Here is a 288,358-nt window from a genome sequence, read left to right as displayed (position 1 = left end):
TCTCAGTTTTCATTGTCCCTGTACCTTCATTTGCTTGACTACATATCCTGACAACTTCAGTTTCATTTCCAGCACCATCACAATTACATATTCCACTTCAGTCTGTTCCCTAATCCATTTGTTTGTTTTACTGGCTCTCCTAGTAATTCCCAGCATACATCTTTCAATTCCTCACAGCACCACACTCAGTTTTCGTTCTGCATAAAGTTACATATATACATGGTTTAAAGTGTTAGATAAAAACAGCAGCTAGTTAGTATAGGAGGAACAGTAATTACTTTTTTTAAAAAGTAGCTGCTTCTGTGGTATATCTGCATCTTTATCTATACTCAGCACACCACTATGAAGTGCAAGGTAGGGATACTGTCCATTTTACAATTTACTTGCCATTTATTTGTGTATTAGTTGAAGCTTACCTTCACAGTCCCTAGAACAGTGATAAATATAGGGCTGTAGACAGTGGTGGTTCGTGAGTACACATTCTGGGTGTTAACAAATCTTTAGATTCAGATAAAATTGAGACTGTGAAATTAATAGCATTCGCTGTATAACAGATATGCTTATCAACAAGTTTATAGAACTACAGCCACTGCCAATAACAATAACAAATGTGGAAGATTCCTAACAGATGGATTAGTTCATGAATTTACTTCTGAGCTGAAAATCAGATATTCTTACGCTGCACCCACACAACAGCTTGTGCTAACTGTACACTTCATTATTAAATGTTTGCTTGTAGTCACGCTAATTTGATTTCGTGAGTCTCTCAATCAAAGGATCTGTTCTAAGAGGCCCTAGTCCCTTTGCTGCCACATATTCCCGGTAATTTACTGTTCTGTTCCCAGCATGAGATTTTCACTATGCTGCAGAGTGTGCACTGATATGAAATTTCCTGGCAGATTAAAGCTGTGTGTCGGATCAAGATTTAAACTCGGAAACTTTGCCTTTCACAGATAAGTGCTCTGCTGACTGAGTTACCCAAGCATGACTCACGACCCATCCTAACGGCTTTACTTCTCTGTTAGCATTTAAAATAGATTCAACATAGTTCATATTTGTACTGCACACAAAAGCTGATTCCCGCACAGCAAACAACCAGCTCCAAACACAAAGTGCCATTTGTGGAAATGATTAAATTCAAGCAACAATGTCTATCAGAATGGTCAATTGACCAGAATACAAATGAGGCACTGAGATCCGTAAGGGCCTAAAGCACACTGCAGTTGATCCCACATTTAAGTGAATAGCAGAGAAACCAGTGATACAGCTTTTTGTGAATTTTCATATGCACAATGTGGGCCTACAGCACAGATAAACCTGGCTCACCACAAGATCAATGGATTTCAGAAGCACGAATAAATGCTACAATCTCACAATCGAGGATGATGTGCTTTAGACCCTTACAATTCTCACAAGGGAAACACTCCCCTTCAGATTTAGTGTAAGATGGCCCAGTGGATACCCTGTCAAAAACTGAACACAGATCAAACATGAAAACAGGAAGAATATTTACTAAAGTGTGAAAAAAAGCAAAATAGAAACAGTGACAGTGTGTGACACACAGTCCAGGCTTAAGAACTGCAATATTGGGTGAAAATTAACAGCTGTGGCATTGCGGTTAAATGGTCATAGTGTTGGACTGTGAAGCAGACAAACTTTGTTCTGTTTACAACAATATGAACTGTCCGTCCAGTCAGAGAAAGCTTTGTTCTCTTTCTAGAGTCTTGGCAGTTGTCGTACTATTTATTGGTTATAGAATATAAGTCATGTGGTAAGAATATGTTACTGTCACAAGTAATGTGATGAACAGTGAAAGCAGGCAAGATACCACATAGATGTCTCACGGAAATGAAAATAACAAATAAATGTGTGTGAACCGTGTTACAACAAAGGGATTAAAGAGTCAAAATTCCAAAGTGAAAAATAACTTCAAAAATGTTGAAAAGACAGGGTTCTGACAGAGCACAGAGAAACTGTGTGACTGTGAAACTAATGTGCTCATTTGTTGCAGCTGTCATGACAAACTATTATGTTTTCATTATTTCCTTGAGAGTTATCACAATCACATTCACATGAACACCTAAATTGGGTAAGGGGGCATATCTCACTGACTTACCAGGCGTGCAAATTAGGTGCATTGGTAAGAGATTTCCTATCGTATGACATACATACTGTTACTAATGCCATGTGTGACACACAAGACATGTTTTCTATTGGAGAATTCGGTTTACTTGCCATCTTGGCATCAAAGGTTTGTGGTTCCCATTTGAAAGCCAGTTCCTTTCAGCTGCTAATAGAGTAGTTGTGCAGAATCAACTGTCACTATAGGTCTATTCCTCAGACCTTGCTGTCGTAAATGGACGTTACACCATGACACAGACAAACCTTTGAATACAGTGAAAAAATAAATAAAAATTGGTTGGATCGAGATTTAAACACGGCTCATCTGCATGGCAGACTAACATCATGACCACTTAACCACGATGCTGCTGCTGTATGAGTCCGTTCTATATTGCACTTTTTGACCTTGGACCATTCACTGTTTCTATTTTTCTTTTAAAACACCTTCCTGTTTTCATGCTTGCTTTGTGTTCAGGTTTCGATGCATTGTCCACTGGGGCCTCTTACCACAGAATCTGAAGGGGGTGCGATGGGGAGTTTCACTTGTCAGTACCTCAAATGTGTCAAAAGTAACCTTGAATTGCATTACTCAGTTATAGACCTTAGTAGAATATGCCTTGAAGCTACAATAGAAGTAGCCGGTGTGGTAATGCACAAGCAGAAAACTGTAATTGTCTCAATCTATCGAATCCCAGGCTCTGATGAGATAGTATTTATAGAAAAAATTAATACTTTAATATTGTTGTTGTCAAAATATAAACAGCATAGAATTGTAATTGTAGGTGATATTAACATAGATGTAAGGGCAAAGAGAAAAAATGTAATTCATATGATTAACACTCTGAAGTCATTAAACTATTACTGTCTCAACGAGAAACCCACTAGACTGAACGCATGCTTTGATAACATAATTAGCAATGTACAAAGAGACTCCATACAATGCGATGTAATAGAATTAGGAATAGCAGATCATGCAGGGCTATGGCTTCAAATAGAAAAGTCAGCCTTCAGTTCTACAGAGAGAGAAGTGACATATAGAATTCTAGGTGAATCCAATGTAAACAAAATGATAAACCAGTTAAAAGAAATGGATTGGACTCATGTAATGGATAACAAGAAAATGATTAATACATGTTTTTCCATTTTCCTGACAGAGATCAAGCATATAGTAGAAATGACATGCCCCTTGGTAACCAAAAAGTACCAGAGTAATATTACTCATAAGCAACAAAATACTAACAAGTGGTACACCCCACAACTTAACAAACTCAGAATACTACTGATGATTATGAAAGACAAATCTCATAACAGTGATAGGGACAAGGAAAATTACACTAAAATGAGAAACCTTTACAGATTAGAAATAAAAAATGCCAAGTGCTGTGCAAATGATGAATATATTTTAAATTCTAAAAATAAATGTAAAGCTGCCTGGACTGTCATTAAAAGGGAAAATAATAATAGCAATAAAGAAAGGAGTATCCCTATTGACTGCAATATTCTCAATGAATATTTTGTAAATAGCGTCACCACCCCACCCATCAATTCTGCCTCTGATGCAGAAGCATTGCTCACTTGTGCAAAACAGACAAGAAGTGAGAAGTTCACTTGGACCCGAATCACATTAAATGATATTCATAAGTCAATAAACAAATTAAGTAATTCCAAAACAGAAGATTATTATGGACTCAATAATCTCCTCATTAAATGTATAGCAAAAGAAATTGAAATGCCACTTCTCTCACTATCAAACAGAGTACTTGATGAAGGAATATTCCCCAACTGTCTTAAGCTCACAGTTACATTGCCTGTGTATAAATGAGGTGAAAGAAACCTCCCAAATAACTACAGACCCATTTTAATAGTACCAATCATATCCAAGTTAGTAGAAAATTGTGTGCATAAGCAGATATACAGGTATTTTGATACCAACAAAATTTTAAATGAACAACAGTTTGGCTTCAGGTCACACCTATCAACTGTAAAATCAGTAGAAGCTTTGGTAAGCAATGTTTATGAAGGGTATGAAAAACGGTATCAATGTCTGGAACACTTATTGAGCTAAGTAAAGCTTTTGACTCGGTGTCACATGACATGCTCATCAAAAAGTTAAAATACTATGGCATTGAAGATGACACACTCCAACTATTCAGATCTTATCTAAGCAATAGGTTACAACTTGTATATGTAAATAAGCAGAGGTCAGAAATACTCCCTATAGAAAGAGGAATACCCCAAGGCTCTGTTCTTGGACCTTTTCTGTTCATTGTCTATGTTAATGACTTCTCGAATTACATACCGTGTAAGAACATACTATATGCTGGTGATATGACATTAATAAGTACAGGGGAGAACTTATAGAGTGTACTGGACAAATGCAAATGGCTAATTACTGGTGTCAGGCTAACCAGCTGTGCATAAATCAAACAAAAACAGAAGAAATAATATTTAATCTCAAAGTAACTAAAAATGAAAACAAAACAGTGAAATTACTTGGACTAATCATAGACCAAAAGCTCTCATGGGAAGGACACACCAATTATCTATGTAGTAAACTAGCACGAGTACTTTTCTTATTGTATAAATTAAGAAACAGTGCGAGTAAGCAATTGCTACTCCACTCATACTATGCTTTTTTTCATTCCCAACTGCAATATGGAATATTGCTTTGGGGTAACTCCCCAGGGGCTGAATGTATTTTCAGATGGCAGAAGAAAGCAATCAGGTGTATGGAGGGGTTAGCACCCAGAGAGTCCTGCAGAAATTATTTTAAATCTCTTGGCGAAATAACAGTGCCAAGCATGTACATATATAACTGTCTAATATATGCCAGATAAAGTCTGAAAAAATTGAACATGAGATGTGATGTGCATGCACACAGTACAAGAAACAGTCACCTGCTGGACTTGCCTTCCACAAGACTTGCTGTAGTCCATAATAACTAGAAGTACTTAAGCATAAAATTTTTCAATAAGTTACCATGCTCAGCTCATACAGTACCACTAAATAAATATAAGAATACATTGCAAACCTGGCTAAAAAACAAAGAATTCTATACAACTGAAGAATTCTTAGAAACTAATCATCAAAGTATATGTTTTACCTAAGTTATGAAGAAAATGTTTTGATATTATATAAGCTATTTATTTACTGTGATTCTTTTCTTATGTGTGTATTTAATTACTGTATAAAACATTGTTTTCCTTTTTTCCCCTTTTTGTAACTACTTGAATATCATACTGAAACTAAAACCCTCTGTAAACTTTGATGAAGCCAATTGTATGAAAAATACTGAAAGGCTAATAAAAATATTCTATTCTATTCTAAATGCATTACTGTATGATAAAAGTCATAACTTAATATACTGTCACTCATTCCAAAATCCACAAAATAGATTTACTGTCAGGACAACTATAGGATATACCGACATCCAATGTCATTTTACTACAGTATACAGTGAGCGAATTAGCACATCTGAGGAGTGTGCTATCATACAGCAGGAATTATGCCAAGCAAATGAGGATAAGAGTCTGCCATAGTGTGCTCCCATCTGGTGGCACTGACGTAAACTTCTAGTTGAATGGCAATGGCTAGCTGTGCACATTGTGAACCGTGCATGTCGTTGATCAAATCTGTATGTATTTGGCCTGTAAGGCAATCACACGAGTTGCGCATGTGCAAAAGCTCTTAAAATGTGCACAACTGAAGGTGTACTCTAAAGGAGCAGTAGTGTGGTAGATTTAAGTGCTATATCTTTCAGACTGCAGCTGTGTTATGTTTAACAGGATTCAAAGAAAAGTTAGGGTGTTCACATGCACTTGTGCTCTTACACAGCAGCCGCCACTGGTTGTAGAATATTCCTAGATTCTCACTTAAAGCTGGTTCTTGAAACTTTATTACTGAGTTAGTTAGTTACTTGTTTCGTAGGTCAAATTAATGATAAATGTTATGATGTGGACTGTGTCAAGAGAATAATTGTAGAACACTTATAAACAACTACAAAAATAAAATAAAATAAAAGAAAAAAATAATATTCATATGACTATATGCTGACTATTAACAGGGTTTTTAAGACTAATTGTCTCTAGTCAACAATTCCTCTCTGGTATAAAAGGAGTTATTAATGAAAACATCTTTAATCTACATTGGAAAATACTTGTGCTATTTGTTGGACATTTTATTTACATGAGTGAATTCTCAAAGAGTTTCATAGCTGTATATTTAATCAGTTTATGAGCCAGAAATAGGTTCATTGAGTGGCAATGCAAGTTGCTACCCTTCGTTATGTATAAACGTTTTTTGGAATATTATTTTCAAATGTCTGCCAGTACACATTTTTCAACATCTCTGTCCCACGGGTCAGACAAACATGTGATCATTTGTGCTGGCCTTGTAAGTATAATGTCCCACACACCAGAGCAATATTCTACAGTGGTTCACAAAAGTGTTTTGTAAGCAATCGCCTTTGTAGACTGACTGAATTTGCCCAGTATCCTATGAATGAACCAAGGTCTACAACTTGCTCTATCTGTGACTATACGTAAATCATCATTCTTTTCATATCCCTTCAAATTCTTATACCCATGTATTCATATGAGTTGTGCAGTGTAAGATAGGTTTCTATAGGATAACATGTTAGACCAAAGAAAGATGTTCATGCAGGTTGAAAACATAGTCTTAGGTAGTTGTCAAATGTGGGACATCCCATTGTGCTCACTATTGTTTTATGAATGTGAAGGCGAAGTGTAAGTTATGTCAGCTCTGGATAGTGCCAAGGCCCAACACCAAGTAAGCCCCTCCACCTGCTGTGCCAGAGTGCTTGTTCTTTGGGCTTCGCAGCTTGACAGCGCCTTGGACACTGAGGAGCAAAGCAGTGCATGTAAGACTGTAAATGACTTTTTAAAAAATCAATTACAAGAAATTCCATATATCTAACGAACTTGATAGCTGATGTTAAAGCAAGCCATAAATATTGTAATCTGTCATTGAGCTACAAAGTTGGGTAGATCTGTTCACCTGCTATTGTAACCATACTGTACAAACATCATGTTGGGCATAACACACACAAGAGTGAACACTAAACTGTTTATATCATTTCATAGCTTGGACATATTAAACCTCTTTTCTAGCACCCACAAATCGCATCAAGGAGGAGACATCCAACAACATAGCCCTGTGACACTACGTGGCAGGACCACGAAAGTAATTAACTACAAGAACAGCGACTAGTATTTATTTACAAGGTAAAGTGAACATACATCCTTCTGCATGACAGATCATGCTCGAAGCGCACCACAACTCGATGTAACATCACGAAACACCTCATTTGGCTCCCTGGTGCAGGACATGAACTAAAGGTGTGAAAAGGACAGAGTATTTTTGATTATTCACGAAATTTTTATGAAAATACGAGAAGAAAATACAACATTGCCCAGAGAAATATAGCTCAACAACTAAGAAGATATAGACAGGTGCACACATTGGTGTTGACTAAAGTGATTTGACTAACCACGAAGAAATAAACTAATTTTTTGCTGAAACTGAAGAAGCACTAAGTACTATTAAAAGTTGTGAAAAGAATAACTGTTGACCTTACTAACAAGATCAACAGCAATACCTACTCCCATGCTTAAGCAATCTTGGGCATGGGCGTAAAGAAGAACTTTGTCAACAATATGGAAGAATTCCGACTGCGGACTACAAGACTGCTGTTGCAGCAGTGATCTCTAGTGGCATCCCTGAGGCTGACAACCAGCACAACTATGGCGTGGCATCACTTCATAGTGCAGCAGCCAACTAGCTGACTACACAACAAGTACACAGTCACTCGCCTCTACATTGCTTTGCTCGTGCGTCAGAAGAGCAAGGCAGCTTGACGTGCAACTAATTAAATGAGATTTAAACACCACAGACTTGGGATTTCTTTTAAAATTTGTCTGTGAACAATTGCAGCAATCCATTTTGCTGTGTTTGTGCAGTGGTGTTGAAATTTAGTCATTTTAGTGAAGAGATATTAACTAGACATAGTCATCTATACTATATGCCTCTCGCCACACACTACATGGAAGCAGTTTAGCTGAAATATTGGAAAAATTAAAAACATAAGTTGAAATGTCTAATAGTATTTCAAACTGAAACACACAAGTGAAAAATACAGGAAGAGAATGTAACTACAAAAGTAGACTCTTCAAATGATAACATTTCCAATGTAGACATGACCTTAGTAAATTTTCCTAAGGAACTGCATCTGGAAATAGAAAAACAAAGTAATTTAGTCAGGAAGGACGTCCAAGAATAATTTAAAGGGGTAGACAGTAAGATGAGACAAATAGAGATACCATCTACCCAGGGATTTGAAGAAATACATTATCAGATATGCGAGAATGAGTAGAGGCATTAGAACAAAGTAGAGATTTTGCTAAAATAACTGGTGTCCCAAACTCTTTGACTAGTTTGGAAAAACAGCTACAAGAGTTAGTGGGACAAGAAGCACAAATTCCGCAGGTAATACTGCAACCCATCAGTAGGAATAGCAGAAGTTGTGGGTAGCCATAGAAAACACACAGAACGAACTCAATAAGAAAACATCTATCAATAATAATGGATTTTCAAGTGATTTAATGGAAGAAATCCAATTAGGAAATGGCACAAATTTGTCGGAACAGTTCCCAAAGTTTAAACCTGGTGGGTGGATACAACCCACTTAGTTCTAATGAGTATTCTCCAGGTAATTATCCAAGAAATGGTAAGATAATAGGAAAATAGGTTTTGGACTAAGTTATTTGGTGGAGGATGCAGCAGAGTGGGGATCTGCTCATTCAGAGGATGATTTTTCTGAAAAGTATAAGAGGAAATACTAGTCATCCAGCACACAAGAGAAATTGGCTCTAGCATTTCCAGACCCAAAATATTATAATCTTTCCTGAGGAAGTCACAAGAAATACAATGAGTGACATTTAACCTCATCAAAATTGCTTGTGTCTGTGTATGTGCGGATGGATATGTGTGTGTGTGTGCGAGTGTATACCTGTCCTTTTTTCCCCCTAGGGTAAGTCTTTCCGCTCCCGGGATTGGAATGACTCCTTACCCTCTCTCTTAAAACCCACATCCTTTCGTCTTTCCCTCTCCTTCCCTCTTTCCTGACGAAGCAACCATTGGTTGCGAAAGCTAGAATTTTGTGTGTATGTATGTGTTTGTTTATGTTTCTATCGACCTGCCAGCACTTTCGTATGGTAAGTCACATCTTCTTTGTTTTTATATCAAAAAACAAAGCTGATGTGACTTACCAAACGAAAGTGCTGGCAGGTCGAAATACACATAAACAAACACAAACATACACACAAAATTCAAGCTTTCGCAACAAACAGTTGCCTCATCAGGAAAGAGGGAAGGAGAGGGAAAGATGAAAGGATGTGGGTTTTAAGGGAGAGGGTAAGGAGTCATTCCAATCCCGGTCTGCTTGTGTCTGTATATGTGTGGATGGATATGTGTGTGTGTGCGAGTGTATACCCGTCCTTTTTTCCCCCTAAGGTAAGTCTTTCCGCTCCCGGGATTGGAATGACTCCTTACCCTCTCCCTTAAAACCCGCATCCTTTCGTCTTTCCCTCTCCTTCCCTCTTTCCTGATGAGGCAACAGTTTGTTGCGAAAGCTTGAATTCTGTGTGTATGTTTGTGTTTGTTTGTGTGTCTTTTGATCTGCCAGCGCTTTCGTTTGGTAAGTCACATCATCTTTGTTTTTTGATATATTTTTCCCACGTGGAATGTTTACCTCTATTATATTAATATCATCTTTGTTTTTAAATATATTTAGATAACCTGTTAGATGAAATGCAACTTCCTGGGCAAGTGGCAAGAAATATACTGAGTGGCATTTAACCTGATCACAATAAGTAGATAACGTAACAATACCAGAGAAGGAAAGTTGCTACTCACCACATAGTGAAGTCATCCAGGAGGTGAACAGGAGTCATAACAATGAGGAGAGTAAACATTTTCCCAACAGATTTGTGTGGAAAACAGGAACTGATCTATCCCATGTTCCAAATCAAGCTAACAATCAAAACAGAGCAAAAGACCATGGAAAGGAATAATATACACTCACAAGTGTTTGTACCAAACGCAGTCAACAGTGGTATGGAAAATACACTAATGTTAAGTACACCTATGTCAGATAATGGGGTAATTAAAGTGAATCATACTGTAATTATAGCACTAAACAGGGATCCAGGAAGTGAAAATTCCATCATAGGCACATATACAGAATAATTTATTGCATTTACTCATAAAATACTTATGGCAGAATGGTTGCTAGAGAAAAATGAGCAAATCAAAGAAAACCAACCAAAATCCATAATAGTTGTGAAAATATATGGAAAGAAAGTAGACATTTGTACAGACTTAGGTTGTGAGATTTCCCTGATCCCATGTGAGATTTTACGAACAACAAGAAAAGAGGATCAGTATTTTATTATACCTGTTATGGGTGTATATGTCATAGACGTTTCTGGGAGCAAAGATAAGTTAATTAAACAAGAAACATATCTACCTATAAGGATAGGAAATTGTCAATTTGTGCAAACCTTACTGATAGTACCTAATGTTAATTCACAAATAATATTTGATATTGGCCCCCCCCCCCCCACCCCCCCATGAACCATGGACCTTGCCGTTGGTGGGGAGGCTTGCGTGCCTCAGCAATACAGATAGCCGTACCGTAGGTGCAACCACAACGGAGGGGTATCTGTTGAGAGGCCAGACAAACGTGTGGTTCCTGAAGAGGGGCAGCAGCCTTTTCAGTAGTTGCAAGGGCAACAGTCTGGATGATTGACTGATCTGGCCTTGTAACACTAACCGAAACGGCCTTGCTGTGCTGGCACTGCGAACGGCTGAAAGCAAGGGGAAACTACGGCCGTAATTTTTCCCGAGGGCATGCACCTTTACCATATGGTTAAATGATGATGGCGTCCTCTTGGGTAAAATATTCCGGAGGTAAAATAGTCCCCCATTTGAATCTCTGGGCGGGGACTACTCAAGAGGATGTCGTTATCAGGAGAAAGAAAACTGATGTTCTACGGATCGGAGCGTGGAATGTCAGATCTCTTCATCGAGCAAGTAGGTTAGAAAATTTAAAAAGGGAAATTTGATAGGTTAAAGCTAGATATAGTGGGAATTAGTGAAGTTCGGTGGAAGGAGGAACAAGACTTCTGGTGAGGTGACTACAGGGTTATAAACACAAAATCAAATAGGGGTAATGCAGGAGTAGGTTTAATAATGAATAGGAAAATAGGAATGCAGGTAAGCTACTTCAAACAGCATAGTGAACGCATTATTGTGGCTAAGATAGATACGAAGCCCACGCCTATTACAGTAGTACAAGTTTATATGCCAACTAGCTCTGCAGATGACGAAGAAATTGAAGAAATGTATGATGAAATAAAAGAAATTATTCAGATAGAGAAGGGAGACGAAAATTTAATAGTCATGGGTGACTGGAATTCGAGTGTAGGAAAAGGGAGAGAAGGAAACATAGTAGGTGAATATGGACTGGCGGTAAGAAATGAAAGAGGAAGCTGTCTGGTAGAATTTTGCACGGAGCATAACTTAATCATAGCTAACACTTGGTTCAAGAATCAGAAGGATGTAAGATTCAGAAGGATGTAAGTTGCAGTAGGTACTGGGAGATGAAGAAGCTTGCACAGGATAGAGTAGTGTCAGGACTGAAGACCACAACAACGACAACAACATTTGATATTGATTGGTTGTTGAAATATAAAGTGACATTATATTTTAATGCAGAAGTGCTATCATGGAATTTTGAGGATTACCAACTAACAGTATCTTTTAAAGTAAATTCCAGCCAATACCTATCTTGATATGTTGCAGTTATTTGTTGTGTCACATATTCCTGGGGTTAATTTTCCAACAAGATGGCGTGCTGCTCCATTGTGGGTTAGATGTTTGTGCGTAGTGGCTACAACATTTCTGGGAAGATGGATCAGGCAACTGGCCTGGTCCCAGTAACTGGCCTCTGTGATCACCAGACATAACTCCTCTGGATTTCTTCTTTTATGGTTATGTCAAGGACCAGATTTACCAAATAATAGTGAATGACATCACAGAAATACCACGCAGAATTACTGATGTCATAACAGCCAACCCTCATGAAATGTTGACCAACACATGGGTGGAATTGGAATATCACCTAAATATTCCTCAGACAATGAAAGCACTACACATGAAAATTTATTATTTGTGTTTATACACACAAAAACTGGAATATGCTACCTGAACTTCAAGATAAAATATTTGTCTCTATGTATCATATTTTCTGTCTTGTGCATATCTGTAATCAGGGAAAGACTTCTGGGACACTCTGTTATTAAAGCTTACAAGTCTACCTTCTTACAGAAGGAGCAGAAAAATAAATTATATGATATTCTACAGAAATATAAATCATGATTCTTTGATAAACAGGGAGTAATAGATGATTACATTTGTTGATTTAAAATAAGAGACGAGAGTCCTTTCTTTTGCAAATCCTGTGTCATTCTTTTGGTTCCTCTCTCCTGCTCACTGTATAGCATAGCATCTATCTGCTTCTAAAATCCTGTATCTCATGATCTAGAACACGCATCGTCAGTACCACAAGCAAACATTAGTGAACTATGAGTTGCCATCCTGTCCTGCACGTGAGTGAAAGTTGAGAAGTAGATGAAAAGAAAGCATCACAGTTACATAGCTTCACAAATAGGTGTCTCCAATGCATGGTGACCAGAAAAAATAAGCAGTAAGGATCTCTGGAGAAAAACAAACCAGACTCCTACAGAAGAACAGATATGTGAGAGAAAGTGGAGATAGCTGGTGCATACATTGAGACTGCCAGATGAGCAAAAAAAGGCACTGGAATGGAATCCCCAAGAAACAAGGAAGAGAGTCAAGGCTAGAGGTACATGGAAGAGGTGGTGGAAGGGAAAGCAAGGAGAGTTGACAACTGCGCAGAACTGAGGAAAAGGGCCGAAGACTGGGATGGATTATGAGTTCCCTGGATGCTCTATGCCTCCCCAGTGGCCAAATGAAGTAAGTCAAGTTGCCATCATTTGTATTATGTCACTATGGCTTTGTGTTATCCACAGTTAGTGCAAAACTGAAAAACACTAAAAAATAAAACATCTAATGAATTTATATAGTCCAATCCATGAATGATGGTGGTTCGTGCATGTCGAGGCACAGACGGGGACTGTACTGTTGACGATTCCACGCGACAGTTGTGGTACATGCAAGTACATGCTTTCTGTTTCAAGAAAGTATATATTCTGCAAATTATGTTTCACACTTAAGCAGAATTTTTCACTTACCACCACAATCAACGATGACAGCTCACAACAAATGGAATCAAAATTCACTAAACAATTTGCTACGATCATGTTAAGGCTCGCATTAGCTATGGTATTCACAGCCGAACGCTCAGAACACTACTGAATGCTCATTGGCTGTCAGAGAATAGGTGACATAGGTGGGCAGAACAAGCCTAAACTTGACCGCCATCATTCATGATTCCAACTATACAAAGCAAAACCATTTATTTTTTTGTCAGAGTGGGACACTGCAGAATTAAGGGAAACAAGCTTATTTCACTATTTATAATTTATTCAAAAACACGGATATGATAGCAATATATTAATTATGTAAAATTTGAATTAATCAACATTAGATGGCAGTTGCAGACACATTTGGTTTATATTTGTTGACAGAGGAAATCAGTTTCAAATGTTGGGTCTAGTTTTCAAGTAGGAATGGTGCTTATCACACAATTTGTTGATATTAGTCTTAGTAATCAAAATGGCTTTTAAAACTGCAACATTTAACTGTGTTTTACCACTTGTCCACATCTTATTCATTAGAGAAAGAACACTTTTCACAGATATGTTACATCCAAGCACACATAAAACGTATTTCATAATTATACGAAATTTTATACAGTTCAGATTGTTGTGATGGAATTTTGTGAACAACTCCATCCAGTGGTCTTCATTAGCAACATTTTTAGCACTCCAACTTGATATTTTGTCATCTGTGACGTAGCTGGAAATAAGCGAAAACTCATCGAATACATCCCTATCTCGGTTGCTGGAAAGAAATCCTTGTGTAATCAGCAAATCCATCACATTTTGTATTTCCTCTCACATAGATACTTTTGTCAAAGTTGCCCATTCAAACACTTCTAAGTCTGCATTGAACAGACACCACTGATCCAAGTATTTTTTGTTAGTCTTATAAAATTCAGCCAGTACAGTTTCTACATCATGAACAATGGCGTCCGCTTCTTGTAATTTTGTTGTTAGATTACACATGGTGCAAGGAAGAAAAAGCAAACTCTCTTTGCATGCCAATTTATCTCGGGGGCACTTAATTTCTTTTGTAAATTCTACAGCAGACATGCATTGTGCTTCAATTTTTAACACCATTTGATGGAAAGTCGCTGCCCATGCATGCAAAAAGTGTAACCATAATGCAGAAGTGGGATTTTCAAAAAATGTTTTTAAAATATTTGGGCATTTATTAATGCTCAGAAAATAGCTTTTTAAGGCTTGAAATATTTTTAAAATTCTTTCATGTGCCAGGATTAATGTGAACCACCTGGTTTTGCTATAGCCCAGCAGTTTCTGATACTCTTTGTCATTGGAATCACAGAACTCTGAGAATTTCCTCTCAAATGCTGTAGATGTAAAAAAAATTAGTAATTTTTCAAAATGATACATTTGAAGTCCACAGGGACACAATCTGAAGCGGTTTTGATTGTGTTGTGAACTATACTGATGAGCCAAAGAAACTGGTACACCTGCCTAATATCGTGTAGAGCCCCTGCGAGCACACAGAAGTGCCGCAACACGACGTTGCATGGACTCGACTAATGTCTGAAGTAGTGTTGGAGGGAATTGATACCATTAATACTGTAGGGCTGCCCATAAATCCGTAAGAGTATGAAGGGGTGGAGATCTCTTCTGAACAGCATGTTGCAAGGCACCCCAGATATGCTCAATAATGTTCGTGCCTGGAGAGTTTGGTGGCCAGCGAAAGTGTTTAAACTCAGAAGAGTGTTCCTGGAGCCATTCTGTAGCAATTCTGGATGTGTGGAGTGTTGTATTGTCCTGCTGGAATTGACCACATCTGCCAGAAAGTGTAATGAACATGAATGGATGCAGATGATCAGACAGGATGCTTACATACATGCTACCTGTCAGCGTCGTACCTAGACATATCAGGGTTCCATTATCACTCCAACTGCACACGCCCCACACCACTACAGAGCCTCCACCAGCTTGAACAGTCTCCTGTTGATATGCACAGTCCATGTATTCATGAAGTTGTCTCCATACCTGTACACCTCCATTTGATCCATACAATTTGAAACGAGACTCATCCGATCAGGTAACATGTTTCCAGTCATCAACAGTTCAATGTCAGTGTTGACAGGCCCAAGCGAGGTGTAATGCTTTGTGTCATGCAGTCATCAAAGGTACATGAGTGGGCCTTCGGCTCCAAAAGCCCATATCGATGATGTTTCATTGAATGGGTCGCACACTCACAGTTGTTGATGGCCCAGCATTGAAATCTGGAGCAATTTGTGGAAGGGTTGCACTTCTGTCACATTGAACAATTCTCTTCAGCCTTTGTTGGTCCCATTCTTGCAGGACCTTTTTCAGGCTACAGCGATGTCAGAAATTTGATGTTTTATGGATTCCTGACTCATGAACTAGTCGTATGGGAAAATCCCCACTTCATCACTGCCTCAGAGATGCTGTGTCCCATCACTTGTGCACTGACTATAATACCATGTTCAGACTCACTTATATCTTGATGACATACCATTGCAGCAGCAGTAACCAATCTAACAACTGTGACAGACACTTGTTTTATACAGGCATTGCTGACTGCAGTGCCGTATTCTGCTGTTTACATATCTCTATATTTGAACACACATGCCTATACTAGTTTCTTTGGTGCTTCAGTGTATATAAGCTCCACATTGAATACCAATGAGTTGCCTTCCAAGTGATAGGTTCAGTTTTGTGTAAACATTATTATTCCCTTTTCTAGCCTTTGCTCCAAAATTGCAGTTAGTATTATCTTGACAAAATGCCACATTTTTATTATTTAAATCATTGCATGATAATACCTGCTTCAAATAATCAACAACAATATCTGGTGTTTACCAAGCTACTCTCAAAATTCTAAAATCTTGACTTCCACATGTTCGTAGGGTAAAACATATTGAATCAAAACAGGGAATAATTTTACTGAGCCATGATTTGAAGTATCTGTTAATAAAGATATGCAGTGGTCTTCACAAAGATGCTCTTTCAATTCATCTATCACCATACATGCTGTCACATTTACAACAGCAGCCTGGGATCTTGTACGAGCACATCTAAGTTTTTCTCAAAACATGTTTGAATTAAATTACAGGCAGTCATTTGAATGAAAGCTGTGGTTATCTTGAACTGTGTGATACGCCCCTGCACATCTGAATCCTTCAAAGTCGGCAAATCGGTTCTTTTGAAAAAAGCAAACCAAGCACTGATTAACTGGAAGCAGCAGCTTGATCAAAAAGCCTTTGTTTTTTCCATTGTAAATGTTTTTCAATATTTCTGTCACCACCGTGACCAACATTAAAATCGGAAAAATCTGATGAACCACTCGTTTGTTTTATAAATGGTACTTATTTTGCAAATTAATATTCAAAGTACACTTGCATTTAGGCATTTTTCTAATGTTACAAACACACAAACACAATAATGAGATGTTTGATTGTGCACATGCACCCAAACATTCCAGTATAAACTAAAACTAAAAAATGTTGCCACATGTCAAGTTTGCACTCGTGTGATGTGATTGTTGCCTGAGTGGAGTGACAGCATCTGTCTCACTCACACATGTTGCTTGTTCTCTTTTCTCTGCGCCACCCACACTGCCACTGTCACCCGTGCACTTTGAATGTAATGAATATAGGTAGGTAGAGGGGACGTCCAGTCAATTATTGTTTGGCCTGTTTGCAAAAGTTGGAAATTTTTGCTCTGGCTAGGGACAACGGGACAGTCAGCACAGCTTGAAAGTGGGACTGTCCTACCCAAGGCAGCATGTATGGCCATGTTAGACAGGGGTCAATTGGCCATTTTTTATTATAAGATGCAAATATCTTTGGTGTTTAAACTTCTCTTTTCCTGTGATTTTCTGACTTTTAATAGTTGTATATGATGTTTAATTTCCCTTGAGAGTTTTTCTTTGTAACTATGATTTTTTTAAGTTAGTTACACATTTACCATGGGCTCCCAACAGTGGTCAATTGACTGCTTGTCATGACTATGCAATTTAACTGGTTAATCTGGCACTTTTGTTAGCCAACAGTGATTAGTTTCATACATTTTTGTATATAATGGGTATTACACATCTGTTTGTTGTCAGTAGCAGTTTGAATGGCAACTATAATTGAAAGCAGTCGTGGCCTTTCTGAAGCTGAAATTACAGAAACTCTTCAGATGTCTCCAACTCAGTCCAAAGTAGAAGAGTTTGAGGGTGAGTACAATGAAAGTGGCGCATCAGATGATGAATATAATCCTACTGTGCATTCAACTAGTGATTTCTCAGAAAGCAGTGATGATAATGACAAACCAATAATTTCTTCCAATGACAGTAGTACTGTAACTTGTGTATATAGATGCAAACTGCAAGTATTAGTACTCATCACAGAGGGAGAATAAGAGGTGAGTAAAATATTACAGTAAGTATATTGGTCAATTATAAAGGTTTTTTAATATAATTTGCATTTATTTTATGTCTTGCCTACATTTGTAAAATTTATTTTTATGGTATTTACGATGATTTTATCTTATAAGATCTAAATTTTTGCAGGTGCTACAGTAAATGATATTAGAATGAGAGATGATATTGCTCAAAAAGAGTCTGGGCTGATGGAATAGCATGGACATGCATTTCTCCTACAAATTCTGCAAGAAGGAAGACTCAGCAAAATGTTATTCAAGACACTGCTGGACCTACAGGATATGCAAACCATACTGTTAAGGGAGAATCTCCAACTAGTGCACTTCATTTATTCGTTAGTGAAAATATGTTGCACCTGGTGGAACAAATGCACTTAAACAGAAGCATGCATTGCAATCAAAGATAATTTGCGGAACTTGGATTTGGAGGAGGTGGAAGCATTTGTAGCCATAATGTATGCTCAAGGGGCATATGGTGCATGAAGTCTACATGTGAGAGATTTGTGGAGTCATAAGTGGTGTCCTGTCTTTTTTACAAAAACAATGGTAAGAAATAATTTTTTAGAAATCATGTAATTTCATGTGTCAGCATTGTAAAGAAGCAGAAAAAATTTGTTTGGCATCTGAAATCTGGTGTATGTTTATAGATAACTGCACTGCATGTCACAAACCAACTGAATTCCTAACTGCAGATGAAAAGTTATATCCAACAAAATGCTGATGTCCATTCACTTAATAATCAAGCAGCAAACCTAATAAGTACAGCATAAAGTATTTGTTGCTACAGATGCTAGAGTTAGATATGTTCTGAATGCTTTTCCTTGTTTGAGAAAAGATGAAATGAGACCAGTGGATATTAGCCTGGAATCACATATGATGCTGTGTCTCATGGAACCTTACTTACAAAAAGAGAGAAATGTTACAAAAGACAGCTTCTTCACTTCTCTCAAGCTGGCAAAAGAGCTGAGAAAGAGGGATACAAGCTTTGTTGGCACTCTGAAGAATGGAAGTGTCACCATCTGTGAGACAAGGACAAGATGTAATTCTTTCAAGCATTATTTAAGAGGCTGATGACATTACTCTAACATCTTACCAAGGAAAGGAGAAGAAAAATATACTTATTATTAGTTCTATGTGCTGAACTGACCTGAAGTCACTAAGTGAGCAAAAGTATCCTGACATCTGGGTGAAAATGACTTACAACTTCGTGGCACCCTCCATCAGTAATGCTGGAATTCAGTATGGTGATGGCCCACCCTTAGCCTTGATGACAGCTTCCACTCTCGCAAGCATATGTTCAATCAGGTGCCAGAAGGTTTCTTGGGGAATGGCAGCCCATTCCTCACGGAATCTACACTGAGGAGAGGTATTGATGTCGGGCGGTGAGTCCTGGTACAAAGTCAGCGTTGCAAAACATCCCGAAGGTGTTCTGTAGGATTAAGGTCAGCACTCTGCACATGCCAGTCCATTACAGGGATGTTATTGTCGTGTAACCACTCCACCATAAGCCGTGCATTACGAACAGGTGCTCAATTGTGTTGAAAGATGCAGTCGCTATCCCCGAACTGCTCTTCAACAGTGGGAAGCAAGAAGGTACTTAAAACATCATACTGTGCTGTGATAGTGCCATGCAAATCAAAAAGGAGTGCACGCCCCCTCCATGAAAAACACGACCACCCCATAACACCACCACCTCCGAATTTTACTGTTGGCACTACACAAGCTGGCAGATGATGTTCACCGGGCATTCACCACACCCACACCCTGCCATCAGATCGCCACATTGTGTACCGTGATTCGTCACTCCACACAACGTTTTTCCACTGTTCAATCGCCCAATGTTTACATTCCTTACACCAATAGAGGCATTGTTTGGCATTTACCTGCGTGATGCATGGCTTATGAGCACCCATTCGACCATGAAATTGAAGTTTTCTCACCTCCCACCTAACTGTCATAGTACTTGCAGTGGTTCCTGATGCAGTTTGGAATTCCTGTTTGATGGTCTCGATAGATGTTTGCCTATTACACATTACGACCCTCTTCAAATGCCAGCGGTCTCTGTCAGTCAATAGACGAGGTCGGCCTGTACGCTTTTGTGCTGTACATGTCCCTTCATGTTTCCAGAGGACCTGGTGATATTTAGGAGTGTGGAAACATCGCATATAGATGTCTGACACAAGGGACACCCAATCACCTGACCATGTTCAAAGTCCATGAGTTCCACGGAGTGCCTGATTCTGCTCTTTCACAATGTCTAACAACTACTGAGGTCAATGATAAGGAGTACCTGGTAGTAGGTGGCAGCACAATGCACCTAATATGAAAAACATATGTTTTGGGGGGTGTCTGGATACTTTTGATCACACAGTGTAAAAATCAATGAGGCTGAAGAAATGAATACTCCACAAACAGTCATTTTTTATAATAACATGAAATTCCACATAGATGCAATACATCAAATGTCATGCAAATATAGTGTAAGAGTAATGACGAGAACTGGCCAGTACATGTCCTCTATAACAGTTTGGATCTGGCTATGGTCACTGCTCACATCCTGCACAAGCTGATAACTGATTCTACCATATCTTGATGGTCTTTTACAATGAAAGTTGTAGAAGAATTCGTCATACCAGTCCAAAATTCTCACCCTCAGTAACTCCAGACCCCATCTATTTTGACTGGTGACAGAGAAGGAGGAACATCTAAGTGAACTAAATGAAAAACCTGTCAGGTTGGATTGTTAGGCAAATACAAAACTAGAGATATTTTTATATGTAAAAAAATGTGCATCTGGTTCATGTCAAAGTAAACAGATATGCAAAAAGTGCACTTGAGTAGTCTAGTGAAACAGTACTTACTTTTTACATGATAAATACATAATTAGTGAATAGATAAGCAATCTTATGATAACAACAATTGTCACCTATTGTTACATCATATAAAATACAAACATTGAAAATCTAAGCAATATTATATACTTCTACTTTGGTACCACTTATTTTTATATATTGTAACATAAAAATAAAATTTATCAGGCTCAAATAAGAATGGGCCTACATTATTATTATACATGAACATTACATTTTCTAAAATAAAGTTTTTTAAAATGTGATAAAAACCTTAGCAGTCCATCGATCTCCATTCAGAGTTCTAGTGGATAGATCTAAGCTGGGCATTCGAGTGTTAAACTGTGAAGTGGAACACACTACATCACTGATTATAAAATACTCTCAACCTCCAACTTTGACCAGTGATTCAAGTTTTTCCATTCTTCAAAATAAACAATCACTCTTATTGTTTGCAAATGCCACACCTTAAAGAGATTTAAACCAAGATGTATTGACTGTTTTATCTATTTAATGGACTGTTGTAGAAATATACACACTAGTTATTTGGAATGGTAATACAAAGATAGATCCTTGATAATCACTAATCAATGGACACTTGTTGACAAATGCAACTATGTTCAGACTAATTGTAACTATGATACTGTAACCAATATGTAACCATTCTTTGTCTAATGAACTGCCTTACACATGTTTGTAATCTGGGAAAGACTTCTCGGACAACTTGAATGTTAAATTTTATAAACCTATCCTCTTATTGAAGCACCAGAAAAAGGAATTATACAATATTCTATGGAAATATAGATCAGTATTCTCTGAAAACCTGGGAGTAACAGGTGATTACGTTTGTCAATATAAAATAAGAGATTAGAGTGCTTTCTTTTGTAAACGATATCCTGTACCTTTAAGTTTACAATCTGCAGTACAAGAAGAAATAAATAAAATGATAGAATATCAAGATATTGAACCTAGCTTAAATGTTGTTGTGACTCGCCAATCCTTGAAAGTGCCTCCACGCAGTTACGTGCATCCTCTACATGAGGCGCTGTCTGCCAGCCATGCAGCAGCAGTGCCACCTAAGCGGCCAGCCAGCCAGCGGCCGATATACTCGGACTCAGTTATGATTTGACTGTTAAAGTGTACACACATCTTACTCTGTTTACTTGATCTGTGACTTTCATCTATTGCATCTTCCTTGAAATATATTTGTTCAACTTGAAGTTATAACAGTTGCCGACGAGGTAGTGATTTTTAATTTCCATTGTTGACCCACATGTTTCCATGGCTACTTTAGAGCAACTATTGCAAGGTCTCATAGAACAGCAAACGCTTCTCATAAATGAGATTTGTGATTTCGTCGCGGCATCAAATGTTGTCGTCTCTACCTCCTTTTCCTCCTTACGATGAGACGGCGGAAGCCTGGTCAGATTACAAAAAACATCTTCGACAGCACTTCTTGGCATTTCATGTCGTGAACGAACAAACATGTAAGTCTCTGTTCCTTACATGGATTTGACATCAAATGTATCAGTTGTTGTCACAATTGGCTCCTTTGAAAGATCGTGTGTCTTTGTCCTTTGCTGAAATGTGCTCACTTCTGTCTGTCTATTTTCAAAAGCAAACGCATGTGGTAGCCTCTCGTGTTGCCTTTTATCGTTGTCAAAGGCAACCAAATCAATCCTATTGCGCTTGGGCTGCTGAACTTCACGGCCTCAGTAGAAAGTGTCAATTTGTTACTGATGTTCACAAAGAATCCTACGCCGATTCCATGGTACGGGATGCTATTATCCGATCGGCGCCCGACAAAGAAGTTACACAACGTGCCCTTCAGTTGGCAAGTCCGACTCTAGATGGAGTCCTATCCATCACTCAGTCTTTTGAAATTTCTCGCGCTGCTGGAGCGCAAATAGAGGTATGGGGCGACGTCGGGGAAATACAACCTCTGTGTGATGTTGACAAAGCATGTGGCATGTCCCTGCCGGCCGATGTGGCCAAAGTATGCTCCCAAGCACAGCCTTGGCCTAACCGTAAACAAACCTTACAGAAACTGAAGCAAAACCTACAGCAACTTCCTTTATGTTCGCGGTGTTTTACGAAACATTCATGAGAAGATTGTCCACAATGTTGGGCCGTGTGTCACAAATGCAAAAAAAAAAGGGTCATGTGTCACCCATTTGCAAATCTGACCGCATACGCGATGTTCATGAACATGACGCTGATTCTGATTCTGTGTTGTCTGTCAATTGTATTTCTTCCCTTTCAGGGAAGTTATTCCTCACTGTCCAAATACTTGGTCTGTCGTTCGCACTGTTCCCATATTTGTGGTCAACCATAGTAATGCGGAGAATCTTTTTGGTTTTGATGCCTTTTGCGTTTTTGGATTCTCCATAGATGACTCTGTCAATATTGTCTCTGATGCTATTTCTTATGCTCAATTGGATTCCTTGTCGACGACATTTTCGTCCCTTTTTTCTCCTGGGTTTGGCCGTGCAAATGACTTTGAAGCTCATATCACACTCAAACCCACTGCTTGGCCTAAGTTTTTTCAGGCTTGGCCCATTCCTGTGGCCCTTCGTGATCAGGTCAAACAGGAGCTGGATCGTCTCACTGCTTCATGGTTCTTGCTTCCTGTCACTTCCAGTGAGTGGTCCTCTCCTGTCATTGTCGTTGCTAAGCCAAATGGTGATATTCATCTCTGTGGCAGTTTCAAAGAATGCCTTATCGACACTTACCCTACGCCTCCACCTAAAGAATTGTTCACTAAACTTGCTGGAGGCCAGTATTTTTCTAAACTTGACCTGTCAGAAGCTTATCATCAACTTCCTCTCGACACTGCTTCCCGGCAGTTTCTGGTCCTTAACGTGCCTTTCGGCCTCTATCAATACCAACGATTGCCATTCGGGGTTGCCAGTGCCCCTGCTCTCTTTCAGCGATTCTTGGAACAATTATTGCTCACTGTCCCTGGGTGTATAAATTACCAGGACGACATTGTTGTCACTGGCTCCATCACTGACGAACATCTTTAAAATCTCCGCACACTTCTTCATGTCTTATAGACTGCCGGTCTTAAGTGTAATCTTCAGAAATCAAAATTTTTTCAGGCATCTATAATGTACTTGGGGTTTCAACTCTCTCGTGATGGTATTCGCCCGCTTCAGCAAACTGTCGCTGCAATCCATGGCCTTCCTCGCCCTACATCTGTTAAGGAATTGCAGGCCTTCTTGGGGAAAATAGCATACTATCACAAGTTTTTACAGTCTGCTGCTTCGGTGGCTCAGCTGTTGCATCGCCTGTTGCATACAAACATGCCTTTTCACTGATCTGCATCATGCAATGCGGCTTTCCAGAAATTGAAGACAATGCTGAAACTGTCCCCGTGCCTGGCTACTTATCGACCTGGTCAACATCTTGTTCTTGCCACGGACGCCTCTCAATACGGGGTCGGTGCAGTGCTTGCGCACCATTTTTCTGACAGTTCTGAACAACCCATTGCTTATGCCTCCAAAACGCTCAAGGATGCCCAGCAAAAGTATTCTCAAATTGAAAAAGAAGCTTTGGCCATTCATTATGCTCTTCATAAATTTGGTGTTTTTCTCTATGGATCCAAATTTCATCTTGTTATGGATCACAAACTACTTGTTTCCTTGTTTCATCCAACATCACTTCCCGACAAGGCTGCACACCACCTCCAGCGTTGGGCTCTTTACTTGTCTCGTTTCAATTATGAGATTCATTTCCGGCCGACGGCTCAACATGCAAATGCTGATGCACTGTCTCACCTTCCCATGGGTCTTGATCTGGCGTTTGATAGGGATGAACTTTTGTGTTTCCACCTGGATGTTGCCGAGCAGCGGGTTGTGGACCGGCTGGCAGCTGCTAAGGGGTCTGATCCTACCCTCTCCCGGGTTTTACGCTGTATTCAGAAGGGTTGGCCAGATCGTCCATCCGCTAAGACTTCTGATCTATTGTGGAACTACTACGCTTTGCGTTACTGCCTCACGGCTATGTATGGTGTTATCCTCCTTTCCACCGAAAATGCTTCACTGCGTGTTGTGGTACCTGCGTCTTTGCGTGCTTCGGTCTTGCGCCTCATTCACCAAGGGCACTGGGGTGTCTCTCGCACAAAATCTCTGGCGCACCGTCATGTGTACTGGCCCATCATCAACTCTGAAATCGCACACATGGTCGCTGCCTGCGGCCTTTGTGCATCACAGGCCGCACCCCGAAGTCATCTTTATCACCGTGGCCTTCGCCTGAGAAGCCCTGGGTGCGTATTCATACTGACTTCGCGGGACCTTTTTTAGGTACTTATTGGCTTCTCGTTATTGATGCCTACTCTAACTTTCCTTTCATTGTCTGTCACACATCGCCTACCACCGCGGCAACCACCAATGCTCTAGCTCGCATTTTCTCTTTGGAAGGCCTTCCCTCTACTCTTGTTACTGATAATGGGCCGCAATTTGCCTCTTCCGATTTTGCGGATTTTTGTGACCATCACGGCTTCATGCATGTCACGGCCCCTCCGTTCCATCCTCAGTCAAACAGTGAGGCTGAACGACTGGTCCGCACATTTAAGGCTCAGATGAGGAAACTCCTGACTTCTTCTGCTGCTGATGATGCGCTTCTCCAATTTCTGGCTTCTTACCATTTCACTCCCACAGCGACCACAGCCTGGCAGAGCTCTTACATGGCCGACAGCCCCGCACGCTACTTCATCTTCTGCGGCCTTCCACCACACGGCCGCGGGTACCTTCGTTTCGTCGGTTCACCGCCGACGACCTTGTATGGGTATGGGGATATGGCAGGCGGCCAAAATGGAGTCCTGGCCGCATCTTACAACACCGTGGACGACACCTGTATGAAATCCAGATGGACACAGGTGTTGCACTACGTCATTCGGACCAGCTTCGGCCTCTTGTGCTGGCAATGCTTGTTCCGGATGCCACTACACCACCTTCGGCTCTACCTGACGCTCGGGATACTGGAATCTCTCATTACTCACAACGCAATCGTCTCACCATCATATCAGTGCCAGCACAAGAACTGACGCCACCAGGAGACGTGCCCATGCAGGAACCAGATGACCATCATCTGTCGGAGCAACTCTACTCACCTCCTTCTACTACGGATGCCGACACATCGCCCATGTCTCCTGTTATAACAATCGGACCTGCCGCAATGGGCAGATTGGTGCACGGGGCCCCAGCAGATTCGACCCATATGTCTCCTGTCATCTCAACCTGTTATCATCGGGGACACTTCCATCCGTACGGGAAGCCTCCTCCTCAAGACTTTATGTCCATTCAAATAACACCTATGGGCATTAGCAATTTACAGGCCACCTCCATCAAGATCTGTGCAAAAAATTCAAAGGGGGGAAAAGTGTTGTGACTCGCCGATCTTTCAAAGTGACGCTGCACAGTTACGCGCGTCCTCTATATGCGGTACTGTCTGCCAGCCATGCAGCAGCAGCGCCACCTAAGCGGCCAGCCAACCAGCGGCCGCTAGACTTGGACTCAGTTATGATTTGACTGTTAAAGTGTACACACATCTTACTCTGTTTACTTGATCTATGACTTTCATGTATTGCGTCTTCCTTGAAATATATTTGTTCAACCTGAAATTATAACAAATGTCTACAACAATCCATGGTTAGTGGCTAAGAAATCTAGAGGCAGAGTGTGCCTGGTCTTAGATATGTCAACTCTAAATAAGCATATAGAAACTGAAAGAGACTTATGTGTTTCGATGAATTGCTAGCTGGCTTTGAAAAAGCTAAATATTTCAGTTCAACAGCTGGATACAGGCAAGTAAAATTTCATAAAATTTGAAATGTTATACAGCTTTTTTGTATGATGGAAAGTTATATCGATTCAAAATGTTGCCATTTGGCCTAAATATTTCAGTTTGAGCATTTATTTGTACTGAGATGGATCCTAACCCTGCTGAATCACATCACCTGTAACTTTCCCCTGGTTCCAAAACTCCTGATCATTATATACTGCAACATCTATCCACTCCTAAAAATCTGCATCTCAGGATCTGAAACACTTATCCTCAGTGAACATTAATCAATTCTGAATTGCCATCACTATGTATTGTGTCACTATGACTTTGTGTTATTCAGAATTAGTGTGAAACTGAAAAAACACCGAAAGTAATAATGAAATGTATAAAGTATTTGTAGTAAACAATAAGCTTATAGTAAGAATTTAAACTACAAAGTGCAGTGGACTATACTACATCACTGATTATAAAAATTTCTCAATCACCAATACTGATCAGTGGTTTGAGCTTTATCATACTTCAGAATAAACAATCACTCTTACTGTTTTCAGATTCCATGTCTGAAAGATCTTTAAACCACAATGTAATGACTATTTTACCTACTTAACTCACTATAGTAAAAACACGCACAGCAATTATTTGAAACAGTAATACAAAGATGGACCCTTGAAAATCATCAGTCAATAGCCACTTGTTGAGCAACACAACTATGTTTCAACTAATTGTGACCATGACACTGCAACCAATGTGTAAACATTCTATTGGGTTGGTACATAAGTTCACAGTGTTTTTCCGTAAGTTTAATAAACACAAAAGTTACACATAACAGAGACTTCAGTCAACAATAATATATTCTCCTTCCCTATTTACAACAGTCTGCCAATGCTGAGGTAACATTTTGATTCAATAGCTGTAGAAATCATATGGTTTTGATGTGAAGAACTCATTGAATGACTTCCCAACTCAACTACTGTATAGGATTTTCTGGTAGTCTAGCAGAATGCGGTCAGTTGTTGTGGAGTAGCATCACTTCACACTGTCTTCCTGGTCATCGTTCTTGGACTGCTTCTGCAAACATCTCAGTTTCTGACAACAAACGTCAGCAGTGATGGTTACACTTTGGGGAAGCCATTCGTAGTACACCACACCATCACTGGTCTACCAGCTGCATAACATTATCCTTTGTGCATGCACACAGGTCTTTGTATGGGAGTAGCAGCTTTGTTTGGGTTTTTCCTTATGTTAGCATAAAGACATCATTTCTTGTCACCAGTAATGATTCAGGATAGGAATGGTTGGTATTGTTCATGAGCCAATTGATAATGAGCAAGCAGCAATGCAAATATTGCCACCTGCTGATTTTTGTGATTTTGGCTTAAAGCATATGTTACGCATACACCTGTTCCCCAATGCATGAAAATGTCACAAAATGTTGGAATGATCACGGTTCATCACATTTGTCTGTTCTTGACTACACTGATACGGATCATCATGGATTAATGTGTTTAAACAATCTTTATCACACCCCTGAAGGTCTTCCAGAATGTGGAGAGTCACTAATGTCAAAACAATCCTCCTTAAAGTGAGAAAGCCATTTTATTGCTGTGCTCTGTCCAGTGCCATTATCCCCATATGTGGCGCAAAAGTTTCTGGCTGCCACTGTCACCCCTCTATTGAACTGAAACAGAAGAATATGTTGGAAATGTTCTGACCACTCCACTTGACACTTAATTTCTAGCATCTACAACTCCACTCACCATCTCCAATGACAAAATATAAACTCAAATAGCAACAGTGAAGTATAAATAAAAAACGAAAATCAATAAATAAACCCTTAGCAACCAGAAAACCAACATTCAAAACAAAAATGCTACAAACTTATGCACCAACCTAACCAGTGCTTGAGAGTGCAGTTGAATGGCTATTCAAAGTTGTTCCAGCCCTTGTTGTAGCGATTCAAGGGGGCAATATAAGAAGTTAAATTTTGTCACGTAATTAATTAGCATAGGGGGAAATATTTGTATCCTTGGACTCAAAATTTTAGAGTCAATGGAATTATTATGTTGTAAAAAACAAAGGAGGCTCTCTTAGAGTCCTTCCTGCTACCCACCTCTTCTTCTGCCTCTATAAACATAAGATAGCAATTTTGTACCTCTAAGTTAAATGTGAATAATAATGTTAATGTTGCATTAAAACGAGCTATTATTGTATTGAATATGTGTTTTAACTATCACTAATTATCTGTACAGATTTATTTTATGTTTCAGCAGCTTAAATCCACTGGGAAACAAAAGTTTCGTGATGCACCAGCAGCATGCTATTACATGCAGATTTGTTTCCTTTCTATTAGAACCTGCAGTCTAAATTAATTTAAGTCTGATTATTCTTGCTGTACACTGCAACATATTTTGTTACATTGTACTACACATTAACAGGGGTCTGTCCTCCCCAACTTATTGCTCTCCTGCTGCATCTGGTTTCATCACAATATGAAATTTAACATATAAGAAAGTGCAGATTCAGGTTCAATGTGGAGTTTTGTTTGAATACAGTTCTAACTGCAAACTAAACATGATTCCCTCTGTACCCTTCCTGATGCAACCCACCTTCGAACTAAAATGCAATCTAGCATTCCATCTTTATTTTGATCTTTTACGTGATAAAATGGCAATAAGAAACTATGATGAGAAAGCAATTATACCTGCATTCCAGGTTGACGAGTTAGAATTGGTTAAGGAGTTACATCCTAGCTCGAATTCAAGAAAAGAAATAAGCAAGTTTTCTCCACAGTACAGAGGGCCCTTTAAAGTACTGGGTCTGCCTCATCCATCATCATGCAACGTATCAAATAGACCCAGACAGTGAGCAAGAAAAAACACACAGCAGAATCTGTGACCTGTCCAAGTGCAGTGTACTCATGGCCGTAAGGTGCCCAACTTACCTGTTTCAGTGTTTCACATTTCATTTTCTCTGAAACAATTTCTCCTTCTCTTTCTATTCTTTGATCTTTAACCTAATCACTTCTTCCACTATCATTTCACAATTCTGTTGTGAAACACCAAGGAAATAATCCAAATTCTTTGCAGGAACACTTGTGATAGATCTCTTGTAAATTTAGAAACAGTGAACAAAACGTATTTCAGTTATGGTATATCACAATGCCAAGTTGGTGTGTACAGGATGTATTATGTGTGCTAGACATAATGGGAATGTTACATATTTTCTATGCCATGAAGTAGTATGGTTGGGCTTGTATGACTCTCTCTCTCTCTCTCTCTCTCTCTCTCTCTCTCTCTCTCTCTCTCTCTCTCTCTCTGTCTACCACTCCCTACTTCTCCACAAATTACTGATATATCGAATCAAAGACACTGCCTTACAGTGTTTCATCTCTTACATAACAGACAGGAAACAGAGAGTACTTGTAACTTAAAATTCAAGAAATTACTCCTTAAACTAGAAAAAAATTTCCAAGGAACCCCACAAGGTTCGATATCAAGTCTCTGTCTGTTCCACTTCTACATAAATGATCTACCACTTGCTATTGATGATCATTCAGTTTTATTTGCAGACCATACATCAGTTCTAATTGATAATGAAGTACCTCAAAGAATTCCAGAAAGCATCAAAAATACTCCAGAAAAACTTGAACCTTGGTTCCATCAACATGGACTAAAACGAAATGTAACTAAAATCCAAACTATGCAGGGGTGCAACGATCAGGAGATCACAGAAGCAAACCATGTAAAGTTCTTAGGCATAAATCTTGATAAAAGTCTAAAGTGGAAGGTACACATTGACTATATAGCAAATAAACTTAACATTTAGCATTTGCAACGTGTATCTTGGCACATACCACAAACATAGACACTAGAAAAGTAATCTATCACTGATAATTTGGTCAGTTGTTCACATGGCATAATGTTCTGAGGAAATTCAGCAAATGTCATGAAACTCCCAGTAATACAAAAGAAAATAATTAGGAACATGTTTGTTGCCAAACAACAGGTATCCTGTTGACCACTGTTGAAAGAATTAACAATACTATGTATTCCCTCACTTTACATATATGAGGTGTTGTTATTCTTATATAAAAAATCAGCATACGGTAAACTCTCTCTGTTTCGAACACAACCACAGTGTTCAACACACTGAGAACTTTAAACTCCTGAGACACCACTTAAAACTCTATGCCCAAACACCAGAGTGTATGGGGTTTAAAATTTACGACAAAATAAAAGGCAGTAACAAAATGAAACAGTGGAAACTCCAGGTAGGAACATCAACAATGTAGGCAAAGATAGATTGCTACTTATCATAAAGGAGACATTTTAAATTACAGACAGACATAATTAAAAGACACACAACTCTTTCAGCCACAGTCTTCATCAACAAAAGAGAAACACACACCATTCATACACACAGACAAGCACACCTCATGCACACGTCACTGCCGACGGGCATTTCAGGCCGAAATGCAGCTACCACACAGGATGCAAGCAGCAATCTGGAGGGGGCGGGGAAGCAGAAGAGACAGTAGTGTACTGGTGCGGGAAGAGATGAACACTGTCTGGCAGTGTGTGCAGGAACTAGAATGTCAACAGGCACAGCATCTGCAGGTTGAGGGACAGGGAGGTGGGGAAAAAAGGAGTGAAAAAGGAGAGGAGGGGGAAAGATGCATTGGCAGAGGGTAGCAAACAAAGAGGGTGGGAAACAAGAATGGGGAGGAGATGATAGGACAGAGAGGGTGGAAGCTGTTGAGGGAGGATGTGGGGACAATATGTTTCTGTGGGTTGAGACTGGAATAATTACATGAGTGGAGAATGTGATGTAAGGATAACTCCCATCTGTGGAGTTTAGAAAATCTGGTGGTGGAGGGGAGGATCCAGATGGCTTGGGCAATGAAGCAGCCATTGAAATCAAGCATGTTATGTTCAGCTGCATGTTGTGCCACAGGTTGGTCTACTTGCCCTTGGCTGTAGTTTGTCAGTTGCCATTACTCCTGCTGGACAGTTGGAAGCTAGTAATACCAATATAAAAAGCTGTACAATGATTTCAGCAGAGCTGGTAAATAAAATGGCTGCCATCACAGGTGGGCCAACCCCTGATGGCATAGGATAAACCTGTGACAGGACTGGGATAGGAAGTGCTGGGCGGGTGGACTGGACAGGTCTTGCACCTGGGTCTTTCACAGGGATATGATCCTTGTGGCAAGGGGTTGGGAGTGGCATAGGGATGGAATAGCATATCGTGGAGGTTGTGTAGGCAGTGGAGATCACTTTAGGAGGGGTGGGAAGGATCTCAGGTAGGATGTCTCTCATTTCAGAGGATAGGTAATCAAAGCCCTGGTGAAGAATGTGGTTGTGTCGCTCCAGTGCTGGGTGGTACTGGATGATCGAGGAGGCATTCCTTTGTGGCTGGTCGTTGGGGTGGTGGGAGGATTTGGGGTGTGAGGGATAATGGCATGGGAGATCTGTTTGCAGGCTAGGTCTGGGGATAATGCCTTTCTGTGAGGGGCTTGGTGAGACTCTCAGCATACTGGACAAGGGAGATATGCTGTCCCCAAGTGGCCAGGCTGTATGGGAGGGATTTTTTGGTCTGAAAGGGATGATAGTTGTCAAAATGTAGGTACTGTCGGTGGTTGGTGGGTTTAATGTGGACAGAGGTGTGGATGGAGCCATCAGAGGGTAGGAGGTCAGCATCTACAAAGATGGCACACTGGTTTACACAGGATCAGTTGAAGCAGATGGGAGAAGTGTTGAGGTCATGAAGGAATGAAGATAGAGTGTCTTGGTCCTGCTTCCAGATCATGAAGATATAATCAACAAACCTGAACCAGACCTGGGAGGCTAGCAAGGTCTCCTCTAGATGAACCATGAACAGGTTGGCATAGGAGAATGCCATGCCTTGGATTTGCTTGTATATCTTACCTTCATAGGAGAAGCAGTTGTGGGTTAGGATAAAGTTAGTAATGAGTATAAGGAATGAAGTAGTGTGTTAGGAGTCTGAAGGATGTTGGGAAAGGTAGTTTTTAATAGTGGTGAGACCATGGGCATGAGGGATGTTGATGTATGTGGAGGTGGCACCAGCAGTGATGTGTAGGGATCCAGGAGGTAAAGAGATGGGAATGGTGGAGAGTTGGTGAAGGAAGTGGTTGGCATCCTTGATGTTGGAGGCTAGATTAATGGCAATTGGTTGAAGGTGTTGGTCAATTAGGGCCAAACTTCTTTCAGTGGGGCCACAATAACCAGCCACGATGGGGCATCCAGGATTGTTGGGTTTGTGGATTTTCCCTGGGAGCATGTAGGTTTGTGTGTGGTGTGTCATAGAGCATCAACAAAACACATTGTCACAAAGCATGTGTTATGCGCATATGATCATTGATACAGTGTGGCTCAGAAATAGACTCACTTTGGAAGGCAGTGAATAAACACAAGAAAGAATGGATGCTGGGAAGAGTGATGCTATAGAGAAGAGTAACAAAGGAAAACATCATAAGGTTGTAGGATGGAACAAAAGCTGTTCGGCAGAATCTAACAGTAGAAACTCCAGGTAGTAATATCAACAATGTAGGAAAAGATAGGGTTGTTGGGTTGGGTTGTTTTGAGGAAGGAGACCAGACAGCGAGGTCATAAGTCTCATCAGATTAGGGAAGGATGGGGAAGGAAGTCAGCCGTGCCCTTTGAAAGGAACCATCCCGGCATTTGCCTGGAGCGATTTAGGGAAATCACGGAAAACCTAAATCAGGATGGCCGGACGCAGGATTGAACCGTCGTCCTCCCGAATGCGAGTCCAGTGTCTAACCACTGTGCCACCTCACTCGGTAGGAAAAGATAGATTACTAGCACACCGCACATATGTGTGTGTGTGTGTGTGTGTGTGTGTGTGTGTGTGTGTGTGTGTGTTTTGCTGGTGAAGGCTGTGACTGAAAGCATTAGTGAGTGTCTTTTAATTGTGCCCATGTGCAATTTGACGTGTCTTCTTTACGGTAAGTAGCAACCTGTCTTTTCCTACATTGTCTATATTCCTCTCTGGCATTTCCATTGTTTGCTCTTCATAATATTGTTTCATTCCATCCTGGATTTTCCATTATTTCACAGTCACATGCTTGCATGTTAAAAGAAATGTAAGTCAACTGGGCCTTAAGAAAGGATAATAATAAATAAATGAAAGAAAATTTTTGTTACATAAAGAATATTTTTCATTATTGGTGTGAGATGTTTGTAATTGACTGAATAAGTTGGATTACAAGACATATTTCATCTCACTGGAGGGATCTGTAGTGTAACATGAGGTTCTACAGGATAACATTTTAAACTTTTACCCTCTTAGGCCAACAAAAGATGTATTGTTTTATGAATGTGCAGGTGAAGTGTAAGTCACATTAGCTCCGGACACCACCGAGACACGACAGTGTGGAAACCTCTTGACCAGCTGCACTTTGGAGGTCAAGGGGAAAAGCAGCATGTGTAAGAATGTAAATGATAAAAAATGTTGAAAGTTAGTAATGAGAAATGTCATTGATTGAATGAGGATAACTGATATAAAAGAAAGACACATAGACTGTAATCTGTCATCGAACAACTAATTTATATAGATCTACCCATGTTCTATTGTAACCAATACTGTACAAATGTAATGTTGAGCATAAAATACAGAAGACATGAAGCCAAATTGTTTACATCTTTTGGTAGCTGGGACAGATTGAAGCTCTCTTCCAGCATCCACACATTACAACAAGGAGGGTAACAAGGCATGGCAGGATTACAAAAGTAATTAACTACAAGAACAGCAACTGGAAATTATTGGATGGATATTTGCGTGTGTGCGAGTGTATACCTGTCCTTTTTTCCCCCTAAGGTAAGTCTTTCCACTCCCGGGATTGGAATGACTCCTTACCCTCTCCCTTAAAACCCACTTCCTTTCATCTTCCCCTCTCCTTCCCTCTTTCCTGATGAGGCAACAGTTTGTTGCGAAAGCTTGAATTTTGTGTGTATGTTTGTGTTTGTTTGTGTGTCTATCGACCTGCCAGCACTTTCGTTCGGTAAGTCACCTCATCTTTGTTTTTATATATAATTTTTCCCACATGGAATGTTTCCCTCTATTATATTGAAGAGGAAGTCTGAATTATCTACAGCTCTGGGAAACTGCACATGGGCTGCTGTACCTCAGATATATACATGAGAGCATTAACAATATTCCTATACCACAAAAAACAATGTGGAACTCTGTATGACCATCCAGCATATGACCATCCAGCACAATGCCTCTATTCATTCATCCATTCTTTCTTTCACATACCATTTCTGTAAATTTTGTAATGATGGAAATCTTTCAAGATAACAGCAAGACAAATTATACATTAACAGGCAGAAGTAAGCATTGGAAGTTGCTTCAGTAATGTATACTAAACAAAGTACAACAAACAAAGTATACTAAAACAAATCTTGACTAATCTATTCACACCCATAATTACACGAAGTATTTCTAAATTACTTTGTATACATTTAAGCACAAAATATCTATAATTAAAGCTCTACTTTCAAAATGCTGTAGAAATGGAACCACTCCTCAGAATGATACCAAATTTGAACAGCATATACTGATGCAGGAGAAAACATCATGGAACAAAACAAATTAATAAATATTTTACCAATTGATTGCACTTTAAGCATATTAACTTAAATTGGGTCACCTACAAATGACAAATGAATCATAAGACAATGGCTATGGTCTGACTTGCACATTACATCATCATATTATTCAATGTGCATGACTACACAAATCTGGAAGTCAACAGTTGTGACACTGTTGGTTAGGGTAGCCCATTCACCATAGCAAGGTCATATCACATCAGATGAGAAAATGGGTTTTTAATTGCCCCGAGGCCAAAAACCACATTAAAAGCAAATGAAATTGGTTTCTAATTGTCCTAGAGCCAAACCTGCGTAAAAAAAGAAATGACATTGATTTTTACTGTCCTGGGGCCAAAAACTGCATAAAAAGCAAGAAGGCACCAGTTTCTCAATGTTGAGAGATGGGCACAAGGCATGTTCAATATGCTGTCCACTGTTTTCTGCCTCAAGTTGAAATCGAGAAATAGCAGGTTGTACAACAGATCAGAGACTCTCATGGGGGAGGGGGGAGGGGAGGGAGGGGGGTGAGTGTCACGGCACAATGCATTGCACGATACGTGCCTTCAATACAGCTATGTTTGTAACTGGAGCACTGAACACAACATCTTTCAGACAAGCCCACAGCCAAAAGTCATAGGGTTAAGATCAGGTAATCTAGACAGCCAGGCAGTAGGAAAATGAAGGCTGATAATTCTAGCATTTCCAAAATGCCTTTGCAGCAACTGCTTCACTGGCTGTGCAATGTGTGGAGGAGTGTCATCTTCCATAAAAATGATCCCACCCACACATCCATGCTGTAGGAGAGTTGGAATGATGTTGGAGCACAAAAGACTCGAGAGTTGGAATGATATTGGAGCACAAAAGACTCTCGCAGTGTTTACCAGTGTCAGTACAAGTAAAAAGACCCACAGGACTCCTCTCCTCAGAAAATACAACCCCATGGTAGACAATGGCATCAAACCAGACACAAAGTTAACTTTTGGAAAATGCATTGGTATCAGCTGATGTTCATGCAGATTTTCTGTTGCCCATATTCTCCAATTCTGCATGCCAACATGTCTTTGGAGATGGAAATGGGCTTCGCCTGTCCACAGCATGTTCCATGGCCATTCATTGCCCAGTTCCATGTGAGCAAGAAACTCCAGAGCAAACTTCTGTCTTGCTGGTAAATCAGCAGGAAGCAATGCATAAGGCTATAGATAGACAGACGCTCAGTGAAACACTTTTAGCTGTCAAGAAAGTAATGCATGAAGCATTCAATGACTACCATAGCAGAGTATTGTCAAATGACCATTCACAAAACCCAAAGACATTCTTGTCATACGTAAAGACTGTCAGTGGCACCAAAGTTAGTGTGCAGTCCCTAGCAAATGAGACAGGAACTGAAATTGAGGGTACCAATGTAAAAGCTGAAATGCTTAACTCCATTTTCAAATGTTGCTTTACAAAGGAAAATCAAGGAGAATTGCCCCAGTTTAATCCCCGTACCAGTGAAAAGATGAGTGAAAGAAGTATTAGTGTCAGTGGTGTTGAGAAACAGCTAAAATCGTTTAAATTTAACAAACCTCCAGGGCCCAATGGAATCCCTATCAGATTTTATGCCAAATTTGTGGCTGAGTTAGCCCCTCTTCTAACTATAATCTATCATAGACCCCTTGAACAAAAAAGAAAAACATGTGCAGTTCTTGGGAAAAAAAAGCACAGGTCACACTCATCTACAAGAAGGGCAGTAGAAGTGATCTACAAAACTACTGCCCAATATCCCTGACATAAATTTGTTGTAGAATCGTTAACATAATGAGGTACCTTGAACAGGATTACCTCCTCCATGCCAACTATCATGGATTCTGAAAACATTGATCATGTGAAACTCAATTCATATTTTTCTCACATGACATACTGAAAGCTTTGTATCAAGGCAGGCAGGTAGATACAGTAGTTCTTGATTTCTGAAAAGCATTTGACTCAGTGTCTCAAAAATACAATCATATGGTGTATCAAGTGAAATTTGTGACTGGACTGAGGACCTTTTGGTAGGAGGATGCAGCATGTTATCTCGAATGGAGAGTCATCATCAGATGTAGAAGTAACTTTAGGTGTGCTGCCTGGGAAGTCTGTTGGGGCCCTTGCTGTTCATGTTGCATATTAATGACCTTGCAGGCAATATTAATAGTAACCTTAGGATTTTTGCAGATGGTGCAGTTATCTATACTGAAGTACTGTCTGAAAGAAGCTGCATAAATATTCAGTCAGATCATGATAAGATTTCAAAGTGATTCAAAGACTGGCAACTTGCTTTAAACATTCATAAATGTAAAATTGTGCACTTCAGAAAAAAAGTAGTATCCTATGGCTATAATATCAGTGAGCCATTGCTGGAATAGGTCCAGTTATACAAATACCTGGGTGTAACACTTTGTAGGGGTATGAAACAAAATGACCACATAGGCTCAGTCATGTGTAAAGCAACTGGCAGCCTTCACTTTATTGGCAGAATACTGGGGAAGTGGAATCAATCTACAAAGGAGATCACTTACATATCACTCGTGAAACCTATCCTAGAATATGGCTCAGGTGTGTGGGACCATACCAAATAGGACTAACAGATGATATTGAGCATATACAGAGAAGGGCAGGATGAATGGCCACAGGTTTGTTTGATCTGTGGGAAAGTGTCACAGATATACTGAAGAAACTAAACTGGTGGACACAAACTATCCCAAGAAAGTCTACTAACAAAATTTCAAGAACCAGCTTTAAATGATGGCTCTAGGAATTACTACAACCCCCTATGTGTCACCCACATACGGATTGTGAGGATAAGATTAGTATAATTACAACACAAACAGAGGCATTCAAACAAACATTCTTTCAATTCTCCATATGTGAATGGAATGGTAAGAAACCCTAATAACTGGTACAATGCAATGTACCCTCTGCCATGGACTGCATGCAGGTCTGCAGAGTACAGATATGGATGTAGAACCCCGGAACATGGGTGATTTTGTATGGATAGCAATGCAGGATGTTTTGTAAGATCTTATGCACTGGAGTCACAGGCATGTCCAAAGTTTTGGTAATTCCCCATGCACTACATAGTTGCACACCACTGCTCAGCCCCTCCTGCAATGCTGTGGCCACATCTTTGACAGTCGTTTGATCAACTGCTTTCCTCCCTCTGTGACATTGCATTCAAGAGAATCTGTCTTTTAAAATTTTATAATTATTTTCCCCAGATCTTTAGCAGTCATTGGATCAATGCCTTTTTCATACCCTTGAGTGTCCAAAACTTCTGCAGAGCTACAGGTGTACAGTCACTGTTCTTGTGAAGGAGCTTTACCAGCAGCACATGATTCTTCATGGGTACAGTCATGTTGGGCATCTCAGATGCAAACTGAGGAATAGCCATGTGCTGTGAATATTTTGGTGTGCATATTCGACACTTACAGCGTCATATATTTGTCAAATTTTCATTAAATTGTTATCGTTCCATGGCATTCCGCCTGCTTCAATAATATGCTCTTCAAATTTGATACTGAATGAGGTGGCGCAATGTTTAGCATGCTGGACTCGCATTCGGGAGTACAACAGTTCAAACCCCTGTCCAGCAACCCAGATTTAGGTTTTCCGTGATTTCCCTAAATCACTTCAGGTGAATGCTGCGCTGGGGCACAGCAAATTTTCTTCCCTATCCTTCCCTCATCTGATGGGTCGATAATCTTGCTGTTTGGTCCACTCCCTCACATCAACTGACCAACCAATTAAATTTGATGTCACTCTGAGCAATGATCCTCTTTCTACAGTGTTTTGAAAGTGGAATCTTAATTATGGAACTCTGTATGTTAGGAGAAAAACAGATACTTTGAAAACTGTAGCCACTTCTCAGCTCAGCTGCAGTAAGTGTAATTGCAGGGTACCAACATTCCAGAATCCTGTCTTATGGTTACATAGTCACAGTCACCTAGCTCGTACACGCACTGTGTTGGTCTGAAACTGGACCCTACTTACTGACTTTACAGAGATAAGGGTATTTTGTCAGGTGTGAAAATCCTGCCAGTGCTCCAATATTCAGACATATCTGTGAATTTGTGTAAGTGGTGCATGTGTGGGGTTAAGAAAGCAAGTAGGAAAAATAAAAACTGTATGAATTCATTCATTAACAAATTGCTGACGTTACTACACTTTCCATTTATTCTTTTTTATTTAGAATGTAGCATACCATTCACACTTCCCTGCTACACATTGTCTATATAAACAGACAATATAGAAATATTAAACATTTTAAAATGGACTTTTAGTTCCTAACATTTTTACTTTACTACTGCCAAATTCTGTTTCTAAAATCTCCTAAACAGGAGTTTCTCTTATGCATCATTATATATCACAATTACCAACAATATACAAAGAATGATGACTACAAAAGGCTATCTACTGTTCACACATTAACTTCTGGAAAATTGTAATGTACTATTACTAACAGATAGTCATGCCAGAAATCAATCCAACATGCTCCATGAGGAAATTGCGACATAGTAGTGATTAGTGTAGTGGAACCAGGAGCAGAATGTAAAAATGTTGTAGACACTAACTCTCAGACAAAATTAATGCAGGAAAATGACTTTATTGTCTGTATATTGGGTTCAAATGATGTTGCAAAAAATGAAGCAGAGGTTTGCGTGAAAATGCTGCAGAATTTTCTACAAGCTAACAAATGTAGAAACACAGTAGTTGCCACACTGCCTCATGAGTATGATCTAATTTATAGTTCACGTATAAACAAAGAAATTCAGAAAACAAACATTAAAATAAGGAACCTGTGTTCTCAATATGCTAAGTGCGATGTACTAGATATAAGCAAGCTGCATCGAAATATGCACATGAAGCATGGAATACATTTGATCTATGAAGGGTAAAGGTTTGTTTGTGGTTGTGTTAGTGAAATAATTAAAGAAAGATGTCTAAGGAATAGAGCAGTCTATCAGCTACCTGTACATCCTTTCAACAACAGCGAGGGGACACAACCTGCTAGAGCAAGACAACCACCATTAAGAAGTGAGGATTTTTGCTGGCCACAGATGAAGACAACACCTCCATAGTTCATCCCAGGAGTGTTCTTCAGATTAAAATGAAAGGAAGGCAGAGACAAATAAAGGTAAGTGATGAATCAGATATGCCAAGCAGAAACCCCAAGTTTATAATTGTCCATAAAAATGTGCAGTCATTGCAAAACAAAATTAATGAGCTAGAAGTATTACTGTCAGATCAATTAAAAGAAGTATCTGTAATGTGGTTAAGTGACCATTGGCTAACTGATGAGATGTTAGCAATCACAAGTATACAGGCTTATGTTATGACATCTCATTTCAGTAGAAAAATATCCACACATAGAGGAATGTGTGTATTTTTGAAAGACAGTATCAGCTATTGCTGCATAAAATCTCTTGAAAATTTAGGGAAAGAAGGCAATTTTGAACTCACTGTGGTAGAACTAACCTCAATAAAAACAATCATCATTTGTCTGTACAGAAGTCCAAACTCAAACATAAAAATATTCTTTAACCAACTTGAAGCTAGTCTTGACAGTATCAGGGACCTAAACAAAACAGTTATAATATGTGGAGACTTTAAAATTGACTTTAACAAATTTTCAAAAGATAGAAATGATCTTATGGTATTTGTGCAACATACAACCTGCTCCCAATTATAAATTTCCCTACCAGAGTTACAAGTGTATCCAGCACCACTATTGATATGTTATTGATGAACAAAAAAAGCCATGAATATGTAGCTAGAATCTTCAACATGGCTTTGTGACCACTATGCACAGCTTCTTGAAATATCTTCAATGCTGAACTTAACCAACAGAAACAATAGAAACAGAAAGAACCTTCAGCCATCAAAACTCTGAATACTTTAGGAATTTACTAAAGAAGGAAACATGGACTGAAATGAACAGATAAGAAACACAGACGAGAAGTTCAACATATTCATGGATATGTTTACACATTATTTTCACATGTCATTTAGAGCTAAAATTCAGAAAATCAAGCGTAGTAGGCTCAACAGAAAAAATTGCTGGTTGACAACAGGTATAAAAAAGTCATGTGCTGAAAAACGAAGATTATATGAGATCTCCAAGTCTTCCTTAGCATCCAATGAATTCCTTGCATATTTCAAGAATTATAAAATGGTACTTAAGAAAGTGATCAAAGAAGCTAAAGTAATGGCAAATGACTGCTATATAAATAATGCCAATAACAAAATGAAAGCTTTGTGGAGTATAGTGAAACAGCAAACTGACAATGTTTCTCCTCAAAATTCCAATATTAAATTTAATTGTAACAGCAAAGAAATTAATGATCCTAAGGAAATAGCAAATGTGTTCAATACCTATTTTAGCAATATAAGTGAGCAATTAATTGCTGAAATCAAACCTTGCAATACAAACTGCCCAGTATCATCTCTAAATACCAATATAAATCCTACTTCACTGTTTCTCTTTCCAACAACCCAGAAAGAAGTCCTGTCAGTTATTAGAACTTTAAAAGTGAATCATTCAACTGGAATAGATGGCATCCCATACAGCCTTATTAAAAAATGTGGAGATCTCATTATTGAACCATTAGCTCACCTCTATAATAGTTCCTTTCAAACCAGAATTTTCCCACCATGCCTAAAAATAGCTAAGCTCAAACCGCTATTCAAAAAAGGTAAAAATGATGACGTGGCTAACTACAGGCTTATTGCTCTACTATCTGTATTCTCAAAAATCATAGCAAAAAATTTTCAAAGAAGAGTAATAGATTTCCTGGAAGAGCACAAAATACTATCCACAGCACAACATGGTTTCAGGAAAGGCCGATCAACTGATACAGAATTTTTTCAACTATTACGATACGTCTATACCTCTCTCAGGCTTTTGATATCATAGATCATATAAAACTACTGCCTAAGCTTGACAACATCGGGATTAGAGGAACGTCTAACAACTGGATAGTCATACCTAAGTGGTTGAAAACAAGTGGTTGAAGTGTAACATCAAAATTTCATCAAACTCAACCAACACTATTCAAACTATGAAACCATTAAATATGGAGTGCCACAAGGTTGAGTTCTAGGACCTCTTCTATTTCTGTTATATGTGAATGATCTAAACAATTTCTGCAAGAACATCATCCAGTTTGCTGACGATACAAGTGTGCTAGTGAGTGGGAAAGAAATGGAAATGCTTCATAAGTCTACAACAGAGACACTGAACAATATTGAAAACTGGGTCAGTCACAACAAATTGGTAATAAATGCAAGTAAGACAGTGGCACTAAATTTCTGTAATGTGAAAAAAGGTGAGCAAACTACTCAGATTCAGATATCCGACAAAGACATTCAAAATGTAGACAATATTAAGTTCTTTGGAGTATGGCCCCATGATAATCTTAAATGGGGGATGCATATTGAAAAAGTATGTAAAAAATTAAGCACTAAATGCTACTTAATGAGAATATTAGAGGTATGCTGCAACAAAGATTCTCTGAAAACCACGTATTATGCCTATATATACTCACAACTGAAATATGGAATTATTTTCTGGGGTAACTCTTCTCTTAGCCAAAAGCTCTTTAAGTTACAAAAAAGAATTATAAGAATAATGGAAAGCGTAAAATGGAACAAAACCTGTAGACCACTCTTTAAAAAGCTAGAAATCCTCCCACTTCCATGCATATATGTGTATGAGGTAACTGTGTTTATGAAAAAATATTCAATGGAAAATCCCACTCTCTTCCAGAAAAATGAAAATATCCACTCCTATAACACCAGTCAAAAAGGAGAATAAAAAAGAAACCCTCTATTATGGGAAAGTCATTTATAATAAACTTCCCCCACAAATTAAATCAATAAATGACCTGGCAAATTTCAAGTCAACTGCTAAGGCATATTTCACTCATCACTGCTTCTACAGCCTCCATAAATTCCTGCTGAAAGTTCACTAATGATTTGTGTCTTTGACTTAGTGATGTATCATATAAATGTTACTAGAACTTTAATGATTTACCATGTAAAAATTACTGTAAAACAAATATTAATCTGCCAGTACAGTACATGCTCTTTCTGCTTTAAAATATCTACTCTTTATTTTTGTACAATATTTGCTCTGTATATTGTAACTCAGTGAACATTTAATGTTGAAACAATGAAATTAATGCAAATTTAATATTATATTTAATTATACATTGACTTGTCTTACATCAGAATGTACTATTTGTGTACTATATGATTACCAGGACCAATAAAACTCTACTCTACTCTAGTTACAGTTTCAGAAAAGGATATACATATATATTCTATCAATCATGCTGTTACACAAGAAGTTTCAATAAGAATTTCATTTCTGAGTTGACTGGCGCAATGTGTATGGCATGCAACTGTCATACAGAAGGGTCTAGATTCAAATGCTCCTTCAGTAATACAGATTTAGGTTTCCCCAAACCACCTAGAGCCATTATCGGGATGGCTGCCCTGAATGCCTGAATTTGTGTCCCACACTTGTCCAGCTCAAGTTGTTGCTGAGCCACTAATAGCCTCATCATCAACAGGATGTCAAGACCCACTCTCTCCTCCTGCCTTCCCTTCAGAACTGCACCCAAAAGGGCAATCTTCACAGGCACAGAAAGCAAGGCTTGTGTTCAAGTGGATGTCACAATGACACAGTAATTGATGCACATTGATTCCAACATGTTTGTGTGAATGGAGTCACATTGCGTGCATATCTGGAGTAATGCTGCAGGCTTGAACACCATAATCAGGTTCCTTATAAACTTGTTTAGTTACATCAACAGTGTACATAGCACAGCAGCATTTAAAATGTGGCAAATTGTCTGTTGGCTTCTGTCTTGGAATCTTCAATCAATGTTCTTTTAACAATTTTTCTGACATTTCACCAGTACATATGGTTGGCATTGTCAAAGATTCAGCCTCCTTTGCTGGTGGTGGATTGGAGTCAAACCTGCAGTCAGATAATGTATATCACTCTTGCACCTACATTTGAGGGCTTTTCCCTGGTCATTACCATTCTGATTCTCCCCTTGCTACCTGCAACAGTCATTACTGCAACACAAGATCCATTTGCCTTGAGGCTTTCTTCTCTCTTGTTGAGACTGTTGTCATGTTTGTGGATTTCCATGGTCTCCCTGAATGAGAGACCTAGGTAACTCTCCTCCACAGTGAGAATGTCCTGTTGACAAATTCTATTATGTGGTCAGTCTCATACAGCACATGCTCCTCCATGTCCAATTTCTCCACATTTCCCAACCTGCAAGATGTTTACAGTATGTTTGATGATGGAAACATGGATCATTCAGTCATTCTGACACAGACTTTTCTGCCATATACCGTATCAACATAAGCGACATATTTCCAAGATTTTGTGTGGATCCTTTTTGTCCTTTGCCAGTCTAAGATGCTTTTTGACCTTCTTGGTCAGTTTGTAAATAGTCTTTACATGGTGTTTGCACAATAAAAAAGGCACTAGACTTGGCACCTTGTAATCCTAACACACATTGTGACACCTTCATCAGCTAGGGACATGGTGAGGAACAGCTTGGTGGCTTCCTAAGACATTCAAACAGTCTCCATGCAAACAAAATTTATCATAGTAACAGAAAAGGAGCCTTCTAAATATACTGCCTATCATTAATAGTGACAAACCTGAGTCACTGTGTGTATTGAAAACTGACACACACGTCAAGCCACCACCAAAGCTAGAAAAAGGGAATGATTAATACAGTCAAAGTGCCCACAAGACAAATATGTGAGCTGCAGAATCTTGGATATGAGTTGCAACACTTAGAATGTGTTCCGAGAAGTAATGAGTGCTCCACCAATTCCTTAAGAAGTGTCACAAAAGCTATCGCTCAGCAAAATGACAAAGAAAAAGAATTGCTGGGTATGGTCTGTTTGCCATTTACCCCCAGGTTGATGAAGAGAATCAGCTGTATATTGTGCAAACACAATGTAAAGACTATTTACAAACTGATCAAGAAGATCAAAGAATGTCTTAAACTGGCAAAGGGCAAGACAGACCAACTTACAATGTCAGGCATATACCATATGCTGTGTATATATGAAATGTGTTGGAATGACTAGATGATCCATCAGCAACAGGTTTATTGAACATGAATGGTACTGCATGGCAGGATGGTGGAGAAACTGTCTGTGGCAGCACATATGCTTTGTGAGTCTGACCACATAATAAAAACCACCAACACAGAGATTCTCACTGTGCAGCAGAGCCACCACACCTGCTTTTTCAGGGAAGCCATAGAAATTCACAATTATGACAACAGTCTCAACAAGAAAGAAAGAAAGAAAGACTCAAGGTAAAGGAACAACTGTTGCACGTCACAAGTGGAGAACCACGGTATTAATGATGCAGGAAAAGCCATCAGATATTGGTGTGACAGATATCTACACTCTCCAGCTGAGCTCATCTCCAGTCCACCACCAGCAATGGAGGGTGAGCTTTTAACAATGCAGCCACTCACGCTAGCAAAATGGCAAGGAGATCGTTAGATGAAAGTAGGCCAAATATCCTGAAATAGAAAATAATAGGCAATGCAGGGAAAATGATTCTGAAAAATAAAGTGTGTTTCACCTGTGAAGACCGCATTCTTCCCTCATCTAATTGTGGCATTGCTAACTTCACAATAAAAATGCACTGCTCTGCACTGTCACAAATAGGATAAATACTGCTCTAGATGTCTGGCATACAGATTAACTGCTCAGATTCACAGTTTGTGAGAAAATGCAGCTCTTGAGGCATCTGTAAGCTGTGAAAATAATTGTCTTTCAGACATCATTGAATTTTCTCAGTAAGTCATACCATGAACTGGTTACTCTTACTTGTTCACGTAATCACCTGCAATGAATATTTTCAATACCATAGAGCCATTGAAAAATTGCAAAAATCACTTTTGTGATTTTTCCAACATTGGGACCTCGGCTTGTGCCTGGTTTGCTTCAAGGCGTCTATCCTGAAAAGCAGGATCTAAACAGTTCTCTGTGCAATTATGTTATTAAATTCAATGACATACTACATAACACACATAAAAGAACTCAAGTGCAACAGAGGCCTTAGTGATCTTCCATTCATTCATTCACATATCGTGTTCCATCAATCCCGTAATAAGGAGAGCCTTCAGGGATATGCAATAAGTTAAGTTACGCACTAATGGGCAGAAGCTACCATAGGAGGCTACTTCTGTATATATACAGGGTGTTTAGCAAAGCCATCCCTGATTTCAAAATTAAATATCTCAAAAACCGAGATAGATAGATGAATGCAACAAACAGTATGCTTATTGTGAAAGATGTAAAAATTTTATACAGAAGTTTCAAAAAAGTTCAAAAAGTTGCTAACAGATGGTGCTGTAATTGCAATGTGTGGTGCCTATACATAGTGTGCAGCAGCTCAAAGCAATCAGTTCCAGTACTGAAACGTGAAAGGGGGTTAGCATACCAAAAGAAGAGATCAAAATTGTGTATTCCATTGAACAACTTGTTTTTCTGATACTGGAATACCACAGGTTAGAAACACAGACCTATGGCAACAGTGCAAAAATTCAGACACAATTTAATGTTCCAAAAGAATCCAACATGAAATCCATTTGCACAACATGGCTGGTGAACTAGCAGGGAATGTTGGCCCCAGGCAGCCTGTAGCTACTTTTGAAAATGTCACCACATCTGAAGAAGTGCAGCAGAGACTGGTTTGAAATGTTCACACATGCAGAAAATACTGAGACACAGCCTACATGTTTCCATTCAAAGTCCAGACCCACCGGGCCACACTTGTTCAAGCCAAGTGACAGATGGCTGACTTTGCAAACCAGATTCTCACAATGATAGATAGTGAAGAATTTGGTGTTGGCTACATGTAATTCACAGATGAACCACTCTTCCACCTGAATGGAGTCATGAATTTAAAAAAAACAGTGGTTTTGGATCTCCCAAGATCCCCATTTGTGTGAAGCGAAACCACTATATTCTCCCAAAGTTACTGTTTGGAGCTGCAGCAGAAGCATTATTGATCCTTTTGTCATGAGAGAAACAATCACTAGTGAGTGTTACACTGCAATTTTGAACATCTTGTCGCCACATAGCTAGCTTTTGAGGACTGACAAGAGTCTAAGAGGGTTGCGCAGGATGGGGCCAGACCACATTGCACAGAACAGGTGTTTTGTTTTCTTGATGAATCATTCGGGAATACAGAGTCATTGCACTGTATTATTACAAACTTATCAGTGCATGGATGGATTGCCCTCAATATTTGTCCAATCTGACTCCTCATGACTACTTTCTGTGGGGCACATTCAAAGATGCTGTCTACTGGAACCACCCTCCATGCTGTATGACCATAAAGTAACAGCCTGTGTGGCATTTGAATACATTTCTGTTGAGACACTACAGGATGTAATGGGAAGTTTCATTGTTTGTTAGTTCCTCCTCTATACTGCAAGTGGTGGGCACTTTGAAAAAACTGTGATGTGACTGCAAAGATTGCTTGCAGAGAACAAGTCATTATGCATGCTTATATTGTAAGAGCTGCACAGCATACAGCACCCTCTGTTAGCAGCTTTCTGAACTATTTCAAAGCTTCTGTTTAATTTCTGTATAAAATTCTTACAGCTTTTACGATAAAAGTACCTTTTGTTGCACTCACTATCAATCTTTGTTTTCATGATATTTAACTTAAAACAGATTGCAATAGACTCTTTATGGCAATACACGACCATTCTCACCATAGTCTTCAGTAGACGTAACTGCCTCACCAGCCTAGTTCAAAAGCAGATTTCCCGGACCATCAGATCCAATCTTGGTACTGCTGATCCTATCAAAAAACAACTTTGGACCACACCACTTGTTAGTCAGTATTATGCTGGTCTGGACTGCATTAAAAAGCAACTTCAACAAGGCCATGACTTCCTAAAATCGTGCCCCGAAATTTGATCCATTCTGTCTGAAATTTTGTCCACTATACCTAGAATAGCTTTTCATCACCCTCCCAATCTCCGCAATATCCCTGTCAGACCCTATGCTGCTTCTGCACCTGTCTCCTTAACACATGGCTCCTACACCTGTGACCATCCCTGCTGTAAGACTCATACTATGCACCCTCCTACCATCACCTATACCTGTCCTGTAACTGGTAAAACATAGACTATCAAAGGGAGAGCCACCTGGGAAACAACACATTTCATATACCTGCTGTTACGTAAACACTGTTCGGCCTTTTACATCGGCAGGACTACCACCAAATTATCAGGTAGGATGAATGGGCAGACACAGAGGGTGTATTCCGGCAACACATATTATCCTATTACAGAGCATGCTGTAGAACATGACAGCCATGACATTGGTGACTGTTTCACCACACACACCACCTGTATTCTTCCCCAGACAGCAGTTTCTCAGAACTCTGCAGGTGGGAAGTAGCACTACAACAAGTCCTTGATTTTTTCCACTGGCCGGGCCTTAATTTCTTCTGTTTCTGAATTTCTTTGCAGTAACTTCCCCTGTCTTCACTCCATTTTAGTTTTCAACATTTTTCATTTTCTTACTTGTCTATTTTTTACTGCCCCCCTCCCACCTCTGTTATGTACAATGCACTTTTAACTTGTTCATGACATTTTAGCAGTTATCTCTCTCTTGCATATTACCCTGCCTCCCACCTTCAAGCTCTCAGGTTTTCAAATCTCATCCGTTGCAGTCGCCAACAATCAGTCATTCCTCCTCATAGCATCTGGTAAGACTCCCCTGACCTGACGTTCTGGGTGACTTTTCCAAAATCTTCCCCTTTTCCTAGACCTCTCTAGTCCTTTTCCTTCACTCCTCTTCCTACCCCTTCAACCCTTCTGCCAAAAGAAGCAGCCGCTGGCTCCAAAAGCTCGCATAATTATAACCTTTCTTTATGTGTGTGTTCTGCAGCTGCTTGGTGAGTAGATTTTTTATCTATCCAGTTATAGTATATTCTGAAAAATTTATTGTTTTCATTGTTATAAAAAAAAGAAAAAGTGATATCCTATATAAAAAAGGCGATCATCATTGTATGGGTAGCTACAGGCCTGTGTCACTACTGTCTAGATTTTCAAAAATTATTAAAAAATTGTTCCTTTCACAACTCACTACATTCTTCAACAAAAATAATATTACTTCTGTCTGTCAACACGGGTTCAGGCCACAGCAATCAACTGAAACAGCAACTTTCAACCTGATACAGCGTGTCATAAATGCTGTGGACAATCAAAGAACAATTGCAGGGTTATTCTTAGATCTGGCAAAAGCATCTGATCATTCTGTGTTTCTGAGAAAGCTTGAATGGCATGGTGTAAGAGGCATGCCATGCCAAATGAGTTGATTAAATCATTCTTGGAACATCGCTCTCCCATGTGCACTTAGTAATGGTTTACACAGGGCCAATTTTAGGTCCATTTCTTTTCAGTGACTTTGCATTGTGTGTCAGGGATTCAGAACCAGCGCTATTTGCAGGGAAACAGTGAAGATCTTGCTATCTCTGCAAAAAGACATTATGAAAGAAGTGTCTGGATGGTTTACCATAGACAGGCTAATAGTAAATCCCCAGAAAACAATTCTCTTGAATTTCCATACAGATCAAAACAAAAATGCAGTACTACCAGTAATATGTGTGGATAACCAAAGCATTAGTGCTGTTACTGGAACTAAATTTCTTGGATTTCATATTCAAGAAAATCTTAATTGGAGTTCTCATATTATATCCCTAAATTCACAACTAGCAAAAATGAACTATGTAGTTAGAATTCTTTGCAACACTTTGCCTGTGTACATTCATTATTGAGATACAGTATCATTTCCTGAGGAAATGTACACCAGACCAAAACAGTTTTCAGGAAACAAGAAGTAGTTATAAGAATAGTGAAACAAGCAAGCAGCAAGAAACCAGGGAAACCTTTCTTTGAAGATCTAAAAATATTACTCCTTCCCTGAATTTTTATATCAGTAGTTATGCATGTCAAAAAGGTATATTGAGAAAAGAAAATCTTTTTTCTCAGAACAAAATTGTCCATGAATACAATACCAGGTCAGACAGTGACTTCCATGTTAGTCATTGCAAAACCAAATTATGCCAAAAAGGTTATACCATGCAGAAACAAAACTATAAAACAGATTACCCATCTTTGGCCATTCCTCTGGTGGATGCCATGGAGCTGGTGAGTTATACAACAGAGAGAAAAATAATAAGATGCACATGTAGTGTCTAATAAACTTCTTTCACTTAACTTGTCTTCCAGTACATTCCAGAGCAATAGCCAATGACAGTCCTCAAGATATGCTGAATACAATATCCATAATAGTAACAGGCTGAGTGACAGCACTGAGACCAAGCAGGCAGAACTGAAGTAACAGATAGACCCAACTAGCAGTCGGCGCAGCATCTTTTAAGTCAGCACCGTGGCTGGGGTACCGGCAGTGTGGGCTGTGGAGAAGCTGGCTGCAGATTGGTGGTGCAGTCACATGGCCACTGCCAACTTCTAGATAAGGACTGGTGTGGCATAGTATCAATAGCACATGGTACCACATGCCTGCTCCCCCCCTTCCCTCAAAACTCATGACATTGTCATGTACTGGTACTGCTGAAAATAGCTGTGGAGGGGTGGGGACTGGTTGAGTTCTGGGTAAAGGTGCCACTGAGGAGGCAACAGCCAGAACTTCAGCTGATGTCAAGCACCTGCCCTTCCCTGACATTTGTCTTACAAATGATGGAAACACCAGCTGAAAAAAAAATCTGAAGGGTGTGCAACCACAACTGGGGACAGAGCACCTTCTTCTATCGATGGCAGAATGACAGCAACCGGAGGGTCCACGATGACCCACTGGCAAGCAGCAGAGTGAAGGGGCCCTCCTCTCGTATCTGGTGCTGCCAGTGCTGCACTGACGGCAACAATGCTGTGTTGATGCCTGTCAGCTCCTTGTCCAGTGCCAGTGACTCGGGGCCAGAGGGAGGAAAAGTTGGCACAGGCTGTGGGGGACACTGGGTCTGTGGCAGGATCACACAGCCCACATAAATGAAGCTGTTTTTTATGGTACTTCTGCAGCCGGTGGAAGCCTGTACTACGTACAATGAGCTGCCCGAGACTTTGGCAGTACCACCTTGTTCCCAGCACTTGTGTCTGACAAAAACTCTGAAAAAGACCAAATCGTGCACATTAAACCTTGAAAGCTGTGGAGGATGGGCCAATCACTGTGGAGGATGCAGCAGTGTTGGCATCTACGCATGACGTCCACCCGTGATTTGAAGTTGCGTGGCTGGGGATGGTAGAATGAGAGAAAGAGCACTAATGCTTGCTCCCATACATGGGAAGCACATAACTTTTTCATCTGTCACTTGAATGTTCTGAGAAAGGTTCTGTTTCACCAGTGGATTGAGCACAAAATGGTGCTGTCATAACGTGCTCGATGCCACAGGCATCACAAAACTGCTGAAATTCCAACGATGTGAACTGTGGGCCATTGGCCAAAACTGGGACCTCAGGTAACCCTTCGATGAAAAAGGTTGACACCAGAGTCTCGATAGTGCTAGATGTTGTGGTGCAGCACATGGGCACCATGAACAGAAGCTTGCTAAAGGCATCTACCACAATAAGGCAACAAAAGGTACAGTAATAACATACAAATTCAATAGTCAGACATCGTCCAGGGGCACTGTGCTTGAGCCAGTAAAAAAATTTTGTGGTAGAGCAGCCCAGTGCTCTAAAAGCACCGGACATGTGCCGACCCATGTGCAATGGCGTTGGGCAAGCTGCGTGGCACATACGATGCCCCAAAGGCATTTGTGAAGAAGGCGAAAAATTTCCTTCTGATGTAAATGTGGCGCTACCGTAAGAGACATAATTGTCTGTATGTGCCAGGATGACGCCCTCCTGGACTGATAGGCTGCACTGGAGCACCAAATAACAGCATACAAGTGGATCACTAATCTGCTTAAGTGAATGCGATCAACTGGTGCAGAGGTACTGCAACAGAAACTTGAGACTAGGGCCTGCAGGTATTGCCTGAGCAATGTGACAGTGGTGAATGAGAAAACCATCAAGTGTTCCATTGTCCTGACTATTTGTGTGAAAGCAAGAAACTCTTGAGGTGTCAGAATGCCAAATCAGTGCCAACTGGTCGACAAGAAAGAGTGTCCGCATACAAATGCTTAGCCATTGGCGTGTACACAATTTTGTTCTGACTTTCGGGGTGGACCAGAGACCAACACTGCAACTTTTGCACTGTGCGTGGAAGGACTGCCTTTGAAGGGCTGAACAGTGAGGTGAGAGGCTTGTTGTCCATCACCAAGTAGTATTTTCTGCCATACAAATATTGATGGAATGTGGTCACCCCATATATGACAGCAAGGCCTTCTCTGTATAGCTGTATTGTACTTTGTTGAGGAGTTTGAATGTGAAGGCAGTTGGTCTCTCCAATGATCCAGCACTGTGTGAGAGAACAGTGTCAATCCTGTTAAGAGTACACATCAACTGCCAGCTGGTCGTGCTGGCTTACTGAGAACAAAATGTACCAGACAGTGATCACTCAATGAACCATCATGCACTTTCTGAAATGCGACTTGATGCTCCCTAGTGCACTCAAATGAAATGTTCTTTCATTGAAGACAATGCATTGGAACCACAGTCTGTGCAGTGCTTGTGATGAACTGAATGTAATAAGTGCCTTTACTCAAGAGAGCCTAGAGTTCACTGACAGTCCAAGGAGCTGGGATGTCCCAAATGGCAGTTAAGTGTGACACCCTGACTGTTGGTAATGTCCTAAATATTCGCTCTCAGTATGGAAGAAGGAGCACTTCATTTATTAGATTTATCCCAGCACCTGAGAGCACTTGAGAAACATTCCTGAGACTGGAAAGATGTATGTTGGGTGTACGACCCAAAACTACTATGTAATCCAAATAGTTCAAACAAGAAGGAACTGTAACAGTCAACTGTTGTAAGTAATGCTGAATAATTCCAGGTGTGAATGCATCGCCGAAGGGCAACTGCAAAGACTTAAATAGCTCCATGTGCATGTTGATCACAAAATCTTGTTGTGACTGTTCATCGGAGGGAAGCTGCAAAGTAGCATAATGAAAATCAATATTAGAAAATAAGCGACCTGCACTAAGCTTGTCCATGAGTTCTTCAGTCTGCAGCAAAGGAAGAGAGTCAATCACCTTCGCTTTGAAACCTGCACATAAGGGTATTTTGCCTGAAGGGTTCTTCGTAATCACCATAGGAGATGACCAAAGGATGGCTGATAAAGAGGAAATCACTCCATTGTCCTGCCAAGATAAGAGTTCCTGTGCCACTTGATCTCTGATAGCATGACAGACAGGAAGTACTCAACAAAATATTGCCTCAAAATTATTAACTTTGCGTACGCTATCTCAAAATAATGGCACTAAATTCATCACAAAGTTCACCTACACTGTCTGTAGGCATAGAGAAATTCACAGAGAGAACGTTGTCTTGAATGTTCAAACCAAACAGATCAAAAGAGTCCACACCAAAAATATTTTCACTTTCACATGAGTACAACACTGTGAATGAAATCATTTTAGTAATGTTATGAAATGTGGCAGGTAAGCTGGAAATACCCAGCAGAGGAATGTCATGTCCATTGTAACCCTAAAGAGCTGCCTATGTAGCTTGGGCTTGCCTTACAGTTCATATGTGCTTCTACTCAAGGGTCGCAGATTCACCAGTATCCAATTGCATACATATGTTGTGGTTCACAGTCTGCAAAGTGACAAACAATTAATTAGCCTGATGCTGGATGGAAGGAATGTATGAGTTTTTCATTTTAGCACTTCATTTGCACTGACAGACACTGGAATCACTATTGTATTTACAGTGATTGGCTGAGAAACTGGAGAACATGCAGGGTGCTTATTGGACTTGTATTTCTGCAGACAAACAGAATGAACGTGGCCATGTTCATCTCGGTGATAGTGTTTAGTGTCACAACAGGGGCACAGGGGCACGCTTGCCGCTCGTGTGCCGTGAAACACTGGGGGCAGGGGTCAACTCCACTAGCCTGCTGCTTAGCACACAGGTTTTATTTACAATGGTGTCCTGGCTGAAGCTTTACATGCCGCAGCTTGTGAATGGAGGGTCCACCCTGTTTACAATTACCCTGGACTGTACAAACAGGAGTGGAGTTAATGTCTACCACTGCACTACCATATGAGTCCCGATGCTCCTATGCCTCCAAAACCTGTTGCAAGCTAGGGTCAGGATACTTAAGTTCCTGTTTACCTATGTCAGGATCTGACACATTTTGAGTAATGGCAACCCTAACTGTGGCATCACTACAATAATGTCCACACTCACTCTTTAATTTGCAGTGGCGTATAAGTCCTTTTATGTCAGTCACCCACTGCTTATGGGTCTGACTGGGTTGCCTATGCAAGCAAAAGAATTTGTAACACACGGCTGGCACATTAATCTGTCCATCATAGTACTTGTCTAGTGGTGGGAAACAGTTTGCAGGCTAACTGATACACTGACACTCCAGCTGTTGCAGGAAAATATGGTTGCCTGTCCCTACTTTCAATGTGATGTGCTGTGTAGTGTGACTACAGCTATGTGCAGTACTCAAACCACTCCTCTTGCTGAGAATCATATACATGGAATGGGGGTACGGAAACAGAAGTTGCTCGCCATGTTGGTACTGTTGGTGGTTCCACTGTGTTTGCTTGTGCAGCAGTCTGGTCATCATTTCCATGAGCTGCAGCATCTTCTTCACATGAAATTGAACAATCTGAGTTACTGACTGTTCTTGCAGGGGACTGGCCATGATAAAACACACAAAAAAATTACACATGAACAAAGAATAAAGCTCAAACACTAAGCTATGCTCAAAGAAACTACGAGTTACACTTGCTAGCAATATCATCTGACAAACACAAGAAACACAGACAGTTGCAGCAGAATGTTCTGAAACCCACACAACAACACTGGAGCAATGTGGCGGGTGAGCATAGCTAAGTCCACAGTTCTAGAAGAAATACACACAACAAATGTCATCACCAGTTGTCTGTATGGCAAGAAGTAGAACTGAGTAGCAACCAAATGTAGTTTTTCCTCATTTCCAGATGATTGTATGGTGGGCAACAAAATGCAATTGAACACCCACAGAAAACATGCTCGTCACCAGATGTGTGATCGGCCCACTGTTAGAATGCCAAACAGTTGGTGGGTTCTACAAAAAAGAGCAAAATAATAAGACGTACACATGGTGTTTAATAATCTTCTTTTACTGAACTTGTTTTCCAGTACAATCTAGATCAATATCCAATGCAAGTCCTTGAGATAGGCCAAGGCCAACATCCACAATAGTGACAGAAGCTGAGTTATAATGCTTAGATGAGACAGGCAGAACTGAAGTAACAGGAAGACTAGACTATCAATCAGTGCTGCATCCTTTATGTCAGCTCTGTGGTGGCACTGGCCACGCATGCTGTGGAGGATGTGTCTCGGAGCCAGCCACAGATTGGCAGTGTGGTCATATGGCTGCTGCCAAATTCTACAGGGTGTTTCACAATTCATGTTACACACTTCTAGAGGTTGTAGAGGGGACTTAGTAGATCAAGTTTACATAGGAACCCATGTCCGGAAATGTCATCTAACAACGCTACAGAGCGTCAAAGTTATAGGTGCTGGTACCTATAAATGCTTGTATATACAGAGTGATTCCGTGATGATGTTAAAAATTTTCTAGGATGATAGAGAAGGATAGATGTATCAATTTGAGGTAAGGGTCCCAGCACTGGAAACAAATGAGTCAAAAGCTATAATCAAAAACCATTCTGATCCTTTGACAGTGAAATACACGTACTGTGGAATTGTTGCTGTTCCAATTGTGCGGTGGGCAACAATACAAAGAAAAAATGTCCAGTAAACATGGACTCTAAAGCACATTCCTGAGGACCTATGAGCACTTGTTCATCTTCACTATTGCGAACATGTCTATTGAACAAGTGCTCATAGCTCTTAAGGTATGCATTTCAGAGCCCATGTTCACTAGACATTCCTTTTTGTTTTGCACCATACTGCCACCACCAAAAGCTAATTACCATACAATCTTAGCAACAACAGTACCAGTACATGTATTACACAGTCAGAGGTATGAGAATGATTTTCATTTACAACTCATTCATTTCCTGTACAGAAATTCTTATCTTAAATTGATACATTTATCCTTCTCCATCATCCTAGAAAGTTTCTAACATTGTCACAGAATCACCCTGTATATACATACATTTACAGGTGCCAGCGCCTGTGACTTTGATGCTCTGTATCATCATGGGATGACATTTCCAGGCATGGGTTTCTATGTAAAACTTGATCAACTAAGTCATCCCTTCTAGAAGTTTGTAACATGAATTGTGAAACACCCTGTAGATGTGGACTGGCTTAGTGTAGTATTGAGTTAGCACACGATATCAACCCACACAAATAAGATTTCTTCCTGAACTACAAAACTTTAGAAAGTCTGATACCCTACCTAATGAAAAACAGCTTTTATTCGGTCTCACAGTGTCTTATGAATGAAATTGTGTAAGTTGTAAAAGTACAGTACACAGTCAAATTTGTAATTACAGTCAAATTTGTAATTATTCACTATATTGATTCAATTTGTTATAAAAACATAAATGGTGTACATTTGATGGTTGTAAAATCAACAGATAAAAAGATTTTTTTCTATCCAATATCATGTGTACAATACATATACTGGAAAAGAGATTTATATGGACAAATGAATAAATTATATCTACAGGATAATTTAATTTTTGCAAGATTAAGAGTTAACATCCTTGCTGTGAAGCCTCTTCCACTATTATCTTGAGTGTGTCTGGTAGGGGTACGGTTGGATCTTTTGTCAATATAAATGTTGCAGTTTTTTAAGACTCTTTCAGTGTCGCTGGTAAAACATTTATATAGACGAAAAACAGAATGGACCAGGCACACTATATTTCACATTACCCCACTCTGAATTTTATCTTGTTTCTGTTGTATTAGCTGCTAAAGTGACCCACTATTTTCTATTATTAAGATGTTACTCCATGCATGGAAGCAGAAGACCTTTAATGCTTTACTATTTTAATTTCCTTAGCAGAACCCGTACAGTCAAAGACTTCTTACAAGATCACAGATCGTGCCAACTGCATAATTTTTGTTGTTTAGTCCTGCTAGAATTGTATTTGTAAGGTTAGTGAAACCTTTATGGCAGTGAAACCGAGCTGTTTACGAAGCTCTTCTCAAAAAGTTAGTTCTGTTGTAAGCTACTTTCTCAAAAATTTTCGAGAACACGGGAAGGAATGAGATTCTATTTTCCTTTTTTGCATATTGGTGTCACTACTGTGTACTTCAGTCTTCTAGGAAATACTCCTCGGCTCTTCAACTGATTATGAAAGTAACTCAAAGGTGGCACTACCAAGTCAGGACAAGAGTTTAGTACTTTGGTTTAGATACTATCATAAGCAGAAGAATTAAAACTTTTCAGTGGACTAATGATTTTTGTGACTTCTCTAGCAGATGAGATGAGGTGGCAAAACTGATCTCTGGTGTCCTTGGCTTAGTCTTGGAATTCTGTTTTTTTTTACACAGTACATGGTTTCTGCCTCTTTGACATCATACTTAAGAATACTGCAATATTGCTTATAGTGCATTTTTAAGTCTTAATTAGAACCAGTCCTTTCCATTCAGTATGGCACACTCTTTTTAGTACAAGATACTTTGATCTGATGTTAGGCATCCATTTTTTCAGCTTCTACTGTAAATGTCCCTGATCTATTGTATGGAAAACTGCATCCATAATGTTGTAAGCATATTTTTAAGAAAGATTAAATTTCTCATCTACTGTGTATCCTTGGTAAACTTCTTCCCCTTTTCCATTTCAGTCAATTCTCTCTGAACAGTGTAATTGAGTCAGCATTTACAACTCTGAGAATTTTTACTTTTATAAGCTGCATTCTTGATTTTCAGGTCTATGCTTACCTGTGAGTATTTCTTTTCTGAAGAATGATGAAGAAAATCATATTTTATGTCATACAGTGAACAATGTGGTCAACACCCACATCTTTTTTTTGTGTCATTTTTGTACAGATACTTAGATCTATGTTTTATATAAAAAAAAATCTCGCGAGAACACTATAAAATTATGAAATGTTAAGTCTTCTCATCATGCATGTCTGCAACTCAACGTGCCACCTTTATGATGAGCAGCAATCTATCCTTTTAAGGTAGATAAAAAAAGTAGCCACGGGAGAGCACCCATATAAAAGGTATTGCAGTTTGTGAGCTTATGGAGCCAATGGCTCCTTCTTCTGGCAGAAGGGTTGAAGAAAAAGGAAGAGGTGTGAAGCAAAAGGATTGGTGAGGTTCAAGGAAAGGGGTAGAGATCGGAAAAGTCACCCAGTCAGGGGAGACTTACCAGATGGGATGAGAAGGAATGACTCTCTCTGTCTCATCTTGTCTGCTAAGTCTCTCCTGACATGGGATTCTGGGCAACTTTTCTGAACACTTCCCCTTTTCCTAAGCCTCACCAGTCCTTTTCCTTCATCCCCTTCAATGCTTCAGCAAGAAGAAGGAGCCATTGACTCCAAAAGCTTGCAAACTGCAGTACCTTTACAAGCGTGCTCTCCAGCTGCCACACAGTGAGTAGATTTCTTATCTATCCAATTTCATTACATTTCCAAAAACTGATTATGTTCGATAATCTATCCCTTTCATAATATTGTTGATATTTCAACATGGACTTTGCACTGGTTTAAATTATGAAACAGAATTTTATATCATCAATATTTTATACTTCCGGTCTGAAGTATGCCAGTATTTTATACTTCTGGTCTGAAGTATGCCAGGGCAACAACAGTGATATTTTTGTGCTACATAGTAATACTATAAAACATTCTCATTTTAGACTGGCGTGTCCCTGATTTTCACTCTATATGGCTATATATTTTCAGCTAGATGATACAAAAGATTAACACAGATATTTCCAAATTGAAACTTAGAAAGTGAATACAATAGCCCAAATGCTGCTGCAGAAAACATAATACACAAATTTTCATAATGAAATTTGATTTTAAGGAAGTTTCTTAATTTTGTTTACGCACTTGTGTGATAGATATGCAGGTACAAGAGTCATTTATGAACAGCTATGTAAAACTGGTACATTAAACATCATTATCCCTGTCTCTGTCTCTTCCTTGTACACACACACACACACACACACACACACAGACACACACACACACACACACACACACACACACACGCATCAAAAGCAGATTGTCACTGGATGCATGTGCTAGTAATTCAGTAATTTTTGAAAAACTGCCACTATTCTACTTATGATGCTGCTTTAGCATAATATTTACAAGTCTAGGGAGATACAGGAAGAACAGTCACTGTTAATACATTACATATTTTATATTCAGCTTAGGAGCTACTTTTACAATATCTATCACATCTACGTGTATATAGTCTTAAGCATTATTAAATGCTGCTCATGTGAGTCTCACTAATTAACACTAAAGACTACTTTTAAAAATCAATTTATAAAATGTATGATAAATGACATTCTGGATGTAATGAAATCAAATGGAACCAAACGAAAATCATTCAATCAATCAGTTAAACCTGGGAGCCATTAATGACTCATTTTGCACAAGTTTAAGTCCATTAGAACTTTTAATTGTGGATTGCATTATTACTTTTTCGGCACAAGAGTGTGATTGTCTCCTCCCCCCCAACCCTTACCCATCACCGCCCATGCCTCCCTAAACCTTGGTCCTGGAACAGACTGGTGTGTAGCATAGGCCTAAGCATAGTTTTATAATTAATTTACAACATTTGTATGAGTCAAAGAATGTTCCTGAATATTGTGATTTTGCTCCATATTGATCTACTTAGGTGAAGAAGGAAATGTTAAAAAAAAAAAGCTGAACAGTAGGCTGCTCACATGTAAGTTCACAACTAGTGGTAGTTAACTCATCTGTGTGACTCCCTAATTATTTCTGATGGGCATTACTTCAGCATTTGCAATTTCACACTATGTCACACCCTCTGAAATTTCTACGGAGAGTATTGCATGGCAAATTTAGGAATTTTACTACTTATGCATATCTTCTCCATTGTGTAAAATATCTGCCAGAGTGCACTCTACAGTGGGTACCACATTGGAGATTCTAATATTTGAACTGTTAAGTTATTATACAAATTGTTTGGTAATTTTTATAACACAGAAATGACTTTTTTAATTAAAATGATTTATTTGTTTATTTGACACATGGTGCACTCTAATGACACAAACAATATTATCACCATAGATTTGCATCATAAAACCCACATTTACACCTTATTGAAAGTAACTTATTTTTAATCCATGCCTGTCTTGTGCACACCTCACTGTTAACACAATCCAGAAAATTTGGAAAGGCTAACAAATCATTTTAAAAACTTATAGCTCTTCATGAATATCTTCATCTTCAATACTGCCGGTTTTGATCCTTCCAGAATCTTCCTTGAACTCTCCAGTGCCAAGAAGTTTTACCATCATATTTTCTACTTCTTGAGAAAATGCAAAGGTATCATCTAACATATATCCAGACTTCAAAGCAGCAAGACGGTATAACATAATGGCCATTTGTTTCACAGTTTCATCTCCTGGTTGGTATTTAAATCGTCTATGTAACTCCCTAATTAATTCATGATGGGGATTGATTTCCATTATCTTCTTTGTCTTTATTTTGCTTCTGTTGTCATTCTGATATGATTTTCTGTGAGCTGTTGATACAGCCAAGCGTTCCATGTTCCCTGTATAGCCAAATACGCTAGCTACCAGAGCACAAGGAGATTCCATGAGTCTTTGAGAAATTTTTGCGCGTTGTATTTTCTCTTTTAATACATCTCTTTCTAACCAATGGATGAGTGGTTCATATTCTTCCGTAATTTTTTCCCAGTCTACGTTATCATCCTCTGCTATCGGCATTATAAAATCTTCTTTGGCTATATTTTGGAATCTTTTCATCCCAAATTCTGGCAATTTGTTTATACAGTACTCATCTACTGCTTCAATCATATACAGAACTTCATAGCCTCTTCTGAGGAGACCCTCCACAAGAGGTGATGTTTGCAGGTCCTCCAGTGTAGCCCCTGCAATGTAATAGATCTGATCCTGATTTGGTTTTGCTCTTTCTACGTATTCTGACAAGGTTGTCATACTATTGCTATAAGAAGAATGAAACATTAAAAGTTTTGCCAATTTTGCTCGATTAATACTGTCCTCAAGAACTCCTAGTTTGATGTTAGTAGAGTATTCCTTCCAAAATTTCATGTAATCTTCCTTTTCAAGCTGAAGCATCATATCAAGTGCTTTCCGAATAAGTTTTCTCTGAATGACTTTTATTAATTTATGTTGCTGAAGTGTTTCACGAGATACATTAAGTGGCAGGTCATCAGAATCAACAACACCTTTCACAAATTGTATATAGTCTGGGAGCATGTCTTTGAACTCGTCTGTTATAAACACCCGACGTACATAAAACTTGATATTATCTGTCCACTTCCCATAATTTTTTAGAATCTCTTCTGGTTGTTCTTGTGGGATGAAAAGAACAGCTTTGAAAGCAACATCACCTTCTACTGCAAAATGCATTTTTGCTAATGGATTTTTCGTATCTCTTGTCAGTGCTTTGTAAAATTCATAGTACTCTTCATTTTGCACATCCGATGGCTTCCTAGTCCAGATGGGCTTATCAACATTTAGAAGCTCCCAGTCATCTACTAATTTTTTTACAGTTATAGCTTCATTCTCTTGCAGCTCTTCTTCCACGCCCAAATCATCTTCTGTTGTTTTTGTTTCCTTCATAGGAGTTTCAACGAGCTTTTCTTCAACAGTCTTTTGGTGCCAAAGGTAAATAGGGAAGTTTATAAACTGTGAATATTTCTGAACTAATTTTTTGACAGTTTCTCTATCTGTGTATTCATAAGCATCTTCTTTCAGATGAAGACTTACTGTGGTTCCTCGTTTCAAACTGTCACCATCAGGATCCACTGTGATGGAAAAGCTTCCTGCATCTGATTCCCATATATACTGCTTGTCATCATTATGCTTACTCTTCACCACTACCTTATCAGCAACAAGAAAAGAAGAATAGAACCCAACACCAAACTGTCCAATCAGGTCACTCATTTCCTCTTTTGTGAAAGATGAATTTTGCATTCTACCAAAGAAATCTGAAGTTCCAGACTTCGCTATAGTTCCAAGGTTGTTTATGAGGTCTTTCCTTGTCATCCCAATCCCAGTGTCAGTGATATGAATAATCCGATCATCTTGGTCAATCTTTATTCTAATGACCAGCTCATTTGTAGCACTCAGGGCAGAATCATCTGTCAGAGACAAAAGACGAATTTTATCAAGTGCATCAGAAGCATTGGAAATAAGCTCTCTTAAAAATATTTCCTTATTGCGATACAGGGAATTAATTATGAGTTTCATCATCCGGCTAACTTCCGCCTGAAAAGTAAATTTTTGTACCGCCTCCTTCATCTGCTTTACTTGTGACACATTAAGGCCATCAATTCTGATTGCTTCTTCTTCTCGTTTGATCACTTCATCGTCGGTTCTCAATGCTTCCCTGCTTGAGCCAATATCCAAATCAAGTTGAACATGACTTTCGTCATTCGCGCGAATTTCATGCACTAGAAAAAGAAAAACGAAGAGCACCACGATACGCATTTTCTTTTTCTGCAAGTACTCGCTTCACAAACACGGGAGACCGCGTCGCAGCACGAAGCTCAACATCGAACAGCGCAATGCTACCGCATTCAAAACATGGAACAATCTACCGCCCTAAGCACGAATAACAAATGATTTTTGTATATCGCTTTGCGAATCAAGTACACCGAGTACGACTGACGTGGAGTTCGCAGCTTTCGGCTGAAATCGGACTTGAGCTCGTCAAATAATTCTCTTGGTTGATCGCCTAGGGGAAAAGTCATTACAATCCAAGTCGGGGAAGACATTTTGTGTCGTACTGGCAACTGATGGTTGCTGTTTTCTGCAAAGAATTAGCTGACGTCTCTCCCTCTTGGTACCGAAAAAATTATTTCATAGTACTGTCGAATTATAAATTCGAGTCCAAATATTGTCCAGGAAGATGTCACACGCACAAATCACATTAGAGGTCATTTCAGGTCTTGCACAAATATCTATTATACATGCTGAACGGCGAAACAAAACAATGTGTTTCATTTTTGATGACATATTTTCGAATGTAGAAGCCATAGATCTTCAGCTCAAAACACAAAAAAACTAAAGCACGAATAATATAACACAATTCCGTGCATAGCTTAAGCGCACTTACGATGCCGGCGGATATTCTTTGCATGCCACTGTTGGAAATTCGTTATAATTGGTTGTAGTCAATGAGATATATTTTCATGTGTGTATTTTGTTGGGGAAGTGGTTGAGATTTCTAAATGTATTTGAACATTTCTGTTTACAGGCATAGTTTCTGTAATACAGTGATCGTGAAATGTAGTTTAATAAAAGGAATAATTTCTTGTACAGAATGTCAACATTTACAGTGAAAACATTTTTAAGAGAAATACGTTCATGAGTAATTTGCGGTACTAGCCGTCGGCTTTCAAAAGTGACGTAGTTCTACATCTTCATCTATACTCTGCAAACCACCGTGAGGTGCACGGTAGATGGTACAAAATGGTTCAAATGACTGTAAGCACTCTGGGACTTAACATCTGAGGTCATCAGTTAGAACTACTTAAACCTAAGAACATCACACGCATCCATGCCTGAGGCAGGATTCGAACCTGCGACCATAGTAGCCGCGTGATTACGGACTGAAGCGCCTAGAGCCGCTCGACTACAGCGGCTAAGGTAAATGGTACATCCCAATGTACCACTAACTAGGGTTTCTTCCCATTCCATTACACATATGGAGCGGGGGAAGAATGATTGTTTGAATGTCTCTGTGCGTGCAGTAATTATTCTAATCTTATCTTCACGATTCCCATGTGAGTGATGCGTAGGTGATTGCAGTATATTCCTAGAATCATTGTTTAGAGCTGGTTCCTGTAACTTTGTTAATATACTTTTTCACGAGAGTTTACATCTATCTTCAAGAGTTCCTATAGCATCTCTGTGAAACTTTCTCATGGATCAAGAAAATCTGTGAACATTTTTGCTACCCTTCTCTGTATATGTTCAATAACCCCTGTTAGCCCTATTTGGTATGGGTCCCACACACCTGAGGCATTTTAGAACGAGTCGCACGAGTGATTTGCAAGCAATCTGCTTTGTGGAGGAGGAGGAGGAGGAGGAGGATATTAGTGTCCCGTCGACAACGAGGTCATTAGAGACGGAGCGCAAGCTCGGGTGATGGAAGAATGGGGAAGGAAATCGGCCGTGCCCTTTCAAAGGAACCATCCCGGCATTTGCCTGTAGCGATTTAGGGAAATCACGGAAAACCTAAATCAGGATGGCCGGAGACGGGATTGAACCGTCGTCCTCCCGAATGCGAGTCCAGTGTGCTAACCACTGCGCCACCTCGCTCGGTTAGGCAATCTGCTTTGTAAATTGAGTGCAATTCCCAAGTATTCCATCAATAAATCACAGTCTACCACCTGCTTTATACACTACTGAGCCTATGTAATCATTTCATGTCATATCCCTACAAAGTGTTACAGACTGGTATTTGTATGAGTTTGCCGATTCTAACAGAGACTCATTGATGTTGTAGTCATAGGATACTACACTTTTTTTGTTTTATGAAGTGCACTATTTTATATTTCAGAACGTTTAAAGCAAATTGCCAATCCTTCAACCACTTTTCAATTTTTGCCAAGATCTGGCTGAATATTTATGCAGGTTCTTTCAGAAAGTACTACATTATAGATAACTGCATCATCTGCAAAAAGTTGTAGGTCATTAATATACAGCATGAGCAGCAAGCGTCCCAACACACTTCTCTGGGGCACATCCAAAGTTACTTCTATATCTGATTATGGGTGTCCTGCCGAGATAAGATGCTGTGTCCTCGCTACTAAAAAGGCCTCAATTCAGTCACAAATTTCACTGGAGACTCGATATGATCGTACTTCTGACAGTAAGCTTAGGTCTGCTACTGAGCCAAATGCATTTCGGAAATAAAGATGTACTGCATCCACCTGCCTACCTTGACCCAAAGCTTTCAGTATCTCACATAAGAAAAATGGGAGTTGAATTTCAGATGACTGACTTTTTCAGAATCCATGCTGGTTGGCATAGAGGAGGACATTCAGTTCCAAATACCTCACTATGTCTGAGCTCAGAATATGTTCTAAGATTCTAGAATAAACCGATGTCATGGATATTGGATGGTAGTTTTGTGGATCATTTCTACAACTCTTCTTATAAACAGGTGTGACCAGCGCCTTTTTTTTTTTTCAAGAACTGGGTATGGTTTTTTGTTTGAGGGATCTGCGACAGATTATAGTTAGAAGAGGGGCTAAGTCAGCCGCAAATTCAGTATAGAATTTGATGAGGATTCCATTGGGCGCTGGAGGTTAGTTCAATTTTAACGATTTCAGATGTTTCTCAACACAATTGACACTAATACTTGTTTCAGTCACCTTTCCCGTTCTACAAGGATTAAATTGAGGCAATTTCCCTGAGTTTTGCTTTATAAAGGAGCATTTAAAAACGAAATTAAGCGTTTCAGCTTTCACTCTGCTACCCTCAATTTCAGTTTGTGTCTCATTCGCTAGGGTGCTTTGGTGCCATTAACATCCTTTCCACATGACCAGAATTTCTTTGAATTTGGGAAAGATCGTTTGACAGTATGCTGCTATGGCAGTCACTGAAGGCGTCACACAGTGCTCTCTTGAGAGCCAAACATGTTTCTTTCAGCATCTCCCTGCCTATAGCCCTACATTTTGTTTTACACATATTATACAACAATCTCTGTTTCTTTGTAGTAACTGTATACCATGGAGGATCCCTCTCATTATGGACTGTTACTGGATACATATCTATCAGTGCATGGTCAACTATTCTTTTAAACTTGAGCTGTAGTTCCTCTACACACTCCTGCCCTGTGCTGAAAGTTTAAAGTTCCTCATTGAGATATGCACTATCGATTTTTGTTTCTAATTTTCTGAACAAGTATATCTTTCTGCTTGTTTTAGTTGTCCTTTTTACATTGATAATCATTATTCTCACAACCTCATAATGGTCACTGCTTCCAGTTAGATGTGGACACCCTCAAAGAGGTCAGGTCTGTTTGTTGCCATTAGATGAAATATATTTCCATTATGAATGTGCTTGCTAACTATCTGTTCTAGATAGTTTTCAGAGAAAGAATTTAGTCATGTTTCACAGGATGTCATATCACACCCACCACTAATGAAACTGTAATTTCCCCATTTAACAGTTGAATGATTAAAGTCCCCACCAATGATTATAGTATGGTTGGGGAACTTACATACAAGTGAACTGAGGTTTTCTCTAAAGTTTTCGCTTTCGACAGGAGATGAGTCTGGTGGGTGACAGAAGCATCCAATTATCATTTTGTCCCCACCTCTGATACTGAGTCTTGTGCAAGCAATCTCAGACACAGCTGCAATTCCTACCTCAGTGGATTAGAGTTTCTTGTCTGCTGTGACAAACATGTCACCTCCATTTCCCATTTGCCTATATTTTCGATATACACTTAAATTTTCCCCAAAGACCTCACTGTTATCAATTTCAAGTTTCGACCAGCTGTCTGTAGCTACTATGATGTGAGTTTCACTGTTTTACAAGAGCACTTCAAACTCTGGCACTTTGCTGCGAATGGTTCACCAGTTTACCACATACTTTCAACTGTGTGTGTGTGTGTGGGGGGGGGGGGGGAGGAGGGCATTTATTTCGAACTTTCACTGATACTTCTGCATTTCCTACAGCTATTGTTATTTGGGCTGGTTGGAGATTCACACTCTTTGTGTGCACCCCACACTCAGTTAGTTACCTGCATAGCAGCCTCTGATGTGTAGTGCACAGCTGACTCATTTAGGGGGATCCTACAGTTAAACCTGCAATGCAAGTTCAGGAAGTCGCTGCCCAGCTTGTCGCAGTATCTCTGAAGTCTCTGGTTCAGTCCCACTCTCACCTGGTGCTAAGTAAGAGAATGCGTTTCTGCACACAAGTCAAGTAATCTTGCATGATCTCTACCTCAATATTACACATGTGGTTCATAGATGTTTGTGCCATGTGTTGATGAGCATTGTCCTGTTGAAAAATGTCACAGTGATGCTCTTGCAAGAAACAGACCACATGAGGATGTATGATGTCCATGACAGCATTGTGCCACCAGACCCTCAATCACTACCAGCCATGATCTGAAGTGATCTCCAATGGCTCCTCACACCGAGACACCAGGAATACCTCCACTGTGGCTCTCCAGAACACTTGAAGAATGGGACCACCCACCAAGTTGCACCATACTCACTAATAACAGTCATCTGGGTTAGTGAAAGGCAGCAATTAAATGTGGAACACAATGCAACACCATTCATTTTAAGTTCGTATGATGTTGCAAAGTGAGTAAAATGGAATGAGCAACTAAGGATACTGGCAGGGAAGGTTTCACTTTATTGGAAGTATTTTAGGAAAGTGTAGCTCGTTTATAAAGAAGGCTATCTATAGAACACAAATGTGACCCATTCTTGAGTGCTACTCAAATGATTGGGATCCCTAGTAGGTCAGATTAAAGGATGGAGACATACAGACAGTCTTTTCTCATGTACTCTATTTGTGAGTGGAACATGAAGGGAAATGACTGGTAGTGGAACCCCCTCCAACACACCATATGGTGGCTTGCGAAGTATTACATATATGTAGATATCCTAGTCACAACACCACTCCAAAAACAACTGTTTGTTTTGTAATGTTAACAGCAGCGTATTCTACTAGTCTCTGACCATTGGTGTGGGTGCCACAGAATGCTGCTTGGATTCTATTACTCATCCTTCGATGGCAGGTGCAGATTTGGAGGGGTGACGATGTGCTTGGCGCACAATATGACAGTCCTCCTTTGCAGTGGTCAGATGAGATGTGGTCAACCAGAACCTTAACAGCGAGTATGCCTGCCTTCACATTCTCATGAAATCTAGCTTTGGACTACTGTCTTATCTGAATGCATCCACAAATCTGCATATGGCACAATTCGATTATCTGGCCAAATGGACACTACAGTGAGTCCTCTTGCAAATTCTGTGAGGTGCCAATAATACTGTCTTGAACGAGAACATGGCATCTCAGTGCCCTTCACCATGATGACTCCACTTTAACTCTATTCATATCCCTTGTATATCCTACCAAGCCTGATAAGAGTACTAAACATGAATAGCACTAATGCACCCTGCTGGTTTACAGAGAATTGCAACTCTAATCATGGCTTCTGGGTGCATCACGATTTTTGTCAGGTAGTCTATTTCTTTTCCCTGTGCTTTAAATTCTTATAATAAAAAATTGGTGTTTTACTGAAATTTCAAAATATGGGAAGAAATTTGATGCTATGGCCATCATACTGTTTATGTCGTCCAATGCATTTTCACTACATGATGTTACTGGTAAAAGCCAATGGCTACTAGCACAATTTCCCTTTTATCCATTTGATGGCAATTTAGTTACGAGCAGGTGAACCAAAGTATGTGAGAGCGAAATAATGTAATGCTATCTGATGTCTACTTTTGTGCCGTATATAACACAGCCAGTCATATTTAACACTCGTTTTGTTAGTAAAACTAAAACTGGAAGATAAATTCAGAAAACCTGTGTTAGATATGACAAACCTCCAGCAATTAATTTGGTGCATACAATGTACATATATCGTACATTAACTATAAAATATTTAAGTTGGGGCCGCTTCATAGGTCGGTACCTATTTATTCCTGGGGTTGTAGGAACGATTCAGTACCACATAGGGATGAGAAATAAGACCAAATAACTCAAGAATTTGTTGCTGCTGTTCTCACAAGGCACGGCTCATGACATTCTCGGTAATGTAGCCACACTTTTGACATCACGATTCCACAGTAATGAGTGTCTGGGGACGGAAGTTTTGGACGACTTGCGGAGTCAATCACAAAGGCGTAGCACTCTTCACAGCAACTAGTATACGTGCGACGTATAGTGTAGTAAAGATTATGCTCGTTCAGCACATCTGATGTCACACATTTTCCAACAGCCAATGAGCGTTGAATACTTTTCTGAGCACTCTACTGTGAATCTCGTAACCAGTGCGAGCATTAAATATAATCATATTGTGTTATTTGGTGAATTTTTATTCCATTTGTAGTGAGTTGTCGTGGCCTAAGGTGGTAGTAAACGAAAAATTCTCCATAAACAAAGAAAGAGAGACAATTTACAGGATACATGATTTCTGCAAGCGCGAAGTATAAAATGGTGGACCTATTACGAATGTTGCCAGATATCAAGAACACACTGCATAAGTAAGTGGCGCCTGCTCGAGAACCGTTCAGCAGTAGCCTATGAAGATAATTTATCTGTCCAGACCAGTGGACGTCCAGTTTTCTGATCGTCAGGAAAACGTCTCAGTCGTGAGAAGCCTGTCACAAATTTCGACAAAGACGTTCTAAGATGAATTGTGCTAAATGTATAAGACAGGCGAATTTCCAACAGAATCGCATCATCCCTAGCCCGGCTGATAAACACCTGCTGGAACGCACAATCTTTATGCAGGATGGCGCTCCACCCCATATTGCTAGACGCGTGAAAGATCTCTTGCACGCGTCGTTTGGTGATGGTCGTGTGCTCAGCCGCCACTTTCGTCATGCTTGGCCTCCCAGGTACCCAGACCTTAGTCCGTGCGATTATTGGCTTTGGGGTTACCTGAAGTCGAAAGTGTATCGTGATCGACCGACATCTCTAGGGACGCTGAAAGACAACATCTGACGCTAGTGCCTCACCATAACTCCAGACATGCTTTACAGTGCTGTTCACAACATTATTCCTCGACTACAGCTATTGTTGAGGAATGATTGTGGACATATTGAGCATTTCTTACTTTGTTATGCTAATTATTGCTATTCTGCTCAGATGAAGCGCCATCTGTCGGACATTTTTTTTGAATTTTTTTTTTTTGTTCTAAGAAAACCCCATGTAATTCCAAGCATGTGTGTCAATTTGTACCTCTCTATCTGCATTATTCCGTGATTTATTCAGTTTACAAATTTATACAGACTTTTTGATCACCCTGTACCTGAATATTCGCTTGAGCAATGCAAAATGTGCCTGTGTTGCTGAGCTCAATGCAGTATTAACAGCATTTGAAAAATCTGGTCTTGTACCTTGTATTAAATACATCAAACTTGCAACCATTTCTCGATAGAGATGACTTACATAGTATGCATCCTGGTTCAGTGGTTAAAGATAATGGTTTTGCATCCTCCATACTATATTTCTCTAAAATTCTTTTCACATATGCAGCCTGATTTATTTGAACATGGTTGCCAAATTTCTTGACTCGTAATCCCAAGAAGGAATCAGCCTTTTCTACATCGATCTGAAAACGTTTACTCAACTACTCAATAAACTTAGTTGTTGCATCATTAGAGACTATGGCCAATTCATCATCAACCTGAAACAGCAGTATCAGGTTTTCACCACAGAACATTCATGGATCTGAGCAGCTCTCTCCCGCATATTACTTTCATAAGAAATTTAACAAGACATTCATACCAACATTTTGGGGGTTGCTTCAAACCATAATCTCTTCAGTAATTTACATAGACGTCCTGTACTATCGACAAAGCCTTATGGTTGATACATGTATATTTCCACCTTCAGAATACTGTTGAGAAATGCCATCCTTACATCAAGTTGCCTTATACACAAATAATGCTGAATTTCAATGCTCAACATGGCTCTCATCGTCTCTAATCTTGTAACAGTGCTAAACATGTCAACATAATATATTCCAGAACGTTGAGTATATCCTTTTGCCACCAGTCTATCCTCATATAGAACTGCTTGATTATTTTGATTAATTTTGTAGCAAAGACCCATCGACATTCAGTCATTTTGTTTGATTAAGTTTTGTCTTATTTTATTTTAGATCACTCATTTTTTCCTCCATTGCTTATTTCAATTCTTAGGAATTTTCTGACTGTACTGCTTGTTTACAGTTCGATGTCTCACAAAGAAGCAACAGTCTTGGTTGATGGGCTGAATCTTCACAGTAACATGATTGTTTCTTCAAATTTCGTCGTTCGCGTAAATTGTAGCTTCCTTTGTTCTCATTTCGTGCTTCCAAGTTGCTTGCAGCTTGTCTTTCAGTGTCATGTGGGTGATTAGTAACTCTTATATCACTTATTGCTGTAACTTGGTTCATACAATCCCATTGACTATCCTCTTCAAATGGGTTCAAATGGCTCTGAGCACTATGGGACTTAACATCTGAGGTCATCAGTCCCTTAGAACATAGAACTACTTAAACCTAACTAATCTAAGGACATCACACAAATCTATGCCCGAGGCAGGATTCGAACCTGCGACCGTAGCGGTCGCGCGGTTCCACACTGAAGCGCCTAGAACCACTCGGCCACACCAGCCGGCTATCCTCTTCAAAATCAGCATTTTCATGTTCATTTTCTGTAATATTTCCATTTTCATCTCCATATCATATATCAACAATCCTTTTAGTCTCTCGAGTAACAGATTTCTATAATTCTCTGCAGTTGAATTTTACATCTCTGCATACATACACACACATCTTTTCAGGAAAGTGAATACGGTATCCACAGTAATCATAGCCAACCACATATCTTTTTAAAGATTTAACATCAAACTTCCTCCTTTTTTTTTAAATCCAAGCATAGCATGGATGTATGTTGCAGCCAGAACAGTCTCACCCCACTATGATTTTAGAAGGTATTCAGTAGAGCAGAGCCAAGAACGTGCCACTTCATGAAGTATTCTGTTTCCCCACTCAGGAACGCCATTCTGCTGAGGAATAAATGGTCCAGTAAACGAATGTTTCAGTCGACGTGAGTCAGCAAACTTATGTACATCTTTATTAAGGAATGGCCTGCCACTGTCTGTACGTAATTCTTTCACTGTAACATCAGCCTGAGTCTTTATAATTTTAATGGACAGTCGTAATTTTTCTTTAAATTCAACTTTGTGTCACAAAAGGTGTGGCATTCTAAACTGGAAAAATCATCCTTTAGAAATTGCAAAGTATCGATGAGCCCTTAAATCATTTTCTTCCATTGGTCCACAAACATATGCATAAATTAATTCTCCACATTTAGTGGGTTTTTGCACTCTTTCATCAAACATTAACAGGCGATGTTTGCCATACACACGTCCCTCACAAAAGCTGCACTAAAGCTCTGTTTCTATACCAGGATCCTTCAAAAACTGGTGCACATAGTGTTTACTTTGAAGACCCATTTTTTTATACTATCTCTTGAAAGTCTCATCAGTTTCAACAACAACACAAGACTTTTCTTGATGAACAACCCTCACATCTAAACGATAAAATTCATTTTCGACACTGGATGTAGCAACAGCAATTGGGATATTGTTTTTGAAAAATACCCACAAGTTGCCATCATTTTCTATTATTTGATTTATTCCTTTTTGTGCAGCTTTTTTAACGGTAAATAGGTTACAGGATCTATAAGGAGAAAACCAAATGTCTTCGAAATATCTTTCTGACTATCTTTATCTATTGAACACCTGTATGTTAATTCGATCTGTACCAAATGCTTCCATTTGCACACCATTCTTGGCTCTATTCATCTTCCTCGAAGTTTCAAAAGGCTCATATGTAATGCACCAATCAAATAGATTTGTTACGTGATGTGTCGCACTTCTGTCAGTGAATCGCTCATTGCAGTCTAGTGAATTTACATTTACAGAAAAATTGTTGCATCCTACCATTGAAACTTTTTTCTCAGTTCTTGAAGTAACCCTATGTATCCAACTAAAACTTCCTCACTGTTCCACTGATTTTACATATTTTGACAACATAGCACAGTTTTCTCTTTTGTCTGTCGTAGTACATGCATTTCACCGATGGCTCTTTTTCTTACACTTGGAACAAACCAACCCTGTTTTGATTTTCTGTCTTCATTCCCTTTATAATGAGACTTTTTAACGTGTCAGCTTCAGATAAAGATTGCTTGTGTCTTGGTTGCTGTTTCTTAGTCTTCATTTTCGACATCATTGCTGCAACAACAGTTTCGTCATCACAATCTGTTATCCTCAGTTCATATTTGAAACACCGTCTTTGTTACTTATTGCACTTCTTCTCTTCAGTAGGTAAATCGAGCAGCTTTTTATAAATGTAAACGAACTCTTTGGGCAAAGTTTCATAAATCGTGCACAGAGGACACCATCGTCAATCGGCTTATCTAACAATGAAAGTTGAGTTTGTACTTCGTCAGGTTTTGCTACAGATGCCTTCAACACTGTTATGAAATTTGCATCGAAGCAGATCAATGTTTTCAGCTGAGTGAACACCATAAATTTTATTTAGCTTATCCCAAAATCTCTTTAGCAGTCTTGCATTCTCTAACACAAAGTAAAGGCTTCGTGTCAAGCGATAGAATTAGCCATTTCCTTGCCTTTGCACTAGCCATGATCCATTTAGCAAGATCAGTTTCATAATTTTGTCCACTATCTTCCGACTTAACCATCTCAGCATTTACGACGTCAAAGATTTCGTCACATTCTCAGGTAGTTCTCATTATGATTCTCCAAGTCCCTTAAATTTCTTCGCCAGTGAGTTTTTCAGTTTGTTGTCTTTCGTTGGACATTGTCTCGTCTTTTACACTGCTACAACGTCAAATTATCGTGGAAATCGGCCAAAATTGTGGCGCTTTGTGAAAAATTTATCGACCATACACATCTGCTACCAAGTTGACAAAATACCAAATACCGTTTTGAAATGAAACATTTATTCGGAAAACCACAAAAGTACAGCGAAACCCAGTACCACTAGTGCATACATGCGGGAACACCCAACTTGCACACTGTCATGCCAACTTACGCATAAGTTACGAAAGTTAAAAGGTGCTCTACTTTTGCTTCCTCCCACCATCGCCTACGAGTTTCAGCAGCTGCCACTTGGTGGATCTGCTCTCGTTCTACTCTTATTCGTTAGACAGCACAGGTCTAGAATTGTCTGTTTATGTGTCGTGCCAAAACAGTGGGCTTGTTCTTCAATTAAGTAAATAAACACTTTATAAATTGCCAAAATGTTCTTATGAAATGCTACAGCAATATCAAAGCGATCATTCTTCTATGCCATGCAGTGAGGGGCTGGTTTGGGCTAAGTGAGATAAAAGGGTTAAAACTAAGGAATGGGGTGCTGCAAGGTTCGGTCTTGGGTCCTCTGCTGTTCTTAATATATATTAATGACTTGCCATTCTATATTCACGAAGATGCAAAGCTGGTACTTTTTGCCGATGATACAAGTATAGCTATCACACCCAACAGACAAGAATTAACTGGTGAAATTATAAACAATGTTTTTCAGAAAATCATTAAGTGGTTCTCTGCAAATGGGCTCTCATTAAACTTTGACAAAACACAGTATATACAGTTTCACACAGTAAATGGAATGACCCCATTAATAAATATAGACTTTGATCAGAAATCGGTAGGTAAGGTAAAATATTCTAAATTTCTAGGTGTATGCATTGATGAGGGGATGAACTGGAGAAAACACACTGAGGATCTGCTGAAACGTTTGAGTTCAGCTACTTATGCTATTAGGGTCATTGCAAATTTTGGCGATATACATCTGACTAAATTAGCTTACCACGCCTATTTTCATTCTCTGCTTTCGTATGGCATCATATTCTGGGGTAACTCATCATTGAGTAAAAGAGTGTTCATTGCACAAAAGCATGTAATCAGAATAATTGCTGGTGCTCATCCAAGATCATCCTGCAGACACTTATTTAAAGAGCTAGAAATCTTCACTGTAGCCTCACAATATATATATTCACTTATGAAATTTGTTATTAACAGTCTGAACGAATTCAAAAGTAATAGCAGTGTACATGGCTATAACACAAGGAGAAAGGATGATCTTCAATACTCAAGGTTATGAAACGTCCCCTTTGAACAATTATACAGGACTGTGCTTAACCTGACACACAATATTTTTAGCGCAACGCAATCCGACTTTCAAAATTTTCTACTAAAGAATGGCCCTGACAAACATTAAACTATACCTTTCACAAATCACTTACCTCACAAAAATCTTCGCTGCTCAAGCTACTGCAATACAGCGAGCGCCACTACTGCCAGCTAAATAAAAGATTCAAACTACTAAAGGCACTAACTACTGATAGGGATAGTTAGCAAATGAAAGATATTAATAGAGAACAAACAATGTATTTACCTTAATATCATCACATGTCATAATATATATATCAGTTCATGAAAAATTACAAAACTCCGCCATCTCTCTCCCCACATCCACCACTGCTGGCGGCTCACCTCCAACTGCGCAACGCTACGCGCTGTTCACATCCAGCTGCCGCTGCCCAACACTACAATGGCAGACAACAATGCAAACTAGCGACAGACTGCACACAGCACAGCCAGTGATTTTCATATTGAGCGCTACGTAACGTTGCCAATAAGAAAACATAAACAGCCTACTTACATAGAGAAAACATAAACAGCCTACTTACATAGCCCCCATGCTCCCCACAAAAATTTTTACAAATGGTGTTGGGCACTGGCCAATACAGATTTGACAAAAATTTTTCACAATTACAGTAACAAAGATATAAAATGCACACACTTATTAATATTATGTTGGTCAAAAGATCAAAATTTCTCACAGTCCATAAAGACAGTCCACATTGTTCATCACAGTAAAAATGCAGAGTTTTTCTCAAAGTCCGAGCAGTAAAAGAAAATGCACATAGAAGTAGTGGATTTCCATGCAGTCTTGAAGAAGTAGTGTTGACCTTCCAACGGAAAGACAGTGCTGACTCTCGACATGCAGACAGGTAATGGGCCACAACAGAGCAAACCCACAGCAGAGTCATTCGAAGTTTGGAAGAATATTGGTAGGTAGTTCATCACAGAGCAGACCCACTGGAGTCCTGGTAGAGATTGTGGTATTGGTGGGCCACCAGAGGTGCAGACCCACTGCAGTCCTTGTAGAAATAATGGCGTTGGTGGGTCATCATAGATGCAGACCCACTGTAGTCCTTGCAGAGATAATGGTATTGGTGGGCCACCAGAGGTGCAGACCCACTGTAGTCCTGGTATAGACGGCCAGCAGCCATCCGTTGCGACTGTGCAGGTGCACAATCACCATCGAAGATTCTTGCAGAGAATATAGCAAGTCCATAAACCACCACTTGTGCACTCAGAAAGTTTTGAAATTGTCCTTAGAACCAGCAATGCTGTTATCCAGTCCCTTGCTGAGTTATTAACACACGTGAAAACACTAACAGTCCCTACTTCTCACATATTGTCCACATACTATGACCAACAGAAACGTGTGCAGTGAAATGTAACTAACAAGTTAATAATGTCATGAACTGGTGACAGTTACAATTTTATAACATAAGAATACAATTACAAAGGTACAAAATACATCATTAAAAACATAATAATACAGATAACATTTGTAGTACAGGCTTTACAAAAGAATAGAAATAAACATATACATCAGTGTTACAAAAATAGTGACATAAGTACATACATAAAATAATGAGAATAGTTTTCGAAACATTAATTTCACACATGAACATTGAAACAGAACAGAATTGTAAACAACTTTACAAAGAAAATAACATATTATTAATGCAACTTATATTTGAGGATAACAGTATTCCTCCTCATAGTGAATGTAGCTTAATATTAAAAGAAGAAAAAATTCTATGAAACTACACAGAGACAGGAAGAAAACAAATACACAAGGGTACACAAACACACAGTGGGATAACACCAATGGGAAAGGACAGGGTTCGTTTTCAGTGTAACATGTGGTACTGCAGTCCAACCCAAAACTTCATTCTATAGATCTTTCGTCTTATTTCAACCTTTGCTTCCACCAAAAAATCTTATCCAAGCATGCTTTCTGTATTCTGTTCATATTTCTTTCAAAATAATTATTTCTGATTGTACAATACTCATTTGGGCCCAAATCCTTTTTATATAACTTCGCAATGCATTCTTTACCTATTCTCCACAGTCAGTTTCTCATATAGTCTACCCCCTCTTAAGCTAACTTAAATCTACTGAGCTCAGATGCTAAACTAAGGGACGAGGCAATGCAGCAGCACAAAACATGTAACACAAACAGCAATGACCAAAAAAAAATGCAGAGTGCAAAGCAAGCAGCAGTAAATCTAATTTACAGATAAAATGCAAAATTACAACTAATATGAGCCAATGTGCAGCAACATGAAAAATCAATGAGTAGTAAAATTGGCTTAGCAGAGTAATGTAATGTGAAATTTAGTAGCACTATGCCTGGCAAACAGCAACAGCAAATGCAGTAACTTATATCTAAACATGACATAGCTCAAGCAGAAAAAATATTACACTAAAATGGCCATGTCTAAAACCTATGTCACATCTTAACACTAGAGTGATGCATCACGAGAACTTACACTAGCAGATAAGTTACCAAATCGTAAAGAAATTATTTATGCAATTCCTGTGAAGGGAAATGCCTATTTATGTGCCCTCTTTTCTTGTAAGTAGATCATAAATTTCTTATTGACTGGATCTGTAGGCATAAAATAACTATATTAGTACATATATTAAATTTTATTTTAACCAATGCTGCAGTGCAGCTAGAAACTTGATATTAAACAAAATGTGTAAATAAATACATAAAGCAAGCCATATGGCATTTTTCTTAACTAGCAAGACAATAGCTGTGAAATGTTTCTCATCGTTTCATTAGGCATTTCAGTAAAATATCATAAATTACGAGCTCCACAGTATGCTTTCAACAAGGAGATGTCAGTAGCGCGGACAATGGCCTTCCCTTTCTGTTTTTTTTTTTTTTACCTGTGCTTCTGACGAGGCACTCACACTAATGGCTTGTTCTCCAGGTGTCTGACACACCTGGGTGCCCACGACGCATTATGTGCAGGTGGTCACCTAACCTTCGTACGGAAATATTTACGACAGCAGTTTCTGCTACCGTCTCACATAGAAATATTTCACAGGTCAAGAATTAGCGTTGCAAATCTGTAGAAACAAAATGCTATAGATATAACAGTGTCCAAAAAATGTTCAGTGGCATTGTGATACATTCACACATGATTCACACATGTCATAACTCTTAAAGTACGATTCTTGGTTTCCAACATCCTTTTTCACAAGTCAAGAGTCCCTACCCACTATTCATTACTCCTTACCTTATTACACATATACGTATCCATCGACACTCGTCAATATTTCGTCATTATAAATATGAAGCATATTCAAATAACTCATATAGCCTCAGCCTATTAATCATAAACATACCTCAGCAGCATAATACCCATCGTCGTCGTAAAAATAACATCATAACACCTCAGTCAAATCTCAAAATCGTCGTAGCTTCCTCCAATAATTAAAAAAAAATTCTCTGCTCATGTCAAAAGTGTCATCTGCCTCAAAAGTACTTTAAAAATCATGAATCCATACCAAATACATCATTCAAAGCTCTCATAGTATCACAATGGTTCCGAAAAAATATGAACAGTTTACAATGCACAGACAAAATACAGTTTCATAAGTGTGAAGTTATCCAGCTGTGTAATTACGTAAACATCTGTCACTGACGTAGTAAAAAAAATGTTTATCTCTCAGTTAAATGATCAGATAGCTGTGTAATTTGTGTGTTAGAGAAATAAGGTACCGATGTGTAAAGTTGTATAAGCAAATACCATATTAGCTAGGGTTCCTTGTGCTTGCCAAACACATGGTACACAAAGTAAGCATGTACCCCCCTGAGGATTAATGTAATTATACCCTCAGGTGTTACAGATTACAGCAATGAAATGAAATGTATCACTGAAAACTTTCTTTGTAATTCAAAAATCTTTAAAAATAAATGTTTTAAGTACAAAATTAATCACTGAAATGCGTGTCCTGTAGCGCTAAATGTGCATAATCTCTGTGAAAGTGTCGTAGTTATTTTCCTCCAAAAGCTAAGTTCTGCAGAAGCCAATGTACTTACCTCATGATAAACAAAAGTGAAATGCTTTGCGTAGAGATATCTTAGTTATTATGCTTATTGGCGTGATGAAGAAAGTACTGTACAGTAACGTAATGTTGTGCCACGAAAAAGGGTGTCTCATTGTTGCTATACCACAAAAGTTACTACTAAAACATGTTTTTCTTTCCAGAAGAATTCAGAAAACTGTGCAGATATAAAACAGATACACCGCAAAAGCAACATTGTAAATTGTCACTCATTAGTAGCGTCGTGATAAAATCGTGTAGCTGTCATATAAACTAACTATTGTCTCATCTGGTATCTCACAGAAAGTACTTTAAATCCGGAATGTATTTTCAAGTAAACCAAAATGTTACATTAAAATCTCATTAGCAGTACTGGTAAATGTTCTAAGTATGTGAGCCTTATAGTCGTTACGTAATCGTGCAACAAACAAGCAAGAATGTACACACACAATAACACTGTGACGTCTGTTTACTATAACAATGCATTCGTCATTTCTGTTTAAATAAGTTCTCTTGGTTCTTGATTGGATATTTAACTTCAAACATTGTTGCATGGTAACAGTTTCTAAAGCATACTAGTAACGTGAAGTGAAACGTTTTATGGCAAAGACAAAGTTAAAAGGCAGATTATCTGTCAATAAATGGTTTTACATGAGAAATGTGGTGTAAACCTTTACTCTTCCTAGAACGCAGAGTTTCAACTTCAACGCAATTATCATGTGGTATACGTCGGATTCTGTAAGGTCCATTGTAAACTAGAAAGAATTTGTGACTCAAGTGTTTCTTCTTATGTGATAATGAATGAGCTTTAATGAGAACTTTCTGACCAATATACAATTTCTTTGCATTTGCTTTACCGTGTAGTTTTCTCCTTTTGTCTGCTGCAGATTTTATATTTTTAAGAGCCAAATCAATTATGTCTTTGTGTCGAAGTTTACGTGTATTTGGGAAAGGTACAAGCTCTCTGATTCTGTTCGGTGGTTCTTCATTCTTTAGTACAAGAGTGGGTGGTAAAGCAGTGGAATCATGAGGCATTTCATTCAGCACATTTTGAAATAAGTGTAAATATCTGTCCCAATGCTGATGCTTTCTGTGACAATAAAGTCTGCAAAGCTTATTGATTTCTTTCATAATCCGTTCAGACGGGTTGCAATGTGGTGAGTACAATGAAATAAAAACAGGTTTGATTTTATGGTTGTGAAGCATGCGTGACCAAACAGCAGATCTGAATTGCGGTCCGTTATCTGAAATGACTTTACTAACGTGTCCAACTTCACGTAAGAAATTTTTAACAAAGGCGTTGGATACAGACCGTCCAGTGGCTTTACGTAACGGAGTGAAAGAAACAAATTTTGAAGTAAGTTCAACAGCGACTAGAACGTACGAAAATCCATTGGATGTTCTGACAAGCGGTCCCAAGAGATCAACAGCCGCAAATTCTTTTAATTTAGAAGGAATAATAGGAAACAACGGAGCACGATGTGAGACAGTAGATGGTTTCGCCTTTTGACAAAGTTTACAAATAGACAAGACTCTTCGAATTCGCTTTTCCATATTGTTAAAATAACAAGTCGTTCGAAGAATATGATAACATTTTCGTGGGCCAAAATGTGCGTAGCTGAAATGAATGTACCAAATGAGCTTATTAACAAAATCGTCTGGAATGCAAAGTACCCATAGCTTGTCATCAACAGTGCAGCGTTTGAAGAGTATGTTGTTTCTAACCAGGTAATAATGCCGAATCTGTGTGTGTGTCTTTTCATGCCATTTGCTCTTGATGTCTTTCCAAATCGGATCTTTATCTTGTTCATGAGCAATGTCCTTTAAAGATGTGGTGATGAAGTTTTCAAAGGCGACTTTCTGAATGTAAAGAATACTGAAATTTTTCTCGAGGTTGCCTTCTGTGTTACTTTCCTCAAGCCCAGCCGGTGCGCGTGACAGTGCGTCCGCAACAATGTTCTCCCTGCCGGGAATGTAGACTATTGTGAAGCGGAATTCTTGCAGAAACAATGCCCAACGTTTTAACCTGTCATGATTTAATTTTGAAGACATAAGAAATTGTAATGCACGATGATCACTGTATACTTTTACGTGCTTACCAGAAAGAAAGAAACGGAATTTGTTAAATGCCCAAACGATAGCTAAAGCTTCTAATTCAGTAACGGAGTAATTTTTTTCAGATTTTGTTAGCACTCGGCTAGCAAAAGCAATGGTTTTCTGAATGGTAGTGTCATTTTCTATGGCTTCTTGAAATAAATGGGCACCAAGACCGACTTTAGAAGAATCCGTGCTAAGGCAGAAATCTTGTGACAGATCTGGATGAGCTAAGATTGGTGCGTGAAGTAACGCTTCTTTCAAAGAATTGAATTCCAACTGTGCTTGTTCGTCCCAGTTCCAAATAGTATTTTTTCCAGTGAGAGAACAAAGTTTTGGTGTAACTAGAATTTGCATATTCAGAAAACGACGGTAAAAATTTACGAGACCTAGAAAACTGCGGACTTGTCTTTTTGTGGATGGAACTGGAATGGCTCTGATTGCTTCTAACTTTTCAGGATCCGGCTGAATGCCTTCAGAAGAAATAATATGTCCCAAAAACCTCACCTTTGACCTACCGAATTCAGACTTTTCCAAGTTAACTGTAATTCCAGATTCTGCAAAAATATGTAACACGCTGTTGAGGATGCGATTGTGTTGTTCCCATGAGGCTTCTGCTATCAGAATATCGTCTACATATAAGGTGATGTGACGTTTTAAGAACTCAGGTAATATGGAATTTAGCCCGCGAATGAATGCTGCCGAAGAAATGTTCAAACCAAAGGGAAGTTTCCGAAACTGATAACAAACGCCGAAACAAAGGAAAGCTGTGTATTTTCTACATTCTGGATGAAGTTCGATCTGATAAAAGCTGGATCTGAGATCAATGGAAGACAACACTTTTACACCATTAAAATTTTGAAGAAGTTCTTCTAACGTTTGCGGCCTGTCTGTTTCAGGAATAATGATCGTATTGATTTGTCTCGAATCTAAGACAAGCCTGATCGATCCATTTTTCTTCTCAACAACATGTAATGGATTGTTGTATGAGCTTACTGCAGGCTCAATAATGCCCTCATTAAGCATGGATTGTATTTCTGTTCTAACACGGTCCCTATAATGTGCTGGAATTACATATGGTCTAACACAAAATTTAGTATGCTCACGAACACGAAATTGGTATTGAAATCCCTTGATTGTTCCTGTTTTATGAGTAAAAACTGTGGAATGTGCTTGTAAAATCTCAAAAAGGTCCTGCCTATCAGTGTCATTACAATTCTCAATTGTTTGAATTTTATTCTGAATTAACTTATTAGTGTCAAATGCGCCGTCGATATCATCCCTGTCAGTACTTGCAGAGTGATTGTTAGTGTCTAGTTCCGTAGAAAAGTCCGAACTGTTGTCTAACAGAAGGTAAAGCCGATTAATTTCCTCGTCATGGTTTGAGAGCCAATCTTCAAATTTCAAAGCTATTGACTTACCTTCTTTCTCTAAACTTATTTCAGCATCGTGAAAGTTTAAGATTGCTTTGTATTCATTCAAAAAGTCTACTCCCAATATAATTTCCGTCGACAATAATGGAACAATGAGAAAGTTCATAGTGAAGCTGTGGCTTTGACAAAAGAATTCTAAATTGGTTTGTTGGCGTACATCTACACTTTTTCCAAAGATTGCACCTTGTAATTTAATCTTACGTAACGGAAGTGTGGGGCAATCGTTCGATTTGTTGCATTTGCTAAAGGCTGTTTCACTGATTACTGAGATGGGACTGCCAGAGTCAAGTACTGCCGTAAATTTTACGTCATTTACTGTAATGTGAATCACAGGATATGCAATGTTGTTATGTTTTACGTCGTGTTCTTGGAGTAAAATGTCCCTAATGTCTTCCATTTTTACGTAATTACTAGCTACAGCAGCTGCGTCGTTAGTTTCATACGTGCGTTTTGTGGCTGCCTGCGGTATGAGTCATTGCCTATTGTCTCTTTGTTGGCGCGCGTCGTTATTGGGATTTGGAGACCTAACTTCTACAAATTCACCGTGACGAGAGGGCCCTGCTCTGTTTGAATCCCTCCAGTTCTGATGCAGTTCAGGTCTGTCGTTACGATCATATCGTCTGTCGTCATGTCGGTAGATTCCATAGTTTCTTTCCTGTCGGTCACATGGTGGAGAATTTCTCCCTGAATCGCAACTGCGCGCTGGTCCGTTGCGTCTAAAGTTATTCTGTCTCCCTTGATAGTATTTATTTTGGTTCCCATATTGTCTGTTTCTCTTATTGTCTCTGTGATAGTCACTACCACGGAGAGGTGATCTTTCCCTGTAGTTATTACTACTCTGCCAACGGTTGTCATACGGGTGGTGTCTGTTTTGGTCACGATTTGTGTTGTGAGAATAGCCTTGTCGTGTCCAGTTATTACTTCTTTCATCGCGGATTTGCGACGGATGTGACCTGTAATTGTTGTGTTCCTGGTTTCGCGTTCCGCGATTGTCAGTGTCAATTTCTAATTCTTGTAACAGTCCCTGAAAAGCTTCAATGTCGTCTTTGCAACGTCCTGCTAAAATAATATGTCGTAAATGTTCAGGCAGTTTGATTAAGCAAATGCGGATGAGTTCTGAGGGGCTGTATGGGTTTGAAAGATACTGATTCTTATGCAACATGTCTTCAAAATATTTCATAAGACTGGAAAATTCAGATTGTTCGAAACGTTTCATCATTATGATGCTATGTTTTACACGGTCTTGTGTGGCTTGAGACCAATATGCTGTAATCGTGAATTACCGATCGCATTCTTACAGCTGGTTCATTCTCTAAGTAGCCACACATAAATTCTAATCTGTGTTCCAACGACCAGTTGGGAGGAAAACAATGAGAGAATTGATGGAGCCATGCTTGTGGATGAATGTCGTTGCCAGAATTCTTAAATGTTTTGAATTTACGTGTAGTAATGAACAGCTTATAGTCAAAATCATCATGTCGGCGAGTCGCATATCGGTCATTGTTAGGTCGTGTCGGCCGTTCCCTCTCAAAATTCGGTGCACATTCCCAATTTCTTTCATTACTTCCGAAATGCCCTGTGTTATTTTGTGTCTGTTCCGTATTTGTATGTCCCTCTTCCCGTATTGGGGCGCGAGTGTCCTCTGAAATACGTAATTCTTGTACTACTTGTGCCAACTGATCTTGCACTTCCCGGATTTCTCTTTTGTACTGTGTATTGATTTGATTTTGATTTTGTTTGAATTTTCTAATTTGTTCATACTCTTCAGTGTCCATGAAAGCTACAGGTGTTGTGTCATTCAGATCATCATCTACCTTTGTAGATAAGTTAGTGAACTGATCTGAAAGTTCGGCTACTTTATCCGATAGTGAAATCATTTCCTCTCTATGTTTTTCTGAACCAAGTTTCAGAGTCTCCATTTGTGTTGCAATCGTGTCTACTGCGACCTTTAAGTTTTCCTGAGTTTTTGCAAGTTGCATAACCGTATCGGTAGATGCAACTGAGTCAAATTTTGCTTGCAAGGTCTCATGATTTTCATGAACAATAGTTTGCAGTTCTTTTATAGCTGCTTCGTGATTCTGTAGTGCATTTTCATGACGCGAAAAAATAGGTTGGAAATGCTCACAAATTTGTGTTTTTACGTCGTTACAGACTTTTTGACATTTCGATTCAATGTTATATAACTCAGTAGTTAAATCTTCACGCGTTTGTTCAAGAGTTTGTTCCAATGAGTCTAACTTTTGAAGCTGTTGCTGTGTTTGTCTCTGATTTTGTTCCAGTGTGTCTAACTTTTTAAGATTTTGTTCCACTGTGTCTAACTTTTCAAGCTTTTGCTGTGTTTGTCTCTGATTTTGTTCCATTTGTTGCATTAATTGCAATAATAATGTATTAGTGTCTGGAATCTGTTTCTCTACGCTTTTCGGCAGTGCATTTGCACCGACAACATTCACATTTTGACAAGCAGAAAATGTGTCTTGACTTATTTGAGAAAACGGTGATGACCCAAAACCTGAATCTACAGTATTTGCGAAATTGTGTCCTGTCATTTCGGATTCCTGAGGCGAGCTGTTGCCGACCGATCGATCGATAATGCTTCCCTCTTCACTAATTGTTTCACTGTCCGTGCCATTGTTTGCCGCCCGCTCCATTTCCCTATGCACGATTACCAAATTACTACTTTGAACATCAGTTAATTCATTACTCTGCGGCGCTAACACACTGCCTTCGTCTTCACTGTCATTTCTCAGTTTACTTTGGAGCCTAGTATTACGTTTTTCACACGCCATTACTGTCACAGTATTTCACCCAACAACACAGAAAAACACAATTTGAAGAGCAAAATAAAATAACGTAGCAATGGAAATAATGTCTAGTTAATTGCAGCTGCGAAATACTTGGTGCAAATCTACATGCATGCCACAACTGTTTTACCCTACAACAATGAAAACTACAACTACAAAGGAGATTCTCTCTACAATTACGCGCTAGCAATAAACAAAAGCTACACTAAATACACAAACTACAAGAAAAAATCAGAAGATTCCAGTGAGGTATCCTAGGCTAAGGGTCGACATATGAAACGTCCCCTTTGAACAATTATACAGGACTGTGCTTAACCTGACACACAATATTTTTAGCGCAACGCAATCCGACTTTCAAAATTTTCTACTAAAGAATGGCCCTGACAAACATTAAACTATACCTTTCACAAATCACTTACCTCACAAAAATCTTCGCTGCTCAAGCTACTGCAATACAGCGAGCGCCACTACTGCCAGCTAAATAAAAGATTCAAACTACTAAAGGCACTAACTACTGATAGGGATAGTTAGCAAATGAAAGATATTAATAGAGAACAAACAATGTATTTACCTTAATATCATCACATGTCATAATATATATATCAGTTCATGAAAAATTACAAAACTCCGCCATCTCTCTCCCCACATCCACCACTGCTGGCGGCTCACCTCCAACTGCGCAACGCTACGCGCTGTTCACATCCAGCTGCCGCTGCCCAACACTACAATGGCAGACAACAATGCAAACTAGCGACAGACTGCACACAGCACAGCCAGTGATTTTCATATTGAGCGCTACGTAACGTTGCCAATAAGAAAACATAAACAGCCTACTTACATAGAGAAAACATAAACAGCCTACTTACAAGGTTAAATCTAACTTTGGCTCAGAAGGAGGTAAATCATGCTGCCACAAAAGCCTTTGGTCACTTACCTAATAGCATCAAAAGTCTGACAGATAGCCACATAGCATTTAAAAGGAAATTAAAAGAATTTCTTAATGGCAACTCGTTCTACTCATTAGATGAATTTTTGGATATAGCAAGTGGATAATTTCCCAACATCCACAAAAAAAAAAAAAAAATATTGAGTGTCATGTAATATTTTGTGTAATGTAATATCTTGTATAGACACCTTTTATTAACCTGACACGTTCCACATCATTACGAAGTGTCGTATTCATGATCTATGGAACAAGTACTAATCTAATCTAGTGTTTTTTGTGGTCTTTAGTGCAGTACATTTCACACTGAATGTGTGAACCTTACCAGCAGTGAAGGTATCACTGGAAAATGCTCAAAAGATCTGTTAAAATACGTTTGTGGAAACTATGAACTGATTATAGATGACGAAATCTCAGAGGACCAATTTTATACATTAGACAGCAAGGTGATGTTGATTTAGTTGCGTTAGTGAGTAATCTTAATAAAATAGTGAAAAAACTTACCAGTGATAACTAACAAATAAAAGAAAAGCTTTATATTGTGATTGCCACAAGCTATATGTTAGAAATGTTGTTGTCAAATAGTGAAGAAGCGTCTCAGTCTTCGAAAAATGTGGAAAGACAATGTGTGAAGGTTGCTGAAACTAATGTGCCATATGTTTCGACCGAAACTGAACACATTAACATTCATCTGATGCAAAATCCAGATGCAAGATTGGAGGCCGTCATAGAAGCGGCATCTACCACTATCGCCAGTCAAAACAGTACCATAGCAAAAAGCCTGCAAGACCAACGAGAAGTGACGCTAATGAAGATCCAAACGCTGCTGCAGTGGCAACAAGTTCAAGTTTAATTAACGAGTGCGTCAGTGAAACAAAGTCTATCATTGACAACAACCCGAATACAGACATTAACAAAGTCCTGGACGTAAATTCTGTTGATTAATCACACAAATCTAAAGGCTATCACTTCAATTACACATCTAGCGATTACCATTAAGAATGGCTAAAATTGGAATAATGACATAGGTTATGTTATGGGGAAGGCGAACGAAAACCTCCGTTTTATTGGCAGGCCACTTATGAATTACAACAGGTCTACTAAAGAGACTGCCTAAACATCACTTGTCCATCCTCTTCTGGATACCAAGTAACATTGATGGAGGTCATCGAAAAAGTTCAGAGAAGGGCAGTTCGTTTTTTATTACTGTGAAATAGGAGAGAGAGTCACGGATATGATATGCGAGTTGGGATGGCAATCATTAAAACAAAGCTGGCTTTCGTTGCATGATATGTTTTCCGAAATTTCAATCACCAACTTTCTCCTCCGATTGTGAGGACATTTTATTGACGATAACTTGTATAGGACGAAAAGATCATCATAATAAAATAAATGAGAGCTCTCACAGAAAGACCTTAGTGTTCGTTTTCCTTGCATGCAGGTCGATAGTGCAATGGCAGAGAAATAGTTTGAAGGTAGTTCAATAAACCGCCTGCCAGGCACTTAAGTGTGAATTACAGAGTAATCACGTAAATTAGATAATGGGGGTTCCACGAATGCCCTCAACAGACCACAAGATCCAAAGAAAAGACATTTCATCTAAACTGTTGGAGCAGTTTTAGGCCAATGAAGAGGCCTTTCTAAGGCAGATTAAAGTTCTCTTGCAGCACCTGCACACCACAACAAGGAGGAGTCCTAAAACACGAGCCCATGACACTGCATGGCGAGACCACATAAAGCGATTAACTACAAGAATGACGACTTGAATCTGTTTACAAGGTAAAGTGAACAGATATGCTTCTGGGTACAGAATGTGCTTGAAGTGCACGCAACAGAAGGTAAGACCACGAAACATCTCGCTGTTCAGGCCACTCAAGGATTCTCTATGCTGGACACAGTTTGAAGATGACAAGAGCGTAATTCTTGCAGTGAAAACACACCTAGGAGCACAGGGCAAGGGCCTTTGCCAACACAACATACATGGTCTTACACAACATGGTTTAACACCACCAAGTAGACCATGTTCAGAGGACACCACAGCAAGGTGGTTCATGGTACTTTTGGGGACTCATCAGAAGTGCTGTGATACAACTTCCACTTGCCAGCCCAAGACATCAGTTGATGAAAGAGAACTTGAATAGAACTGACAATGGCAAGCAGCTCCAGCTGCCATGCATGTACTCCTGCATTGTTGACACTGCTTACATTACTAACACAAATGAATATGCATCCTGTGATATATAACGATTATAGAGATACATGTGTTACAACTCCATCAAGCAGAAAATTTAATTTTTTGAAATAGTTCTTTTTGGTATAAAAGTATTAAAAGATAGAAAATTGAAAAATTCAGGTAAAATTGCAGAATATTTAGTTAATTACTTCTATATGTATATATATTGCTAAACATTGTTAAATTATTCCTAAAATCTTAGTTATGATTAATTTCCATACTAAAAAAAGGGAGGCAAAGTAAAGTATCTAAGCTTATCACACAAAATCCTAATTTAGTAAATGCAGTCTGAAAATAAATGGAGATGTTAAAAATTGCTCTATATGCATTTCATCTGACGGAGTTCAAATTTCTGAAATAGTCAAAAGTATGCCTAGTGCACTAGCTAAAGTTTTTGTATGTGCAATCCTGGACACACAAAAATTAGCTATTGTATCATTCTGCCTTCATTTCCTTTGTACATACAAATGCACTAATATAAATCAATCTTTATGCTGTAATTTGTACGTAGCCATCATGATTTCATATGTTACTGTCAGGTTATACAAATTTCCTAACCACGACGCAATAATTATGTTTATATGGTCATCAGATGGTGCATAGTATCTATATCTATTGACTATTCTCAGCACAGTGAGACAATGAAGAAAACATTTCTTTACTTCTTGAAAATATCATATGTTTTCAGTTTTCAAACACATACATCACATCCTTCAAAAGTTATGACCAATTCTAAGTTATTGTTCAGACTTAGCAAATACAAGAAAATTTGTGTATTTGCTTTCATTCTCTATTATGATTAAGTAAGAAATATCTTGTGAGTCGGTTTGCACCTCCATCAACTAAAATATTTCAGTCTTTTACCAGAATGAAGTATGTAAGTGTTCCAGATTGGTGTTGGGAGCAGAGCAACAGATGGTGTGGACTGATCTTAGAAAACGTTAACTGCAAATAGTGATTTGATAACTGCTCTGAGTCCGCCCTTCGTGGACTCGCGGTAGCGTTCTCGCTTCCCGAGCATGGGGCCCTGGGTTCGATTCTCGGCTGGATTATTCCTGCCTCGAGATGACTGGGTGTTGTTGTGTCGTCTTCATCATCATCATTCATCCCGGTTGGAGGAAGGAAACGGCAAACCACCTCCATTAGGACCTTGCCTAGTAAGGCGGTGCGGGTCTCCCGCATCGTTCCCCTACGCTCTGTAAAGAAGCATGGGACTTCATTTCATTTTTTTTTCAACTGCTCTGTACTGAATGATCGAACAAAAAAATCTTGGACTTGTTTCTTGAATAAGTCCATGCTCTGCTCATACAATAACCAAAAACGAACATCACATATTAGTAATAAAATATTGTCAATGGCACATCAGTGCCTCATCGAAGTGTTGAATTTTCCCTGCAAGAAAATCTGGAAAATAGGACTTGTAACACAATAAATAATCTCATGATAATGAGATCTGGTGAATTAATAAAGATGCAACACATTGTTAACTCAAAGTCTGTTCATGTATTAGAATCATTAATAATTACAGCCAATGATTCTTAAATTCCGATGCCTGGAAGAGGAAAGACAAATGTGAACAAGGCTTCCCCTAGCTGCTCTCTGAAAAAATCTGAAGGCCATGCATTCTTTTATTACTTTTATTTCACAAGTATTTATGCATTAAATCTCTGGCTCTGGATCATTCAAGAGTTCTACAAATGAAAAAAAAAATTTTTTTGAGGAGGGGTTATTACGAGGGCAGTTCAATAAGTAATGCAACACATTTTTTTTCTCGGCCAATTTTGGTTGAAAAAACCGGAAATTTCTTGTGCAATATTTTCAAACATTCCCGCTTCGTCTCGTATAGTTTCATTGACTTCCGACAGGTGGCAGCGCTGTACGGAGCTGTTAAAATGGCGTCTGTAACGGATGTGCATTGCAAACAACGGGCAGTGATCGAGTTTCTTTTGGCGGAAAACCAGGGCAGCTCAGATATTCATAGGCGCTTGCAGAATGTCTACGGTGATCTGGCAGTGGACAAAAGCACGGTGAGTCGTTGGGCAAAGCGTGTGTCATCATCGCCGCAGGGTCAAGCAAGACTGTCTGATCTCCTGCGTGCGGGCCGGCCGTGCACAGCTGTGTCTCCTGCAATGGCGGAGCGTGCGAACACACTCGTTCGAGATGATCGACGGATCACCATCAAACAACTCAGTGCTCAACTTGACATCTCTGTTGGTAGTGCTGTCACAATTGTTCAACAGTTGGGATATTCAGAGGTTTGTTCCCGCTGGGTCCCTCGTTGTCTAACCGAACACCATAAAGAGCAAAGGAGAACCATCTGTGCGGAATTGCTTGCTCGTCATGTGGCTGAGGGTGACAATTTCTTGTCAAAGATTGTTACAGGCGATGAAACATGGGTTCATCACTTCGAACCTGGAACAAAACGGCAATCAATGGAGTGGCGCCACACCCACTCCCCTACCAAGAAAAAGTTTAAAGCCATACCCTCAGCTGGTAAAGTCATGGTTACAGTCTTCTGGGACGCTGAAGGGGTTATTCTGTTCGATGTCCTTCCCCATGGTCAAACGATCAACTCTGAAGTGTATTGTGCTACTCTTCAGAAATTGAAGAAACGACTTCAGCGTGTTCGTAGGCACAAAAATCTGAACGAACTTCTCCCTCTTCATGACAACGCAAGACCTCACACAAGTATTCGCACCCGAGAGGAGCTCACAAAACTTCAGTGGACTGTTCTTCCTCATGCACCCTACAGCCCCGATCTTGCACCGTCGGATTTCCATATGTTTGGCCCAATGAAGGACGTAATCCGTGGGAGGCACTATGCGGATGATGAAGAAGTTATTGATGCAGTACGACGTTGGCTCCGACATGGACCAGTGGAATGGTACCGTGCAGGCATACAGGCCCTCATTTCAAGGTGGCATAAGGCCGTAGCATTGAATGGAGATTACGTTGAAAAATAGTGTTGTGTAGCTAAAAGATTGGGGAATAACCTGGTGTATTTCAATGCTGAATAAAACAACCCCTGTTTCAGAAAAAAAATGTGTTGCATTACTTATTGAACTGCCCTCGTACAATGTCTCCTGAATGACTATGAGACAATTTGTTGCTTCATTGTGAGGAATCATTCATCTGGAACGAAAAATTAATATGCGTACAGTTATTTTAATTGTTAGATAAAGCAGTTCCAATTACTATACAATTCATCCATTACAAAGTCCTTGTCACAGGCTTGTCTATCTGCACAAATTAGTGTGGCATATGAGCAACACAATGTTCTGAGGGTGTGCATTGATTCCAAACGCTTGTCTGTTTGTGTATAAGATGCAGTGTTGACTGCAAGTCGATTGGAGGAGCGACAGCAGATGCGGATTGCGATGTCAGACACCGATTATGGCGTCAGAAGCTGATTGCGTGATGTCACCTAGGCGGCGTCAGGTACGCTGGTTTGTTTCCTTAGTGCACCCGCAGTCCACACACACAGTGCTGTCTTGTTAGTTCTCACCCTAGTGCCTCCTCATATGTGTTTATGCCTGTGCAACAGTGCTGGGGCTCCATAATTCATGAAACGGTGGTACCATGACATCAGTCTTTTGAAAGAATGCACTTCTATGGTGATATAGAATCAAAATACTTACACAACAGACAAAAATTTGGATTCGTTTCTTAACATTAGATAATAACACAAGGCCATGATGTACAATTACTCGTCTTTTCATATAATTTTTGTTAACTGGAAAGACTTGGACCTTGATCACAGCATAAGAATAATGTAAATGCAGACAGAGCTGAGAGTTCATTCTTTTTCATGATTATACACTGTTTACATGCGAAGGTCAAAATACAAACAACAAATATCAACACGTCCATAATTTTGTTTACTTGTACACGAATTAGTGTGAACATTTGAATGTTAAATATTGTGCACCTTACAGACAACTGCGACAATTACGTTACTGGTAGCGCGCCAGCAGCTTGGTTCATACGTGGCCATTGGACATGGCACATAATGTGTACCAGGTGTAGAAGTATGAAACTGGAATTTTCCCGTAGATGGTGCTGGCCGTCAGTGTAGGGCCCATGAAGTCGCATCTACAGTGCCATCTGCTTCCTGTACAGGCTGACGACTAATGTCAACACACAGTAACCCAAGTTCCATACATCGGTATCTGTTTCAAACCAAAAAACATGTCGAGTTTTGTGCCTATAAACTACGATTTTCGGACAGCTTTGATTTTCTGTTATCATTTGAATAAAACTGCTGCAGAATCGCATCGAATGCTTGTCGAAGCTTTCGGCGAATATGCTATTGGGAGAACACAGCGTTTCGAGTTCTTCAAAAAATTCAAAAGTGGTGATTTTGACGTGAGAAACGACGAGCGCGGGAAATCACAGAAAAAGTTCGAAGACAACAAATTGCAGGCCTTATTGGATGATGATGATACTCAAACTCAACAGGAACTCGCGAAACAACTGAATGTGACGCAGAAAGCCGTTTCTCTTTGGTTGAAAGCTATGGGAAAGGTGCACAAAGTGGGAAAATGGGTTCTGCATGGCCTGAATGAAAGACAGCAAGTGAATCGAAAGATCACTTGCAAAATGCTGCTCCCCAGATACAAAAGAAAGTCGTTTCTCCGTCGAATAGTGACAGGTGATGAAAAATGGGCCCTAAGCGTCGTAAATCATGGGTGAATCCAGGCAAACCATCGACATCTACTGCAAGGCCAAATCGCTTTAGAAATAAGACAATGCTCTGTGTTTGGTGGGAGCAGAAGGGTGTCATATATTATGAGCTGCTAAAATATGGAGAAACCATTACCAATAGCTAATGATGAATTTAAATCAATTACTTGAAAATCAACCGGAAGATGAAAAGGCAACACAATGTCATATTTCTCCATGCTAATGACCCATCACACACTGCAGAATGGGTCAGTGAAACGATCGAGGCATTCAGGTGGGGAATACTAGAGAGTGCGGTTTATTCTACAGACTTGGTTCCATCCAATTTTTCTATTTGCATCACTTGGACACGCTCTCGCTGAACAACGCTTCAGTTCGTATGAAAGTGTAAGAAAATGGCTCTCTGATTGGTACACTCCAAAAGGAGAACTGTTTTTTTGGCATGGCATTCATAACCTGCTGGACAGATAGGAGAAATGTATAAATAGTAATGGAGATATTTTTAATAAAATATTGTTTATCAGTTACAACAACAGACATGTCATCACTGCAACCAAATTCCGGTTTCATTCTTCTACAGCTAGTATGTGATAGTAGCAGGGCAATAAGGACACGGGCGCAGATGGTTAGTACGAGTTGCCTACATCAGGGGCAAGGATACAATCAGGGGCAAAACAATTGTTCTCTTTTGACTGACAGGTTACTTAACCTATTGTTCCGCTAAGAGGATTAACACCCCTTGGGATAATCTGCCTTTCTGACAAATGTCTCCCTACACCTTCGCCTCTCCCTCCACCACCTAACCACTCAGTAAATCATCAACCCTCCCACCTCACACTCGCTGAAACAGGTAAATTTTCTGGCCTGAGGTATTCAAATAGCCCCCTCCACTCTATCAATTTGATTGACTACTTAATTTCATTGATCAATTAATTAACTACCTCTCTGGTAAACCCAAAACCCACCCCTCCCCTCTCCCCCACCCCACCAGGAAACTGGAGGCTCTGTGCCGGAGAGGAAGGATCTCACAACAGGAAATTCAATTACATAGCAGAGGGTATATTGTTTATCTACAAAAAGTTCAGTTTTTAAGGGTTGGACCACTCTTCCTCTTTATTTTCTGCTGTTTAGCAAGATGCAGATCTTGTTAAATACGTCGAAAAGAAATAATTAAATCGATCGCTTTTGATCGCTAAGAATTTGTCAGGAAATCGATCGCAGAATGGAATATTAAAACAATTGCAGTGCTTTTTTATTCAGATCACGCATGGAAATGCTGAGTAGGCTTAGTTTATATTTGCTGTTGGAGTCAGGGATGTTAAGGCTCTTAATATTAATTTTCCTTACTTTTCGAAGCACACAGGTGTCTACGCAAAGATGGGAAAAACAGAACAATCACATATCTAAAAGTTCATTACATATTTCGAAACCCACCATCATTTCCTGCAGACAGACAAATTACTAGAATCTCAGCAGGAAACTATTTTTTACAGATCGAGAAACATACATACGTCATATTGCACTGACAGTTAAACCCTGCAAAAGTGGTCTAGCACAGCAACGAAGATCAAAACCGACCAACGTCCTAATTATAGATCACTTTACTAAATATTACTGAACATGGCCACATATCGGCCTCCTTCAATCTCGTGGCCCCCAAACAAAGCATCAAGTGGTTGCATTCTGTTGATTGGGAAATTCCAGACTCGCTTCCCATCCCTTTCTTTCCCAAGAACCCAGTTTCTGATTGTTTGTGTGAACCAACGTCCTGAAACATGTAGACAGAGGTTTGCATCTCCCCTGAGAATACAGTGTTCCTATTCGCAAATGCTGGTAACAAAGAGAGAGTTGATTCAATTTCGATATCAAAAATAGAGCGAAATAAGCCATTTGCACTGCCCTTTCAATTTAATTGTTTAAAAATTTACAGGTGTCAAATGGATCACTTCAAACACTCACTCCCAGCTTACGGTGATCATTCTTCATATATATATATATATAAAAAACTTATTTTCAACGATTGATTACCACACACAAACATAAGGCAAGTCAAGTAATGAAATTCCCACCACAATTAGATCTAAGCGCTAAATATATCCAAGGTCTTGTATGCACCAACGTTTGAGACCACAAACACCCTCCTCCATCCGTTCCACTAAACACAATACACTGGTCAGTCGGGAATCTGATGTCGCGATAGAGTTTTTTCAAGCGCAGTAGAAGTCCTAAATTGGTTCTCTCTGCTACCTTCGGAAGAAGGAAGATGAGAAAGGTTCTAATGAGTGATACGATGGAGACAACAGCAAATACCACTTCAAGACAGAGTCCACTCCATTGGGAAGTACTAAACAAGACACACTTAAACGACAATCCAGTCTGTTGGTATTGGAGATCGGTATCAGTCGGAAATTTGATGTCGCGATTGGTTGCTTCAAGCTCTATAGAATTCCTAAATTGGTTCTCTCCACTACATTCGGAAACAGAAATGTCTACTGCATGCTAGACAGAGACAACAGAAATACTACTGCAAGACAAGGGTCCACTGCCCTGTATTGAGAAACACAAAACACGACGCACTTCAACCACGATCCAGTCCGTAGCAGTAGTTCTCATGACTAGATGTCAGAGATAGCTGAGAACATTTGTATATTCCGCGCGATCCTGTCCCGAGGTCTACAAGTCCTCATGTACACCGCCAGCACCGCATAAAGATGTCGCTGAAAATTACCGCCGTGTCCTCGGCCGCAGTCGTGGACGGGCGTGAATGCCAGAGTTCTCCACCCCCAGCCATGGGGGTATCAGAGGATGATTGGAGTGGTAGGAATTCGGATGTTATCAATATGTCCCTCATTTTGAATCTTCTCTCTCACGTAGCACACACACACTTCCACTTCTGTCGTGTTCACCAAGCACGCTGGTCACCTCGCCAGCCCTCGCTGCCGTGAGCAAGATCAGACAAGACAGCACATTCATTGTACACGTCAAAGCCTGAGCTAATCCGTTACATCCCGTGGTCGACTCCTCGTGACCGCCCTAGCAGGCAGTCGTGGTGCACTGACAAACAAGCAGCTGCACCTTAGACGTATACAGTAGCTCTAAACGATTCCACCCCAATATAGACCCGCCAGTTTAAAAAGTCTACTTTACCCAATATGGGACAATGATGTTGTTAACTATGTAACTCGAATTTTTCACGCGAAGTGTAGATTCCTCCCGTTTATACTAGTTATTTTCGTAAATAGAACAAATCGGGCAATACACGCGTCTTCAAGTCGATAAAGTATCGTTCCTTGTTGTGAAAATCCTGTACAGGACTATGTCATAGACTATATTCCCTATAAGTATTCTTTCATCAAGTAGAAAAATATCTTTTCTTATCTGTCGCGTCCTGGCATCACTGGACTAGAATATTAAACTCATTTTTGGCTCATGACGGAGTGCTAAGATCTACCACTGTGACAGGACTCCTCCTAACTTTCGAACTCTCTCTTAAGGCAGCCAAATGTCTCGGCACATACGAAATCTCTTAAGGTAACTTCACAGAGAAGTTGTAAATACTACGTATCACATTATAAATTCGATAACACATCTGATTTTATTGTGATGGTTGTCTCTCCCTGTATAGGTGTACGATTGAAATACCGTTAAAAAATAGCTGCAACGACAGAAACACTAAGTGAGGAATCGTATCTGTGGTGTCCTAGTCATCGCCTACACTCGCCAGGCGGCATATCACTGGTATCAAATTGACAGGCTAATTAATTAAATTGATCATGAGAGTCACTTTGCATGGAAAGCAATTTTTCTTTTTAAGTAGTAGGATCTCACCGTCACCGCACATAAGAAAAGGTCTTGGTTCTACAGGCACAAGAAACGCTGACAGCGTAACGGTTTCTGATGGAAATGTTGACAGTGATTTGGAATCAAGTCTCTATATTCAACCACATACTTGCGTTGGATCCTATGGAGACGTCCTTTAACAATTACAGCCACTGGTGAATAATATTCATGCCACTCTCATATCTCGAAACGAGTCACCTTTTTTGAACCTATCTGCTACAGTAAAACTCCAACGTGGTTTTAGACAATTTCTCTGCTTCTTGTAACTGTTCCTCAGTCGGCTTTGATCTTCGTTGCGGTGCCCTGACGATAGAGACACCCACGGGAGGCCCCAGAGGGTGGCTACTATACCACACTTCATTCAATTCATGATTTGTAGACCACTTTTGCAGGGTTTAACTGTCAGTGCAGTATGACTGATATATGTTTCTAGGCCTGTAAAAAATTGTTTGCACCTGAGATTCTAGTTATTTGTTCGTCTGTAGGAATGGATGATGTGTTTCGAAATATGTCATGAATTTTAGATATATGATTTTTCAATTTTTCCCCCTTTGCTTAGACACCTGTGTGCTTCGAAAAGTGAGGAAAATAAATAATAAGAGCCTTAACATCCCTGTCTCTGGCAGCAAATATAAACTAGGCCTACTCAGCAGAACAGAAAAGCGCTGCAATTGTTTAAATATTCTATACTGTGATCGATTTCCTGAGAAATTCTCTGCAATCAAAAGCGATCGATTTAATAACTTCTTTTCGATGTATTTTACAAGATCTTTATCTTCCCAAACTGCAGAAAATGATGGGCAAGAGTGATCCAACCCCTAAAAACTGAACTTTTTGTAGATAAACAATATACCCTCTGCTATGGAACTGAATTTCCTGTTGTGAGATCGTTTCTCGCCGGCACAGAGCCACCAGTTTTCTGGTGGGGTGGGGGAGAGGGGAGAGGAGGGTTTTGGGTTTACCAGAGAGGGAGTTAATTAATTGATCAATGAAATTAAGTAGTCAATCAAATTGATAGAGTGGGAGGGGTATTCGTATAATTCAGGCCACAAAGTGTACTTGTATCAGCGAAGGTGAGGTGGAGGTTTGGAGGTTTCCCGGCGGCTTGCGAAGAGGAGGGAGAGGGATAGGGGAAGGTTTCTCAGAAGGAAAGATTATCCCCAGGTGGCCTTAGTCCTCTTATGGGAACAATAGGTTTTCAGCGAATATTCATGTTGGAGATGCATTTTGAGTTCTTGTACACTGGAATCCACTGACAACCTTTCGGTAGCTCTTCCTCCTGGGGGAAACGGCTTCAGTTTTATCAGTTGGAAAGTGCACATCTTTGTATGCACCAAAAATGCTGTTTACTTGTCGTGATATTCGTCTAGCACGCCACCAGTTATTGCAATTACATACAATGCACAAATTCTCCATCCCAGCACATGACTGGTAACTGTTTACATAAACACTGTTATTTTGTTTTTCACTATAAGAAGTCTAAATGTTTGTGTACTTGATATCTTATTTACTATGGGTTTTACTATTTACTGATTTCCTGTCCAAGTCATTTGACCTACAAAAATTTTTCTGTTTACCAGTCATATGTTTTTGCAAATTTCATTTAATTTACTTTCAGCCTTTTAAACTATGTTTTAGAGTCTGGGTGTTGGGTTTATATGTCATGAAGTAAATATTTCACGTACTTATATACACATAAAAGTCAGGTCAGAGAAAAGTCATTACTACAAGTCAATATGTAAAGTATGTGAGTGCAAAATAGCAAAATACCTACTTTTAGAAGTGATTCAGTTTCAAAATAAACAAATGCTCATCAAAGGGTGAGGAGGATTAAAAACCTCTAGTTACAAGTTTCATGTCAGCAGTACACTACCATTCACGTTGTTTTACCGAATTTTGTGTAAGAGTAATACTGATGTTTACTTTGTCAATAGACAAGTGCATTATGTACATGCATGTGATTGTGTTGAGTATAGGTGGTACATGTCACACAGTACAATGTATCTGTATAAATGTTTTCATTTATTGACAGGACATCATTCTCTGCCATTTTACCCACTGGCTCAGCGTTATTACTTCATGGATATCTTTTACTCTGATCAGAAAATACACTGAAGCGCCAAAGAAACTGTTACAGGCATGCACATTCAAATACAGAGATATGTAATCAGGCAGAATAGGCCATTGCAGTTGGCAACTCCTATATAAGACAACAAGTGACTGGAACAGTTGTTAGATCGATTACTGCTGTTACAATGGCAACTTATCAAGATTTAAGTAAGTTTGAACGTGGTGTTACAAGTGGCGCACAGGCTATGGGACACAGCATCTCTGAGGTACCGATGAAGTGGGGATTTTCTTATATGGCCGTTTCACGAGTGTATTGTGAATATCAGCAATCTGGTAAAACATAAAATCACCGACATCGCTGCGTCCAGAAAAAGATCCTGCAAGAATGGGACCAATGACAACTGTAGAGAATCGTTCAACACCAAAGAAGTGCAACACATCCACAAATTGCTGCAGATTTCAGTGCTGGGCCGTAAACAAGTGTAAGCATACCAACCATTCAACGAAAATCGTCGATGTGTGCTTCTGGAGTTGAAGGCCATCTTGTGTACCCTTGATGACTGCACAACAAAAGTTTAACCTCGCCAGGGCCTGTCAACACCGACACTGGACTGTTGATGGCCTCATTTCAAATTGTATCAAGCAGATGGACGTCTATGGGCATGGAGACAACCTCATGAGTCCATGGATCCTGCATGTCAGCAGGGGACTGTGCAAGCTGGTGGAGGCTCTGTAGTGGTGTGGGGCATGTGCAGTTGGAGTGATAATGGAACCCTGATACATCTAGATATGTAAGCATCCTGTCTGATCACCTGCATCCATTCATTGCTGTTGTGCATTCTGACACACTTGGGCAATTCCAACAGAACTATGCGACACCCCACACATCCAGGATCACTCTTCTGAGTTTAAACACTTCCGTTGGCCACCAGACTCCCCAGACATGAATGTTATTATGCATATCTGCCTGTCTTGCAGCGTGCTATTCAGAAGAGATCTCCATCCCCTCATACTCTTACGGATTTATGGACAGCCCTGCAGAATTCATGGTGTCACTTGCCTCCAGCACTATTTCATACATTAGTCGAGTCCATGCCACGCCGTGCTGGAAGAAAGAGCAGAGATCGAAAAATGCCTTTATTGTTTCTTAACTGTGCTAATCTTATCAGGATCTTGTTAGGATATTACATGGACTAAAAAATTGATTTCCTCTCTTGCAAACTTAGATTTTTGTAAATTTGCGGTTTCTCCTACTTGTGAGAAAGTCTTTAGTGTTCTCTCTAGAATGTGTAAATGCCCATCCCAAGTATTTGTTGCTATGTCATCAACACACAGTGCTGAACTTTCTAGCAGTTATGGACCTAGTACAGCGTCTAAAACAGTGATGAACACTCCAGAATTAACATTAAGTTGAAAAGGTAGGACACAAAACATAAATTATGGTACCATAGGTAAAGGCCATAAGTTTTCTAGATACTGGTGTTAGTTTTACGTGCCAATATGAACTTTTTCAATCAGTACCTGTAAGGTGTTTGACACCATGGAACTTTTGTAACTGCTGATCAAGGTTTTCAGCACTTGTGCATACAGGTACAATTACACATGTCAAAAAAAGTTTTGCATCACCCCAGTTCCCAGAACTCCTGAAGATAATCGTTGACTCTGGATATTGTCTCACAGACACAGTACCTTTGATTGTCCAGAGATGTCACTAAACCCACCCATGGATGTAAACAACCATGCATGTGCAGAGCCTATTAGGCGGACGGGGTCCGACAGCCAAACAGTTCCAGTCATTCCACCAGGCAGGAGGTGCACATCTCGTGTTGTCTGTAGTTCAACCATGCCTAGACGGTCAATACCGCTGTTCGATAGCGTCCGCATTGTTACTTTGTGCCAGGAAGGGCTCTCAACAAGGGAAGTGTCTAGGCGTCTCACAATGAACCAAACCGATGGTGTTTGGACATGGAGGAGATACAGAGAGACAGGAACAGTCGATGAAATGCCTCGCTCAAGGAGCCCACGGGCTACTGTTGCAGTGGATGACTGCTACCTACGGATTATGGCTCATACGAACTCTGACAGCAACGCCACCACGTTGAATAATGCTTTTCGTGCAGTCACAGGATGTCGTGTTACGACTCAAACTGTGTGCAATAGGTTGCATGATGCGCAATTTCACTCCCAACGTCCATGGTGAGGCCCATATTTGCAACCATGACACCATGCAACGCAGTAACAACATGCCGAATGGACCTCTCGGGATTGGTATCACGTTCTCTTTACTAATGAGTGCCGCATACGCCTTCAGCCAGACAATCGTCGGAGACGTGTTTGGAGGCAACCTGGTCAGGCGGAACGCCTTAGACAAACTGTCCAGCGAGTTCAGCAAGGCGGAGGTTCCCTGCTGTTTTGGCGTGGCATTATGTGGGGCCGACATACGCCGCTGGTGATCATGGAAGGCGCTGTAACCGCTGTACGATACGTGAATGCTATCCTCCGACCGATAGTGAAACCATATCGGCAACATACTGGCGAGGAATTCGTCTTCATGGACGACAATTCGCGACCCCATCGTGCTCATCTCGTTAATGACTTCCTTCAGCATAACGACATCGCTCGACTAGAGCCGCCAGTATGTTATCCAGGCACGAAACCTACCGAACATGCCGGGGATAGATTGAAAAGGGTTGTTTATGGGCGACGTGACCCACTAACCACTCTGAGGGATCTACGCCGAATCGCCGTTGAGGAGTGGGAAAATCTGGACCAACAGTGCCTTGATGAACTTGTGGATAGTATGCCACGACGAATACAGGCATGCATCAATGCAAGAGGACGTGCTATTGGGTATTAGAGGTACTGGTGTGTACAGCAGTCTGTACCACCCCCTCTGAAGGTCTCGCTGTATGGTAGTACAACATGCAACGTGTGGTTTTCATGGGCAATAAAAAGGGCAGAAATGATGTTTATGTTGATCTTTATTCCAATTTTCTGCACAGGTTCCGGAACTCTCGGAACCGAGGTGATGCAAAACTATTTTGGGGGTGTGTATAACTTACCTTGTTGTTTCTTTGTAGCTACTGTAGATCCAATCACTTTATTGCTTATAAGTTCCTTTCAGTCTGATATTTCATCTTTCTTTACATGGTGGGTAACGTTATGACTGGCATCATTGGTTAAGAATTAAATGCGATAGTTCTGGAAGTAAATGCCATGATGTAACTTTAATCTGTCAATTACTTCAATCTTTTCGCCATTGTTTGTCAAGAAACATTTTCCTAAGGAGACATCAATTATGCATCTCTCTCTCAAAAAATCTGTCTATCAGGCAGTTAGTAACTAAATGATCAATTACTAGGTTTGGCCATTGTATCACTCCAGTCCCCAGCTTGTCACAAAAACCAGCATCCTAATCCCACAGGACGTAACGCCAACTGCGCTCACGATTTCTTGCTTGTGAACAGGAAAATTTGGAACGAGGCCTAACTCCTTTATCGTCTTATAGAATTTGTATGGTATAGCATTTATTTATGTCCCCAATCTCTAAAAGAATTGTAGTTTGACCACCCACCCACGATAGCTTGTGCTGCGGCATTTATCACTACGCTTTGACGCCGATCTTGACGTTTGGTATTCATGAGAGCTCCTGTCTCCTGCAACTCGTGAGCGTGTATTTCAACATTGGCGAAGAGACCTTCTCCCTCCGCGAAAGGTCCACTGTCCGTGTCTCTTGTACCACTAGCTATCAAAAATTATGCAAAATTGTGATATTAACGAACAATAGCTCACACACTATAAAGGAGGAGTCTAATTCTATATATTTATCACAAATTAACATCGCAAAATTAGCGGCGACGATCTTATTTATTTGGATGTTAGCCAAAGATCCTTTAAAAATGTGTAATCAGGTTTCGCGCTCAAAACACTAACCAATAACATCGCTGATGTTATTCCCGCGCAATTTTCAGTGAAAGGGCGTCTCGTGGTACAGGTCTTTGTGTAGGAAGCCGGGCAGGTTTAGGGCTTTTGTTAGCAAGTGTTCCACATTGCAGTCAAAATGTTCGAAGCAAGACTTGTGCAGAGTTCAATCCTGAAGAAAGTTTTGGAGGCAATCAAAGAATTGCTAAATGAAGCAACATTTGATTGCTCCGATTCCGGAATACAGCTACAAGCCATGGATAATTCTCACGTCAGCTTGGTTTCACTCAATATGAGAAGTGACGGATTCGACAAATATCGATGCGATAGAAATCTGTCGATGGGAATGAATTTGGCAAGGTAATGTATGTTGTGTGTAAGCTAGAGAAAAACCAGTTTTTATACTTGATGTAGAGGAATTACGTTTTATTAATTGTCTATCTCATAAGTTATTTTCAATCACATTGCATTGTTCAGTACCCTCTTTCTCTTCCAGTTTAACAAAGATTTTTAAATGTGCGTCAAACGATGATATAGTTACCATCAAAGCCCAGGATAATGCCGATACAGTAACTTTCGTCTTCGAATCTCCAAATCAGGAGAAAGTCTCAGACTATGAAATGAAACTGATGAACTTGGATCAGGAGCATTTGGGAATTCCGGTGAGTTATACACCGACCAAATTTTTAAGTTTTCACTTGATGTGCAAGAGAGGGATTGATGTTTCCAAGTTTGTCAAGGAAAGTAATTTATTTATCCATGGATCATATTTAGACAGACATTTCATGGAGCTGTAAACATACGAATTTGTGTACACATCTGCATAGAGAAATACGAGAAAAACATTTATAATTTATAAATGACGATATTAACAGGAAATGTTCTATTTACGAGTAGCCGATGCTAAATGCACAGGTTCGCAGAAAAGTATACAAAAAGCTACACCTGAATGCCACATTACAGAACAATTATGTACACTTTTGACAATATGGAAACACCATTTTGAATTGAATCTTCATGGACATGCTGCACCAGAAAAAATTTTCCACTGTAGAATTTCATTATCAGAGAAAGATCAGGTGATAGCAAATATGAATGTTAAAAATTATAGGATACATTGTTACATGGAATATTGAAGTGTTGAAGGATATTGGGTTTTACTGCATAATACTGACATATTTTGGGGCAGCTCTGACTTCATGAACCCAGAAGAGGATAGATTCATATCAGTTTATGTAGTTCTTGCTGACAATTGTTAAAGTACCAGAAGTTCTGACTTTGATGACAGTGTGCATATAGGCCCTACTTTCTGGATGTGTAGTTAATAACGTTAAATTGTTAAAGTATTAAACTAGAGCATGCACGACAAACCAGAAGAAAAATATTTGCTTTATCGTATCTTACATAGAAAGGATATTTTGTGCCACCTCTGATCTTCTGTAGTTCCTTATGGTTATTGAAACAATTTCCGTGTATTTACTTCTTGGATTATGCAGTAACAGATAACTTTAATAAAACTAAATATTTTTAATTTTTTGTTAGATTGTGTGAATTTGTTTTCTGAGACAGAAGCATTAGTTAATGTCATGTCGGGAAATCCTGGTCAAACAGTATACGTATTTTCTTTGTAGCTAGAGATAAATATGTGGTACTTGGGAAATAGATTTTTACAGTCTTACATGCTACAGCCTTGTACCTCATTGTATGTCAAATTGAGACTTTGTAATTTTACTCCTGAGTACAGGAATTACAGTTATTGTATGTAAGTTGTGTGTTGGATCCCCACTGCATTTTTCAGTATGGCACGGACATAACATTTAGTCTTCACTACTGGGCAATTTTTTTTAACACCACCAGATGTTTTGCTTTTGCCAACTCGTATAAATTGTCACCTTCCAACCTAATAAAGACCGCAGGCTGCACTACAGATAAGTCTGTCACAATAAGAAAGACCCTGGGGGGGGGGGGGGGGGTTTGGCATGGAATTTCAACCCAATTATTGAACTGTTCCACTGTGCACAGCTTGAAAGAAATGTAGGTATGCTATTGGTTATGTTTGTCAGTGATGACATAGTGGTATAGAGAGCATACATTCAATAACAAATTAGCCTACATAGGTTCAGCTAACTTCATGTAAAAGGGTCTGATTTTTCTTCTTAGATACACAACCTGCAAACGTCTGCAAAGTGCATGGCAGAAGATATTTCGCATTCTATTAGTTATTAGGGACTCTTTCCGTTCTGCTCACGTATGGATCACTATCGGAATGATTGATTGAATGCCTCAGTGCATGCTGTAATTATTCTAATCTTGTTCTCATGATCCATGTGTGGGCAATATGTGGCGGGTTGTAGTAATTCATAGTTATCATGTAAAGCTATTTGTTGAAACTTTCTAGATTTCCTTGGGATAATTTACATGTATCTTCACATGTCTGCCATTTGTTTCTTCAGCATATCTGACACTCTCCCACAGGTCAAATGAACATGTTGCCATTTGTGCTGCCCGTCTGTTTACTTTCAATATCTCCTGTTAGTCCTATTTGCAGTGGGTCTCACACACTTATAGTATTCTAGGATGAGTTGTAAGAGTGATTTGTAAGCAAACTCCTTTATAGACTGATTGCATTTCCCCAGTATTCCACCAATAAATCAGTCTACCACCTGCTTTACCTGCAACTGAGCCCCTCATTTCATTTCATTTCCCCACAAAGTGTTCCCCAGATATTTGTAAGAGTTGGCTGATTCTGTGACAGTGATATTGTGGTCATATGATAATACATTTTTTTTGTGTGGAGTGCACAATTTTACGTTTTTGAACATTTAAAGAAAGTTGCCTATGTTTGCATCGCTTTGAAATCGTACCAAGATCGGACTGAATACTTATGTGCATAAAGCTGCTCAGCTTCTTTCAGTTTTTTATTATAGATAACTGCATCATCTGGAAAAAGGCTGAGGTTATTATATTAATTGTAGGTCATTGATATACAACCTGAAAAGAAAGGGTCACAGCGTGCTTCTGGGGCACTTTCGAAGTTACTTCTACACCTGACGGTTGCTCTCCATCCAAGATAACATGTTGCATCCTCGCTACGAAGAAGTCTTCAATCCAGTCACAAATTTGACTTAATACACGATATGATCATACTTTGGACAATAAGTGTAGGTGTGGTACTGAGCCAAATGTTTTTTGGAAATAAAGATATACTGCATACCCTAATTGTAGACACGTTCAGTTTTAACGATTTCAGCTTTCTCAACGCCACTGACGTTAATACTTATTATGCTAATCTTTTCATTGGTAGGAGCATTTTAATGGAGCAATTCTGAGTTTCCCTTTGTAAAGGAACATTTGAAAACATTTCTGCTTTTCCTTTGCCAACATCAATTTCAGTTTGTCTCGTTCGCTAGGGACTGGACGCAATAACTTTGGTGCCACTAAAAGCCTTTGCACATAACAAAAATTTCTTTGGCTTTCGTGAAAGATCATTTAACAATATTCTGCTGTGATAGTGATCTTTATCAGACAGCCAAAAGTGTTTCGGTATCTATCTTTAGACCTTCACCTTGTTTTACATCTATTATATGGGAGTCTGTTTCTTTAGAAATTTTACAGTGTCTGTCTACCATGGAGGGTCCGTCCCATTATGAACTATTCTACTGGGTACATACCTAACCAGTGCCCCCTAGTGGGTCCGGAGGTAAGAATAGGCCCAAGGTATTTCTGCCTGTCGTAAGAGGTGATTAAAAGGAGTTTCACAAGTTTCGGCCTTCATGTGATGGTCCTGTGTAGGGTTTGACCTCCATACTTCAAAATTTTCATGAAGAACGAACAAATTGGGGAAGGGTGCCTTACATGGTGCACCGTGTCCATCGTGCATTGAGATCTTTAGCGTTCTTGTCGCATGGTAGCCAGTCCATTGTGGTGGGGCTGCCATGTACCCTGTAGGTTGTAGCCCCCTGACCACACAGGGATTGCTCTGCTGAAGCCTGCGCAGTTAACTCCCCATGTATGCCAAAGGGGTAGATGCCCATTCCCCTGGGGCATTAGAATTCCCAGCAATGGACATCCTGCCAGGTTGGCCTTTGTTGTGGCTGGATGGCACCTGTGGGGAGGGCCCCTGGCTGGAGTGGGTGGCATCAGGGCGGATGACATGCGATCAAGCTGGCGGTGAAACACTAGCAGCCTCTAAGCGTTCACAAGCTCAATTCAGTGCACAGAAGTAAGACCCCAAATCAATACCCTCCCTGGCCACAGCATGGGAGGAATGTCTGGCTAATGATGGCAGCGGATCTTATTTGCCCCTGTACCTTGTATGTTAAAGAGCTGGTGGGGAATCTTTCATGACGATGAAGCCTCAGTTTTTTTTGTTGAGCATTTAGAGGACAAATTTGGGGAGGTGGAGGGATTGTCCAAACTCAGATCTAGGATAGTCTTGATCAAAACAGCATCCTCTGCCCAGTGACGGGTGTTACTAGCTTGTGACAAGCTGGGGGATGTTGCTGTAACCATCACGCCCCATAAGAGCTTAAGTATGGTCCAGGGTATCATTTTTCATAGGGACCTTCTTTTGCAGTCTGACAATGAGCTGCACCCCAATTTAGAGCTGCGAGGTGTACATTTTGTTGGGCGTGTCCACTACGGTCCGAGGGATAATCAGGTTGCCAACGGTGCCTTCATCTTGGCTTTCGAGGGTGATAAATTACCCGAAAAGGTCAAGGTGATGGTCTACCGCTGTGATGTAAAGCCCTATATCCCTCCCCTGATGCGGTGCTTTAAGTGCTGGAAGTTCAGTCATATGTCTTCCCACTGTACTTCCAGCGTCACAGGTCGAGATTGTCAACGCCCGTCACATGTCAGTCACCTGCCATCTGTGTCAACTGCGGAGAGCACCATTCACCTTGCTCACCAGACTGCAGGATCCTCCAGAAGGAAAATCATGGAGTACAAGACCCTGGACCAACTGACCTATACTGAGACCTGCATCCTGTACATATGACATCGTCTTATGCTGTCGCTAGAACAGTTCCGGTACCATCAGCTCTGCCAACCCTAGTCACCTCTCAGAGCCAGAAAACACCTGCTCCCCCTTGATGGTGGGGGGCATTTCCCTCCCTATTGCTCTCGCACGACTTATTTCAGGAGCAACAGCCCCCCCCCCCCCCCCCCCCCCCCCATCCACGCCCACCATTGGGGACATCCATCCCCACTTCTAAGCCGGAGAAGTGGAAGTCTTCTTCAGCTGCTCTCACACTAGGAAGGGGTCCCTTGGGTCACTCCCTTCCCAGGTTTCTGCTTGTGGGAAAGATGACACCCACCAGTGGCTGAAGAGCTCAAAAGCAGCTGGTTGTAGGGCTTGACACTCATCCTCAGTCCTGGAGACTGAGTCAGTGAAGTCCTCCCAGCCAGGGAAACCCAAGGAGCAACAAGAGAAATCCAAAAAGAAGACCCCTAAGACCAAGGAAATTGCAGTGGCACCCACACCAATGCTACCTACAAGCTCTCGATTCTTAGGACTGGTTTTCGATGCTAGATTGATTTGGCTTCCTATTCTTCGTCAGGTTAAGCAGAAGTGCTGGCAGCACCTGATTTCCCTCCCTTACCTGAGCAACACCAGTTGGGGTGCAGATAGCTCTACACTGCTGCGGCTCTACAAAGCCCTTGTCCAATCCAGAATTGACTATGGGAGTGTGGTTTAGGGTTCGGCAGTGCCCTCAGTGATGCTTTTACGCGACCGTGTGCACCATTGCGGGGGTCGTACTAGTGACAGGGCTTTAAGGAATAGTCCGGTGATAAGCCTGCTGGTGAGGCTGGGATCCCTCCGTTGCAGATCAGACGTGCACAACTGCTCTCCTGTTACACTGCACACATTAGTAGTTATCCTGAGCATCCGAATTACCGTCTTCTTTTCCTGACCTTGGCAGTCCATCTCCCGCATCTTCAGCCCAAGTCGAGGCTAAAGATTGCGGTTCGCGTGCGGTCCCTTCTCTCTGAACTGGAGACCTTCCCTGTACCACCTTACTTGCAGTCCGATCTGCCTCCATGGTGTATGCCACGGCCGTAGCTTCGTTTGGACCTTTCACGTGGCCCTAAGGACTCCATTAACCCTGTGGCTCTCTGCTGTCACTTCCTATTGATTCTTGATGTGTTTCGGGGCTCTGAAGTGGTTTACACCGACGGCTCGATGGTTGATGGTCATGTAGGCTTTGCGTATGTTCGTGGAGGACATATTGAACAGCACTCATTGCCACATAGCTGCAGTGTTTTCATAGAGCTGGTGGTTATCTTGTGCTCTTGAGCACATCCACTCATGCCCTGGTGCGTCATTTCTCCTGTGTACAGACTTATTGAGCAGCCTACAAGCTATCGACCCTTGCCATCCTCTGGTAGCGTTCATCCATGAGTCCATCTATACCGTGGAATGGTCCCGTCATTCAGTGGTGTTTGTGTGGACCCCAGGACACATCGGAATCCCAGGCAACGAATTTGCTGACAGGCTGGTCAAACAGGTGACATGGAAACCGCTTCTGGAGATGGGCATCTCCAAAGCTGACCTGAGTTCTGTCTTACGCTGCAGGATTTTCAGGCTTTGGGAGACGAAATGGCATAACAGTATGCACAACAAGCTGTGTTTCATTAAGGAGATAACAAATGTTGGAAGTCTTCCATGCGGTCCTCTCGCAGGGAATCATTTTCCCTCTGCCGGCTCCGCATTGGCCATACATTGCTAACGCATGATTACCTACTCCGTCGCGAGGACCCACCGGTATGTCGCTGCGACTACCAAATGACAGTCGTCCACCTCTTGCTGGACTGCCCACTTTTAGCTGCTCTTAGGTGGACTTTTAACTTACCCAGCTCCTTACCTTTGGTGTTGAGTGACAATGTCTCAGCAGCAGCTTTAGTTTTACATTTTATCTGTGAGAGTGGGTTTTATACTTCGGTGTAGGTTTTAGCACATGTCCTTTGTCCCTCTGTGTCCTCCACCCTTTTAGGGTGGAAGTTTTAATGTGTGGGAGAGTGGCTGGCTTCTCCTTTTTATTCTCATGGTTGGCAAGCCATTGTAATCCGCTTTTTTGTTTTACTCTGTTCTGTTCCTAGCATCTGTTGTTGTCTTGTCCGCTTTTTTCTTTTTACGGTTTGTTGCCTTCCCTTTGTTCTCTTGGTTTTTCCTTTCTTTCCGTTTTGTGTTAGATGTCTCGTCTATTTTATTCTCACATTTGTGGCATTGTTTTATTAGGAACAAGGGACCGATGACCTTGTAGTTCCCCCCTGCGGGTCCGGGGGTTAGAATAGGCCCGCGGTATTCCTGCTTGTCGTAAGAGGCGACTAAAAGGAGTCCCTCCCCAGCAAGGGGGTAGTTTGCGCCTGCATCTGGAGACGGACGGTTCCACGACTTATATTTGTGGTCATTTTGGTCTTTCACTTATTCTGGTTTCTTCCTTCCTTTGTTTGGTACCTTTCTTTGTCCTTCTCCCTCTCACTGTCTTCTTTACTTTTTCCCTTGCCTTCTTCTCCTCCACGCGTTCTTCTTCTCCTCCATGCGTTCTTCTTCTCCTCCATGCGTTCTTCTTCTCCTCCATGCGTTCTTCTTCTCCTCCATGCGTTCTTCTTTTCCTCCATGTGTTCTTCTTCTCCTCCGTGCGTTCTTCTTCTCCTCCGTGCGTTCTTCTTCTCCTCCGTGCGTTCTTCTTCTCCTCCGTGCGTTCTTCTTCTCCTCCGTGCGTTCTTCTTCTCCTCCGTGCGTTCTTCTTCTCCTCCGTGCGTTCTTCTTCTCCTCCGTGCGTTCTTCTCCTCCTCCGTGCCTTCTTCTTCTCCTCCTCCGTGCCTTCTTCTTCTCCTCCTCCGTGCCTTCTTCTTCTCCTCCTCCGTGCCTTCTTCTTCTCCTCCTCCGTGCCTTCTTCTTCTCCTCCTCCGTGCCTTCTTCTTCTCCTCCTCCGTGCCTTCTTCTTCTCCTCCTCCGTGCCTTCTTCTTCTCCTCCTCCGTGCCTTCTTCTTCTCCTCCTCCGTGCCTTCTTCTTCTCCTCCTCCGTGCCTTCTTCTTCTCCTCCTCCGTGCCTTCTTCTTCTCCTCCTCCGTGCCTTCTTCTTCTCCTCCTCCGTGCCTTCTTCTTCTCCTCCTCCGTGCCTTCTTCTTCTCCTCCTCCGTGCCTTCTTCTTCTCCTCCTCCGTGCCTTCTTCTTCTCCTCCTCCGTGCCTTCTTCTTCTCCTCCTCCGTGCCTTCTTCTTCTCCTCCTCCGTGCCTTCTTCTTCTCCTCCTCCGTGCCTTCTTCTTCTCCTCCTCCGTGCCTTCTTCTTCTCCTCCTCCGTGCCTTCTTCTTCTCCTCCTCCGTGCCTTCTTCTCCTCCTCCGTGCCTTCTTCTTCTCCTCCGTGCCTTCTTCTTCTCCTCCGTGCCTTCTTCTTCTCCTCCGTGCCTTCTTCTTCTCCTCCGTGCCTTCTTCTTCTCCTCCGTGCCTTCTTCTTCTCCTCCGTGCCTTCTTCTTCTCCTCCGTGCCTCCTTCTTCTCCTCCGTGCCTCCTTCTTCTCCTCCGTGCCTCCTTCTTCTCCTCCGTGCCTCCTTCTTCTCCTCCGTGCCTCCTTCTTCTCCTCCGTGCCTCCTTCTTCTCCTCCGTGCCTCCTTCTTCTCCTCCGTGCCTCCTTCTTCTCCTCCGTGCCTCCTTCTTCTCCTCCGTGCCTCCTTCTTCTCCTCCGTGCCTCCTTCTTCTCCTTCTCCTCCATGCCTTCTTTTTCTTCTCCTCCATGCCTTCTTCTTCTCCTCCTCCTCCATGCCTTCTTCTTCTTCTTCTTCTTCTCCTCCATGCCTTCTTCCCCTTCTTCTTCTCCATGCCTTCTCCTCCTCCTCCTCCTCCTCCTTCTTCTCCTTCTTCTTCTTCTTCTCCTTCTTCTCCTCCATGCCTTCTTCTTCTTGTCCATGCCTTCTTCTTCTTCTCCTCCTTCTTCTTGTCCATGCCTTCTTCTTCTCCTCCTTCTTCTTGTCCATGCCTTCTTCTTCTTCTTCTTCTTCTTGTCCATGCCTTCTTCTTCTTCTTCTTCTTCTTGTCCATGCCTTCTTCTTCTTCTTCTTCTTCTTCTTGTCCATGCCTTCTTCTTCTTCTTCTTCTTCTTCTTCTTCTTCTTCCCACACTCGCCCTCTTCCCACACTCGCCCTCTTCCCACACTCGCCCTCTTCCCACACTCGCCCTCTTCCCACACTCGCCCTCTTCCCACCCGCCACCGCCCTATGGTCTCTGCCTTGGCGTTTGAGACACTGTCCTTTCTCTCCCTCTCTCCCATTTTTTCCCCTTCTTCTGTCCTCCCTGTGCGTGCCTGAAGGCCGACCCACGCATTCGCACGCGTAGCCGGTTATGGTAATGCTAATGTCCTCGCCCTGGGTAGAAGAGTAAGGCACGTACGTACCCCCTGGTAAAGGCCAGGCCCAGGGAGGGGTGATTGCCTGAACTGACACCTTCCGACCATGCCAATTGGTCCTTCTGTCCGTTTCTCAGGAGGTGTGACCCGAGGTGTAAACATTCACCTAAGGCGGGAGTGCCCTCTGAGGGGGTCCCCACAAGGAAGGAGTGCGCCATCGGAGACGCTGGCAGTCATGGGGGATTCCTCCGCAACGGATTTCTCTTCTTCTCTCTCGACTTCTGCCCAAAAATGGAAACTTGACCAGCCACCAGTGACAAAAGTACTACCGCCTGCCCCAAAGTTCCTCGTAGTTTCTCGATCTGAGGATGGAAAGGATTTTTCATCTGTCAACCCTTTCGTTATCCAGAAGGGCGTAGATGCCATAGCCGGATCTGTCAAGTCTCGTACCAGGATGTGTAACAGTATCTTGTTGTTAGAAACTGACAGTGCCTTTCAGGCACAAAAACTGCTTTGGGCTACACTCCTGTACACGTTCCCTGTTGGGGTGGAGGCTCACCGCACTTTGAATTCGTCGCGTGGTGTGGTCAATACTAGATCACTCGACGGATTGACTGACGAGGAGATTCAGTCTTTCCTCGCTGAGCAGGGCGTGACGGCTGTCCATAGGGTCATGAAAAAGGTCAACAATGATCTTGTACCGACCCGGACACTTTTCTTTTGATCTTTGATAGTGCTCAGCTGCCGTCGCGCATCAAAGCGGGCTACGAGGTTATTTCTGTTCGCCCCTATGTCCCGACACCTACACGCTGCTACCAGTGTCAGCATTTTAATCACACTCGCCAGTCTTGTTCTACTGTGGCTAGATGTGTCACTTGTGGCAGGGACGCCCATGAGGGTGACTGTCCACTTCAGTCTCCCTGTTGCGTGAACTCTCAGGGTGACCATGCAGCGTCCTCCCGCGACTGTCCCATCTACAAGGATTAACGCTGTATACAGAAAATTAGAGTCAAAGAGTGTGTCCACCTCGGCTGCTCGCAAGCTATTTGCTAGTAGGAAGCCCACACTGCTCCCAGCGGGGAAATACAGTACTGTCCTCGTCTCTCCTCGGACTACCAGGGAGGTGGCGATGCAGACATGTGATCTGACCTTCAGCACTACGGTCGTCCGTTCCATCGACCAGTACTTCCAAGAAGGCTCATAGGAAGCAAAGTTCTCTGCCACGGCGTGTTTCTTCTCCTGCGCCACCCAGCGGTTGCCGCCCCAGCCCGTCATCCGTTTCGCCTGGCCGCACCGCTGGTAGCCGAACCGGCAGAGGAAGCTCCCCCTCCCGGCCATCTTAACAAGATGGCCAACGAACCTATTGAACCAATGGACGATGACTCTCCGCCTATTGATAGCGGCGGCAGTGCTCGCTCGAAGCCAGGCCCTCAGCGGCCTTTGAGGTGACCCCTCCTTGCTTCTCCTTTTTCTTCTCACAATGGCACTTCTTCATTGGAATATTCGTGGCATTCACTCCAACCGAGAGGACTTAATGTTGCTGCTACGCTTGCACTGTCCACTTGTCGTAGCTCTCCAGGAAACGAAGCTACGGCCAAGCAATCGAATTGACTTGGCACACTATGCCTCTGCGCGTTTTGACCTACCCCCTGTGGCAGGTATTCCGGCTCATGGAGGGGTTATGTTGCTGGTCTGGGATGATATTTACTACGACCCCATCACATTGCACACCGGCCTGCAGGCAGTTGCCGTCCAAATTACTCTCCCCACTTTTACATTTTCCATTTTTACCGTTTACACTCCATCGTCGTCTGCCATTACCAGGGCAGACATGATGCAAATTATTGCTCAGCTACCTGCACCATTTTTGTTAACTGGAGACTTCAGTGCCCACCATCCCCTTTGGGGCTCTCCAGCATCCTGCCTGAGAGGCTCCCTGTTAGCAGACCTTTTCCACCACCTCAATCTTGTCTGCCTCAATACTGGCGCCCCTACTTTTCTTTCGCACACAACTCACACCTATTCCCATTTAGACCTCTATATGTACTACCCAACTTGCACACCTGTTTGAGTGGTACACACTTTCTGATACGTATACGAGTGACTACTTCCTTTGTGTCATCCATCTCCTGCATCATACCCCCTCTCCGTGCTCAACTAGTTGGAGCATCTCCAAAGCAGACTGAGGGCTCTTCTCTTCCAGGGCGACCTTTCAGGGTCAAACCTTCGCAAGCTGCGATAGTCAGGTCGCACACCTCACGGAAGTCATTCTCACTGCTGCTGAATATTCCATCCCTCACACTACTTCTTCTCCACGTTGCGTACCGGTCCCCTGGTGGACCGCAGCATGTAGAGAAACTTTACGTGCTCGTCGACGTGCTTTACGCACCTTTAAACGCCACCCTACGAGGCGAATTGTATCAATTATAAACGATTACGTGCACAGTGTCGTTGTGTTATTAAAGAAAGCAAGAAAGCCAGCTGGGCTGCTTTCACAAGCACCTTCAACAGTTTTACTCCTTCTGTTGTCTGGGGTAGCCTGTGCCGGCTATCTGGCACTAAGTTCCACTCACCAGTTTCTGGCTTGACGGTCGCGAATGACGTTCTTGTGGCCTGAGGATGTCTCCAATGCCTTCGGCCGCTTTTTCGCAGAGGTTACGAGCTCCGCTCATTACCACCCTGCCTTCCTCCCCCGAAAACAGGCAGAGGAGGCAAGGCCACCTAACTTCCGCTCCTCGAATTGTGAAAGTTATAATGCCCCATTCACCATGCGGGAACTCGAAAATGCACTTGCCCGGTCACGGTCCGCCACTCCAGGGCCTGATTCTATTCACATTCAGATGCTGAAGAACCTTTCTCCTGCGGATAAAGGTTTTCTTCTTCATACTTATAATCGAATCTGGATTGAGGGCATGTTCCCACATGCTGGCGCGAGTCTATTGTTGTCCAGATTCCTAAGCTGGGGAAGGACAAGCACTTGCCTTCCAGTTATCGACCCATCTGCCTTACCAGCTGTGTCTGTAAGGTGATGGAGCGAATGGTTAGCTCTTGTTTGGTTTGGCTGCTCGAATCTCGACGCCTACTTACGAATGTACAATGTGAATTTCGTGGGCGCCGCCCTGCTGTTGACTGTCTGGTTACCTTGTTGTCCTTCATTATGAATAACTTCTTGCGGAAGCGCCCGACCGCGGCTGTGTTCTTTGATTTGGAGAAGGCTTACGACACCTGTTGGAGGGCGGGCATTCTCCGCACCATGCAGACATGGGGCCTTCGCCGTCGCCTCCCTCTTTTTATTTGTGCCTTTTTAATGGATCGACAGTTCAGGGTACATGTGGGTTCTGTCCTGTCAGACACCTTTCGCCAGGAAAATGGGGTGTGACAGGGCTCAGTTTTGGGCATCGCTCTCTTCGCCATAGCGATCAATCCAATAATGGATTGCCTCCCAGCTGATGTATCAGGCTCCCTTTTCATGGATGATTTTACCATCTATTGCTGCGCGCAGCGTACATGTTTCCTGGAGCGCTGTCTTCAGCGTTGTCTTGACTGTCTTTACTCCTGGAGTGTTGCCAATGGCTTCCGTTTTTCTGCCAAGAAGACGGTCTGTATTAACTTCCGGCGCTACAAAGAGTTTCTCCCACCATCCTTAAGACTTGGTCCCGTTGCTCTCCCATTCGTGGAGACAACAAAATTTTTAGGTCTTACATTTGACAGGAAACTTAGCTGGTCTCCACATGTGTCATATTTGGCTGCCCATTGTACCCGTTCTCTAAATGTCCTCCGTGTTCTCAGCGGTATGTCGTGGGGAGCGGATTGAACTGTCCTACTTCGCCTCTATCAGTTGATCGTCCACTCAAAGCTAGATTATGGGAGCTTCGTATACTCCTCTGCACGCCCGTCCATCTTACGCCACCTCAACTCTATTCAACATCGGGGTTTACGTCTTGCGATCAGAACGTTCTATACCAGTCCTGTCGAGAGTCTTCATCCTGAAGCCGGTGAATTGCCACTAACCTACCGGCGCGATATACTGCTTTGTCGGTATGCCTGTCGGCTATTGTCAATGCCCGACCACCCGTCTTATCGTTCCTTTTTTGACGACTCTCTCGACTGTCAATACGGGTTGTATGTCTCTGCCCTGCTACTCCCTGGAGTTCGCTTTCATCCCCTCCTTCAGCACCTTGATTTTTCGCTCCCTGCAACCTTTCGAGTGGGCGAGAGCCAATCGCCACCTTGGCTCCAGGCTCAGGTTCGCGTTCACCTTGACATCAACTCGCTCCCAAAGGTTACCCCAGCTTCGATATACTGCTCCCGTTTTGTCGAACTTCGTTCGAAGTTCCTTAATATGATCTTCATTTATACAGATGGCTCTAAGACCAATGACGGTTTCGGGTGTTCTTTTATTGTCGGGGCACACAGTTTCAAATACCGGCTCCATGGCTGTTGTTTGGTCTTCACAGCTGAGCTATTTGCCCTCTACCAGGCTGGTCCTTACATCTTCCGCCACCGACATTCTGCTTATATCATCTGCTCCGATTCCATGAGCGCCATCCAGAGCCTCAGTGATCCGTATCCGGTTCACCCTTTCGTGCACCGGATCCAACGCTCTCATCAGCAGCTGGTGGACGACGGTTCTCCAGTTCCCTTTATGTGGGTTCCTGGTCATGTCGTATCCCTGGGAACGAAGCTGCAGATGCCGCGGCCAAGGCTGCGGTACTCCAGCCTCGGACAGCTTCTTGTTGTGTCCCTTCATCAGATTGTAGCAGGGTCATTTCTCAGCGCATTTTATCGCTGTGGCATGCCGATTGGGCTACACTACGGACAACAAGCTTCGGGCCTTGAAACCTATTCCCACAGCTTGGACGACCTTTTCACGCCCTTCTCGACGAGAGGAGGTCGTTTTGGCTCGGTTACGAATTGGACACTGCCGGTTCAGCCATCGCCATCTGCTGACGGCTGTGCCGGTGCCATTCTGCCCATGTGGGCAATTGCTGACGGTATGCGATATTTTAATGTCCTGTCCGAATTTTAATACACTGCGCGTTGATCTTGGCCTGCCATGTACTCTGGATGACATTTTAGCAGATGACCCCGGAGCAGCTGCTCGCATTCTTCGTTTTATCCACTTGACAAACATGTCTTAGGACATTTGATTATGCTGTTTTTTAATCCTATGCCTGTTAATGTCTTTTTTTAGTGTTGTCCCTTTTAGTTGCTGTTTTAACCTTGTGCATCTTGGTGCTTTCCTAACTTAGTCTGGGCACTAATGACCATTGTAGTTGTGCACCCTAAAAAAAAAAAAAAAAAAAAGAAAAAAGAAAAAAAAAAAAATCCTTGTAGTTTGGTCCTTTCCCCTCTCTTTTAAACCAACAACAGCAACCTACAAGCTCTGCATCTGAGGTTGGGTGTCTCGCTAAACCCTCACACGATGAATATACATTGCTTAAGCAAAAAGTCGGTGGCAGCAGGTGACTGAGGCTTAAACTGCCTTATTGAATGTTCCATGCCTTCCCAGTCTCACGATGACATCCTCCAGTGGAATTGCGGCGGTTTTTTCCACCATCTGGCTGAGCTATGGCAACTGTTAAGCTTTACACCTGCTATCTGCATTGCCCTACAGGAAACCTGCTTCCCGGCAATGTGGACCCCTGTCCTCCGTGGCTATACGGGATACTACAGGAACTGTAGTGACTGTAATCGAGTGTCAGGTGGAGTTTATGTTCATGTCCTAAACTCAGTCTGTAGTGACACTGTGCCCCTTCAAGCCCCTCTTGAAGCTGTGGCTGCCGGAATAAGGATGATGCAGGAAATAGCTGTCTGTAATGTATATCTTTCTCCAGATTGTGCAGTACCCCTGAATGTATTAGTTGCAATGATTGATCAACTCCCTAAACCTTTCCTACTTTTGGGAGATTTTAATGCCCATAGCCCCTTGTGGGGTGGCACTGTGCTTACTGGCCGAGGCAGAGATGTCTAAACTTTACTGTCTCAGTTCGACTTCTGCCTCTTAAAAACTGGAGCAGCCACACATTTCAGTGTGGCTCATGGTAGTTACTCGACCATTGATTTATCAATTTGCAGCCCAAGACTTCCCCCGTCTATCTGCTGGAGAATACATGACGACCTGTGTGGTAGTTATGTACTGTTGATTAAATGTTTGCTCTTAGAAAGTGCACTGTTCATTGAGAGTGCAAATTAGGGCTAAACAGTACTATAATTTTTCCAATTTGTTAAATGCATTTAGTGTTTAGATATTTTGGAAATGCTTGTTTCTGTATGCTCTGTCATCAGTATACATTCAACTGTAATCTGAAAAGCGTTATTCTATATGGTGATTAATTCAACATTTTATGTTCTTACTATGTAAAGTTAATGGAATATTTATTACTGTCCACAGGAGACTGATTACTCTTGCACAATAAGGCTTCCATCAGCAGAATTTACTCGCATTTGCCGAGACTTGAGCCAGTTTGGTGAATCGTGTGTAATTTCATGTTCGAAAGAGGGAGTAAAGTTTTCTGCAGCAGGAGACATTGGTTCAGGTAAGGAATTGGCAGTATTTGGTCTTTCAGATTGGCTATAATGGAAAGCTCACTCTTGTAAGTTACAAAATAAACTGACAGTGGAATTTTTTTTGCCACCAGAGAAATTTCTAAATATGTAAAATGCCTTTATTTCATTAGGCACAAAGTGCATAGCATCAATGGTTTGAAGTGAATTTTGCAGTCAACAGCTATCTTCATGATTTTGTTAACATGTGGGTTACTGTAAAACAAAGCAATCCACATGGTATCATATTTGTTTTTAACTACTTGATATTTTCTAATTTTTGAGTCCAGATAATGTTTATGGCACATTAACTGCAATATTGCACAGGTACTTAGTTTCCTGAAGTTACTTTTGTTACTAGTGAAGTAACATGTAATTATTTTACAGCTAATATAAAATTGGCACAGACAGCTAATGTTGACAAAGAGGAAGAAGCGGTGACCATTGAAATGCAAGAACCAGTCACTTTGACATTTGCATGCAGATACCTATCATCTTTTACAAAGGCCTCACCTCTGTCACCCGTTGTAAGTACAAAAGTATTTAGTGATTTGTTGTTTTCAGAGTTTGTCAGCTGTTTCAGGCTACAACTTTTACTGGTAGCAGTTGAGGCATGTACTAGTTGCAGAAGTGACTGTTTTGCTAGCATAAACTCTTGTTAAAAGTGTGGAACTAAGTGCTCTATTTCCATCGATTACAGTGTACTTTGTGATATGCAAATGCTGGTGAAAAGCTGAAGCAGTTTTTATGCTGCACGTTTGCTGCTGCAATGAGTGTTTGCAGTTATTGGGATCTTTGTCTATGCAGCTTTAGATGTGAAATCTCATTGGCATCAAACAGTCTATACATTGACCATCTGAGGATGTATATTGATGTATTATCAATACTAGAAATATTGATTAGCAGTATTGATCTAAAAATATTCTCAGTATTGTCAATACATTCTGTACATGTGAGGTGCAGTATTCATGATTTGACAATATTTTCGAGTCAGATGTTGACAGAACCTCAGGAACAAGCCACATGGTGTTAATGTGCACTGTTTATTTTTCAGTACACAGTTGTGTGTAACGTACCCAGATCGTTTTTAAGGAGTCTTCACACAATAGGCCTCTGCAAGGGTAATCGTTGTGAATACCACTTTAGGATGGTTAACAGATTCACTGTGACACTGCTTACTACAGTGATATGAAAATATTGTATTGGTTGGTGTATTACATAGCAGTTTGGAAAAATTCTACCATGTTGAAATATACTAGTAAGAGATCTTTCACCAAATTGTCACAGTATGGAAAGAGTTTTTGCATTAGTTACCTGAAGAGGTTCTTGACAGGCAGATATAATTCCTTCGCAGGTTTCCACAACATTTTACTGATTGTGTTGGCTGATACTAGAGAACTAAATTGAGTATTAGAATGAACTGCGTGATGCCAGAAATTTGTTTCTCCTAATCGCTTGTCGATTGTGATTGCCTCTGCCATTAACGTATTTTGCTTCCTTCTCTGTTCTATCTTGTATCAACACTAATAATTTAATGCATGATGTAGGAGGGCTCATTGAAAATAATTCGACATCTTTTGCACTTGTAGTTCTGAGTTCAGTTAGTAAATTAACAACTGACCAGTCACTCCATTCCACCCCCCCCCCCCCCCCCCTCCCCTCAGGCCCATTTCGTCTTTTCTTATTTTCTGTTGCTCTCAAGCTACAGCTAATACACTTGCACATCTTAACCAAGCAAAATCGCGCTATCAACTGACAATTTGTTCAGTAATGTTGATAGTGTAAGGTCTCAACACTATAGTGAAGATTTGACAAACTAGAATTGTTATCAAATATTGGATGTTTGCAGGCCCCTTTATATTGTATCATCCAATCCCAGCATGATACATGTCACCTCTCTTTAGCGAGTTCGTATTTGTCTACCATGGGTCCCCAGTCTTTGCAGCACCTTTTCCATTTCTGTGCTATATGTCTATCCTCCTCCTAATCTTTTCCCCTTCCTTGGGGAACATGTCTGGGTTTTTTTTTTTTTTTTGGGGAATGTATTCTGCATTTTCAGTAGCTGAGACAAGAACAGTCTCACCACTGTTTTTCATTTATCTGTTTTTCTTTTCTTTGTTAACCTTCTCCTATCCTCCCTCTGCTTTGCCATTTGAAACTCCTCTTTTCCTTCTTCCTTGCTGTGCGCTCCTGAAGGCCTGGTTGCTCGCAGGTTATTGGCTAGTCACAAACCGTGTGTCTACCATCTGGCACCTACAGTACTGTTCTTGCTAAGTTTCGTTCCGTGGAGGGCATGACCATGCAGACATATGATCTCAAATTCAGCACTGCAGTTGTGAAATCACCCAGTGTCATGGTAGCATTGCCATCTCCTCGTCCAGCTGTGCAACAAGTCACCAAACTTTCACCTCCTGGGGCGAAGTCACCTGCTATGCAACCGGCAGGTCAGAAAGGACAGAAGGAATACCCCCACAAAGACTTTCTACATCCCTCCATCCAACAAACATCTGAGTCTTCCTGTGCCAAATGGAAAGGCTCCAAGAAGTCAAATTTGTGACATGATGCCCTCGCCCAGCCGACCTCCATGCCGCCAGTGTGCACCGCCACCATTTTTCTGCCCCGGACTCCGCAGATCAACAGCGGGAGACTGCCAATGCCTCTATAAATCTCGTGGAGCATCCCCCTGCGGGTTTGGGGGTAAGAATAGGCCCGCGGTATTCCTGCCTGTCGTAAGAGGCGACTAAAAGGAGTCTCAAACGTTTCGGCCTTCTGTGATGGTCCCCTCTTGGGTTTGACGTCCTTTTTTTTTCCAAATTTCCGTTGTTAGTGCGTGCCATTTGGGGAAGGACGCCTTATGTGGTGTTTTTCTATTGGTCCATCATGCACCACCATCTTGCATGTTCCTTATTGTTGTGTGGCGGGATTTACACCCAATGTCTTCTGGGTTACCTCCTTCTCGTCTTGTGCGCAATCCCCTTCTTAGCGCCCACGATAATTGTGAACCCTTTCAACACCTAAAATCCAGCACGGTAGCCAGTCCGTTGTGGTGGGGTCGTCATGTACCCTCTTGGTGGTAGCCCCCTGACCACGCAGGGATCGCACTGCAGATGCCAGAGCTGTTTCCTCCCCACGCATGCCAAGGAGTATGTGCCCATCTTGTCTGGGGCACGGGGACTCCGGGCAATGGGATATCGGCTAGGTACCCGTTGCTTTGGCTGGGTGGCGCCCTTGGGGAGAGCCCTCGTTCAGAGTAGGTGGCATCTGGGCGGATGTGGCGCAATAAAGCGCAATAAATCACACCAAGCTGGTGGTCGCACGGCCACCAGTGTCTCTAAGCGAGGCAGAGTAGATTTTGATGCTGCGCAATATGACCCTCAGTCGTTCCCCTCGTTGGCTGCGCCATGAGAGGGACGTAGATCTAGTGCCAAGCGGGAGCCTTATGTAACGCAATACCTTGTCTGCAGCAGGACTGATGGTGACTCCTTTCTTATGACGAAGCCTCTGTTTTTTGTGGAATACCTGGAGGATAAGTTTGGGGAAGTGGCGGGGTTGTCTAAAATGAGGAATGGGTCCATCCTCCTCAAGACGTCTTCCCCAGTCCAGTCACGAGCGTTGCTCTTGTGTGATAAGCTGGGTGACGTCCCTGTTACCGTCACTCCCCACAGTAGCTTAAATATGGTCCAGGGGATTATTTACCATCGTGACTTATTGTTACAGTCCGATGACGAGCTGAGAGCCGACTTAGAACGACGTGGAGTGCATTTTGTCCGTCGTGTGCATCGAGGCCCCAAGACTAACAGGGTGGCCACCGGTGCCTTTATCTTGGCCTTCGAGGGTGATGTCTTGCCCGAGACGGTCAAGGTAATGGTTTACCGTTGTGACGTCCAGCCCTACATCCCTTCCCCGATGTGGTGCTTCCAGTGCTGGAAGTTTGGGCACATGTCCTCCCGTTGCCCATCCAGCGCCACATGTCGAGATTGCGGACGCCCCTCTCATCCTGATTCTCCATGTACGCCTCCGCCTGTATGTGTCAACTGTGGGAAGCGCCACTCTCCATGCTCGCCGGATTGCCCCGTTCTTCATAAGGAGCGGTAGATAATGGAATTTAAGACTGAGGACCGGCTTACTTATCGTGAGGCAAAACTGAAATTTGAAAGGTTGTATCCTGCTTCCCTTCGAACATCTTATGCTGCAGCCACGTCATCGTTGCCCTCGCGAGCGGCGGTTGTCGCCTCCTCTGTGCCGCCTTCGTGGGCCCTCGGGGCCATGCCTCTATGTCTGCCCCCCTCATGTCTGGGGGCACGCCTTCCTCTGTAGCCCCCTTAGCCGTTGGGGGCAAACCCTCTTCTGTTGCTCCCCCCACGCTTACTTCGGGAGTGACGTCTGCTCAACAACCGGGGGGCTCGATCCCTCCCCCTCCTTCTCCACCGGCGTTGCCTCTGCCAGTTCCTCTCTCACGGAAGGGGTCCCTCGGGGCTCTCCCTTCCTCCGTTTCTTCTCCTACCCAGCCGGATGTCAGCCAGTGGCTGAAGGTTCCAACACCTGCTGGTCGTAGGGCTTCTGCGTCGTCGTCAGCCTCCGACGGTCCTTCAGAGAAGCTCTCCCAGCCCTCTTACCCTAAGGGCAGACGCGAGAAGAAGGAACGGAATGTGTCCAAGAAGAAGGACGTTCCGGCGGTTTCAGTGCCGCCTGCTCTACATAGTCCTGGCTCCGGGGATGAGGTGGAGATCCTCGCCTCTGCCGCGGATCTCGCCCTCACGGAACCCTCGGGGGGCCTTTCCTATGGCCTCAGCTGACTCTCCCCCGATGGCAGCAGTTGGCTCTGAGGCGCCGTCTGCCTCTTAGTCGCCTTCACACCCTCCCAGTCCCTTACTGCTTCCATTCTCCAGTGGAATTGCGGCGGTTATTTCCGCCACCTGCCTGAGCTCCGGATGCTTCTGAGTGCTTCCCCTGTTCTCTGCATTGCTCTGCAGGAAACTCGGTTTCCAGCAATGTGGACCCCCGCCCTTCGTGGTTATCAGGGATACTATAAGAACCGTGCTGCCTGTCAACGAGCATCAGGTGGGGTTTGCCTCTTTGTTCACCACTCTGTAGCTCGCCAGTACCCCTTCTGACGCCTTTAGAGGCAGTCGCTGTCAGGGTTGAGCGCTCACCAGCTATTACTGTTTGCTCTGTTTACATTCCTCCGGATGGGGAGCTCCCCGACATGTCTTGGCTGCGCTGCTGGCTCAGCTCCCGCCACCATTGCTGCTTCTGGGCGATTTCAATGCCCACAACCCTCTATGGGGTGGGACTGTCTCCGATGACCACGGTTGTGCCGTGGAGCATGTGTTGGCTCAGCTCGACCTTAGCCTCTTGAACACCGGTGCTCCCACGAATTTCAGTGTGGCCCATGGCTCGTTCTCGGCCATCGATCTCTCTCTTTGCAGCCCCGGACTTGTCCCATCCCTCCACTGGAGGGTGCATCCTGACCTGTGTGGTAGTGACCATTTTCCCATCTATTTGTCACTGCCCCAGTGTCATTCTTCTGGGCGCCTGCCCCGCTGGGCTCTCCACAGGGCTGACTGGCCGGCTTTTACTTCTGCTGCCACCATTGAGTCTCCCCCACAGGGTGACATTGACGAGGTGGTCCGTGTCTTCACCACGTCAATCATTTCGGTGGCCGATTCTGCCATCCCCCGCTCTTCTGGACTCACTCGGAGGAAGGCTGTCCCCTGGTGGTCGCCGGAGATTGCTGAGGCTATTCGCGACTGTAGGCGGGCTCTCCAGCGTCATAGGCGGCACCCGTCTCTAGAGACCCTCATCGCCTTTAAGAGGCTCCGTGCCTTGGCCCGTCGCCTTATCGCACGGCGTAAGCAGGAGTGCTGGGAGAGGTATGTCTCATCCTTGGGCTCCCGTGTCTCCCCCTCGCTCGTGTGGTCCCGGATCCGGCGCATTTATGGATACCAGACCCCTATGGGTGTCCCTGGGATCTTCTTGGATGGTGCTGTCTGCACGGACGCTGCTGCCATTGCTGAACACCTTGCTGCGCACTTTGCTCAGAGCTCTGCGACTGCCACTTATCCCCCCGCCTTTCGCTCTCTAAAGGAGCGAGCCGAGCAGACGCCGTTATCATTCCACACGCGTCGTTCTGAAAAATACAATGCTTCTTTCAGTGAGAGGGAATTCCTCGCTGCCCTTGTTGACTGCCCTGATACGGCACCAGGACCAGACTGCATCCACATACAGATGCTGAAGCATCTCTCCCGGGACTGCCAGAGACACATCCTCACCATCTAACCGCATTTGGAGCAAGGGCGTGTTCCCGTCGCAATGGCGAGAGGGTCTTATTGTCCCCATCTTGAAGCCCGGTGCGGACCCACTGGCGGTGGACAGCTATCGTCCCATTACCCTCACCAACGTTTTGTGCAAATTGCTCGAACGTATGGTGGGGCGGCGTTTGTGTTGGGTCCTTGAGTCGCGCGGTCTCCTCGCTCCATCCCAGGGTGGCTTCCGTCGGGGCCGGTCTGCCGCGGACAATTTGGTGCGGCTGGAATCTGCTATCTGTACGGCCTTTGCCTGACGTCAGCATCTCGTTGCTGTATTATTTGATCTGCGGAAGGCGTATGACACCACATGGAGGCATCACATCCTTGCTATGTTGCATGAGTGTGGTCTTCGTGGTCAGCTCCCGGCTTTTCTTCAAACCTTTTTACTGCGCCGCTTTTTCCGGGTGCAAGTGGGTGCCGCCTCTAGTTCATCTTATATACAGGAAAATGGGCTCCCGCAGGGCTCGGTGTTGAGCGTCTCCTTATTTCTAGTGGCCATTAATGGTCTGGCTGCAGCCGTGGGGTCGTTGGTGTCTCCTTCTTTGTATGCCGACGACTTCTGCGTCTCCTTTAGCTCCACGATTACAGGAGTCGCCGAACGCAGGCTGCAAGTCGCCGTTCGCAAGGCAGCATCATGGGCTCTGACTCGTGGTTTTCAGTTCTCTGCAGCCAAGACTCGAGTTATGCACTTCTGCAGGCGCCGGACGGTCCACCCTCATCCTGAACTTTCCGTCGACGGCCACCTGCTTGAAGTGGTGGACAGTTGCCGCTTCTTAGGACTCGTCTTTGATGCCTGGCTCACATGGGTTCCTCATATTACTCAGCTGAAGCAAAAGTGCTGGCGGCACCTCAACGCCCTCCGCTGCCTGAGCCACACCTCTTGGGGTGCGGATCGCTGCACGCTGTTGCGATTATACAGAGCCCTTGTGCAGTCCAGGCTTGATTATGGGAGCCTGGCCTATGGGTCTGCATCACCCTCAGTGTTGAAGTTGTTAGACCCCATACACCACTGTAGGGTTCGGCTTGCCACTGGCGCTTTTCGTACGAGCCCCGTGGATAGTCTACTGGTGGAGGCCGGGGTTCGCCCACTGCGGATTCGCCGCCATCGACTGCTCGTCGACTGTGCTGTCCACGTGCATTGCTCGCCGGGCCATCCCAATCGTCGCCTGCTATTCCCTGCCATGGTCCTTCATCTGCCCGAACGGCGATCTAGGTCTGGGCTTTCCATAGCTGTCCGCGTCCAGTCCCTGCTGTCGGAACTGGGGTCATTCCCTCTTCTGCCTCCCTTCTGGGTCCGTGCACCTACGCCTCCCTGGTGTTTGCCCCAGCTGTCCGTCCGTCTGGACTTGGCACAGGGACCCAAGGACTCGGTTCCGCCTGTGGCCCTCCGTCGCCGTTTTCTTGCGCTCCTCGCCTCATTTTCGGGCTGTGAGACTGTCTTCACTGATGGTTCCCTGGTTGATGGTCGCACTGCCTACGCTTTTGCTCACGCTGCCCATGTTGAACAGCGCTCCTTGCCGGCTGGCTGCAGTATTTTTACTGCAGAGCTGGTGGCCATATTGCGCGCTCTTGAGCATATGCGTTCCTGTTCAGGTACGTCCATTGTTGTCTGCAGTGACTCCCTGAGCAGCCTCCAGGCCATCGACCGCTGCTATACCTCTTCTCCTCTGGTGTCCTCTATTCAGGAGTCTGTTTCCGCCATTACCCGCTCTGGTCGTTCGATGGTCTTTATTTGGACGCCAGCTCATGTTGGCATCCCGGGGAACGAACGTGTCGACAGGCTGGCCAAAGGGGCGATCGACGCCCCAGCTTTGGAAATCGGCCTCACGGCTCGCGATCAGCAGTTGGTGTTGTGCCGTAAGGTGCTTGGGATGTGGACTGCTGAGTGGCGTGGCATGACATCCCCGAATAAACTGCGGGCTGTCAAGGAGACGACCGATGTGTGGCGCTCCTCCCTGTGGGCTTCTCGCAGGGACTCTGTAATCCTGTGTCGGCTCTGCATCGGCCATACCTACCTGACGCACGGCCATCTTTTGCGTCAGGAGGATCCGTCCTTATGTCTGTGTGGGTTCCGGCTGATGGTCGCCCACATTTTGCTGGAGTGTCCCCGACTGCGCACCCTCCGGCAATCGTTTAATTTCCCGGGTACTTTGCCTTTGGTTTTATGTGACGATGCCTCCATGGCTGACAACGTTTTAAATTTTATCCGTGGCAGTCCTTTTTATTGTTCAATTTAGGGCGGTCCTACACCTTTCCCTTTCTGTGTCTTTTGTCCTCACGTCTCCATATTTGTTGCTGTTTTGGTGTGTCGTCGGATGGTTGACTCTTTCCCTTTTTTTTGTTCTTGTGGTCAGTCAACCAGTCTCCGGCCATCTTATTTTCTTCTGTTCCTTTCTGTCTGGTGTTCCACTGCACTCTTCTTGTCTGTAGTGTTTGTTGCTGCATTTGTGTTCTTTTAGCGCCTGGGGGGCGTCTCCTCCCCCCTTTGGTTTTTACCTGCTTCGCTGATTTTCTGCTCGCCTGTTTTTGGAATGGGGGACTGATGACCTTTGCTGTTTAGTCCACCTTAAACATCCCAACAACCACCACCATCTCGTGGAGCAGGTTTCTCCAGCCCCTGCACCCTGTAGCAATGAGTCTTTCAAGGCTGGCGGCACTCGGCAGCTGCTGAGGTGATACCCCTTCAATTTTTCCCTCCTCCCTTTTCCTTATTATGACATCTTCAGTGGAACATTCATGACCCTTGATCCAACAGGGGATTTATGGCTGCTCTTAGAATTGCAGCATCTGCTTGTTCTCTGCCTACAGGAAACAAAATTGTGTCCTCGACAGCTTTGAGCTCCGGCATTTCTTGTGGAGAATCATGCTGCTCGTATGGGATGATGATCATAGTCAACCCATGTCTGTGACTACCTGCCTTCAAGCTGTTGCAGTTCACCTTTCCCTTCCTCACTTGGACTTTTACCTTTGTACCAATTACATTCTTCCATCGTTCGATGTCACCAAGGCAGACTTCTTCCAGCTTACCGGGCAGCTACCCGGCTCATCTCTGCTGCACCATCCTCGTTGGGATTCTCTCAGAATCTGTCTGAGAGGTGCCCTCTTGGCTGCCGTTAGTCAACTTAACCTCATCTGCCTTAACACAGGAACACTCATGTTCCTTTCAGACTCCACACACACTTATTACCATTTGGGCCTATCCTTCGGCAGTGCCCAGCTTGCCCATTCTCATGAGTGGTCCATTCTGACAGCTACTTGAGTGACCATTTCCTGTGTGTTATCTGTTTGCTGACTCCTACCCCTCCTACACGGGTGCCCAAGAGGCTGTTCGTTAAGGCTGAGTGGAGGCTTTACTCTTCCCTGGCAACCTTCAAACGTTTACCCGGTTGTAATGACCAGTTAGAATACCTTACAAATGTTATCCTTACTGCCACAGAACATTCCATTCCTCACATTTCCTCTTTTATCACACAGTCGCAGTCCTTGGTGGACTGAGGCGTGCCGTGACAGTTCGTGTGGGGAGATGTGTGCTCAACGTTTTTAGCCGTCATCCTATGATGGCAAACTGCAATCGTTATAAACAGTTGCAGGCACTCTGTCATTGCATTCTTTGGGATAGCAAAAAAGCTAACTTGACTTCACTCACTAGTTCCTGTAACAGTTCCACTACCTCTTCCATTGTTTGGGCCTGATGGTAGCAGATGTCCTAGTCGACCCTGTTGCTATCTCCAACACCTTGGACTACCATTTTTGGGAGATTTCGAGCTCCTCCCACTGTCACCCAGCCTTCCTCCATCTGAAACAAGTGGAGGTGGCTTTAGTGATGTCCTTCTCTTCACATAATCATGATTCCTACAATGCTGCCTTTACTATGAGGGAGCTAGGTCACACTCTCACTTCAGCCCAATCCTCTGCCCCAGGACCAGACAATGTTTACATTCAGATGTTGCTGCACCTTCCTCTTGTGGGCAAGCACTTTCTGCTTCATAAGTACAACTGCATCTGGTCAGTCGGCAGGTTTCCTAGATGCTGGTGTGAAGCCACTGTCATACCCATACCTAAACCCAGTAAGGACAAGTTCCTTCCTTCTAGCTACCACCCCATTTCTCTCACCAACTGCTTTTGCAAGGTGATGGAACATATGATTCGTGCCTGTCTGGTATGGTGAGTAGAATCTCGCCATTTACTAACCACTGCACAGTGTGGATTTAGAGCAGGCCGTTCAGTGGTTGACCATCTCGTCACTTTGCCCACCCTTGTCATACTGGTTTTATGTAGAAATTCTAGGCTGTGGCCGTGGTTTTCAGTTTGGAGAAACCCTAAGACACCTGCTCTACATGTGGGGCTTCTGTTGCCACATACCCTGTTTACTTCAGGAATTTTTAAAAGACAGAGCTTTCAAGGTACATGTGAGTTCTACCTTGTCGGACACCTTTATCCAGGAAAACGGTGTGACTCGGGGTTCTGTCGTAAGCGTCGTCCTCTTTGCTATTGCCATTAAACCTATAATGGTCTGTCTCCCACCAGGTGTCTCTGGCTCCTTTTCGTTGACATTTTGCCATCTACTGCAGTTCTCTATGGACTTGTCTCATTGAGCGGCATCTTCAGCGATGTCTCGATTGTCTTCACTCGTGGAGCATCGACTATGGCTTTAATTTTTCCACAGAAAAACCCATTTGTATGAATTTTTGGTGGCGCAATTGGTTTCTTCCACTGTCTTTGGGTCTTGGGCCTGTTGCTCTTCCATTTGTTGAAAATACAAAATTCCTGGGGCTCATAGGAAACTTTCTTGGTCCTCATATGAGTCTTACCTGGCAGCTCGCCGTACGCAGTCCCTCAATGTCCTACGTGTCCTCAGTGATGCTTCCTGGGGAGCAGATCGAACCAGCCTCCTCCATTGTACCGGTCCCTTGTCTGTTTGAAACTAGATTATGGATGTTCCATTTATGCATATGCACGTCTGAACCTTTTACACTGTCTCAATACTGTCCACTGTTGTGGCATCCATTTTACTACTGGCGCCTTTTACACTAGCCCGGTTGGGAGACTATGCAGAAGCTGCTGAACTACCACTGCCCTACCACCGTGACCACCTCAGCAGATATGCATGCTGTGTGTCTGCCATACATGGCCACCAATCCTATGCCACCTTCTTCGATGATTCGTTTGACCACTAGTATGGGGTGTGCCCCTCGTCAGTTGCCTTCTTGAGTTGCCTTTTGCCTCTTGCTCCGGCAGCTTAACTTCACGCTGCCTGCAACTTTTGTGGTGGGTGTGAACCCTTCACCACCTTGGCTTTGTGTGCTGGCCCGTGTTCACCTTGGCTTGCTTTATCACCTACAGTTTCATGATCTCTGTACGGAACTTCGCTATAGTACCATTGTGTACACTGATGACTCTCGGACTGACCTTGGTGTCAGCTGTACCTTCGTCATTGGCACTGACGTTTTTCAGTATTGGCTTCCAGAACACTGCTCAGTATTTACAGCAGAGCTTCTTGCCCTCTATCAGGCCATGCAATACGTCTGGCTACAGAGGCTTTTCAGTGGTGTCATCTGCATATCAGACATTTCAAATGACATACATAAAACTGAATATTCTGGGAGTATGAATTAAAAAACGCCTTTCATCACAAATTTTTGCGTTTTATTAAATACATGATACATTTCAGATCCTGTGGGTCCATCATCGGGTGTAACTTGTCTTAATACACAATTTATTTTTGCTTTTGAATTAGGTGAAATGCATATTCCATATAATCGAAGAAAAGCATTTTTAACTTTTTAATACAATCATTCATTCACTTCTCCATCCTGTTCGTGCATACTATTTAATTCAAGGGACACATCTGCATACACATTTTTGTGTATCTACAGATCTGTGAAGTGTTTAAAAAATGTGTATGTAGATGTGTCCTTTGAATGAAGAGTAATGCATGAACAGGATGGAGAAACAAATGCCTGATAGTGTTTAAAATAGTTTTAAAGATTATGTGGAAAATGCATTTCACTCATTTAAGAGCAAAAGTAAATTGTGTATGAAGGCAAGTTACACTTGATGATTGGACTCACAGGGTCTGAAATCCATCTTGTATTTAATAAAATGCAAAAATTTGTGATGAAAGGCATTTTTAATTCATACTCCCAGAATATCCAGTTTGATGCATGTCATTTGGAATGTCTTCCTGTTGTACATTTCGTGTAAAAATATCAGGCATGTATTGTAATGCTGGCATACGTCTATTCCATATTGGTAGTTTAAAGATGCCTTTGTGATTGTAGGAAAATAAATTTTTGGTGATAAACTAGCAAGATTTGAAAAATGTGAACACGATTATGTTGGTTAGAGGTGAAGGTACTCGTGCAAAAGTATATCCATTTTAAATGTGAATATCTTGTGGAATGTGTCAATGATTTGTACATACCAACCAAGTTTTATTTCATTGCTTTTGAAGAAAACTTTAAAGGTGATCTGCACATCCATGATACATTGGTGAAACATCTGCCAAATTTCTAAGATGTGGTTTGTTGCTCCTTCTCATAATTTGATTTGCTGCATATAAACTTTCTAACAATTTTTTGGACAAGGATCAGTGTGATGTTAAAATGGTAAGACCTCATGCTCGGAGGATACAGCTTGGTAACATGAATTGTGTGTTACTGGAACCCACTGCAGTTTTTGTCTTCATCTCTGAATAGTTGTCACAGTGATAATGTTTCAGACCAACAATGACCACAGTCACATCATTAATGGTTGTGTGTTTGCGTTGTATATCCATATTATTACTTGTTAAATATAAAAACAAAGGTGAGGTGACTTACCGAACGAAAGCGCTGGCAGGACGATAGACACACAAGCAAACACAAACATACACACAAAATTCAAGCTTTCGCAACAAACTGTTGCCTCACCAGGAAAGAGGGAAGGAGAGGGAAAGACGAAAGGATGTGGGTTTTAAGGGAGAGGGTAAGGAGTCATTCCAATCCCGGGAGAGGAAAGACTTACCTTAGGGGGGAAAAAGGGACGGGTATGCACTAGCACACACACATATCCATCCACTCATATACAGACACAAGCAGACATGTATGTTTGTGTTTGTTTGTGTGTCTATCGACCTGCCAGCGCTTTCGTTCGGTAAGTTACCTCATCTTTGTTTTTATATATAATTTTTCCCACGTGGAATGTTTCCCTCTATTATATTGATATCATTAATTTGAATCCAATTATTACTTGTTAACATTGATGTATTGTACTTGCCTGTAGACAGAATTCTTAATGCTATTGAAACAACATTACTAACTGGTTGAGCAAATGAATTACTCCACATATTTGATTTCTTGTCAAAAGTTTGGGCAATTTTGCAACAACATTGCTCAGTCTCTACTTTTTATTCTACTCATGAAGCACCAGTGTTCAAATTTCAGTTTTTCATCCAGATAACGTTGTAAATGTAGCCTGAACCTTAATAGTAGGTATGGAACTAGCTTTTGGCACTGAAAGTTTGCCAATTGATGTCACTTGAAAGCTTGGATTACATGCCCATATTTTTTTATAAAATGCTTGGATTCTGCTATGTTCAGAGATATGGTGGCAGCTTAACTTTTCTGTTGGAGCACCACATTCCTGCTGCTTGGCATTTATGTTTCTTTGACAAGTTACAGAAGTCATTGGTTGTATTAACACTTCAGGGTGAATTGAGTAATCATGTGTTTCATAATTAAAGTTCCTCAGTTTCTACTTATCTACTGTATATCCTGCATCTAAAGTGTGGAAACTAATCCTGGCATGCAACATATGAAAATGTAGATCCCAAGTAATAAAAGATGAAGGGCATGGCTGGTAACAATTCAGTGGCTCTAGATTTATCCCACTTATTTCTGTGTAAATTTCTTAAAAGTGTTGTAGAGATTGAATTGACTTGATTGAATTATTGTGGTGACCTGTTGGATGCTTTTTAATTTTCTGTGCTGTCCTCAGTTTCTTAGTGGTAAAGTCAAGGACTTGGATACTTCATATGGCTTCCTTTATGGGAAATTCGCAAAAAAAAAGTATTTTCACATGAAGTTCTGGATTATTATAGTATCCTTAAGAGGGAGTGTTACTGCAAATAAAATATTGTCATAACTGGTGATGAGCTGTAATGTCTTGCCAACAATTGGCACTATTCATTGCATGAAGTTGAAAATCATTTAAGAAAATTGTTAAGTTGGCATGTGGCTCCCACAACTATTGGAAGTTTTCTCCATGTGCATTTTCAACAATTTGCCAAAATATCAGGGTCACTTATTTCAGTGTTACCTGTTGGGCAAGTACAGTAATGATGTAGTACTGTTTACACTCCCATCACATGATCTGCAGTTGTGGTGCAGTAATAATTTGATGTTGAACTGCCAGTGCATGTCATACCATTTATCTGCTGCAGTTACTGCAGCCGGGTGTTCCTGCTGCTTGTATAACTCACCTGAATGCTTGCAAACTACGGAACATAAAAGCTAAAATTAAGCTGTTTATACAGTAATGGTGTGTATATTAAGATATGCAAAATCAGGTTTGTTATGGTAAGGAAATAAATGCTGTCAGGTAAATAAAAATGGAAATTTTCTTATGTACACATCTTCTTGCACATTAAATGAATAAAACTGAAACACTCGTTTCTTTAGAGAAGACTATTTTCATAAAAGGAAAAATACCTAGAAGTGTATTTGGGGTAGCCCACAAATCGGAAGCATCATTCATTTCTTGCATGCCACCCGCCCCCTCCCTATCTGTTGGGCCTAAAAACGTGACATTTTGCATAAAAAAGTGACATACATCCTTATAATTTTGTGGGTCTGTTAATATTTAGTACAAGTAAAAATTATATAATCAAAGTAAGATGTTTGAATAACAGCTGCATACTGGTACTCCATTTGTAGGTGCTAGAAAGGGCACATGGCAAAGGTCACATTGTAAAAGGTGCAAAGATTGGTGAAAATTTATGCTGAACACACACACTGTTATGCTTCTTATAGATTTTTTTGTATTTTATGAACATAGGACTAACATTAGATGAAAGGCATTTTCATGTATTTAGACAAGCAATTTGAGTTAATATCTTGCACCCCTTTCCTGTATACCTCTGCTGCTTGGGGCATTCCAGTCAGACTTTAAATTTTGCCCAATGCCTTCAGGTTAAGTGTCCTGCAGTTCTAAGAACATTTACAAATAAAAATACTGTTTTTGGAAGTGATTTCCACAATAGAAAAAGGATGTATTGTTTTGGCACAATTGGTTCAATTAAGTGTTTAATTTGCTCTACTTGAAATGAGTACATATAAATGTGATATTTCAGTTATGAATTTATAATTAAATATGAAATTACTGGTTTTATGCCTATTCTAAGTTATGTTGCTTGTTACAAGTAATGATAATCACTTTTTCCAGGTTCAGCTTTCGATGTCTGCTGATGTTCCTTTAGTTGTGGAGTATAAAATAACAGATATGGGCTACATCCGTTACTATCTGGCACCTAAGATTGAGGATGACGAGAATAATTAATACGTACTTGAAGGCCGTGTTAAGTTTTTGTGTCTGTTTTAAAGTAACTCAGGAAAAGTCTTTTATGAAGTTTTTATGATCATGTTTGCCTGTGTATTATAGCTGCTTATGTGTGGAAGGAAAAGTGAATAGCAGTTTTAGTACAGCTGGATTTAATAATATTCAAAGATAATTATTTTAAAGAATTTTTCAACTGTGAATCTCGCGGTAATGTACTGGTATTACATATTTCACCCTTTGTGAAGTAATAAACTTTGTAATTTATGTAGCTGGCTTTTCTACAGTCAAATAAATTTTTATACAAAACATTTTCTGGTATCTCTATTTGTCAACACTTAAAGACAGGATGTCATAAACTTAAATAGTTGATTTGATATTTTAAATACATTTTATATCTACATTCAAATATAATATAAACAATATTGTGAAATCTTGAAGGAATGAACTTGCTTTATTATTTATTTACTGGTGTTCTAAGTTAAGCAATAGAGGGTACTTCACAAATCACAAAGTATGCAACTATTTTTAAAAAACTGAAATCAAAATGGACAAAAGACCATACACAATTTCAGAATGACCAAACCATTTAAACAAACTTCATTACTGTGTAAAGTTTACAGTAATGTAAGAGTGTCAGAACATGTTAAAATCTTGTTGTAAAACTTTGTTTTTGCTTGGATTCAGGTATCCTGAACTTTATTCACTGTCTGTTGACTGATTAAATGGCAACTTACCAGTTGTAAATATAACACTTTGATACAAAGGAATGTTCAATGTGGAAACACATTTCACTACATAGGAAGAAATACTTATTTTTATAACCCAAATCATTGGATAATATTGGAATCTGCATTATGGTAATTTATCAATATCAGAAACCTTTTAACAAGATATGATGTTTAGGACCAATTATTTCATTTTAGAAACAGTGCAATACAGCACTATAACAACTACTCATTTTAAAATGTTTCTTATGAAAGATTTGCATGCAAAACATTTCTATTTTCCATTCACATTTGTATTTTGAGATAACAATACAAATAATGCTGCAAGAAGGTGTTCCATAATTTTACATAGTCATTGCCTTTCAGGGATATGTTGCTAAAGATCTGTCATTTAATCATTGGTATACTACTTAGATTACTCATAAGTACACAGCAAATGATTTGATATGTTTCTTTAGTCCATAGCAGATGGGCTGACAATTTGATCATGCAATGTTCGTAGGTGCCGTAATAGGTTGCTTTTAACATTGAACCCTTTAGTGCACACAGCACACACATAAGGTTTTTCACCTGTGTGGGTGCGTTTGTGGATTACCATTGATGCACGTGATGGGAAAGTTTTGGCACAAACTGGGCAGCGCTTCCGATCACCTGGAAAAAAGAAACCTTTTTTTAAGATTTATTATGAATAAAGCAAGTTCAGTACTCAATATGTGTCCCTGATTTATTAATTAATCGTGATGTGCCCAAATCATTGCCACGAGAAACCATTTCAAATGCCAATTACATATGTAACTGATATCATTCATGCCTTATAAGATGTTTCATGGTGTGTACTGCTCATACCATTTCTGTTCTATGAAAGTGATGGTATGTACTAACTCAACACTGATCTCTGAATTTTATGTCAAAGTTTACATAGCACCTGTAATGAAATTTATCACTAGGCCAGATAAGTTGTCTGGCCAGTTAGTTACAAGTGCTATCTGTGGCTGGCGCAAGTTGTTCCCAACAGTTCTTACCACCAACAAACGCATGGAAGCATATTTTTGGACCTATCTGCCAACCAAAGGAACTATAAATCTGAACAAAAAGCACCAGAAAAATAGCAAAAGAAAACAATGGCTTTAATTCCACATTTAGCCAACAAAATTTATGCTAAAAGATTACGACAATGAAAAAAAAGAGAGAACTTAGCCTTCCAAAACCACATTATAATCAAACAGCTCAGTTGTCATACTACACTGGGGGAAATGTTAAGATAAAATCAAACTTGCATTTCAAATAACCAATCTGAGAATAAGCTTCAGAACACACTACACAGTATGGTCATGAATTTGTCGTTCCCTAGAACAGTTCTTTAAACTTACCCATTTAGGTGGTTTTTAAGTTAAAATAAGTGTGAGAAAATACACATAGGAAAGAAAGGAAGAAATTTCAAAACAGTTCAGAAAATATCTTACTCTCACTGGCATAAACCTACCTTCATGTAGCTCACATCTGAAAAAACAAACACGCATCCAGTAACTTGACACAATGCCTGTCAATTGCAACCACCTCTGAAAATGGTTTGCTAAATATTTTGGAAGAAAAAGAAACTGTCACATCTGACAAAACATCCTGCCATTATTTTGAACAGACTGACTTAAAAAACCAAAAATTTCACCAACATTCTTCTAAACCTCTAGTGCTGAAATACAGTCCTTAGTTAGCAATTTAACACAGATAATGCAATTTAGAAATGTAATTAGATTTATAATGTGATGAAACTATCGCAAGAAGACAAATGCATGGCTAAAATGGAATAAAGACAAGAATGTGGAAAACAGGAAAAGATTCTTTGAAATGAGAAAAGAAACTTCTAAACTGACTGGGAACACTAAGAAAAATTATAATAAAAATAAAGACAACGCCTTCAAACTGAGCATACTAGAAATTTCTATGAGAATTTGGGAAGAAACTTAAGTACATATTTTCTGCCAAACCTTCACTTTAATACCCAAAATGAGAACACAGCACATAACCAAGAAAACTGTGACTTTGGAGAAAATAATTTCAAATTTTAGTAATCCATGACTGTCTGGAAACAAGGTTAAGTTCACATTAGAATGCACTCAGTACCATGACACCCATCTTCTGATACAAGGTGAAATCGAATAACTCAAAAGCGAAAAAGCACCTTGGGAGGATTCCATAACTGCAGAACTTAGGAAATACTCAAATAACAAATTTCTGGGCTAACTAACCTATATCATCCAAATTATTTGACTAACAAAAGTGCTTGGAGACTGGAAGACAGCCTTAATCCACCCACTGCCCAAAGCACATGACAAAATTTATTGAACAAATATAGAGGCATTTCTCTCCTACCAACTGCCAACAAAATCTTTATCGATTATGGCAAAACAACTCGACCCTCAAATTTGTGAAAATCAATGTGGTTTTATAAAGACTAGATCATGTTCAGAACAGATTCTCAACATAGTCAATAATAATGTATCTGAAAAGATGATCTAAAACTTTTTGTTGACTTCAGGAAACCTTAATGACTCCGTCTGTAGGACGTCTGTCTGGAATTCTCTACAAACTAGATTCAGTGTTATTTTAATTAAAGCTGTGATTTCACTAACAAACACTAATTCTAAAGTGAAAATTCTCGAAATTTCCATATCAAAACTAGTCAGACTAGGTGATAGTCTCTTCCTGACACTCCCTTAACTGTTTTCAAACAGCCTTTACTACGCATACGTGAAGGTAAAGTACTTGGCAATGTCATAAATGACAAAACTCAAAATAATATCACAAAATTCAACAAATTGACGAATTTCTTATTGGAAGTAGATTTCATATTTTCCTTGTGAATGGATTAGGGTGCAAAAGTGAAGAAATTTGTAGCATTAATCTAAGTAATTATAAAACTGTCAGTGTGTATTGTATGAAGCAATGTAGTGGTGGTGGTATTTATGTCAAAAATAATGTCCAGTGCGAAAAAAATTGACTGGGTAGATAAATTTGCATGTGAGATGGTTTCTGAAATAGCTTCAATAAGAATAAAGCTCGGAATTAGCAGTTTAGTAATAGCTAGCCTGTATAGACCCCCTAACAATAAAATGGAAGATTTCTTTTGTCATTTGCAGGAACTAGTTGATAAATTTTCAACTTGTAAAACACAGACTATAATACTAGGTGATGTGAACATTAACTCCTTAACTAATAGCATACATTATCTTAGATATATTGATATGTTACAGTCCTATAATTAGACCCATGTGAATTTAACATCAACAAGAATAACATATGACTCTCAGACATGTAATGACCACGTTATTACAAACTTAAGCAAGGGAGACCTTGAGTTAGAACCATTAAGAACCACATTTCAGATGATAGTGCATTATTCCCAGAGCTCCATACAGACAAAGAAATAGTTATCTCATACATTAAAGGAAACCCTGGCACACACAAACTGGAATCAGGTGGGCCCATATGAAACAGAAGATATTAATGGAAACTGGGACCAAAAAAAAAAAAAAAAAAAAAAAAAAATTAACCCATAATCAAGCATGCTCAGTGGTCAAAAAAACTAAGGAAAACTGACAGTTCCAAGAATCTTAAACTTCCCCCTAACGTGATAAAATTAAAGGAAGATATGAAGGACTTGGATATTCTTTTTAGAGATACCAAAATGCAGTACTTCCAATCTAAATACAAAGCCAGTATAAAACTACAGGGAAGCACTTATGACATTAAAAGCACGGATGAGGCAATCCAGCAACATTAGCAAAACAGCATGGAATATAGTAAACAAAGAAAGCACGGGAAGTGACAATGCAGTGTGCAATAATATAAAAATAAAAGGCAATGGAAAAATTGCTGAGTGACCCAAAGGATGTATGTAAGAGATTCATAGACCAATTTGGTAAGATGAGTAGGGAGGATGTGATTGACCCACCACAGGTGCTAAATCTCAATAATTCATTGTTCCTGAGGTGTGTTACAGAATTGGAAGTCCTGAAAACCATTTCAAACTTAAAAGCAAATACATCTGGTGGCTGGGATGACATCTCAGCCAAATTTCTGAGACAGTGCAGTGATCTACATCTACATGAATACCTTGGCAGAGGATTCATCAAACCACTTTACAATAATTCTCTATTATTCCAATCTCGTACAGCACGCAGAAAAAACAAACATATATCTGTCCGTGCGAGCTCTATTTCCCTTATTTTATTATTATGATCGTTTTTCCCTATGCAGGCTGGCGTCAACAAAATATTTTTGCAGTCGGAGTAGAAAGTTGTTGATTGAAATTTTGTGAGAATATTCCGCTGCAATGAAAACTGGCTTCGTTTTAATGATGCCCACCCCAAATCCTGTATCATTTCAGTGACACTCTCTCCCCTATTTCGCGATAATACAAAATGCGCCCTTCCTTGAACTTTCTCAATGTACTCCATCAGTCCTATGTGGTAAGGATCCCACACTGCGCAGCAGTATTCCAAAAGAGGATGGACAAGTGTAGTGTAAGCAGTCTCTTTAGTAAATCTGTTACATTTTCCAAGTGTCCTGCCAAAAAAAAGTCTTTGGTCAGCCATCCCCATAATATTTCCTATGTGTCCCTTAACTGTAATTCCAATGAAGTTAGATGAATTTATGGTCTTTTGATATGTCGGATTTTTTGTCTAATCGAAGTTTCATGGATTCCTTTTGGCACTCATGTGGATGATCTCATATGTTTTGTTTTTTAGGGTCAATTGCCAATTTTTGCATCATACAGATATCTTTTCTAAATTGTTTTGCAATTTGTTTTGATCTTCTGATGACTTTACTAGTCAATAAGCAACAACAGCATCTGCAAACAACCTAAGATGGCTGCTCAGATAGTCTCCTAAATTGTTTATATAGATAAGGAACAGCGATGGGTCTATAGCACTACCTTGGGGGACACCAGAAACCACTACTGTTTTACTCGTCGACTTTCCGTCAATTACCACGAACTGTGACCTCTCCGACAGGAAATCATGAATCCAGTCGCATAACTGAGACGATATTCCATAAGCAAGCAATTTCAGTACAAGCCTCTTGTATGGTACAATGTCAAAAGCCTTCTGGAAATCTAGAAATGTTTTCTAAAGCCGTGTTGACTGTGTGTCAGTATACCATTATCTTCAATAGACAATTCTGTTTGAGGTAATGTGTAATATTTGAATACAGTATATGTTTCCAAAATCCTGCTGCATATCAATGTTAACGATATGGGCCTGTAACTTAGTGGATTATTCTTACTACCTTTCTTGAATACTGGTGTGACCTATGCAACTTTCCAGTCATCGGGAACAAATCTTTTGTACAACGAACGAATGTATATGATTGTTAAGTATGGAACTATTGTATCAGCATACTCTGAAAGGAATCTAACTAGTATACAGTCTGGACCAGAAGACTTGCTTTTGTTAAGTGATTTAAGATGCTTCACTACTTCAACAATATCTATTTCTACATTAATCATGTTTGCAGCTCTTCTTGATTCAAATTCTGGAATATTTTCTTCATCTTTGGTGAAGGAATTTCGGAAAGCTGTGTTTAGTAACTCTGCTTTGGCAGCGCTGTCATTGATAGTATTTCCATTGCTATCGCACAGAAAAGTAATTTATTGTGTCTTGCCACTAGCATACATTACATCCGACGCAAATCTCTCTGGATTTTCTGCCAGGTTTCAAGCAAAGTTTCATTGTGGAAACTACTATAAGCATGTTGCATTGGCTTAATAAAGCCATTACAACATTTAATAAACAGCTCTTTCAGCTATGGGTCATTTCCTTAAGTTTTTAAAAGTCACTGAAATAAGAGATTGGTGCATAAAAAGGGAATAGCTACTGGTATACAAAATTACACGCCTATTTCATCAACATCAGTATTTAGTAAGTTGTTGGTCAGACTACTACTTGATCAACTTAAATGATTTTTCTGCAAGTACAATTTACGAAAAGCCCCCTCAGCAGGGTTTCGGGAAGGGTAGATCTACAGTAACAGCTCCAGCAATATTTTTTCAAGTGGTATTGGATAAACTCAACCTATCCAAGGCCTTTGACTCTGTAAATTATTCCATTCTTCTATATAAATTAGAAACTTACGGAGTCAGAGGAGTGCCATCAGATTTGTTAAGATCCTACCTTGTTGACAGGAGACGTGTTAAGCTGTATCATACAACTGGTGGACATGCATAAACAGTAAAATCATCTTATAAAATTCTTAACTGTGGAGTCCCTCAGGGATGCATTATCAGGTTTCTTTCTGTTTGTTGCATACATCAATCATATAATAAATCCACAAAATGCAAACCTAATAAATTATGCTGATGGTACCTCCTTCATAAGCTGGGGCTCTACAAAACAGGTAGCAGTGGAAAATAATGCAGAGAACATTAGCCTCGCCGTACAATATCTGACCAAAAACAAATTGGCACTAAATAAGAACTAGACAATTCTGATGGAGTTTCTGCTAAATTATAAATCAAAACAACTGGACACTGAACCGGAGTTGTCAGTTGAAACAATTGTTGTTATAAATTCCTGGATATTATAGTAGATGAACATCTTACATGGAAGGAGCACATCAGTAATATGCATTAAAAACTCTCCTGTTACAGCTATCTGCTAAAATGCCTTTCTAGCAGAACAGAGCCACCTATCTTGAGACACACCTATTTTGGACTCATACACTCCCATCTACAATATGGTATTGAGACTTGTGTCAGGGCATCAATGGTATACATGGATAGGGCTTTCAGAGCCCAGAAAAGAGCAGTTAGGATAATAGCTAACATTAGTAAACATTAGTCCTGTAGAGACTACCTCATTACGTATAACAGACTAACAGTGTATTCATCATATGTTCTCAGGACTATACTGTTTATAAAAGAAAATTTGGAGCATGGCGTAATCAACAGTGAGATCCATAATTATAATACAAACAAAAAGAGAGGATTGTCACTTAAAGTTAGTAATAACAGAGCAACATATCATAGTACATTTTCTGCTGGAAGACTTTTTATAACAGGCTGCCAAGTAATAAAAAACTGTTAAATGAAGACATTTAAGACAAAATTAAAACAACTGTTAATTGATAAATGTTTGTAGTCCATCAAGGATTTTTAATGTTGTGCATAATTTATCTTTATTTCTAAGCTCTTATTAATGTCCGTGTTCATAAACAGACCATGTCCACGACTGTAAAAGTTATTATGGACTGGAAATCACAAAAGGAAAATTTTGGGTCCAGGAAAAAGTAGACACAATCCAGAAGATGTCATAATAAAGAACTTTACACACTGAAAAAAATTGCAGATATGATTAGAAAAATAAAAATAGCTTTCTACGGCCACATGCAAAGGATGAATCCCAACAGAGTGACAGATAGACTATTCACTTACTTTGGTAAACTAAAAATTGATAACACATGATGCAAGGAAGTTGGAAGGAACATGGACGAACTTCGATTACTCCAAATTAGTACTACCACTCAGAAATAAGTTAGATTTCCACGACAAACCCAAGAAGAAGACTGGAGCCATTTGGTCAGAAACAAGAAGAGAGAAATGTGGGAAAAAAAAACAAAGGAGAACCAGTTGAAAAAACTGTAGACCATAGCGACTCATTTGTAAAAGAAGAGGATGAGGAGAAGAGGAAATAAACAACTCAGTCATATCTTTGGATATTAAGCACATCACCACTGAGAAGTACATAAGATCCATAATTAATATGCTAATTAAAACTCGTAGTTAGATAATTATATGACTGCTACTGGCAAATGTCTTTGGCATGTGCTAAATAAAAGGCAAGTTAAATTACATAAAAAAGCAGCAGTCACATTAAGTAATATGAAACACTACACTACAGATAAATGTATTTTGAAAGATATTTTGTCTTTTGCAATGCAGATACCACTAACAATGGACACGCACCTGATATTTTTCCAGCAATAAATAAATAAAATTAATATCTAACAATGGAAAGTCCAGATTGGAAAATCAGTAAAAAGAAAATGACAGATTGCTACTCACTGTAAAGATGACATGTTGAGTTGCAGACAGGCACTATGAAATGACTTCAGCCAAAGCTTTCCTCAGAAAAGAAAGGAAGAAACACACACATTCAACCAAGCAGGCATACCTGAGGCTATCTACATTCACTCTGACTGGACTGGCAGTATTAAGACAGACAGTTCGGCTAGAGCGGCTGGAGGTAGTAGACATGTTCAAGAGATATGCCTGCTTGTGTTTTGTGTGTGTTTTCCTTTCTTTTCTGGAGAAGGCTTTTGCTGAAACCTAAGTGTTTAACAGTCTTTTTGTTGTGCCTGCCCACAATGCAGCGTTTCATCTTTATGATGAGTAGCAATGTATCCTGTAATCTGTATTGGGCAGCATATGCAAATGAGTATGACTAATTTCCAAAAGTTGTACAGAACTGGAGAAGAAAAATTTCATATTTTGAATGGCAATGTTAGACAGTTTGAATCTGCCTCAAGACCAACACACATAAATCCTGTACTGTTGTCAGTCACATTTTTTATCTAACGCTTTAGTTGCAATGGAGTCTACAGTAACCATAAATACTCTGAATGGTAACTCTGGCATTTGATAGATTAAAGTTGAGTAGAGAGTTGTCATGCAGACAATTTGTATAAGTCATCAGAGTTCAAATTCCCCCAAGGAATGTAGTTTGTAAAGCATGGCAGTCTTGATAATGATTGAAAAAGAACACACTTCGTACACTGTGATGGCAGTGTGGACACTTTACTATTCCAGGAGACCAGTTTCAAGAGTCTTACGCTGCCATCATCTGAGCTTATAAAACTTTTTATAAAATTGCTGTGTTACACTACATGAAGTCAAAGCATAATAGGCACTCCCCACATATACACGTCTTCATAAAAATCCCCTTGATAAAATGCACACACATTGTAAAATGCATACTGTCCATGCACATTGGTGATGAATGTGGTACTCACAAGCTTGACGCTGACTGGATTTTTATCAAGACATGTACACATGGGGAGTGCCTTTTATGCTTTGTCTTCATGTAATGTAACATGGCAATTTTATAAGTTGCACAAGACCCGATGATGGCAGCATAAGATTGCAATTAAACCCAGTAATACAATATAATAGTGTTTAAACTGGCTACTGTGGCTGTTGTATTAAAATTTTGACATTGTAATGGCCAGAGATTTCATCTGCATGCACATATGAAACTACTCTTTGACTGCTGCAGCAATGTATTTGGAAGTGTTATTTTGAAGATGCAAGTGTTCTGTTTCACTACAGAAACATAGTAGCCAAAAATGATTTACCTATCTTCTCCCAGTAAAACCATAACAGAACCCATCGAAAATGGATACGATTACCCAAACAACTAAAGAAACTCCAACATGATTTACAATTGAAGAAGACTGGTAGAGATTACTCACTTTAACTGCTGTTGCCCAAATGTAAAACAGGCTAGCAATTGAAGAGAGTAAAAAACCCTCTAACCTATGCTACTGTTTGACATTGGTTAGGATTGTATGTTTTGTGCCCCATACATCACTGTGATTCAGCATTCTATCATATCCGATGTTAGCTAGTTGTCAGTTAATGGTGGCCTGGCAATGAAGACTGGCACTTAATAAAAATAAATACTTGAATTTTTTGCCCTCCAATAATAAAGCAGTATAAAGAATTTGAAATAAGCAATGCCACATACTGCAGCAAACAGTTGGTGTTTTCTCCATAGCTGTACAACATAAAACTTGGAAATTCTTTGTGTCAATGATATGGTTACTGAGAAAAGCCACAAAACTGTCGGTTTTCCATTGTCCAAATGTGACCTGAATATTGGAATAAACCTGTACAAAAATTAATATATATTTCCAGGAGCACAATATCATAGGGGGAAACACAGAAAATCTGTAGAAACTTGCAGTTGATTCATTTCAAACAATTACTACCAAAGTTTGCAACAGGACAGTAAAGCAACGTAAAAGTATATTGGAACTATAGGTCTCAAAAACATCAAATTACAAGTGCTCCCACTTCTGAAAAGCAGTGATGACTGAAGAATTGCTCTGAGATGAATGTGATGGGTCCCTGTGTGATAAGTTTTCCACTTCCATTATTCTCGCATTCTTATTGGCATGGGAAGATTACATGTTTTTAATTGTGTGTACTGAGAAGTGTATGAGTATGTGTACAGTCCTTTACTGAGTAAAAAATTTGCTCCAAAAAACTAAACACAGTTGCCATTTCTCTGGTTGCCAGAGAAGTCAAGTTTGCTTACCCCTCTCCTCTCCACAACGTCTTTGTATGTGAGGAAGATTCCTTCTGTGCCTTGCACCTGAACCATTTTTAGAAGGCATGCAGAAAACTTGTGCAAGTAGTGAATGCAATAATTCAAAGTGTCTCAATGAGTACCAAGTAGAAACCACACACTGATCCCAAAACTATTGAAAAAGCTGAATGTGTTGAGCATTACACTGGATTAATAACAGCAGAAATTCCAAGATAATATGTACAATTAATTGAATTTCTGTGAAGTCATATTATTGGTATGTAGGAAGAGGAAAGGTTCTGATCAATTAGCTAATGCATTTGCTGTGAGGTGTCAGGTTGTTCAGGGAAGTTTCACATGTTCATCAACTTCGATCCTCATGGTGGTGGCATGCAGGTTTCCTCATGGATGCCAATATTGTACCTAGAGGTCAGCTGGGATCATCAAGAACCATTTGGCAGTGCCTGGACTCATTTCCAAATTGTGTTGAAATTACTTGAACTGAGCTCAAAGATAATCTACTTTTAGTTCTGCCATGTGTTCCATGGTCCAATTGTCAATATTCAGACAAAAGTTCACAAATTATCTCAACATTTTCATCTGTTTGGGCGGCTGACTAACATCTGGAACAATGTTCTGTCCTCAAATGACATACACCATTCTTGAAGCACGAAAACCATTTGTACATTCTAATTTTTCCTATAACTTAATATTTGTAAACTGTTTTCAACATCCTGTTTCTGTGACATTTTTTCCTGAGCAGGAAACACAATTTCTCAACTGCGGGGAAAAAAAACAAGTGCGAGGGAGAGACAACACCAGACGTCTTCCCCTTTATACGTCTGGGACACATGCAGCCTCAGAAACAACTTCAGGCAGAGGTCACAAAGAACACTATTTTGTAAGATGACACCTGGCACCTCCATGATGATCCCTTTGCAATCCTTTTGGTTTCAGTTTTCACAAGGTATTGTAATTGCCTAATAAAATCTTACCATACGTGTATGACCCAGTGAATATGACCATATATGATGTGTAACCAGTATAACGTGTGAATAAAACTCATTCGTGTGACACCATTGCTGCTTCAGGGTGCTCATTTTCCATTTGCATATTTTAGAATTTGGTCTCCCAGTGTGTCTAACCTCAATAGGGATTACATTAAACAGAGAATGACGATTCCATTTTTCTTGCTTGTGGAGACACACATTCTTCACTCCACAGTGATTGTTACAATACGTATACAAGGACAGGAGTTTCCTCTGTCTGTCCCCTGCTCTTCAAAAGTGACAAAGTCAAAAAGCCTCTGTAATCTTGTACTTCTGAAGAAATAAAACATGTTTTGGCCTGCTTTACATCATTTGTGAATGTGTACATTTAACTAGTGTTTTAGTGCACTTCCATCATGACAGTTGTTTGCAATTAAGTACCATATTAGCTATGAGTCATTATGATGAAATCATCCACACACCAATATCAAACTATGGGCACTTGAAAATTGAAAATATAACATACCTGTGAATCTGTGGCCATCTCGGATATTAGTGGCACACCTGTTGGTAGCAGCGAGCTGCTCATCTGTGTGCTCCTCCTGGATGTGTCGCACCCATACACCTGGAGTGTCAAACACTTGCTCACAAAGCTCACATTTCAATGGTGGAAATTCAGGACCATCTTCATTGCCCTGTGTGTCGTATTCACCATATTACAGTTGTTTTACATTAGTTTTGTCATTCTTTTTGCCAAAAACTCTTAATATGAGGGACATTTCATAAATAATGCACACTATTTTTTTTACTTACATGTTTATTTCTTTCCAATATCTCTCTACAGCCCTTCGATATGGCCTCCCTGCTTCTCTATGACTGAATCTCAATGTCTTGGAGGCTCTACTATTCCATCCAGGACACCCCTGCTGCTCATCTGTTGAATGGTTCAGGTGATGGTGGTAGAAAGCTCTTCCAGAGAAAGATAATGATGTCCGTGCATAGGTTTCTCTCAACTTCGGAAACAAACTGAAGTCTCGTGGACTCATGTCTGGGCCGTAGCGAGGATGCAGCAACACTTCCAATCCGTATTTGTGCAGTTTTTGGGCTACAACATTGCCAATATGTGAGCGAGCATTGTCGTGGGGAATGAGTGGCCCAGCCTTGAGAGCAACTGAGCAAAAATCATCATTTGCTAGATCTTTGAGCACGGTGAAATTTTTTCCGATGTGGATAATCTGAAGCCCTCTACTCATTGGACTGTGATTTCAACCCTGGTTGAAACGCTCTAATCCATTTTTCATCAATAGTGACAATTTGACACAAGAATCCTTGAGCTTCACAGTTGAATCATTGTTTGAGCAACACTGCAATGTCCATGCGTTTCTGTTTCTCTTCAGCAGCCAAACATTGAGGGACCCATCTCGCAGAATTTTATCTCTTCAAATTATCTGTCAGAAAACAGAATACCGATGTTGGGGGAATTACATGGGTTCAGAGAGTTCCTCATAAGTTGCACCGTGATCTTCTTCCAGAGCATCTGCCTGAAGTTTCACAATTAGTTCATCTGTTGTCTTTTTGACCTTCCAGGTCTTGGATTATCATCAATGCTCATATGACCACCATAAAAACCAATAACCCAACGTGAAAATGTACTACAGTCCTGTGTAAACTCACCACAAACTTCACTTAACACACTGTGGATTTCTGCTGCGTAAAGTTTCAGTCTTGATGTATGACTTCTGGTCTTTAACACTCAACAGTACATGAGACCCCTGCAGGGTCCATTTCTACCTCTCGCCTATTTTACGTAGGAGTACACAGTGAAAATACAAAAACATGTGCTTCCTCCTCAAGCTCCCAACTACACCTCGTAATCTTTGTTGTTGCTGCATCAAACGATCCACCGTAATACCATCTTGTGCATTATTTATGAAATGTCTCTCATACTTTATTGACCAGATTCAGAACAAGTTATACCATCACTTAATTTGTAAAGATTATATGGCTGAGTATTTCAACAAAATTATTACTGTCATTTGTTACATGCAAAAAAGTGGGTGATTAAATAATGAGCATTACACATCAAAATATTATCCTTCTTCCTCTGGTGCTTCAGTATACCGAAGAAAAAAATATATAAATAAATAATGAAAATAGTTCTCACCAATTTTATTGTAATATGTCACAACTAGCTATATGACTGGTGTAGTTTACCCCATATTTCTGTATGGCAATTACATTAACACCTACAAAGCTTGGATAAGTCTGGAAAAGCTACACTTCTTAAATAAGAGTTTAAAGATTTGTCCTTGTTGTAGACAATTCTCATGGAATATTCAGTTTGAGGCAATACAATTACATAAAATCAAATTAACAAAGAACTGTGCAATTACAATTTAGTGAAAATGTCCTACAAGAAGGCCAGTAAATTTGGCATCATATATGACATGTACACAATGGTTAATGAAAACATTATTACTCCACATATATTGTGCAAAGAAACACATACTGTTTACATGGTGACCCGTAACACAATTTTTGAAGGTGTCAAAAATATACATAGCTACATCCATACTCTGCAAACCACCATGAAGTTCATGGCAGAGGGTATGTCCCATTGTACCAATTATTAGGGGTTCTTCCTACTCCATTCACACACAGAGTGTGGGAAGAATGATTGTTTGAATGCCTCTGTGTGTGCTGTAATTATTCTAATTTTGCCATCACGATCCCTATGTGAGTGATACACAGTGGGTTGTAGTATATTCACAGAGCCATCATTTAAAGCCGGTTCTTGAAACTTTGTCAGGAGACATCTCAGGGAAATTTAGCCTATCTTCAAGAGTCTGCTAGTTCAGTTTCTTCAGCATCTGGGTGACACTCTCCCATAGGTCAAACAAACCTGTGACCATTTGTTCTGCCTTTCTCTGTATACATTCAATATTTGCTAATAGTACTATTTGGTATACACTTGAGCAATACACTAGAATGGGTTGCATGAGTGATTTGCAAACAATCTTTGTAGACTAATTGCACTTCCCCAGTATTCTAACAATAAGCCAAAGTCTACCATCTGCTTTTCCCATGACAGCCTATGTGATCATTCCATTTCATATCCCTACAAAGCATTGCACCAAGGTATTTGTACAAGATGGCTGATTCCAACTGTGACTCACTGATATTACAGTCATACAATACTATATTTTTTGTTTTGTGAAGTGCACAGTTTTCCATTTCTGAACATTTAAAGGAAATTGCCAATCTTTGCACCCCTTTGAAATCTTATTGAGAGCTGACTGAATATTTATACAGCTTCTTTCAGAGAGTACTTCATTACAGATAACTGCACAACCAGCAAAAAGTCTGAGGCTACTATTAATTTTACCCAGAAGGTCATTAATATACAACATGAACAGCAAGCATCCCAACATATTTCCTGGGGCACACCCAAAGTTACTTCTACATCTGATGATTACTCTCCATCTGTGTGCATCTACATCCATACTCTGCAAACCACCATGAAGTGCATGGCAGAGGGTACAGCCCACTATCTGTTATCAGGGTTTCTTCCAGGTCCATTCTGTATGGAGTGCATATGTCAGGGTGAAATATCATTATATTTTCTTTTATTTAAAAACACTGAGGTTCGACAGATCACCTGACAGATGAATCATTGGGAATATGTCTCATTCCTCCACTTAGTCGGGTTATGGTTATGATCAGGGATTAGAAAGCCCAAATTGCACCAACCACAACTTCAGCCACAGTACACAAGGCCATTTTAGTTCTTTTTCCTCAAAGAGGTGAGATTAAATAAATAGAAAAAGAACAAAGTAAACTATCACTGGTAGGTTGTCAAAAGACAGTACAACAAAACTCCAAAACTGTAAAACAACAACAAATACTTCAATTTATTGACAGTGTCATGCTGAGAAGTTTAAAAACTTAAGACTAGTCAGCAGTATGATAAATGTCAAATGAAAAGAAATCACTGTCTTGGATTCAAAAGTTATTTATATACAAGTGCCATCTGTGCCTAATATTGTGTGTAAGGTCATAAACATGCAATTATAACAAAGTTAGAAAGTGAAGAAAAGAAAAATGTTCACACTTGTTCACTCCTTTTGCCCTAAATTATGTTGTAAATTTCCTGGCATATAATTTTAAATAGAATATTACTTGATTTTTCACTGTGTGCTACAGTTCTCAACTGCTTCTCAATGCCAGTGACGTACAGTTATTACCATTTCTTGCTTTTCATTAATTCTTACTTGCTTCTCTGTCTAAAATCTCTTAAGTTTCCTCATACTATTCTGTTTTTCCCCTTCCTTTTCCAGAACTTCTCAACCCATTTAAATCCCCCTGCCACCCCTTCTAACTTCAGACTACATCTACCTCTCAGATAGCTTCAAACAATGGAAAATCCAGGATGGAATGTAACAATATGAGAGAAGGACAGTTGCTACTCACCATATAGCGGAGGTGCTGAGTCGCGATAGGCACAATAAAAAGATTCACACAATCATAGCTTTCAGCCATTAGCAGTGGACACACATACACACATGCACAATTGCACACACACACACACACTCACGCAAGCCATTAAGGCCTTTGTCAGTAGTAGACACACATACACACACGCACACACACACACACTGACGCAAGCGCAACTTGCACACACATCTGCAGTCTCAGAGAGCTGAAACTAAACTGCGAGCGGCAGCACCAGTGCATGATGGGAGTGGCGAATGGGTGGGGGTAAGGAGGAGGCTGGGGTGGGGAGGGGGAGGGATAGTATGGTGGGAGTGGCGGACAGTGAAGTGTTGCAGTTTAGACGGAGGGCAGGAAAGAAGGTGCGGAGGGGGGAGAGGGTAAGTAGCGGAAAGGAGATAAATAAAAATAAATTAAAAGAGTGGGTGTGGCGGTGACGGCTGTGCTGTGCTGGAATGGGAACAGGGAGGGGGCTGGATGGGTGAGGACAGTGACTAATGAAGGTTGAGGCCAGGAGGGTTACGGAAACATAGGATGTATTGCAGGGAAAGTTCCCACCTGCACAATTCAGAAAAGCTGGTGTTGGTGGGAAGGATCCATACGGCACAGGCTGTGAAGCAGTCATTAAGATGAGGAGTATCGTGTTTGGCAGCGTGTTCAGCTACAGGTGGCCACAGTTTGTTGTTGGCCGTTCATGTGGACAGACAGCTTGTTGGTTGTCATGCCTACATAGAATGCAGCACATGGTTGCACCTGAGCTTGTAAATCACATGACTGGTTTCACAGGTAGCCCTGCCTTTGATGGGATAGGTCTTGCATCTAGGTCTATTAGAGGGGTATGAGCTATGAGGTAAGGGATTGGGAGCAGGGGTTGTGTAAGGATGGAAGAATTAAATGCCCTGAATCAGTCAACTATAGAGGGGTTAGTCCTATTAAGAAACCATGGTCAGTGAAGCCGAGTCATAAGCTCTATGCATCAAGAAAGCACAGAGAAATTACTAAAGCTATGGATGAATACACTACAGCAAAACTGACCACACTCTTCAAAGTAGAAATTGCATCTTCAGAATAAAATGAACCAAAGCACTCATGCATCTCTTGTCAGGAATTTTTTCACAAATATCAGTTCAGCTGTTGAATATTGTGCATCCTACAGTGAAAAGGTGCAGGTTTTAACTATTATTCCATAGACATTTTCAAAGAAAACAATTTTGAACCACTTTCCATCAGTATCAAAGTACATGGTAGACAAATCAAGAAATGTAAGGTCTGTAAAAGGAGTCTGTGGAAGACCAGATCCCTATTATGGTCATCATGTAGAAGCAGCTCAAGTTCAAATAGTGCAGTCATTTTATCTGGAGGATAAAATGTTCTTACCAGAGTGCCAACAAAAAAGACACTGTAACTGTAACAGTTGAAGCTCAAAAAGTTGTGAAAGTGAAGAGATACATGACTCGTACTATTAAAGAAACTTTTGCAATTTATAAGAGCAACTATACAACTTCACATACTGGAAGATCAAAATTTTATGCATTACGGCGTAAGTGGGTAGTTCCACATTCACCTAGAGATGTCTGTTTATGTGTGCATGGCACAAATTTTGAACTTTGTGTGGTACCTTTGAACAACTTACTGGAGCACGTGACATATGACACCTTGGTTGAGCGTATGAAGTCATTAGTAGTCTGTGACGTAAAGCGAGAGACTTGTTTGTTTCAAGAATGTGGTGACTGCCCTAGAAAGGGAGGACTCTCTTTACAGACACTTGGCCTGGAAGACATAGCAGATAACTGCAGAAATTACAAATGCGACATGGGAGGAAAATAAACTAATTAAGAAAACCATTGCCTTTGACAGTTTCACTGATGAACTTGGTAAATGGTAAAAGCAGTAACACAACAGCATCTGAAGAAATTGCAACACCACATTGCAGAAGTGAAAGGGTGTGTATAGGCTGAAGAACTATGTTTAGTGCTTCACTGTGATTTTACTTAAAACTGGTCTGTAATTCTCCCACAAGAAGCACACGAGTATCTTTGGAGTAACGACCAGGTTTCAATTTTTTAGGAGTGACATATTTTCAAAGCAAGACCACAAGTGTTGCAGTTACAAGTGATGACACAGGGCATGACTCGGCACATGATTTGCTAGCAATGCGCAAAATGCTTCAACTGTAAACAGCGGCAGAGAAGATCATCATTATTTCTGATAGTGCTCCTAGTAATTTTAAAAATCGTTACCAGCTGTTTGAATTGAGTAAGTCGCTTGTGCCAAATGGCTGGGTATACAGTGCTACTGGTCACAGGAACGGGCCTTGTGATGGTGTAGGAGACCTACTGAAGCGCCAGGCTACAAAACATGATCTTTCCAGACCAAATACAACTGCGATTCAGAATGCTCCTGATTTTATGAGAGTCGTGAAATCTTGCACACCCACAGCCCTCATTCTTTTGTCCAAAGATGAATCGAAGAATTTTGTGAGCAGAAACAAGAAGAATGGTTCAAACAACAAAAGGAATTCAGAAGACATATTTCTGGAGTCAAAGTGATGGGTGAATTCATATTGCACGCACTTTAAAGGGCAAGACAGAAGAAATTTTGTTCGTTCGGCCAACACCTCAGAAGCAGCAGGATAATATTCAGATTCACAACCTGAGAAGGGGGATGTACGTGGTGTGTTTGTATGACTGTCACTGGTGGACTGCAGAGATTATAGACACCAGTTATGAGTTAATCGAAACTGTAGTGAACTTCATGCTACCACATGGACCAGCTGCTGGATAAAGGTTTCCAGCTGAAGCACAGCAACAACGTCATCAGTGCTCACTTCCTGTTCAAAATGTTTTGAAGATTGTAAGTTCTCCAGTTCCTATTGGTTCAACAGGAGGGCATCACCCTATATCAAAGGAAGACACTGAAGCAGTGGAACACATTTGTAGTTCATTGACTGGCTAATTTCAACACAAAACAGAGTCCACAGAAGCTGTATAAATTGAAACTTTTGCAATTTATAAGGGCAACTACACAAGTCAGTGAACCTTTCACATACATTTTGGAACTGTTTAAAATGCTTGGAAATTGACTCTCTTACTCATCTTTCAAAACTAAAATTATGTTAAATAAGGTTAGGTTTTGATTTTTATGAGCGTGTTACGTATTAATGTGGTAATAAAACAGGTTTTATGTATGGCAAAAATTTCCATTGTTTACAAAAGCTGTTCAACCTAAAAGTGGAAGTGGAGAATGTTGTACTATATAGTACTACTCAACAGAAAAAAATCAAAATTTTATGGATTGGCATTTTTGAATATAATTCTTTTCCATAAATTACAAAAAGTTCAGAACACTATAGTAAAAGAACTTTGACAGATAAATCCTAATGGAGGATTTCTTCATAATCATAAAGCAATTATATTTAAAAAAAAAAAAATGTAGAACTGTTCCAGAGAACCAGAATTTTCAATTTTTTTTCCAAAAATTCGCATCTTCAAAACGGTATGTGCAGTGTCACCTTGGGAGGGGTGTATCTCAGAGTCCTTAATTTTATGCTAAATTCAATAATATCCGAGACTATGAAGGTAAAATTTTTTCCTAGCCTGCCTGAATTGATATGGACTATGCCTAAGATTCTTATCAGTTTCTCCACAGTAGGAAACTGCAAATTAATCTGCAAACCATAATCTAAATTTACATTTCTCTTGCGCAGAACATGAGTCCATTCAATAATGACCTTTCACAAGATTGATACCAGTTTGAATTTATTAATAATTTAATTGCAAATAGAGCTTTTGTGCTCTTCGTTAGATTCTGCCTCATTATTATTCATACAACTTTTTCTTCAGAAATCAATGTCTCTTGCCTTCAAAATATGAATCTTTACATTTTAACCCATTAGTATTGCTTACAAGCCTCACCACAACAATTCCTAACGGAAGCAACAAAATCCTGTTGTTATTTAAAGCATTAACACATCAGATAATTAATAGCATCTGAGGCACAAATACATTGTAACTGCAAACAGAAAGTTATTATTATGCTTCTCTTTCAGGATAATGCAAATTGCAAGATAAACTCATAACATTCTCATCTGCAGTATTCTGAATCACTACAAGAAAAAGAAAATTAACACTCATAGCCAACTTATTTACCCATTTACAACAATTGACAAAAAGGTTCAGTGCTCAGCTGAAGAAATATGCTGTGTTTCAATTTACTATTATTATGCTAATTTTTAGTTTATGTTTAATTTCTTCAGAACATTGATTGTCAAACTGAAAGGCTTGAGTAGTGGTAGTTTTATGATTTTAGTTGTTAAATTATGCCTGTAATTAAATAATAAGTGTGAATGAACAATATCACTTGTTAAATTATGCCTGTAATCAAGTAGCAAGCACGAATGAACAATTTCACTTACAAGCAAACAAGTTTTAACCTACACAAAAACTATTTACTGTTACTCTTGTCTCAACAATATATTCATACATTTAAAAATGAGTAAATGAGGTAATTTACTAAATGAAATTGTGGTGCAGTTACCTGTGAAGGTCTTCTATTATAACGTTTCCGTCTACCATCATGCTTTTCATGGAAATTTTCTATATGGCGCACCCAGTCACCTGGAAGACTAAATGTTTCATGGCAAAGATCACATGTGAGGGGTGTATACAAGGCCGAGGGTTCCTGTACATGTACAGCCCTTCCTTCACTATCATGGAAGTCATCTTCCTCCTGTAACATGTACAATTAAAAACTTTAAATTTTGAAATGTGCACTGGATTATATTTATTCTTCAATAACAACAGCACACACAGAAACTGACTTAAAAGCACTACGAAGTGGACATTTTTCACAACACTTACAGACTTAACTGTCACTTCTGGATGCATATGACTTGCTATTTCTTCTTCCATTGGTTCAGACAGTTCTGTATCTACCCACTCAATAGGTTCCTGTTTTACTATCAACTGGACAGGATTCAATGGCAAATTATTGGGCGGGTGCTCTGAAGAACTGTCAGTCAGAACGTCTGCTTCGGTAGGACTCTTGCTGCTAACAGCACCAGGAGTTACTACATCTTGCTTTTTCTCTGGATTCTTGTCCTCTTTTCCATTTGAAGCTGTATCTACACTTGCTGTTTCCTTTTCGTTACATACGTTCTGGTCAGTTGTAGCAGTCGAGGAGGAATCCTGAAATCTTGAACCTGAGGATGCTTTCCTCTGACACTTCCCTGTCGCCTCAGTCTGTATCTGAAGAGGAAATAATCTCTGTACTGAGGGTTGGACATTACCATTTCTGTCCTGTACCACCTGATTCACTGTATTAGTCCTTTCATGGCACAGTCCCTTTATACCTAAAATATGTGCAGCTCTCAGGATACCATCCAGCTGTCCATAGCTCACTGTTGCCTCTCCGCTGTACATATACTGAACCAAAATCTTCAAAATACGGTAAGGGATTTCTGAGGGTAAAACAATTACAATGGGGAAATTGACTGTAGGTGGGTACACAGCTTTGAGTAGCTGCTGAAGATACGAACTGCATGCTGATAATACGAACCGGTGCGCCGATATCTGTCGTCCGTCCACTGTTGCTAAACACACGTCGGAAAATAATTCAGACCGCAGCAAAGTGGCTACGGATGAATGAAGATGTGTCCCGTAACTATGCCACTTCAGCTGAAAGTTATCTGCCGCTGCAATAGCCATGGTAATGCTGAAAATAATTTTCATAGCAAGTAACACATTACTCAAGTACAGCGCGCAACAATAATAATATCGAAAGGATGGTAAACAGCGCGATAAGTTACGCTATGTTCCAAGTAGCTGGCGACAGGCAAACGGATGGCAAACAAAGCTAAACAGCGTCCAGCCGGTAACGTAAACAATCTTTTCATTCGCGTCTGTCAACAACAAATATGTAACGTCATTTTTCAACTTACCTTTTTATTTAAACTGTTAGCTGTCGAACCAGCGCCGCCTAATAATGAAAATCGATCACCTACGACCATTATCGATTTTCGGGTAGGATGGCCAATGGTGTTTCAACATTATCCATTGATCGGTATTGGTTCCCGGCTATTGGGACAGCGAAGAGTGCGAATACGTATAGCGTCAAAAGAGCATTTGTAAAAAGTTATGATATATACGAGATCCACTAAGATTTCATGTTGTAAATTACGTATTAAAAAATCAAAGAATTTAAAGATAGATACCGTCGATTTTTGATGTTGATTATTTACAAATATATTTTCTAATTAAAGAGTGAACTTGAATACTGCGCAGAGAAAGTGAGCATGCATCTCTGAGCGTCTGACATATGATGTTGCTTGTGTTTGGTAGGAAGGGGGGGCGGCATGAGAAGAAAGTATTCAAACTCGTAGAAAATGTGTGAGCGTAAATGATAATAAACCGATGACTGCTCAACCCAAACGCCGGCAAGATTATGGCAGGTAAATGTTCACTCTATGGTCTTTCCAGTTCCTAGAATTGCAGAGAATGCTATTGATTTTATAGATTAAATTTTTAACGAACGAGTCGATAAAGTAAAACGAGAATAAATGCTCCGTGAGGAATGTAATCCTAAGACTCGATTAAAAAACGTTTCTCTCTCAGCAACTTCTACGAAGGACGGTCTTCCGCAGCTTTTGGAAGGTCTGACTGTAGCTGCCAAGAAGAATCCCGACGAAGTGTCCACTATTCTAGATTCCATCCTTACTCAGACTGAAAATCTCCACAACGGTAAGTATTTGGGTTTTCTACATGATTTTTTTGTGTGTAACAACTTTTAGTAGCAGTGACAACAAGTGTTTGCTACATAATTGTGATGTCAGATATCTATATTTAATGATTATTCGGTAGTTAGAAGCGAAGAGACAGACTGTACGTTGGTAGATATTTCATTATAGTAGGTTGACGTATGACAGCATTCAACTATTTCAGCCTGCAGTGAGCGTTGTATATTTAAGGAGAACTTATGAACTGTGTGTGCACTGTAGGATATTCCTCTTTCTGTCATATTGGAAACATCTGCCTTAGTAAGTACCATTGTTTTTCTCATCCATTCATACAGACACGTGTTCTTTTCTCATAAATCATCGTTTTCCATTTGGGAAAACTGAAGATCAAAAACACTATGTTTACATATATTGCTCAGCTGATTTTTATCTTCACATCTTTTCCATACAGTATAAGGAATTCATTATTTACATGTATTCAGCTCTCAGTTTTATGTAGTAAACAGTCCGTTTCATTTGTGGTATTGTAATCAACCTCAGTATCTGTTAAACAAGGAAAAAAATTGGGAAATATAGAATCACATTCCCTTTGCAGGTGTGATTTTTAATAGCACACATTTTGATGTTACTCTAGGGTTATTGTTAGTCATTAATCTAGATGTTTATTTAAGTCCCTTAATTACACAATTTCAAACCAGCATTATCCATTAATGCATTGTAGTGTACCATGATTTGTGACAACAGTTTACTGTCATGATGTAATAGGCAGCGATGTTCATATTAGTCACAATACTTTTACACTGCCATACTCATTTGGCTACCAACAACTAAATTGGATAAGGCAATACAAGTATGCTCTTGGTGCTGAGTTAATCCTGATCTGACATTTCCTCATTTTGTAAATTTGGGTAGAATGTTAAAACTGAATATGTTGATACTGCTTTAAGTTTTGAAATTATGATTGATAACACCTGAGCTGAAGAGTACATGGATACTAAAGCTTTAATGCTGGCAGTAGTTTGCTTTTCCCCTCACATTATTGTTTCACCAGAACATCTTATGTTGTTTTTATGTGTATTTAATGTGTAGAGTTTCACAAACTGATATAGTTTGTGTGCATTATGGTCAAGGATCAAAGGCTACAAATATGAAATGTAAAGGTGCAGCCACAATGTACAGCTGGCCCTGCCTGCGGAAACTGTATTCCATTTACTGTCAGGTAAGGTGATAGTGGCAGTACACTGACTCATGTGGGATGACTGTGGTTCAAATCCCCATGAAGCCTTCAAGATTTAAGTATTCTGTAGTTTTCTTAAAATGTTTCAGTTGCCAGGGATGTTCCTTTGAAATGGTCTTTGCCAATTACCTTCCCTATCCTTCTGCAGTTAAGCTTGTGTTCTGTGTTTAATGGCAATATCATTGCTGAGACTTTGAAACCTAATCTTCTTTCCTTTTTCCATTCTGTGTTGCGAGTGGCTTGTAACATTTCCTGTGTTTGTACCTGAATGTAGCACAGTAAGGCATAGCACCGAACCAGGCCGTTTAATAAAACTTTGAGTGTGGGACTTAACAATCTCCTTCCTCAACAGAAGATAGGACCCGTTTTTTTCTTAGGAGTAGTCACAGTGTGCTACTCACTTGTCATACATATAATTCAAATATGGTAAGTGAAAAATCCAGCCCAGATACACTATAGAATTGGAAATTTGCATCTGTTATTCAGTTAAAAAAGTATTTCTTTCGCACATTGTGTTTCATAAATCTTCATACAAGATAGACTTTAGGGACATGAAAAAATCAAGCTGTATATCAATAGCAATTGCTGTTGGCAAAATGTTGAGTGCTACTAATCTACTTGCACTGATTATTATGGAAATAACTTTTAACTTACTTTGCATGTGTATATTAGGAGAAAATGGTTGGGGTGTTCTTCATGGTGTTAGTGACCCACGCGTTGTATGCTGAAGCTGATGGTTCGTTGACATTGGTCATAGCCAATCAGGTGACAGTATAAGGTAGCAAATGAGAATCACAGAATCTAATGCTTTTCTTTGGCAGAAGATATGAATTGATTACAATTATTTTTGTATGGAGAGTACCAGATGAACGTTTACTGATCTGATTATCATAAATTTCTAGGTTGCTTATTGATTTTTGTATTTAGTTAGCGAATGGAAGAAAGCTAGATGTGCTGACAGACTGACCCATGGTGAGGCCCAAGACTTAGGTTAGTTTAGAATGTGACAGTTTGGTTGTGACTTGGTTAAGCCAATAAATGCCAACACGAAAATACAATTACTGTGATAGCATGATGTGTTGTCTAGTCTGGGACAAGACTGTTGGCACTCTCATAACCTACTTGTATGTCATATTTCAAATTTTGCCAGAAGCTGAGACAATGTGATGAATTCTAATCTAACAGAACAAAATAATAGCTAACTTGTTTTACTAACTGTAGAAAACTATGTATGAGCATTCCATTTGCTTCTGACAACCAATTTACATTTGGTCATATTCAGTTCCAGTTGTTCATCATGCCAGTTTGTTACCATTATCGAACCACAATGCAACAGCTGTTGACATCGCAAATGCTTTTTTTTACTCAGGAAAAATGTACTTTGAAAACAGCTACTGTTCAGTCTGTTGTACTGCTAATATGCTGTTTTTATCTAATACTTCAAATAAAGCGGGTTTGCAACTACACAAACCATTGTCTATATACTTACAAAGTCCAGACAAATCTTGTAATCCAGTCTGCATGTTAACACAATGAGAAATATTTCAATGTATATATCAGGCGAAACTGAGCTTCTTGTTTAACTTATCCACTTTCTGGTGTCACCTCAGTTCACGATGCATGTGGATGATGATGAATCTCACATGTTGAGTGTCCCTTGCAAAATACCTGTGGATTATTTGTTGTTAGACCATTCAGCATAATAGTATAGGGTACATCAGATGCATTACTGGTACATTTAAAAATATTTAGAACATACACGAACATTGATTAAATTAGGCAATGATGGGGTAGGAAATCGACCATGACCTTTCTAATGTATTTAGGTCGTGTTTATATTTCTTTATTGGTCACAAAAACTATGATTTGGCACATACAATATAGGGCAAGTCAGGATTGAGATAGTAAATATAATTTATATGTGTTATGGAATCATCCCAGTATTCAACTTAATAACATAGGGAAACCACGTAAAACCCAGGTCAGGATAGCCAGATGTGAGTACAGTGCCTTAATGTTGTGTCACCTCACCAGGTATATTAATTGGAAAGAAAACTATCAATGAAACCACAACATACAACTGTAGTCTCCAACTAATTAACATTACATGGAAGAACTATAAAATGACATTACTGGCACATGAAACTTTGTTACACTACACTTCAGGAGCTCTAGCCAACAATACTTCCTTCACAACTGATTTCCTTCATTGTGGTGTTTCATTATACTGCATCTGAAACAGAGGAAACAAGAAACCAACAGCAGAAACATTCTTGTACAAAGACATGCAGACAGCAAGATACTAAACCTATTATCAGATAATGATACCTCAACAATAAATGAATGCCCATTATTACTCTAAGTCAACATATTCACTTACATTGTAGGAACACTTCTCAAGCAGAAACTCTGGTCTAAAAGCTGTTCCCTTCTGTAGCCTTTTCGTGTGTGTTGGCAGTGCATTATGAAGTATGACACCAATGTGGCACACATATAGTTGAGTAAAAGTGTTGAGTGTATTGTAACCACAGTTACCCAGTTTGTAGGTCTCCAAATTGTGTGTCAAGATTTGAATAACTTTCTTCTGTACAGTAATGTAAAAATTTCATTTAACTGTCTATTAGTTTTGCTGCAAATTGTTGTTGTATAATCCACAACAGACTGGGAGTAATCAAAGCAACCCATTCTAGCACCTTGCATTGCATAATATGAGGTTTTTGTGAGATTGAAGGTTAATTTTTTGGCTGTTAACCAGTTGTAAGCTAGATAATGTCTTCTCAAGCATACATCGTGTCATGTTGTTAAAATTTTATCAGCTTTCAGTGGGGTATTCCTTGGCCATCATCAAGTGATAATTGCTGTGTGATTCCTGCCACCATCCATATATAGCCACACTGTAGTCTGTGACATCACTGGTCTCACTCATTTGCCATACATGGTAATGTTTCTGTTGTGCACCCTCTTGCTTCTGTTATAACACTGTCCCAGAAGCCATTTTTATTTAGTAATAAATGTCTCATTGGACACAATTTGGTGCCATTTTCTAGATTATGTTCTACTTCTGCTGATTTCTTAGTGTACTGTAGGCAGAAATACCATCCGTGTTCTATAAAATGCTATTCAATAGTACACGCATTTTGTCCAACATGAAACAATCCCCACCCACAGTGTTTTGTATATCCCTGGCCTTTGAGGCATACACAATAATTCACAGACCTCAAAAGTTGTCAAATTTTTGCTAGAGGCCTAAAGACTGAATTGATTTTATGCCTCTTTAGGAACCAGCTAATGTGCCATGTTACTGAGACACAGGACAACATTAATGGAGCTTAATGTCCTCCTTGCACACCTGCTAGCAGATTTTTAACCACTTGCTGCCGCTGCAAGCTTCGGAAGATTTTAATTAACATTACATATAGCTACAGAACCATGCATTCATATATAACATGTCTTTGTGATGGGGAAACATAGTACAACATTGAACACCTGGAAAGTCTGTGTGTTATAAAGGATAATTTATTAGGCTCTTTGACTTCCACATTATGATACCACTATGAGAAGATATTTCCACAATTTGCTATAATGAGCTATCATATTGACACTGCTGCTCTCAGAAGAATATTTTAGCCTGCCAACTTCCTACTGCAATGAGATGGCATACATTATTCTAGAAAGCAGACGTATACAAATGGCCACTACCTTACTGCTGTACCCTATGGCTAACGGAGGTGTTTTTAGCTTTAGGTTGGGACTAGATTGTCAGAACCATGGTAGCACAATAGATGTTATCACAGAGGAAAATCACAGAAAGGCAGAAAGGGAAATTCAGCCAGCTGTCACAACAGCATGTGGCAGGTTGTTAAACAGTGCACTGCACTGTTATCTGCATGACATCGAGAAACATCAATGCGGGTGTCATGTTGTTCATTTAAGAAGGGACTGAACTTTGCACTATTGCCATGGAGTATCCCTATTGCTGAGATAAATGTGGTGAAACTGTTTGCAAGATTCTCGGCGAAACTGCAGAAAAATTGATCAAGAAATGAGCCACATTCTTTCAAAATTTACATTTCCAGCACTGGACTTGAAGAGCTGAGTGCAGTGGCTTCTGTGTGCTTAGTCTGCAAGCTGACAGTGGCAATGCAGCTGCAGTTATGGAACAAGCCTACTATGATGTGAAGATCCAGTTGATGTTGAAGGAGGAGACATATCAAAAGTTGTCACGGGACCTGACATTCGGAATAATGGACATTCTCATGTAGTTATCACTGGAAGAGAGTGTAATTAAGAATCTCCTCTATAAAACACATTGACAACATATCAGGAGTTTGTAAGAAGGAAACAACCCTACTGCTTGTTGAGAGCACCATTGGATTGCCAGCTTACAGACTCGCCGAGTAACTCACTAGCCTGCTCATTGTGCATTGGTCACTGTGTGCATTGTATCAAGAACTCAGCTGACTTTATCAACTGAATTAAATGTTTATACCTTAGAACAGGAGACACTAGGTGATTATAATGAACATTTGAAAGGGCACACAGCATACTTTGTACACATGTGAAGAATAAGTGCCATTGTATTACCAAGGTAAACATGTATAAGCAGAATCACAGCTTAATCTTAATTTAATTAAAAAACATTAAAATAAAGTTATATTATACAAGCTAAATCACTGTTTAATTAAAGAAAAATAAAATACTTTCATCACTCTGTTGCCTTGTACAAGTGTTACCCACAGTAATGACCCATTTGAAGCATTAAACTACGCAATCACATCAGATCCCACCCAGCCACGTATTCAATTGCTAATTATCTCGTAGACAACTGCTTCATTGTGGGATTGTGCTGCTCGCTTGGAATGTGGGTCATTTTTTGCACAGATCGTAAATTTTTTTCTCACCTATCTGTTTGTTTATTGTACATTACTGCTGCTCACTTAGATGTATGACAGTACAACTTGTCACTGTGTTAGCTGAAGCAATAATGAAGGAATAAGTATGGGCTCACAATTGTGGAACTGTGGCATGATACAAGACAATGTTATTTGTGGATGGCGCACTTTATACATGAGCACACCTGCTTGAGGGTTAAAGCGCAACTACCCACAGAGGTCCAGTGTGGGCTGTAATTATCTTATGGTAGTGAAACTTGTTAGGTGTGTTAATGTGAAATCTATTTGTGCTGGAAAAAAATTAGTTCAAATTTTGGCCATCAGATACAGATCTGTCACTATACACTGTTTCAATATCATGAGAAGTAAAGTTGCTACTCACCCTATAGCAGAGATGCTGAGTCGCTGATAGGTACAACAAAAAGACTCTTACAATTATAGCTTTCAGCTGTTAAGGGGCCTTCATCAACAACAGACAGACATGCGCCCCCTCCACCCACATATATGCACACACGAGCAAACGCAACAAACACACACACACACACACACACACACACACACACACACACACACACACACACACACACCATTTGTGTGTGTGTGCGAATGTCAGTCTATTGTTAATGAAGGCCTTGACGGCCATAAGCTATGATTGTGAGAGTCTTTTTGTTGTGCCTGTCTGCGACTTAGCATCTCCGCTACATGGTGAATAGCAACTTTCCTTCTCATAGTATTGTTACATTCCATCTGGAATTTTCCATTGTTTGACTATACACTGTTTGTATGATGGTATGACGTCAATATTGTCATATGACAAGCTGTAACATGAGTGAACAATATGACTATAGAGAGGAGGACTGCATGCTGTTCGTGGAACTGTTGTATGTGAATGGCAGCACTTATAGTTCTGCAGTTAGAGAGTGTTGCTGATTGAAAGGTCTGAGGGGGTTCCTGATGTCATTAAATGGTTTAAAGGTGGTGGTGGTGATGAAATTTGAAAACTTGGGTAAGCTTGAGGTGCCACTTTCAAGAGGAAGACATCCTATCCCAGGTGGAAGTTAGTGACGTGGTTGCAGTTGTTGTAACTGACTGTACAGCATGTGCCCTGGATATTGCTTGTGCTTGTGCAGTGTCACAAGAATTGTTTATCCCACAGTGATCAGTATCGAAAAGCTTTGTGGTGTATTTTGCACTGGTTCCTGTACAAGATCCAGGTGGTGCAGTGACTGAAACCTCATGATCCACAGCAAAGTTCTGAAGTTGCGCTTTGCTTTCTGGCACTTATTGAGTTAATGATGTGGCCAGGCTTTATTCTGTGGAGTGACAATGTACATTTTGTACTACTACTAAAATTAATCATGTGCCTGGTGTGCAGCTTGCCGAGCATGCGCTAGACACGAGATTTTTTTTTTTAGTTTTATGAAAGCCTGCTGGCAGAAGTAGGTTTACCCAAATTTTGCCCCTGTTTTACAGAATCTTTAATGTTTAAGCTGCTTTATTTGTTTTTCCCAAGAAAGATTGATGCTCTTTTTGATTTTTAGGCACAGGTAACTTAATTGCAGCTTCTTCATGGTCTAATATGTGTGCTTAGCACCACTCTTGCAAAATGTGACCTAGGTACTTGATGGGCACATACAAAAAAAACTGCACTTGTCCAGCTGGCAATGTGAACCATTTTCCTTTAAACGGGTAAATGCCATTTGAAGGATTCCCAGATGCTACTCCTGTGTGGTCCCCACAACAATAATGTTTCCCAGGCTGTTTGCACATTTGATAATATTTTGTACTAACTGCTTTAACTATCACTGGTACATGGCTTGTGCACTAGACATGCCAAAAGGTAAGAAGTTATTACGGTACATGCCAAAAAATGCATTGACCACTGAGGTATGCCGCATTTGCTCATGTAATGGCCACTGTAAATATAGATTTGTGAGACCAGTCTTGGAAAAATACTGGCCACCAGCCAGTTTTGCCAGTAATATTTACCTCCAGTAATAAACCCATGTCATTAATAGCTGTGAGACATTTATCACTGCTGTTGCAATCATTATGACCATCCTTCCATAACACAGTTCTGCAAACATAAAATGAATGCAGGTGTTGTTGCTCAACATTCATATAAGGAAGTTCCCTCTTTCCTTTTTTCTTTTTAAACAGAAATTTTTCATGACCTTTTGAAAAGTCTGATTGACCACAAGCAGTTATACTATTTATCTTTATAAATTGTGCATCTTTATCTAAATTTGTACTACACAACTCACCTTATAGTGTTTGACAGTAAGCACACCTCTCCTTTTCCATTCCCAAATGGTGCATGGGAAGAATGGCTACTAGTAAGGCCCTTTATAAACTAGAATTTCTGTTTCTGAGCATTTAGTTTCCATGCCGTTTATTGTTGTTATATATTGCTGTATAAAATATGATTTAATAGTTCATAAGTAATTGGGTAGATAAAAATAATTTACTCTTCAAGTGATGGCAGGAGAACACACACATACAAATGTATTTCAACAATGTAAGAAACGACAGACTGCTACTTACCATAAAGCAGACATTTCAAGTAGCAGACAGGCACAGTTAAGACATCCACATATAGCTTTTGGCCACAGCCTTTATCAGTAAAACGTACTCTCTCTCTCTCTCTCTCTCTCTCTCTCTCTCTCTCTAGCATCTCGGGCCGGAATGCATCATCACGTGGGATGCAAGCAGCAGTCTGGAGGAGTGTGCAGGGACTAGATTGCCAACAGGTGCAGTGTCAGCAGATTGTGGGTTAGGGGGGGTGGGGAAAAATGGAGCAAAAAAGAATATAAGTGGGGCAAGATGGATGGATGCATATGCATTGGAAGAGGGCTGCAAATAAACAGTGTGGGAGATGGGAATGGGGAGCAGGTGATAGGACAGAGGGGGTGGAATCTGTTGGGTACAGGGTGTGGGGACAGTATGTTACCGTAGGTTCAGGCCGGGACTATTACGGGAGCGGAGAATGTGTTGTAAGGATAGCCCCTGTCAGTGCAGTTTAAAAAAGCTGATGGTGGAGGGAAGGATCCAGTATATGAGAAAGGGAGTTTTTGTCACTGCAGATATGTTGTCCCTCTCCTCCCCCTCTCCCCACTCACGCCCCCCCCCCCCCGCCACCCGCTCCCCAAGCTCTCTCCCCAAGCTCTCTCCCCAAGCTCTCTCCCCAAGCTCTCTCCCCAAGCTCTCTCCCCTGCTCTCCCCCCAAGCTCTCCCCCCAAGCTCTCCCCCCCAAGCTCTCCCCCCCCAAGCTCTCCCCCCCCAAGCTCTCCCCCCCCAAGCTCTCCCCCCCCCAAGCTCTCCCCCCCCAAGCTCTCCCCCCCCAAGCTCTCCCCCCCCAAGCTCTCCCCCCCAAGCTCTCCCCCCCAAGCTCTCCCCCCCCAAGCTCTCCCCCCCCAAGCTCTCCCCCCCCAAGCTCTCCCCCCCCAAGCTCTCCCCCCCCAAGCTCTCCCCCCCCGCTCTCTCCCCCCCCGCTCTCCCCTCCCCGCTCTCTCCCCTCCCCGCTCTCTCCCCTCCCCGCTCTCTCCCCTCCCCGCTCTCTCCCCTCCCCGCTCTCTCCCCTCCCCGCTCTCTCCCCTCCCCGCTCTCTCCCCTCCCCGCTCTCTCCCCTCCCCGCTCTCTCCCCTCCCCGCTCTCTCCCCTCCCCGCTCTCTCCCCTCCCCGCTCTCTCCCCTCCCCGCTCTCTCCCCTCCCCGCTCTCTCCCCTCCCCGCTCTCTCCCCTCCCCGCTCTCTCCCCTCCCCGCTCTCTCCCCTCCCCGCTCTCTCCCCTCCCCGCTCTCTCCCCTCCCCGCTCTCTCCCCCCCGCTCTCTCCCCCCCGCTCTCTCCCCCCCCGCTCTCCCCCCCCGCTCTCCCCCCCGCTCTCCCCCCCCGCTCTCCCCCCCCGCTCTCCCCCCCCCCCACCCCGCTCTATCCCCCCACCCCGCTCTATCCCCCCACCCCGCTCTATCCCCCCACCCCGCTCTATCCCCCCACCCCGCTCTATCCCCCCACCCCGCTCTATCCCCCCACCCCGCTCTATCCCCCCACCCCGCTCTATCCCCCCACCCCGCTCTATCCCCCCACCCCGCTCTATCCCCCCACCCCGCTCTATCCCCCCACCCCGCTCTATCCCCCCACCCCGCTCTCTCACCCCACCCCGCTCTCTCACCCCACCCCGCTCTCTCACCCCCCCCCCCCCCACCGCTCCCTCCCCCCCGCTCTCTCACCCCCGCTCTCTCCCCCACTGCTCTCTCCCCCCACTGCTCTCTCCCCCCACTGCTCTCCCCGCCCGCTGCTCTCCCCACCGCCCACTGCTCTCCCCACCGCCCACTGCTCTCCCCACCACCCACTGCTCTCCCCACCCCCCACTGCTCTCCCCACCACCCACTGCTCTCCCCACCGCTCTCCGCACCCCCCACCGCTCTCCCCCCACAGCTCTCCCCCCTTCACTCCCCCCACCGCACTCCCACCCCCCCAACAGCTCTCCCCCCCCTTCACTCCCCCCACCGCACCCGCCCCCCCACCGCACTCCCCCCCCCCCCAGTCACGTCCCCCCCACCGCTCTCACCCCACCGCTCTCACCCCACCGCTCTCCCCAAACCGCTCTCCCCCCCCCGCTCTCCCCCCCCCCCCACCGCTCTCCCTCCCCACCGCTCCCCCCCCCCACCGCTCTCCCCCCACCGCTCTCCCCCCACCGCTCTCCCCCCACCGCTCTCACCCCCCCCCCCCCCACCGCTCCCCCCCCCCCCCCCCACCGCTCTCCCCCCCACCGCTCTCTCTCCCCACCGCTCTCTCTCCCCACCGCTCTCTCTCCCCACCGCTCTCTCTCCCCACCGCTCTCTCTCCCCACCGCTCTCTCTCCCCACCGCTCTCTCACCCCACCGCTCTCACCCCCAACCGCTCTCCCCCCCCCGCTCTCCCCCCCCGCTCTCCCCCCACCGCTCTCCCCCCACCGCTCTCCCCCCACCGCTCTCCCCCCCCACCGCTCTCCCCCCACCGCTCTCCCCCCTCCCCGCTCTCTCTCCCCCCCTCCCCGCTCTCCCCCCCCTCCCCGCTCTCTCCCCCCCCTCCCCGCACTCCCCCCCTCCTCCCCGCACTCCCCCCCTCCCCCCCGCACTCCCCCCCCTCCCCCCCTCTCTCTCCCCCCTCCCTGCTCGCCCCCCCTCCCCGCTCTCTCCCCCCCTCCCCGCTCTCTCCCCCCCTCCCCGCTCTCTCCCCCCTCCCCGCTCTCACCCCCCCTCCCCGCTCTCTCCCCCCCTCCCCGCTCTCTCCTCCCCCCTCCCCGCTCTCTCTCCCCCCCTCCCCGCTCTCTCCCCCCCTCCCCGTCTCTCCCCCCCCTCCCCGCTCTCTCCCCCCCCTCCCCGCTCTCTCCCCCCTCCCCGCTCTCTCCCCCTCCCCGCTCTCCCCCCCTCCCCGCTCTCTCCCCCCCTCCCCGCTCTCTCCCCCCCCTCCCCGCTCTCTCCCCCCCTCCCCGCTCTCTCCCCCCCTCCCCGCTTCTCCCCCCCTCCCCGCTTCTCCCCCCCTCCCCGCTCTCTCCCCACCTCCCCGCTCTCCCCCCTCCCCGCTCTCCCCCCCGCTCTCCCCCCTCCCCGCTCTCCCCCCCTCCCCGCTCTCTCCCCCCCCTCCCCGCTCTCTCTCCCCCCCTCCCCGCTCTCTCCCCCCCTCCCCGCTCTCTCTCCCCCCCTCCCCGCTCTCTCCCCCCCTCCCCGCTCTCTCCCCCCCTCCCTGCTCTCTCTCCCCCCCTCCCCGCTCTCTCTCCCCCCCTCCCCGCTCTCTCTCCCCCCTCCCCGCTCTCTCTCCCCCCCTCCCCGCTCTCTCTCCCCCCCTCCCCGCGCTCTCTCCCCCCTCCCCGCTCTCTCCCCCCCTCCCCGCTCTCTCTCCCCCCCTCCCCGCTCTCTCTCTCCCCCCCTCCCCGCTCTCTCTCCCCCCCTCCCCGCTCTCTCTCTCCCCCCCTCCCCGCTCTCTCTCTCCCCCCCTCCCCGCTCTCTCTCTCCCCCTCCCCGCTCTCTCTCCCCCTCCTCCCGCTCTCTCTCCCCCCCTCCCCGCTCTCTCTCTCCCCCCCTCCCCGCTCTCTCTCTCCCCCCTCCCCGCTCTCTCTCTCCCCCCCCTCCCCGCTCTCTCTCTCCCCCCCTCCCCGCTCTCTCTCTCCCCCCCTCTCTCTCTCTCTCTCTCTCTCTCTCTCTCCCTCCCTCCCTCCCCCCACTCTCTCTCTCTCTCTCTCTCTCCCTCCCTCCCTCCCCCCACTCTCTCTCTCTCTCTCTCTCTCTCTCTCTCTCTCTCCCTCCCTCCCCCCGCTCTCTCTCTCTCTCTCTCTCTCTCTCCCTCCCTCCCTCCCTCCCCCCGCTCTCTCTCTCTCTCTCTCTCCCCCCCCCCCCGCTCTCTCTCTCTCTCTCCCCCCCGCTCTCTCTCTCTCTCTCTCCCCCCCCGCTCTCTCTCTCTCTCTCTCCCCCCCCCCCCCCGCTCTCTCTCTCTCTCTCTCTCTCTCTCTCTCTCCCCCACCCTCAAATTGCTGCTTGTATCCCACGTGATGTTGCATTCCGGCCCAAGATGCTAGAGTTGGGTGTGTGCGTGCGTGCGTGTGTCTTCTACTGACTCGGGCTGTGAATGAAAGCTATATATGAGTGTTTTTTAATTGTGCCTGTCTGCAACTTGACATGTCTCCATTCTAGTAAATAGCAATCTGTCTTTTCCTACATTGTTGATGCTCCTACCTGGAGTTTCCATTGTTTGATATAAAAAAGTATTATAGTTTGGAAACTTATAGAGCCAGTGGTCTTTCTTGTATATTTTCAAAAATTGATTATTTTTGTTGATTAAATGATATAGTTATGCACATTATTGAAATTACAGAGTCTTCTGCCAATACACAATTTGTTCCTGAAGCAAAAGCTCTTTTAAACTGGAAATCAAAGGATGTTGTCAGCAAAACAGCCCAGGTTATATCAGAACTCGCAAAGTCTGATGCTGGCCGTGAGAAATGTGCTGATTCGGAATTACTTGGTGCCATAGTTAAGCACTTGGATGCCAAAGAAGATGATATTAAACTTCTTATACAGATCTGCCGAGCTTTAGGCAACATCTGTTATGAGAATGGTACGTATTGAACTCTCTCTCTCTCTCTCTCTCTCTCTCTATCTCTCGGCTTAGTTTGAAAAGTGAATTACAATGTTGCCTGGAATTGTTATACCAGGTAATGTATTTCTTACAGATAAAGGAAGGACACTTCTTTTGGAGGCACACTGTTTGCCACCATTAATACAAATTTTGGAGAAGTTTGCATCTGAGGCTGGTGAAGAGGAAAGAAATTTACGTGCTGTAGCTTCAGGATGCCTGCTAAATTTGCTTGTTGGCCAAGAAAATGTTCAGCAGAAGGTAGGCATTAGAGGAAAGCAAAGTGTAATTTGAGGGTCACATTTCAAGACTTTACAAGTGACCATTACATGGTGCTATCGAGATGTGACATTATTATAGTTTTAAAAATTGTCTTTTGTTGTTGTTGAAACAAATGCAGTTAATAAATTGGCCAAGCATTTTGTTTACAGTAAATGTTTAAAGAAACATCATTGTGAAAAAATGGAATTTTCCTCAAATTTTTTCTCATGTTTCACTATGAGTTTCGTGAAGCCATAAATTGACAAAGTGTCTAGAATTTCTTCATTCAAGTTTTGATAATCAGTCACTTCCACAAAAGTTTGTTTACTATTCATTTGCAGCATTTTGTCGTGGTTGTGCTTCCGTTAGCAACAAATCTTGTGAAAGTTGAGTAAGGCTTGTTTCAGTTTCAAAAAAACCATGGATTGTGGGTGCAGATATCTGTTGTTGATTGATTGATTGATTGATTCTGCACAATTTGGCAAAGTGCGTTTCAGTGGGTGTAAGAAATTGCTCAGAAAATTTGAATAAGAAATACCAAATCCATATTAAACATCAAAACAGCAGACGACACTTGGTTATGTTTGTATGAGCAACAGTCAGGTGTTCAGGAGTTCCAAGATGAACCAAAACTAACAAAAAGGGTTCATTTGTGGCAATTTTTTTGCCACAAGTCATCAGTGAAATCAGAAAAAATAACTGAAATATCATGACATTCTTCTTCATGGCAATACAAATTTTCATTCAGCACTACAGACAGTTGCCATTGGTTTTTTCCTAAGTTGTCTAGTTGTGGTCCATGAAACTTTTCCATTCAGAAGTTTCAGTCAGAGCTGAGCTGAATACCCTCAGAGGTGGACCTGGTTCTGCTGCGTTCTGCTGAGTCATGGCAAGTGACGGGTCTGATCTTGTAGAGTGACATTAATATTGTGAAAAAAGGGGTTAGTAGAAGTTTACATATCATCATCAGAAAGATTCTAACTTTTCCATTCAGAAGTTTCAGTCAGAGCTGAGCTGAATACCCTCAGAGGTGGACCTGGTTCTGCTGCGTTCTGCTGAGTCATGGCAAGTGACGGGTCTGATCTTGTAGAGTGACATTAATATTGTGAAAAAAGGGGTTAGTAGAAGTTTACATATCATCATCAGAAAGATTCTTTGTCAGAGATAAAACTTGACTATAAATTGTCATCCATCAGAGTTAAAACTTATCTATTGATTCTGCAGAGCTGTGAACCATATATCGCTACGTTTCATGGCTTCTGCTTTTCTGCGTTCTGCTGAGTCATGGCAAGTGACGGGTCTGATCTTGTAGAGTGACATTAATATTGTGAAAAAAGGGGTTAGTAGAAGTTTACATATCATCATCAGAAAGATTCTTTGTCAGAGATAAAACTTGACTATAAATTGTCATCCATCAGAGTTAAAACTTATCTATTGATTCTGCAGAGCTGTGAACCATATATCGCTACGTTTCATGGCTTCTGCTTTTCTGTTAATGTTATCCTTATGTTTATGTATTTTGATGGCTTCTCTGGATAGTTATGGATAAGAGTTTGTTATTGTAGATAAAATTTTGGTTTCTGAAAACTTCACCTCATGATTTCCTGATTGAAGAGGATGCTCTGCTTCAGCTAATTTTTCTATTTCCTGTGGTTGACAAAGATCCTTATGTTTCTTCAGCCTTGTATTATTCACACTTCTTTTGATAGTTCCAGTGTAGTCTTTACTATATGCATGCAGAACCTTTTTCACAGTAATTATGTCTCTCTCTCCGATGTCCAACCTTCAGTTGACAAGACTCAGTGGAACCGAAAGCATTTCCGAAGGTGTCCAACTCACCTCTGCACAAAATTTTAGAAATGGAAAAGTTTCTAGGACAGGTGATCGTATAACCCATATGACTCATCAGCCAAGACATCTGGTTGCAAAACCATTCATTGCATTAATTAAAACAAGTCATTATCTGATGGAGAAAAGAACATCTAATTAATATTGAGTTCGTTCTGTTGCATTCTGTTCCCATCGTCATGTCGGAAAGCCGTCGAATCCTTCCAAAATCATGTTTTTCAGGGACCAACAACAGAGTGGGAGAAATGTTCTCAGAATCGGTTTGAATGTATGCAAAAGTGTACAGAATTAAGAGGCAAATATTTTGAGGAAAGAGGAACAGAGAAAGGAAAAGGACCGGTGGTGCATTGGCTGAGAGTGGCACACAGTGAGGGTGAGGGGACAGAGTGGCTTGAAACTGTTGGATGGTGGGTGAAGCTTCAATAGGTTACAGTAGGTTGAGACTGAAATAACTTCAGAAGTGGAGAATGTGTTGTAGGGATGACTTCCATCTGCACAGTTTAGAAAAGCTGGTGGTGGAGGGGTGGATCCATATGGCCTAAGTTGTGCAGCAGCCATTAGAATCAAGCATGTTATGTTTCGTTGCATGTTGTGCCATAGGGTGGTCCACTTTGCTCTTGGCTATGATTCGGACATGGCCGTTCATCCTGGTAGACAGCTAGTTGATACACATACCCATATAAAAAGCTATGCAGTGATTGCAGTAGAGCTGGAATACGACATACCTGCTTTCACAGATGGCCCGGTCTCTGATGGGGTAGAATAAGCCTGTGACAGGGCTGGAATAAGAAGTGCTGAGTTGGACAGGTGTAGCACTTGAGTCTTCCATAGGGATATGATCCCTGTGGCAAGGGGCTGGGATTTTGAGTGGCATGGGGATGGACTAGGATGATGTGGAGGTTGGGCAGGTGACAGGACACAACTTTCGGAGGGGTAGGAAGGATCTTGTGTAGGAAGGATCTTGGGTAGGAACTGAACCACGTCCATCATCTGGGCTTTATCTTTTGTCATGCTCTGATATGAGGGACACTGTAACCAAAAACCTTCTCACCCCTTCTAAAATGGTGTTCCATCACTCATCATTCACAAAATCCTAGTCTATCCCTGTGCCACTTGCAATCCCAATCCTTTGCAACAGGGGTCATATCTCTGTGAGACCCAGGTGCCATACCTGCCCAATTCAACCACCCAGCACTTCCAATTCCAGACCTATCACAGGCTTATCCTACCCCATCAGAGGTCAGACCACCTGTGAACACAGCCATGTCATATAGCAGCTCTGCTGCGATCATTGCACAGCTTTTTATATTGGTATGACTACCAACAAGCTGTCCTCCAGGATGAATGGCCACTGCGAAACCTTGGTCAAGAGCAAAGTGGACCACCCTATAGCACAACATACAACTGAACATAAAATGCTTCATATTAATGGCTTCACAACCCAGACCACCTGGATCCTCCCCTTCACCACCAGCTTTTCGGAAATATGCAGATGGGAATTATGCTTACGACACATTCTATGCTCCAAAAATTTTTCCAGCTTCAACCTACGGTAATATAGTTTCCCAACCAAGTTTCCACCACCTCCGTCCTATCACCTCCTCCAAATTAATGTTCCTCACCCTTGTTGTGCGCCATTATCTGCCAGTGCACACTCTGGTCCTTTTTCTGGACGTAAGCATAGCAAACCTGCACTTTCTGAGCTGTAGTCTGGTCAGAATAACCAGATTTTTACTACTGTAAACTCTGAATATGGGTTGGGATTGTGAAAAGTTGTTGTTTTGGTGAGCAGCTGTCTTGGCTTAACTGCACATGATGGAAAAATGTCTTAAAAGAAAAACTTCAATTTCAAGGTGTGCTGCATACCGATGGATAGTTGCTGAAGCAAGACAGTCATTAGTGGCTGGCCTCTGGGGAATCTGCCGCATCCCAATTGGAGAAGGTGTACCTGGACAATCAGACCTCTGCTTGGGTGAGCTTTATCAATTCCTGGCTGTTGTGGGAATGTGATCAGACTTCGCAGAAAAAAAGAGTATTTCAACAGGTTGAATGGACAAGCAGAGGTTGCCAAATCTTCACAATTAAGAATGCTCAACAGAATAATCGCCCCCTGCGGGTTCGGGGGTAAGAATAGGCCCGCGGTATTCCTGCCTGTCGTAAGAGGCGACTAAAAGGAGTCTCAAACTTTTCGGCCGTATGTGATGGTCCCCTGTTGGGTTTGACCTCCATCTCTCAAAATTTTTCCGAAGAGCAAGCCGATTGGGGAAGGGCGCCTTACTTGGTGCACTGTGTCCATCTAGCGTTCAGACCTTTCGCCAGCTTCTCTGTCGTTGCATTGCAGTCGTGCCCGCTCTCCATCTCTTGGGCATGGATACGTTCCTGCGTGCACTTTCCACCTTGCGCTGTGCAGTGCCACTTTCTGCACTGACGGCGACCATGGACCACATGTCACCTAACATCCAGCACGGTAGCCAGTCCGTTGTGGTGGGGCCGCCATGTACCCTCTTGGTTGTAGCTCCCTGACAACACAGGGATCGCTCTACTGATGCCTGCGTCGTTAACTCCCCACGTATGCCAAGGAGTAGATGCCCATCTCCCTGGGGCATCAGGACTCCCGGCAATGGCCATCCTGCCAGGTGGCTATTGCTACGGCTGGGTGGTGCCCTTGGGGAGGGCCCTTGGTCGGAGTAGGTGGCATCAGGGCGGATGACCCGCAATGAAGCGTGGTACATCGTCTCTCGCTGGTGGCCAGACGCCAGCAGTCTCTAAGTGTTCTCGGGCTCATTTTAACGCTCAGAAGTACGATCCAAAAACGTTCCCCTCCCTGGCCTCACCATGGGAGGAACGTAAATCTCAGGATGGCAGTAGCAGTTATTCGCCCCGATTCTTAGTTTGTACGAGAGCTGATGGGGAGTCTGTTCTCTCCACAAAGCCTCAGTTCTTCGTCGAGCATTTAGAGGACAAGTTTGGGGAGGTGGAGGGCTTTTCCAAAATGCGCTCTGGATCGGTCCTGATACAAACTGCATCCTCTGCCCAGTCGCGACAGTTACTTGCTTGTGACAAGTTGGGGGATGTTGCTGTTACAATCACACCGCATAAGAGTTTGAATATGGTCCAGGGAGTTATTTATCATAAGGACCTTCTTTTGCAGTCTGATGACGAGCTGCGCGCCAACTTAGAGCGCAGAGGTGTACATTTCGTCCGGCGCGTTCATCGGGGTCCGAAGGAAAATCAGATAGCTACCAGTGCCTTCATCTTGGTCTTCGAGGGTGATACGTTACCGGAAAAGGTCAAGGTGATGGTCTACCGGTGTGACGTCAGGCCCTATATTCCTCCCCCGATGTGGTGCTTCAAGTGCTGGAAGTTCGGCCATATGTCTTCCCGCTGCACTTCCAGCCTCACATGTCGAGATTGCGGACGCCCATCTCATCCCGATACTCCATGTGCCCCGCCTCCCATCTGTGTCAACTGCGGGGAGCACCATTCACCTTGCTCGCCCGACTGCAGAATCTACCAGAAAGAACGCAAAATCATGGAATATAAGATCCTGGACCGACTGACTTATCCTGAGGCCAAAAGGAAATATGACTGATTACATCCCGTGAGAATGACATCGTCCTACGCCGCTGCTACAACACCTGTGCTCGCCCCATCAGTTTCGCGACTTCCGGCCGGATTGATGAGTGGTACAACTCCTCCTGCCCCCTTGCCAGCGGGGGGCGCTACCCACCGGGTTGCTCCTGCGCTACCTACCTCAGGAGCAACTCCATCCCCCCCATCAGGGACGTCCGTCCCTGCTTCTAAGCCGGAGAAGTGTCCACCTTCTTCGGCTTCTGACGCTCGCAAGGGGTCCCTTGGGTCCCTCCCTTCCCAGGTTTCCGCCAGTGGGGAGACTGACGACCGACAGTGGCGTAAGTGCCCACAATCAGCTGGTCGAAGGGCTTCACGATCCTCCTCAGTCCCGGAGACTGAATCAGTGAAGCCCTCCCAGCCAGTTAAACCCAAGGAGCAGCGTGAGAAATCCAAGAAGAAGAGCTCTAAGCCCAAAGCACCCGCGGTGGCAGCCACCCCACCGCGCCCTTCCAGCTCTGCGTCTGAGGTCGAGGTGGAGATTCTGGTGTCCGCTGAGGACCTCGATCTCGCGGGTCCATCAGACGCCATGGATAGCACTAGCACAGGTGCTCAATCGGAGGCAGCAGGTGACCCAGCGGCGTAATCTGCCTTCCCAGTCCCGTCATGCCTTTCACAGACATGGAAAATACCATGCTCCAGTGGAACTGCAGCGGTTTCTTCCACCATCTAGCTGAGCTCGGCCAACTTATCAGCCTTCACCCTTTCTTTTGCATTGCACTTCAGGAAACTTGGTTTCCAGCAATGCGAACCCCCGCCCTCCGTGGCTATCGGGGTTATTATAAGAACTGGGCAGCTTATGAAAGGGTGTCTGGTGGTGTCTGCATATACGTCCTTAACTCTCTTCACAGCGAGTTTGTGCCTCTACAAACAGCTTCAGAGGCTGTCGCTGTTCGGGTGTGGCCGCCACAGGCTGTTACCGTCTGCAGTCTTTACCTTCCACCGGATGGTGCTGTCACGCAGCATGTCCTGGCTGTTCTGATAGTCCAATTGCCGCCACCTTTCTTGCTACTGGGCGACTTCAACGCCCATAACCCACTGTGGGGTGGTTCAGTGGCGACAGGTCGAGGCGCCACCACTGAGCATTTATTAGCACAGCATCTTTCGCTTTTAAATGGTGGTTCCTCCACACACTTTAGCGCGGCGCATGGCACGTACTCCGCCATTGACCTCTCCATCTGCAGCCCTAGCCTCTTACCGTCTGTCCAATGGCGAGTGCATGACGACCTGTGTGGTAATGACCACTTTCCGATCCTTCTGTCACTGCCACCATGTCACTCTTCTGGGCACCCCAGCAGATGGGCTATGAATAAGGCTGACTGGGACTTGTTTTCCTCCACTGCGGCTATTGAGCCTCTCTCTAGTAATGACATTGATGCGGTGGTTCAATCAGTCACCACCGGCATCGTTACTGCCGCCGAATCTGCCATTCCCCGTTCTTCTGGGTCCTCTTGGCGGAGGGCTGTGTCTTGGTGGTCGCCTGAGATCGCTGAAGCGATTAAAGATCGCCGGCAGGCGCTCCAGCGTCACAAGCGACATCCCTGCATTGAACACATCACCTTCAAACGGCTGCGTGCGCAGGCCCGCCTCCTTATCCGCGAAGGCAAGAAGGAGTGCTGGGAGCGGTATGTGTCCACCATTGGCCTCCATGTCACTCCATCGCAGGTCTGGGCCAAGATTCGACGCGTCTACGGCTATCGGACCCCTGTCAGCGTTCCTGCGCTCTCACTGAATGGAGCAGTTTGTACTGACTCCGACGTCATTGCAAACCGCTTAGCAGAACGTTTTGCTATGAGTTCCACTTCTGTGACTTACCCCTGGGCCTTCCGCTCCATTAAAGAGCGGATGGAACGTCGGAGCCTTTCGTTTCGCACCCACCACCCAGAATCTTACAATGCTCCATTCAGTGATTGGGAATTTCTCAGTGCCCTAGCCGCCTGCCCTGATACCGCTCCTGGACCAGATGGCATCCACTGTCAGATGCTGAAACACCTTTCAGTGGACTGCCAGCGGCGCCTCCTCGATCTTTACAACTGTCTTTGGGTCGAGGGGGAGTTTCCGTCGCAATGGCGGGAAAGCGTTGTCATCCCGGTTTTGAAACCTGGAAAGAGCCCTCTGGAGGTGGACAGCTACCGTCCCATTAGCCTCACCAACGTTCTTTGCAAGTTGCTTGAACGGATGGTGAGCCGGCGCTTAAATTGGGTACTGGAGTCTTGGGGCCTTCTGGCTCAATCTCAGGGTGGGTTCTGTAAAGGCCGCTCCGCTGCCGACAATCTGGTGAGCCTGGAGTCGGCCATCCGTACTGCCTTTGCCCGCCCTCAGCACCTGGTCGCTGTCTTTTTCGACATGCGGAAGGCGTACGATACGACATGGCGCCATCACATCCTTTCTACGCTTCATGGATGGGGTCTTCGGGGCCCTCTGCCGATCTTTATCAGAAATTTTCTGTCGTATCGTACCTTCCGCGTGCAAGTCGCGGCCTCATCTAGTTCCTCCTACGTCCAGGAGGCCGGTGTGCCACAGGGTTCTGTTTTAAGTGTCTGCCTGTTTTTAATAGCCATTAACAGGCTTGCTGCGGCCGTGGGAAATTCTGTCTCCGCTTCCCTGTATGCTGACGATTTCTGCCTTTACTACAGCTCTACTGGCATTGCAGCTATTGAACGTCAGCTACAGGGCGCTATCCGCAAGGCGCAGTCTTGGGCTGTAGCTCATGGGTTCCAGTTTTCGGCCTCCAAGACCCGCGTTATGCATTTCTGCCGGCGCTGAACAGTCCATCCTGAGCCCCGGCTTTATCTTGCTGACAAACGTCTTGCTGTGGTGGAGACCCACAGGTTTTTGGGTGTAGTTTTCGATGCCCGGTTGACTTGGCTGCCTCATATCCGGCAACCCAAACAGGCGTGTTGGCGGCGTCTCAATGCTCTGCGATGCTTGAGCCACACCCGCTGGGGCGCCGACTGATCTACCCTGTTACGGCTCTATCAGGCGTTAATTCAGTCTCGCCTGGATTATGGGAGCCTGGCTTATGGCTCAGCATCCCCATCTGCGTTGCGGGTGCTGGACGCAATCCTCCATAGTGGGATACGCCTTGCCACTGGTGCTTTCCGCACCAGCCCTGTGGACAGCATACTAGTGGAGGCAGGTGTCCCTCCCCTGCGGTTACGGCGCCAACGTTTGCTGGCCGCTTATGCTGCCCATGTTTTAAGCTTGCCCGGGTATCCAAACTATCGTCTCCTGTTCCCGCAATCGGTCGTCCATCTGCCAGAACGTCGGCCCCGGTCTGGTTGTACAATCGCGGTCTGCGTCAAAGAGCTTCTCTCCGGGCTTCAGGTTTTCACTGTTCCACCACCTTTCCGGGCCACTTTGCATACACCCCCATGGTGTGTTCCTCGCCCTTGCCTTCGGCTCGACTTGGCACGGGGCCCGAAGGACTCAGTCCCTCCAGAGGCCTACCGCCGCCGCTTTTATTCCATCCTGGCCACGTATCAGGGCTCTGGCATTGTTTACACTGACGGTTCGATGGTTGCCGGTCGTGTCGGGTATGCACTCACTCTAGGGGACCATTCCGAACAACGTTCCTTGCAGGATGGCTGCAGCGTTTACACTGCTGAGCTGGTCGCCATCTTTCGTGCCCTAGAGTATATCCGCTCCTGCTCAGGTGAGTCCTTCGTTATCTGTAGCGATTCCCTGAGCGGTTTACGAGCTCTCGACCGGTGTTTTCCTCGTTCTCGTCTGGTGATGGCTATCCATGAGTCCCTGCATACTCTTTCCCGTTGCGGCCGCTCTGTGGTCTTTGTGTGGACCCCCAGTCATGTCGGTATCCCGGGCAATGAACATGTTGACCGCCTGGCGAAAGAGGCCACAAGTAAACCATCTCTGGATGTTGGCCTCCCAGAGACTGATTTGCGGGCAGTCCTCCGCCGCAAAGTTTTTGCGCTTTGGGACACTGAATGGCGCGATCGGATCACGCCCAATAAATTCCGTGCCATTAAGGAGACGACGACTGTGTGGCGGTCATCCATGCGAGCCAACAGCAGGGACTCAGTCGTCCTTTGTCGGCTCCGCATTGGCCACTCCCGGCTGACACACAGTTATTTACTGCGCCGGGAGGACCCTCTTGTATGTCGCTGCGGGGCGGCTTTGACAGTGGCCCACATTCTGTTGGCCTGCCCCCTTTTAGCTGTGGTCAGGCAGACATTTGCGCTGCCTGATACGCTCCCTGCCCTTTTATCTGATGACCCTGTTATGGCTGGCTTAGTTTTACGTTTTATTCGGGCAGGGGGTTTTTATCGTTTACTCTGAGTGTTTGTTCTGTTCTTTTGTGTTGATTCTGGCCATTGGCCTACGATTTTACGCTGAGTTTTTAATGTGTTCTCGGTGGTTGGATTTTCCTTTTTATCTCTATGGTCGGCCAACCACCATCACACACTGTGTGATTTTAATTTGTTTTGTCTGATCTCTGTAAGAGTATTTCTTGTCCTGTGTCGTCTGACGTCTTTCCTGCTGTTCGTTTTTATTCTCTTTGGGTGGTTTTAATTTTTTGGAAAAAGGGACCGATGACCGTCGCAGTCTGGTCCCTTTAATGCCCCAAACCAAACAAACAAACAACAGAATAATCCTCTGGATTTTCCATTAGGAAAATCAAACCTTTATAGTTATAACAAAGCACAACATTGTTAGTGTGTCCTCATTGTGATAAAGAGGGAACAAGGAGTCTTTGGATAAGTAACCATTTTCCTGTTTTGACCTGCTGGCTGAATGTACCAGCACCAACCACGGAGCCACATAAATGAATGTAATAACAAGCCTGTTGGCCTCTTTACCATTACCGGGCTGTACTCGGACATCAGTTCAGCATCCAGGGCATGAGAGAACGTCACCACCATCATCTGTAGAGCTGCTGCTGCTGCTGCTGCTGCCTGTGTCCTGAGGTCATCAATAAAGCCTGGTGAATGGCCAGTCTCGTTGTGGATCTGGGAGTGCTATGTAACCGTCAGGGGCCTGTGCGCAATTCTGTGAAAGTTCCAGTGTAATCTATTTGCTGCAGTCTTGTGGCCTTTCACATCACTCAGGCAAAGCTCAGTCCTTTATCAGAGAAAGAAAAAGACAATAGTGGCAAACATTTTAACAATACATTAAATGTTTGATATCATCAAAAAATCGAGGATCGATGTGAAAGATAATGCTTGCTCTGCAATGACCATGCTGAACAATGGTACTGTAATCAGGACGTTAAAAGTTGTAACCCAAATAATTATGAAATACCTCAGACAAATTTCTTTGGATGTCAATGCAGTTCCAGCATTCCAATGCAGACAAGAGTTAGCTGAGAGCACTTAAGCTTCAGTAACACTAAAGGGTGCAGCCACTATTTTTGAATAGGAAGTCAGAGCATGCACTATCTGTGGCTCGCATTACTGTATTGGGATCGGACAGAGTGCACTATGGCATACTGCATTAGAATATTGAGTCAAAGAATTACCTCAGCATGCATTTTAACAGAATCTGTGGGCCAATACCCCAGTTTATGGAGGGAAGTGATTACTGTCCCCTTCCTGAAACATGGGAAGGATCACACCAGCTCAAGTATTTACTGTGGTGTACCATTTCCCAGTTGTATAGGGAAGACACTGTAACAAATGACTAACAGTTGCTTAATAAGGACTCCAAAAACAAGGAATCTTGTCAGTTGCCTTCATTGTGGTTTCCGTAGGTACCAATAAGATTATTTTGGTATAGATTCCCCACCTGCACCAGTAATGTAAATGTTGTGTTATTATTATATCATAGCGAATAATAAAATACATAAATATTCATATTTGGGGTAGATAGAGAGGTGCCTCGCAATGTGTTACAGCAATGGCTGCAGATTCAAATCTACACACACACACACACACACACACACACACACACACACACACACACACACACAAAAGGATTTAACTTTTACCAGCTTCTGAAGTCAGTGGCTCCTTCTTCTGCCAGAAGAGCTGGTGGGGAAGGAAGAGGGGTGAAGGAAAAAAGAAAAACAACTGGAGAGGTTTAGGGAAGGGGATACAGTTCAGAAAAGTCACCAGAACGACAGGTCAGGGGAGATGTACCGTGTGGGATGAGAAGGGAAGACTGTTGGGGACTGCACCAGATGAGGCTTGAAAACCTGAGAGCTTAAAGGTGGAAGACAAGGGAGTATGCAAGACAGATATTAGTACTAAAGCATTGTGCACGAGTTAATAAAAGTGAAAAGTTAAGTGCATTGCTGCAGAGGTGTGAGGGGGGGGGGGGGGGGGGGGGGGTGTATGGTGAAAAATGGACAAGTGAGAAAAAGAGAGATGTAGAAAACTAATGTTGAGTGAAGAAACAAGTAGTTACTTTGAATAAATGCTGAGACAGAAGGAATTCACATAAATTAAGGCCAAGTGGGTGTGGTGAGAACTAAGGACATGTTGTAGTGCTAGTCCCTCCTGCGGAGTTCTGAGAAAGTTGTGTCTTGGGGAAGAATCCAGATGGCGCGTGTGGTGAAACAGGCACAGAGGTCATGACTGTCATGTTGTACAGCATGCTCCACATTAGGATATTGTGTGTTGCATGTATACGCATTCTGCCAATGCCTATTCCTTCTGACTGGTAACTGGGTGGCAGTCATGCCAATGTAAAAGTCCAAACAGTGTTTACATAACAGCTGGTATATGACGTGTCATTTCACAGGTGGCTCTCACTTCGATAGTGTATGTTTTGCCAGTTACAGGGCTGGAAGAGGTTGTGGTAGGAGGGTGCGTAGAGCAAGTCTTGCAGCGGGGACAGTCATAGGGATACGAGCTGTGGGATGTGGAGATGGGTGCAGGAGCAGCATAGGGTCTGACAAGGATACTGCGGAGATTTGTAGGGTGACGAAAAGTTGTTGTAGGTGTGGTGGGCAAAATCTCAGACAGAATAGACTTCATTTCAGTGCATGATTTTAGAATGTCATGGCCTTTTCGAAGTAGCTGATTAATAGTTCAAGGCCAGTATAATACTGGGTGATAAGTGATGTGCTCTGCAGTTGCTTTTTGGAGGAATCAGCAGTACCAGGATTGGATGTGATGGTCTGGGAAGTCTGCTTTGAACTAGGCTGTTGGGATAATTACATCCAGTGAAGGCTGAAATGAGAGTTGTGGTGTATTGCTGTAAAGAGTCTGCATCTGAACAAATACATTTGCCTCGGATGCCAAGGCTGTAGGGAGGGAATGTTTGACATGGAAAGGATGGTATCTGTCAAAATGTAAGTACTGTTGTTTATTAGTAGGTTTGTGTGGTGTGCGTACTGTAAGACCTTCGGTACACACACCATCAGGTTATTTGACTAGTCGCTCTAACGAAGTAGGTGACGGTCAGCAATATATCTCGTGGTCTTATCGTGGCGTGTTTATGTTCTGCCGTTAGGTCAGCCGATAGAAATGCCACTTGCACGCTTAGAGTAGCAGATTGACGGTGACCAACTTTAAACAGAACTTGATTAATTTTCACACACATTTATTAAAATAATAAAAAGCATAAATCTTACTTAACTTGATTCTGGATGCTATTTACAATTGACAATCTGAAGCCCTTTGGTCTTGGTACGTTAATCTTATTCTCACATATCTCTGATACTTGACAAAGTGTCTATACATTTATCTTCATGGCTATGTACAGGAATATGATAATCTTATTAGGCACAGACTGAAACTTGACTATAGACTGATGCAGACTAATGCAGACTGACTAATCGGAGGTCTGTACATTCGATATAATACCTCGCGCGTTCATGTATCACTGCGTGAGTGTGATCCGTGAGGAGAGAAGGTTCTGCGTTACCAGCAATCTCATTGGCTGCGTTACATATTAATACGCGGATCGGCGGAAGCAGAATTTGGTCCGTCTCTAAGACAGCGCCATCTCGTAGTGCGGAGACGGACGAGCGCTGCGCCTCCGCTGTTGTGCTTAGCGGGGCGCGCTCTATTGGGAAAGTTGTGTACGCGCTGACTACGCGGAACTATGTACACAACAGTTTGAATGTGGACAGAAGTGTAAAGCTGGCTTTCGATGAGGAGGAGATCGACATCAAAGAAAGTGGTGTGGAATTGGGTATAGGACCATGTGAAATTTAATTGGGAGAAGGTATTTAGAGATTCCATGAATTTTGACCGGTCAGCCTCACCATGAATCCATACAGCAAAGATGTCATCAATGTATGCTGGAGGCTATTTTCATTGTTATTTTTGTTGTTATAAACATGTATTGAATGTTTTAGTTGTTAGTGGGTGGGTAGTACTTGCTGACAGTAACGAGTTCTTATGAAAAGCCACACACATATTGCACTTGATAGTTACAGAGTGTATCTTATTATTTCAACCAACAGGATAAAAATCTCATTGGATATCTTGCGTTCTGCAACTCCAGAAGAAAATTGTTAAATACATAAATACAATGGCAAAGTCCAGGGCAGAATAACAATATTTTGAAACAAATTGATTGCTACTCACCACATTGAGACACAGGCACAATGAGAAAACTGCTAAAGTAGGGGTCACAGGGGTCATGTATGCAAGAATTTTGGTTGGCTGAATGTTTGTGTGTGTGTGTGTGTGTGTGTGTGTGTGTGTGTGTGTGTGTGTGTGTGTTTTCTACTTCCGAAGGAGGACTTTTGGTCTGAAAGCTTAAATGTTTAGCAGACTTTTCTTGTGTCTGTCTGCATGTTAGTGCCTTCTCTATGTGGTGGGTAGCAGTCTATCTTTCTGTAATATTGTTGTTAGACACATAATAACTGCAAAGTCAAAAAAGTGTTGTTGCCAACTATTTATTTACTAAAACTTCTGTCACCTGCATACTCATTTATGAAATTATAAACCTCATGCACAGCAGACCAATATTATTTAAGGAAAATAATTTTGCTCACATGTAAAACATGAGAAACTGAAATAATTTTGTACCCCCACCCCACCCCACACACACACAGATTCAAATGTATGCTCAGAATTTGCAGTCTATGGAAGTAAAAATGTATATAATAAATAAACAGGCAAAAAATACTTACTATAAAGCTAGATTCTCCTTCAGAGGTTATAAGACATTCTGTGAGAAAAATGTTACTGTTCAGTAGAATATTTCATGTGTGATGAATTGATAATTTGAGTAACTGTTGTCCAGAATAGAATTATCTTTGTATTAGATTGCTAGTAATTTTATGCTGCCAGTGATAAACTTTTATCCCAGACATTTGACATGTTTGCTGTACCAGGATAAATTACCATACATAGAAACATACATAATGAAACTAATAAATCATAATTCTCCATTTCATTTTAAGAGGAATTATAATTGGGAAAAACAATGAAAGCTACAAAGCCTCTGCAGGAGAAGAGTTTTCTTATAATATTACATTAACCTGCACTGAATTACCTTACATAATTATTGTAGTGTTTTATTTACAATTATTGATTCAACAGGCTGTAAAGAATGGTTTGGTATCTCTTTTGACTAAACTACTGGAGACTGATGGCGTGGAAAGCACTGGAGAAGATACTGCTACCCACGTCCTGCTAATACTCGGTCTTCTTGCTGATACTGGTATGAGATAGGATTATAGTTTCACTAGTTTTGTAAATTTGATTATAATTATCATATAAGAAGACTTAGAATTGTATCTTACATATAACAAATTAAAGCTGATAGAATTTATATAGCTTAGTGTTCATCATTGTTTTATAGTGTTTCTTTTTTGTAATTATACAGTGCCAGGCAAAAAAGACATAGTTGGGTGTCAGTCTAACTTCGTTCATGTGCACACCATTGGGGGTATGTAAATGATTAGAGTTGCAGTTCACTAGGATATGGAGCGCGTCCACCAGACTGCATCAGTGTTCTTCATATTTAGTGTTGTCACCAGGCCTGATAGGATATATAGGGGCACGAACAGCACGAGACGTTGAGTGATCACTGTGAAGGACATGGAGCTCCCACATGCTCTTATGAGGCAGCTTCATCGCCCCCTGACGAAGTTTGAGAGGGGCCTTATTGTGGGTCTCCATTTGGCCAGCTGGTCAAATTGTACATTGTCCAGGTTTGTGAGGCATCCATATATGACAGTGGCCTGATGTTGGACTGCATGGGAATGTGACAGCAAGCATACTCTTTGTCAATGTTCCGATCAGTCGAATCTAACCCCTGTGAGGGAGGCTCACCATATTGTGCACTGGGCACATTGTAACCCTTCCTCCCCCCTTCCCCCCCCTCCCCCCCCCCCCCTCCACCCCCACCTGCTATGGGGCTCACTGTTCTTTGGTGGGTTCATACTTGGCTACCACAGGGCCCGAGCCTTTGCAGCATCTTTTCACTTCCATACCCAGAGTTGCCACTTATTCTGGAAATCAAAGAATATCAGGGTATTTCAAACATGTCAGGGAACTATCTGGGAAATACAAAAAAAAAAGAATGCGCTGGAAAAATTTTGTTTTTGTCTCTCTAGATGAAATGATTTGTTTACTGAGATTTCGTGGATCATCACTGGCTGGGTGCAGCTGAGTACGTGTGCCACATCCCTACTCCCTCATTCTTATTGCTTCCTACCACTCCCCTCAGCTTGCAGTCAGTGCTGCCACCACTTCTTCCTGCTACATTGACAGCTGCCAACGAGAGTCGGGGAGGTGGTAGGAGTGGTTTGTTTGGATCTGATTCCCAGAGATTGTTGATGCAGTGGCCAGAGACTGTGGTCGTTTGTGCACGAGTTGTGTCTGAGTGAATGTGTGTGTGCTCATTTTCTGACAGAGGCTGTGGCCAAAAATTTAGTTGTGAGAGTGTGATTGTCTTTTCTATGTGGCTGTCTGCTGCTCAGACATCATCTTCACAGTGAGTTGTTACCTATCCTCATTAGTATTGATTCTTAGAGTACCTGCGCGAGTTGTCTGTTGCACGGATTGATCGCCACAGTCTCATTTCGTCAACATCATGTCTGTCACATATGAATAGCTGGCCACACTAGTGGACTTCCAAAATGGACCAAAAAAACAGACCATTTCTGCGGGCATCTCTGACAGTTGGGCCTACCGATCTGAAACTCACCATTTCCCACTAATGTGCAAGTCATGCCTGGGTTTTCGTAGTTTATCCAAGGACCCGGGACTGCAGAGCTCCTCAGCAGATCAGAGGCCGTGGGTGATGGATTTCAGGAATTGTGACTGTCTAACAGTACATTGTACAGTGTGGTGTGTGACAGAAAGTTTATTTATTCTAGTACATTTTGGCGCTTTTGACAGTAGTTCATGTAATAGAAAGTATGGACGATAAGGTGAAGAAAATTGTGGCAGTTTGTATGCTATGTACTCATGTATTTCTTGAAAGAAAAACCACACAATACCTGTAAAATAATAGACATAACACAGTGGATAATAACCAACAACAACAAACATAGTAGAACCAACATTTTATTGTCAGTCACCTGCAGTGTTGGTTTACACAACTCTTCCCTGCCTTATGCACTTCTTTCAAGAGGCCTACTCTTTTTTTTGAGGTTATTTCTGAAATCAGTGAAGTGATTTTAAATCTATCTTGCAACCCCAACGAAATGCGTATTTTGTCACCAAATGTATTTCATTTTATTGAAATAAAATACCAACAGTGGTCTTAATGAAACACGTGTACCATTTGGCTTGCTTTCTCTGTTGAAAAACAGTTTATTACAACAGATGTTGATGTTAGTACTTAAGATTTTTGCTCACATGGGGGAGAAATACAGAAGCCCTTACTTTTTTTGTCTACTTGTGTCTTACTCTTGAGATCTGAAAATTTTCTGGGGAAAAATGCTAGAAATTGTTTGGATATCAGGGTATTTCACTTGGAGAAACTTGTGACAACCTTGGTACTGCATGTCTGTCCTCTTGCTATTCTTTTTTCCCTCTCTTGGGGAATAGGTCTGGGATGTTTTTGGGATGTTTTTTGCATTTTCAGTAGTGATATCAGAACAGTCTCTCCATTGTTTCTCATTACAGTTTTCCTTTTTTTGTTCCCCTTCTCCTATCCTTCCTCCACTTTGGTGTTTGAGGTTCCTCTTTTTTCTTCCTCCCTGTGCACTAGTGAGGGCCAGCCCACGCATCTGACACGTAACAGCTGACTGAGTAATGCGTAATTCCCAGCCCCGGTCAACAGGTAGGGTTTTTACGTACTACCTGGTAGAGGCAGAACCAGGGAAGGGTGATTGCCTGAGCTGCTACCTTCCAAAATTGCCAATTGGTCCCTCTGTCAGGAGTTTGCGAACTGTGACGTGAGGTGTGAACAATCACCTAAAGTCGTCGGCACACGGACCGTGCTGTTGAACGTTAACATCGAGTGTGCTGAGTTCAACGTGCTGCTGAATGCTCAGGAACGATGCAATTTGTGCATACGATACGTGGGCCTCAACATGGTATTCACGATCACAGTGCTCTCCAGTGGCAGTTGCAGGATGTTTCTAGCTCGTAAATCACACTGTTTACTAAACAGGCATGCATAAAAATCCCACGTTAACTCTATTAAAATGCACATTTCTTCCATTGTCCATACGCCAGTCACTTTGTTCTATATGTAATATACACAAATAAAAACTTCAATATCCATGAACATGTTTTTAGATGAAAAGGAAAGTACCATGTCAAATAAGTAAGGACACAGGCTTGTAAAAGTTCCATTACAAACAGTGCGATACAAATTTGCAATACGTCTCCACCTAAGATAAGCATTATTTCATCATTCCCACATTTTAGTAAAACCAAAAGGTCATTCTTACTTGATCACTTTTGCTACCCAGTAGCAGAATCTTTGCAACATGTGAATTATGAAACAGAAAAAGGAGCAAAAATATCGTTATACAAGTAGCGCAAGCTGCCCTGTAGATTAAGCCAATTGAACAAACTCACTCCTCAAAAAAAAAGGTGAACTTGTATTTACATAACATCAAATACTATAGTATATACTTATATTAAACTAATGATAAAGCACCAGAACCTATTACACGAATGTTGGGGGGGGGGGGGGGGGGGGGAATTAGACATGGTGAGACCCGAACCAGCATCATTTCACACATTTAAATAGCAATCGGTAATGCTACTCACTGTGCTAAACCGATGACAAACCTCTGTCAGCCAATCCTGCCATGTTGGCACTTGATAAAAGCTTTAATCGTAGCTGTTTTACTAATTGAAATTTAATTATAACAAATTGTACCAAGAACAATGCATTTTTGGTGGATTCTCAGCGTGTCGTTGCCGTCAAATGGCATACTCTCATAACACACAAAGAACAATAATACTTTTGCCACAAACAAGATGTTTCTCATTATTGCAACGAATCACACAACAGGTTTTCGAGTGATTCTCAATTTGCTGGTGCTCAGAAACGGCGTATGTATGTATAGACTTGAACTGAATGCCAATATGGCGCCTCACAACTCTGTAGGGAGATGGCGTGCATGTGACGTAGGTGGCATTGTGCCATCTCATTGGTCAATGCTCAGACACATACTCGCATGCTCAGAGTATCTGAGGTATTGTCCTTCATATTCAGAAAGACTCCCGAACATGCTAATCCACGCTGTGATGTCAGAAACTCGGCACGCTCAACGTTCGGATACACAGTCCATGTACTGACAGCTTAAGGAGGGTGTAGTCGCCCCTGAGGGAGGGGGGGGGGGGTCGCGTCCCCCAGTTGGAAGGAGTGCACTATCGTAGGTGACACTGGCAATAATGGGGGATTTTCTTGCAATGAGCCAAACAACTTTTTCACTGTCAACATTTACTAAACGTAAACAGAATGAGGCTAATGATGCGAAGACCCTCCTAGCTGCACCACGGTTCCTTGTGGTTTTATGAACTGAAGACGGTCAGTCCTTTGCTACAGTAAATCAGTTTTATTCAGAATGGTGTTGATGCAATTGCTGGTCTTGTGAAATCCTGCGATTGTTTACTCAGTGGCACTTAATTTTTGGAGACTACTTGTGATTCTCAAGCACTACTACTGCTTGCAGCTTCACTCCTCCATGGCTATCCTTTTCCTGGTGAGGCCCATCAAACACTGAATTTTTCCCCTGGGGATATTTATTCTAAGCTGCTTGATGGTCTGACCGAGGCAGAAATCCAAACGTTCCTCTCTGATCAGGGTGTCATTGCAGTCCATTGGGTGATGAAAAAGGTAAATGCATCCTTAGTGCTAACAGACACTCTTTTTTCTCCCTTTTGATAAAGTGGTGCTTCCATCAAGGACCAAAGCAGGCTATGAAGTTAGCACATTCTGACCGTACATTCTGAACCCAGTGTGCTGCTACCAGTGTCATCATTACAACCCCACTCAAATGTCCTGTTGACACCTGTCCTAAACGTGTAACTTGTGGTAGGGATGTTCATGAGGGCGATTGTCCACCTCCTTCTCCCCTTTGCATCAATTGCAATGGCGACCATGCTGCCCTCTCCTGAAATTGTCCCATGTATCTTGATAAGTGGGACATCCAGGAGATCTGAGTGATGGAAAAAGTGCCTTACCCAGTCGCTCACAAGTTGTTGGCTAGTTATAAACACTGTGTTCTATCATAAAGCACTTACAGTACTGTTCTTGCTGCATCTCACTCCGTGAAGGGCACAGCCACGGGACCTCAAATTGACTACCACGATTGTAAAATCATCCAGTGTCAAGGTAGCTTCCCTGTTTCCTCATACAACTGCGCAGTAGGCCACCAAACTTTTGTGTCATGGGGCAAAGTCACCTGCTGCACAACTGGCATGCCAGAAAGAACAGAAGGAATAGTCCCGTGAAGATTTCGTATGTCCCTCAAGCCAACAAACATCTTAGTCTTCCTCTGTGAACTGGAGATGCCCCAAGAAATCAAACAGAGGCATGTTGTCTTCTGCTTCACTGACTCAGAGATCCTCTTAGATAGTGTGGCCATGTGAGACCCTCGCCCAGTCGACCTCCGTGTCGCCGGTGTGCACCACCAACCATTTTTCTGCCCTGGATTCCACAGACCAGCAGAGGGAGAATTCTGATGCCTTTTTAGATCTTATTGAGCAGGATCCTCAAGCCTCTGTGCCCTGCAGCAGTGAGTCTTCAAAGGCCGGCACTTTGCAGCCACTGAGGTGACACTCCATTTTTTCCCTCCTCCCCTTTCCTTGTCATGACTGTCCTCCAATGGAATGTTTGTGGCCTTCAGTTCAACAAGGAGGACTTCTGGCTGCTCTTGGAATCACAGCATCTGCTTGTTCTCTCCTTCCAGGAAACAAAATTGTATCCTCAAGACAGCTTTGAGCTCTCACATTTCTTCCCAATCCGCTTTTACTTTTCCCCCGAGTATGGCATTTCATCTCATGGGGGAGTTATACTCCTTATCCGGAATGACATTCATTGTTAACCCATCTCCCTGACTACCCTACTTCAAGCTGTTGCAGTCCACATTTTCCTTCCTCACTTCACCTTTACTCTTTGTACCGTTTACATCTGTCCGTCATTCAGTGTCACTGGGGCAGACGTCCTCCAGCTTATTTGGGCAACTCCATCATCGCTTTCTACTGCTCGGTGACTTTAATGTACTCCATCCCCTTTGGGATTCTCCCAGGACCTGTCCAAGATTTGCCCTCTTGGCTTACCTTCTCAATCAACTTAAACTTCATCTGTCTTAACACAGGAACACCCATATTCCATTCAGATGCCACACAGACCTGTTCCCATTCGGATCTCTCCTTCTGTACTGCACATCTTGCCCATCATCTCGATTGGTCTGTTCTCTCTGACATGTACTCAAGTAACCATTTCCCGTGTGCTGTTCATTTGCTGATCCTACCCCACCTACATGAACACCCAAATGGCTGACAGGAGGCTTTACTCCTCCCTGGCGACCGTTAATGAACAACATTTTTCCAGTTGTGATGACAAGGTAGAATATCGTACAAATGTTATCCTTATTGCTGCAGAATGTTCCATTCCTTACACTTAGTCTTGGCTGTGCTGTGTCTCAGTTTCTTGGTAGACTGAGGTCTGCTGTGACTCAATTCGCATGCTTTCCGTGTTTTTTTAACTGTTGTCCTACGATGACAAACTGTGTTCATTATAAATAGTCGAATGCACATGTTGTCACGTTCTTGGGGATAGTAAAAAAGCTAGCTTGATTTCCTTTACTAGTTCTTTTAACAGTGCCTCTCTGTCTTCCTTGTGTGGGCCAACCACCGATGGCTCTCTGGGACCAAGGTCCATTCCACAATTTCTGGCCTGACAGCAGCAGATGTCATAATGCATGCTACTACTATCTCCAATACCTTGGGCCTGTATTTTGCAGAAATGAGTGGAAGCAGCTCAGGCGATACCCTTCTCTTCTCAGAATCGTGAGTGCTACAATGCTGCCTTTACTATGAGGGAGTTAGATCATAGTCTCACTTCATCCTGCTCCTCTGCCCCAAGACCGGACTATGTTCACATTCAGATGTGCCAGTAAGCACTTTCTCCTTCATAAGTACAATCGCATCTGGAAAGAGGGCACATTTCCCAGACGCTTGCATGAAGCCACTGTCATACCCATACCCAAGCTCGGTAAGGACAAACACCTTTTTTCTAGTATAATGCCCCATTTCTCTCACCAGCTGTGTTTGCAAGGTGATAGAACATATGATTCATGCCCAGCTGGTATGGTGGCTCAATTCTTGCAATTTACTAACTATGCAGTGTGGATTTTGAACATGCCATTCTGCAGTTGACCATCTTGTCACTTTGTCAACCCATTTCATGAATGGTTTTCTGCAGAAACACCAGACTGTGGCTGTGTTTCTGATTTGGAGAAAGCGTATGACACCTGCTGGAGGACTGGCATACTCCTTCATCTCTACATGTTGGGGTTCCAAGGCCGCATGCCCCATTTTCTTCAGGAATTTTAAAAAGTCTTAAGTTTTCAAGGTGAATGTGGGTTATACCTTTTTCCAGGAAAATGGTGTGCCTCAGCATTCCGTTCTGAGCGTTGTCCTCTTCATCGCCATTAGCTCTATTATGGCCTGTTTCCTGCCGAGCATTTCCGGCTCCCTTCTTGTTGATGATTTTGCAGTCTATTGCAGTTCTCTATTGGCTTGTCTCCTTCACGTGTGTCTCCAGCGATGCCTTGATTGTCTTTACTCGTGGAGCATCGACAGTAACAAAACTGTTAGTATGAATTCATGGTGGTGCAATTGGTTTCTTCCACTGTCTTTACACCTTGGGCCTGTTGCTCTTTCGTTCATTGAAGCTACGAAATTCCTGGGGCTCATGCTCAATAGGAAACTTTCTTGGTCCTCCCACGAGTCTTAGCTGGCCGCCTGTTGTATGCAGTCCCTCAATGTCCTGTGTGTCCTCAGTGGACTTCCTTGGGACAGGTCGGACCACCCTCCTCTGTTTGTACCGGTCCATTGTCTGTTCGAAACTAGACTATGGGTGTATCATTTATGCATCCCTCTTAAGCCATCTCAATACTATCCATCATCGTACCCTCCATTTGGCTACTAGCTCCTTTTACACTAGCCCAGTTGAGAATCTGTATGCAGAAGCTGCCAAACTACTGCTGTCATACCGCCGTGACATTCTTCTCAGCAGATACACATGCTGTTTGTCTGCCATTCCTGGCCACCCATCATGGGCCTCCTTTGATCCCCAGTATGGGGCGCATTTCCCTTCCCTGTTGCCTCCTGGAGTTGGCTTTCGGTTCCTGCTCTGGCAGCTTAACTTCGTGCTACCTGCCACTTTCCCAGTGGGTGTGAACCCTTCACCATCTTGGCTTTGTGCAGTGGCCCGTGTTCACCTTTGCCTTCATTTGCTTCCTAAGGACAGTGTTCCTGCCTAGGTCTACTGCAGTAAGTTTCACAGCCTTCACACTGAACTTCACGATAGTACCTTTGTGTACACTGATGGCTCTTGGACTGACCGTGGTGTCGGGTGTGCATTTGTCATTGGCACCGAAGGTTTTCTTTATAGGCTTGTAGAACACTGCTCAGTATTTACAGCCGAACACTTCACCGTGTATCAGGCCACACAGTACATCTGGTGATGCAGGTTTTTCAATTGCATCATCTGCTCCGACTCTCTCAGTGCCCTTCAGAACCTCATTGTGCTGCACACTGTCCATCCCATAGTGCAGGGGTCAAGAAAAGCTGTCACTTGCTCACTTTTGATGGAGCCCTGTGATGTTTATGTGGATTCCTGGTCATGTCAGTCTGACGGGAAATGAGGCTGCTATCAAGGCTGTAGTCCCCGTACCTCGGCCCGCTAGTTCTTCTTTTCCCTCTAGTGATCTCTGTGTTCTCCAGTGATCTCTGTGCTCTGTCTGTCAACAGGTGGTGTCACTTTGGCATCACCACTAGTCCTCCCTTCATGGGAACAACCTCCGGGGAATTAAGCCTCTCACAGCAGCTTGGCGACCTCCGCTCGACCCTCTCGCCGTGAGACGATCGGTTTAGCCAGGCTGCGTATTGAACACTGTCTCTTTAGCCATCAACATTTAAGTGGTGCTCCCAGCCATTTTGTGCTCATTGCCCTCAACCTTTGACAGTTTGCCATTTCCTGACAGAGTGCCCTTTTTTTAACCACTTACATTCTCATTTATGTTTGCCAGCCGTTTTAGCGACTGACGCGTGGGCTGTTGACCATGTTTCTTTTATCTGTCATAGCAATGTGGCAAAGGACATTTAACTTGTAGGTCAGGACCATTGTTTCGCTATGGCATATTTTATGGACCTTTCTACAAGTCCTTATTTTTAGCTGTCTTTCCTTCTGTTCTTAACTCCTTTTTTGTCTTCGTGTTACGGTTCTGACATGGACATGCGTGACCCTAGTTGTGTTTGCACCCTAAAACAAAACATTGTAACCCTTCCAATCTGCATCTGCCATCAAAGAACAAGTAATGGACTTAATGCAACATTCTTGTCATCCTGAACTATTGGTCTGAGAATAGCAGCAGGCAGACTAGGAAATTATGATTCCATGTCCAGGCTGCCATTTGGAGTGGTGCTGTGACTGTGAATCATGGACTGCTGATGAATGGTATCGCACTGTGTTCAGCAACCAATTGTGGTTCTGCACTATCCCGGAAGACTGTTGTTGGCATCTATGGCAGTGACTTTGGTAGTAGAAGTCCCTTTCTTCCAATTTTTAGGAGAGGCATAGCAGTGTTACTTCTGGAGTCACAGTGTGGGGAGCTGTCTGGTATGACTTCAGGTTGCGGCTGGCAGTGAATGAGGGAACTCTTGACAGCTCGACAATGCCATGCACATCCTGTGTTCTCATGTGTTAATTCCCATGCAACAGTATTGGCGTGCCATTATTCAGTCTGCATGATGTTGAGGTACTCCGATGGCTAGTAAAATCCTCAGATTTCTCCCCGATAAAATGTATAGGACTAGCTGTCTTGTAAACTGTGTACCAGTACCAGTATCAGAGATACTAAGCACTGTTTACAACAATTGTGGCCCATCTTGACTCGGGAGAGGATACAGCTGCTTCATGACGTCTTTTCAACTGAATCAGTGCATGCACCAGGTCAGAGGGGGCGCAACATTGTATTGACAAGTGGGCTCATACTATCAAGTTTTGTAAATATGACCCAGTTTTATAATCACCAATATAATATCACATACACACTCAGCCTGTGAAATTTCATTTTATTTCCTCCTCCCCCTTGTGTGCACTTTACTTTTTTTTGTCAGGCGGTGTAAAAGGAATTCAGTGTAAAAAAGCTTAATTGCTCTTTGAACCATATTTAGGAAAAAAATTGTATTAAAGAGCTAAAGTCAGAATTTTGTTTTTTGAGGCTGAAAGAGGACAGTTGTATCTGGCTGGTGATGCGCACTTCTTAAGAGCCTGAGACTTTCAACATTGGGTTATCTACAAAACAAACTGTTGTGCTTGAATATTCAGGTTTTACTAAATAGTTTTTTTTTTTTTTCATTATATACTATATTCACTGCAAGAGCAGTACAAATGTAGGTGGTAGGATATTGAGAGAAATTCAGCATTACACTACAGAAAGCTGTGACATAGGGACTGGTTATAAGACAGGGTTATTATACTTCAAACCTGAAACTAAATGACAACCTGATGCTTGGTACATCTTCTCTCCAATTTATCTCTGTGGTAATTATAAAAATTTTAGGTTGTCAAGTTTATTTATTGTGCCTCTCTTAAACATTGGAAGAAAGAGACTTCTAGCCAGGTCACTGCCACAGATGCCGTCAATGGTCTTCTGGTACAGTGCAGAACCACGATTAATTGCCGAACACAATGCTATGCCGTTCATCAGCAGTCCATTCTTCGCAGTCGCAGGCAGCATCATGCCAAATGCAGCTTTTTGTGCTTGTGATGTTAATGGCAGTCTGCACGTGGAACTGTAATTTCCTAGTCTGACTGCTGCTACTCTCGTACTGGTGGTGCAGGATGACAAGAATGTGGAACCTGCACCATATAATGTGACACAGTAAGACGTTATGCAGTGAGTTGGAGAATGTATGCTTCTTAATATTTTATTTTATTTTAATATATAAGCTGATTTGGCTTTATTGTCTTTATCAGTACATGTCCTGACATTGTAGGAGGACAAAGTCACCTTTGAGTAAACTGTTATTTGCTGCCCGTAGTTGTTGGATGCATATTTTTTTAGTAACATTTTAAAGTTGTTTGATAATTTGCTGTTGCACATATGATACATTTGTTACTATCTGAAAGTCATAGAAACTTCAAAACTGTCAAACTTGAATTTCTAAGAGTTTCACATAGTAAAAAAGTATTGTGATATATGTGCAACAGCAAACTATGGCGCAACTTTAAAACATTACTTAAACAAAAAAAATCCAACAACTACAGACAGGAATAATAGTTTACTCAAAGTTGATGTATGTCCACCTACAATGCCAGAACATGTAACGATGAAGGCAATAAAGCCAAAATAAGCTTATATACCAAAATAAAATAAAATGTGATGCAGCATACAGTCTCCAGTTCTCTGCATAGTTTGTAAAGGGTTTTAGGTACCTGCGCCACTGCTGAATGTGTAAATCCTCAACCCTCTCTTTGACATTGCTTTTCTGCAGTTTGTCATTATTCCTGGAAGAATTAACCATATTATGCATCTGCATCCTCTTTTAAGTCTGCTTAATACTAGGTCTTCTGTGTTAGTCCAAGTATTGTAATGTCATACATGATTAAGTGAATAATACGCATCTACGTGATTCCGTGTATTTTCCCGGCGTCTTATATGTTGTTATATGTTTATGCTCTTCATGGGTATGCTGCCGGATATCATCGTCTTCACTACACGATATTTCGGTGATCCATCTGGCTGCCATCTTCAGGTGGGATCACCGAGTACACAATCACACCGGAACTGAATGAACATCAGAAACAGTGACTCCTTTATACCCCGGCTCCAGGCCACTCCGCTTGTGCAAGAAGCAGAAGAGTGTGAAGAATTGCATTGCCACCAGCGTTAGAATCTGGTGAAAGTGATAAGCCTGAAAAATCTGCCGTCGCCAAACATTGTCTCAATGAAGGGCATAATATGTCGTTTAAAGAGAAGCTAATCATTGCTCTGACTTCTCGTTATTGGGATTGTGTGCTCAAGGAATCCATTGAAATACGATTATCTGATGACATTATTAATAGAGACAAAGGTTTTCCTTTAAGCAAGATATGGAACCCTATTTTATCAGAAATAAAACAATAACAGTCTGGTTTTTGACCGCTACATCTTAATTTGCGATCTATCACTTTCGCCAGTTTGTGCCGCTGGCGGCGCTGCAATTCTTCACTTCGCAGGGGGCAGTTCTTCCACTTCTCCCACAGGCACAGTGGCCTGGAGTCGTGGTATAGAGGAGCTGCTGTTTCTGATGTTCATTCAGTTCCGGCGTGATAGTGTACTCAGCGATCATGCCGGAAGATGGCGGCCAGATGGATTGCCGAAAATCGTGTAGTGAAGACGATGATATCCAGTAGCATACCCTTGAAGAGTATAAAAATACGCATCTATCTTTGCCTCACCGATGTGTTTATGGGCTCGCCTATACACAGGTAAATGATTTGGAGTTAGTGGAAGTACTGCCTTGTGGAAACTAATATAACAGATTCAAATCTTGAAATTTAACTGCCAAGACATCTTCTCTTATAAGGAGACCCAAGCTTGTTTTCACGTTAATAAAGTGTGTAAAACTTTTGTTTTACATGTTCAAACAAATCCCATCATTTCATCAGGAAACCACCTTAACAATGGATGTGGACCAGTGCTACCATTATGATGTAAAGTAAGGTTCACAACCTTCATGGACACAGGATGCAGCGTGTTACATCAATGCTTTAATTAGTTTCAGAATGAGCTTTATCTGACAGTTCCCAGAAGCTATTTTTTTACCACTTTCCAGGCACTGAAACATGTTGTAATTTGTGATGAGTTGAGAATAGTGATTTCTTCTGAAATCACAGATTTGATTATCCCAGAGTTCTATTACATCTACAATATTTACAAATATATTTAAAATAGCACACATTTTCAATTGAACAGCTACATTTCACATGAGCTGATATCGTGTGCTACACCTCTTATCTTGATCTGAGCAAGATGGCCCAATACTAATTGAACTGGACTCTTTATTTAGGAGGAATGGCTTCCAGTACTTATCTAGTTATGTTTATTTACATTCACAGTGCTTTCTTGTAAGACACTAAGAAAATATAGGGATGGTACCTTCAACAATGTGTTGAATCCCCTTACCCTCATTAACTGGATGATCTAATGCACAATGACTCCATTGCGAACAAGTTAAACTCTGCCCTACATCCAGCTCCTCTACTTGTTAAAAATAATTTATATGTGAGTAGCTTGGGTTTGGCACAGCAACAAAGCCACAGTAGTGTTGCATAAAACCTGTAGAATGCTATAATATGTTATATAACCTAATAATAATAATATTTCTGATTACTTCATTTGAATATAATAGAGGGAAACATTCCACGTGGGAAAAATATATGTCTGCTTGTGTCTGTGTATGTGCGGATGGATATGTGTGTGTGTGCGCGCGAGTGTATACCTGTTCTTTTTTCCCCCTAAGGTAAGTCTTTCCGCTCCCGGGATTGGAATGACTCCTTACCCTCTCCCTTAAAACCCACATCCTTTCGTCTTTCCCTCTCCTTCCCTCTTTCCTGATGAGGCAACAGTTTGTTGCGAAAGCTTGAATTTCGTGTGTATGTTTGTGTTTGTTTGTGTGTCTATAGACCTGCCAGCACTTTCGTTCGGTAAGTCACAACATCTGTGTTTTTAGATATATGATTACTTCATTTATCGGACGTAATTCCCTTAACTACATGTTCTTGAACCATTATGTCAGAATTCATTTCCTAAGCCGGCCGGAGTGACCGGGCGGTTCTAGGTGATACAGTCTGGAACTGTGCGACCGCTACGATCGCAGGTTCGAATCCTGCCTCGGGCATGAATGTGTGTGATGTCCTTAGGTTAGTTAGGTTTAAGTAGTTCTAAGTTCTGGGCGACTGATGACCTCAGAAGTTAAGTCCCATAGTGCTCAGAGCCATTTGAACCATTTTTTTTTCATTTCCTGAAAAGAAATACTTTAAAGTGTGTAGTAGTGACAGAGTTAATCTAATTATAGTATAGACCTCGGATGTAAATGGACTCGATCCATTACTTTTAGATATATGTCAATATGACATCACTTTCCTTCTGCATATCTTCATGAGCTTCATACTCGTACAGTCCAAGACAAGAATGAGTCTAAAATAGACCAGATAATTTTTTGTCAAAGCAGGAAGAAAGAAGATTGTAGACAGAAATTTTATAGTATACTTGCATGATACTTTGGAAATTATCAGTCAACACACAAGTTCCCAATTTAATATTTAAATGATGCTACCAACTGTCACATGCTCTCAGGCAGTATTGCATTCTGATTGCATCATTGACATAAAATGCTATATGTTTGATGGGGTTGGCAGGTTCTGTAGTGAGAATGAAAGGGAATAGAGTGGCGATAACCAAACTGGTTGAATGGTGGTGCAGTATCGTTCACCAAATAGACTGGAGGAGACACATCAGTAGACTGCAGGCAGGCCAAGAACAGGTGAAGATGATTAGATGGTTAAAAATTCACCATTTGGTTGGCAGTAGACTGGGACAACAGTCCTTAGTCACATGTGGCTTTTGGAAAGTCCAGTCAAGCGTTCAACACAATCTGTGCTGTTATAAACTTGAAGGAATAGGTCTGTGGCCACATCTCAGCTATCATTGTTACAGCTATCAGAGAGATGGCATTTTAATCTGCTCGTACGTTATTACTCTACAGTTCACAGTTAAGTGCCTGGCAGAGGTTTCATTAAAACACCATAAAACTATTTCTCTACTGTTCCACTCTCAAACATCATGCATGGAAAACGAGCTCTTAAATCTCTCTGTGCGAGCTCTGATTTCTCTAATTTTATGATGATGATTATTTCTCTCAATGTAGATGAGTGACAACAAAGTATTTTCGCACTTGGAGGAGGAAGTTGCTGATTGAAATGTCATGAGAAGATCCTATTGCAACGAAAAATGCCTTTGTTTTAATGAGTGCCACCCCAAATCATGTATCATGTCTGTGGCACACACTCCCCTGTTTCACGATGATACAGAATGAGCTGCCTTTCTTTGGACTTTCTCAGTGTCCTCCATCAGTCCTATCTGGTGCATATCCTACACTGCACTCCAGAAGAGGGCAGACAGGCATGGTGTGAGCAGTCTCTTAAAGTAGACCCATTGCACTTTCCAAGTGTTCTGCTCGTCAGACAAACATGTGGTTCCTGAAGAGGGGCAGCAGCCTTTTCAGTAGTTGCAGGGGCAACAGTCTGGATGATTGACTGATCTGGCCTTGTAACAATAACCAAAACGGCCTTGCTGTGCTGGTACTGCGAACGGCTGAAAGCAAGGGGAAACTACAGCCGTAATTTTTCCCGAGGGCATGCAGCTTTACTGTATGGTTAAATGATGATGGCGTCCTCTTGGGTAAAATATTCCGGAGGTAAAATAGTCCCCCATTCGGATCTCCAGGCGGGGACTACTCAAGAGGACATTGTTATCAGGAGAAAGAAAACAGGCGTTCTACTGAACAGAGCGTGGAATGTCAGATCTCTTAATCGAGCAGGTAGGTTAGAAAATTTAAAAAGGGAAATGGATAGGTTAAAGTTAGATATAGTGGGAATTAGTGAAGTTCGGTGGCAGGAGGAACAAGACTTTTGGTCAGGTGAATACAGGGTTATAAATACAAAATCAAATAGAGGTAATGCAGGAGTAGGTTTAATAATGAGTAAAAAAATAGGTGTGCGGGTAAGCTACTACAAACAGCATAGTGAACGCATTATTGTGGCCAAGATAGACACGAAGCCCCCACCTACTACAGTAGTACAAGTTTATATACCAACTAGCTCTGCGGATGATGAAGAAATTGATGAAATATATGATGAGATAAAAGAAATTATTCAGATAGTGAAGGGAGACAAAAATTTAATAGTCATGGGTGACTGGAATTCGAGTGTAGGAAAAGGGAGAGAAGGAAACATAGTAGGTGAATATGGATTGGCGGTAAGAAATGAAAGAGGAAGCCGTCTGGTAGAATTTTGCACGGAGCATAACTTAATCATAGCTAACACTTGGTTCAAGAATCATAAAAGAAGGTTGTATACATGGAAGAATCCCGGAGATACTAAAAGGTATCAGATACATTATATAATGGTAAGACAGAGATTTAGGAACCAGGTCTTAAATTGTTGAACATTTACAGGGGCAGATGTGGACTCTGACCACAATCTATTGGTTATGAACTGCAGATTAAAATTGAAGAAACTGCAAAAAGGTGGGAATTTAAGGAGATGGGACCTGGATAAACTGAAAGAACCAGAGGTTGTACAGAGTTTCAGGGAGAGCATAAGGGAACAATTGATAGCAGTGGGGGAAAGAAGTGCAGTAGAAGAAGAATGGGTAGCTCTGAGGGATGAAGTAGTGAAGGCAGCAGAGGATCAAGTAGGTAAAAAGACGAGGGCTAGTAGAAATCCGTGGGTAACAGAAGAAATATTGAATTTAATTGATGAAAGGATAAAATATAAAAATGCAGTAAATGAAGCAGGCAAAAAGGAATACAAACGTCTCAAAAATGAGATCGACAGGAAGTGCAAAATGGCTAAGCAGGGATGGCTAGAGGACAAATGTAAGGATGTAGAGGCTTATCTCCATAGGGGTAAGATAGATACAGCCTACAGGAAAATTAAAGAGACCTTTGGAGAAAAGAGAACCACTTGTATGAATATCAAGAGCTCAGATGGAAACCCAGTTCTAACCAAAGAAGGGAAAGCAGAAAGATGGAAGGAGTATATAGAGGGTCTATACAAGGGCGATGTACTTGAGGACAATATTATAGAAATGGAAGAGAATGTTGATGAAGAGGAAATAGGAGATACGATACTGCGTGAAGAGTTTGACAGAGCACTGAAAGACCTGAGCCGAAACAAGGCCCCAGGAGTAGACAACGTTCCATTAGAACTACTGACGGCCTTGGGAGAGTCCCTCCTGACAAAACTCTACCATCTGGTGAGCAAGATGTATGAGACAGGCGAAGTACCCTCAGACTTCAAGAAGAATATAATAATTCCAATCCCAAAGAAAGCAGGTGTTGACAGATGTGAAAATTACCGAACTATCAGTTTAATAAGTCACAGCTGCAAAATACTAACACGAATTCTTTACAGACGAATGGAAAAACTGGTAGAAGCTGACATCGGGGAAGATCAGTTTGGATTCCATAGAAATATTGGAACACGTGAGGCAATACTGACCTTACGGCTTATCTTAGAAGAAAGATAAAGGAAAGGCAAACCTACGTTTCTAGCATTTGTAGACTTAGAGAAAGCTTTTGACAATGTTGACTGGAACACTCTCTTTCAAATTTTGAAGGTGGCAGGGGTAAAATACAGGGAGCGAAAGGCTATTTACAATTTGTACATAAGCCAGATGGCAGTTATACGAGTCGAGGGGCATGAAAGGGAAGCAGTGGTTGGGAAGAGAGTGAGACAGGGTTGTAGCCTCTCCCCAATGTTATTCAATCTGTATATTGAACAAGCAGTAAAGGAAACAAAAGAAAAATTTGGAGTAGGTATTAAAATCCATGGAGAAGAAATAAAAACTTTGAGGTTCGCCGATGACATTGTAATTCTGTCAGGGACAGCAAAGGACTTGGAAGAGCAGTTGAACGGAATGGACAGTGTCTTGAAAGGAGGATATAAGATGAACACCAACAAAAGCAAAACGAGGATAATGGAATGTAGTTGAGTTAATTCGGGTGATGCTGAGGGAATTAGATTAGGAAATGAGACACTTGAAGTAGAAAAGGAGTTTTGCTATTGGGGGAGCAAAATAACTGATGATGGTCGAAGTAGAGAGGATTTAAAATGTAGACTGGCATTGGCAAGGAAAGTGTTTCTGAAGAAGGGAAATTTGTTAACATCGAGTATAGATTTAAGTGTCAGGAAGTCATTTCTGAAAGTATTTGTATGGAGTGTAGCCATGTATGGAAGTGAAACATGGACAATAAATAGTTTGGACAGGAAGAGAATAGAAGCTTTCGAAATGTAGTGCCACAGAAGAATGCTGAAGATTAGATGGGTAGATCACATAACTAATGATGAAGTATTGAATAGGATTGGGGAGAAGAGGAGTTTGTGGCACAACTTGACGAGAAGAAGAGACCAGTTGGTAGGACATGTTCTGAGGCATCAAGGGATCACAAATTTAGCATTGGAGGGCAGCGTGGAGGGTAAAAATCGTAGAGGGAGACAAAGAGATGAATACACTAAGCAGATTCAGAAGGATGTAGGTTGCAGTAGGTACTGGGAGATGAAGAAACTTGCACAGGATAGGGTAGCATGGAGAGCTGCATCAAACCAGTCTCAGGACTGAAGACCGCAACAACAACAACAACAACAACAACAACAACTGCTCGTCTTTAGTTTGCTTGTCCAACTGCATTATCTGTGTGATCATCCACAGTGAGTTATTCATAATTGTAATCCCTAAGTATTTATTCAGATTTGCAGTCGTTAGACTAGTATGACTTATCATGCAACTGAAATTTCGTAGATATCTTTTAGTATTCATGTGGATTACTTCATAGTCAATTGCCACTTTTTGTACCATATAGATATCTTTTCTAACTCATCTGATGACTTTACAAGAGGGTAAGTGACAGCATCATCTGCAAAGAACCTAGAAAAGATTTCTCAGATTATTGTTTATGAAGATCAGAAAAAGCAGAGAGCCTATAATATTTTCTTGGGAAATGCCAGATATTACTTTTGTTGTACTTGACGACTTCCCACCAGTTACTACTAACTGTACCTTTCTGATAGGAGATCATAAATCCAGTTGCGCAACTGAAGTGATACTCCGCAGGCACACAATTTGATTAGAAGTCACTTGTGAGGAATGGTCAAAAGGGTTCTGGAATCCTAGAGATACGGAATCAATTTGACATCTCATGTCAATAGTACTCATTACTTGGTGAGACTAAAGAGCTAGTTGTGTTTCAAGAACAATATTTTCTGAAAACATGTTGAATATTTGTCAGTAAATTGTTTTCTTTGAGATAACTCATAATGTTCAAATACGGTATATGTTCCAAAATCTTACTGCAAATTGACATTAGCGATGTGGATCTGTAATTCAGTAGATAACTCCTATTTCCTTTCTTGGGTATTGGTGTGTCTTTTGCAGCTTTCCAGTCTTGAGGTATAGATCTTTCAATGAGCGAACTGTTGTATATGATTGCAAGGTATGGAGTTGTTATATCAGCATACTGTGAAAGGAACCCGACTGCTATACAATCTGGATTGGAGGCCAGGCCTTCAGTAAGTGATTTAAGCTGCCTTGCTATATTCAGGATATCTACTTCTAAGTTATTTGTGTTGGCAGTTGTTCTAGGTTAAAATTATGGACTATTTACTTAGTCTCCTTTGCTGAAGGAACTTCAGAAAGCCTTGTTTCTTAACTCTACATCAGGGGCACTGTCATCAATGACATCACCATTGTTATCGTGCAGTGGAGGTATTTATTGTGTCGTGTTGGGGTACTATACGTATGACCAGAATCTGTTTGAGTTTTCTGACAGATTTTGAGACAGAGATTTGTTGTGGAAACTATTAGAAGCATCACACATTGAAGTTCACACTAAATTTTGAGTTTCTGTAAAACTTCACCAATCCTGGGGGTTTTGCATTCTTTTAAATTTGACATGTGTTTTGCATTGCTTCTGCAACAGTGTTCTGACCTGTTTTGTGTACAGTGGGGGATCAGTACCACCTCTTATTAATTTATTTGATATATGTCTCAATTTCTATTGCTACTATTTCTTTGAACAGAGACTACATATGGTCTGTGCTTACCTAATCAGATTATTCCCCCATGATATTTAAATTTTCTAACCTTTTATATTTGGTCAATACCTGTTTTCAGGAATTTTGATGCATTTTTTAGGGTTTTTAACAAACATTCATCCTGCAATCCCACCCCCCTCTCCCCTCCCCCATGCAAGAATGAAAACCACAGCATCCAAACCCACCAAAAATAAATGCAAACCCCACAGGTGTCAAAGCTGGCAATGGAATTAAAAATTTCTGTAAGACACCAGTAGTGGTCGCACAGGATCTGGCAGACCCAGTGGTGCGCAATCTCCACCCCGTGAGCCACACCTCCAGCAGCTCTGCACTAAGAGCGTCCTCTGCCACCGCAATATAGGACGGCCAGTGGCAGCCACTCCGCCCACTCACACTTGGAGCGTCTTTGCTTTGTGAGGCTGTGCAGAAGCCACCTAGTTGCAGCTCAGACTCCATTGTTTGTGCTTTAATTCAGGTAGCCTCATCCTCGTTGACATTTGGACTGTATTTTTTGCTGCATTATGTGTAGCGAGTCTTTGTACACTTGGAGAAATACAGATTAGCAAATCTTCTGCTTGCTGTGTTATCTTGTTCGCTAATTATTTCTGCTCATGTCCAACTTTCCTACAATGACAGTTACTGCACCACTCTGTAGCTGACCTCCCAGACCGATGTGATGTGTACAAAGTCATACTCAACAATCATAACTTAAATGTAATGCACTGAAGATAGCTATATGGTAGCTGGAATCATCTGCAATTAACAGATTAAAAATTTGACTGATGTCGCCCTTTCACCTATCGTATATCTGCTACTACTAACTACAGATATGCTTATGGCTGCAAACAATTATGGAAAGATTACAGTGTTACTCATTGTAAAGATGACACATTGAGTTGCAGATAGATACAACGAAAAGACCATTACACATAAAGCTTTTGGTCAAAGGCTTTATCAGAAAATAAAAACAGACATCCATTCACACAAACAAGCACACCTCACACACACACACACACACACACACACACACACACACACGCATGAGCACTATATCTGCCTGCTCAGACCTGACTGAAACACGTTGAAAGGGGGCAACAAGTAGGATTGTTGTTTGCATTTTTCACATTTGTTTATCGGTCCTGAGCAGCCAGAGATAGCAGTTGTGTGTGCAAGGTGTGCTGCTTGTGTGTGTCTGTGTGTGTTTTTCTTTTCTGATGAAGGCTTTGGCCAAAAACTTGATATGTAAGAGTCTGTTCATTGTGTCCGTCTTCGTCTCTGCATGTCCTCTTTAAGGTGAGTAGCAATCTGCCCTTTCCGTAATTGTTGATATTACAACCTGGACTTTCCATTGTTTTATGGCTACAAAGTTTAATGTGAGAGTGTAGCTTGAGCATAATGAGGTGTTTGTAAGTATTTATGTGGGCTGCTTACATTTTGAACTGAAGTATTTGACATTTTTCAGTTCCGTCTGATGAGCAGCTCTTGGATGAGAGATTGTGCTGCGCCGTGGTCAAAGTTCTGAGTGTGTCTAAGGCTCCTGATGTCATTGAAATGTCTTTGGAGTTGCTGCACACTCAGGCAGAGAATGGTAAGTTATATTGTGTTAAAATTAAAAGTAATTAAAATTCTCTGTAGTTGCAGGGTTGCAAAATGGATTATTTTCTTGTTACTGTTCAGTTTTACCTCCCAAGAAACTTACAAAGCACTACTTTTGTATCTGAATCTCCTTAAATAGCCCAAAACCCATTGTGTTGGACACAAAAAAAGATAAATTTGTGTGTTTGTCCTCACCTCCCTCTTCCATTGCCAAATCTCATCTTTATCTCAGTTATCATATTCTAATCCTCTTCCCAATAAGTATGGTAGAAGAGGCAACTGAACTGTTATACAGTCCACACCAAATAAATGTTCTTTAAATTTGCTAAATAGCATTGTTTGGGAAGAACGTAATCTTTCTTCCGTCAATTGCACTTCGAGACACCTGAACGTAAATGTTAACACTTTCATGACCACTTGTTGACAAATTGCCTGTTGACTTGTCTCGATTTCTTTGGCCGAAGTTTGTTTGATAATTTTTCTGCTGTTTTGCCAGCATGAGTTGCTGGCATTGTCAAAGTTTTACCCTCCATTGCTGATGGTGGACCACCAAGGTTTGTTTGATAATTTTTATATTGTTTCATCAGCACAAGTAGCTGGTGAAGCCCCAGAAAAATGATCAAACATCGGCTGAAGAAAGCGAGACAGAAGCCAACAGGCAGTTTGTCGCACCTCAACATCTTGGTGAGTGAGTGACACTGATAGAATCAACCGATTATAATTCTAGCAATTCGCATATGTGTCCTGATATTTCTGTGATCTAAAAACACAACCAATACTGAAGAATAAACCACAAAGGTTTCTCATATGTCTGTGCTCTACACTTACTTGAAGTTGTCCTGATGGATATAAATTGCCCAATACTAACTATAACTAATTTTGTTCCTTCCCCTCCCACCTCTCATGTAATATTTTCTTATGTTACTTTTCATATTTAATGTGTGACTGAATACAATACCAACCACCATAGACCGTAGATAATGTAAGACTGCGCATGACATCATTTTACTGAAATCAGTATCTAAATTACGTGACTTGGGGCACAAAGCCAAGTATGTCATTATGTGTTTATAGTGCACAATTTATGACATATTTTTTTACAAATCAAATTTTGTGCTTTTTACTAGATGCAGAAGTAAAGACCTTCATATACACTCAGAGAAGTCTTTTTTTTTATATTCCACAGATTAGAAAAAGTGACGAAAATCTCAGTTGTGTAAGCGAATTACTTTAAAATATTTGCAGAGGTATTTCTAATGAAAGTTAGGATGGATATTGGTCCTTGGATGTAAAACTTGGTGAATGACTAAGCTTTTGAGACGACATATCATTAATGTCTAGCTCACTACACGAGTATAATCAACATTTTGTAATATAATACGCTTCCTATCATGATATCGTTTCGGATCTGTACTGGATTAAGCAGAAGTCGGAGAATATATGTGCTTATTTTGTGTAAATACCTGATATTATGCATGCAAATGTATTTCCTTTCTTACAAATCATAGTAAAACACATTTCATACATATTCTTGTGGAATAGTTTGAAAACTAAAGCTGTGTGCAAAATTGTTATTTTGTCTTCCACACCTGTGGAAGTGGTGACCTACGAGAATTCACAATGCAAAAGGGAACAAAAGAAGCAAATATTCACTAAAGGACAGTGAATCTGTCGCTTGTTGAAAAGAACTGTCAATATGTTTCAACTTGACTGCATGTATAAACAATAAACACTGCTTTATAATCAGGAATTTCGGAGGAATTAGGTTAACTGCACTACTACATGTGTAAGAGTTTTACTACAGTTTGCTGAACTGTCAAAATCAATGCTTGATTTCAGCTATAAATGAGAGAAACTGTAACTGTCAGCTCCACGTCACACAGCACATAATGACAGGAACTCGGCTTTCCGCCCTGAGTCATATGACTTAGAAGTTGGTTTCAAACCTTAACACGGCAGAGATAGGGACATAGGTGGTCTGTGTTATATATGGTCTATGCCAACTACTAATGCTGTACTCAATAGCAAAGCAGATTTTTTCCTTTGTTCTCGTGCACTTTGTCCTGCATTTATTCACCAGTAGCTTAGTGACCACTGCTTTGCTTGTGTGGATTGTACAGCCTGCAGAGAGTTTGTGTGTGTGTGTGTGTGTGTGTGTGTGTGTGTGTTTTTTTTTTTTAATTGAATTTTAATGTTCATGGATTGCAACACATACTAAGCTTTTCACACTAATTAAGGCTATATAAACATGGTCTTTCCTGACAAGAAACAAAAGTTTTTGTTAATTATGCCTTTTAAATTCTTGGGGAGATAGTTCCATACCAACTCTCATCCCCTAACAGATGTTTCTTTATATTTAACTGAGAAGTGAAATACAATTTTCATAAATTTAGCTTTAAAGTTTTTTAATGTAATGAAATATTTTCTTAAAAATTTTCATCCCCTATTGCTCTCCCTTGGGGGTTGAATTTCTAGGGACACACATTTTTTAAATTTCTAATAAGTAAGTCAAATACCAATAGCTTTAGAAATCCTTTATTAGTTCTTTAATAATTATTTATTTTCAAAAAAACTTTCACCCAGTATTTTACACCCTTAGTGGTTGAATTTCCAAGATGCTGAAACATGTAGTTTTTATTTTCTGAGTGAGTAACAAAATACCGGTTTTCGTAGTTTTAGCTTCAAATTTCCCTTAATAGTGGCATACTTTCAAAAAGCCTTTCATCTCTTATTTCAACCACTTGGAAGTGGAATTTTGAACAACCGCTTCTTAAATGATGCTTACAGTATAAGATCCAAACTCTTTCCAAACTTCAGGTTTCTATCCTTAGCAGTTTGAGCTGGGTGGTGATGAAGCAGTGAATCAGTCTGACTCTATTTTACCCCCCCTAGGGGATGAATTTCCAAAAATAGTGAAACACATATTTTTTCATCTCTTAACCAAGAAGCCAAACACCAATTTACAAAGATGTAGCTTTAAAATACTTTTGCAGTGAAATATTTTAATAAAATGTTTCATAGCCTATCCCTGATTTTACTCACTCTGTATATTGAGCAAGTAGTAAAGGAAACAAAAGAAAAATTTGAAGTAAGAATTAAATTCAAGGGAGAAGAAATAAAAACCTTTAGGTTTGCCAGTGACATAGTAATTCTGCCAGAGACAGCAAAGGACTTGGAAGAGCAGTTGAACAGAATGGACAGTGTCTTGAAAAGAGGATATAAGATGAAAATCAACAAAAGCAAAACGACGATAATGGACTGTAGCCGAATTAAATCAGGTGATGGTGAGGGAATTAGGAAATGGTACATGTAAAGTAGATGATGAGTTTTGCTAAAGAAACTGATTATGGTCAAAGTAAGGAGGATATAAAATGTGAAGTAGCAATGGCAAGAAAAGCTTTTCTGAAGAAGAGAAATTTGTTAACATCAAGTATAGATTTAAGTGTCAGGAAGTCCTTTCTGAAAATATTTGTATGGGATGTAGCCACGTATGGAAGTGAAACATGGATGATAAATAGTTTAGACGAGAATAGAAGCTTTAGAAATGAGGTGCTACAGAAGAATGCTGAAGATTAGATGGGTAGATCATGTAACGAATGTGCAGGCACTGAATAGAATTGGGGAGAAGATAAATTTGCCACACAACTTGACTAGAAGAAGGCATCGGTTGGTAGGACATGTTCTGAGGCATCAAGGGATCGCCAATTTAGTGTTGGAGGGCAGTGTGGAGGGTAAAAATTCGAGAGGGAGACAGAGATGAATACACTAAGTAGATTCAGGAGGATGTAGGTTGCAGGAAGTGCTTGGAGATAAAGAAGCTTGCACAGGAGAGCATGGAGAGCTGCATCAAACCAGTCTCTGGACCAAAGACCACAGCAGCAGCAGCAGCAGCAGCAACAATAACAACAACAGTGGTTTAAATCCAGAAACCCTGAAACACATATTTTTTTATTTGTAACCGAGTATTCAAATACCGATGTTCATAGATGTAGCTTTAAAAATACCTCTGTGGTCCTTTAATAATGACATATTTTTAAAATAGGCTTTCACCCATTATTTCATCCCTGTAGGGTCAAATTTCCAAAAATTTTGAAGCACCTATTTCTTTATTTCTGAACAAGAAACCAAGTACCAATTTTTGTAGCTCTGGCTACAAAATTTCCTTAATAGTGACATTTGTAAAAAAAGAAAAAAAAAACTTTATGCCCTATTTCACCCCCTTAAGGTTGTAATTTCAAAAAGCCATTGTTAAACGAAGCCTACAGTACAAGACCAACACCTTCTCCCAATTTCAAACTTCTATCCGTAGTGTTTTGAGCTGGTGGTGATCAGTCAGTCAGTCAGCACATTGCCTTTTATATGTAGGCATTACAGAAAATATCCATATATTACACGTAACATAAATTCTGTCTTTCCAGAATTTTTGAACAGCTGCTTTCAAGAAGCAATATTTTGTATACACAATTGTGTTGGCAGCACACAATTTGAGTGTGCTGTTCACTCTTTGACAGTTTAAATTAATCAGTTTCTATGGAAATGTGCAAGGTGAAGCTACTTGGCAGTGGAATGAATCAGTACATAGTATACTGATAACTGACTAGAAAATTTATGAACAAAATAAACTAATGATTAATAAAACATACAAAAAATTGAAATTGTGTACAAATAACACATTTCAGAGAGAAGTGCTCAACCACTGCAGGGAATTCTTGTACAGAATAGAAGAAATGTAACATCATTTCCTGGTCGCATCTGTGTACTTGTCATTTTTGTTACTGTGAGTGCCAGGGCCAGTTTCCTATTGGAAGGGGGAGAAAGGGGGGGGGGGGGGGGGGAGCAGGGTTAGCTCGGTTTGTTGGAAGTGATGGGATGGTCTTTGCCTAAACCTCCTGAATATTTATTTAATAAAATTGCAGCCAAATAGCCATATACAATTACTTTGCTTAACATTTTACATTTACATTTTTGCATATTCATTTATAGATTTCACTCTTTTACTGCACAGTTCTATGTGATATCGTTCACAGGCTTCATTACACTGTTCACACACACATTTTGTGGTTGGGTCATGATAATTTTTGTTTTTGCAAGTTAGATGATGAAAGCCATGAATAGATAATCTAGTTAGGACATGTCACAGTTCGAAGTTTGGTGCTGTCCATGAGCAGTTCGTAATTGCTTCAGTGCCATAGAACTCTGGCCACACCTTCTCTCGTTTATCCTCCATGATCTTCAGTTGATTTCTGGAAGCCTTGGTGTGTGGCACCATATATCGAAGTTTGATGTTTTCAATTAGGAATGTCTCTCTCGCTATCAGGTACACTAGTTGAGATCTTGTTGTCTTTGACGGACCTAGTGCTCTTTTTAGATAAGTCGTTTTTACCTTTTCAAGTGTTTCTAGATTTTTTTTCTGCTAGGTGGTCCCATATAAACTCTGTCCCCTAGGCCAGGATTGGCAAGATTTTTGCGTTGAATAATTTCACGGCCGTTTCTGGACTGAGCAGGTGGATGTTTTTGATGTCCTGTATTGCTATTATTGCTTGGGCTGCACATTCTGTTGTATGTTTTGTGAAGCATTTGGCTGTTGGTTGCAATGTCAATGCTAGGTATTTAAAGTCTGATGAGATATTTATTTTTTGTTCTTTGATGTTGATTTCTGCATTCTTGGGTGTTTTGCCTCCTTTCTGAAAATCACCATTTCGGCCTTCGTTATGTTTATGTGTAGTTGTCATCAGAGTTGACTAGACTGGCGTAAGGGCTTGGGATTACTATTTATTAAAAGAAGCTTCTGAAAATTCTGACAAGAAGCAAAACATTCCCTTTCTTGTTTTGTTACGTACTACTACCTCTCAAGATAAAGGAAGCAAAGAGGTCATAGTATAAGGGATGTATTTCATAGTATTGAAGGTGAAGTGCTCCTATCTGTAAAGGTATGTATTTTAGAGCCCTTGTTTACTACTTTTATTGCTTTGAGTGGTTGTTCCTGTCATATCTTTGAAAACTGACCGTACCTACTGGGGCACCCTGTATAGACAGCTAATAGTGGTCTGTGTGCAGTTACAGAAATTCTTTGTTTCAAATGTTAGATAATAACAGCAGGAGGAGTGCAATGACCTTTTTGAAAGTAGCTGTTCTTCTTTCCAGATATATATCTACAGCAATGTAGAAGTAATTGCCAGAACTATCAGTTAGAGTACATTAGCACTAATCATAATTTGTTGTTAGTATGCTTTTCAGAAGTAGCCAAGCTGCTAATGTATAATTCGACTCATTCTACATCCCTGGCAGCTCTCCTTCTTGTTTGGATTTCTGGAACATGATGTGTGAGTCAGTTAATCAATCAACAGTGGAATACAACATTTGTCACTGCTGTAGTGTACAGTGTGATCCAAAAAAGTTTCCCTACTTTTAATTGAATTCCATTGTGCCACAATCGATGTGCAAATACCAATGTTTGACACATTTTTTTAATGTGATGCTGAATATTCTGGACAAACGGCTGCAGAGTGTTGTCTGTCACATTCATGAATACATTCATTTTTATAATTTGCATTCTTCTCAAATATTTATTTTTTGTTGTGTATTTTGTTCATGTAGGTATTTCCAAAGAAAATGTAGATCGGAATTGAATTAAAACTTCTTGCTGGCTTGCCAACACTTCTGTATCACAAATAGCTTGATCAAGCATAGTGTTACTGAGTTGTGCCTGGGATAGGAGTATGGAGTATCACCCTATTGTGCATTAAGTGAAGTGCATATTGACTGTATTGCCCCATATTGCATCAGTAATTTGAATAATTATTTCTGCCTGAACTCATAAACTGAAAAATACCATGGAAATAAATTTTTCAATAGTAAATTCTGGATTTTTTCCGAGAGATAACTTGTAAAGTTAGCCCATAATCAGCAAATGCCACTGTAACAATGTCTTCTCATGACACTGCTTCAAAGAAATGTGGTTCCCATAATCACCAGTTTATCACATTTCTTATCTGCTATGCCAAGAGTACTTTCTTGTGTGTGTTCACAAATGACAGAGAATTGGCAGCTTCTGTTGCCTCACTGAAAACTATTCTGAGCCATACAGTCTGCTGAGTACCACAGCGTAAGCGGCAAATCTGTGTAAAGTCTAGATATTACCTCATAATTATCCATTTATTTTGTAAGAAAATACTCATATCATTAAAACTACTAGCTTTGCTCTCAAGAATTACTGTAGCAAATGACAGAGAATTGCTGATTTCTGAGCAACATAGTAGGAGCATTTAATATTGGAAACAATTTTTCCCTTCTTTCACTTTTAAGCCCAGTTCTCTGATAATGTTTGTATGTGTGCTTGTTTAATCAAAACTTGCAGCTTGGGAAAAATAATATTCTTTCTCCTCTATTTCTTTGTTCCAGAACAAGTAAAGCATTGTTTGGCAGTGGCAGGACTGTGTGAATTGCTCATAACACTTCTGGAGAAGCACAAACCAGAGGCTGATGGTGAAGAAGCACGCAATCTCATGAAGATGGCATGTGATCTTATTGTTCTCGTACTCACAGGAGGTAAGTCATACTCTGTTTTTAATACTGTCAAATTATACAGCTGATGTCAGTATTTCAGTACTGACCCCTCCCTCCCTCGCTGATTTTGTTAGAAAATACTCATATCATCAAAACTACTAGCTTTGCTCTCAAGAATTACTACAGCCAATTACAAAGAATTGCTGATTTCTGAGCTCAATAGTGTCACTTGCTCACTAGAGTCAAACATTTCATGTCAACGGCAGCTATAGCTTTGTGTGGATTCAAGCACTCGAACATGTCACAGCAGTTTAAGCTGTGCTATCAGGTGTCAACCTAAACACATCCTCGGAAATTGTGATTTGGTGTACCACTTTCATATTAGGTCGACTTTGTCATGAATCAAAAAACATCGTGAATGGTCATTCAGATGGAAAAAGAGCTCTCATCTCCCACTCTGCTCCCACCCCTCCCCCCTCCCCCACCTCTCCTTGCCTGTCCATGCTCACCTCCTTCACATGCATTTGACATTTGCCATTTCTCATTTATTTCACTGTCTCATTTCCAATTTATTTCACATTTATCTTTCATTTGAAATTTCTCGTTCCACTGTTGTTTGAAATTTGTATCATGTTTTTCTCATACTAAGATTTAGGAAAGAAATTAATGGAAGCATTTGATGTTTTATCATCATTTCATGCAACAAATCTTTTTGAAATACCCCCCAGGCAGCTCACCACTCTTTGGCCGGTTCGTGCCATGGGCCCCCAGCCTTTGCAGCATTTTTTTCCCTTCCGTGCTGCATGTCTATCCTCTTGCTATTATTTTTCACCTTCCTCGGCGAACATGTCTGGAGTGTTATTAGGAATGTTCTGCATTCTGTCGTTGATGTAAGAACAGTCTCACCTTTGTTTTTTGCTCCCTTTTCATTTCTTTGTTTCCCTTCTCCTCTCGTCCCTCCGCTTTGGTATTTCAGGTTCCTCTTTTTTCTTCTTCCTCCTGAAGGCCAGCCCATGCATCTGACACTTAACAGACGACTGGGTAACACGTAATTCCCAGTCCCGGATTGACTGGTAGGTTTTGCATGTACCCCTGGTGGAGTCCAGGACCAGGGAGAGGCCAAATGGTCCCTCTGTCAGGTGTTCGGGAGGTGTGACCTGAGGTATGAACAGGCACCTAAGGTGGGTGTGCCCCCTTGTGAAGGGAGCCCCCCAGTTGAAAGGAGCGTGCCATTGGAGACCCTGGCAATCCTGGGGGATTTCCTCACGATGAGTCAATCATCTTCCCACTCGATGTCTACAAAACGTAAACGTAATGAGGCTAATGATTTGAAGACCCTTCCCACTGCACCACAGTTCCTCATTGTCTCACATACTGAAGACGGTCAGTCCTTTGCCACAGTAAATCCGTTCATTATTCAGAAAGGTGTTGATACGGTTGCCGGCCCTGTGAAATCTTGCACTTGTTTACGGAATGGCACTTTGCTTTTGGAGGCCACTTCTGATTCTCGAGCACATCATCTGCTTGCTGCCTCGCTTCTCCACAGGTACCCTGTTTGTGTCGAGGCCTGTAGAACTTTGAGTTCTTCCCATGGTGTAGTTTACACCAGGCTGATAGACGGTCTAACCGAGGCTGAAATCCAATCCTACCTCTCTGATCAGGGTGTCATTGCCGTTCACCAGGTAATGAAAAAGGTAGATTCCTCCTTCGTGCCCACCCGCACTTTTTTTCTCACCTTTGATAGAGTGGTGCTTCTGTCCAAGATCAAAGCGCGCTATGAAATTGTCAAAGTCTGGCCGTACATTCCAAACCCGATGCGCTGCTACCAGTGTCATCATTTCAGCCACACTAGAATGTCTTGTCGCCACCCAGCCAAATGTGTCACCTGTGGTAGGGATTGGCAAGAGGACAATTGTCCACCTCCTTCTCCCCGCTGTATCAACTGAAATGGCAGCCATGCCGCGTCCTCTCGGGATTGTCCTGTGTATCTTGATGAGCGGGCTGTTTGAGAGATCCGGGTAAAAGAAAAAGTACCTTACCCACTTGCTCGCAAGTTATTGACTAGTTGCAAACCACGCATTCTCCCATATGGTGCCCATAGTTCTGTTCTTGTTACCCCTCGCTCTATGAAGGATGTGGCTACGCAGCCGTGTGACCTCCAATTCAGCTTTGAGGTTGTGAAATCACCCAGTGTCAAGGTAGCATCACCTTTTCCCCCGTCCAGCTGGGCAACAAGCCATCAAACTCTCGCCTCGAGGGACGAAGCCACCAGCTACACAACCGGTAGGCCAGAAAGGACAGGAGGAGTACTCCCATGAAGACTTCCTCCGTCCCTCCAGCCGAACGACACCCGAGTCTTCCTCTAACCGGAAAGGCTCGAAGAAGTCCACCAAAGGCAAACAATCCTCTCCTTCACCAACTCAAAGATCCTCTTCAATGGTGTCTCCGTTATGATACCTTAGCGTGGCCGGCCTCCGTGTTGCCGGTGCACACCGACAACCATTTTTCAGCATTGGACTCCACGGATCGACTGCACAAGCAAGCTGATGTTTCTGTGGACCCCATGCAGCAGGATCCTCCAGCTTCTGCGCCCTGTAGTAGCGACTCTTCCCCGGCTGTCACTCGGCAGCCGCCGAGGTGACACCCCTACATCTCTTCCTCATCGTGACTGTCCTGCAATGGAATGTTCGCAGCCTTTGGTCCCACAAAGAGGATTTAAGGCTGCTTTTAGCATCACAGTGTTCCCTTGTACTCTGCCTTCAGGAAATGAAATTGCACCCTCATGACTGCTTTGAGCTTTCCCATTTCTTACCAATTTGTTTTGGCCTTCCCCCTGAGGTCGGCATTCCATCTCGTGGGGGCTTTATACTGTTCATATGGGAAGACATTCATAGTCAACCCATCTTCCTGACTACCACTCTTCAAGCTGTTGCAGTTCGCCTTTTCCTTCCCCACCTGACGTTTTCCCTCTGTACCATTTATGTCCCTCTGTCATTCGATGTCACCAGGGCAGACTTCCTTCAGTTTATTGGCCAGCTACCTCCCCCATTTTTGCTACTTGGTGACTTTAATGTGCATCATCCCCTTTGGGGTTCTCCCAGGACCTGTGGGAGAGGTGCCCTCTTGGCTGACCTTGTTAACCAACTTAACCTCTTCTGCCTAAACACTGGAGCACCCACTTTCCTTTCCTACTGCTTGCACACTTTTCCTTGTGCACTGCCCAGCTTGCACCTCATCTTGAGTGGTCCATTCTTTCTGAAACTACTCGAGTGACCTTTTCTCGTGTGCTATCCGCTTGCTGACTCCTACCCCATCCGCATATGTACCCAAATGGCAGCTTTACTCCTCCCTGGCGACCTTCGAAGACCGAAATTTCCCCAGTTGTGATGACCAGGTGGACTATCTCACAAACATTATCCTTACTGCTGCAGAACGTTCAAATGCCCGAACTTCCTCTTTACCATGTCATGTCCCAGTCCCTTAGTGGTCTGAGGCATGCCTCGATGCAATTCGCAATGATGCTTTGCACACATCTGTTTATATTGGATGCAGTTTGCCATCGTAGGATGGTGGTTAAAAGCACGGAGAGCACGTTTCCATGTGCTCTCTGCATTTTTAACCTCCATCCTATGATGGCAAACTGCATTCAATATAAACAGATGTGTGCAAAGTGTTGTCATGTTATTTGGCATAGCAAAAGAGCTAGCTGGATTTCATTCACTAGTTCTTTTAACAGTTCCTACCCTTCCTCTGTCGTGTGAGCCAACGATGTCATAGTGGACTCTATTGCTATCTCACACCTTGAGCCGCCATTCTGCGGAAGTTTTGATCTCTTCCCACTATCACCCTACCTTCCTCCATCAGAAACGAGTGTAGGAGGCTCAGGCGATACCCTTCTCTTCTCTGAATCGTGAGTGCTACAATGCCGCCTTTACTATGAGGGAGATAGGTCATACTCTCAGTTCACCCCAATCCTCCGCCTCAGGGACAAACACCATCCACATTTGAATGTTGCAGCACCTTTCTCTTGCAGACAAGCACTTTCTGCTTAACACATACAACTGCATCTGGGCTGAGAGAACATTTCCTGGATGCTGGCATGAAGCCACTATCATACCCACACCTAAGCCCGATAAGGACAAAAACCTTCCCTCTAGCTACTGCCCCACCTGTCTTACCAGTTGCTTTTGCAAGGTGATGGAACGTATGATTCATGCCTGGCTGGTATGGTGGCTCGAGTCTCGCAGTTTACTGATGACTGCACAATGTGGATATTAGAGTGCGGCATTCTGCAGTTAACCATCTCTTTACTTTGTCCGCCCCTGTCATGAATGGTTTTCTGCAGAAATCCTAGACTGTGGCTGTATTTTTTCGATTTGGAGAAGGCGTGCGACATCTGCTGGACAACTGGTACCCTCCATACTCTTTACACTTGGGGCTTCCGTGGGCGCCTGCCCTGTTTCTTTCAGGCATTTTTAAAAGACTGAGTTTTCAAGGTGCGTGTGGGTTCTGCCATGTTTGGACACCTTTATACAGGAAAACGGTTGGCCTCAGGGTTCCATCCTAAGCATCGTCCTCTTCGCTATTGCCATGAACCCTATAATGGCCTGTCTCCCGCGGGGCATCTCTGGCTCTCTGTTTGTTGACGATTTTGCTATCTATTGCAGTTCTCCACAGACCTGTCTCACTGAGCGGTGTCTTCAGCACTGTCTTGATCGTCTTTACTCCTGGAGCATCGACAATGGCTGTCACTTTTCCACTGACAGAACCGTCTGTATGAATTTCTGGCAGCACAAATGGTTTCTCCCACCATCTTTACAACTTGGGCCTGTTGCCCTTCCGTTCGTAGAAACTATGAAATTCCTGAGGCTCGTGCTCGATAGGAAGCTCTCTTGGTCCTCCCATGTGTCTTACCTGGCAGCTTGCTGTACTCGATTTCTTAATGTCCTACATGTCCTCAATGTTACTTCCTGGGGTGCTGATACAATCACCCTCCTCAGTTTGTACCAGTCCCTTGTCCGTTCGAAACTTGACAATGGGTGCTTTGTTTATGCGTCTGCACGACCATCCATTTTATGCCGTCTCAACACTATCCACCATTGTGGTATCCGTTTGGTCACGGGCGCCTTTTACACTAGCTCAGTTGACAGTCTGTATGCCGAAGCTGCTGAACTACCACTGTGCTACTGCCGTGAAAGGGAAGCAGTGGTTGGAAAGAGAGTGAGTCAGGGTTGTAGCCTATCCCCGAAGTTATTCAGTCTTTATATTGAGCAAGCAGTAAAGGAAACAAAAGAAAAATTAGGAGTAGGTATTAAAATCCATGGAGAAGAAATAAAAACTTTAAGGTTCGCCGATGACATTGTAATTCTGTCAGAGACAGCAAAGGACTTGGAAGAGCAGTTGAACGCTGTGGACAGTGTCTTGAAAGGAGGATATAAAATGAACATCAACAAAAGCAAAACGAGGATAATGGAATGTAGTTGAGTTAATTCGGGTGATGCTGAGGGAATTAGATTAGGAAATGAGACACTTAAAGTAGTAAAGGAGTTTTGCTATTTGGGGAGCAAAATAACTGATGATGGTTGAAGTAGAGAGGATATAAAATGTAGACTGGCAATGGCAAGGAAAGCATTTCTGAAGAAGAGAAATTTGTTAATATCGAGTATAGATTTAAGTGTCAGGAAGTCGTTTCTGAAAGTATTTGTATGGAGTGTAGCCATGTGTGGAAGTGAAACATGGACGATAAATAGTTTGGACAAGAAGAGAATAAAAGATTTCGAAATGTGGTGCTACAGAAGAATGCTGAAGATTAGATGGGTAGATCCCATAACTAATGAGGGGGTATTGAATAGAATTGGGTAGAAGAGGAGTCTGTGGCACAACTTGACTAGAAGAAGGGATCGGTTGGTAGGACATGTTCTGAGGCCTCAGGGAATCACAAATTTAGTATTGGAGGGCAGTGTGGAGGATAAAAATCATAGAGGGCGACCAAGAGATGAATACACTAAGCAGATCCAGAAGGCTATAGGCTGCAGTACGTACTGGGAGATGAAGCAGCTTGCACAGGATAGAGTAGCATGGAGAGCTGCATCAAATCAGTCTCAAGACTGAAGACCACAACAATAACGTATGACAGCTTGTATAGAGGTAGAGCTGATTACCTCCTCTTTCCATGCTACTCTTCAACAAGGCTAAAAGAAACGTAAACAAATAATAGTGTTTGAATCCTGTTCTGGCATGTAATCTTAATTGTCACGACATACACTCCTGATTAAAATATTGTGTGATCACTTGCTTACTAACTTGTTGCTCCTCCTTTGGAATACTATATACAGCACGGTTCTGTGTTTCATGGATTCAATAAGTCCTTGGTAAGTTTCCAGAGAATGTAGCAACAGATGTCTTTTCGCAGGTCATGCCATGCCTGTAAATTGTGAACCGTGACATGGTGAATGTTTTGAGCAGCTGTCCGTCTCAATGACAAGAGACAACTGTAGACCTGGTGTTTGACTGGGAAACATATTTCTATTGATCTGTGGTTTGATGCCAAAGATCCTGGGCCCACTGAAAATTATTGGGTCAACATGGAAACACATAGTAGTTGTCTGCTGAAACACTTCATCCACACCGGCATTGTACTCCGTCATTAGATCAGCCGCATACTGCTACCTATCCTGCTTTACATAATCAGCAAGCCTCCAAGCTCCACTTCTGTGATGAGGTGTGGATGTCTGACATCTTTCCTCCTGCTCCTGCTTTCACTGTCCTTCAACCGTTGTTCATACATGTTCAGCACAACACACAAGCAGCTAACCATCTTCACCATTCCATAGATGCTCATTCCCCCATCCTATGTCTGTCGAAGCCTCTTATGTCAGTGGAATTTTCCCTTTTTCCACCTGTATTGTTGCTAGAATGATTCACCTTTCGTTGATGTTCCAGTTATTAAGTTTTCTTACAGCATCACCTACTTGCAACACCACTAGACAGCATTCAGTCTTGCACTTTGCTGTGGACCTGTTTTGGCTCCATAAGAATTGTTGACTCATCTCAATATGTATTTATACAGATTTATAGCGTACATTTTGCTGAGTAACTTTTATTGTAGTGCTGAAATAAACAGCCATACAAATTTCTAGCATACATTTCGCTGTGTAACTTTTATTATAGTGCTGAAATAAACATAATCACAGCAACTCACTCTCTGTCCTACCTTCACATTTTACCATTTTCTGCTGCTGTTAACACTACTAGATATTTGTCTGACCAAAATCTGCACCTCTTTCCATTCACTCATTATTATTATTATTATTATTATTATTTTGCCATCAGTCTTCTGACTGTTTTGATGTGGCCCACAGTGAATTCCTATCCTATACCAACCTCTTCATCTGAGAGCAGCTTTTGTACCCTATGTTCTCAGTTATTTGTTGCAAGTATTCCAATGTGTGTCTGTCTTGTACAGTTTTTACCCTCTACAACTCCCTCTACTACAGTGAAAGTTATTTCCTGATGTCTTAACACTTCCTGTCATCCTGTCCCTTCTTCTTGTCACTGTTTTCCATATCTTCCTTCCTTGGCCATTCTGTAGAAACCTGGAACCCCATTTCTTATCTTATCAGTCCACCCAATTTTCGACATCCTTCTATAGCACCAGATCTCGGATGCTTTAATTATCTTCTTTTCCAGTTTTTCTTACAGACTGTGATTCACTTACATACAGTGGTGTGCTCCAAATGTAAATCCTCAGAAATTTCTTCATGAAATGAATGCCGATGTTTTATACTAGTGGGATTCTTTTGACCATGAATGTCTTCTTTGCCTGTGCTAGTCTGCTTTTTCCATCCTCCTTGCTTCATCTGTCGTGTGTTATTTTGCTTCCAAAGTAGGAAAATTCCTTCACTTTGTCTTTCGTGGTCCCCAAATTTGGTGGTAATTTCCCATTGTCCTCATTTCTGCTACCTCTTATTACTTTCATCTTTCTTCGGTTTACTCTTGATTCCATTCAGTATTTCCTGTAATCCCTCCTCGCTTCCACTGAGTACTGCAGTGTCATCAGTGGATCTTATTATTGATATTCTTTCACCCTGAATTTTAATCCCAGTCCTGAACCCTTCTTTTACTTCTGTTGTTGCTTCTTCGATGTAGAGAATGGGCAGTTCCACTGTAGATCAGTGAGAGGAAAAGGAGAGAGTGGGAGAGACACACACAGACACTGGAAGTGAGTATGAAGGCCAAACTGTGAAGACAAACTGTGTAAAAGGATTTGGAATGTTCTGTGTTAAGAGAGTGTGAATATATTCAAATGCCAAAATTTTTGGTGAGGAAGGCAGAATGAGGATCGAGACAATTGGTTCCTCACTTTTCTGTTAGAGTTTTTTTTAAAGATAATTCTATTCACCTTTTTTGTGCTCTGACAGGAGGATTTTTCCACTGGTACACTCATATGCTTCCTCTAACTCATCATCTTGTGCTTGTGACTTTGGCACGTATGCTCACACATCTGTTGTTGGCATTAGTTTATTTGTTGATTCTGATGAGAACAATCCTATCACTGAAATAGTCACAGCAACTCACTCTTGTCCTACCTTCGTATTCATAAAGGAATCTACTTGCCATTACATCATTTTCTGCTGCTGTTAACATTACTAGATATTCGTCTGCCCAAAATCCTTACCTCTTTCCATTCACCCCCCCCCCCCCCCCCCCCCCCCCCACCGCCCCCCGCTCTATATTTAGATTGAGCCCTTCATTTCTCTTTTCTGATTTTCTAGCTTTCTAACATGGCCCCTAAACAGTCAGTTCATCAAGCATACCTGATTGTACACTCCTGGAAATTGAAATAAGAACACCGTGAATTCATTGTCCCAGGAAGGGGAAACTTTATTGACACATTCCTGGGGTCAGATACATCACATGATCACACTGACAGAACCACAGGCACATAGACACAGGCAACAGAGCATGCACAATGTCGGCACTAGTACAGTGTATATCCACCTTTCGCAGCAATGCAGGCTGCTATTCTCCCATGGAGACGATCGTAGAGATGCTGGATGTAGTCCTGTGGAACGGCTTGCCATGCCATTTCCACCTGGCGCCTCAGTTGGACCAGCGTTCGTGCTGGACGTGCAGACCGCATGAGACGACGCTTCATCCAGTCCCAAACATGCTCCATGGGGGACAGATCCGGAGATCTGGCTGGCCAGGGTAGTTGACTTACACCTTCTAGAGCACGTTGGTTGGCACGGGATACATGCGGACGTGCATTGTCCTGTTGAAACAGCAAGTTCCCTTGCCGGTCTAGGAATGGTAGAACGATGGGTTCGATGACGGTTTGGATGTACCGTGCACTATTCAGTGTCCCCTCGACGATCACCAGTGGTGTACGGCCAGTGTAGGAGATCGCTCCCCACACCATGATGCCGGGTGTTGGCCCTGTGTGCCTCGGTCGTATGCAGTCCTGATTGTGGCGCTCACCTGCACGGCGTCAAACATGCATACGACCATCATTGGCACCAAGGCAGAAGCGACTCTCATCGCTGAAGACGACACGTCTCCATTCGTCCCTCCATTCACGCCTGTCGCGACACCACTGGAGGCGGGCTGCACGATGTTGGGGCGTGAGCGGAAGACGGCCTAACGCTGTGCGGGACCGTAGCCCAGCTTCATGGAGACGGTTGCGAATGGTCCTCGCCGATACCCCAGGAGCAACAGTGTCCCTAATTTGCTGGAAAGTGGTGGTGCGGTCCCCTACGGCACTGCGTAGGATCCTACGGTCTTGGCGTGCATCCGTGTGTCGCTGCGGTCCGGTCCCAGGTCGACGGGCACGTGCACCTTCCGCCGACCACTGGCGACAACATCGATGTACTGTGGAGACCTCACGCCCCACGTGTTGAGCAATTCGGCGGTACGTCCACCCGGCCTCCAGCATGCCCACTATACGCCCTCGCTCAAAGTCCGTCAACTGCACATACGGTTCACGTCCACGCTGTCGCGGCATGCTACCAGTGTTAAAGACTGCGATGGAGCTCCGTATGCCACGGCAAACTGGCTGACACTGACGGCGGCGGTGCACAAATGCTGCGCAGCTAGCGCCATTCGACGGCCAACACCGCGGTTCCTGGTGTGTCCTCTGTGCCGTGCGTGTGATCATTGCTTGTACAGCCCTCTCGCAGTGTCCGGAGCAAGTATGGTGGGTCTGACACACCGGTGTCAATGTGTTCTTTTTTCCATTTCCAGGAGTGTAGTTGTGTGGTCACTTGCCAAAATATAGCGCCTGTTGGACACTGACATGAAGCTGTTCACTTGTGAACTGTTTTGTCTTCTATACAGTGGTTTCCATTGCCTTCTGCATTTTCACGCCATTGAGCACTGTTAATTCTTCAGATTTTTGTTCTTTGCTGACGGTGCTGTGGTGTTGGGGAGGGAGTCAAAGTTGAGTGGCTGTAGGAGGATACAAGATGACTTAAACAAAATTTCCAGTTGATATGATGAATGGCAACTGGCTCTAAATGTAGAAAAATGTAAGTTAATGTGGATGAGTAGGAAATAGAAACTGGTAGTGTCTGATACAGCATAAGTAGTGTCCTGCTGGACACAGTCATGTAGTTTAAATATCCAGGCCGTGGGTTGCAAAGTGATATGAAAGGGAACAAGCATGTGAGGACTATGGTAGGGAAGGCAAATGGTTGACTTCAATTTATGGGAAGAATTTTAGGAATGTGTGGTTCACCTGTAAAAGAGACTGCATATAGGACATTGGTACAACATGTTATTGAGTACTACACGAGTGTTCAGGATCCGCACCAGGTTGGATTGAAGGAAGACATCAAAGCGTTCAGAGATGGGCTGCTAGATTTGTTACTGGTAGTTTCGAACAACTTCCAAGTATTGCAGAGATGCTTTGGGGACTCAAAGGGGAATCACTGGAGGGAAGAATATTTTTTTGTTCCAGAATATTATTGAGGAAATTTAGACAGCTGGGATTTGAAGCTGATTGATGAATGAATCTACTGCCTACATCATACATTTCACGTAAAGACCACAAAGATAAGCTACGAGAAATTAGGGCTCATATGGAGGCATTTTTCCCCTCACTCTAGCTGTGAGTGGAACAGGAAAGGAAATGACTAGTAGTGCAGTACCCTCCTTCACGCACTGTATGGTGGTGTGCAGAGCATTGTGCAGATGTAGATAGCTTTTATTGTAAAAGTAATGACACTTTTTATAGGAACAAATACCTCTCTAAAAGATTGCCTGCAGTAGGCTGAATGTAATTAGTTGCTGCTTCACATACTATCAATGTAAGCTCACCAGACAAAAAATTATTCGCCCCCAGTGTGGGTGTGCTGATTTCAGCACTTTGTGTGCTATTCTGACATCTCCCACAGATTTTCTGTGTAGTTAAAGTCATATTATTTTGCAGGTGAGTCAAAATGTAATAGGGTGGAGAAGTGTTCAGAAAACCAGTCACATATTCATCCGGCATGATGAACTTTGCTGTTGTTGTCTCAGAAAGTAGGTGTGAGTGATGGCCTTGTGCACAGTGACTGACTCCAAATGTTCATTGCATACAGTTCCCATCCCATTGTTCTCTCACTGACAGTTTGGGATGGACCTTGATTCATTGCTTGCAACAATACTTGTCGGGATGGGTAGCAACTTTGATTCACAACCGTGCAACGCATCTCTGGTCCCTTGGTCAGGATCTTTTTGCATCCACATTTCTGATGTGTTTCGTGGCCACGTGTGTTACACCACAGCCAAACACAACTGCTCCTTTTTGCCACTCTGTCACATCCTTACATTTTCCCGTGTTTATATAAATGTCCACTCAAAACATAAATGTCTCACGATTGCTACTGCCTTATGCTCAGTAGAGGCGGTGTGTGCATGGTTGAACACATGACTTGATTGCTGTGCCGTCTGTAAAGGCTTAACGATTCGTCTGTGTGTCTGCACTGGGGTGACCAATTTATTGTTCAGTGAGCTTATTTATAACATGTTGCTTATGGGAAAGAGTGACTTGTGATTCTGTGAGAGTTATTTGAATGTATATTTTTATTAACTTCTTTTCAGATGACAGTATGAATGTATTATATGCAGAAGGTCGTGGTGACGTCTTCAGATCCATGATAAACTGGATCGAATCAGATGATGAAGATCTGCAGATAACAGGTGTCCTTGCCATGGGGAACTTTGCACGAACAGGTATGCATACCTTTTGTTGTCCATGTATGCACAGTTTTGTATAATTTAAATTTATTTATTCACTGCACTGTCCACTGCTGCAGTAAATTTGATCGAATTTGGCAGGTGGCACTATAGGTGAAAGTCGGTGCTGTAGATCAGAAGTCAAAGTAGTCCAGTACTCGGAAAATGATCATAGGAGAGTAGATATGGGGAAACTTGCTTCACTATCCTCGGTGAGGTCTTGGTGGAGGTGGTTTGCCATTTCTTTCTTCTGACATTTTATGAAGTGTCAAGTGTGTGTCTGTGTCGTGAGTGACTGTGATGAGAGCTTGTACAGTGTAGTGTTAGATTTATGATGTTATGGATGAAGGGAAGACAGGGCCCGAAGCCCAGTGCCAGCACAATCTGCTCCTCACAAATGTACTGAGAGAGCCCTGTCTGGTTGACAGGTCACCATTGACAATGTTCTGTGCCCTCACTTCGTTATACACTGTGGAGATGTTTTGAATTTAATCCAGCACATTGTCACAGTGAGTAGTGATCATGAACTTTATGCCACAGCCTCTCCTTTCATTCATCCACCACCAGGATTAGAACATTCTTACCTCTGAGTAAAGTGTCACTATATAGGCATTTGTTAATAATCTTTGTTATGGAGGCAGGTTGCTCCTATAGGAACATGTTTTGGTACTTTATTTTTATTGTGCCTCTGTGGTAAATCTATTGTAATTACATAATATTCTGACTGTCTGACTGTCCTTGTAAATATAGATTGTATTGGTGAAAACTTTCAAATCTTCAGCCAGGAGCCACTGTTGAGAAACTACAATATTTTGATGACAGTCATACTGACAAGTAATTTCCCTGAAGCCATAAACCGCTTACGTTTACGAAATTCATTTATTGATTTTTTCCAGTCTCGAATTGCATAGTGCTTTTGACTTGTTAGATATCACCACCAAATGATTTGAATCAAAGAACAATTGAACAGGCCACAAGAGATACCCACAATGTAATCATTGGTCTATTTAATTGTTCTTTGATTCATATCATTTCATAGCAACTATCTAACAAGTCAAACCAATTGTGTGATCCACGTCTTAAGCAGAACGCAAAATATGGAGCTGTCTTCACACAGGACATGTTACTTATTATGAAGTAGCCCAAACGTGGTTTTCATCGTGGTTGGTGCGAAATGAGTTGGTGCATCCCATGCAACTTCCTACTCATCATAGTTTACAATTGCAGCGTTCTCCAGTGGTTGTTGTTGGCTGTACCTGGCTCTCAAATCACACAGTTTGTTTACAAAACTGAATGGGCATATAATTCCTACATCAGCTCCATTAAAATGGACATATACTCTCTTGTTCATACGTTAGACCTGTTATTCTGCCTGTGGTATGCACAAATTAAAACTTTAAACAATGGAAAATCCAGGATGGAATGATTACAGTATTGTATAATAAAAAGGATAGATTGCTAGTCACCATATAGTATAGATATTGAGATGCAGACAGGTATAACAAAAAGATTGTTAGACAAGTAAGCTTCCAGCCAAAAAACCTTCTTAGGGTGCAGAAAAATTTCTGCTTCCAGTCACAATAAAAGATTATCTATTCGTCACATGACCAGTTTCAGGCTTGTACCTGCCCTCAGGTATGATCATTACTGGAGATCACTGCAAAAAAAAAAAAAAAAAAAAAAAAAAAAAAAAAAAAAAAAAAAAAAAAAAAATTATTATTTGCTGGCGACTAAACAGATCCAAGTGGAACAATTGTAAGTGGCAAGGGAGCATTTGTCGAAAATATATCTGTACTTACATGAAGGTGAAGCATCATTATTGTAATTACGCTTTCGTGACAGTTTTTCCACTTAGTTGGATTTTTTATTATCATTTTCACATTCATATTTCAGTTTTATAAAGTTTAACTGCATATGTCAGTATTGCGATGTGCACTCATGAAATACACTGTGTTTACATACAAACATGTAGGCTATGGTCAAAGAACTTAGACGTAGGAGTTGTATGAGCAATGTCTTGGTGGTGGTGGTCTCCAGTCCAGAGACTGGTTTGATGCAGCTCTCCATACTACTCTATCCTGTGCAAGCTTCATCTTCAAGTACCTACTACAACATACGTCCTTCTGAATCTGCTTAGTGTATTCATCTCTTGGTCTCCCTCTGACTTTTACCCTCCATGCTGCCCTCCAGTACTATATTGGTGATCCTTTGATACCTCAGAACATGTCCTACCAGCCAATCCCTTCTTCTAGTCAAGTTGTGACACAAATTTCTCTTCTCCCCAATACCGTTCAGTACCTCCTCATTTCTAAACCTTCTATTCTCTTCTTCTTTAAGCTATTTATCGTCCATGTTTCACTTCCATACATGCTTACACTCCATACAAATAGTTTCAGAAAAGACTTCATGACCCTCAAATCTATACTCGATGTTAACAAACTTCTCTTCTTCAGAAATGCTTTGCTTGCCATTGCAAATCTACATTTTATATCCTCTCTCCTTCGACCATCATCAGTTATTTTGCTCCTCAAATAGCAAAACTCATCTACTACTTTAAGTGTCTCATTTCCTGACCTGATTCCCTCAGCATCACCTGATTTAATTTGACTCCATACCATTCTCCTCATTTTGCTATTGTTGATGTTCATCTTATATCCCTTTTGAGACAAAGCAGTTGTTAGCAGCTCATTTGTACAGTGAATTGGCATCATTTAGTTCCAGTAAGATGGATGCAGAGTAATTATGGGCAAAGTTTATGCAGATTGTAAATTGTGGTTTGGAGAATTATGTGCCTAGTAAGTGGATTAAGGACGGAAAAGACCCACCGTGGTTTAATAACAAGATTCGGAAAATTCTGAGGAAGCAGGGGCTGTTGCACTCTCAGTTCAAACGAGAATGCACAAATGATGACAAGCAAAGGTTAGTGGAAATTGGTGTGTCTGTGAAACGATCTGTGTGTGAAGCACAACTAGTACCACTCTCATACCTTAGCAAAAGATCTGGCAGAGTATCTGAGAAAATTCTAGTCCTATGTGAAATTACTAAGTGGGTCCAAGACTTCCATTCAATCACTTGTTCATCAGTCCGATGTGGCAGCTGAAGATAGCAAAATGATAGCCAAAGTTTTAAATTTCACATTCAAGAAATCATTCATGCACGAGTATTGTACAAACATACTGTTGTTTGACCATAAAACAGACTCCTGTATGGACGACATAGTAATAAGCATCCCTGGCATAGAGAAACATATGAAGGAGTTGACAACAAATAAGTTACCAGGTCTGAATGGAATCCCAATTCAGTTTTTCAAAGAGTACTCTATGGCATTGGCCCCTTACTTAGCTTGCATTTATCACAAATCTCTCAGCCAGTGCAAAGTGCTGGAGAAAGGTGCAGGTGATTCGTCTGTATAAGATGGGCGAAAGAACAGACCCACAAAATTACAGACTAACATCCATAACATCGGTTTGCTGCAGAATCCTTGAACATATTTTCAGTTTGAATGTAACAACGTTTTTGAGGTGAAGAAGCCTATGTCCACAGATCATTGTGATTTTAGAAAGGATCGCTTGTGCCAAGATAAGCTGGCTGTCTTCTCACATGGTGTAATGTGGAACTGTGGATTGAGGGCAACTGGCAGATTGCATATTTGCAGATATCCAGAAAGTGTTTGACGTGGTGCCCCACTGCAGACTGTTAAAGAAAGTACAAGCATATGGAACAGGTTCACAGATATGTGAGTTCAAAGACTTCTTAATTGATAGAACCCAGTATATTTTCCTCAATGTTGAGTGTTAGTCAGAGGCAAGGGTATCGTTAGGAGTGCCCCAGGAAAGTGTGATAGGACTGATGTTATTCTCTATATACCTAAATGATTTTTTCAGACAGGGTGGGCAGCAATCTACAGTTGTTTGCTGATGGTGCTGTGGTGTACAGTAAGGTGTCAAGTTGAGTGACTGTAGGAGGATACAAGATGACTTTGACAAAATTTCCAGTTGGTGTGGTGAATGGCAGCTAAAGCTAAGTGTAGAAAATGTAAGTTAATGTGGATGAGTAGGAAAACAAGTCCTTAATGTTTGGAGGCAGCATTTTTCGCTTCCTGCTTGACACAGTCACATCATTTAAATATCTGGGTGCAACATTGCAAAGCAATATGAAACAGAACAAGCATGTGATGATCAAAGCAGTTTAGAAGTGGGCTGCTAGATTTGTTACTGGTAAATTCGAATAACATGCAGGTCTTACGGAGATGCTTCAGGAACTCAAGTGGGAATCTCTGGAGGGAAGGCGACATTCTTTTTGCGGAAAATTTTGAGAAAATGTGGAAAACTGGCATTTGAAGCTGATTGCAGAATGGTTCTGTTCCTGCAACATAAATTGCCTCTAAGGACCACAAAGATAAGACATGAGAAATTAGGACTCGTATGGAAGCATATAGACAGTTGTTTTTCCCTTGTTCTATTTGTGAGTGGAACTGGAAAGGAAATGACTATTATTGGTATGAGGTATCCTCCACCATCCGCTGTAAGGTGGACTGCGAAATATCAATGATGTAAATATAAAATCTATCCCCTGTCTTAGCGTCTGCATAGAATTATGGGATGGTGTTGCAGATATACATCTTAACAAAGTGTTGTTGCTATGAAAAAGAGCAAAAATATAATACATGGAGTAGGCTATAGAGAATCTTTTTGTGAAGTGTTCATACAGCACAAATGTGTACTCAATCTACTCCTTGTACTTCAATCAGTTAATTACATTCTTTGTCTGCCAGAAAACTAAAGTAAGTAAATGTTGTGATATACATGACCACACCACCAGATCCAAATGCACCTACTCTAGACAAAGAACAAAAAAATGATGGACTGAAACCTGTACAGGAATGGGCTGATATGGCATAAAAAGATGCAAGATTCCCTGAAAATTATTAACCATATGCTTTTCACATCAAAACTATTTTTTCTAAGTTAAACATATGTTGTTTCAAGTATCTTTATAAATAAATAAAATGATTTTATAATAATTAGGACATATGTTGTTTCAAGTGTCTTTATAAATAAATAAAATGATTTTGTAATAATTAGGATTTATGGTACATGGTAAACTAATGATCATTGTAATACTAATGTGTGTAAAGAATTTACTAAATTTTGATTGCTATGTTTGATTGTTACAATTATTACATGTAACAAGTAGGATCCCCATGTATCATGTTTGCAAAAAGTAATCATATTCATGAAGCCATGCAAGATATGTAGCTAAATAAATAATAAGTTAAGTTGCAGACAGGCACAACTTAAAGGCACTTGCACATTAGCTTTTGACCCCACCCTTGTACACACACACACACACACACACACACACACACACACACACCTCTTTTAGCTTAGACTGGAATTTAGCTGTGCACGGGTGGGGTAAGAGCTGCCTGGCAATGTGTGCAGGGACTACCATATCTAGGCCACACATTTTTTTCAGTTTTTGGGACCCATGAAATTGCCTGTGGCCTACAGTTGAGTGCAAAGCAAATGGAAGTTCTGAAAAATGGCACTAGAAGCTGCTGTAACCAACTTTTGTCATCGATTAGAAGCAGAACCACACAGGCATGCTTTCAGGTGCAGAGATAAATACTGATGTCAAAACATCTGTGCTAGTAAAAATAAAGACTAGTCTTCTAGCTCGCCCCTCCCTCCCCCCCTCCCTTTCAGTATTTCTCTTCTTTGAAAGTAACAACCTTCAAAATATTTGTAGCAACAAAATTAAATTTCTTTACATAAATACCCACAGTGCCTAAGACTTCAGGATTCTTGTACGAGTTGGTAAGCTGTGGCTCATTCTGATTTTATGTATTATTTCGTCAAATTTTGTGAAGTGCTGATGTTAGTAAATTGTTATGGAGTGCTTTCATTATAATGCTAAATTTAAGAAGGAAGTTTTTTATTATTGTTTATATTCCAGCCCGGAGTTTCCATTGTTTAAATAAATAAATGTCTTACTCCTACCTTTTGTCTTAGACAAACATTGCATCCAGATGGTTGAAGCTGGTGTTAGCAAGAAGCTCCTGGCTCTACTGAAAAGAAACAATACTCCTGATGGTGATATCAGACTGCAGCATGCACTTCTCAGTGCACTCAGGTAAAGCTTTGTTTCTTTATTACTGAAACGGAATAATACTAAATGCCCTTTTGTGGATTTGTGGCTACAAGTAAAAATAATTGCAAATGTTTCTTCCAATGGTGTGTCATTTCATTTCTTTTAGTAATCGGAATATATTTCAAGGAATATACAGAAATAATTTGTTGTGAATGTAAATTCTACTTAGTAAAATAAGTCGGAGCCAACCACTCACCTATAATGAATTAATGTTCAGTGCACAGAAACACATAACAGAAAACGGCATTCACATTAGTTTCCTAGCACTAGCTCTTTTTATAGCAACAGTACACACTTTCACATACACATACACACAGATACCCAAACACACACTACTGTGGCCATGACAAGATGTCTTGCCAGTGCAGCCTTTCCCTTATTTAATGTATTGCTTTATCTGTTATTTTCCATTATTATTATAATTTACCACTGTGTTAAATAAACTTCATACTTCCCTTGCAGCAGTTGCCAAGTGGTGAATTCTTATGTTTCAGGAACTTGGTGATTCCAGCCCAGAATAAAGCAGCAGTGCTGTCTGATGGTCTTGTTGACGCTGTGATACCTATGCTTGAGATCCCAACGTTCCCTGTTGTTTTCAAACTGTTGGGTACTTTACGAATGGTTGTCGACGGTCAAGGTTAGTGTCGGTCTGTCTGTGCAGTTGTTGGGTAGGAAGTAAATTCTGTGTTAGTGGATGTGTGGTATTATGTAAAAAAGACGGACAATAAAGAAAAAGTAGTAATGAGGTAGGTTGGCAAACAGCAAATTTAACAGAATTAAAGATAACAGCCGCATTTTTTTAAAACACTTTTAACAGTTGAAATCTTGAGGCTTAGAATAACACACAGATCATCTGTAAACGGAGGGTGAGGATGTTAAAAAAATGGAAGTGAGTTATGTGATGTAGTCAAAACCACATTTTTCTTTAAATGTTTCTTCAGTTTTGGTTTATTATCCCAATTCTTTTACTGCATCACAGATTTCTCTATTGTATTTTCCTTGTAAATCTGGAAGAAAGGGTGTGTGGTTTCAGAGGTCTTAAGTACTCTATTTCAAGCCTATGAGCCCTAGCACACTCAGTAATTTTTTGTAGTTATTATAGGTTTCAGTTCTTCCTCTTATATACAACTGATTATGTCATTAATTTACAAAAGTTCTTTTCAAAAAGAAATCTGGCTGTCTCTTGCATTCTTGGAGCCACTCAGCTGAATTTAAACACTTCAGGACATTGAATAGGCACTACCCAATGATGCACTTATCTTTTCTGTTGAAAACCTGAAGTCTGTTGCTTGTCATGGGCACATATGTGCTAGAATCCATTTTGTTTCTGGGGTAGCTATAGTGTTTTGAATACTCTTGCAAAATTTTAGATGAAGGCAAGTTTAATTATTTTGCTTAAATTTGTTTATTCATGTCAGAAGCAATTACGATGTATAAAATAATGTACAATATTTATGTGTGTGTGTGTGTGTGTGTGTGTGTGTGTATTTACAAGACAATTATTTACTCTTTTGCCGCTCAGAAGTTAGTGACCTCTATTGCATTTGGTGTTGTATGTAGCAGGTCTTCCATTGTGCATGTTGCTGGACATTGGGTACACTGGAGCAGGTGGAAGGTCGTCTGCGTTGCTCCACACTCACAGAGTGGCGGCTCCTTTAGGAAACCCCATTTAATCAAATTGCTCTTACATTTCGTGACACCCGAGCATAGTGTGTTGAGGGATCTCCTTGTACTCCAATTATCTGTGTAGCCAGATGGTAGTCTTTTGCTCGGTGTAATCCATCCTACAATACTGGTAAGCCTTGCACACCATAGTTCAATTCGGCATTGCTGTGGTGCCCCAAATAGAACCTCGGTAGAGCTGAGGAAGCTGTTTCTGGATTTTAGTTGTGGGTTTGTTGGTTGATAACCATATAGGGGGTGAGCTTCAGACGTTTCTGATTTTTTTTTCTTCTCGCTTTTTGCTGCTACCTCTCGGTGGATGTCGAGGGGTGCAATTCCCGCGAGGCTGTACAGTTTATCCAGAGGAGTAGACTTCAGGCATCCAGGAAAGATACGACAAGTGTCATTAAGAGTGACATCTGTTTTGGCATGGCAAGAATTGAATCACACTGGGCTTGCGTATTCTCTGGCAGAGTAACACAGTGCAAGGGAAGAGGTTCTCATAGTATTGGCGTGTGATCCCCATGTTGTGCCTGTTAGCTTTCTGATGATATTGTTCCTGGATGCCACTTTTTGCTTGGCATTTAGGCAGTGCCTCCTATATGTTAATGCACTGTCAAGGGTGACCGCTAGGTATTTGGGATTGTACAGTGTTCTAGTGATGTTTCTTCCCAGGTGATTTTGAGGGCTGTAGCTGCCTGCCGGTTTTTAAGATGGAAAGTGCAAGTCTGTGTTTTTCCAGGATTTGGTCTCAACTGGTTTTCCCTGTTGTAAGCTGACAGTTCTCTCAATGCTTAGGACAGATTCTCTTAAACAGTTTCAAAGCAGCGGGCTTGGGCGGTGATAGCACAATCATCTGCATAGATGAAGCTCTGTGTTCCTTTAGGTAGTGGTTGATCATTTGTGTAGATGTTAAACAAAGCTGGAGCAAGCACACTTCCCTGCGGTAATCTGTATTTCTGTGATCTCCATCTGCTTCTTTTGCCCTGGAATTCAACGAAAAATCTTATACTTTCAAGGAGATTCCTTATGAAACAGGTTAGCTGGTAGTCTTTAGTGACATTGTACAACTTCATAAGAAGTCTTCTATGATTAACTGTGTCATAAACTGCTGTTAGATCTATAAATACAGCTCCTGTGATCTCTTTCCTTTCAAAACCATCTTCGATGTGCTGTGTTAGTTTCAACACTTGAGATGTGCAGCTCTTTCTCTATCTGAATCCAGCCTGCTGTGGAATGTATGTTGTCTCTAGCTTCTCAGTTAGTCGGTGTAGGATGAGTCTTTCAAGTAATTTATACAGATGGCATAGGAGAGATATAGGGCGGTAGCTTTTAGGATCATTTTGGTCCTTGCCTGGCTTGCGGATAGCTATAACTTTGGCTTTCCTCCAAAGTTTAGGAATCTTTCAGGATTTCACACAGTTGTTCATTAGGTCTCTCAGTCACACTTTTGTTATCGGCCCAAAGTTCTGTATCTGCTCAACTCTTATATCATCAAGGCCTGCTGCTTTCCCATTTTTGCATTTACTCAGAGTGAGATCCATCTCAGCCTGGGTAAATGGTTGAAGCAGAGTATCGGTTTCTTGGTCAGGTCGTATCTTACATGTCTTCTTACCAGGCCTGGTTGAATAAGGTGGTTTCCCATTTTGTATGAGCTGGTGTGCAATTTGATCAGCTCGGCTTGGACATTTGCATGCATAATCGCTTGTGAAGGGTCATTATTCAAGCATTTCAGAAGCTTCCAGGCCTCGTGACTACTTCTACTCGTATCACAGTCTTCCATCAGTTTCTCCCACTGTGTTGTCTTTGCCTCGGAGATTGAGGAGAGGACAGATCTAGCTATTTGAGAGGTTTCCTCACTGAATGGGTTTTCATTGTATTGGGTATCATACTCCTTGAGCAATGTAGCTGTTTCTGAAGTTACATCCTGCAGGTAGTTTGTCTTGCAGCCTCTGGGATACATGCTTATGAGCATTATTTAACAAGCTCAACAAAGTGTTCATACTCTTCAGGCACAGGCTTAATTGTATGAACTTTATTGTCCAGCATTTTAGAAAATTTCAGTCAATCTGCCTTCTTGAAGTTATGCCTTCATCTAAAACCAATTTCTGGGGGTCTTATGATGGAAGAAGTCGCCACATTATTGGTCTATGTTGTGTGTTAGGTATGGCATGACACACTGATTGGTGGCACTGTTGCACTGCATTTTCAATCACAAATAAGAGGTCAGGGTTGTACCCTCGCTGCCACCTTCCACTGTCAAAGGATGGAGGTAGTTTACTATCATGAATGAGAGAGATGGAGTTAGTTTAAGCCCAAGATATAATGGCTTCACCATTTTCATCTTCTTCAGTGTATCCCCAAGCATGGCTGTGGCTATTAAAATTCCCTATTACCACAGATATCTTCTGCGAATCAAAGTTTTTAGGAGGAACAAAGGAGAATTTTTCGGAAGGAGGCTTGTCCACTTACGTGATCACACAGTTGCTGAGTTCGTAGGCGATGATCTCGTTGTTATTGTCATGTGTATAATAGGCACTCAAGACTTGGATTTCTGGCTTGACGAAAATAGCACTTCCATATTTAGCGTGAGGTATTTCTGCAGCTAGCTGCAAACTGGGTATTTTCTGTCATCTTTGCTGGGTATCTGTGAGTTTTTTTGTGTGCACAGTACATCACACTTCTGTTCATGGAACAGTTCTTGAAATAGCTGTTGCTTAGGTTGTGACATGACTTCCAATATTTACTGAAATAACTGTCAGAACAGGTTCTAAAAAGAACCGTTTATTTAAACGTATCTTGCTTGAACTCGTAAGTGCTTGCATAAATTGATAAGTTATACTTCTGATAAAGGACTTAGCCCGATTTGTATTAATACCTGGCAATCTTCTTTGAGTTTGCCCATCTGCCACACAATTCCTCCCTTTCATATTGTTAAAAGTTTGTCTACTTAATGTAGCATTTGATAATAAGATGCCCAAAATTGCATGAGCTCTCACAAACTGTCAGATTGATTGTACTCGGACATGCCAGATGTAAACAATGACAATGAGATAACAACTATGGCAAAACACAGCTGAAATGGACAAAGAATTATTGCCTTTTAGTGACTAATTAATTCTACCCAGTCTAAATTTTTTATTACTAACAAGTTTGTGCCTTTGTAATCCCATATTTACATATTAAGTCTTGTGCAGAGGTATCATATACTTCTACTGTCTGTTTTTTGTGAAAATATTTTCAGTATATTAAAAATATTAATTTTGAAAAGAAAAAAGAAAGGGAGATAGAGCTCAAGGTTGGATTGGACGAGACTGGCGAGGACTAAGTAACATGTTGAAAAGCTCAGCAACTGTGGAAATGTAAAGTTACATCTCTTTAATGTTGAACAAAAATTGTCTCTGTTGCTGAGTAGATGTATTACTCCATAATAGCTGTAGGAGCAGATATTGTTTATGTGATGAGGAAATGAATCCTGCCCCACATGTATCTACTTAATTTTTCAAACACAATTTAATCATATTACCTACCTGTACAAAGGTTGTCTGAAAGTAATGTCCCACATTTTTTACTCATTTGACAACAATGTTGCAAATGCAAAATGTTAGGTACAAATTCTTTGAAGTTCTCAGAGTGCGTGCGAAATTTCTGTCCCTACTAACAGATAGTGGAGTTCTGGCAATGTCGCAAAGTGGTGTCCATAAGTGATGTACATTCCAAGCAGTGTGTAGGCATTGAATTCCTTGCTGTGGAGAAAGACACTGTAGTACAGTTGGTCGATGGACACAGAGCTTGAGGCCAACAGAAGGTGGTCTGGTGGACCTTTATGATTTGCAGCAAGCAGGGAGATAATGCACGGCTGTCACACCTGACATGCTGCAGTGTACTTAAGGTCTCATTTGCAACAGCTGATGCGTTAAGACTTGGTGGTGGTGGTGGTGGTGGTGGTGTTGCTGCTTCTGCTGTCAGTTGCCAAAGGAACTGTGAGTGTGATTATCTGCATTCACAGGTACTTGGCAATGTGTTTTGCGATGGAACACAAATTTGACAGAAAAGAACCATTTGTTGTTGCAAGTTTTGAAGCTGAGGAGAAGCCTTCTTATCCCGGTTTGTGACAGGTGATGGAACTTGGATTCACCATTTTGAGCCCAAAACAAGAAGACAGGTGTTTGAATGGCATCATCCTCACTCTTCACAGGAGAAAAAAATCAGAGTGAGTGCTTCTGCTGATGGCATCACGATGACTGTGTTTTAAGACTTTGAGGGTGTGGTACTCATTGATGCAATGCCAAGGAGCAGTAACATTAATTCGGAGGGACATGTGAATGCATTAACCACACTCGAGAAGAGTTTCCAGCAACTTCCGCACCATAACGATCCAGGATATGCTTTGATTTGACACAATAATGCTAGACATCACACAGGTTTGAGACTTTCTGAACACATTGTGAAGCAAGATTGGACAGTGTTACCCTATCCATCCTACAGCCCTGACATAGCTCATTCTGGAATCCCCTTGTCTGGGCCATTTTGAGGATGAAGGCAAAGCAATTCACACAGTTAGGAATGTCTTCCTGAGCAGAACAAGAACTGGAACTGAAAGACCATAAAGACCTTTGTGTCTCTGTGGAAGGAGATTACATGGAAAAATCGGGTGTGTGGATAAAACATCATTCATTTATGTATGTAATTTTCATTGTGTGAAATAAATAACTGCCAAAGGAAAAAGAAGGCAGGGTATTATTTTCTGGGCAATCCTTGCAATAAAATGGTGTTATGTCCTTGGTTAAGGACCACCCTCCTGAAGTTCTGAGCTCTTCAGTTGTTTCTGGAAGTTCCTGCAGCATATGTTTCAAGATCTTGCAAATGGTTAATGACTTTTATATGAATTTATGGTTACTCATACTACTTAGATTTTCAGTTTTTGTTTTCTCCTCAAAAAGAGTGTGAATAGATGCTCATTGAAACACCGCAGTATCTCAACACTGCCACCTGGCTGGAAACCCAAAATCTATGCATAAATTTACAGAGTATCCATGAAATATTTGTATTAATACATGCAAAGAATATTTTCTAATATTCATTTCCTGCCTGTATGCAGAGAGTAGTGAATGCTTCTCTTCACTTTGGTGTGTACTGTTAAGTTAGTTACATATTCTGTCACCCTAATTGTGACACACACACACACACACACACACACACACACACACACACACACACACAAGTTTGTGTTTCAGTTTGATTTTACTGTTGGTGATCATAGTCACTAATCTGCCATATCAAAATTAAATCTCAATCTATCATGTAATCCTAGGTTGCACTCACTGCACTGAATTTACATAATTTAATTTGAGCAATATTTATGAAAAATGTTTTCTTGCATGACTGATGAAATTTTTTGGAACAGTGAATCAGGCCTCAAATTTCCTTTGCAGTAGCAGCAGCTTGTGAACTGGGTGGACAACCGGAGCTCGTTAGGAGACTAGTTTCTTGGTGTGCAACAGAGGACCACCCTGGTGTTCAGGGTGAAGCCAACAGGCTTCTTGCTTGGCTTATTAAAAATAGCAGGTAAGTAAATCACTTGTGGAGATATCACAGCACTTTATGCTAGGGAGCAACAAAAACGATAACTGCAGGGGAGACCTCTGTTGTCAGAAATTGCAAGTCTTACGGCATGTTGCTGCACATGTTGAGCCAAACTTTGACAGTGAACAGTAATGCAAAAAATGCTGTCTGATATAAGGATAGGCTGTGCATAATGAATCACAAAGTGTTCACTGGAAAAAAACATTTTAATCAAAATTGGCTAATAGCACATTGCAGTAAAGATTTTACATCTATAAATGGACAGTGACTTCTTTTAAAGCATTTGTTATGATTGTGGAACAACACATGAAGAAAATGTCCGAAAATATTGCAATGAAAAAGCGGCCAAAGCTCCATTCTTGAGTCTTTCCAAGTTTAATGTATCTCCATTCTTGAGTCTTTCCAAGTTTAATGTATTGTTGTTTGAATTTCTACTTATAAAATAATTTCATTGTTGATTATGTGAGCATTTAAGAATTCAATAGCACTGCTTGTTTGTCATAACTTTGGTACAAATCATAAAATAATGAGTCGTCTGCTGTGCTATCTGCAACTGAAGTCGACAAATGTGTATGTGTAGATGCCCAACAGCTGTTCGGTCGTGTAGTGATAATGTGTTGAGGGAAGAGACGAAAGGGGAAAAATCTGTAAAGCAAGAGAAGAGAGGGAGTAGCGTTTGCAAATTTGGGGAAAAAGAAGAAATCAGAAACATAATATTTGCTGTAGTTTATTGTTTTTAACAGTTCTGTTCATGACGATCTGAGCGTATCTGGCAGTTCAGCGTCTGAGCAGTCATTAGAAGCAACGGCAGTGTCTTCTACAAAATTTTCTCTGATCCCTTTGTTTAGCATGGCTTACACACTCAACCCAGTCACTACTTTTGTACAGCAGGCCCAAATTACAGTAGCCTTTTAAGAAATTTTACTAAATTGAGTTATTCTTCTTTCTAGCCACTGCACAATTTCTTTCTTCTGTGTATTGTAATTAGAAGCTGTCTCCTTCTTTATCATTAAAAAAAAAAAAAGATAATGTGCATTATCTGTGACCCTTCTTAAACCATATTAAGCACATCATTATTCATCTGCTCATGATAATAATTAAATTTGTTGGTTGTAAATATTAGCTTTGCATATTTTGATGACCCTGCAGGATAATAGTAAGCAAACATTACCATACAGCAAACACACAAGCAGCTGATTGATTGCAACAAAGTGGTAACCACATCTGACAGCAGCATGTATGAAGCACATTTTTGTCAAGTAAAGCATCCATATACAGAAATGACGCTGTGGCAACAGTGTGCACTCAGTTGTGGATCTAGCTGGACTGAGTGAAAGCCTTATTATTGGCAGCTATAGTAGAAGGAAAAGTGAGGGGTTGAGAGGACTGACATTCCTCTCTCTGCCATCATTTACCCCATTCCCTAGTTTGTGTTCGATGAGAGTGTCAAATGCATAAATTAATCACGTATTTTTAAAAGGGCATCAGTCTGTAATTTGGTGTTTGCTACTGCTTCAGATATTACATTTGTAACTGCACAAACTGATATTAAAAATGAGTTACCAATCCCTCAGTGAAGAGTCTACAGGATTCAGGATTTTGAAAAACAATGTTATTTTTGTAGAGGCATTAGTGACTTGTGCCCTTTTAAAAGCAAAGAGGCATAAGTTGTAACTCGTGCCCCCTTTGAAAATAATGCTTAGGTAGATGCACTGATGATTCTGCATGCCATTTAATATTTTCTACTTTCTAGATAGTGTTACCAGTAGTGTCCTCAAGAAAAATAATATGCTGCAACTGTTGTACAGTGTTATCCATGCAATTAAAAGTGCATTGCATTATAGGTTGGCAGTAGTGTTTTCTGATTATTTGTAATACGATGAGTGCTTTTTAGAACATACAAAAGTAATACTCCAAATTTTGTCTGTTCTTGGAGAACTTCTCGGCTCAGAATAAAAAGAGTGTACTCAACTGGTTCTGGGAGATTGAACAAGATTCACCAGTGAGAGGACACACACATTTTACACTCTGATAGGGATTTTGGCATTATGGAAACAGGATAGATTTAAGGAAACAGGATGGATTTTTTATGGTGCATGACACTGCAGGGATGATTCTTACGGGTTCAAAACCAAGTAAATTTCTCATTAGAGAGATTGCTGCTAATGAAATAGAAGACTTCGTAATGGTGGCAGCCGCACTACAGGAAGAACAAAATTTTTGAAGAAACTTGGTAGACAAGGGAAGGTGATATTTTCTATCAGAACTTTTTCGCATTCTGTATTTGATAATACAAGGAAAGGTTGTATTACAACTTGTAAAATGGTCAAGGATTGATCAGTCACACTTTATGTGCAGGTCTGTGATGTGATAATTTGACTGTGCCAGAAAAGCTAGCTTATACATCAGAAAAGGTTCAAATTAAGTCAAATATGGCGAAGGATGAACACCTATCATTCTGTGGGGAAATTCTGAAGTTGTTTATGAGGAACGACAAGCGAGACAACTAGTGAATGAAGAGTCAAACACTGGTTGTTGTTGTAGAATGATGCATTAGTATTGTGTACAGTTGAGATGATGATGATGTGAAAAAAAAAGGAATGTGTGATTTCATTATCTTATTATATGTGTGTAATTTTTTTTAAGGTATCAGTTTCCAGGTTTAATAATTACAGGGTTTACTTGCCATGGGACAACTAGGAAATCCAGGAAAAACCTGGGAATTTTTTCATCTGGGAAAAATATGGAAAAACCTGAAGGATTTTTTAGAATTCTAGGACTTTTTCATTGTTTTAGTTCTCTGTTGCATTTTTCGTAATTTGTCTGGTAAGAACTGATACTCCAACAAAGAATTTTACTTTATCTCACTACTGCAGAATAATCCTGAAGCAATAAAATGTAAATGAGAGAATAACATCAAAATAAAACTTTAGTTGCAAAGAAAGTACACCATTTACAACAAAAAAATGTAGTGTACACACAAGTGACTGCTGACAGCAAAATGTTTCAAAATGCTTTAGGACAAGGACTCTGCAGTACTTTGTAACAACAAATTGCTTTCAATGAGTGTGATGTCACAACTGTTTACATTTCTAACGGGTTGTGGGAAAATATTGTGAGTGGCAGTTTGAGAAGTATTACTTTCGAAGTAAATTCCCTTTTACACAAGGTGAATTATGTGTGAGAATGTGTGACAAATTTCTTAAATTGTGAAGGATTTGACTCTCATCCAAAACTAACTTACCACATTGAGGACTAGTCACTTAGAAAAATTTTGGGCCCAGAGGTCCAGCCATTTATGCCACAATTTAATATTTTACAGGAGCATTTGTGTTTGATATGTCTTAAAGGGTAACACACACTAAAAAAGACCAAACTTCATAATTAGTTTTTCATATTTTTTTTAGTTCTTTCATAGATAAAAACTTATGCAATAATGATGGCAAAATGTATAGTTATCCTTAAAAAAGGTATGTGATGAGTTCTTGAGCAATTTCACATGTAATTGGCTTTCCTATGGAAAAGTCGAAGTGCCTGATGGAACATGTATTTGGTCAGGTAACCAACAAGATGTTCGGTGCACAACACTGAAATTTACAATTCTGCTTATCAGAAATATTCAGCTGCAGCAATTTAAGCTCTGCTCTTAGGATTCTGCCTAACCACACCCTTGGACAAATAAAAAAAAGTGACAACCAATATTTATATGTGAAAGCTATCTTTTCTTGCAGCTATGCTGAATGTATCTAAATTTAAACTATTATGTTTTCCTAATTGTATGTTCATGTTATTTTAACGATCAAGTTGCGATCCCTACATCACTCTGAATATATGCTGTCACTGGCTGGCGAGATCATATGACACGAGTTATGATTGGCTGACAAAAGCATGTTTCAGTCTCGATTTCATGCTTTGGAAGTAAATGTGCTGTATTTGGTGGAATTCATCTCCATCGCTGCCGCTCCCCCCCATGGGTTTTGTTGACATTTTACAGCTCCTTGGGAAAGTATATTGTCAATTAACAAAAAAAAGTACTCTCACCCAGTGTATAGTGTATTTTCACCCGAGGTATAGTGTATTTTTTAACGGGAAAATCCAGGAACTTCTTTTTTCTTGTCTGCATAGTCATCCTGGAATGATTACCAAAATATAACATTAGAAATTCGGTTTCCAGCCTGAAAATCACATTTGAGTCATATTATATAATAATGCCAATAAAGATGCCCATATAAAATTATTATACAAAATAAACAGTTTTTCTCAATTTCACACAACTGTGTTTTGGTTGACTTAAGCCCCTTTAGAAATACGCAATCCCAATATACTATATCTTATTATTTTTGAGAACAGAAGTAGTAATAGAGAAGCCTCTTGATTTTGTCTCATTCCACTTCTAATCTCAAATCGCAGAAGCAGCCTTGGAATTTTATTTTGGATAGCTCTAACTATGGCCAATTAATTTCAGAAAGACTTGAATTAAAGTTGTCATAGGAGTTGGACTACAAATATCTTCAGGATGGCTAACAAGAAAATTTTATGTCACCAGTATTAGGGACATCCCCGTGCCTTGTACTTGTGGTGCTCCACAGCTTGCAAATATTAATAATTTCATGTCAATATAAATTTACTCTACTTGATAGTGTTCTTTCTCATTTATTTTTCCCCTTCACTGCTTGATGAGTATTGGGCACACCTTATGTACGTTGCTTCTGATGAACGTCAAGTGTAGCAGCAATCTTGAAGACATGCTGTGACGACGCCACTCATGGGAACAGGTTGAACTAAGATTGAAAACAAGCGGGAAGGATGTATCTACACACTGTAAAACTTTCACACATGAGTATGAAAACTGTATTTTTACAAAAAATAGTGTGCATTTCTTTTGGAGTGACTCTCGTAATTGCATTTTTTCCCCAACAGTTTTAATCATGGTAAATGGTATACAAGTTTTTTATTTAGAACACAGCTGATTACCACACACATATAACAGAAAAATAATTTGTTGCTATTGATCTCGACCTCATTGCTGCTGAATATTGCACAAAACTTGAGATGAATTGCAAGCTCAGGGGTGTATGACTGATGAAGCAAAAAAATGTTACTGTCAGGCATTCTCTAAAGTACCTACTGAACCCTAGTTGCATTAGGCTTATCCATTCTATTAGACATATCCAATTGCACAGGGCTCCACCTGGGTTATTGTGGGACGTAAATACAACCCATATATTGACCCTTAAAACACCCTCAGTGATTCAGGTAGGCTGTTAAGACTGCAGGATGGTAGAGCTCACGTCTGTTTGTCTGTACAGCTGCTGGAACAATAATTAATACTGCTAATTTGCATGCAGCTGCTGAAATGCATAATTTCCATACTACACATGGTTTATATTAATGGTTAAAACATCACCAGTGGTAGAGTTTTCTCCTTTGTTTCATGCTTACAGTGCAGATTTTATGTTTGCATTCACGTCCACCAGAATTTTCCTCTTTCTCACTGGAGCTGTACGTAAAATATGAAACAGGCAGGCAAACCAAAAATGTTGAACAATGAAGCTCAAGAAAGCAGACAATGAACATATAATCTATATTTTCAGGGTGACCAGTAATATAGACCATGGGCAGCCAATAGAATGGATGGGAGCAAGGGGAAGGACTGTTTTCCTGCTCTCTGCCTCACATCTCACAGGCTGTCTTCTTAGCTACCTACTGTAGTAGTAGTAGTAGTAGTAGTAGTAGTACTTGTTACCTTAATATAGAGAGGCAAGTTTTATATGCCTCGCCATGTGACCATATGTCCCATAGCCAATATGCTAAACCTGCTAGAAATTAGGGAAAACTCCTTTCAAATGCAATGTTCAAGTGACTTGGTAAAAGTAAAGCATGGTTGTTCATGAGCCAGATACTGCTTGAACTTGCATATTTTCTTAAACCATTTGAGACAAATCTTGCAATAGTTCCTTCAGAAAGAACAGGCCGAATTTTCTTGCTCATATTCTCCCGATTCCAAGCTTGTTGTGAATGACAGGACCCTAATCTTCCTCCCTCTCTCCTCTGTCTGAACATTCCCAGAAGAATATAATTATTACTCAAATAACCATCCAGCTTGGACAAAACAATAACCATTGTTCCTAGAGAAAAGGAGGAACCAATAAATTAAAGTTGTAAGGTATATACGTTATGATGAAGCAAAGAAGCAGTTCAGGGCAACACAGTCTCTGATCTTTCCGACATCCTTGTTGGAGAATTGAAAACTCCAGTGATCGATGATGTTGACTCAGTAGAGATCGACCCAGTTGAGTGCTCTACCTGGAAGTATGACTGTGAAAAGAGGCTAACGGCTGAATCCGTCACAACAAAATCACAGTTTTTCTGTTTATCAGATGTGAATTCATAGAGATCCCATTGTGTTATCTCTTACAAAAGACGGGGGAAGAAAAAGATAAAAAGTTTAATGGAAAGCAATTAATAACCACTACACATTCTATTACAAGTGACATTGGAGGTTTAGTTTCTGCCCTCAAATTCATAGTGAATGATCCGCATAGCCATGCCAGTCTTGCAGCCTTTATTTTCCCTAGCAAACTGTAGAGAAAAGGGAAAGGAAAAACAAAAAGCCAGTGATAAAAGGTTCCTATCTTAAAATCAAAATTAAATGGTTCCAGTACTCGTGTGAAACAATACTAAAGCCTCCTACTGCAGGAAAAGTTTTAACCGAAACCCTCCAAATTGCGTTTGCTGCAACTCTGTATTTGTGATGTTGGATTTCGCAGTGTTGTACAGAGTTGTGACAGCACAGTTTCCAGTGGTCAACTTGTTGAGTACCTAGAATACATATCTCGAAAATGGGGAAATTACTTTACAGCACAAAGTTCTAAGGTCATTCTGTTGTGACATTTTGAAAAAAGATTTTGGGGGGCGGGTGCAACAAAAAGTTATTCTAGGTGTGGTGGGCAAAAATGTCATCTCAGGACAAGATTTTAGTAAGTTATAGCTTTTTTAAAGTACCTGATTAAAAAATTCAGAACCAGTATAGTATTGATGATGAGAATTGTATGCCTAAGTTGTTTTTTTGGAGGGATCGGCAGATGAGGATTGGATGTGATGGCCCAGGAAATCTGCTTCTGGACTAAGATGGGATGTAAGATGGGATGAGAATGGTGGTGTATTGCTGTAAAGAGTCTGCATCTGAACAAATACATTTGCCTTGAATGCTAAGGCTGTATGGGAGGGAACATTTGATATGGACTTATGGCAACTGTCAAAATGTAAGTGCTGTTAGTTGTTAGTACATTTAATGTGAACAGAAGTATGTAGCTAATACTCAATGACGATAGGTCAACATAAAGGAAAGTGACATGGGATTTGGACTAGGACCATTAAACTGAATTGGGAGAATGTGTTTAGAGATTCCAAAAATTTTGAGAGGTCAGTCTCACCATCACTCAATATGGCAAAGGTGTAATCGGTGTATCTAAACCAAACTAGGGGTGAAGGCTAATGGATCCCAGGAATGATCCCTCCACGTAACCCATGAAAAGGTGAGCACAGGAAGGAGCCATCTTGGTTCCAATGGCTGTGCCCCTGAACATATATTTGCCTTAGTCGATCAGCACTTGTAAGGTATAGTACAACGACCCCCTCCTACATAAGACACAAGCCATTTCCTAGATCGTCTGAAATCTGTGCCTGTCAATACTATCACTGCACAACTTGCTTGTCAAAATTGATGCCAACTCCCACTATACTAACATATCCCCATACATCCCATATACACAGTTTGTTTGCTGCTGAACATTACCTCAACCAGCACCCACCTGATTCCAAACCTATGACAACCATCTCACTCACCTTAATCAGTTTTATGCATGGAAACAACCACTTTACCTTTGAGGAGCAAACAAACAGACAGATCAGAGTTAAATGTTCACGGAGTTCGTGCAATATTGAATGTACTACTGTCTTCTGTAGGATGCTTCTGTCTTGTAGTAAGGCACACCAATGCCCTTCAATTAGCTACTTATAGATATTTTTTTAAACTAAAACTGATTTAGTCACGAAATTAATCATCGATGAAGTGTCCACAATGAAATTCTGGAAACCAATTGCAAACAGATTTTTCAGTATGTGATTCATTGATAAAAGATGAATGAAGCAATAAGAGGCATTGTTGTTGATAGGCTATTATGAAAATTGTAAATCCTGTGAAAACTACATTTGAAATTTCCATTATTTCACAATTGTTTCTTTAAATGCACACTGTAAATGAATTATTTGACCATTTGTGAGGTGCCATTGTTTTAACAATGAGTGAAAATTTTACAAAGCTGTCTGTCACATTGCAATAGCTTCTATTAATAGTCATTTGTAAAAACCTAAAAGGTGGCTCACTTAAATTACTGGTTACCATATGATTTCTGTCTCTTAATATATGATGAATTAGATGGCTACATTAGTACAGAGAGTAGACATTGAGTCACAGACAGTCACAATGAAAAGACTGCTAAAGTAGGGGCCATAGTAGCTGGAGGCAGTGACCATGTGCATGTTTGCAATTCTGTGCCTCCCATAAGTGGTGAGTAGAAATCTGTCCTTTTCGTAATATTGTTGTTACTCTGTCCAGAACTTTCAATTTTTTGATGGCTACAGAAGATTGTGCCCAGCAGGACTCTGGATTTAGTTTTTTAGTATTATTTGTAGTTCTTAGTTGTACTGTCTGGTATTACAGTTGGTGTCACTTTCTGCAGGGATCAGAAAGTACTGCAGACTATGGTTGCAGCAGGTGCTTTGCCTTGCCTTATTGCTATGGTGACTGCAGAACACACTGTTATGCAGAATGAGGCACTTCTGGCACTGGCATTGGTGGCCTCGTCAGTGAGGCACATATCAGAAGCAGCAGAGCGCATAGAAAGTGCAGGCATCGGTCCTGCTGTGGCACGCTTACTCACCGGCAGCGGCAGCTCCCTGGCACGAGAAGTCATTCTGAATCTTATGACACTGTTGGAGCAGCTTTCTGTGTCAGGTAGTGTCCTTTATCTTTTATCACATTTTTTTGTTCTATCTTGTTTTAACTTTTGGGTTCAGTTTTTAACATTCAGCAGTTTTGAAACATTTCCAGTCCTGCTTATAAAAATAAAAGTGTACTAATAAATGGCAAAATCACTAACTTTGTTAAACTTTGATCCTCAGTTACTGTATTATAGTCATAATTATGAATTTAGATCTTTGTTAAACCAAATAAGTGGAAAAAACAAAAAAAGATATAATGTACCTCAGTGAATACATGCAATTTATGATCTAGGAAAAATTTCCATATGGTTTGCTTTAGCTCTGAGACTTCCAATGATTCCACTATAAATTATTTCCATAAGCAAAATCACGTGTAAGAAATGTGGTTTAGACAAATAGCCCACAGTGACACGTAAGTGTGTTATAGTAGCCATATGTTACAATTATTTCAGTTCTGTGTTCCAGCTCTCTTACTTGTAACTACTTGCCTGTACCATCATTCACCATCTGTCTGTATCCTCTTTCAAGTGATCTTCTTTTGTCATTTTGATATCCTGTTCCCTCCTATTTTCTCCTTCAGATTCACATTTTCCTTTTGATCTTACCTGTGACCATGCTGCTGTTTGCAACTACTTCCTTTTTATTCCTCTTACATTTTCCCCCCTTTTTCTAATAAATTTCATTTGTCAAGTACCTTGTCTGATTAATGTATATCTCTTGAATATTATGGTTTTATAATAACTTCATCTGCCTCTACAGACTGATCTGTATAGAAATTTGTGTTCCTTTTCTTCAAGTAAACTTCCATGTTCCCCATTTTTCTAGAAAAAATTGCATAGTTTTCCTCTTTATCTTTCTTCACGTACTCTGTGGTCAATATGGTTATAAAACTCATTGCACCAAATTTACTATATTTGTGATATTTCTTACAAATTAATTTTCATTTCTCACTGCAACTGGGGTAATGATGTTTTTATGGCAGTACCTTAACAATTGTAATGTCTTATACTGATGTAATAATTGACTCATTGTATTTTAGTTTGTTATTTTTCCTTTATCCGTGGCTTAGTACTAACTTTTTACTGACTTACTCCTGTTTTCCCACATTGTGAAATTTGTAATCTTGTGACTGGAAAAAGAACACAGTAGAAACACTATATTTTTCTGAAACCACCATGGTTGTTTATCAGTGAAGTTGACTGAAGTAAGTAGCTCATCTTGTTAATGCAACTTCTGAACTTAGTTTGTTATTTCTTTTCTTTTAGAGCTGATAAAGAAGCATTTAGTGGAAAATGGTGTACCTTCTGCAATGATGACACTGTGCAACAGAGAAGACATTTCAGATATCCATAATCAGATAAGGAGACTTGCTTCCATGCTGGATTCTGGCTGATGTCATTTGTGTTACTATTTTAGCATTATCCCCAATTATGGCCATATTTGTTCCACACCATCAGTATTTTACCTATTTAAGCATAATTTATTACTGTAGAAAGGCACATTTCTTTGTGCAAGAACGGTTATTATGTAAATTTTTTCCACCTCCATCTTCATTGCTTGCGGTAACTGTGTTGTTATTTAACCTTTCTCATGAGAGGCACCACAGTTAACATATTATTGCCATTTTTAAGTATTATTATTGTCTTAAATAAGAAGGAAAAATTATTATTACTGATAGATATTACTGGTTGACAAGGAGGTATTAGAGTTCATTGTGAAAGACTTTATGCAATTCCTTGTTGATTTTTGTTGAAAGATGGGTGTACGTGTATTTACATCTAATGTATGTTGTTGTGTGGATGGTATTATCCCCATCTTCGATTCCATGTCACTATCAGTGTCAAAGGAAATAAACTTACAAGCTCCTGGGCTTCACTGTTGCTAATTACACTAAAAATATTTGCTAATATTCTTATTCTAGTCATTTGTGCCATTTTAAAAAGCCTGCTAGTTCAGGAGAAAATGTTTGAATTAAAGGATAACAAGAAATACTTTGAAGCAGCACACTGACTGTTTTTCCCACATTATAGCTTATATTGAAAACTCAGGAACTTGCACCACCCTTTGTGTTGTATATAAGTAATGTTTGCTTTTATTTGACCAAGGGTTCGTTAGAGATCACAAAGCTTTAAAATTATTCAGCCTTTGGCATTTAGTCTTATGCTTGCAGAGGCATTGCAGATGAGAGCCTTTAATGTGTATTACAGCTTACTTGCATATGAATATGAAAATTGCTTTGAACTTGTATTTCTCAGAACAAAAACAAGAATTTTCTAAACAGAAATACATATTGTAGGTTGTGAATCTCTGTTGTGATAACTAAGGTACCTCAGCTTTGTAACGTGTAGAGTATGTGGCGGACTGCATAATCTGTTTGATATTCCCACATTTGCGAAACATAACAAGTTTCATTCATTAGTCTTTCCATATGTGATATAGTGTTGGCAGTAATAGTTTTTACCTGGACTGCATGAATGAGACTAGATTAACTTGAGGTTGAAATTTGTTATTGATAATAAATATTTAGTAATGAAAGTTCATTTCGATTGTAGAAATGAAAGGGTTAAAATTCACTGAAGCAGTGTTTAGAATTTCAGAAAACTGAAGAAACTTTGTGGAAAACTAATACACAGTATAAATATTATTAGTTGAGACTGTTAACCTACTGCTTAAGGCCCCTCCCTTGTGTGAACAAAAATTCTAAGACAGCCGATATTTTCAAAGATGATTTGGTACTTTAATGTAATTGTATTATGACACTTTTGTGATTTTTCTTCCAAATTTTGCCTGTTACATTACTGACACTGTAAAAAGAGATCAGTGAATTTTGTGGTAGTCCTGTGAGACTACTGGAAGGAATTGTAGACATATTTGATACACCAGGGAAGACTATATTATGCCTTGCCGCATACAACTTCCTCGGTGCTCTGTATATCCCTGCTAAGGTGGATCTTGTACTATTTGATACACTACATTATACCATTGTATGGCAGAAAGCATGGTCTCCTCTCCTCTCCCCTCCTCCCCCTTCCCCCCTTCTGCCTTCCTCTCCCCCACCCTACCTCCCCAGATTAAGTAAAGGAGAATAATTATTGTGGTAGCTTTCCCCAGGGATTTATTCAGTTGCTCTATTCAAGAAAAGATTGAGGTTTTAGAATTGTTAAGACATATGCAGCATTTCAGCAGGCAATAAGATTAATATTGCATCATGTAATGAAAGTACAATTTCGAATGACTGTTCTTTCTAATATGTCTAGTATTTTGCGCACACTTTCATTGCAAGAGCAAACTGCTCTATTTTGTATAGAAAAATGGTTTTGTATACAAACATGTTTTCCATTTATTTCCTGTTACTACTTACCGCTGTTTCATGTTTGTGCATGTATTTTATGGTATTCAAAATGCTGTTTTTCTGTGCTTCATTCCATTCTTCAAATAGCATTTTCCTTCTTTTAATGCTGCATTCTTTCATCACCTTTCAATCATTCTTTTCACAAGGGCTTTGGAGCCTGATAAGACTGTTGGTTACAAGAGAGTGAGATTGTAATAAGTGGCAGTATCTCTCTTGTATACAACATACATGTGGCCGATAAGGATATGAATTATTCATGCTTGATCCAAATCGTATGCTTTTGTAATTTAGAATAGAAAAGTTTTTCTACCACTTGAAATCTCTGTGTAATGCTCTGAGTTACCTATTTTCCCCCCCACAGAAGTGCCTCAAAAAAGCATCGAATCATATTTCCCATTGGCTGTAAAGTTGTCATTGCAAATGTTGATAATAGCCAGCCTGAGTCACTGCCATTTCTGTGGAAACTTTATTTTATACACACTTATACTACATAAGTCTAATAATATGGATTTAAACATTGCGAAGATTACCAGATAATGTTCTGCAATAAAATATTATCAACTTGCGGCATTTCTTTTGTTGTCTAAAACTAAATTACTTGGAATGACATTCATGAGATTGGTCTTGCCCAAGTTGTTGGATTTTGTTGCCTTTATTTTCATATTAAAAAGTGCTGGCAGAAAAGTGACTAACATATGGTATTCCCATAAACCTGACTGGCTGTAGAGCCATAAGCCATTCTATATCATACATAATGAAATTGTCAGTACTCGTAATGTGCTCTTCTCAATTATGGGACCTTGAGATCACACGTTGACCAATATTATATACATCTGCTTATTATTGTAATTTTCTGAATGTGTTGTGGCTATTCCATAGTTTGAAGTAGTTTGTTTTAAAATCACTTGGTTCATTATTTTGCCATGTGCCAGTGCCACAAGAAGTATGTCGGTTGATGACTCAGTAAAGCAATTATTGTTCTATTTATTAGAATTATTTTGTTTCTAATTTAGTACCTCAGTGATTTTTCCTTTTTTCCTTATTCACTTAAGATTGTGAAATGATTTGTCACTCAGTATCTTCAGATAAATTTTTAGGATTAATGTACTAGTGACAAACTTTCATTTGATACCAGTGTTATGAGAATTTTTCCATAGATTTTGGAATGGCAGTTAAGATAATATTAAAATGTTAAAAATGCAATAAGCTCATAATAAACTAGCTTTAATTTTTTAAATAAAATGAAAGACTTTATCTGGATCCAGTGATCTCTAGACATGCATTTTTAAGAGAAACATTGTTGAAAAATGTATTTGAGCCTGTATTGTATTTGTATGTTTTGCATACAGCTTTGTGCATGCACTAGTAATAGACTTGTTTAAGATTGCTATTGAGAAAGAAAGTTCTTGTTACTTGTTGTAATTTTAATATTAATATTATGTAATGACCACAGATAAAATTCATAAATTTTAAACAATTCTTGGTGTTACTTGATCATTTTGTTCCTTTTTGGTTAAAGTATAGTGAAAAAGATATTATGTAGACAGAGATATACATGTCCTGTAATCCAAACCTCTGTATACTTAATTGAGTATTTGAAGTATGGTAACAGCTTGATATTCAAAAGTTAACAACGTGTCTCTGTTGTCTTGAATTTTAAATTGGTAAGGGAAATTTCCATACCTAGAAAGTGAAATGCCATTTTGACAGTGATGCCAAGACAATGATGTAGTCTTGAGGTGAACTTGTGAGAACATGGTCTGACATTTACATTAGTCTGTGTTACATACCTTACCTCAATATATTCATTTCTAGCCTACTCTTGTGCACTTTTCCATACATGTTAACACTGTGTTGTACAATACTTGTTATGTATATCTAAATAACTGTTGCAGAGGATCTCGAGTATTATGTCATTTGTTGTCACTAAGACTAAAGTAGAGTATCTGAATGAAGCACCTGATCATCAAATTCATCTTAATGTTGGCTGTTATGGCAGACTGCTGTTGTGGCAGAACATGAGTTTGCAGTGCAGTAAAAGTATCAACAACTTGAAGGTTGATGTGAACATCATAGTGCTTTACTGTGCAAGGTGCTATGCTATTGATTTCCTTTGATCTTTGAACTGGTTCACCCAGCCAGTTACAGAAGAACTTGTAGTTTGATTTAGATTCTGAACAATGGTGGAACTTCTCATTTTTCACATTAACAAACCTTGCCAAAAGTGATAAGTGATAGAAATCTTAGGACTGACCGGGGAATGAACCTGAGATCTTTGGAGCTATGCTCACTATTTCTTCATCCCACAAAAAAGTGCAATCTGAAGAAAAGCTGTGAAAGTAAACAAAGTTTACTGCCAAATCTGAAGAAATGGTCTTGGTGCTTTTGTAATCAAACAGCCTTGCTGCAGCTTTTTCTTTCTACAGTTTTGTTATCAAACACGTTGCCTGAATCCACTAAAGCTTAGAAAAGTCTGTTCAGAATTACTTCATGGTTGACTGCTGGGGAGGAATACGTGGAAATGCATAGCTGAGTTCCACACAGCACACGCATGCAACCTTAAATTTTGTTCAACTCGTTTGCACTCCCAAACTATTTTATGTAAAGAGATCAAAATAGCGTCGGTCTCTCCCGGAAGAGCTGCACTATGTTTCTTGTCAGTTTTATCTGCATTAACAATTCTTAAGATGATACATAGAAAGTTTACAAATATGCATTTCCTGATGGCGTTACTGAGTTTCAACATGTGGGGAAAGTTTTATGGTATTGAATTTAGATGAACACATTATGCAAACAGAATCTTAAAAAATACATCATATTTTCATTTGCTCGAAACTGAACTATGTCAGATATCACTCGCATGTAAAAATTCAAGTTAAACATGAGGTTGTGCTTGTATTAAAACCTCAGAATTTGCCTGTTAGATGCCATTGTGAGAAACAGAGCACTTTGATTATAATTAATGCATTGTTGTGTTTCTGATCAGACTTTCTGCTTGTTTGTAACATTAAAAAATTGTGTGTGTTAATAGAGGTGAAGAAACTGTCAATATAGAAGAGAAAAGAGTAGTGATGCAAAATACACTATTTCAGTATTGCAACAACTGTAGTGCATGCAGTGAGAGGGATTTCTTTTGTGCAGCTAAGACATAGTTCCTGTGTTGGAGTTAATTCAAACTCAGTTGCTGATAATAGCCTTCTTATCGGTAGTCAAAACTTATGTGTTGTGGCCTTCAGTCCAGATACTGGTTTGATGCAGCTCTCCATGCTACCTTATCCTGGGCAAGCTGCTTCATCTCGAAGTACCTACCGCAGTCTACATCCTTCTGAATCTGCTTAGTGTATTCATCTCTTGGTCTCCCTCCAATACTAAATTGGTGATCCCTTGATGCCTCAGAACATGTCCTACCAACCGATCCCTTCTTCTAGTGAAGTTGTGCCACAAATTCCCCTTCTCCCAAATTTTATTCAATACCTCCTCATTAGTTACGTGATCCGTCCATCTAATCTTCAGCAGTCTTCTGTAGCACCACATTTTGAAACCCTCTATTCTCTTCTTGGCTAAACTATTTATCGTCCATGTTTCACTTCCATACATGGCTACACTCCACACAAATACTTTCAGAAAAGACTTCCTGACCTTTAAATCTATACTTGATATTAACAAATTTCTCTTCTTTAGAAACGCTTTCCTTGCCATTGCCAGTCTACATTTTATATCCTCTCTACTTCGACCATCATCAGTTATTTTGCTCCCCAAAAAGCAAAACTCATCTACTGCTTTAAGTGTCTCATTTTCTAATCTAATTCCCTCAGCATCATCTGATTTAATTCGACTACATTCCATTATCCTCGTTTTGCTTTTGCTGATGTTCATCTTACATCCTCCTTTCAAGCCACAGACCATTCTGTTCAACTGCTCTTCCAGGTCCTTTGCTGTCTCCAACAGAATTACAATGTCATTGGCAAACCTCAAAGTTTTAATTTCTTCTCCATGGATTTTAATTCCTACTTCAAAATTTTCTTTTGTTTCCTTTACTGCTTGCTCAATATACAGATTGAATAACATCGGGTATAAGGACATCCTTGCCTCACTCCCTTTGTGATGACGTTCCCTGCTTTATTTCTTCGTTGATGCATAGCTACACTGGCTGAAAAATGGGGTGTGGAAGTACAACACTGGCTACTTTAAATGATGTGGCCAACAGGTCCACATTTGCATTTCACAATACTTTACTGTCACTGTTCACAACCCCCCCCCCCCCCCCCCCTCCCCCAATAATACAGTTATATGGTCAGTGCACTATTGTTTAACCTTCGATAAGCCTCATTAATAGGTTGCAGGCAAACATCCACATACTGCTACAATAATTTCTTGTTGAACATAAATGAGCAGATAAACCATTACCACACGGTTCTTGAAGAATAACAAGGTACGTATGGAACAGACACTGTCATTGTTCTAACACACGCCTAATTTTGTTACACTTATTTCACAGTTAAGTTGAAGCATTTTTGTTGTTGTTCTTGTTCTTGTTCTAACCAACACACAGGTTTTTCGCATGAAACTCTGCCTTGGACTGACTCTCTCATGACCAAAAATCGGGCCCTTATATATTCTCACAATAATAGCTACTGTTCGAAGTTAAATTTACAGAAATTACAATTAAAACTTAGCTCATTAGATTAACAGAATACATCAAAAAATTGGCTCTTTTTAACAGGTTCTTCTGCTACAAGAGTTAAGCCGAATTATTTGTTTAAACCATGATATTAACATATATAGTTATGTAAACAATACTTTTGGCAAAACTATTAATTACTTTGGAATTAATTAAGGGCTGGCTTTGCTAACATGTTTTCGAATAGAGCCAAATAGATCCTTTAAGAATAGTATTAGTTGTTCCTCCAAATGTTTGTAATTAGTACAGAATTTGTATTTGTTTATACATCAACAGAATTTAAGTTGCGAAACAATCACTGATTTCACCCTATAACAAAAGATACTAACTAGGAATAATAGAAATAAATAAGAAAATCAATTACATACATAAAACTAAGCACAAAACTGGATCTGTTGAGATATTCTTTAAAACTGAGGGCAAGCTTTCTCTTTTATGAAAATGTAGATTATGTTCACGTATGTCAATGGTAATTAGTTAAAAGTGAAAAACTGAATTCTAAGGAGGCAGATGGTAAAACAAGAGGGGAAGTAAAATTATCCCAGCTTGCTTCATCACATCACCCCCTCATTGGATTGACCAGATAGATGTTGCAAATAGCTAACTGGGCAATTCAATGACCACAAATGACCTCAGGCTGTTGGTTAAAAATCTACGCACACAAAAAATATTATGTACGAAATATTATCAAAACTACAGCACATATGTTTTTTTCAAATTTATACTTATATATGAACTGGCCATATGAAAATCCCCATATAAAATATTTACATACAGTGTATTGTACAATCGCACAAAATATCCACAAATTATACTTTTAACAAAAATTATGCATCTTCACCATAAGTGATGTCCTTTTTGGATAAACAAGGATTAAATTCAAAAATACATATAATTTTATACAAGTCCTGTCTTGCTTAAAAAAAAGAAATCCTCGTTGGTTGCAGTAAGTTAAATTACACTGGGCATTGCAGTTCTCTTGTTTCTGACAGAAAGTTTCACTTGCTCAATGTTTAGTAGTTTTCACAAGCACTTTCACACTTTTAATGAGCTTTTTCACATTTTCTCACCAAGTTGTCATGCCTTCAACAGGTCCAAGTGGCAGTTAGTAAGGAAATGCACTGCTATCAGTTCTGTTGGAGGTGGTTCTCCTCTGCCACAGTACAGGAAAAAATCAGATGAAGTACCCTACTTTAGTACACTTACTTTTGCTTCTAACTAACACTAATGGCGAATGGTAGTCATTATATCATAAATAAATAGATTACATAGTTCTCCTAACATTACAACAATTAGCACTAAATCTGAATATAATACAAAAGGTGTGGACTAGTAAAAATTTAAAGTCAAATGCACATTACACTACAAAACCTTACTCTATGTCATAACTGTCCAAAACAGGTTAAACTTGAAAGACTTTTGTTTCTTTCCCATTTGCAAAATAGCAAAAACTAAAGATGTGCAGTAGCATAGATTTAATAATAATTACATTATGAAAAAAGAATCACCATCACATAACTTAATTATTACTCAAATCAAAATTAAGGGGATTGAAGTTTTACCAAATCATAGCCCCACTTGTCTACTCAACTCTGAGCACTACTCTCATCCAACCAGAAAATTAAATCATCACAAATAGTTGACCTGTCCGAATATTCACATCACTCTTGCACCACAGTTATCAGTTAATCAGTGGAATTATTGTTCTTCATTCCAGAATTGCCACTTTAAGCTCATAATTCCTCAGAACACAAATAGAAGATCTCAGATAACCTATAGATCCGATAATGCTGTGTTATGACTTGTACCTCACTAAAATATTGCTCGTTCTGCTAAGGTCTCATTCCCAGCTGCAGTGTCATGAATTGCACAATATAAACAGTACCCAATGTTGCCTAGTTCAAAAATAGATGATCAATACAGTTACATCACATTTGTTTGTATACAGTTTTTTTTATTACTCAATCATGTCTGTCAGTGCCATTATTTTACTTACCTTTCTTACCTCATTAGCTAGTGGAGCACATTCTCAAAAAATATCCCTACTGCAGAGACAGGCTCCCTAACCATTAAGATTGTAACATTATTCAGTGTTTTATTATTCCATTATTGTTTCAGTATCTAATAAATAAACACCTGCTCTGCTTATCTAATGCAAAATTGATTCTACAGAAAAACACTCCACAGTAACAGATCCTTATGCTAAGGCAAGCGTAACTCTCAGTACCAATCAGACAAAATTATCACTTAGAAAAACTATTATTTGCTTGACAGTCTACCCTGAACGGCGATATACATACAAATCTTGCTTGTTCTTTCCACACATTACCCCAGGCAACTATGTTTAAAGTTGTAATTCCTTAATGTTAGAAAAGGTTGTACCATGACGCACTTCTATAAGTAGATAGTTATCGCCATATACTTTTTGCACTGAACACACACACTTATATTATACCGCAATTAATATTAATACCTAGGATTCAAGATGGTTTATACTGCATTTTACCGCTGCTGCTACACCCATGAGCTGGTTATTTCAGATTGTAATTATCCTCCACATATGCCGACACCTTTCATTTTCTGTTTACTTTACCTCTTTGACAGAAATTCTTTAATCATGGTACCACTTTACTTTCTTCCATGCTCTTATGACTCCGCATGCACACGCGCGCGCGCGCACACACACACACACACACACACACACACACACACACACACACACACTGGAGAAACTTTTTCTAAAATATTCCTATACTAAAGCATCGTACTGTACAAAACTACAGTAAAGTCAAAGATAGAATGTCTGTGATTCACTTATAAACTACAGATAGGATAGGAGAAGAGTTTGACTCAGGAAACACGAAAAATGAGACAGACAGCTGGGGTAAGCATTATTGCCACATAATGAATCCAACACAGAACTTGAACCCCCTACTTGCTATTTGCACAGGAAATTAGTCTCAAATATAACATCAAGTGGAGATTTTGAATCACCAATATATTGTACTCCAACAACTGTCCAGCCAATTCCACAGTTAATAGTACCTCTAGTTTCACACTCTTTGATAACTTACCAGTAGCATCAATAATTTTTATTCCAGAAACGTGCATGACTACTATACCCTCTGTGTTCTGAATAGATTCAAAAAATGGCTGTGAAATGCCGTTCAAATAATTACCACTGTCCAGTAAACACTTAACATGTATACCTTGTACACTTGCTGTTATTACAGGGTGCCACACTTACTTTTTCCTTACCATGTGATCTTCTTCATACAACAAATCCTCATTAATCTTTTCTCTGGAAAAACTATCATCCGGCTTATCAAATTGATTAACAGTCAGTCAAGTAGCCAGCCGATGTGGCCGAGCAATTTTAGGCGCTTCAGTCTGGAACCGCACGATCGCTACGATCGCAGGTTCGAATCCTGCCTCGGGCATGGATGTGTGTGCTGTCCTTAAGTTAGTTAGGTTTAAGTAGTTCTAAGTTCTAGGGGACTGATGACCTCAGATGTTAAGTCCCATAGTGCTCAGAGCCATTTGAACACAGTCAAATGACAGATAGCAGAGTCCTCTTCCTCAGTACCACTCTCAAACTATAACTCTTCATTAGGCCCAACATTATCCTCCTTTATTCTTTCTTTACTTAACACATTGTTCTCATTATCAATCATAAATTCAAATACCTCGTCCTCATCACTACTGGATTTGTCATTGCTATCCTCATTACAACTGCTGTCAGATTCAGACCCACTTTCACTTTCTATATGCTTTAGATTTTGTACCTCTTCCACCTTTTTCTCCACTTCAGTCAACTTTGAATCTACATTTTCATTTACTTTTACCGGTTTTACCTCTACCACTACTGCACACTTGATTTCTACCTGTTTCTGAATCACTTTTAATGTGATCGATTTGGTTCTCAAGTTTAACTCTACTTTCAGCACAAAATTTCTCAGAAGCCTCCACCCTCCTACTACAGTCATCACAAAGCTTTCTCTCTCTCTCTCTCTCTCTCTCTCTCTCTCTCTCTCTCTCTCTCTCTCCCTCCTACACATTTACTACTTATTAATGTTAATTTCTCATTAGCATTATGTACTACTTTCTGTATACTATTTCCCAACCTCCTGATGTCCTTTTCCAACCTATTAATGTCTTTTTTTCGTACACATACTACTCATAATTTGCCTTAACATCTCTTCCAATTTTCCATAACCACTATTGTCCTGCAAATCAGTCCCCATTAAGTCATTCTGTTTATCAAAAAACTTAACCTCTACAGCTTTGTTTTAAATCACACTTTCTTGTTCGTTAAGATCACTCATTATGTATCACTTAATATAAAATAGCTTTTGCTATGAAATACCTTATTTTTCAGTCACTCGTCTCCTGCTGCTGCTGTTGCTGTTGCTGTGGTTGTCATATTGGTCCATCCTCTGCACAGTGCGGCTAGTTGCAATTCTCTCGGTGAAGCGTCTTGTTTATCCCAGTCAGCTGTGTCCACCTGTGTGCTGATTGGCTGCTCCTGTACTCAGTGGCTGCTTCCACAGAACCTGTTCGCTGATTGGCTGCTGTCCTACTTTGGCCATGAAACCCAAGCATTAATTGGCAGTTGCATCACTGCATTGTAAACCACACTTGATTTCAATGTCAAAATTCATGAGTTGTTGTTTATTATGCCCCCATACAACAGTCCTCACCTGGGGTACCAAATGTGCTTTATTTCTTCGCTGATTGTCCTCAGTGTCGACTTACTGTGTTGCTACACTGGCTTAAAAATGGGGTGTGGAAGTACAACACTGATTACTTTAAATGATGTAGCCAACAGGTCCACATTTGCATTTCTCAGTAATTTACTGTCACTGTTCACAACCCCCAATAATACACAGTTATATGGCCAGAGTATTATTGTTTAACCTTCGACAAGCCTCATTAATAGGTTGCAGGCAAACATCCACATACTGCTACAACAGTTTGTTCTTGTTCTAACCAACACAAATTTCTCACCTGAAACTTGGCCATGGACTGACTGTCTCAGGACCAAAAATTGAGCCCTTATATATTCTCACAATTGTAGGTACTGAAACTACACATTGTTTGAAGTTACATTTACAGAAATTACAATTAAAACTTAGCTCATTAGATTAACTGAATACATCGAAAAATTGGTTCTTATTAACAGTTTCCTCTACTGCAAGAGTTAAGCCGAATTATTTGTTTAAATCATGATATTAACATATATAGTTATGCAAACAATACTTTTGGCAAAACAGTTAATTACTTTGGAATTAATTAAGGGCTGGCTTTGCTAATGTTTTCGAATAGAGCCAAACAGATCCTTTAAGAATAGTATTAGTTGTTCCTCCAAATGTTTATAATTTATATTTGTTTATACGTCAAGAATAGAATTTGTTATAAAACAATCACTGATTTCACCCTATAACAAAAGATACTAACTAAGAATAATTGAAATAAATTAGAAAATCAATTACATACATAAAACTAAGCACAAAATTGGATCTGTTGTTATATTCTTTAAAACTGGGGGCCAACCTTTCTCTTTTATGAAAATGCAGATTATATTCACATATGTTAATGGTAATTAGTTAAAAGTGAAAAAGTGAATTCTAAGGAAGCAGATGGCAAAACAAGAGGGGAAGAAAAATTGTCCCAGCTTGCTTCGTCACGTTCCCAACCACTGCTTCCCTTTCATGCCCCTCGCCTCATAACTGCCATCTGGTTTCTGTACAAATTGTAAATAGCCTTTTGTTCCCCATATTTGACCCCTACCACCTTCAAAATTTGAAAGAGAATATTCCAGTCAACAATGTCAAAAGCTTTCTCTAAGTCTACAAATGCTAGAAATATAGGTTTGCTTTTCCTTAATCTGTCTTCAAAGATAAGTCATAGGGTCAGAATCGCCTCACCTGTTGCAACATTTCTATGGAATCCAAACTGATCTTACCCAAGGTCAGCTCCTACCAGTTTTTCCATTAGTCTGTAAAGAATTCGTGTTAGTATTTTGCAGCCGTGACTTATTAAACTGATAGTTTGGTAACTTTCACACCTGTCAACACATGCTTTCTTTGGGATTGAAATTATTACATTGTTCTTGAAGTCTGAGGGTATTTAATACATCTTGCTCCCCAAATGGTAAAGGTTTGTCAGTGCTGGCTCTCCCAAGGCTATCAGTAGTTCTAATGGAATGTTGTCTACTCCTGGGGCCTCGTTTCGACTCAGGTCTTTCCGTGCTCTGTGAAACTCTACGTGCTGTATCATATCTCCCATTTCATCTTCATGTACATCCTCTTTCACTTCCACAATATTGTCCTCAAGTACATCGCCCTTGTGTAGACCCTCTATTTACTCCTCCCACCTTTTTGCTTTCCCTTCTTTGCTTAGAACCATTTTTCCATCTGAGTTCTTGATATTCATATAAGTGGTTCTCTTTTCTCCAAAGGTATCTTTAATTTTTCTGTAGTCAGTATCTATCTTATCCCTAGTGATATATGCCACTACATCCTTACATTTGACCTCTAGCCATCCCTGCCTAGCCATGTTGCACTTCCTGTTGATCTCACTTGTGAGACGTTTGTATTCCTTTTTGCTTGCTTCATTTACTGCATTTTTATATTTTCTCCTTTCATCAATTATATTCAATATTTCTTTTGTTAACCAAGGATTTCTACTAGCCCTCATCTTTTTACCTACTGGATCCTCTTCTGTCCTCACTATTTCATCTCTCAAAGCTATCCATTCTTCTTCTACTGTATTTCTTTCCCCCACTCTTGTACATCATTCCCTAATGCTCTCTCTGAAACTCTCTACAACCTCTGGTTCTTCCAGTTTATCCAGGCCCCATCTTCTTAAATTCCCACCTTTTTGTAGTTTCTTAAATTTTAATCTACAGCTCATAATCAACAGATTGTGGTCAGAGTCCACATCTGCCCCTGGAAATGTCTTACAATTTAAAACCTGGTTCCTAAATCTCTGCCTTACCATTACATAATCTATCTGAAACCTTCCAGTGTATCCAGGCCTCTTCCACGTATACAACCTTCTTTCGTGGTTCTTATGCTCTGTGCAAAATTCCACCAGGTGGCTTCCTCTTGCATTCCTTACCCCCATTCCATATTCACTTACTACTTTTCATTCTCTTCCTTTCCTACTATTGAATTCCAGTCACCCATGACTATTAAATTTTTGTCTCCCTTCACTATCTGAATGATTTCTTTTATCTCATCATACATTTCTTCAATCTCTCTGTCATCTGCAGAGCTAGTTGGCACATAAACTTGTACTACAGTGGTAGGCGTGAGCTTGGTGTCTAACGTGGCTACAATAATGCGTTCACTTTGCTGTTTGTAGTAACTTAGCTGTGCTCCTTTTTTTTTATTCGTTATTAAACTTACTCCTCCATTACTCCTATTTGATTTTGTATTTATAACCCTTTATTCACCTGACCAAAGGTCTTGTTCCTCCTTCCACCGAGCTTCACTAATTCCCACTACATCTAACCTACCCATTTCCCTTTTTAAATTTTCTAGCCTACCGATTAAGGGATCTGACATTCCACACTCCGATCCATAGAACACCAGTTTTGTTTCTCTTGATAAAGATGTCCTCCTGAGTAGTCCCCTCCTGGAGAGCTGAACGGGGGACTATTTTACCTCCAGTATATTTTACCCAAGAGGATGTCATTATCATTTAACCATACAGTAAAGTTGCATACCTTCACAGTACCAACACAGCAAGGCCATTTTGGTTAATGTTACAAGTCTAGATCAGTCAATCATCCAGACTGTTGCCCCTGCAACTACTGAAAAGGGTGCTGCCCCTCTCCAGGAACCACAAGTTTGACTGGCCTCTTAACAGGTACCCCTCTGTTGTGGTTGCACCTACGGTATGGCTATCTGTATCGCTGAGGCACGCAAGCCTCCCCACCAATTGAAAGCTCCATGGTTAATGGGGGGGGAGTCAAAACTTATAGAAACATAATTTTGCTATGCAGGTATTTAAACCACCAACATTCAGCTGAATCCACCTGTACATCTTTTTTGTGATGATTATGTAAAAACTTGATTGATATTACTGTTGTCGTTATCACAAATGCCTGAAGTCTCTGTGTCCCTGTCATTATTAAATAATGTGATAATTTTCTATGACGAATTTTATCAACATAGCTTTCACTCTGCCATGCTTTGTTCCATAATGTGCTGCCTATGATTGTTTCATTTCTTCCAGTCTTTGGAGGTGACTTTCCTAATGGCTTGAATGCAGATTGCCTCAACTGTGAATAGTGTTGTGTTGGGTGAAGAGCCAACACCGTGTTACAACTGGAGGCCGAAATGCACGCGTTTTAGCTCACACAGGGTGGCATGAGGAGGGCAGAACTATACTGATGTGAGGTCTGGAACATGACAAGGAATGTGAGTTCAGAAAGCGGACATAACTAGTTTGATACTTAACTTTAATCCATTAATGATGAACGTCGCTCTTGACGGTACATGATTCACAATATTATCTGTTCAGAATACATTCTTGAAGAATATGGCGCCTTGCTAGGTTGTAGCAAATGACATAGCTGAAGGCTATACTAAACTGTCGTCTCTGCAAATGAGAGCGTATGTAGACAGTGAACCATCACTAGCAAAGTCGGCTGTACAACTGGGGTGAGTGCTAGGAAGTCTCTCTAGACTAGACCTGCCGTGTGGCGGCGCTCGGTCTGCAATCACTGATAGTGGCGACACGTGGGTCCGACGTATACTAACGGACCGCGGCCGATTTAAAGGCTACCACCTAGCAAGTGTGGTGTCTGGCGGTGACACCAAAAATAGTGTAGTTATTTTAAAATTGTTATCAAAAGCCTTTGATATCAGACCATGTCAGTTTTACTGGGTTTGATATGGCAGTGACAAGGTGGCACCCTAGTGACTGTAAGCCCATTTATTTTTGGCAACTCATCACTTTCGTGCATGGGGAACTGCGATTTGTGGAGAGTTATTAAATCCTTAACACACCTGTTTAAATGTATCACTTTGATATTTCAGTACTGAAGCCTACCGTCTCCTCCTTCCACTTTGCCACTGTAGGCATCTTAACAACTTAATGATTGGTAGCATTATCAAGAACCAATGTTGACAGTATGGGTGTAAACCATTTCTCTGTACTGACTTTGTATACGGCAGTCCCCGGCCGAGAGGTGACATAGGTTTTGCCACTGAATAACATTTGACAACCTTGCTCTCAATATTACTCAGCATTGCACAAGAAACAATAGTAATATTGGAGAAAATATTAACCCTGCAAATGTAAGAGACGAAAACAAACAAACATATATCTCTATAATAGAAGGAAACATTCCACGTGGGAAAAATTATATATAAAAACAAAGATGAGGTGACTTACCGAACGAAAGCGCTGGCAGGTCGATAGACACACAAACAAACACACAAAATTCAAGCTTTCGCAACAAACTGTTGCCTCATCAGGAAAGAGGGAAGGAGAGGGGAAGACGAAAGGAAGTGGGTTTTAAGGGAGAGGGTAAGGAGTCATTCCAATCCCGGGAGCGGAAAGACTTACCTTAGGGGGAAAAAAGGACAGGTATACACTCGCACACACGCACATATCCATCCACACATGTGGTCTCGTATAGAATTGGCTTTCATCATCAGCTTCACTCTACTACTTCCGTCATAGCTGTCAATACCAAAGGAAACTAGAACAGGGTATAGAAGAGGGCTCCAGTACTGAATGTACTAAAATCAAGGAAACTGTGGATGATGACACAACAAACAAACTAAAACGCCACTGCTTAGCAGCACCTTTGGATTTAACAGACATATGACATTCTGCTTTAGCATACGTGAAATACTGTTTCTGCATGACAGTTAACATTCTTATGGGTGTTCTAACAGCAGTCAGGAGCAAGTGCTTTACTAAAATACCACATAGTTCTCAGGAGAATACCTAACACTTCACAGCCTCACCACAATAGTTCTCTTATCAGTATTTGAGCTCTCTTAAAATTTAGTTTTATTTGCACTTTTTCGCCCACCACTATTTTTTGTTAGAGTGCAACATTTAATCAGCTATTGTCTCCCTCATTTATTATGATTATCCCATTTCCTGTGAAAGAACAATTGGTTCCAGAAAGCTTGTTTTGTTTTGTCCAATTTTATATCTAATTGAAAATAAACATATTTGGTTGAAAATAATACAATAAAAATATTAAAGCACTCATATTTTGGATAACAATATATCATGTAAGTTACAACATCATGGAATTAGAGAAAAAATGTTAATGGTTCTATGATGTGTAGAAAATGGAAAAATTGATATACAGTAAATGTGAATGTATGCTTTCCCGGCGTATACAGCTGGCGAAGAGTTCTCGGGCTTCCAGCCGGGTGGTGGTGTCTTCAAAATGTGTCGTTTTGAAGCCTGAGAACTCTTTGCCAGTTGATATACAGTGTTTAAAAGTAGGTGAACATTCCATTTCTAACTATGGCACATCATTCTTATTTATGTATCTGCCATCATAATCACTAACTAGTGAAAACAAGTTTTTATTTGCAGTGCACAAGTATCATTTTGTAAGATGTGGAATGTAATGTAATTGGTATAATTAGCAGGTTTAGTGGGTAAGCACATGAATGATATGAAAACATAATCACATAATGGTGATAAAACACAGTGCATACAATTTTTAACTCATAACATTTATAAACATTATATGATCATGTGTGATTTAAGTCAAATATTTTATAAATTTCTTGGACTGAAGATGAATGGGTAGCTTTCTTGAGAACATCATGTTCAAGAACATTCATAAAAACAAAATGCTGCTCTATTCACTACAGAGATAATCTCTGCTGTCACTGACACTGATGTGTTTACTGCTTCAAGCCGGTAGTTTCCCTGCTGCCTGCTAATCTACTGGCAACAGTTTACATGACCAGTTCATAAAATGATGCAGTGTTTTATTTAAATTGTTTTGCCTAATTTGTCTGAAATTAAGGAAGTTTCCAGGAACTGTAAACAACAGACCTTTATTACACTTTAAACTTACATGAGCACATGTATTTTGAAGTAGTCTTGGAGACGGACCCCTAGAACACAGTCTCTTCCCAAGAATTTCCTACTATTCTGTCAGGAGAAACTCAGTGGCGTTGTCCTTTGTATTCTCACAGCTAATTGTCAATTTGATAATGGACAGAAGTTTGGAGAGTAACAATTGTACAGGGAGACAAAAGCTGACTTCAGTAACCAGGTTCAAATGGATGTGGGTGGCTGTAGTTATGCAGAGGTGAAGAGGCTGTCACAGTATTGGCTAGTTCAGAGAGCGGCAGTGAGCCAGTCATCAGACTGAAGATCACACCATCAAGAACAACAATAACGTCAAAATATTAGAAACCTCTAAATATTTTCATATCTTTTTTCCTGCGTGTGAGAAAATGTTGTCATTCCTGATTTCTTTCAACTATATCACGTCCCTACAGAGTTCTTAACAGTGTGGCAGCACACATACCCATAAGTTTTTGTGACAGAGTAGTATTTCCCATTGCCTGCAGAACAATGTGGTGACTGCACGGTTGGATTACCACCAGTGCAGATGCTGACAGTGTACTAGTGCCTACTCGGGTTCCCGGCTATAGAGGCAAATTTGCTTATCTTGACTCTATTGTTTCCTATGCTATTACATTCTGGAAGAAATGAGGAGTGTTTCATAGCTTGGAAAATTGTTGGGTGGTGATGTTTATTTTAAATTGCAAGAATTGACACTAACCATACATAAGAGAATAAAAGTGTAGGTAGATATAGAGTGAGACAATTCTGCAGCAGTACATTTAGCTGTACCAAGACACTACTCTAGTAACACTGTGAATCAAGGAAAGTTATAAAGATATAACACTGTAGAATAAATCAAGATGAAGTAATCTGTAATATACCCAAACAATGGAAAATACAGGATGGAATGTGACAATATTATGAAGAGGATAGTTGCTACTCACCATATAGCCGAGATGCTGAGTCACAGAAAGTTAGCTTTCTATTCAGTTGGCAGGTGATGGTTGAAGTGATCACTGCAGCAAATATCTACTAATACCAGCATTGCTGGCCCCTGTTTTGATCACGACCGAGGCAGATTCTTCCTACGTCAGTCAGGGGCCTGAAGATGGTGTAGTAAAGTGCTGAAACTAGTTGCCAAATAAAATAAGATTGATTATAGTAGCATCACTCATACGATATAGTGCGAGCATTTGGGCTTGTAGATAGCAGCTTGTGAAGTTAGCGTCAGTAGTCATAAGAGTTCAATGAAGAGTCCTGCTAATATTAATGGACGCCAATTGCACTACCATGACCAATGCACTTTTAGTGATTGTAAGAATATGTCCATTGGACTTGAACACTGAGAAAGGGGGAGCTTTTTATTGATTAAAGAAAGGCAGTCAAATGAGTGTATGAAGGATACTTAGAATTGAAGCCCGTACAAAAAAGTTAATATGATATTACATATTACAACAGTGGCAAAATGAGTGAGACACTTAGGGCACAAACAGGAGAATATATGAATGTGTCTCTTACACCAGGAAGACACTAAAAATGAGATTTTTTTAACCTGTCAAGTGACTGATACATTACCTGACTGGTCTTGACCAGCATGCTATGTATCTGTAGAAAATGGAAAGACAAATGAATGATTGTTGCACATATACAGCAATGTGGACACTCCACAGCACACATTGCACAGTGCGCTGTACTCAGGTATGGTGGGTAATGGTCATCTAATGTCAAGGATGCCGGAACACAAAGCACCACTGAGGAATGCGTCAACCTAGGGCTTCCTAGATGACGCTGTAACTGTTGCAGTATCCAGAAATGGTTAGGAAGCCTTCATTAGGCACTCAACTACAAACTAGCATGCTGCCATCCCGGTTAGACAGCATACTCTACAGGTGGAAAGAAGGCAGCTGAGGTCAGCAAGCACTGAATGAAATGGTTTTTCAAGAATGTACATATTGTTACTGCAAATGATCACAAAAGTATGGATTCTAAGATGTTATAGAGAATAATGGAATCACTTGTTATAGTGGGAACACTATTGATGTGCTGCCTTATGCCCAAGGAATCTAGCAGACAATGGCTGTTGACCTGTGTCATATGAAGGCAGATCCAGTAGCGGAAACAACCACTACTGATAATGTAGATGGATCATAATAATTGAACAGAAAGAGAACATATTCTGTAGTACTAACAGTAGTATTAGTAGTTGTGGAATTGGCTAAGGGTTGGTTGGTTGGGTTAAAGAGTAAAGGGACCAAACTACAAAGGTCATTGGTCCCTTGTTTCATAAAAACACAGAGCACAGGGAAACTATCCACCAGTCAAGTGAAGCACTAAAAGAAAAACTCCGGGGGAAGAAAAGCCCCATGGTCCAGTGTAAGACAACACGGAAAACAGGCTAAGGGGTTTTATTGTAGTTTTGTAGTGGTAGAAAGTAGTTGTAATATTAGAATTTTCTTTAAAATAGGCTGTAATTGTGAAGAATTAATAAGGTCTTCACAAGAACAGGTTTAGAAGAGTTTTTGATGTTGCTGAGCAACAGTCATACAATAGTTTTTAAATGAACACACTGCCACTTGACTATATTGTTGTTTATATAATTATGACCCAGGTGTTGCCCTTTTCGCCATTTTCAAGTGATTGAATTTATGTCCGTAACATATGTATCATCATCTTGTACTGATGCCAGATGTAAAATCTTGTCTTATACTGATCTTTTTACATGACAATAATTTTACATCTGGCATTTCGTGGGGAGCCAATATTTTTCTTAATTTATGGCCAATTTTGAGCTTGATGTTCTACAATCCATATTACTGACAAACTCAGTCACTTGAAAATGGCATAAAAGGCTGAAACTGGGATCGTAATTAAATAAACAACAGTACAGTCAAACGGAGGTGTGGAAAAAAAAAGTGTAGAAGAGGCAGTATATGAGAGACTCTTGCTATGTACACCCTAGGTAAGTTGGTTGGTCAGCTGAATTCGTGGACAACACTTTTAACGAAGAATAGGTAAAGCAAATAACTATTATGTTTGTGAGGTTACAAATGAATTACACAATAATACTTTGGCAAAGGTTGATCGACCTGGAATGGAAGTGATAGTAATGGATGACTGGTTGGTTGATTGTGGGAAGGGACCAGAGAGTGAGGTCATCGGTTCCAGTAGTGAAGCAAATACCCCATAACCTGTCAGTGATTTCTGAGTCAATTATTGAGTTGAACTTGCTGAGTGCGTGAATGAATTACAAATACTACAGCATAATTCTTATAATTGGTATTTGCCGCTGCCTAGAAATATAGTTCACCAGTGCTGTACATGCTTACAATGCTTTGCACAATAAGAGGCAGAGAATGACTGTGGTGTTAAAAATCTGAGTGTGCCTCATCATCTGTAAACATGGCACTGGTGGATGTGGAAACAAATGTTCTCCTCATTAGAACATTCCTTTTCTCCTCATTTTCATACCTCATAAGGAACGTATCAGATTCCCAGTCATGAAACGTTGTCTTCCATTTTCCCGTAATTTCGTAAACCATTCTAGGCTCTTCAAGACCACGCAATCATGGTTTTCTGGCAGCTGTGTACATTAACATATTCAGTAGTTGGGTAACATGGTCCAACAGGAACTATTCTCTAGTAATGGTGATAAATCATGAGAAATGGTTGTAGATTCAGACATATATTATCAGCTTCCTGTGTTAGCTGTGCTCACTGGATGTTCTGCTTTTGTTCTGACGATTAAATTAGCAGCTACAATAAGTGCGGATATTGGGTGTGGAAAACATGCAAAACTTCTACTCTTCCAACTCAATTCCACAAAAAATAGTGGCAATATGAGGTAGAAAAGCTCTCATAAACGAATAATTGAGAAGTGTGGTATACAATGATTAACTGTTGTTGTTGATGCAGCTCTCTGTGCTACTCTATCCTGTACAAGCTTCTTCATTTCCCAGTACCCACTGCAACCTACATCCTTCTGAATCTGTTTAGTGTATTCATCTCTTGGTCTCCCTCTACGATTTTTACCCTCCATGCTGCCCTCCAATACTAAATTTGATGCCTCAGAATATGTCCTACCAATCGATCCCTTCTTCTGGTCAAGTTGTGCCACAAATTTCTTTTCTACCCAATTCTATTCAAGACCTCCTCATTAGTTATGTAATCTACCCATCTAATCTTCAGCATTCTTCTGTAGCACCACATTTTGAAAGCTTCTATTTTCTTCTTGTCTATACTATTTATCGTCCACGTTTCACTTCCATACATGACTACACTCCATACAAATACTTTCAGAAACGACTTCCTGGCACTTAAATCTATACTTGATGTTAACAAATTTCTCTTCTTCAGAAACGCTTTCTTGCCATTGTCAGTCTACATTTTATATCCTCTCTACTTCGACAGTCATCAGTTATTTTGCTCCCCAAATAGCAAAACTCCTTTACTATTTTAAGTCTCTCATTTCCTAATCTAATTCCCTCAGTATCACCCGATTTGATTCCACTATATTCCATTATCCTCATTTTGCTTTTGTTGATGTTCATCTTATATCGTTCTTTTAAGACACTGTCCGTTCCAGACAGCTGCTCTTCCAGGTCTTTTGCTGTCTCTGACAGAATTACAATGTCATCGGCGAACCTTAAAGTTTTTGTTTCTTCTTCATGGATTTTAATACCTACTCCAAATTTTTCTTTTGTTTCCTTTACTGCTTGCTCAATACACAAATTGAATAACATTGGGGATAGGTTACAACCAATGTCTCACTCCTTTTCCAACCACTGCTTCCCTTTCATGCCCCTCGACTCTTATAACTGCCATCTGATTTCTGTACAAATTGTAAATAGCCTTTCGCTCCCTGTATTTTACCCCTGTCACCTTCAGAATTTGAAAGAGAGTATTCCAGTCAACATTGTCAAAAGCTTTCTCTAAGTCTACAAATGCTAGAAATGTAGGTTTGCCTTTCCTTAATCTATTTTCTAAGATAAGCTGTAAGGTCAGTATTGCCTCACATGTTCCAACATTTGTATGGAATCCAAACTGATCTTCCCCTAAGTTGGCTTCTACCAGTTTTTCCATTCGTCTGTAAAGAATTCGTATTAGTATTTTGCAGCCATGGCGTATTAAACTGATAGTTCTGTATTTTTCACAGCTGTCAACACTTGCTTTCTTTGGGATTGGAATTATTATATTGTTCTTGAAGTCTGAGGGTATTTCTCCTGTCTCATACAGCTTGCTCATCAGATGGCAGAGTTTTGTCAGGGCTGGGTCTCCCAAGGCTATCAGTAGTTCTAATGGAATGTTATCTACTCCCGGGGCTTTGTTTCGACTTAGGTCTTTCAGTGCTCTGTCAAACTCTTCACGCATTATCATATCCCCCATTTCATCTTAATCATGTACATCCTTTTCCATTTCCATAATATTGTCCTGAAGAACATCATCCTTGTATAGACCCTCTATATACTCCTTCCACCTTTCTGCTTTCCCTTCTTTGCTTATAACTGGGTTTCCATCTGAGCTCTTGATATTGATGCAAGTGGTTCTCTTTTCTCCAAAGGTCTCTTTAATTTCCCTGTTGGCGGTATCTATCTTACCTAAAACCTATCAGTACGTTCCACTGTTAAAAACTGTGGTATTTAGCTGCACAAATAAACAACACCTGGAGATTCTACACACGTTGCAAGAGCTACTGCCCATATGTACCGTCGCCATCTGTGCCTCATGTAGTGAGGTATCATTCTGTATTGCATACAAGCCAGATTGACGCTTGTGACCATGACACTGAGCTACTATAGTAAGCAAGGTGTATACGCTCCTGGACAACCGTGAAAACCCTGGAATTTTTTCATCCGGGAGAAAATCGGGAAAACCCCCAAATTTTTTGGAATTCTGGGAATTTTTCATTGTTGTAGTTTTCAGTTAAATTTTTATAATTTTGACTGGTAAGAACTGACACTCTAACAAAGAATATTACTGTATCCTGCTACTGCAGAATAATACCGGTACTGCAGCAATAAGACATACGAGGGAAAAAACCAAAATAAAACTTAAGTCACAAAGAAAATGCGCTATTTACAACAACAAAACATACTGCACTCACATGTGTCTGCCAACAGCAAAGTGTGTCAAAGGCATTGGGACGAAGACCATACAATACTGTACTTCATAACAGATGGCTTCCGATGAGCGTGACGTCACAACTGTTTACACTAGGTTCGTTTGAGCAGTTGGCAGCGGGCTCATGTGCTGGCGCAGTTGAGTCACGTATGAGCAGTATCTGTCTTCTCCCGCTTCTGAGTTCCTGGCTACGTGAAGTGAGGCTTTTACCAGTTTCGGCAGTAGCAGCAAGCAGCCAGAAGCAATTGGAAAATTTTTCTGGTGCTCCCAAGCTGCCAGATTGGCGCATTTGCAGAGCAGTCCGAGTTGTATTGGGGAGGAGAGTAGTCTCCACGTGATCCGTGTTTATGTTTAGTGACTGCTGTTTCCTCTTCGTTTATAGCTTTCACATCAAATGGGAACAGTACAGGTTTCTTTGGCTGGGAACTATCAAGTGAACTAAAATACATTCGCGTAATTACGGAATGCTAAAATATGTTACTAGTTTCCGTTTACTGATTTTATTTCAACGTTTTCGGCAGTGAAGCATTAATCGCCTTGCAAAACTGTGAAGTTATTTTTGTCGTTTTGCTAAAGAAATTTGGTTTTTATTAATCTTTTCCATTGAGGCAGTCAGTTTATTTGAAACGAAATGTTCCATTCCACACTATTGGCTAGTTTCAACAGTTCACTGAATTTCAAGTGCTCGTTTTCATCTACTGGTACGTATGGCATTAGGCCACAATATAGAACCAAACATGAGATTATACAGTACTGGTACAGGAAGGAAATTTACATCCCGTAAACAACGCTGGAAAGCTTAACATCAAGTTGCGGGCCTATTTCATTGTGAATCTGGACATATGACTAAGGACTTTCAGCCGAATTATGGATTTTAGTATGGTTTACGAAATTCCGATGCTCTTGGAGTATGCTCTTCATGTGTCTTCCATACTTAATGCTTTACACATATGAATAACGTGCTTCCTACGCCATCGTATCTGCGCACGCGCAGTAACGCCTGTTTTCTGGCGCTCTCTGGCAACTGATATTTCCAAGAGGTCGTGGGACAATATTGTGAAAGGTGGTTTGAAAAGCGTTACTTTCAAAGCAGATTTTCTTTTACCCAAGATGAATTATGTTATGGGTGAGAATGAGCCATGAATTTCTTAAATCACAGAGTGTTTGACTCTAGTTTAAAACTTAATAGTCACTTTGAGGACAACCCGTGTTAGAAGAATTTCGAGCCCAGAAGACCAGAAATTTATATCATTATTTTAAATTTTACTGGCATATTTGTGTAACACACGCAAAAGGACCAATATTATTTGTGAAAGTGTAGCTTCTCTTGTAGCTCATTAACCTTCGTGATCAATATTATATGTGAAAGCTTGGCTTGTCTTATAGCTACATTATGCACGTTAATTCAAACCATTAAGTTTTTCTGTTTGTGTGTTCGCGCTACTGAACTGTGATGTTGCTAGTGGCTGACTACATCGCGTGTCCTATGCTCTGAATGTCTGCTGTCATTGGCTGGCGGGATCACATGACATGAGCTAGGATTGGCTTCTGTATATGCTGCTGCACATGAAAGGTCTTTCGAAAACGTGTTTTTTTGTTTCGTTTTCTACAATGCTGGAAAGTTCTACGCCTGTGTATAAAACATTAACCATGCAAAGGACTGATAAGTGTTACAGTTCCAAGGGAAAGTATACTATCACTTAATATGGAAAAAATGCATTTTCACCCGGGAAAAATGTATTCTTAACAGGGAAATCCGGGATCTTTTTTCCTTGCCAGCGTATACGCCCTGGTAAGTCTCGAAGGGGACATCAGCTATTAAGTTGGCCTTAGCGGTAAATGCGTCATCTAGGTGCAGGTCAACATGTGAAAACTTATAGAAGTAATGCGTTTTGTTTTTGTACAGAAATATTTAACTTTTTCCTCATCGAAGTTCCTTGTTTGACCATTTTTCGATTTCTTACTGAGTTATCAAGGTTGTTCTCTGTTTGTGCGTCCCGAAATTTTTAAATTAAACAAGTGCTGGTGCTTAATAATATTGGGAGAAAAGTGAATGTGACCTAGAACAACCTGCAGGCTTTTTAATTGTTTTGGGACATGTTGAACACTTCAAGAATGTGGATCTCCTATTATCTAGCAGTGGTTAGCCTATTCACCAAAGAGGTTTACTTCAGGCGGAGTCATATTCAGATAATGGAGTATTATATTGCGTCATGGATCATAATTTATGATGAGTGAGGAGTGAAGTGTGGGAGTTGGGTTGTTTTGGGGGAGGAGACCAGACAGTGAGGTCATCGGTCCATCGGTCTCATCGGATTAGGAAAGGACGGGGAAGGAAGTCAGCCGTGCCCCTTAAAAGGAACCATCCAGGCATTTGCCTGGACCAATTTGGGGAAATGACGGAAAACCTAAATCGAGGTGACCAGACGTGAGATTGAACCGTCGTCCTCCCGAATGCGAGTCCAGTGGGCTAACCACTGCGCCACCTCGCTCGGTGAAGATTGGGAGGAGGAGTGTTTGTGGTAGGGGAAGGTCAGAGGGAATGTGTGACAGTGTGATACACTTGTTTGTCACCTCTACAAATTCTTGTTATTAAGTAGCTGAAACGTCTATTCAATAATTAATAAATTGCAACATTTTGCACGAATGGATGTCACCTTTTTAAATCAGCAGCACGAAAGATTCACGTTGTGTCTGCATCTGAGGCTGAAACTTATCACATGAGACGATAAACATTAATGTATTATGGAGACGTGATGTATAACGTACTACGTGGTGGCAGCAAAAGAAGCGAGACAGAGAAATTTTTCTGTCAGTTTTCATTGGGCAATATGAGACGATGGATCTGAAAGCAACTGTATAGAAAGCGACGTAGCGCACCCGGTATCACATACTGTCGTCGCCACAGCGTGGATCACCTGGAAGAGTTACGGTAAAACCAGTGGTATGCAGCAACGGTTTGGACGTCCGTGCCTCAGTCAAAAACTCAAACATTAGAGCTCTGCGTGTGCAGAGATACTGAAGACAGGATTGTCTATCACTGCAAGTGTCAGAGCATAGTGAGCACACTGCCGGTCACACATTTGCGTGAATGGGAGTCCATTGTTGACGCCATTTAAATCCGTCTTTGGGAAGCCATCACAATCGCTAATTAGATTCCCAGTGGAGGCGGGAAGAACATTAGTTAGCGGTGGACGAGGGACACTGGTGGCTTCATTAGATAAATCACATCTGATTTTAATCAATACCGATGTTCTTCTTAGAATCCTCTGATGTGCAGGAAGTTAAAAATATAGCGCACTCCTCTGAAACTGAGTGAGTATCATCGCTCATTTTCCAGGTAAGAAGCATATGAAGAGGTCAAATGCATTACCATATCATATGTCCTTGAATTCTGCACTGCAGACATTTGGAAACCGTTTGCGAAAATAGGACTTACTTCCTATTAATACCAGAAATATATTTTCTATTTTACAATAGTAAATATATTGTTGATTTTATTGCAGTTCACTTAAATGCTCACTTAATATCAATAAGTCCCAGGAATTAATTTTCTATTTAGAAACATATACACAACAGACTACCTTCAATAACATTTTTGGACCGAAAGACGTATTCTACTGATTTCGTACAGATACTAACGGATCGTTTTACTAAAAGCATATCAAATATTAAGAAGCACAGTGCGAGCTGTAGAAATATTTTTATGGAGAAAGAAAAAAACCCTTTAGAGAAATGTGATCACAAGTCGAAGACAAACAGCGTAGTTGTATTCTAAAACGGTTGACGTTACACCGAAATAAAACAAAAGTTTTTCTTGAAAAATGAAGAGAAATGTGCCACAAAATTTATGTAGGATGTTTCCCAAGATATATGTTACAACCTACGATCTATCGATCACGTGAAGGATGTATTTTATCAGCCAAATATACCTGACTCAAGCCTGGAAGGACGACCACCTCATCGAAGACTGCCACGTGCTTGGGGTTTAGTGACAGCTTTGCACCCGGTGATTCTGTCACACACTATTAATCAGTACGTGAAGGGAACTCCGGGTCTCAGTTGACCTCTACAGAACGTACTTGCTACGCCGTCTGAGATTTAGGCGGGGAGTGCAGATGATGACTCGTACACTACTGCAGATATTCGTCAACAAGACAAACACTCTCCTACTGAACCTATAAAAGGGCGTATGTAAGCGTCGAGGATGTCACACCTATACATCAGTGCAGGTATAGTTCCACATACCGAAAGATGCTGGCTTGTACTTCGACTGGAAAATACATTAATAACTCACAGAGCGAGCATTGGTCGAAGACTTAACTGCTGTCCGTGTGTCATAATCTACTTCGAGTGTGTTCTTGATACTACACCTGCTACGACAGGAGTCTTGTGTATATGGAACGGTTCGCTATTGGTCAGACATCCATCACGGTTGCTACTCTGAACAAGTCATCTAGTTATAAATGGGAATCGGCACACACGCTGCTGTTCTCCACCAACACATGTCACATCGATTTAACAGCCAGAGCACAGTGAAATGTGACGCCGTTATTCCCATGGTTAAGGTATACCCAGGCTACAGTTGGAGATCAGACATGGTCCTGTTATCTGTGTGCATAGCACCATATGTCAGACGCCGGTTCTCCAGGTATTCTCTGCTAGATTAGCACAGGCAACATTCAGATGTCCAGATTCACAATGAAGTAGGCCCGCAACTTGATGTTAAGCTTTCCAGCGTTGTTTACGGGATGTAAATTTCCTTCCTGTACCAGTACTGTATAATCTCATGTTTGGTTCTATATTGTGGCCTAATGCCATACGTACCAGTAGATGAAAACGAGCACTTGAAATTCAGTGAACTGTTGAAACTAGCCAATAGTGTGGAATGGAACATTTCGTTTCAAATAAACTGACTGCCTCAATGGAAAAGATTAATAAAAACCAAATTTCTTTAGCAAAACGACAAAAATAACTTCACAGTTTTGCAAGGCGATTAATGCTTCACTGCCAAAAACGTTGAAATAAAATCAGTAAACGAAAACTGGTAACATATTTTAGCATTCCGTAATCACGCGAATGTATTTTAGTTCACCTGATAGTTCCTAGCCAAAGAAACTGGTACTGTTCCCATTTGATGTGAAAGCTAAAAACGAAGAGGAAACAGCAGTCACTAAACATAAACACGGATCACGTGGAGACTACTCTCCTCCCCAATACAACTCAGACTGCTCTGCAAATGCGCCAATCTGGCAGCTTGGGAGCACCAGAAAAATTTTCCAATTGCTTCTGGCTGCTTGCTGCTACTGCCGAAACTGGTAAAAGCCTCACTTCATGTAGCCAGGAACTCAGAAGCGGGAGAAGACAGATACTGCTCATACGTGACTCAACTGCGCCAGCGCATGAGCCCGCTGCCAACTGCTCAAACGAACCTAATGTAAACAGTTGTGACGTCACGCTCATCAGAAGCCGTCTGTTATGAAGTACAGTATTGTATGGTCTTCGTCCCAATGCCTTTGACACACTTTGCTGTTGGCAGACACATGTGAGTGCAGTATGTTTTGTTGTTGTAAATAGCGCATTTTCTTTGTGACTTAAGTTTTATTTTGTTTTTTTTTTCCCTCGTATGTCTTATTACTGCAGTACCGGTATTATTCTGCAGTAGCGGGATACAGTAATATTCTTTGTTAGAGTGTCAGTTCTTACCAGTCAAAATTATAAAAATTTAACTGAAAACTACAACAACGAAAAATTCCCAGAATTCCAAAAAATTTGGGGGTTTTCCCGATTTTCTCCCGGATGAAAAAATTCCAGGGTTTTCCCGGTTGTCCAGGAGTGTATACACCTTGCTTACTATAGTAGCTCAGTGTCATGGTCACAAGTGTCAATCTGGCTTGTATGCAATACAGAATGATATCTCACTACATGAGGCACAGATGGCGACGGTACATATGGGCAGTAGCTCTTGCAACGTGTGTAGAATCTCCAGGTGTTGTTTATTTGTGCAGCTAAATACCACAGTTTTTAACAGTGGAACGTACTGATAGGTTTTAGGTGAGATAGATACCGCCAACAGGGAAATTAAAGAGACCTTTGGAGAAAAGAGAACCACTTGCATGCATATCAAGAACTCAGATGGGAACCCAGTTATAAACAAAGAAGGGAAAGCAGAAAGGTGGAAGGAGTATACAGAGGGTCTATACAAGGATGATGTTCTTGAGGACAATATTATGGAAATGGAAAAGGATGTAGATGATTAAGATGAAATGGGGGATATGATATTGCGTGAAGAGTTTGACAGAGCACTGAAAGACCTAAGTCGAAACAAAGCCTCAGGAGTAGATAACATTCTGTTAGGACTACTGATTGCCTTGGGAGACCCAGCCCTGACAAAACTCTACCATCTGGTGAGCAAGAAGTATGAGACAGGCGAAATACCCTCAGACTTCAAGAACAATATAATAATTCCAATCCCAAAGAAAGCAGGCGCTGACAGATTTGAAAATTATCGAACTAATAGTTTAATAAGCCACGGCTGCAAAATACTAACACGAATTCTTTACAGACGAATGGAAACACTGGGAGATGCCAACCTCGGGGAAGATCAGTTTGGATTCCATACAAATGTTGGAACACGTGAGGCAATACTGACCCTGCGGATTACCTTAGAAAATAGATCAATGAAAGGCAAACCAACGTTTCTAGCATTTTTGACAATGTTGACTAGAATACTTTCTTTCACATTCTGAAGGTGGCAGGGATAAAATACAGGGAGCGAAAGGCTACTTACAATTTGTACAGAAACCAGATGGCAGTTATAAGAGTCAAGGGGTATGAAAGGGAAGCAGTGGTTGGGAAAGGAGTGAGACACTGTTGTAGCCTATCTCCGATGTTATTCAATCTGTATATTGAGCAAGCAGTAGAGGAAACAAAAGAAAAACTCGGAGCAGGAATTAAAATCCATGGAAAAGAAACAAAAACTCTGAGGTTCGCCGATGACATAGTAATTCTGCAGAGCCAGCAAAGGACCTGGAAGAGCAGCTGAACGGAATGGACAGAATCTTGAAAGCAGGATATAAGATGAACATCAACAAAAGCAAAATGAGGATAATGGAATATAGTGGAATGAAATCGGTTGAAGCTGTGGGAATTAGATTAGGAAATGAGACACTTAAAGTAGGAGAGGAGTTTTACTATTTGGGGAGCAAAATAACTGATGTTGGTCAAAGTGGAGAGGATATAAAATGTAGTCTGGCAATGACAAGGAAAGCGTGTCTGAAGAAGAGAAATTTGTTAACATCAAGTATAGATTTAAGTGTCAGGAAGTCGTTTCTGAAAGTATTTGTATGGAGTGTAGCCATGTATGGAAGTGAAACGTGGTCGATAAATAGTTTAGACAAGAAGAGAATAGAAGCTTTCGGAATGTGGTGCTACAGAAGAATGCTGAAGATTTGATGGGTAGATCACATAACTAAAGAGGAGGTATTGAATAGAATTGGGGAGAAGAGAAATTTGTGACACAACTTGACTAGAAGAAGGGATCGCTTGGTAAGACATATGTGAGGCATCAAATTTATTATTGGAGGGTAGCGTGGAGGGTAAAAATCGTAGAGGGAGACCAAGAGATGAATACACAAACAGATTCAGAAGGATGTAGGTTGCAGTAGGTACTGGGAGATGAAGAAGCTTGCACAGGATAGAGTAGCAAGGAGAGCTGCACCAAACCAGTCTCTGGACTGCAGTCCACGACAACAACAATTAACCATTGTATACATTGCTTCTCAATTATTCGTTTATGAGAGCTTTTCTACCTCATATTGCCACTATTTTTTGTGGAATGGAGCTGGAAGTGTAGAAGCTTTGCATGTTTTCCACACCCAATATCCGCATTTATCGTAGCTGATAATTTAATCGTCAGAACAAAAGCAGAACATCCAGTGAGAACAGCTAACACAGGAAGCTGATAATATATGTCTGAATCTACAACCATTTCTGATGATTTATCGCCATGACTAGAGAATAGTTCCTGTTGGACCATGTTACCCAACTACTGAATATGTTAATATACACAGCTACCAGAAAACCATGATTGCGTGGTCTTGAAGAGGCAAGAATGGTTTACGGACTTAACGGAAAATGGAAGACAACGTTTCATGACTGGGAATCTGATACGTTCCTTATGAGGTATGAAAATGAGGAGAAAAGGAATGTTCTAACGAGGAGAACATTTGTTTCCACATCCACCAGTGCCATGTTTACAGATGATGTGGCACACTCAGATTTCTAACACCACAGTCATTCTCTGCCTCTTATTGTGCAAAGCATGGTAAGCATGTACAGCACTGGTGAACTATATTTCTAGGCAGCGGCAAATACCAATTATAAGAATTATGCTGTAGTATTTGTAATTCATTCACGCACTCAGCAAGTTCAACTCAATAATTGACTCAGCAATCACTGACAGATTATGTGGTATTTCCTCCACTACTGGAACCGATGACCTCGCTCTCTGGTCGCTTCCCACAATAAACCAACCAGTCTTCCATTGCCATCACTTCCATTCCAGGTCGATCAACCTTTGCCAATGTATTATTGTGTTATATATTTGTAACCTCACAAACATAATAGTTTTTTGCTTTACCTATTCCGTGTTTAAAAGCGTTGTCCATGAATTTAGTAATAAACACGAATTTATCATTATGTATTGATATGAAACCCTAGACAATCTATATACAGAGTAAACGTGGGCATGTCCCTTCGACCACAAATGATATGCGCAGGCGTCCGCTATTTGTTTGCTAGAATTCGCACGGGAATACTATACCTGTTGACTATCACAACATATCGATTTTACGCTATCACGACAGCAGAAATTCTGGCTTGCTATTTATTATGTGACTGTTATGCATATAATGTGGAGTAAATTAAAGTCTGGCGAGATGCAGTGTGTTAGACATTTATTACAATGTTCCAGAAAAATGGAAGTGACCACGAAAAGATGAGCTTCATTTGATTTATTTCACACATCATCAAGCCATTTCACAGCTTCCTGCTGGGAATATCATTACTATCGTTAGTAGCTCAAAATTCAATGATTATGTGATGTCTTCACATCTATTGGCATGAAATGCCATCTCTTGCCTATCACTGCGAATTTAATGGCCATCTATAGGCCCCCCTGTTTCATTAAACGGTCCTCACTCACACATTTCTTTGTTGTGTAGAGAGTCAATGAGTGGCCTTCAGGCTATTGTTCAGAGTTTTTCTCACCATCCCTTGGTTTCTGCCGTCCACAGCCTTCTCACTGATCATGGTGATGGCTGGGTGTTGTGTGATGTCCTTAGGTTAGTTAGGTTGGTTGGTTTGGGGGATTAAAGGGACCAGACTGCCATGGTCATCGGTCCCTTTTTCCAAAGACAAAGAACACCCACAGAGAATAAAAACGAGGAACAGAAGAGATCACAGACGATACAGAACAAGAGAAACTGAGACAAGGACAAGACAAAAGGTTTAAGTAGTTCTAAGTTCTAGGGGACTGATGACCATAGATATTAAGTCCCATAGTGCTCAGAGCCATTTGAACCATTTTTTTGATCATGGTGATGCTGCTTCTTTAGTTTACTTCCTTTGGGTTCCTGGCCCAATATCCTGGGTAATGAACTTGCTGATCATCTGGCTTGAGGGTAGTGGGGTTGTGACCTGCCTTCGATTCTTCGTGACCCCTCTGGGGACAGATTTGCGGCTTTATATCAAATCGCTTTTGGCTCAAACGTCAGCCAACTCTTGAGATGCTACGCCCCTGTCTAATAAACTTCGCATAATCAAGGAGACTCCCACCAGCCGGCCGGGGTGGCCGAGCGGTTCTAGGCGCTTCAGTCTGGAACCGCGCGACCGCTACGGTCGCAGGTTCGAATCCTGCCTCGGGCATGGATGTGTGTGATGTCCTTAGGTTAGTTAGGTTTAAGTAGTTCTAAGTTCTAGGGAACTGATGACCTCGGAAGTTAAGTCCCATAGTGCTCAGAGCCATTTGAACCATTTGACTCCCACCATGTAGCATTATTCCCTTGGCCTCTGCCAGCGGGAATCTACCATCCTCAGCCATCTTCGTATAGGCCAGAATAGGTTGACACATGGTTCTCTACTCCACAATGAGCCAACTCCCCTTTTGGACTTGCGAGGATCCTTATTTTGCGGTACTGCCGCTGCCTCTTGGCCCTTCGTACTTAATATGCCTTGCCACCTTCCTTGGTTCGGGTGTTAACAGACGACCCTTGCACTGTTTCATCTGTTCTCGGTTTTCTTCGTCAAAGTGGCTTGTCCTCTCAAGCTTAAGTCCTTGAATTTGAATCCCTCAGTTAGCATAGATGTTGGTTATAGATGCCTTGGCCTTGCTTTCACAATGGCCAGGTTCTCCCTGCATTTTCCTACATTTTGTCTGGTGTGTTGTGCAGTTTTGTTTCTTCTCGTCTTGTATCTTCTTCCCCTGGAGTTGGCCCTGTTCTATCATGAGAATGCTATGGTGTGGGTGTCAGGACAGGTCTGTGGTGGTGCTGGTGCCCCAACATGTGTAGCATTTCTGGGGCACCCCTGCCCTTCCCGTTCCCACACAGTGCCCTCTTTTTCTTTCCTCTTGCTGCTGCCCTGACATTCCTTTTCCATCTTTGTTTGCTGCTATCCTTTTCCCTTGACTGGACTACGCTGTTTCTGTTGTTCTGCCCTTGATTTCTGCCATCTTAGGTCATGGGACTGATGACCTCACTGTTTACACCCTTCCCCCCCCCCCCCCCCCTCCCCCCCATCCCCCCATTCAGCTGACCAACCAACTTACCCAGGGTGTACACAGCAGGAGTCTCTCATATACTGCCTCTTCTAAACATTTTTTATTCACACACCGCCATTTGACTGTACTGTTGTTTATTGAATTATGACCCCACTTTCAGCCTTTTATGCCATTTTCAAGTGACTGAGTTTGTCAGTAAGATAGATTGCAGAACATCAAGCTCAAAATCGGTCATAAACTAAGAAAAATATTGGCTCCCCACGAAGTGCCAGTTGTAAAATTATTGTCTTGTAAAAAGATCAGTATAAGACAATGATTTTACATCTGGCATCAGTACAAGATGATGAGATATATGTTACGGGCATAAATTCAGTCACTTGAAAATGGCAAAAAGGGCAAAACCTGGGTCATAATTATATAAACAACAATACAGTCAAGTGGCAGTGTGTTCATTTAAAAACTATTGTATGACTGTTGCTCAGCAACATCAAAAACTCTTCTAAACCTGTTCTTGTGATGACCTTATTCATTCTTCACAATTACAGCCTATTTTAAAGAAAATGCTAATATTGCAACTACTTTCTACCACTACAAAACTACAATAAAACCCCTTAGCCAATTCCAAAACTACTAATACTACTGTTAGTACTACAGAATATGTTCTCTTTCTGTTCAATTACTATGACCCATCTACATTATCAGTAGTGGTTGTTTCCGCTACTGGATCTGCCTTCATATGACACAGGTCAACAGCCATTTTGTGCTCGATTCTTTGGGTATAAGGCAGCATATCAATAGTGTTCCCACTATAACAAGTGATTCCATGATTCTCTATAACATCTTAGAATCCATACTTTTGTGATCATTTGCAGTAACACAATGTACATTCTTGAAAAACCATTTCATTCAGTGGTTGCTGACCTCAGCTGCCTTCTTTCCACCTGTAGAGTATGCTGTCTAACCGGGATGGCAGCATGCTAGTTTGTAGTTGAGTGCCTAATGAAGTCTTCCTGGCCATTCCTGTATACTGCAACAGATACAGCGTCATCTAGGAAGCGTAGGTTGACGCATTCCTCAGTGGTGCTTTGTGTTCCGGTATCCTTGACATTAGATGACCATTACCCACCATACCTGAGTACAGCACACTGTGGAATGTGTGCTGTGGAGTGTCCACATTGCTGTGTATGTGCAACAATCATTCGTCTTTCAATTTTCTACAGATACATGGCATGCGGGCCAAGAGCAGTCAGGTAACGTATCAATCCACTTGACAGGTTAAGAAATCTCATTTTTAGTGTCTTCCTGGTGTAAGAGACACATTCATATATTCTCCTGTTTCTGCCCTAAGTGCCTAAATTGAGCAAGTCAATAATGCACTGTTCCACCTATTGCCCTTGTGAAAGCAGTTATTCGTTTGGCATTGAATGATAGAGTTGTTGGTTGTCCTAATGGATATCATGGCAATTTCGGTTTAGTTGGCGGGTTAAACTGTGAAAATCACATGCTGTTTGGAGGACCCTCAATCGGAGAGAGAATCTGGGGGTTCGATTTGTTTGACAAGCATTAACGCAAGCAGTAAACATATGGAACATTATGATAAGTGCCCTCTAACCACCTTGGGATTTTGAAGATTAATGCATCAGTTGGAGAGAATTTGGGATGATATTCCAAGGTGGACATCCAACAACTCGATCACTCAGTGACGAACCGAGTAACTTCTTCTTGCATAAGGGCAGGATGTGGATGAT

General features: G+C 41.0%; 4 protein-coding genes and 1 long non-coding RNA gene across 6 annotated transcripts; 2 read left to right on the top strand and 3 right to left on the bottom strand.

The window, feature by feature from the left end:
• Window positions 1-60,634: 60,634 nt before the first annotated feature.
• LOC126419726 (endoplasmin-like) lies at window positions 60,635-62,985 on the bottom strand. Its single transcript, XM_050086905.1, has one exon. The coding sequence runs from the start codon at window positions 62,983-62,985 to the stop codon at window positions 60,706-60,708; it is 2,280 nt and encodes a 759-aa protein (XP_049942862.1). The 3' UTR covers window positions 60,635-60,705.
• Window positions 62,986-103,520: 40,535 nt separating this feature from the next.
• LOC126418854 (proliferating cell nuclear antigen) lies at window positions 103,521-135,541 on the top strand. Its single transcript, XM_050085843.1, has 5 exons — window positions 103,521-103,854; window positions 103,991-104,156; window positions 119,237-119,381; window positions 119,776-119,915; window positions 135,120-135,541. Exons 1-5 carry the CDS (start codon window positions 103,634-103,636, stop codon window positions 135,231-135,233), a joined length of 786 nt encoding a protein of 261 aa, XP_049941800.1. The 5' UTR covers window positions 103,521-103,633; the 3' UTR covers window positions 135,234-135,541.
• Window positions 135,542-135,646: 105 nt separating this feature from the next.
• Window positions 135,647-157,821, bottom strand: LOC126418853 (zinc finger and BTB domain-containing protein 17-like). Of its 2 annotated transcripts, none has more exons than XM_050085841.1 (5): window positions 157,684-157,821; window positions 156,605-157,457; window positions 156,282-156,473; window positions 147,781-147,879; window positions 135,647-136,609 (listed from the first exon to the last, which is right to left on the bottom strand). In XM_050085841.1, the coding sequence occupies exons 2-5, from the start codon at window positions 157,448-157,450 to the stop codon at window positions 136,550-136,552; spliced, it is 1,197 nt and encodes a 398-aa protein (XP_049941798.1). In that variant the 5' UTR covers window positions 157,451-157,457; window positions 157,684-157,821; the 3' UTR covers window positions 135,647-136,549. The 2 variants fall into 2 exon arrangements, with proteins under 2 accessions (XP_049941798.1, XP_049941797.1); XM_050085840.1 differs by having other exon boundaries at window positions 135,648-136,609; window positions 147,781-147,949.
• Window positions 157,822-158,039: 218 nt separating this feature from the next.
• On the top strand, window positions 158,040-255,407 carry LOC126418964 (GTPase-GDP dissociation stimulator vimar). The gene is made up of 13 exons (XM_050086010.1): window positions 158,040-158,193; window positions 158,357-158,482; window positions 171,456-171,698; window positions 171,814-171,977; window positions 186,917-187,037; window positions 208,348-208,473; window positions 215,883-216,029; window positions 228,069-228,200; window positions 234,218-234,338; window positions 234,851-234,993; window positions 241,454-241,586; window positions 250,349-250,623; window positions 251,876-255,407. The coding sequence occupies exons 1-13, from the start codon at window positions 158,187-158,189 to the stop codon at window positions 252,001-252,003; spliced, it is 1,866 nt and encodes a 621-aa protein (XP_049941967.1). The 5' UTR covers window positions 158,040-158,186; the 3' UTR covers window positions 252,004-255,407.
• Window positions 255,408-259,559: 4,152 nt separating this feature from the next.
• Window positions 259,560-275,890, bottom strand: LOC126419769 (uncharacterized). Its single transcript, XR_007575998.1, has 3 exons — window positions 275,814-275,890; window positions 263,010-263,219; window positions 259,560-259,796 (listed from the first exon to the last, which is right to left on the bottom strand). It is a non-coding gene; the product is annotated as an uncharacterized LOC126419769 (long non-coding RNA).
• Between the last annotated feature and the right edge of the window lie 12,468 nt (window positions 275,891-288,358).

The sequence above is a fragment of the Schistocerca serialis genome, chromosome 9, assembly GCF_023864345.2.
Source record: "Schistocerca serialis cubense isolate TAMUIC-IGC-003099 chromosome 9, iqSchSeri2.2, whole genome shotgun sequence".
Lineage (NCBI taxonomy): Eukaryota > Metazoa > Arthropoda > Insecta > Orthoptera > Acrididae > Schistocerca > Schistocerca serialis.
Note: the sequence above shows the minus strand (reverse complement) of the source record. Positions and strands in the feature narration are given on the sequence as shown.

What these genes read in the sequence shown, in the direction of transcription:
- LOC126419726 (XM_050086905.1), bottom strand. Translation starts at nt 62,985, where the DNA reads ATGCGTATCGTGGTGCTCTTCGTTTTTCTTTTTCTAGTGCATGAAATT.
- LOC126418854 (XM_050085843.1), top strand. Translation starts at nt 103,634, where the DNA reads ATGTTCGAAGCAAGACTTGTGCAGAGTTCAATCCTGAAGAAAGTTTTG. An exon ending in ATGGGAATGAATTTGGCAAG is followed by an intron (nt 103,855 to 103,990) that starts GTAATGTATGTT and finishes TTTCTCTTCCAG; the next exon opens with TTTAACAAAGATTTTTAAAT. An exon ending in AGCAGGAGACATTGGTTCAG is followed by an intron (nt 119,382 to 119,775) that starts GTAAGGAATTGG and finishes ATTATTTTACAG; the next exon opens with CTAATATAAAATTGGCACAG.
- LOC126418853 (XM_050085840.1), bottom strand. Translation starts at nt 157,450, where the DNA reads ATGGCTATTGCAGCGGCAGATAACTTTCAGCTGAAGTGGCATAGTTAC. An exon ending in CAGAAGTGACAGTTAAGTCT is followed by an intron (nt 156,474 to 156,604) that starts GTAAGTGTTGTG and finishes TACATGTTACAG; the next exon opens with GAGGAAGATGACTTCCATGA. An exon ending in AGATGGCCACAGATTCACAG is followed by an intron (nt 136,610 to 147,780) that starts GTATGTTATATT and finishes TCTTTTTTCCAG; the next exon opens with GTGATCGGAAGCGCTGCCCA.
- LOC126418964 (XM_050086010.1), top strand. An exon ending in AATGGTTGTCGACGGTCAAG is followed by an intron (nt 234,994 to 241,453) that starts GTTAGTGTCGGT and finishes TTTCCTTTGCAG; the next exon opens with TAGCAGCAGCTTGTGAACTG. An exon ending in TGGCTTATTAAAAATAGCAG is followed by an intron (nt 241,587 to 250,348) that starts GTAAGTAAATCA and finishes CACTTTCTGCAG; the next exon opens with GGATCAGAAAGTACTGCAGA.